The 288,358-nt window shown below is 38.0% G+C and overlaps 6 protein-coding genes across 13 annotated transcripts; 1 reads left to right on the forward strand and 5 right to left on the reverse strand.

Moving 5' to 3' along the window:
* Positions 1–39,035: 39,035 nt before the first annotated feature.
* Positions 39,036–86,667, reverse strand: RPAP2 (RNA polymerase II associated protein 2). Of its 3 annotated transcripts, XM_070939384.1 has the most exons (13): positions 86,589–86,667; positions 85,686–85,725; positions 84,129–84,243; positions 83,142–83,240; positions 81,215–81,280; positions 79,148–79,236; positions 75,106–75,141; positions 71,378–72,308; positions 70,563–70,657; positions 69,705–69,785; positions 63,843–63,911; positions 39,654–39,803; positions 39,036–39,189 (listed from the first exon to the last, which is right to left on the reverse strand). In XM_070939384.1, the coding sequence occupies exons 1-12, from the start codon at positions 86,638–86,640 to the stop codon at positions 39,665–39,667; spliced, it is 1,812 nt and encodes a 603-aa protein (XP_070795485.1). In that variant the 5' UTR covers positions 86,641–86,667; the 3' UTR covers positions 39,036–39,189; positions 39,654–39,664. The 3 variants fall into 3 exon arrangements, with proteins under 3 accessions (XP_070795485.1, XP_070795486.1, XP_070795487.1); XM_070939385.1 differs by lacking the exon at positions 75,106–75,141; XM_070939386.1 differs by lacking the exons at positions 39,036–39,189; positions 39,654–39,803 and adding an exon at positions 61,688–61,826.
* A 44-nt stretch (positions 86,668–86,711) lies between these two features.
* GLMN (glomulin, FKBP associated protein) lies at positions 86,712–123,489 on the forward strand. Of its 3 annotated transcripts, none has more exons than XM_070939388.1 (19): positions 86,712–86,784; positions 92,937–92,994; positions 93,409–93,534; positions 96,253–96,372; positions 97,307–97,415; positions 98,590–98,836; positions 99,725–99,827; positions 102,829–103,019; positions 106,534–106,587; positions 107,837–107,867; positions 108,806–108,895; positions 109,775–109,816; positions 109,907–109,980; positions 110,220–110,304; positions 113,179–113,288; positions 115,255–115,318; positions 121,829–121,952; positions 122,352–122,437; positions 122,548–123,489. In XM_070939388.1, the coding sequence occupies exons 2-19, from the start codon at positions 92,959–92,961 to the stop codon at positions 122,635–122,637; spliced, it is 1,782 nt and encodes a 593-aa protein (XP_070795489.1). In that variant the 5' UTR covers positions 86,712–86,784; positions 92,937–92,958; the 3' UTR covers positions 122,638–123,489. The 3 variants fall into 3 exon arrangements, with proteins under 3 accessions (XP_070795489.1, XP_070795490.1, XP_070795488.1); XM_070939389.1 differs by having other exon boundaries at positions 122,355–122,437; XM_070939387.1 differs by having other exon boundaries at positions 86,730–86,840; positions 96,232–96,372.
* Positions 123,490–123,834: 345 nt separating this feature from the next.
* Positions 123,835–132,022, reverse strand: CUNH1orf146 (chromosome unknown C1orf146 homolog). Its single transcript, XM_070939390.1, has 5 exons — positions 131,954–132,022; positions 130,329–130,422; positions 128,308–128,476; positions 124,928–125,006; positions 123,835–123,948 (listed from the first exon to the last, which is right to left on the reverse strand). The coding sequence occupies exons 1-5, from the start codon at positions 132,020–132,022 to the stop codon at positions 123,835–123,837; spliced, it is 525 nt and encodes a 174-aa protein (XP_070795491.1).
* Positions 132,023–139,692: 7,670 nt separating this feature from the next.
* BTBD8 (BTB domain containing 8) lies at positions 139,693–184,432 on the reverse strand. The gene is made up of 18 exons (XM_070939391.1): positions 184,181–184,432; positions 180,895–181,092; positions 176,514–176,800; positions 172,204–172,306; positions 164,389–164,478; positions 161,861–161,941; positions 159,260–159,356; positions 158,091–158,179; positions 157,771–157,873; positions 155,595–155,777; positions 154,312–154,449; positions 151,602–151,731; positions 148,490–148,551; positions 146,672–147,299; positions 145,993–146,083; positions 145,468–145,604; positions 142,043–144,346; positions 139,693–140,665 (listed from the first exon to the last, which is right to left on the reverse strand). Exons 1-18 carry the CDS (start codon positions 184,324–184,326, stop codon positions 140,196–140,198), a joined length of 5,337 nt encoding a protein of 1,778 aa, XP_070795492.1. The 5' UTR covers positions 184,327–184,432; the 3' UTR covers positions 139,693–140,195.
* Positions 184,433–185,966: 1,534 nt separating this feature from the next.
* On the reverse strand, positions 185,967–211,114 carry EPHX4 (epoxide hydrolase 4). 4 transcript variants are annotated; one of them, XM_070939397.1, is made up of 8 exons: positions 208,420–208,480; positions 207,563–207,697; positions 201,399–201,484; positions 196,121–196,278; positions 192,176–192,304; positions 190,334–190,437; positions 188,395–188,543; positions 185,967–186,860 (listed from the first exon to the last, which is right to left on the reverse strand). In XM_070939397.1, the coding sequence occupies exons 2-8, from the start codon at positions 207,569–207,571 to the stop codon at positions 186,629–186,631; spliced, it is 867 nt and encodes a 288-aa protein (XP_070795498.1). In that variant the 5' UTR covers positions 207,572–207,697; positions 208,420–208,480; the 3' UTR covers positions 185,967–186,628. The 4 variants fall into 4 exon arrangements, with proteins under 4 accessions (XP_070795498.1, XP_070795496.1, XP_070795495.1 ...); XM_070939395.1 differs by lacking the exons at positions 207,563–207,697; positions 208,420–208,480 and adding an exon at positions 210,627–211,114; XM_070939394.1 differs by lacking the exons at positions 207,563–207,697; positions 208,420–208,480 and adding an exon at positions 210,092–210,718.
* Positions 211,115–220,078: 8,964 nt separating this feature from the next.
* Positions 220,079–257,586, reverse strand: BRDT (bromodomain testis associated). Its single transcript, XM_070939398.1, has 20 exons — positions 257,556–257,586; positions 256,391–256,644; positions 246,021–246,158; positions 245,064–245,193; positions 243,418–243,575; positions 241,111–241,467; positions 239,335–239,463; positions 238,679–238,867; positions 233,428–233,594; positions 233,052–233,347; positions 232,840–232,938; positions 231,630–231,785; positions 228,640–228,701; positions 228,283–228,466; positions 227,448–227,557; positions 226,675–226,822; positions 225,167–225,306; positions 222,320–222,525; positions 220,709–220,871; positions 220,079–220,147 (listed from the first exon to the last, which is right to left on the reverse strand). The coding sequence occupies exons 1-20, from the start codon at positions 257,584–257,586 to the stop codon at positions 220,079–220,081; spliced, it is 3,186 nt and encodes a 1,061-aa protein (XP_070795499.1).
* Positions 257,587–288,358: the final 30,772 nt, after the last annotated feature.

Below are 288,358 nucleotides of genomic sequence, written 5' to 3' on the forward strand. Positions count from 1 at the left end.
TTTCCAATTTTATTCTAACCATTTCTTACAACGTAACAGTTTAGTGGCAAATCTCAGCTCTTTATTTTGATGGCAAATGAGACTGCTCCAAAGATGCAGGGAGGACCCCTGTCCCTTTCAGATTGGCATCCATGACTATAGAAATTATGGGACCAGTGGGCTGCTGAAACAAATAGAAGATAGCAATAGCACTTAGACTTATATAGCGCTTCACAGTGCTTTATAGTCCTTTCTAAGCAGTTTACAGTACATTGCCCCCAACAACATTTTACCAACCTTACCAACCAAGGATGAAAGACTGAGTCAACCTTAATCCAGTGAGAATTGAACTGCTGGCAGTTGGCAGAATTAGTGGTTCTAAGTGCAATACTGCGTTCTAACCACTGCACCATCACGGTTCCAAAATAGTTTGGAACTTTCCTCTTGGGTTATGTTAGGGTTTTGCAACACTGTGCCCTAGATTGCTGCTATCTCTCCTCCCTGACTGCACCAGTATTGTTTAAGCTTTGAAGTTCAATGAACATTAAATCACATGGATGAAAATTTATTTTTAAAAACAAAACGAAATGAGAATGCTGAAATCATACAAGATGTCTTGTGAAAAATCTAAAATCTCTTGCAAGATCTCACAGAGATTACCAAAATCTTATAAGATTTGGGCATGGATGGAATGCTGTATTTTTCCCACAAAATATATAATGCTGTCCAGGGAATGGGGAAAAACTTCTGACCCCTATTTTATGCCAGTTTTTATTAAAGAATGGGTAAAAGAGGTCTGTCCTTATTTTGCTCAATATTGTGAAGAGGCAATTTCAATTTCCTTTTTTTTTTTTTTTTTTTGCTGCAGACAAGATAACTGGGGAATCAGAGAGTTAAATTAGAATTCTTTCAAGGTATCAATATGGTGACTTTCCACTTTTACATATTGTAAAAACATTATAAATGCCATAAGCTTGTAATGATCTCTTTTGAAAGAAATATTTATGAGTGACATTTGTAAATTTCTGACTGTTCATAGAATTGGCTTGTTCTAGTGTATCCTGCAATGCTATTATAATATTGTTGATTTATTCTGGAAAGCTTGAACAGAGGTAGAGGAAATGGTTTCATTTTAAGAATTTGTGGAATTTTAATTTAATTTTAATTTTAAATGAATGTTCTAAAGCAGGGGTGTTCAATTGTGGTAACTTTGAGACTTGTGGACTCCAACTCCCAGAATTTCCCACTCAGCCATTGCTGGCTGGGGAATTTCTGAGCGTTGAAGTCCACAAGTCTTAAAAGTTGCCAAGCTTGGATAGCCCTGTTCTAAAGCAATGCTCTCTGTTTGGATTGGGTGTTTTATTGTCAAAATTAGTTCCTCGCCTCATGAGTTGAACATAAGCAATAGTTAAGCAAAATAAACAAATCCACCCAGCACTCTATTTCTCAAATCACTCTTCTAGTGAATGTTTGAGAGACGTACCACGCGACACATCTGGTACAAGCCAAACATTTTCAGTCAGTTGGATTGACAAGTTAATATTTGTCCATGAAATTATGGAGAGGCTTTATGAAGTACTCAAGCTAGTGGGAAAGAACCTCCATCAGCTGGCTGGCAGCTTTCAATCAAAGTTAGATCTGAGCCCAGGTGCCTGAACAATAAATATAATCTTGGACTTCCGGGCCAACGTTTGGCTCCTTGAATACTTAAAGCTCACTTAAAGCTTCCTGTCTCATTTTCTTTGAACTTTGTCCTTCTTCCTGAACTTACTTTACCACCTGTTCCATTCAATAATCTGTTCTGCACTAGGGACAATCTCTGGCTCAGTTGTTCTGAAGCTGCTGTTTTGAGCTAGAATTGATGAATGAATTAATGCATTTGCTGCATGGATGAAGCAATATTTATGGATATGAGCATAAAAGCAAAATATAAAATCACTATCATCTCTTCTCTCTCTCTCTCTCTCTCTCTCTCAAATCTTCTATCTGCCATCTCTCTCTCATTTTCTGTCTGTCTGTCTGTCTGTCTGTCTGTATCTATCTATCTATCTATCTATCTATCTATCTATCTATCTATCTATCATCTATCTATTTATCTTTCCATCCATCCATCCATCTATCCATCCATCTATCCATCTATTCATCCATCCACCCATCCTCTATTATCTATCTATCTACCAGTATTTATCTGTCTGTCTGTCCGTCCATCCATCCATCCGTCCGTCCGTCCGTCCGTCTAATCTATCTACCCATTCACCTATCTGCATAACTACTTCATGGTGCTGGATTAGCAACTATTTGCATGTTCCAGAAACTCTCCTCAGCATAGCCTTACTCTGGGAGATTATGTATAGCTCCTGATTTATCAGCTACTCATATACTGACTATCAGCTACTCTTTAGATGATAGCTGAATCCATCTCAGCTATTAAATAAATCATCTTTCCATACCAGTAGAAGAGCAGACAAACAGGCAAGGTTTTGGGTTGCTTTAAATCTGAACTTGACTTGGTAAAAATAAAAGGCAAGATGGCTGGTTGGCTGCACAATAGAAGCTGCATTTCTTTTCACCTGCATGCTTTGCTTGTTAAAAGGAGTGATGCTTCAATTGCAATATTATGCCTGCCATTTTGGCTTTTTTGATTCCCCCCCAAGCTCCCACATTTCTCCTCAATTGAATTTAGTTAGATTTATCACTATGGACAAAACCACTTTGCAAATCCAGTATAAATTAACATTTAATTTCTTTTAGTATTCAGCCTCCACAAATCTTGACTGGCAAGGAAAAAGGTCTCTATTTTAGGAGCTTGTCCTTCTGGGAATTTTTTATGTCATTTCCAGGTATCTCATGCCTTCCAAGGAAGGAAATGCTATACTTCACAGGGATGGGTGAATGCTATTGATGTTGTTTTCTTTCATAGGTGGTGTATAAGTCAATTAATGTTGTAAATCAAAATTAGTAAATTTGTTGTATAACCAGTAAGTAATCTGTAACAGGTTTTTTCCAGAGCACAGCCTTTCATTGAGGCTAAACTGGCTCCCTATTGGTCTCCGGACACAATTCAAGGTGTTGGTTATTACCTTTAAAGCCCTACATGGCTCAGGGCCAGGTTATCTTCGAGACTGCCTTCTACCGCATAGCTCCCAGCAACCGGTAAGATCCCACAGAGTTGGTCTCCTCCGGGTCCCATCAGCTAAACAATGTCGGTTGGTGGGCCTGCGGGGGAGGGCCTTCTCTGTGGCTGCCCCAGCTCTCTGGAATCAATTACCTCCTGAGGTTCGGACCGCCCCCACCCTATTGGCCTTCTGGAAAGCAGTGAAGACCTGGCTTTTCTGGCAGGCCTGGGGCTGTTGATCTCGCTACGGCAATCTTGCGAGACCCAGCCATGAAATGGAGTGTATGGGTTTTTAATGTTTTCTTTTAAAAAATTTTTACAGGATATTGTTTGCATTGTTTTTTGCTGTAAGCTGCCCAGAGTCCCTAGGGAGTTGGGCGGCATAGAAATGCAACTAATACAAAAGACAAGCAATAATGTATGTAGATGTATATATGTATATAATTGCACCAATGAACCGAAAATGTACCGATTGTATCACTATATGTTATAATAAAATCAAATTTAAAAAAAAGAAAAGAAATGCAACTAATAAATAAATAAATAAAATCCATCAATTTTATTACAGATTGTACCTGTTGAACAAGCTCTTTCTCTGTTAATCATAGCAGCTGCATCACAATCTTAAAAGGTACAAAAATCTGAAGGAAGCCCAGCAAAATGTTAACAATACTACCTCCCGGGCTTTTGGATCAACTTTTGATTCTTGGCAACTCCTAATCCCTGTAGTTTTTTTGGCAAGAAAGTGGTTGGTCATTGCTTGCTTCCTAGGGCTAAGGGAGAATAACTGGCCCAAAGTCACCCCACTGGCACTGTGCACTGTGCGCCAATGGCAGGATTCATGGTCTCCTGATTTCTCGCCTGATGCTTTGACCACTACACCAAACTGGCTCTCTCCAATAAGTACTTGGTATTAATTGTACAAATATGAACTCTTGCTATAGTACCTTCTAGATTCATGCCATTAAAATAGTTTTCTACATTCCAGGAAGGCTTCATGAGCTTCAGCTATTCTAACACAAGATTTTTAGACTGGGCGAACCCTTTGTTCCTTGAGATAAGGAGTGTTTGTGAACCTTCCATGCCATTAAACTTGCGGTATGTCCAATGCTCCTATCAGCAGCTTCCCATATGGCCAGGGATGGTATTCACTTACTTTCGCTACCAGATCGCAAATGTGAGCATGCGTGCATTCTATGCATGCGCAGGACCTTCCGCGCATGTGCAGAACATCAAAAACAGGACGTGATGACGTCCGGGTGAGTGGGCGGAGCCTCCTGCCGCCGCCACTACAGGTTTGCCTGAACCGGATACAACCGGCTGAATACCATCACTGCATATGGCCAAAAGGGAGCACCAGACTGAAGAACTTGGTTTTGATTAGGACAGTTTTGATGAAGTCAACTCCAACACAAGCTCCTCAGAGCAGCAGATATTTATCCCGTTAAATCTTCCTAGACTAATATTTCATTTATTTCTATGTCTTCATGTTAATCTTAACTTCTGATGTGTATACAGCCAACTCTTAGCAATTTCCTTGGCAATGTATTCAATGGCTTCCCAATGCCTTCTTAAGTGAAGGGACTGGGACAAAGTTGGCTTGGACGCTTCCATGCTTAAGGGAGGAATCGAACTTGGATTTCCTTACTCCAAGTCCAGCATATTAATCATTACACCAAGCTTACTCTCTGATCAGTGAACACTGACACTTCAAATAGAAGTGCATTGTATACAACCTTTTCATACTGCAAAAACAAATGATTTTATTGTGTAACTGTTTTATTTTTAAATTGCATATTCCTTTGGGCAGAAATGGGGTTTATTTGTCTTAGTAAAACAAGATACTGGATCCTCTCTGCACTATTTTGAAAAAGAAGAGAAAGTGCTATCCCTAATTCTAATTGTGCTTCCTATGTACCTTTTTATATAAATTCTTTTCAGAATATAACATTGTTGAATAAATTTTAATATAAATATTGATGTAGATTAATGAGTAAATATTAATATTAAAGCATATGTTTAAAATGAATTAATATTAATGTAAATTAACAAATATTAACAATGAAATATATGCTTAAATTAACAAATATATTCTTAATATTAATACATATACATAAACAAAGAAATATTAATGTTAAAGTACCATATACTATCCTAAAGTGCTGGATTACAACTCCTTATCAGCTCTAATCAGCACACCCAGTATAGGGGTTCTGTCAGGTATGCGGTTGGAGAAAGCAGCTCTTTTGTAACACCAATATTTGCACACTCTTAACCTGAAAGAAAGCTGTGTTTTGCCCACTGCAAGGCAGGTTGATTGCTACATTCTCTTTGAGTAAAAAACCACTTCAACTGGTTTATCAGTAACGGACAATCTTGTCAGTCGTTTCTCCTTCCCAGTTTTTGTGCCATTCTGTTGCTTTTGATTTTCTCGTTTTCCTTGCAGATAAGAGTGAATCCAACTGTAAAACATGACGCAGAAGATCGTGGTAAAGCAAGGATTTACACTGGCTTATTAGTTGGACTGTTTTGAATTTTTTATCCCCCCCCCTCCGTGCTTCTAAAGGCAGCATGCCTTTAAAGACCAATTAATCTTCAGCAGATGTATGCTGGAATATAACAGGTTTTTTTTTATATGTGCTCAACCCCACAATCCAACTGGGCTTCCTTAATATCAGTGGGAATAAAGTTGGTTAAATCCCTGCTTTTTGATCTGTTGAGATGCATTAATAGCTCCCTTGGAAGGCAGTCTTTCTAATGAGATTCCGAATAGAATAGAATAGAATAGAATAGAATAGAATAGAATAGAATAGAATAGAATAGAATAGAATAGAATAGAATAGAATAGAATAGAATAGAATAGAATAGAATTTTTTATTGGCCAAGTGTGATTGGACACACAAGGAATTTGTCTTGGTGCACATGCTCTCAGTGTACATAAAAGAAAAGATACGTTCATCAAGAATCATAAGGTACAACACAATGATAGTCATAGGGTACAAATAAGCAATCAGGAAACAATCAATATCAATATAAATCGTAAGGATACAAGCAACAAAGTTACAGTCATGCAGTCATAAGTGGAAGGAGATGGGTGATGGAACCATGAGAAGATTAATAGTAGTGCATGAGATTTCAACCTTGTTTCTTGCTTTCCCTTTTTTTGTAAGGGAACAGCGTTCCATGCCAAATAAAACTATATGATAAAAATAGTCTAGCAAAGATTTAGTTTTTCAACAAGGCAACACCTCTTGATCTTTTATTTATTTATTACATTTTTATGTTGCCCATTTCCCCTGCAAGGTGACTTGGTGGCCTACAGTAAATATTGTTTGAACCATTTGAGTCAACATTGCTGAAACAAGCAGTCTGTTGAAAAAAATGACATAGAGAAACTCGTCATTTTCATAGTCAACTCAAAATTTCAGGTAGCATAGAACCATTCTGAACCTTCTCCCTCAAAATAGCAACAGTGCATGGGGTAACACCTATGTTATTAAGATAGGCTGGAAAAGAATTGGAACTTTTCTTCTCTAATTCTGACTCCACTGTGACACAAAGACTGCTCCAGCTAGTTCCTCCTTTTAAGGCAGTATCAGCCCTTTAATAATAAGCAGGAATTATGAGTCTTTCTGTGATGAGGCATAATCAGCCACCACGGTCTACCGTTTCATGTTCTGCCTTATTTCGATTTGTTTCTATGCTCAGTGAAAGATTTGTATGATAATGTCAACCAATTGTTAGAAGAATCACTTAACTCCCCCTCCCATCCTTACAAATGCTAATTTGGTTTATTCATATGCCAGGCCCTTCAGTCACATGCACACTTAAATTGAAAGATCACCCTGAGGAGAAATACATGAAATATTATCTTCTTTACCACACAGGAATTAGGGATGATCCCTTCTGAGTGTCTTGCCCCAGCCACATTCCTGCTGTTTGACCAATCACATTTTATCTGACTGTTCCCTTGGTTGAGTCTCCGCTCATCTCCCAAGGTCAATCTCATATACCATTCCATGCAAGTATTGGGCTGGCAATCTTGAACACTTTGAGTTTGATTCATAGAGATAATGCAGGCATTTCATTCCAACATAAGGTGAACTTTCACAAGATGTAGCTCCTGTCAACAATGCATTCTCTAAACAATTTCAAATATACCATAGAAATGTTGAATCTGATTTTTTAAAAATTTCTAAATAGATGGTGGAAATGATCTGTTTTAAACCTGAGTGCTGCTGTGAGTGAATGTATATTAAGCTGTGGAGCAGAACAATGTTCTGGCTCTATTTGGCAGTTTCCAGGATCTATATACTGTATGTTTATTTCAAAATATCCTGTTTTTTTGCACAAGAATGGCCTTGGATGCTGATAATTTGGAATCATAAAGTTAAAAATGGGTGGGCTGCACTGAATCAGTGACATCCTTATAGGCCCTCCCAATGCTATAATACGCTTCTTCTTCTTTTTTTTAATCATCTGATCCTCTTTTCTCTATGTGTTCTTTGTACTTGGAATATTCCATCCACATGCTAGTTATGACATATCTAAATATAGCCAAAGTATTCAGTCAAAGAAGTTGTATGGTGTCGTTTACATCTTTTTAAATTAAAAGCCCCCACCTCCCCCCCTTTTTTTTTTGCTTTCTTCATACATGTGGCGTGTGGTATTCTTCCATGGAAAGATTCCTAGCAGTTTGATGAGCCAAGTGCCAGTTGCTGCTGTAACTCTTCTGAAATCAGAAATGTTGCACCATCGATGAATATGGCCCAATGTTTTCCTCTTGTGAGTGGAAGTTCTTAACTTCCCCTGAAATATGTGCTTTTGGAATTTAAAAAAAGCAGATATTGTGATCACCTAGCACCACTACTGTGATAACCCAACTAAGATGATTAAAGCAACTGAGATGATTAAAGTCCTGGAGACTAAAACGTATGAAGAATGGTTGTGGGATTTGGGCTTGGCTAATCTAGAGAAAAGAAGGACTGGGGAGGTGGGGACATCATAGCAGTATTCCAGTATTTGAAAGGTTGCCACAAATAAGAGAGGGTCAACTTATCTTTTTAAAGTACCAGAGGGCAGGACAAGAAACAATGGATAGAAACTAATCAAGGAGAGAAGTAACCTGGAATTAAGGAGAAACTTACAGCGAGGACAATTAACCAGTGGAACACAGAGGTGGGTTTCAGCAGGTTCTGACCAGTTCTGGCGAACCGGTAGAAGAAATTTTGAGTAGTTTGGAGAACTGGTAAATACCAACTCTGACTGGCCCCGCCCCCATCTATTCTCTGCCTCCTGAGTCCCAGCTGATCGGGAGGAAATGGGGATTTTGCAGTAACCTTCCCCTGGAGTGGGGAGAGAATAGAGATTTTACAGTACCCTTCCCCTGCCACGCCCACCAAGCCATGCCATGCCATGCCACGCCACCAAGCCACACCCACAGAACCGGAAGTAAAAAAAATTGAAACCCACCACTGGTGGAACAGCTTGCCTCCAGAAATCCTGGGCATTCCATCACTGGATGTTTTTAAGAAGAGTCTAGGCAGCCACTTATCTGAAATAGTATATGTTCTCCTGCTTGAGCAGAGGGTTGGACTAGAAGACCTCCAACGTCCCTCCCAGCTCTATTCTGAATATTTCAGTTCCCTAATAGCAGCATTCTTGATTGCTAATCTTTTAGGACAGCGACTGATAACACTGGGTCTTTCCAATGTTCCCGGACTCAAATTCCTGGCTTTCATGTCCATTGATCGCATGGCTGGAGTTTCCATGAATTGTAATTTAGTAATATGTGAAGTATACAGATTCCCCATCTCCATTTTATTTTAGGGATTCTTAGCTATGGATTGTCTTAGGGTCACTTATTGGATTAAAGACATTATCCCAAATGAAGTTGATAGAATGCCTGGAATAGTCAATGGATGAACCCGGAAGCCAGGGCTGCAACATATCAGTGATTCTAAAAGCTAAGGAGAGTTGGACCAGCTGGGGGCTTGACTGAGTGATTGCTAGGAAATCCAAGAGTGGATGGAATCCTAGGAGAAAGTAACAGCAAACTATGGTCATTTTGGCCAAGAAAACACTGTGGTATTGATACATCCCTAGCAGTTGGACTTAACTCAAAAGAGTCTACTTTTGGAGCAACACCTAGCTTTTCAAATTGGTAGAAGGACCTTTTGAGGTTGGCAGCAGTGGTGGGTTGCCCCGGTTCGCACCGGTTCTATAGAACCGGTAGTAAAACTGGTGGGAGGCTCCGCCCACCGACCCTGACATCATTAGAATGCTCCTGCACATGTGCAGAAGCTTTTGCGTGCATGGCCCCATTGCGAACCAGTAGTAAAGGTAAGTAGAACCCACCCCAGTTGGCAGGTGTGGCAATGATCTAAAAACTGGGTTTATATTCTTGTTCACAGAAGCAAGCTTTAATAAGGGTACTGGGCCTTGAGCTTTGTGATAGATGATGCCCACTGAAGGGGAGCTAGAATGAAGGGCTACAGTGAAGTGGACATTTCACTGGGAAGGAGGGAACACATTCCAGAAAGGGGTAGGAAGATAAGAGGCAGCCTAGTCCATAAATGGATAGGTGACAGAAGAAGAGAATAAGGATAAAGACTTCATAGAATCCCCCAGGGTATATCCATTAGGCTGAGAGTAGTAAGGGTTTAATCTGACAAGATTCTGTCTGTGATGTCTAAGTAAATAAAGAACTCAATTCTGGATGAATTGTTCTATGTCACTCTCAGGCTTAGCCCGACAAGCTTACTTTTATCCTTCTGCCATTAGTTGCTCTATTGATTTAATTTTATATCCTCCTTAGTAATTCTCCAATAATTCCTAGTGGGGTTGGTCTTTGGTTGTTGTTTCCCTTCTATAAAATGTTTCTTGTGCTGAGATCCATAGCACAAGCTTGGGTTTATATTTATTCCATATTCTTATCATGGCACATGTGATAAAGAGGTTTTTAATATCTACATTAACTTTAACTTTATCATACCATAAATATCCATGCCAGCCAAACCTCAGATTGTGCTCTTCTAACTCTAAGAATCTTTTCTTTCTCAGCAACCTCATTCTTTCATCCAAATACAAGAGCAAGCGGCCAATACAATTTCAAATCTGGTAAAGCCAGTCTTTCTCTTTACTTTGCCTCTCGTAAAACTTTGTATTTAATATGTGATTTTTTTTTTCTCATGCCATACAAAATTAGATATATCTTTTTAGCATTGATTGATTGGTACATTGGTTGTCAAAGCAAGTCTTGTCTGAAACAAACAAACAGTCTAGGCAAAAGTTTCATTTTTATCACAGGAATTCTACCCAACAGTGACAATTTTAATTTTAACCCAGAGTAAGCCAGCCTGTTAAAAGGAATACTTTTGGTTTCAAAGAAGTATTTTGTGGACAGTCTTTGCTTAGGAATCATCAGGTTAATTTACTAAGAAATGAAAACTACGAAAAAGATGCTGCTGTCCATGTGTTCATTTTCCCATCCTTGCCTGCTGTAGGAGCTGGTAGAGAGGCTTCATCGTCACTGGTTAGCCACTCAAGTTTTAAACCAGAAGCTATTTAGTAGATGAACTCTGTAGCAATTGGACCTGTGGTTTCTAGTTCCTAGTAGCAGACATCCTTAGCATGCAGAAGATCAGTCCGGTTCTTTGTGACAGGGCTGGGAAAAACTCTGATTGAAGTTATGGAGAATGCTGTAAATCAAGGACTGAGTCACACATTGTATTAAGTAATGATTTAGGCCCAGCATGATGTTTGAAGGGAGCTGTAGTTTGTAAGTCATGGTGTAAGACTCCTTGTTTAGTAAACCAAGACCTAGTACAATTATGATTGTGTAGACATTTCTGAATGAGATGACCCAATTGTGTAATTTGACATTGGGCAGCTTCTGGGGTTTAAAAAAGATCAACAGAGCATTTGATTTGCAAAGAGAAAATCTCATATTTATTTTCTTCTCCTGGAAAATGTCTTGTCTTGTCTTTTCTTGTCCCATCACATAAGTCAAATCCTGTCTTATTAGAACCAGGCTTGTTGATTTAGACAAGGGCAGTGAAAGGGTGGAAATGGCTCTCCAACATGAGGATCTACTGAGCAGGATCATGGTATCAAAAATAATGTTTCAAGAACAGCTAGCTTCAGCATCCTTACAGATAGTCTAAATGAATCTTCCTTCTCAGGATTCTCAGCTGGATTCCCAGAAGATGTGACATGTTTTATGCAAAATGTGAAATGGTGGACGGATGGTCGGACAGATTGATGGATGGACTGATGGATGGAAAGGTACTTGGACAGACTAATGGCAAGACATACAGATGGGCGGATGAATAGACCAACAGACAGATGGCCAAATGGATGGACAGACAGACAAATGATGAATAGACAAACTGATGGATGGACAGATGAATCAATAGACAGAAGGACAGACAAAGGGACCGACCAACAGGCAAATGGACAGATGGATACGCAGACGAATGGATGGACATCCAGATGAAAGAATGGTCAGACAGATGATGGACGGAGAGATAATAGTAATGGCAGGAATACAATAGATGTTTCCATAGTTTGCTGTAAAATTCTCATAAGAAGAGCTACTTTAGTAGCCCTTTCAAAGACAGTATACCTCACTCCCTTATATAGCATTTCAAAAACTTTTAACTATGAACATCACACATAGTTTTTGCAATCTTCTGAGCTTTACAGTATATTACATCTTGATTGTAATGTCAAGTCATGTTTAATCTAGTGTTAAAGTTAGAAATGAGGAGCCTCTGAGTTCTAGTCCTGCGTTAGCCTTGTAAGCCAGCTGAGTGATTTTGGGCTAGTCAATCTCTCTCAGCTCACAGGGTTTTTGTTCTGGGGAAAATAGGAAGAGGAAGATGTGTTGGATATCTTCGTTGCCTTGAATTATTATTAAAAAAACAAAAAACAAAGATGACATATAAATAAATAAAATAAAAATATGGTCTGCCTTCAGCTGTGTTACCTACAGACAGCGTGTTTTCTGGAATAAAATTGAAGGCACTTCACATTGACATTTGAAAGATACTAATATTTCTTCATCAGCTTCCTGAATATTATGCAAGTATCCTCTTTAACTGAAAAATATCTCATTTATTGCCTCCTGATGTCCTGCTTTCTCCTCTGCTCAATCAACCAACCACACTTAAGGATGGAAACATGCTTCTTAAGAGACCCCGGGGATGACTCTGAGTTCTGCTGGGCCTCTCAGTTCAGGGCTGAAATGGTGCCATTTGCCACATGAGGTGGAACAAACTATGTGGCCCCCTTCCCATTTCTCTTTACACAAGCCAACTGGAGTTGTGGGAGTTGACAACTTATTGCAGTGGCAATAAAATAGCATCTACCACTGGATCCAATGGCAGAAGACAAGCCACAAGATGCACACAGACCCATTTTCCAACATGTGATGTCAAGTTCATTGCCTGCTTTCTGAAGCCCCTGCCTCGTTTTTGCTACCACAGAGGAACAGCATTAGAAAATCCCCAAAGACTCTTAAAACATAAAGAGAATCCTGTTAGGTTAGGCCCCAGATGTAATTTGTCCACTACTGTGTTTCTATCCTCTGGCCAGGCAGAGGCCCTTGAGAAGATGACAAGTAAAATATAAGGACAAAAGCCCCATTTGGCTGTTACTACTCAGCACGTGGTATCCAGAAACAATCGGGGAACGATAGTAAGTACTGAGGGAAAATGAATGTGAATGTGAGAGAAATTAACTTGGAACTGAGTCTCTATGTTCTGTCAGGCATGAAATGATAAAAAGATTGAAATGTGACTTCATTGTACAGGTAGTCCTCGACTTACAACAGTTCGTTTAGTGACCGTTCAAAGTTACAATGGCACTGAAAAAAGTGACTTATGGCCGTTTTTCACTTTTACAACCGTTAGAGCATCACCATGGTCATGTGATCAAAATTAAAATGCTTGGTAATTGATTTATATTTATGATGGTTGCAATGTCCTGGGGTTATGAGATCACCATTTGCGATCTTCTCACAAGCAAAGTCAATGGGGAAGCCAGATTCACTTAACAACTGTGTTACTAATTTAACAATTACAATGATTCACTTAACAACCGTGGCAAGAAAGGTCGTAAAATGGGGGGCAAAACTCACTTAACATTGTCTTGCTTAGCAACAGAAGTTTGGGGCTCAATTGTGGTCGTATATTGACTACCGGTACAGAGCACCGATTGTCCTGTTGTGCAACCAACATGCTCTCATATGCAATATAGTAATCACTAGATCACTCAAACAACTGCAGGTCTCCCAGCTGTTAATTATCTTAAAACATTTCTGTTTACGGGCATCCCTGCAAGAAAGTTTAGTTAATTCTCCTGCAAATTCCTTCTCACTCAATACAATGTGAATGCAATTCCCTGCACCTTTATTTCTGGTATCAATCAATCAATATAAATCAATCAATCTCCTCATAACAACAGTCTCGTGAGGTGAATTGGCTGAGAGAGAAAGTAGCCAACCAAAAATTGTTCCAAAGTAGTATGCTCCCTAACAGAAATCCTGTATCTCCCCCTCTGCTATTTGCACGCTGAACTTAATGAATACACGTGGGAAATCAATAATAATTAATACCACTGCTTTGAACGAAAACATTTGGAGCCAGACAAACATTTCAAAAACCAGAATGTACTTTGGATTCATCTTCTCTGCAGGACTGATTCTGGTCTGGGCTCTATAAAAAGCTGTGCAAATAGCTGCATTTCCTGTGGCTGTGCCCCTTCTGGGGCACCTCCTTGCTTCCAATTTTGCTGCAAAAATAGTGTTGAACAGTGAACTCCAACACCTCTTCTCTTCACCTTTGTCCCATGATCATTGTGGTCACTCTTTCAATAAAAAAACAAGCACGTGAAAAAAAAATATTCACATATTTCAGAGGGTTTCTAGCTGAAGATTTCTAAAGGTATTCAGGTATTCTCAGGATGGGTTTCACTGAAGGATCAAAATATATTAATCTTTTCAAGGATTTTTGAATCAAGACAGATAGAGATAAATAGGGATAGATAGATAGAGATGATAGATAGATAGATAGATAGATAGATAGATAGATAGATAGATAGATAGAGATAGACAGAGATAATAGAGATTAGATAGATAGATGATAGATAGATAAATAGATGATATAGTTGATAGATAGATAGATAGATAGATAGATAGATAGATAGATAGATAGTGTTGAGTCTTCTGCCTAACTAGCGTTTTGAATGTTGATTGGAGCAGCTGCTAGCAACAAAAGTAGCGGGAGCCACCAGATTGGCTACACAATCTGACAGCTTGCTACACAATCTGACAGCTTGCTATATAAGCCTCGGCCTGAGGAGAATTGTTGAGTTCGTTGTGCTGTTATGGTTATCAGTTCTTGTTAATACTCTCGTTACCTTAATAAACAACTGTTATTGGACGCCCGCCTCAGTGTGCTTAATCTGAATACACAACAACTGGCGACGAGGATGGGATGTGTGTGTGAGGTGGCCCATTCAGCACTCATTTTGTAACGAGACGAAGTAATCGGAACCTGAGAAGAAGAGCGTCCACGGAGCCATTCTGTGAGTACAATGGCTTTCGCGCTTCCACAATTCACACAATTTGAACCAGCCTCTGAGACCTGGGACGAATACGTGGAGCGGTCTGAGTGCTTCCTCCAGGCTAATGACCTGGCAGATTTATCGAGCACTCGGAAGAGAGGCTATTTCCTGAGCTCGTGTGGCCGGGAAATTTTTGTAACCACCAGAGCCTTGGCCGCACCACAACCCGTTTTCTCAGTTCCGTGGGAGACCCTGATGGCCAAGTTAAAGAACCACTACTCCCCTACGCCCTCCAAAATCACCTGGCGCCATGCCTTCCACCAGCGATCTCAAAGGGCCGGTGAGTCTGTGAACGAATATATGGCCTCATTGCGAACGGCTGCCCTTCACTGTGAATTTCGAGAGCTGGATGAAATGCTTTTAGACCAGCTGGTGTGTGGCGTTAGGGATCTCAAACTTCAACGGCGTTTGTTAGCCCGTTCGGATTTGACACTTCCAATTGCCCTCGATGAGGCCCGGGCTGCCGAAATGTCTGCTCGCTCCTCAGCGGAGATACAGCGAGCGCAGCCTTCGGGGGTTTCCCCACCTGCAAACCCCCATTCAGTATACCATGAGGATTCTGATGAGGAAGAAACCGAGTTAGTGGAAGGAGAAGTGAGTCGCCTCAAGACAGCGCGGAAAACCAAGGATTTCACCCCTTCTAAACCACCCCAGGGCAACTGTTTGGGCTGTGGCAGTCAGCATCGGCGCGCAGAATGCAGGTTCAAGACAGCAGTCTGCCGGCGCTGTGGCAAGCGGGGTCATTTGTCCAGAGTCTGCCGAGCCGCCTTCCCTAGTCCAGATGATTCGGAGGAGCCCACCCCTAAACAGCGGAGGACGAAGCGTGCTGTCCATCGGGAGAATGCTGTTCAGCCATTCCCAGATACCGAGGTTGACGCTATGGGTGTGAGTCAAGCGTCCGCACCGCGATCTGAATCCAAGATTCACATCGATGTTCTTCTGGAATATGCACCCTGCCGGATGGAGGTGGACACAGGCTCTTCCCGGTCGCTGATCGCGTGGTCCACCCTCAAGAAGCTGGTCCCGACTTTCGCAAAACGACGACTTCGACCGTGCCAAGTCAAACTTAAAGACTACCAGGGTCGGGCCATTCCCACCCTGGGCAGTGGCTCTTTTTCTGTTGTTTATGGTTCCTTTGCAGGTCATCTTACGCTGATCGTCATCCGGGACAGTCTTCGCACATTGCTGGGCCTTGACTGGTTCGCTGCACTTCAATTGGGGGTGTCTGGCATCCATTCTATCGGGGTGGATGTCTCCGCTGAGCTGACCCGAGAGTTTGCTGAGGTGTTTAATGGCCAATTGGGTAAATACACAGGGGTGCCAATCTCATTCTCACTCGACCCTCAGGTGGCCCCGATCCGGCTTAAGCCTCGTAGACTGCCTCTCGCACTGAGAGCCCGGGTAGATCTAGAGCTGGATAAATTAATTGCACAAGGGAGTCTACAGCCTGTGGAGTATTCCAAATGGGAGACACCCATAGTCATTCCCCTAAAGCCAGACGGATCCATTAGGATCTGTGCCGATTATAAGGCGACCCTAAAAAGGGCCCTCCAGGCTAATCATTACCCCGTCCCTTTGCTGCACTCATTGGGTCAGGGTAAAGTCTTCGCGAAGCTGGACCTGGCTCAAGTCTATCAGCAGCTTCCCGTCAATGAGGACACAGCCCTGGCCCAGACAATAGTTACACATCGTGGGGCATTCAAATGTACACGCCTCCAATTCGGGGTCTGCGTGGCCCCGGGAATTTTTCAAAGCCTCATGGAGTGCTTGCTCCATGGGTTGCAGGGGGTGGTCCCTTACTTTGACGACGTCCTGATCGCGGCTGCGGATCAGGCAGACCTCGTCGTCAAACTAAGAGCTGTACTATCCCATTTTAAGGAGGCAGGGCTGAAACTTAAAGCAGAAAAATGTCACATGGGAGTGTCCCAGGTAGAATTTCTAGGCTTCCTTATCGATGCGGCCGGTATCCGGCCAGCGCCTTCCAAGGTTGAAGCAATTAAGAATGCCCCTACACCAACCTCTAGGGCTGAATTGCAAGCTTTCCTGGGGCTCCTCAATTTTTATGCAGTCTTCTTGCCTCATACGGCCTCCTTGGCAGAGCCCCTGCATAGACTCCTTGATAAGAAAACACCATGGGTCTGGTCAAAGGAGGCGGCTGCCTCCTTTCAGGCGGTTAAGGACGTGCTCACTTCTGATGCCGTCCTTGTTCAATATGATGTTTCCCTGCCTGTCTCCTTAACCTGTGACGCTTCCCCCTATGGGGTGGGGGTGGTCTTGAGTCATCTACTACCAAATGGGGCTGAAGCCCCAATTGCTTATTACTCCCACACGCTCTCTGCAGCGGAAAGAAATTATAGTCAAATTGATAGGGAGGCCCTGGCAGCGGTGGCGGGAATCAAAAGATTCCACGATTATTTATACGCTTGCTCTTTCTCCCTAGTGACCGACCACAAGCCTTTATTGGGTTTGTTGGCTGCTGACCGCCAAACACCGATGGTGTTGTCCCCGTGCATGTCGCGGTGGTTAGAATTTTTGGCTGTTTATTCATACCAGTTGCAGTACAAGCCAGGGAAGGCCATTGGGCACGCGGACGCCCTCAGCCACTGTCCCCTCCCCTTACCGGTCCGGGATCCAGCTCCCATGGGGTCTGTCCTTTTAATCAGCGAATTTCCTGGCCTGGTGACAGCTAGCGAGGTGCGGACACATTCTGCGTCCGATCCGGTACTGTCTCAGGTTCTGGACTGGGTCCGGCGGGGCTGGCCGGAGGGCCACCCAGGGACTGAATTCTTGCCCTTCTTCCACAGGCAACACGAGCTATCTGTGCAAGCAGGTTGCCTCCTTTGGGGCCACAGAGTGGTAATTCCCACCATTCTGCACAAGAGCATTCTGTCCTGCCTTCATGATGCCCATCCCGGGTTGCTGAAGATGAAAACTTTGGGCAGGGGTTACGTCTGGTGGCCTGGGCTCAATAAAGATATTGAGACCTGGGTTGCTAGGTGTTCCACATGCCAACAGTCTAGGTCAGCCCCACCCGCCGCCCCAGTGCAAGAGTGGGATTCGCCCAAGGCCGCTTGGGCGAGGTTACATCTTGATCTAGCTGGCCCCTTCCTGGGCCGTTCCTTCCTTATTGTAGTAGATGCATACTCTAAGTGGGTGGAGCTGTCCCTCATGTCTGTTACCACTACTGATGCTGTTACGAGAGTTTTGGAAGGGTTGTTCGCGACCCATGGCCTTCCGGACACCATTGTCACTGACAATGGCCCTCAGTTTACATCTGCCCCCTTTCAGTTGTTTCTGGCCAGACTGGGCATTCGTCACGCCCGTACTGCCCCATCCCATCCGGCCGCGAATGGTTTGGCAGAGAGGGCCGTGCAGTCAGCGAAGGAAGCCTTATACTGCTTAAGGGGGTCCGATTGGCACCATAGGGTCTTTCAATACCTCCTGGCGCAACACTCTACCCCTACTCCTACGTCTAGGCTCAGCCCTGCCGAACTATTTGATGGGCCAGCGGCTCCGAATCACTTTGGACCGCCTTCACCCCAATTATGCTCAGTCGGGATGGTCTAACGTACAGTTGCCCGCTAGGTCATTTGCTGTTGGGGACCTGGTCTATGCGTTCAATGTTAACCAGGGGGAAAGGTGGATTCCTGGCAGGATTATACAATTAACAGGCCCCTACTCTTATAGGGTTCAGCTCACTGATGGGAGAGTGTGGAGGCGCCACATTAACCAATTAAGGTGACATGCTGCTGATGCAAACGACCCCCGGTTGGCCCCTGAGGCACCACCTTGTCCCTCTGTTACTGTGCAAGGGTTGCAACCAATGCTTCCAGGGCCCGACTGCCAAGACCGTGCCGAGCCGCTTGCTGCCTTACCACCGACACCCGGCGGGGTTGATGATCCGGATCTTCCACCACCTGTCAGTTTGCAGCCTCCGCTGGTCCCAGCATCTGACGTGGCAGACACACCTCCATCTAATCCGGTCCTTCGCCGCTCGGGGCGGAGCCGACGCCGGCCAGCGTACTTGGCTGATTATGCATGCACGGTCCGGGTGGGAAGGGGTGTTGAGTCTTCTGCCTAACTAGCGTTTTGAATGTTGATTGGAGCAGCCGCTAGCAACAAAAGTAGCGGGAGCCACCAGCTGTCAGATTGGCTACACAATCTGACAGCTTGCTATATAAGCCTCGGCCTGAGGAGAATTGTTGAGTTCGTTGTGCTGTTATGGTTATCAGTTCTTGTTAATACTCTCGTTACTTTAATAAATAACTGTTATTGGGCGCCTGCCTCAGTGTGCTTAATCTGAATACACAACAGATAGATAGATAGATAGATAGATAGATAGATAGATAGATAGATAGATAGATAGATAGAGATAATAGATAGATAGAGATAGATAGATAGAGATAATAGAGATTAGATTAGATAGATAGATGATAGATAGATAAATAGATAATGATAGATAGATGATAGATAGATAGATGATAGATAGATAAATAGATAATGATAGATAGATGATAGATAGATAGATAGATAGATAGATGATAGATAAATAGATAATGATAGATAGATGATAGATAGATAGATAGATAGATGATAGATAGATAGATAGATAGATAGATAGATAGATAGATAGATAGATATGGTAGTTGGTAGATAGATAGAGATAGATGATATAGATAAATAGATTAGATAGATGAATGGACTATAGATAGAAAGAAGGAAGGAAAGAAAGAAAGTAAAAAAGAAAAGAAAGAGAAAGAGAAGGAAACCAAGAAGGACAGATCATCAATAACCTGAAATGAAGGCATAGATTGTCCCATGAAGCATTTGCTGATGTTATGCTGATGTTTCTGAAATCACATTTGCTGCTTAGAAATGTAATTTTTCATTCAGGGAGTCATCATCTTTGGCAATCAGGATCTACTGAAAGTCGCAGTTTCCAACTGGAATATCATGTAATCCACAGAGGACTCATATCACACGTGTATGGGGCTTGCACTTTATCCTGGAAGGCTAGCCTTGAACCCTATATCAAACGGTGTGCTAAATTCTTCTGAGAAAAGTCTGAACAAACAAATAAACAGGAGATTTTTGAGCTAAAGGGTTAAAGGAGCCAGAGAAAAATACCAATAATCAGCAAATTTTGATAAACGTGGGCTCGGAAAGGACTATGATGTCAAATGTGTCATATAATTTTGCTAATTTTGCTATGTTTTGATTTGAGTTTTTTGCAAAGTGAAATAGGTAGAGAAAATGCAGCCTCTCTTTCTTCCAGGAGCCAAAAGGTCTGTTGCAGGAAGAAGCTATTCACCTTGTGGAATTAGCATCAGATCACTGTTCCATTAAAAAAAAAAAAAACTTTATTCATAAGAGACACAGATAGAATGAAAGGCCAGCTTAGTCTTGTTTAGGGCAGTTTTTCTCAACCTTAGGGACTCTCAATAAATCCGAATACAAATTCAGTTAGTAGGTTTTCTCAAAACTCTCTGGAGATGCCAGGGCTGAACAAAAAGTGTTCCATATGTGAAGTTTGTAGTCTTCTGGTGAACTATAGTGCTGACTTGTCCAAAGCCTAAACTGATTTGGATTAACTTTTGGACAGACTGTGTGCCTTTCCTTATGCCCACCTTGCATGGCAAATACTGCATTGTTTTCTTCTGTGCTTAAGTTTTCGCTATCATACAACCCCATTTTGCTTTGAGATTGTGTTTTGTTGGGGGTTTTTTTTGCTCAAGAGGATGTATTTGTGGTTATAAAGAGAGAGAGAGAGAGCGAGAGAGAGAGAAAGAGAACTATGCTTAGAACCTTCATTGGTGAACTGTATAAAATCAAGGTTGAATAAACTTTTAAAAAGAAGTAAAACGGGAAATGTGGTAAATTTGATTTATTTCCACCTTCGTTCTGTATATGTTGTACTTTGCTTATTTGATGCTTAAAGGTTTGTTGAACAAAAAAACTTTGTTTGATCATCTGAGAATCTCTACCATGGCATATTTGCGGCTTTCATATTTTGCTCTTCTGCACCTGGTAGATTAAGATTAAGCCTGAACTGTAGAGGAATTTCATGGAGGTGTGGTGTTATCATAGAAACTGAATGCAACAATCAGCCCAATATTAAAGAGTTTACTCAGCATTCTAATGGTATTGAAATTTGGTTATAGCTGATGCCACTTTTTTGAACCTTGGTATGTGATTTTCCTGGAACAATTCCTGTTCAGCAGCCACTCTCTATTCAGTGCAAAATCATTTTTCAGCCAATCTCACATCTCTTCCTATTTTTCCCTTTAGATTTTTAGGCCTTCTTGTTTTTGTCTATTTCTGCTCTGTCAGCTCAACTCCTCATATTTTCCTGCCTCAGACTCACACCTTGTAATTAAGTCTTTTTTGTTGGCAGCTTCCTAGATTGATTGTAACTTTTTTCTAAGCTAACCCCGCTTAATGCTTCTCTTATGGTATTGTCTCCTCTCGATAACCTCTTCCAAACTTTCTTATACAGGTAGTCCTTGTTTAGCGACTGTCTTGTCTAATGACATTTGCAGTTACAACAATATGACAAAGTCGCTATGCGGCCAACGTTTGCATTTATGAACTTTGCAGGTTTCTAAAGCAAAGGAAAGCTGACATAAGATTGTAAGCACAGTTGTGGTCTCACTGAGTGTCCGCTTTGTTAATGACTGAGGTGCCGGTCCCAATTCTGGTTGCCAAGTGAGGACTATCGTTATGTTCTTGAAGAATATGATTTGCTACAAGCTTGGCCCAGTGCTTTTCACTGCCCGAAGAGCAGGAAACACTTTTCATGCAGACACAAGCTGATTTAGCAGCTACCTCTTATTTAACACTGGCAAAGAGATACCACATTAGATGGGAACTGACTAAACTAGCACATCTAGTGCACAACTCTGTCTCCCACACTCCCACACCTCTGTCTACCACACCACAGTTACACCTAATATTTGGCAATTAAGACCAGCGGTGGGTTGTTCCCGGTTCTCTCCAGTTCTTGAGAACTGGTAGTAAAAGTGGTGGGAGGCTCCGCCCACCTGCCCTGGTGTCATATTTTGCGATCTGCGCATGCACAGAAGCGCATGCTCCCCATTGCGAACCAGTAGTAAAGGTAAGTAGAACCCACCCCGATTAAGACCCATCTTTTACTCTGCCCAGTGGTAATGCTGGACCAGCTGAATAATCTACTCTGCAGTGCTGAATTAATATTGTAACTTAATTGGTGATCATATCTTGAAGCATACAAACCAATTGTGGATAATACAATGTCCAACCAGAGATGCAAATGTTCAGTTTTATTTATAATCTGGTCCTGAAAGACTAGGAACCATTGCTTGATTTCTAACCTGAAAGAGAAAAACACCTTAATTGTGAAAGCGGGGCTAAATAGCCATTTGGAGCCAGTGGGCATCTTTGGAGTTTGGAGCAGTGGTGAAATTCAGCCAGTTCTATCCAGCTTGGGTGAATCAGTAGCCCTGGCGTCGAGAGGCTCTGCCCACCCACCTGGATGTCATCACGTCCCGTTTTTGACCCTGTGCGCACGCTCACATTTGCGAACCGGTAGTGAAGGTAAGTGGATTTCACCTCTGGTTTGGAGGGTCACAAAATGGCTGCCATGGTGGATTTGTTTTGTTCCAAATGGCTTGGCCAGCCTCAAAAGGTCCATTTAGCAAAGGGAAAACAGAGTAAGGTTGTTCTATGTCTCTGTTTTTCCAGGCATGCTTGATCTTCTCAGCTTATTAGGACTTGGCGACTCATCTTAAAGTTTCTTCTTAGCTGGGAACTGAGTGAGTGACTTTAGACCAAACACTATCTTTCAGTGAATCTACCTCACAGGATTGTTGTAGGGGAAAATTTGGAGGAGCTGCCCAAAGAAAGATGGGGCTAAATAAATAAGCAAACTTTTCAAAATTCCCATGTCTTAAAAACACACTTGAAAAACCAAGGAGAACCTTAAAATATAAATATGTACATTCCAAGAGTGCAAGCATTAAATAAGAAATGGCTTTTACCAATTCTCAATAAGTGCTTCTATTGGGTATGTTAATACTGGTCAAATAAGTACATTTTTGCTGCTCTAGTTATTGCAGGTAGTTTTTGTTTAGTGACTACAATTGGAACCAGCAACTTGGTTGTCAAGCGAAGTTGTCATTATATGAAACATTGCAATTTTGCAATCTTGACTTCAACTTTATTTTGCTTTACAGATCTTTGAAGGTTGTAAAGGTGAAGATCGGTCGTAATGTTATTTTTTCATCACTGGTATAACTACAAATGGTTGCTAAATGAGGCAGTTGCTAAACAAGAATTACCTATAATTTTAATGTTTTAAAAGGATTGTACACCACACTGAGAAGCTGCTGGCATGAATCCGGTAGGAGTGGCATGGCTTGGTGGGCATGGCTTGGTGGGCATGGCAGGGGAAGGATACTGTAAAATCTCCATTCCCACCCCACTCCAGGGGAAGGTTACTGCAAAATCCCCATTTCCTCTCGATCCGCTGGGACTTGGGAGGCAGAGAATAGAAGGGGGCGGGGCCAGTCAGAGGTGATATTTACCGGTTCTCCAAACTACTCAAAATCTCCACTACTGGTTCTCCGGAACTGGTCAGAACCTGCTGAAACCCACCTCTGATTGTGAAGCTCATAAATGGTATTTTTGCATAGGAAGGAAATACTCTACAACAGTGGTCCCCAACCTTTTTATCGCCGCGGACCAATCAGCCTTTGATAATTTTACCGTGGCCCGCCCAGGAGCTTTTGCGCACGGCCCAGGAGCCTTTGCGCTGCAGCGTTCATGTCCCCCGGCCGCTGCGCGGCCCGGTGCCAGGTACTCCACGGCCCGGCACCGGTCCACGGACCGGGGGTTGGGGACCACTGCTCTACAAAATATTGTAGTTCCATGTTATTTATTTACATATTAAAAAAATTTAAGTGCCTAATAGCTGAAGCCCTTTGGGTGGTTTACAATAAAAACTACAATTCAAGGAAAAACATATATAAAAAGTCAAGTAAAATACAAAATGAAAGCACCGTTCAAAGTCAGCAGCAAAGCAGCCATTCAAAATCGAAAACAACACTAATCAAAATGCAATTAAAAGCCAATGAAAAAAAATTAGCAGATAACTGGCATATCACCTCTGCCTAGCTTGTATTTCTCTTCCTTTGGTTTATTTATTTATTCATCCTTTCCTTTATTTATTTATTTTTCTGTGACCGTAGGCAAGGTTTATTGGCCCAAAGCGTTCATAGGAAATCCTGCTCAGTGGCAAATCTTGATTAGGAAGCTGTTATCATTTTCTTTGCATGATGGGTGAACTCTCAGCAGGCTCAGCATCTGCTTGTTATTAAAAAAAAAAAAGCAGCTTTTGATGAGTCAGAGCAAAACAGGAGCAGCCAGTTCCTTGGGTCCTGCTGATAACGGAGACCAATAAATGCTTTATCATTCTATCTACTGATATAAAGAGTCCTATGCCACCTTAAGGCCAACAGATTCATTCTGGCCTAAGCTTTCATAAACTAGACCTCAATTTGTTGTATACGCAGACTTGTATTTTAGTTCCCTCTCTCTCTGACACAGTGAAACACACACACACACATCAGTGGTGGGTTTCAAAATGTTTTATTAGTGGTTCTGTGGGCGGGGTTTGGTGGGCGTGGCAGGGGAAGGATACTGCAAAATCTCCATTCCCTCCCCACTCCAGGGGAAGGTTACTGCAAAATCCCCATTTCCTCCCGATCAGCTGGGACTCGGGAGGCAGAGAATAGATGGGGAAGGGGCCAGTCAGAATTTTTACTACCGGTTCTCCGAACTACACAAAATTTCCGCTACCGGTTCTCCAGAACTGGTCAGAACCTGCTGAAATCCACCTCTCTCTCTCTCTCTCTCTCACACACACACACACACACATGGTAAACTAAGAGTGGGCATTCTATAACTGGCCAGAGGCTATGTTCTACCTTGCTGGGGATGGAGGGTGAAGGCAACATCAATTTTTCATATCATTTCCTGTTATTTGTCCCCCCCTCCCCCACTCCAAGCTGACTGATTTGGGATAATATTAGAATTTGGGGGCATTTTTTGACTACTTTATAGTTAGGGTGGGATTTGAGGCCTCAAAAACTGTAGGGTCCTTGGTGCTGTCTGGACTTGATGGTTTTTATATAAACATTTCATTACCCAAATTAGGTAACATCATCAGTGCCAGTAAGGAGTGGGGCTTGCTCTCAATTTATATTCTAGTGGCTTGTCCTATCAAGCTCAGAGAGTACCAAAGACCCCCCATTTTAATCCTGAGCTACAAATATTCTCCTTTATCAGTCCTAGAAAGTGTGTTTAAAGGCCATTGGTGTTTGCCTGTCTTTGACTGTAAATGGCGGGGGAAGGGCAGGATGTAACATGTTCAAGTAGTGACAATTTTAATACGCAATATAATGTTTTAGTGGCTTGATGGGAGGGTTCATTTGCAGAAGCAGATCAGATTTAACAAAAAACTAAAATCACCAGAGGGGAAAGGCAAAAATAACTGTAACTTGGTGTATATATATTAATATCAAGGTAGTGAATTTGGGGGCAGCTGTCAGAAATGGCCGCCATTCTGAAAGCAAGTATTTTAACTGCTGCCCACCATCCTCTCTAACCCTACAGAATATCCTCTGACGTGCCTGGTTATTTTTGCTCTCTTTGCTAGACAATTGGGCACATTTCCAAACAATGCAGTGGTCAGTAGCCAATCTCTGTTTGGAATGTTAAGATGCTATCAAATCAAGTCTACAAGGGGCCAAGAGCAGTAATGGGTTTCAATTTTGGCTGCTACTGGTTTGCTCATGGGTGCAGACGTCTCTGCATGCGCAGAGACGTCCAAGTGGGTGGGCAGAGCCTCCCGCCGCCGCCACTACTGGTAGCAACCCACCACTGACCCAGAGGCAGTCTTGAGAATAAAGGTGATATGCTTGTTCTGTAACAAGCCAGCTTCTTGTCAGTTTATTTTAACCAGTTGTGGCCCATATTCATTCAAAGGAGAGTTTCTGTTCTTTTCATTTTAGTACAAGGCAACACAGATCTGTGCCCATGTACTGTGGGTTTAAAGCAGGGGTGAAATCTACTTATCTTCCCTACTGGTTCGGAAGTGCATGCGCCGCGTTAAAACCAGGAAGTAACAACGACCGGGCAGGTGGGCAGAGCCTCGCGCTGCCATCGCTACCGGTTCTCCGAACCACCCGCCGCCATCGTTACCGACTCGGCTGAACCAGTCCAAACCGCTAGCATTTCACCCCTGGTTTAAAGCCTTGTAGGATCCATCCCAACAGGGTGTTCTCTTTACAAACTGATATGTGTTGTTCCAGTAAGGCTTGTGAATGAATACATGGGTGGCTTCCCTCATCGACAGCTGCTGATTACATTTTGGGAAGAGCTACAAAGCGAGCTTTTCCATCCAGCACAAATGTATTGCCACACGTATCAATACTTTTTCCACCTTCTTTTTCCAGACTTGATAATGTGCAGTCCTTGGTGCTGAGCTTGGTTGTTTTCTTGCTAGCACTGGTAATGTTCTCTACTTTGGGTAAGGAAACGTCTGCAAGCAAACAACCAAGTTCAGAGTGTCTATGGAGTTTCTCAGTCATCCAGGTCATGATTGTCCCAAAGGTGCTTTTTTCAAGAGGCAACTGGACTTCCTTTGTTTTTACTGGAAGTCTTTTTGCTTCTCATCCAAGAAGCTTCTTAAATTCTATCTTCAGTTCTGAAGAAGCTTCTTGGATGAGAAGTGAAAGGTCTTCAAGGAAAAACAAAGAAAGTCCAGTTGCCTCTTGAAAAAAGCACCTTTGGGACAACCAAGCTCAGAGAGCATCAAGGCCCCACAATTTAACTCTGAGCTACAAATATTCTCTTCTACCGAGACTTGGTAATATTTATGGCTTCATACCCAAACGCCACTCATTTTTTAGGGAGCATAATTGACCATAAATATTGCCAATGCACCTTTCTTTCAGACATGAATGTCACTGTGTTATGTGTTTGTCAGCCGAGCGTCCATTCTGAGTGTTACGATAGCCTGCCAGAGAACTTTATCATGTACCTATAGCAACAGAGATAAGACTAGTCTTGTGAAACATTGAGCTACTGCGCATGTCTATATTCTTTTTTTTCTAACATCCTGATTTATACCTTTTTTGTTCGTCTGTGTGATAAGCTGCCGGTAAAGATGTAGTTAGCTAGTTTTTCTATTTTTATAATAAAATCCTTATTAGAATATATATATTTCAGTTTTTCTTTCTTTAAAGTATACAGCATGGAAAACAAGATCCATCCATCTCTAATTAAGTGCAATTACCCCAGGGGGAAAACAAGGCTGATTTACGCTGCGACAGTGAAACTAAACTCAATAGTGTCTTTCCTCGCACCAGTTAAAAATGAAAACTGGACATTTGCAACTTGTGGAAGTTTGGGCTCTTACAGGAGTGAAAATTGCACCATGTCTGAACATCCAGAAAGCTGCTGATCTGATTCAACTCCCATCGTTGTGTCTCATTCATGGCTTGCAATCCTCCAAATGATTTGTGCGATTTCAAAATTCCTAAATGTTATGACAATATCCTCGGTAGTTGAATATAATCTGATTGCATTAAAGTTGCAATCCTATCTGTTATTCCCAAGAACCATTTTTCCCCCTAACAGGGCTTCTTCTGAGAAAACATGCTGTATTCTCACTAGAGGAGAATATTTGTAGCTCGGGATTGAAATGACTGGTTCCTTGGTACTCTCTGAGCGTGGTTGCTTTCTTGACAGAAAAGAGACAATCAACAAGCCAAAAAGTGGGGAAAAGACCAAAACACCTCCTTAACAGTAGTAACACAGAGATGAGCAGAGATTAACATCAAGATTAACATTAGACTAACAATCAAGAAGCAAACAATATTCCAATTAAGGAACTACCAAACTAACAGCAGCCTAACCATAAGAGCATTCCCACCAATGCTGACAGAGCAAGACCCTACTCTACAAAATGACACCACATCCCTCTAGCAAATGACACCACATCCCTCTAGCAACCCTAATTTGGGTAATGGAATATCTGCAATAAAACAACGAAGCTCAGAGAGCACCAAGAATCCCTCATGCCGTATTATAAACGCCACCTCCAGAAAGAATACTTTTTACTCTTACACATTTTATTTACTTTTTTTTGTGTGTCAAATACCAAGGCTGCTGTAGACCGTAGGCTGAAGTATGGTTTGTTATTTTGTGTCTTGGTACATTATGTGATTTCAGGTACCATGTTGTGGTTAACTTATGATTCACTGTGCTGCATGATCCAAGCAGCCGCATTAACACTATAAAATATATGTGTAAGTAATTCGTGACTTAGTACTAACATAGCCATGTAGGCATTTGTAAAATTCCTCTATTTTGTTGGTGCAGCAAGCAATACTTTTTTGGGGGGTTAATTTTACAGATCTCTCCCAAGTTTTAATTCCTGCACTTTGTAATTTTATAATAATAATTTTATTTTCCTTTATTTCATTCTATCAATATGATTTTTTAAATTTTTACTTCTATTTTTTTGGGTGATTTATGTTATTAATTTTATACTGGTCTATGACCAAATTAAATTATTTATTTTATAACTATTGTCTATTGCTCCAACAAAATATTTTCCATTATTTTAATTAATACGGTGTATGAAAATGAAAGTTTCCAATTCACTTCCGTTGTAATTCAGACAAAGCGGCGATGTAATTTTAAAAATAAATTTAATTAAGGGGCATTAAGACTTCATCAATACAGACTTGCTACAAAATGTAACTCTGACCTTTGCAAATCAGATAAGATAAGATCCATTTGAAGCTGGAATTAGCCAACAAAGTATGTCTAGACAATGCAGATAAAATGGCATTGTGTAACAGTTGGGTTCCCCAAAATTGGATGCAAATTGCACCACATATAGACAAAAGGTCCGTAAATTTTCCATCTGGGCAATATTGGCAAATGTTTGGTGGCCTTGTATTGGATAATGTAGAAACTTTCTTTTCAATGGTTGTAAACCATCCTATTTTAAATCTCTTTATTACATCCACAAGGAGCTCACCCTGAAGAAGCCAGGTTGGTGAAAAGAGAGTAGATCACCAAAAGAGAAAAGGAACATTCAGTTGCGTGGGAAGGAAACAAAACGTCTGTATGTGAAGGAGAATTATAGAGGAAGAAGTTGCGGTAGATAAAAAAAAGAATAATCCACAGAAAATGTGACTGGATGGTGTAAAGCAAAGAGCTTTACATGAAGGACTCTGCTGGGAATGGTGAATGCAGTCACACATACCTGTCTAGCATGCAAAAATCCCAACTTCGAGCCTTGACAGTTTGAAAATAACTTAAAGGATGCAGAAGCTGTTACTTTCTGGCTCAACAGACAATAGTCAAGGATGATGGGACTTGTAGCTAGTATAATTAGTTGGGAAAAACTCAAGTTTGTTCAATCTCTGAGTTAATGGATTTCAGACGGTAGGCTGGGAAAACTACCAACCTGCACTGATAGAAGTATAAAATATTTGGCCTATTATGAAAATCCACTTTGAAAAAAAAAATGAGTTGTACTTCTTGTTTCTCTCCAGAAGATGTGAGAGGGCTAAAGATACTTTAGTTTGCATCCTAGAAGCAATTAAATAAAAGTCCATAAATAACATGAAAAATTAAAGATCCAGCAGGAAATTGAACAATATCTCAATGCAATAATGGTTTAGCCCCCAAAACAAGTATGTATAGTCCTCAGGCTGTTTGATTAGATTTAGAAAAACTAAGTGGATGACACTGAGTCAGTCATTATCTGACAGAATTTTGTGAAGATATCTGTAGGATTACTAGGTGAATAGGAAATACTACTACAGTCATGTCAGGAGCGATGAAGCACTTCCAAGTTAAAAGGATTGAACGGTGACATCACTATTGCCTGGGGGACGCCCTGTTGGGGGTTCCTTTAACATCCTCATTAAGTTGTCCACCAAAGTGGTACCCATAGGAAATGATGTCAAAAACTCCCACCCTGGCCATTACTGTTTATTTATGCTTTCAACATTTTTTATACCATAGATCAACAAACCATAGAGTTGAAAGTGGTTGTTTAGGCTACTGATTTCAACCACCACTGGCAAACAAATTAAAACATTTCAGATTGCTTACATCTCAGATGAACACAACCAACTAGAGCTGTGATGGTGAACCTATGGCACACGTGCCAAAGGTGGCACGCAGAGTCCTCTATGTGGGCACACACGCCGACACCAGTTGTTCTTCTGGTTTCTGGAGCACTGGAAAACGGCCTAAAAATGGCCAAAAGCCAAGCTGTTTTTCAGGCCATTTCCAGGCCTTTTTTGGGTCATTTTCTGGGCCATTTTCCAGGCCATTTTCCTGGCCGTTTTTGGTCTGAGAAACAGCCAAAGAACAGGCATGCCCGCGCTGGCCAGCTGGTCTTTGGGTTTCCGGTCTCCGGCACATGCATATGCACGCACGTTCCAGTTTGGGCACTCGGTGCTGAAAAGATTTGCCATCACTGAACTAGAGGGAGCCCATAAATTCTGAATAATGAGTTCCATTGTCTTAGAAGTTTTTTTTTTTTTAACATACAGGTAGTCCTTGAGTTATGACTGTCATGGAGCCTTCTCATCACGGTTGTAACTTTTGATAGTTGTAAATTGGGTAACCCATGTGACCAATCTGATTTTGCAACCTTTTCTGCAGTGGTCATTAGGTGAACACTGAAGTCCTTAAGGGAACCCATGGTTCATCATGGACTACTTTTGCCAATATTCAGAAGGAAATGCTGGTTTGAGGCAAAACCTTTATAAAATGTGGTCACATGACCGCAGGATGCTGTACATGACCATAAATGCAGCCCAGCTACTAAGTGCCCACAGTGTGATCACGTGACAACAGGGGCAACCATCTTTGAAATTCTGAATTATGCCATAAAATCTGTGTCATAAGTACCACCAGGAAGGTTTATTGTAACTTAAAACTATTGCTGTCCAGCCAGTTATAAATCAAGGAATACTTGTATTGTATAGATAGCATCTGCTATTAGTAACCTGAATCCTTGCTTCCTGAACTCTAGAAAGAAGACTAACTCCACATGATAGCATTTCAAGTATTTGATGATAACACTCTCTTCCCAATCTCTCCTCCCGTTTGTAGGAATTAGTTTTTAGTCTTCTGATCATAATTACTGCTCATCCCCAAATTTATTCATTTCTCTGAACTTTTCTTAAGAATGGCCCCTAGAACTGAACATAACATTTAAGGGTGGAGTCCGATGTATATAAAATAAAGTGAAAATCTTAATCCCATAATTAGAAACTTTACCTCTCTTGATAAAACCCAACTTTTCCTTTTTCAGTGACATCTCTCTGCAGATTTACATTCAGTTTACAATCTGATACAATTCCAAGATCTATCCCATGGGTTCTGATACCATCACCCATTCTACACCTATTCACCAATTATAATAATTTTTGTGATTACATAAAAATTATAATATTTGAGTTAGCTTTTCTCATCCATTTATTTTGAACATAACTAAAGAACTCTTCAGGATTTTTTTTTAAAAAAAAACATTCTAAGGTTTATCTAATGTTTCACGGAAACCTTGGCTTATTTTTACGAAATAGAACAAAAGAAGAGCAACTTTTTTACTAAATAATCTCTACATTTGTTTATTTTACCATCTAGCCTTCTTTGTCTTTCTATCCTGAATCGTTACCATCCATACCTGTGAGCAAGACTACATAATTCAGAGCTTCAAAGATGTCATTTCAATTGACATAAAATATTGAAAACACACAAACCGCATGTATTAGCAAGTCTTAGGTTTCTGCACTGAGCAGATGGTATGTAAGACAGACTCAGACCGTCTATAAAATTCTTTTATTTCCCTGTTCCTTTACCACCTGACGGCTTATTCTTTTCTGACTTCACTGATTAGATCTGAAGTTAGATATTGGAAATCACATGCTATATTTTTTTCTCCACGTAATGTTTCCAATCTGGACGTCAACTAGATAGCAGTAAAAGAAAATTCAAGTGCAAGGCTGGGGTTATGAGGTACATTGGCAAAAATTGGAGTAGCAAGGTATGATGGATTCAAAGACCACCTTGGTTTGAGACTCTATTACTAGTTTAAATAACCTTGCTACCATCATTCCTTGAATAAATCAAGTTAAAAAGAAATACACACAGTACAATGAAATAAAATGTAAAAGGCAAGTGTTTGCATATAATACCATGAAAGACATCAGAAGAACCACCAGCTAGATAAAATTGACTATAGGGTCTACTTTAGGTCAGACAGCAGGCAAGAGCTGGTGTGAGTTGGTTTTCATAGTTGCAAAAGAAGGATGTAGACAAATCTGAGAAAATTCAAAGAGGAAGAAACACCGCCATAGTTGCTGGTTTGGAGATAGGGTTGAAATAAGATGACCTTTGTCATCAGACCTCTAGATGGGAGACAACTAGCAGCCAACTCATGTGAAAGAAACAAAGGGAAGGAAATGGAGGAACAAAGATCTCAAATGAAAAGTCCACCAAATGAGGGTGAAGAAACTACTCAATGTAACCTCTAGAAAACAAGTGCATTTCACTCTTAGTTTTTCTCAAGGAGATGGTTTGTCATAGTAGACAGGTGAAACTTCCTGTTTTTTTGGCAAGACATGACCATATGGATCACCTTTTCTCATTACGTCTAACCACTATTGATCTCTTTGAAATTGTCAACTTTTGCTTCTAGTGCTTGCTCTTTTTCCCCCCAGATATTAAGAAGAGACTGATAACATTATAGGCACGAATAAGAAGGTGAGCAAGAATTGAGCTCCCTGCCTGTTTGCTCCTTAGGTGATGGCACCAAAGAGTGAGTAAGTGGAAAGTAGCAGCTTCTGTCTTGCCTTTTTATCAATCCTGTTCTCCAACTCCAGGCTGGAGAATAAGCCAGGTGATCCAAATTTAATAGTAATGGTTAGCAGTAAGAGTACAGACAGAATTTCTGAATGGGCCACTGCTAGAATATGGACTCCTCAGTAGTTATCCAATTATGCCAAGTGTAATCATGAGGTCTATAGACAATATTTCCTGAAAGCCAGTTTTCTATGAGCAGTTTTCTCATGATTTGATCCAAGCTCAGAAGGAACAGCATAGCGTAATTTTAGAGGAAAATAAGGCAAAAAAGATAATAGTCGTTAAAAATATCTCTAAGATGCAAGAAATGCTATTATCTTCTCAGAATGGATTTAAAAATCTGAATATCAGGCATACCAATCTATTTGACAAATCTATTGATTTAATCTATTTGATTTATAATACGTCTATGCCACCTTTCCTCTAAGAACTTCAGGAAGTCTTTACAGAGAAAATAAGTTTATAGCGTTTCTATGTTATATTTGATTTGGCTTAGGTATACTTAAATGAGAGTGTATACATATGAAGTACTAATTTAGGAATGGACCAGATTATATTTTAAAACTTTGATTCATTCATGCTTTATACTTTTACTAGAAATCTAAACAGACTACCATACTTTTATTTGGGAGTACACAAGTAAGTACTAAGATGTTTAAACTTTTTTTCCTATTTTTTACTGATTTAAAACCGAGCTATATTTTTAAAAAGATGATATATATACTTGGACAGATAATTACTGAGGTGATACACTTAATTCTTAATTAAGATCTTTAATTTCACCTTTTTCTAGTTCTTCCATGCTATTTGGAACAAATGCATGAAATATTAAACATGACTGATCAGGACTATGTATTTTTTTGTAGAGATAAGGAGTTTTCATATTTCAGAGTGATCACAAATTACTGAAGACAGGGAACATTTGTGTATTAGAAAATTCCCTTTTCTATAAAATTATTATAAGTATAAGAGCCCTATCTTCTTTTATATTTGGGCACCATTCTTCAGTGGGACAGTAAATGTTTGTGTACAGTTTCTTTTGCCCATGTAAATCAAGTATTTTTATTCAACAAAATAAGCCAGCATATGTTACTGAAATATGCATTTGCAGATCCTCATTTTAAAGTAATGGTTTAAACACACGATCATACATTTTGGGGAATGTTGATTGCCTAAATCCAACTTCAGATAAATCCAAAGAGATCATTGAATTATGTTACTAGTACACTGTAACTGTTTAGGTTCCAATCTAAATCAGTCAATTGTTTAGTATCCGTGCTCTACCCCCCCTCTATCTCATCTGAAGGTGAGAACAGATACATACAAGAAATTCAAGTACATGAGACCCATTCAAAGTAGACCATAGAAGCATAAGGTTGTTGTAGAAATTAACTGCAGAAAAAGCAACACAAAACACATGCTTTCTCAAACTGCTTCTCAAAACAAAAAGTGTTTTCCCGGATGAAGTGATGGAAATGGAAAAGTATCCGAAGATGTGAGAAGAGTACCAAGTTGGGACTGGCCCAAACTCATCAGAAGTTAGAAAAATGATGGGAATATAGTTGTCAGAATCATCACGTAATACACATTCTTTCTGTGGCAAGTGTCCTATCTTAATCCTTCCGCAATTTAGAAAGTGAACAATAAAATGTCGTAAATCTGCTGGATTTGCTTCTATATGTGTGGTGTCTCTAGATAAATAGGAGCAAGTAGCAGAGGTCTATAACTCTTTCTGTTACAACTACTTTATGGTATCCGTGACTATAAAGAGATGCAGCAAAACCTCCAAGGCAGTAGTCATATAAGGGGAGAATAAAGGCCAACTGCATGTAGAGCAGTGATGATAATGTGAATATTACCCACATATTATTGACTTCAAGACATTGGAATATCTATTCATAGGGAGACTATATCATATTTTTCCAGGAGCCCTTCTTAAACTGATTTTTGAGTATAGAAAAAGGAACATGGTTTGCAAAAGTGGACGTTGAATTGATGAACTCCTGACTTGCGGTAGATACCTTTCTTTCAAAATTACTTTGTCATTCAACAAGGCTTTATACAAAACGAAACAGCTCCCAACCCACATCCTATGCCTGCATTCAACTTACTTTGATGCTTAAAAAGGTACTGTAGAAGGTGTGTGGTTTTTTTTTTTTTTTTTTTTTTAAAGCAATCACCTCTATCTGCTATTTCTGGCATGGCCAGGGACTTTTACAGATCTTAGCATATACAATTTTTTTTTTTAAATCAGATTTGCAGCATTGAAGACAACTGTTTTAGTTTTCCTTAAATTAATTTTAAGGAAAGCTTAGGTTGCTTTGGTTTTGAAATAAATTTTCCAGTCTATGGTTCAAATAATAGTTCTCATTTCAGAACTGAGGTTGAAAATACATAGGCAAAATGCGTTTTCTTTATCATGCTTGTTTGAAGGCTGCAAACTTGAAAGAAAGCTTTTGTTTTGTTTGCTGTAAGCCTTTCTCAGCTATAAAAAAGGGCAATATTAACTTATGCACATAATAACAATATAGGAAAAATCCCAAAGCCAGCACTTCATGGAGCTACTAAACTATAAAAATTTGCAAGTACATACAAAAACCATTGATCAGTTACTAGAAGGAAAAATGTTATAAACGCCTCCCAAATTTAAGAATCTTTCACATTCCAATGGAAAAATATCCCTAGTATTTCTGTTGAATTCAGTGTGATTTAATTATATAATAGAACTTTCACAAACTTGTTGAGATTTGTAAAAGTGGTGGCAGGATGCATCCAGATTATACTCAATGGTTACAATGAGTCACAAAGATTAATCATGATCTGTATCTACTAAAAACAACACAGTGGAACATTTAGTTCAGTCTGACTGATTATTTAGAAATTTCACTGGTTTCAACCTTCCTGCTCTCTTGTAAGCATGGAATCTTTTACCATAAACCAGCTAAACTGAGTGGTTGAGTTGTCATATATTTATAAAAAGAACTGGCTCCTAAAGGTGATGATTAATGTCTACACAACAACTTAATTCAAGTGTTCATATGATCTCTTTAAAAAGGTAATAAATTGATGTAAGTAATGCAAAAGCTGTATAACTGACTTCTAGTGGGTTTTGCTTACATTGATTGTCATACGAGGAGAATAAATTGGACTTAGAAATAATTATATTAACTATATTATTTAATTTAGGAAAAATCCCTACAGAAACCATGGAACATGATAAACTTTCTGTTTCTGCAACCAAGACAGAAAGAGAAACTTCATGGCCATCTAAAAATACATTGTGGGGCATTTTTATTTATTTTATTGTCCACCTCACATATGTGACTGGGTGGCTTAATAATAACCACCACCTCTGCCGGAATCATAAAGCAATCATTAACACAACCAGAAGATGGGCTGTACCACATACTCAGGGCCTCAGGCTTGGGCAGAAGTTTTCAAAGCCATGGGAAGGACCAGTAGAGTCAAGGCCAATCTGACCTCTGAAGGGATGTTGAAGAAAGTGGACACCATGGCAGAAAAACCACTCCTTCTTAGCCCACCTGCTGACAGTCTTTAGCCAATGGGACCTGGAACATACCTCTCCCATATAGTGACCATACATCCTTTAGTACAAAGACCAGTCCTTTATTTCAGAAAGCTGTCCTTTAGATTTATTTTTCAAAAACTCGTATTTGTCCTTAATTTGGCCAAACAATCAAGGAGTAATGCTCTTGTGAAGGGTTTGGAAGATGACTTACCTTGAATTAGACATGGAACAAACTGGTAGCCAATGGTAGCAGTTTGTGGAGCAATGATGTCATACCCGAACATCTATTTTAGCATTACTTTAGCTGGAAAGTTCTAAATTGCCCACCCATGCTTTCAATGAGATATATTTTTTTTATATTGCCCCATATGGTAATCTTTTATCTAGTCACCTAACCATACTGTTTTGGAGCCAATCAGGAGCCCTGATGATACAGTGGTTAAGTGCAGAATTGCAGGCAAACTCTGCCCACAGTCAGGAATTTGATCCAGACAGGGCTCAAGGTTGACTCAGTCTTCCATCCTTCTGAGGACCCAGATTGTTGGTAAAATGAGGACCCAGATTGTTGAGAGCACTGTGCAAACACTGCTTCTACTTTGTAAACTGGACAGAGTGCGGTAAAGCACTATGTGGTAGTATATAAGCCTAAATGCTGTTGATATTGCTAATCATACAACAGCAGCAAAGTATAAGGCAATACATAGATAATTTTATGCTATTAATAACTGACTTTATTGTGTATAGTCCATTTTCTGCCTTTACCGAGTAAGAATAAATGGAGCGCTGAAAAAACAAACACCTCTCTCTCTCTCTCTCTCACACACACACACACACACACACACACACACACACACACACACACTCTTTCTGTAGGAGCTAGAAAGGATCAAGTTAATCTTCCCATGATAAACAAGGGGAAAGGGTGGGGATGAAAATGTGTTGTCACAGTGAAATTTGTGAATCTAGCTCTTTAAACATAAGCAATCCACATTTTGTAAAAGTTCAAATGTTAAACACTAAAGTGTAAGCCTAAAATAAACCTGTAAAAAAATCATGCTGCTAAACTAACAGGAAACGTAACGAAGTAAACCTGTGAAAATCAAGAGTTCGGAGTTGACAAAACCACCTTATTTTGCACCTTAATGGATCTTAACCACTATACTCAAGCTGTCGCCCTCAGTAAATTCCATCCTTTTTATGTGGCTTAATTTCTGAATAGGAAGATTATCCAGAATAAAAATGCCAGACTCAGAAGTCCTGCAATGCAGATTGGAGAAGCTCACTTGGCATCTGTAGAAGGATTGACATGGTGGATTCGTTGTGAAACCTAAACCATCATGCAGCTGATCGAAGTGCAAATATTCTGAATCAAATCACACATGATTTCGGAAAGCAAGATAAGAATCAGCTGTTGGGAAACTTGTCAAGCCTTTCAGAAATGGCAAACATGCTCAGGAAACAAGACCTACATGAATTTCTGGAAAGATCTTGATTGCTAGTAAAGAATGGTAACAAAATCTTCAAATAATTTTCTACTCTACATATACTTAATATAGTTAAGCGCTATATTCTCCGTTAACTATTTTCTGCCTCTTCTGTGTTCCTGTGATCTGTTAGATATTCATAATATTATTCATAATAAATTTGAATATATCCATATTATTCATAATAAAACTCCAAAGTAAGTGTTGACTGAACATGAGGAGAAACCTCTACATAAAACAAATTCTTTAAAAATGGAAATATCTTGGAAACCTGAACCTTTTTTTTTTGCTGGAAACATTTGAGCAGGGTTTGTACATTCAATTGCATACTGTGTTACAGGAAGTCCTTCACTTATGACCGATTGCTTTGTGATTGTTCAAAGTTATGAGGGATCCCGCCCCAAAAGCTACTTACGCCCTGGTTTTGAAGTTCTGACATTGTTCCCCATCATGTGACCACATTTTGGATGCTTGGCAACTGGTCCACATTTACGACTATTTGCAGTGCTCCGGGATCATGTGACCACAATTTACAAGAATTTTGCTAGAAACTGGAGTTTACTTCTGGTTCTGGCAAAAAAGTGGCCCACAGCAAACAATATGTTTGCTTAACAACTATGGCATTTGCTTAATAATTACTGCATTCATTTACAACCTCTGCATTTGCATAATAACTGCCGCCCAAAAAGGTTGTAAAATTAGGTCCAGTCATGCCGCGACCTGCTTTACGATTGTCCCAATTTACAATCGGAATTGCGGGGTCCAATTACAGTTGTAACTCAAGGATTACCTGTATACTGGAGCGCATGACTTCCAAAGCCTTTTCTAGCTTTATGATTGATATGTGAAAGATAAACCTGGAATGAACTGTGCACTAGTCCTGAATATGAAAATAATGAAATCTTAAAACCAAGGAAGATAAATTCATGGGGTGACAAAGCAGAAACATCTGGATACAGGCCCTTAAAGTAGACCCACTAAGCTTTGGAAGGGTGGAGATTCTTCAGAACCTGAAGGACCAAGTCACTCTTTCCTGTAAACAAAGAGCTCCTCAACTTCTCAATATGTTAGCTGAGAATAATTTGAGACTAGTTTTATTATTTTGCAAGTGATTGAAATTATGTCTTTTTATTAAGAAAACTGAAAAGGCATTCAAATTCCAACACATCTCATTTTTGAGGACTCAAAGAACTAACATAAATAAAAATGTGCTTCCCATCACATGATACAGTATTTTCTTGAAAAATTAAATTCTTTGACATTCTGTTGGTGCAGCAATAAAATAGCATAGATGTTCTTCAACTTCAAAAAGAAGTTTAATCTAATGTTGTAAAATTAAATTTATAAAAATAAAACAAGCAGCCACATAATAAAAGTTTATTGGGTTTTTTTAAAAAAAAGTTGGTATTTTTAAAATACTAAAATACAAAAAAAATTTCTAGTTGTTTGATAAATCCAGTTGTGGAACATTAATTCAATCTCTGGTCAAGAGAGAAATGAAGGATGATCTTCTTATTCTGTAAGTAAAAAAATGAACATAAAAAGTATAAGCAGTATCATAATAAAACATTTATTAAACATCAAATAAGCAATTTCAAAAGCTTATCCATAAAAACACAAAAATAACACTGATTGAAAATATACATATAAAATAAAGAATATAAAGTCTCAGGGATTCCACCCCCCCCAAATCACTACTGCAACACAAACATGAAAGAGGTGACTAGAATTTCTCAAAATAGCATCATTTTAACCAATCTCTCATGCTTTTTCTATCATTAATGTTAAAATACAGAACCAAGAATAGTTCTTGGTTCTGTATCATCAGTGTTAATAGTTGGGTGCAACCATTAATTACCATATGATAAATTGGAAACTATGGTTAGTGTTAATAATAGTCCTTATTTAGGCTGTTTGCTAGGGGATCTTATATGAAGCAAAGTAAGAAGAGAAACACCAGAGAGAGAGAAAAATTACTGACCAGCGAGGGTGTCAACCACTTTTAAATATTTTTGTTAGACTTTCCAGATCTTCGGTTGTGATACATAATTCTTCAAGCAACGTAGCAAGGAACTGTGTATATCCTTTATTTTGCTGACAATGTGCAAAAGCAGGAATATTTTCTGACAAGCTAAAAGGCAAAAATTGAGTGCTTTCAGAAAGATATAATCTTACCATGTCAAATAGGTAAATATAAATGTCAAATACAAATCAAGAAGTAATCACATCAATCACATTGATAATTAGTCACTTATGGAAACATCTTCCTAATGTTTTTTTTAAGTCCCCAAACAATTAGTAACAAATTAAAAACAAAAATAAGACATAGTAGCAAATTTCTACTATGTTTTCCAATAGTAATTAAATAGGCCTGCTTTAGGAACAAAGCCAACGGGGTGACCTTGAGCCAGTCACTTTCTCTCTGCCCTAGGAAAGAGGCAATGGCAAACTACTTCTCAAATCCTTGCCAAGAAAGCTGCAGGAGCTTGTCCAGACAGTCTCTGGGATACGATTAAATGGAAGAAAAATAAATAAATGGATAGAACAAGTCTCTAAATTGAGCCCTCTCCCCCCACCAAATCTTATATGAGATTGTGTATCTATTTCAGAGGATTTCCAATATCTCTCACTCACAAAGGTATAATTACACTCATACATTTTAAAGGTGCAGCATTCAATTCCTTCTACCTCCTCCACAATGTTCACAAAGAGCAAAATTATTGCTTGCAGTTTTCAAAACTGCTTCCAGTCAAGTTGGACTGATCCAGAGGGATCAATTATATCAATAATTATCATGTTGAATTGTAGCCAATTCCTATTCTCACTCCTAAATAACTTCTTGGATTGTAGTGTAAAGCATATAAGCAGCAATTTACATTATACATCCCCATCCTATAAATCTTTGACAACTTACTCTTTTTTGGTGTGTATGGGTGGGGGTTGAGTCAGTGTTGATTCCTGAAAACTGCCTGGATAAGACTGTGCTGTTTTCTCAGCAAGTTTTTTTCACAAGTGTCTAGCCATTTGCCTTCATCCTGGGATTAAAAGGAGTGACTGGTTCAAGGTCGCCATACTGGCTTTGTGCCTGAGGCAGGACTAGAACTCAGTCTACCAGTTTTTAGCCTGGTGCCATCACCATCTGCACCAAATTTGGTTCCTCTGTTCTGAACAAAAACTATGATAAAAGCAGCTTCTGTTTTTTTTTTTCACTCAACAGAACAAGCTTTTCTGATCAATCACTTAAGCTTTCAGAACAAGATAAGTGAAAGTCATTTTTCTTCCAAGAGTGATTATTCAATTAAATTTCTCTACTGATAAAAGTAATGCTGCCCAATACCTGTCTGATTGCCTGCATTTTATACATTAGGCATTTGAGACACATGAAACATGAATACACTGGTACAGAAAAGCACCTTGCTGTGATGGCGAACCCATGGCAGGCGTGCCAGAGGTGGCATGCAGTGCCCTCTCTGTGGGCATGTGGACCTTCGTTCCAGTTCAGCTGTGCCACGCATCCGCGTGCGCCTCCCACCAGCCAGCTGATCTTTGGGTCTCTGCTGTGCGTGCGTGGGGGTGGGGTGCATGCGGCTGGGCAACGCGTGCATGCATGGGGGGGTGGGGCACATGTGGGGGGATGCACGTGCATGCGCAGGGGTGGGGCACATGCGGGGGGCATATGCACATGCACAGGGGGTGGAGTGCATGTGCGGGGCCGCGCACGCATTGCATTTTGGGGGATCAAGTGTGTGCACGTGCATTTGTGTGCGCTTTGGGCACTCGGTCCGGAAAAGGTTAGTCATCACTGGCACCTTGTGTCTGATTCTGGATGATTCAGTGACACCCAACTCTGAGCAGCCAGGAATCTAGCCAATATTTACAATATGGCTCTGCAGAGAAAGATCACTACTTTCCCTAGTACTAATGGCAATGAGAAGCCAGTATTTTGCAGAGCGGTCACTGGAAGGAAGATCCCCGTGGTTTCCCTGCTCCTCCCAAAAACCCTTTCAAGATCATTGGCTGCCTGCAACAGGGAACGAGCACCCTACAAGTCCAGCTCTGGTTGTGTAGGGAGTAATTATTGCTAGGTTTCTCCCCCCCCCCCCGATGTTTTCTCCATGATTTTCTACAGAGCAGAGGTATGCTTATGTATGCATGTCAAAAAGAAAGGAAGAAGTGGGCATAATTACACCTACATATCGGAATCTTCTAGATTTCAGAGTCAAAACTACATGAACCAAAAAAAACCCCAGAAGATATGAAGCAGGGTAATTTCGTTATGAGTGAAAAGTACAGCATAATCTCGACATACAGAAATTAAAGGTGTAACCTGGAATCTATTTTACACTGAAGGACAAAGAGTTCACATTCCTTTTTTATATCTAGCCTGCTAATCTCAGTTCTCTGTCTGTACCCATTAGGTCTATAAAATAAAGATTTCTGATTTTTGAACTTGCTTCTTCTGTGTCACGGATTTCTACAAAAGGCTTGGACTCCTCGCCACAGAAGCTTTTCCAATGATTATTTAATTTAGCTTTACCCACTGCCATGGGGCACATAAAATATGAATATAACTCTCGGAAGCTGCAGGTCAATGGGAGCAAGCAAGTAATCAGAGCAATGCGTTTGCTGAGCTTCCATTACTTGAAGCAATCAGTAAGTGAATTTAAAAATAAATAAATAAAGCAGGCAGCACGTGAGGGCTCTGAACTTGTGGTAGTGAGACAGACACCGGCAAATAACAAGATCTGCAAATCTAGATATCATTTGCTCATCCAGGATGTAGTTCTATAAACCTAGGGACAAACATGTCTAGGCTGATTATTTTAAGGAAATCACCTTTTTCTTCCATTAATAGCACACTACTTAGTGAAAGGCTTTTCCAAAGCTGCCTCACAGTTCAATAATAATTGGTGTAGACACTTAGCTCCTTGGCTAATGGGGTCTGTTGTTCCTGAGAAAGTACATCTCCCTATAAGTATTTCACAGGTGTCCATACAGTGGTGTCCATTGACTTACAATCGTTCATTTAATGACCATTCGAAGTTACAATGGCACTGAAAAAAGCAACTTATGACAGTTTTTCATGACAGTTTTTCACTGCAGCATCCCAGTGGATGCTTGGCAACTGGCATGTATTTATGACAGTTGCACTGTCTCCAGAGTTATGTGATTGCATTTGGTGACCTTCTGACAAGTAAACTCAACGGGGAAGCCAGATTCACTGTGTTACTAATTTAACAAGTGCAGTGGTTCACCTAACAACTGTGTCAGAAAGGGTTGTAAAATGGGGGGAAAAATCACTTAATAACCGTCTTGCTTAGCAATAGAAATTTCAGGCTCAACTGTGGTCGTAAGTTGAGGACTACCTGTATTAAGCTTTGCAGCTGCAGAATTCCATCATATTAGCCAACCTGGATAAGAAATAATCTACACTACTACAATAATAGCAATAGCACTTAGACTTATATACTCCTTCACAGTGCTTTACAGCCTTCTCTAAGTGGTTTACAGAGTCAGCATATTGCCCCTAACAATCTGGGCCCTCATTTTACCGACCTTGGAAGGATGGAAGGCTGAGTCAACCTTGAGCCGGCAGTCAGCAGAAGTAGCCTGCAGTACTGCATTCTAACCACTGCGCCACCAGCAGAACTATGAAGGCCACTAGCCAGTTAAGGAGGAAAATGAAACAAGCTCACATTCTGACATGATTGGTGCAAGCTGGCTACCTTTGATTAATACACAGTGCCATTCGTCTCATTTAGGGTTGCTCTGGAATTTAGAATTTAAAAACAAAGGGTCGGGGAAGACTAGGTCAGATGGACAAAAACCAATCATATTATAATTGTCCTCACGATCATGTGATCAAAAGTTGGATGTTTGGCAACTGATGTGTATTTATAATGGATGCAGTGTCCTGGGGTCATGTGATCACCATTTGCAACCTTTCGGGGGGGGGAGCAAAGTCAATGAGGAAAGCTGGATTTGCTTAACGACCGGGGAAACAAAGATCATAAAATCAGGTACAACTTTTAATGACTGCTTCATTTAGCAACAGAAGATGTGTTCCCAATTATGTAATAAGTCAAAGACTACCTTCTTCTTCCTACTATTATTCCCATGCTATGGCAAGGTCCACTTAAATCAACGACTACCTATCATACAATAATTAAGGTTACTCAGTTCTCATTTCCCCCTCCAGTATTCAGTCACAGAAGAATGCTGGGAATATTCTGGTACATTTTCAATTCACAGGAAGTTATATAAGTAGGTACCTCAAAACAGTACTATATCTCAGATCTTTTGTAACATATAGTTCAGCTGTACATAGTCAATCCAGAAACATGAAGATTGAAAATGTGTCAGCCAGCATGGGCATCATAATTCAATCAGTATGTTGTGACCTTTAGTTTATTTACAAGTAGCAAGATAATTTTTTTTCCAAATGTATCTGAAAGTAATCTGCCTTTACCGGCAAATGACATTCCAAGTTTGCATTACAGTCCAGTACATCAACATATATTGTTTCAGTATGGTTTTACTCTCTACATCTGATATAAACAATGTTAATTTCATTTTTCAACCTACTGCCCTCCAGGGTGGATAAAAATCAATGATTTTTTTAAAAATATCAAAAAATTAAAAATTTTTTTATTTATATTGGATTTTTTTAAATAAAATGCTTTTTGAGGAAAATATATTACCATCCAAAGGTTATTCCATCATGAAATAAAGATGAGTTTTTTAATTATGTAGAATAAGGCTGTATATGTTTAATTTTTTTGGTAAATAAATTCCATTAATCCATTCACAATGTCATGCTCTTCCAGAGGTTTTTGTAAGATTATTGGGCAGTTTCTCTGCCTACAAGATATTATCACAGATGCTTGGTTTACTTTTGCAGTTCTCAAAACTGAATTTGACTCAGCAGAGATCACATGCCTCTTCTTCACAGCAAAAATGTTATAAACATGAACAGAGTTGAGAAAAAGACCTTAATCCTATTGTTCTACAAACCTATGAATACAGAATCAACCCCTTCAGTGCTAAGTTTCAAGAAGTTCAGTGAATAGAATGGAAACAATATTTTTCTGATTGTTTGGAGTGGAATAGATCTGCACAAGAAGAAAGTGAAACTAAGTGTGAGGAGGAAGGGGCAAGCAGACAAGCAGTACAAAATGAAAGTGAAACTTTCTGAGCACAATACTGCACAGCCATAGACAGACAAGTCTTTGGATCTTTTTGTGTGTATGACCTGAGGTTTATCACATTCTTTCCTTGGAGGAAAAAAACCTATAATGGCAGCAGGCCGTAAAAGAGACCCAGTTTGGCAATATTTTAATGAAGTTCCTTTACCTATCGGTAAGGCAGGCATGCGTGCAAACTGCAAACATTGCAACAAAGAAATGCAAGGCCTGGTGGCCCGAATGAGGCAACATCATGAGAATTGCTGTGATGAAGATGACCAAAGAAACACATTTGAACAGACAGGATCTTCAGGTTGGTAAACATTTTTATTGAATCATATTTCTAAAGACTGCCTTGAACTGTCATGTTTGAGCAAAATTATATTTCTTATTATTACTGCATGTTACTGTCATTTGGTACAGTTATGAAGAAAAGCAAATATTCCTTTTGGGGCAGTGCTGTGTACAATAAGCAGAAATTGTATAAACAATAAAATAACAGCATTGACTTTTTTGTTTAGGGGAATTCATGGATTCTGGAAACTATCCATTTTCAAGATCACCATCCTCCTGTTCTACAGTTTCAGAGTTATCCATCCAGGATAGTGCTTCATTAGCATCATCATCATCAGACACCCACAGCCACATATCACTATCACCTAAAAGAAAGAAAAAACCCTTCCCTCCTGGAACCACCATAGATAAGTTTGTGATAAAAACTAGCGGATTAGAAAAAGAGTTAATTGATGAAAAAATTGCCCCGTTTGTTTATGCAACGAACTCTTCTTTCCGTCTGACTGAGAACCCACATTTCATTAATATGGTTCAGTCACTGAGACCAGGATACAGTCCACCCAGCAGAGCAGATGTTGCAGGGAAACTGCTGGATAAAGTGTATGACAGAGAAATGGAGCAATGTGCAACAGCTCTGGAGGGTAGAATTGTTAACCTAAGTATTGATGGGTGGAGTAATGTCCACAATGATCCTATTGTATGTGCTTGTATAACAACAGAAGAAGGGAAAGTCTTCCTTGCACAAACAATTGATATATCAGGAAATGCACACACAGTAGACTACTTACAAGAAGTGGCAGTAAAAGCTATAACAACATGTGAACAAAAATTCAAATGTGTAGTACGCAGTTTGGTCACAGACAATGCTGCAAATGTATCCAAGATGAGAAGAAATTTAGAAGAGCAGGAAGGGAATACAAAGCTAATAACATATGGTGGCAGTGCTCATTTGCTGCACCTCTTAGCCAAAGACTTAAGTGTTCCAGAAATAAAGACTAATGTTGTTGAAATTGCTAAATACTTCCGTAACAATCATTTTGCTGCAGCAGCTCTGAAAAGGATGGGTGGAACCAAGTTAACGCTCCCACAAGATGTTAGATGGAACTCTGTGGTGGACTGTTTTGAGTAGTATATCAAGAACTGGCCTATTCTGATGACAGTTTGTGAAGAAAATCGAGATAAAATAGATGGCACTGTCACGGCCAAAATCCTCAACATTGGGCTTAAGAGAAATGTTGAACATATGCTGAGCATCCTGAAACCCATCTCTGAAGCTTTAAACAAAATACAGAAAAATAGCTGTTTTATTGCTGATGCTGTTGAAATTTGGAAGGAACTGAGTGAACATTTAAAAACAGAACTACACATGGACAGAATTAAATTACAAGCATTAAAAAACGAATGGGACAAGTACTGTCTCCAGCTCATTTTTTGGCAAATATTATCAATATCAGGGTCAAAACTTAAGTGCTGAGGAAGAGGAGTTAGCTATGACATGGGTATCCAGCAATCATCCATCTGTAATGCCAACTATAATAAACTTCAAAGCTAAGGGGAAACCATTCAAGAAATATATGTTTGCTGAAGATATTTTAAAGAAAGTCACACCAGTGAACTGGTGGAAGTCACTTAAGCACTTGGATTTAGAGACTGTTCAAGTAATGATTTCACTTTTAACAGCAGTAGCTTCTTCTGCAGGCGTTGAAAGAATATTCTCTTCCTTTGGACTCATTCATTCTAAATTGAGAAATTGTTTGGGACCCGATAAAGCAGGAAAGCTTGTTTTTCTTTTCCAGATTATGAACAAAAAAGAAGATGAAGATGACGAGTGAGCTACAGAGGACAGTATTTAAGTTTTTCATGTTTAGGCTGGGCTGACAGTCTAGGTTTCTTAAAATATATATATTTTGTTTAGCCAAATTAGTTAACAAACATGGATGTTTGTTTAAGCAAATAACATATGCTGTAATGTTATTGTTTCAGTTGAATAAATCTATTTAAATTGTTATTATTAAGGTAATGATTATTTTTCTCCTTCCTAAGTACAACAGAAAAGTTGTCCTAATATGAATGATTAACCTATTAAACTGGGGATAAAAAAACTAATATGAAAAGTTGTTATTCTAAAAATCTTCATCTATTTGCATATTAAAGTTATACCAGCAAGAATTAGTCTTTATGTAGAAAACTATGATTTAAATCAAGCCTTACTGACTAGTGATTTAAATCGTGATTTAAATCGTGATTTAAATCAGTTTGATTTAAATCAAATCCACCCTGCTGCCCTCTGATACAGAATGCATAATCGTCCAGTCAATATAGCCTTGTCTGGGCTAACTGGGTATTCTGGGAAATCAAACATATTTGGATAGCATGAGCCTGAGGAGTTGCTTTATATCTTTATATCTTTCCATGCACCAGCCAGATGGAAAATAGGCCATCACAAAATCGAAAATAGTTAAAGTCCCAAAAGTTTGTCAGAATGTTATATTGCAATCAAGCTGTCTACTTCACATATGTTACACAAGAAAAGGCCGAGTAAAAATTCATGTAATACAAGCAATAACAATGAGCTATTATTCAATAAGCCATTAAATGCCATCTGCTTTATATGAAAGATATTTAGAATCCCTCTTCCTCTCTTCTCTACCAAAATGAAGAAAATGGGAAATGAAAAATGGTTAATACATTTGTTTCTTTATAAGCAACAGAAAAAACTGATAAAAGCCACAATAATACCATGTTTCCCCAAAAATAAGACCGGGTCTTATATTAATTTTTGTTCCAAAAGACACATTAGGGGTCATTTTCTGGTCAGGTCTTATTTTGGGGGAAATACGGTAGTAAATGCACCCATCTGGCTGACAATCTTAACTGGGGCTTATTTTGGGGGTAGGGCTTATATTACAGCATCTTGAAAAATCATGCTAGGACTTATTTTCCGGTTGGGTCTTATTTTTGAGGAAACAGGGTATGCAATCAAATATTCTAGCATTAGAATATTTGAATTGTTCCTCTAAGAAAATAAAACCAGAAAGCCATTCTCCACAACTGAGGTTTTCATTGGGCTAGATAGAACTTGAGTGGCAGTAGCTATAAGGAAGAGCTTATGATCCTTGGAATGGCTGGTGAGAGAATAGTTAGGTTATATTTTCAAACAGTAGCATGCTATCTATTTCCAAAAGTTTACCTTCACACTTACAATGAATCATGGAAGAGTTAATTAGATTTACATCACTTTGAATCCTGGCCTTTTGTTCCAGCAGTTTATGTATTTGTATCCTGGCTTTATTATTTTCATATATAAGGCAGCAAATATATCCCAAAACCCTTCCTTCTCCTATTTTCTCCACAACAATCCTGTACAGTAAATTGGGCAGTGTGTGTGTAACCGGCCTGAAGTCACCCAGCTAGCTTTCATGGCTAATAAGGTGGGACTGAACTCACACTTTCCTGCTTTCTAGCCAGGTGCCTTAACCACTACACCAAACTGGTTCTCTGTTTCTGTATGATGGGGCTATGGCTTCTAAGGAAAGAAGTATTTTCTTCTTGTGTATTTAAACTTTAAAGTCCTATTTGCCCACTGAGGGCAATTAATCCACAGTGGTAAATGGACTAAGAGAAAGAGAGATTAAATAGTTGGTAGGAGAGGTTAAAGAATTACTGCAATCTAATTAGTCTGATGAGAATTATAATCATACATAAGAGAACACAAAAATATATATTTAGGCTGATTACTGGTTTGAAATATGTGACTAGAAATTCCAAGCTATTGAAAAATGAATAATAACCATCTAGGGCACTTTCTTCTTGAGTATGATCAATAGTGAACAGTAGTATTCTGGCTTTGTGTGTCTTAAAAATAATACCGTGTTTCCCTGAAACGAAGACATGTCCGGATAATAAGCCCAATTGGGCTTTCGAGTGCATACGCTAAAATAAGCCCCTCCCGAAAATAAGCCCCCCCAAAATACTTAGACTCATGCGCAGGGGGGGAAAGGGAGAGGGAACATCAGAGCTGCTGCCTCCCGAGATCAGCAGGCCAGATTTGGTGAGCCTACGCACTGCTGCCACTCGGGAGAAGAGAGAGAGAAGGCGCTGCAAGAGAGCCCATTTCTCATGTTCTTCTGCTCCCAGACGGCGGCAGTGCATTCAGCTCCCCGAATCTGGCTTGTCAATCTTGGCCAGCGAGGGGGAGTGGCAGGTGGGGAGGGGTGGGGTGGCGGAGAAGCAAGAATTCTGCCGCTTGGCCAAACCCCAGATCTCCTGTTTGCCCTGCAGGATCTTCAAGAGGAAGGCGATCAAGCAAGTCCGTGGCTTTTGCAATCCAAGCCAGTGCTTCTTTTCCTGCTCTCCTTTCCTCCCCCCCGAGTGGTGTGTAACTTGGATTCTCTCTTTTAAACTCTTCCCGGCTGTCCTTTTGTTCTCCGCTTCAGCTCCAGGAGCTGCAACCCACCCCTATCCCACCCCCTGGGGTGGGGGGCTCGGGAGAACTTCGGCAAGGCTGGCTGGGCGACCCTCAGGGTGGAGACCATGATGGTGAACCTATTGCACGTGTGCCAGAGGTGGCTGGCAGTGCCCTCTCTGTGGGCATGTGAGCCATCGCCCCACTTCAGCTTTGCCGCACATGCAGCATGCCTCCCGCCAGCCAGCTGGTCTTTGGGTCTCTGCCGCACATGCGTGGGGGCGGGGCAGGGGGGGTTCATGCGTGCATTGCATTTTGGGGATTTGGGCGCACATGCAAGCATTTACGCGTGCATACGTGTGCTTTGGACACTCGATCCGGAAAAGGTTAGCCATCACTGACTTAGAAGGAGTGGGCTGGGCAGCACAAGCAAATGATAGCTAATAATTTAAAAGCCAGCCATCAACACACCCCAATCAACATCTAAAAAACCACTTATATCAGACACTACAAATACCACATACAGAACAGCACACACTCTGCTAGAGAGAAGTTTCCTGAAGATGGGCTCCAGCATGAGTCTGAAAGCTCAGTAGGCAAAACCTCTGGTCCCAGTGACCACTCCAGATTGGATCCTGTTAATCAAATGTATTTTTTTTTAAAATTTGATTTATATGCCGCCCTTCTCCGGAGACTCAGGGCGGCTTACAATGTGTTGAGTAATAAGTAATTGCAATAAGCAATGCGTTAAGTATTCAAAAACCTGCTCTCTTTTATTATCTAGCCACCACTATTTCAACATTTTAAAATGGTTCATGAGCGTCTGAAATTTCTCAAGCTTAATATCAGTGGTGAAATGTAAAATTTGTTACTACCGGTTCTGTGGGTGTGGCTTGGTGGTGGGGGTAATATGACTGAGTGGGCTTGGCCAACTTTTTTGTTTTTTATTTTTAAAACCATTTTTTCTACAACCTCTTCAGCTGAAGAGGTTGTAAAAAAATGCTTTTAAAGCCTCTGACGATCCCAGCTGACTTGCCTGATTGGCAGAGGCTTTTTTTCCTTTTAAAAACATTTTTTCTATAACCTCTTTGGTCGAGGTTAAAAGCCTCTGATGATCCCAGCTGAGCCACGCAATCATCAGAGGCTTTTTTTTTTTTACTTTTAAAAGCATTTTTTTCCGCCAAAGAGGTTGTATAAAAAATGCTTTTAAAAATTAAAAAAAAGCCTCTGATGATCGCGCGCATATTCAGCCATTATAAGATACTAGTTCGGAGGGAAAGAGCAAAAACAAAACCAGGCAGATGGAAGAATGAGGAATTTTGGAAGAGGGAAGGACTTTGTGGGACTTCTTTCAAGAGAAGTACTTGCAGGACTGCAACTCTAGTCCTACAGCGCAAGACTTATAAACATAAAACATGACCTTCAGAGAAAGTAAGCCTAAGCAGTTAATGAGATACTTATGTGGAAAATGTTTTTCTCAGCTTTGGCATTTTTAGTGCATATCCAAAAAATTCTGGTCAATTTTTCATGCATAAACAAACAAAACAATTTACACACAGCATCTTTGTTTGTTGTCTAGGCATTTTAATAAATCATTGCCATAACATAATAATTGAGCAATATAATGGGGAAGATTTTAAGGCTTGTTTATTTAAAATGCACATTTCCCTCCAAAATCAGATACTGTGCATTTGTTAGAAGCATCCCAAGAGGTTGAGTGAAACATAAACCCCAAATGATCCATCATGCCTCGGCTTAATCATGCTAAAAGGTTGTAATGAAAAAGATCCTCTGCCTTGTTTAATGTTTTAGAGTTGTTTTTTCCACACTACTACTCAGCCAAATCTGAAAGAGACACATACATCATGGCTTTAACCACCCTAAAAAATGTTAATTTATATTGTGAAAAGATAAAGAACACAACTCTCAAAAGTTATGTTCCACTAAAATCAGCGAGATTCACTCTGAAATAAAAAGTATGGCAATTTGAAAAATTCAAACGGTTCAACGTCTTTTGTTTTTAGTTAAGAACAGCTTTCTGCTTTTTCATTTAGGCGAAAAAGATGACTTATGCCTAAAACTCTAAATGTGTCAAACAACATAGTATTGAGTAAAACTACACAGGATTCCATTCAGAAAGGAAAGAAAGATTTATAGCATTATATTTTTATGTACTTACTGGGTAGCTCTGTACCAACAGACTGGTATCCTACCGTTTCGACTTCCTTCTATACTAATATTACAAAAAAAGTAAAGGGCTCATGAATCCTCATTAAAGAAATGAAGTTTGAGCATCATAAGAAACCTGGTAGGAAAATCTGCCTGATAAATATCTCAGAGATGGTGGCTGATTTTAACATTTTACAGTAAATTTATGAATATCTCAATGCCGATTTCCTTTGCCTTTCTGGAAATGTAAGTGTGGAAGCATAAAAAGAGTTCTGCCTTCATTTGTACTGGAAACAATACAAAAATAGCTACAGATAAACACATACACATAGGGTCATGTTTGAAATAACATTATTTCAGGTCCCTATGAAAAACTAAATGTAGTTTATTTCTCTGAATCATTTTCTTATGCATTTGACTGGGAAAAAAATGCAAGGCATTCAAAAAGAATTATTGTTTTTTTTTAAAAAGGCAATTGTTCTACAGCAATGAGTCCAACTCTATAAAAACACGTTTTCTGATTAGTGACTATAATTCTGCCATTTGTACATTTTTGTAGTTATGAGTTAGCTTTAAAAGACTTCCCACTTTGACTTGTGTCTAAGTTTGAAATAAAAGCTTGACAAAACATTCTGACAAAAATCTCGTTAAAAGCAAAAAAGAGTTGCCTCTAGAGAAGATTTTCCATTAGAACACATTAATATTTGATGGATGGTCTTGAATTGGAAGCATCTAAATTACAACATGATGCATGTTTTAAAGACAAACTTGGAACTAGATTGTAGTGCAATTTAATCAACCCCATTTTATCTGAACAAAGGTAATTAAACTTCTTGAAAAACATTTACCTTAAATATTTTGCTTGCCTAGCACCAAGAAAACAAAAGGGAAACACGTGAGGTTTACTTATATCCCCCCCCCATTTAGATTTTTATCAACTAGGAATATTTGCTGCTGAATTATAAAAAGAGGTAGGCCTACGTTTAGAATTTCATAACACCCGATGTACTAATAGATATTGAATTTCCTTAAAAAGCAAATTCCATTTTACTAATTTTAAATTTCTTTTATCTTAAAAGAAAAAAAAAGCAGTGGAATCTGTGTTTATTTAGATTTTAAATTTATTCTTAAACACTAATGCATGAATATGGTCTGTCCTGAACTGACATAGTGTGTCTTTTAATCCTACGATTGAAATAAAAGCTACAGTTGATATTGTTTTTGTCCAGTTAAATCAATGAAGAAGATGAAGAGGATGAGGAAAAGGAAGAGCAGATTTCAGGCTAAGGGTTTAAATTCTACCACTCTTTGAATCTGCCAGAAGTGAAGTTGGTTACTTGATCTGATTGCTCCCACTGCTGGCAGCATCACCAGATGCAGCCGAGCTCAAAATCCATTGAATCACACAAGTGTCAGTTATTTTCAGAACATTCTGCAAAGATTAGTTTGTAACACACGCCCAGCTCACAGCAGAAAAGAATAAATGAATTTTAAAAGATCTATTTGGTCTCTAAGCTCCAAATCAAAGCATTCATATGATCCGAAAGGACAAAGTCTTTAAACTTCACTCTTTATATAAGGCTTTGCAAATAGGCTGTTGCAAACATTAATTGCTAAGTAGGAAGGGGAAGGAAACGACTAAACCGTATCTTCTATATTTGAAATTAACAGACAATCTTCCACAAGCCTGCAGCATCTAATATTTTTTTCTAGCCAAAAGTCACTCAAAACAAAATCCAGAAAATAGGTTTTATGATTTTCAGTTTTAAAATTAGAAGCAACTTGTATTACTTTGAGGCATTAAAAAAACAACAATCTCTTTTAAAAAAAAAAAAACACCCAAGGAAAATTCTGACCTGATATCTTCAATTACTTAGATTGTTTGTAATTCTCAGAGACTGGAAAAAAAGTTTACAAACATGGTATTTATTCATAGAAAACTTGCCCATCCTTGATTGTGTCCTAAAGCCTGTATTTGAATCTTTACGTCACAACCTCAAAGAAGAATGATAAAAATTAACATTTAATCAGGCATATGATTGGAGGGAGCTAAAACATGGTGTTTTTTTCATGGTCAGTCATTTACAACTGTTTATGACTCATTGGACAACAATTTGCCAGGGTTATCTGGCAGCAGGTACTTTTTTGACTATTTGTAAATTCATGCTCTTGAGCTGAGAGTTGGACCAGAAGGCCTCCGAGGTCCCTTCCACCTGTTATTCTGTAGATCAGTGATAGCATCTTACTATCTTGTCTTCTGCCTGTCTCTTTTTTTCTATTGCTTTCCATTGTTCCAAATATCAGGACATTACCCCTGCATCCTGGATCCAACTTTTAACTTCATTAGTAACACCTTCTGTGGGCGGCATTGGCTTTATTTATGGCACTGAATGGTTTTCTCTTTTCTATCCATAGGACTCTCAACAATCTTCTCCAGGACTACAGTTTATTATTTTTTTAGCTTTTCTGATGCTCCAGATTCCCAAATTACAACTGGGTAGACCATATCCTTGACAATACTGTTTTATTTTTGTTTGGCAGTTTACATTTCAATATGTTATTTATTTTTATTATATTTAGAAATTGTCCATCTCCCTCACAGATGTTTGATATTTTCTTTCTCCCAAGAAACATAGATCTATTTATTTCATGATTACAGCCTTCTTCCTTTGGTGTTTTAAACTCAGGAGGATAGAGTTTGTTAATATTTCCAGTATTCATTCATTTATTTGTATTGGCTCACAATTTACATTTTCCTTAAAGAAGCTGCACCAAAGAAGTTTCTGCACTCATTTTTCCTCTTCAACAACTGGTTATCCTCACTCTTCCTCATTTATAGCCACCAAAAGGCAATCATCAGCAATATTTCCTGTTTTTGAACTAGTATCTTGCTGTCTATTCCATTCTAATTGCTGCTTCCTGATCAATATATAAAATCTGCAATATGCAGATGAGGTGGTCTGTATACCCATTTTTAAGAGGTGTTCACAACTTGTAATCTATGCAGTCAAAAGCTTTAGTATTCTCAATAGAGTAAAAAGTAAATGTACTTTAGAACTCTCTTATCTTTTCAACTATCCACTGATGTTAATGGGATCATTAACATCATTAATGCGCTCCCACAGAGAGGGCCTCCTCAGGGTGCCATCAGCCAAACAATGTAGGCTGGTGGCCCCCAGGGGGAGGGCCTTCTCTGTGGGGGCTCCCACTCTCTGGAATCAGTTGCCCCCGGAGATAAGAAGAATCCAGGACCTCAATGCCTTCTGTCGTTCCCTGAAAACCTATCTTTTTCAGCAAGCCGGGTTGGCTTAAGAAGAAATTTTTAAAATTTTTAAATTCTTTTAATTAGTCTGTGATTCTTAACTTTCGGGCCAAAATTTATATATATTTTAAATGTTTTAATATTTGTATTCTATGTTTTTTATCTTGGCTGTACACCGCCCTGAGTCCTCAGGGAGAAGGGCGGTATATAAATTGGAAATTAAATTAAATTAAATTAAATCACAGGAAATCAGCTTATCTCTCTGATAGTTCTCCTTCCATGTGTTGCTGAAATCTGGATTGTAGAATGTTGAGCTGATTAGCATGTAAGATCAGTGTAAATCAGTTCAGCAGTTGCCTTTTTTGGATACTCAATAGATCTCAAATAGATCTCAACATTCATCCTGACATTTCTGCTCTGACTCATCAAATTTGCCTTCGGTCATGATTCTGACGTTCCATTATCAAATGGTACTATACATCTTTGCAACATTATTTTGCCTTTGGCTGCATCAGCAATTGGACATCCAATTGGACTCTAATACAGCCACATCATAAAATCAGTGTCACTCATATTTGTGCTTTGCTTTTTCCCAGTAGTTCTTTAGATACCTTCTGACCCAATGGGTTTATCTTTCAGTACAATTTAAGATTATTGGGGTTGCAAACATCCATTTGCGTTTCTTAGCAAGTTGGGAGGCCTTTATATACCTTTCATTCTATAATGTTTATGGCTTGAAGTGTTTTCCACATTTGAGGATGGAGCATTACTTTCACCCATTTGTGTAGAAGGCAGCAGTTCTATGATCATAATCTCTTACGACTGAATTACTACAACATACTATGTTTGAAAAACGTAATTCACACCTTTGAGAATATTTTGAAAAGCATTTTCAAGCATGTAAAAATGCACTACTACTGATTTCTTTAATACATATAAATTATATACAGAGGACTAAATTCAAGGGCAACATCTTTTGATCAGAATATATATGAAATAAATAACTATTCTAACTCAGCTTTCTAAAAATACAATCTTAGCCAATTCAGAATTTTAATCACAACATTTTTGAAGGACACAAAGTTAAGTAAAAGATATTCTACCAAGTTTTACCAGCTCCTAATCCATGCCCAGTCCTACTTTGAAGTCATGATTGCAATCTTTTAAACTCTTAATAAACTGGGTTAGGAAACTTAAAAACAGTGTCTAGAGCTATACTATCAGGAGTGTATAGTCTTTCTAAGGCTCTGTCCTTTGCCCCACTACAAAGCCCCTAAATTTAAAACAGCATATAACATACACAGTACTGTCTTCTATATGGTTGACAGCAGTGGTGGGTTGCCCTAGTTTGCACCAGTTCTATAGAACCAGTAGTGAAACCGGCGGGAGGCTCCGCCCACCAACCCCGACGTCATCAAAATGCTTCTGCACATGCCCCGTTGCGAACTGGTAGTAAAGGTAGGTAAAACCCACTCCTGGTTGACAAGGACAAGCAAGGCAGTCTTGCATGATTAATTTTCAGTATATTTTAGTTACCATATTTTTGAATATTGCATCTAATTCTTCGGTTTTTGTGACATACTCAGAGTGCATATGTTAACTGAAGTAAATTTAGTAATAAAAACACTATGAATTCAGTGGGACAGAATGACAATAGCAGCTGAAAGAATGCTAGATAAATAAATCATTTTGACTTTATGAATTTGCTCACCTGTACCTCCATTACTATGGAAACTATGACCATAACATTGTTCATAGCTCAGTTTACAATTATCTAAAGCAATAATCAGATATTCATTTCCAGACACTAATAAACAAATCCAACACCTACAAAGCAGCTGAATAAAGAGCTGATATTGGAGAAATCGAACCAAAATCCAAAAATAACTAAAAAAACATGTATCCTTTAAAATGAGGCCCAAAGAGCATTCAATATCACAAACCACAATATATATTTGATTTACTTAAAAATTACTGTTAGATCTTAGGCTTAAAAATATCATTTTATTTTAGTAACATAGAAAATTCAATTCCACTGAATTTTATTATCACTGGATAAAAGAACAATTTTTACTGAATTATTGCTCAATACTTTGTGGATGCTTTTCTATATTGATGAGCATCCCAAGTTACAAAACTATTTGTTTCAATATTTATAAGATTCTCCTGGAAGAATGAAAGTCCAGAGTGGAACTACACTGTAGTTTCAGAAAGTGCTCTTAGATAACAAAGCCTTGAAACCATAAAAGAAATATATATTAATGAAGGAGAATATATATTACTATTGTTTAGGCTTTTATTTAAGCACTTATGGCTGCAATGTTTTGTTTGGTTTCCCACAGCATTTCCATCACCATCTACATGGTACTTTTCTGAATCCCAGTTTTACTGCTGTTTAATTGGAAGATCTTCTACATTCAGGGGAGTATCTCTAGAACATGTACTTAAGATTACATCTTTAAATTATTGAATTTTCGCTCATAAAAAACGCAACTCACTAGTTTTTAATACAATCCAAAACAAAACATTATAGGTTAGATCCATACTTAAGTCATACTTAGAATAAACCCAGAGAAATCAAAAGCCTTAAGTTAGTCATAACAAAAGTGCTCCATTATTAGAACTAGTCTCATCTAAATATATGTAAATCTGAACCTAACCTATAACATTTTGTTTGTTTTAAATAAGTGAGTTGTATTTGGCAAAGGTATAAAGCCCTATTCCCACTTATACTTCTTGTGGTACAAGCAGGCCCTGGCATTACTGATTTTCTTCTTTGGTCTAACAGCAGGTAATATCTTTGGGAAGAAGGATTAAGAAACACAGCCCATGGTGGGGTTTTTTGGGCAGCATTTGCTAAAGCTTTGGCACGAATATACTCTTGCTCAAACCAGATTTTGGGGAATTTAGCATGGGCTCTTTGCACTAGCTCAGAAGTAGAACTTATGGACTCCCACACTGATTTAATAAGATCATGGACATATAAAAAATTATCTATGTTGTCCTATGTTGGTTCAATCATAGTCTTCAGTTGGATGAATTTATAATTCGGCATATACATGTTCTAACCTCTATGATATACAGTCAAGCCAGAAAGTGACCTCTAGATTCCAAGAGCTGAACTGTTTAAGAACAATTTTAATGGCTAACTGTGCTAATCCTCCTCTCCCTATATTAGTAATTTTTGTTTTGGAGTACATCAGCCAAATAACTGGGTATTGGCTGAATATATGTATGGGCACAGAAATCAGTGGTCAGCACTTTATTGTCAGTATCCATCCTGACACTGAAGTCTCCTGCTAAAATCATCTCTGAATTTGGGAACTGTCAGCTCTAGAAGCCAGTCTTCAAGAGAGTCCTAAATTCTGATATGTAAGACAAACCAGCAGGAAAATATGTGTTAGTAGTAGATTTAACACTGTATTTTAAAATTCAATAGCCAATGTGAATGTATCAAGGAAAACGGGGGCAACACAGTTACACAAAGTTTGGAAGAAATAAATATTATAATACCTCCATAAGGGCAACCATGCTTCAGATTAGATATCACTGTCAAAGAGTCAGTGCAGTTATTTAATTTTATGGGATTGAGTCCCCATGTTCCCTGGAGAAAAAAAGCAAAATCTTTTGCTCTAACCCAGGAGTCCCCATACCCCGGGCCATGGCCCACTACCGGGCCATGGCCTAATTCAAATAGGGCCTCTTTGTTCTGACCTAGGCTCCCTTAAAAAGCAGAAAGCAGAAATTGGTCCCGGCAAAACCTCTTTTATTTACACAACTGAATTCCTTTCATTCACAGTCAGCAAGGTTTGTCCAAAAAGTTTTTGAAAGGAATATTTATCAACACACCTTATCTCGCTTGGCAAGCTGCCATGTAACTTGTTTCCAAATGCAGAGTAAGGCAAAACTTGGCACAGAGTCACGAACAGAACTTTCTACTCTTGTGTTGTGGCCCCGCCCTCCGAGCCTATCTCATCGGAGGAAGAAGACTCCGAACATGAAGGAGTCGGCCAGGCCTCCCTCTCCAGGCCCCTCCCCTCTGGCACTGCCTCAAGTGCCGGCCGAGGAAGAGGAGATTAGCCAGGAGCCAGGTGTCTCCGATGAGAGCGAGGGAGGTGATCTGTCGTTCCTGGATCCACGCCAACGAAGGCGTGATAAACGGTTTCCGCAGTTAAGGAGGCGTGCCAGGGATTATAACTGAGTCACTGGACCACACCCCAGAGACTATATAAGAGAGTGTGGTGGCCATTTAAGACTCTGTGACGGACAAAAACTAACTCTGGCTAGTCACTTGAACAACGCTTAAAGCTGCCGAAAGGTTTCTTGTTTGGAACTGGACTATTTATAAAACGTGTGTATTTCTGTTTATCTGGTGAAGGGATATTCCGTTTATTGAAGTAAAAGCACTTGGCAGTCGGTGCTCGTATTGCTGCCAAGTTTCTGATAACAACCTGTGTGCGTGCCAAGTGCTTTCTTAACCCTCGGCTGGCTGTGTTTGTGTGTGTGTGGAGACGGGGACAGAACATCTTGAAACTTCTGAACAAACGAACAAATTGTTTCCTGCAAAAGCCTCCTCCCCGTTCGCTTCTCTTTTGTTTGCTATGGAAGGGGCCAATCATCTCCAAGGTGTGGCTTTACTCCCAAGTTGACCCTGCTTTCTGAGTTGTTCTTGTCTTCTGACAGCTCTGCGCTTGTGCACACTGGGAACAGGCTTCAGCTGTTCCTCTGCCTCGCTGCTATCTATCTCCCTCTCTGCCTCCGACGCAGAGCCCTCGTCTGAGCTTTCCCCAGCCCCCAGGACTGGCCCATGTTCCTCCCCAACCTCCTCACTGTCTGACTCTGCTGCCAGCTCTGCTGGCTGCCGGTGGGTCACAACACTCATGAGTGTGTGTGCACGAAACTCCACTCGCACGAGCAGCAGGAAAGCGCACACGCACGAAGCTCCACTCGTGCAAGCGATGAGCCCTTGTGCTCCCGTGCAAAGCTCCACTCACATGAGTGGAGGGGGCTTGAGTGGAGGGCACTTGTTCTTGCACGCAAAGCTCCACTCATGTCAGTGTAAGTGTTCCATTCGCACGAGTGGAGGGCACGTATGCATGCCACTCGCATCAATGGAACTGTGTGCATGCATGCGCCTGCCACTCATCCCCCCCAAACCCTACGACAGGCCCAGCCGCCAAGGCACAAAGGTTGGGGATCACTGCTCTAAACAAAATCTGGCTGTTGGTAAGTTACACATTCACAAAGTTCTAATTTTTCAATGAGCCTGAAAAGGTAGCCCCACTGAACTGTAAGTTTTTTGTAATCTTTGTAATCTTCAGGATCAAGAAGGGCTTCTTATAAAGCTTTCAACAGGTTTACTAGAGCCTTTTTCATTCCAGGAACCAAAGCTGCTCTTTATGGCTCACTATTACATATAAAGAGCTATGCAAATTTTCCTGTATCTGTTGCTACGCCTGCAAAACAAACCTCTAGAGTCTATCCGTGTGCAACGCATCTTCCTAAAGTGCATGTCTTACTATGGTTTTTCTGCAGTGATCATGGGCATTTTGAGTTTAACTACCAAAGCCCAGTGCTTTACTGTACTACTCCCAGAACATTTAAAAAGTCACTAAAGCTTTTAAGGGGGAAGGGGGAGGAATCTATGCAAGTGCTTTGTTAGATGAAGCTGACCACACTTCATTGGAACCAGCCAGATCAGATAAATAAAATGAAACAGACATTTCTGGAGCTATCTTGAAAGCTTTCCATTAGACTGTGCCAGGGGTATTCGCTAGCAGTAGCCAAGTGCCCAGGTTGGTGTAAGCAACCCTTTGTCAATTCTAGTATGTGTTTCCAAAGACTGTACTTTATTTGTATGTATTGAGCAATGTTCATTTGGTACTGGGCAAAGGTCTTTGGGGAATAACTCACATTTGCCTCAATCATTCTGTGAATACGATACAAACACGTTAACAGTATGATAGAACACTGGAAGAACATTCTAAAATGAAGAAAGTGGGTAATTTTCAGCAAATAAATTGTTGGAATCAGTTTAGCTGTCTTCAAGAGACCTTGGTGCTCTCTGAGCTTGGTTGTTATCTTGCAGACATTCCATTACCCAAACAAGGTAACGTCATTATTACAAACAAGAAGTAAACAATACCCAAATCAAGGAACTGCCAAGCAAGCTAACAGTAACCAGCCCAACCAAAGAACCTCAAAGACCACTCCCACTGACAGGGCAAGCTGTTCTGTCCCCCTTCCCCACACAGGCAAACACACAACTAGGCACGCCTGCCAAGATTTTATTAAGCAATCAGACTAGAAACCCTTGCAGATAAGAGTTTTGGCAGTAAACTGCGAAATGCCTGCCAAATCAGTTTTCACTCACAGTAAGCAAAAGAGAGTTTATCCTCAGTCCAGTTCAGTAGCAAAAAGTAATCTATGAAGCAAGAGTTAGCCAAGGTCCAATCCAAATATGCACAAGCCAGATTTCAGGTAACGCGATGTGACTCTCAGGTTTTTAACTTTGACCGTCACAAAGCCTGAAGAGCAATCACACCCACTTTTATTCCTTGTGGGGTGTGGCTCAGTGACTCAGCTCAATCTCTGGCCCTTCCATGCCTCTTTTGTTGCTGCGCACGCTTCTCCCTCCAACGCTGCCTGGGATCAAGCCAGGATTCATCATCCTCGCTCCCTATCTGTTGTTGTTCCGATATGCTTTCCTCCTGGCATATCCCAGGCTCTTCCTCTTGGCCTTCGGATGGAACCTGAGGCATTGCCAGAGAGGAGGGTCCTGGAGAGCATTCTTGTTAGCTGTGAATGGCTAGTTAGTGGCTCAAGGATATTTACATTATTCTATAAGAAACATATACAATCTTGTTGAGGATTACGCTGAAAGTACTTTAGAACTGATACCAGAGAAATGAAGAGAAATTTTATCCATACAATAAAAAAATACCCAACACAATATGAGCCAACTAACTCCATACGTAGTCCTCAACTTCACTAGGTCACTCTAGACCAAATATTGTTTCTTATTCTATTTATTATACTTCGCAAATTTGAATTGGAGATAAAAATAGGTTAATTTCCATGTACTCCATCCTTTAACACTCTTAAGACTACAGATACAAATATATTTCCTAGTTGAAGTTTACCATACTGTACTGCTTATTTAGCATTGTTGCATTTGCAACAGAGAAAGCTGCAGCAAGACAATACTGCCTTTAGTTCATTAATCTGTCCTTAGGAAGTGTAGTCCTTTAAAGCATTTACAATTCATCACCAAGACATACATATTTGTGAAGAAATCCAACACTCTTTTATTAACCGAAGATGTACTTGAAAAATTCATAGGATCTGTTTCGCACATTAGAAACTCAATCAGAAAAGTGTACAGAAAAAGAGACAAAAGATTTGTTCTTACAGCTGATAAAAAATTTATATCAAGGCATTCAAGTAAAGTTATTTTCTGTGTTCTGATTTAATGAATCATTTGAGCAATATCTAGCTAGTGCGACACTGATGTAAGGCTCATTGAAGCCTGCTCTAATGCCTACTAGTATTGCCTTTCCTGGGATAAAAAAGGCAGAAAAATGTGTCAGACTAAAACAAGATCAAAGTAAGTGCAGTTCTAGGGATGCCAGGAGTTTGATTTGCTACATTTCTTGATATATGAATGGCTGGCCCACTATTCTATAGATTTCACTGGTTCATGCCAATTCTTAAAGGTGAAAAATCAATATTACAGCAATAAGGAGTTTCTAAAATAATTCTTTGGCTATCTTGTAATTAGAACTGACAACCAGACAATGATTACTTGATGTTTTCTATCCTATAAAAATCTAACAATAATTCCTAATTGGAAAAAAGTAATGAATTCTAAGATTTTACTAAATGCTTTTTGATTCTCAGAAACCTCCCCCCCTCCCCCAATGTTATAGGGATGCAATCTGTAAAAAGGAAGTAGAATGCTTTTGTTATTGTGTAGTTCTAGGCAGGCAAAAATACAACTGCTATGTAAATTTCCTCTAATTCTGCTATTAGAGCAGAATGGCTCTGCTAGATCAATGGTCTCCAATCCCCGGTCTGTAGACCGGCACCAGTCCGCAGCATGCCAGAAACCGGGCCGCACAAACAAGCAAAGCCCCATCTGAAGAATGCAGGAAGCACGCGAAACCATGCCCCCTCCAGTCCACGGAAAAACCTCTCTCCACGGAACCAGTCCCTGGTGCTCAAAAGGTTGGGGGCCACTGTGCTAGAGCACTATGTGTGGTTGTTTTGTGTGGGGACAGGAGGTGTCAAAATAGGCAAGGAGGCACGTCTAGCAGTGTAATCAATACCAGTGTATGATGTCAATCTGCATCCAAAGGATCAGGGCTGGGGTTGCACAACCACAACCACCATTTTGCCTGTTCTGACTCCCCTGCAGACACTACAGCCAATTGGCTTCAATCCGATTTTGTTTTCAACTGATTAGTTCTAATTTTGCAATCACGTGTAAGCAGTAAGTTGCAAGGTATTGTGATATATATTTGAAGATGACAATAGACAGTACAGACTTGTTTGGAGCTTTAGTTCTGGGGGCCTAGGGTCAAGTTAATGCCCATAGTAAGTTACTGTGCTTTTCTTCAGGTGTCAGGTTTCCTAGGAAAGTTGGTATATTCCAAATACTAATCATCATCCTTTGTTTTACACATTAATTATATATAGGTTTGTCATTTCTTCAATTCTGACACACTCCCAACATATTTTTTTTCAACTGCCATCAAAAGAAAACCAACATTAGGTAAATTAAGAATGTGCTAATTCATATAAGAGAAAGAATAAGGTAGGGTCACTGCATTTCAAGGAATCCAATTGAATACTTACATAGACATCAGCACAATGGTAATTAAGGTCCATACTGGAGCTTTGTGAATTATATTTGTATTTGTCAACCTGGAGGGGAAAAGTCAACATTAGCAATTCTTGCATTTCTGAAATTGTTAGAACAGAATGGCTCAATAGCTATCAAATAGTAAAACCTGGAATGCAACAATAAAAAGCACATCTCTTTATGTCTCTTTATGTTTATATCATGATGTATTGATGTATACCAAGTTACTTTAAACAGCATTATAGGCAGGATCAAACTAATTTAAGTTGCTATAGATCATAAATAGAATTCCACTCCCCATATCAGAAGAAATCTCAAAGGCAAATGTCCCCTTTCTACAGTGTTCCATTTCCTTCTTTACTTGTATTTATTCATTTAGTATGCTTACTGAGTACATTTGTCTTCCTTCAAAGCAAAGGCAGTTACATGTTGCTTCCTTGTCCACTCTCTCCCGATCAAAACATTCTTTATTTTAAGATCAGTTAGCCTGAGACAGTGAATGAGCCCATGTCTGATCAACAAATTATATGGCTCAATAGGATTTGATTCTGTCTTTCCACATGCATGCTCAGACAACTGAGGAACAGTTGGTGCTGAACATCACAAATCACCGGGTGTATTTCTATTTGGGATCAAAAGTTTGTAGAAGTCTTAATAGTCTGAATGAACCAACGAAGAACGAACATAGAAGCAGCATAAAAGTATCCATGCTGTTCAGGACCTATAGTTCAGGAATACCTAGAAGACTACAGATTCCCCATCCTTACTTTGAAGAATAACAAAGTAAAAAATCCTTCAGAATTTGGGCTAAATTAAGTATGTAACTGGAAGACTTTTGCCTTATTGGTGCACTCAGACCATATGCGATTAGAAGCAAATAAGGTAGACAGTGACAAAAGAAATAATTTCAAAACACATTATGTCTTGTTAGCAATACTAGTTATTTATGAAAATGAGCATGCATTGGTAATCTAGTCATTATTTTGAGTGATGTAATATTGTAAATTCAAAGATTAACTTATAGTAAAGAGCTTTTTCGTTAAAAAAAGTTCTAATAGGGTTTAAACACCAAATAATAGGTATACATGAATAACCTGGAACAGCAATAGCAATAGCACTTAGATTTATATACCGCTTCGCAGCACTTTACAGCCCTCTTTAAGCGGTTTACAGAGTCAGCATATTGCCCCCAACAATCTGGGTTCTCATTTTACCGATCTCGGAAGGATGGAAGGCTGAGTCAACCTTGAGCATGGTGAGAATCGAACTGCCAAATTGCAGTCAGCCAACAATCAGCAGAAGTAGCCTGCAGTACTGCATTCTAACCAATGCACCACCATGGCTCTTTGCATACCACGAAATGCATATAATATAGGATAAACTGGAAACAGTTTAATCCCTAGAAGTGTATTCAATACCGAATTTCCATGTATAGTATCTGTGATGGGTGACTTTCACATTTTCTAAAGAGAATCATACAGCTTCAGAATTCTTGTGATTTCTTACTCAGACAAGTTTTTTGTTGAAAGGGAGATCGAGTCATGGTGGCTCACAAGAAATTCAATGCCCTAAATTAATATTTTGTATATAGCATTAATATAGCTAGATTATTTACCCAATATACTTTGTCTAGGTGTGACTTAGCACAATAGGATACCTTTTCTGTGTCTTTTAGGGCATTCAGTTAAGTTGATTTTTAAAAAGCAGCATAGCACAGGACATGAACTTAGCCCTAGCTTTTTAAGGGCTGTACTAATGGATCCTACTGACACTTATAGCTGTAACAGCAACCTCAAATGCCATCCTACTTTTACCAGTTTGCAAACATAATAAAATCAGTAGGAATGCAATCAATAATAACCTTCTGCTAATTGATATCATCCTGACATTACAATTGAGATTTAATCCCCACATTTCCCATCCCCACAGCTCCTCTGGGCAGTAGGGAATCCTTAGTTAGAACATTCTTGCTCTTCTATACCTTAAGTGATGAAATCAACTATTCTATCTGCAGTTTGAGGAAGTAACTGGCCCTGGACTAAAGAGGATTTGCATGAATCTTTAAAAGAGATAAAGAGCACTACTCTATATGCAGCTTACATAGTTGGCACTTGCTAAGCGGCTCTATTGAGTTTGTGAGTTACAGACGGAAACAAAGGATGAAGGTCTAGATTAAACACTGATGACAGGAGTAAACACTTAAGACAAGATGCCTGACAGAATCATCCTGACAAGCAATTCATATGTAACTTTCCAGTTAAGCTGCCCTGATGAGATGCAATGGAAGAGACAGGCCTCAAATCACTGGGGAGAACTCTGTCAGACAGAAGAGAGGAAAGCACCTTTGTTTCAATGCCCTACAAGGGAGCCATTACTGATCATGGATCAAGAAGGAATCATTGTTGTGTTCCAACTCCAAGCAGCGGTTGCTTGTGTCAATTAACTCTTATTAAATGTCAGTATTGATTGGCAAGGTCTCAACACTAGTTGTTGCCATCAATATGGTACTTATAGCAGAGGAAGCCCAGAGACATCCATAATGTGCTCAGTGGAACTGAATGCAGAAGCAGATAGTGAGCTAAGCTATCACTAGGCTGGAGAAGCAGTTAGGACTCCCTGATCAAAAGCTTTTTGGCTACCATTTCTGTCCCGGGTGAAGTTTGCCCAGTCATCCTACAAAAGCCCTGATTACCTGAAACAAGTAATCCACAAGCATGAAACCTTAGATCAGTGATGGCTAACCTTTTCCGGACCGAGTGCCCAAAGCGCGGGTGCCCAAATCCCCAAAATGCAATGCATGCGCACCCCCGTGCATGTGTCCTGCTCCCCATGCACATGTGCGCCCCCACATGTGCCCCGCCCCCATACAGACACACATGCCCCCCCCATATGCCCAACCTCCCTGCGCATGCATGTGTACCCCCCCCGCATGCGCACATGTGTGGCAGAGACTCGAAGACCAGCTGGCTGGCGGGAGGCGTGCACACATGTGTGGGGGAGCAGAACTGGGCGACGGCTTGGGTGCCCACAGAGAGGGCACTGCGTGCCACCTCTGGGACAGGTGTCATAGGTTTGCCATCATGGCCTTAGATAATCAGCAAAAGAGAGAGGGCAATCACCTTGAAAAATAAGGTGTGTTGAAGCTGAGATTTCGGAAGAGAAAAAGAATTGGTCAGGAGTACATGCTATGCAGAACGGGTTCATTACAGTACTCCCATGTCTTATTTACAGATAATGCTCTTTTAGAACAAGTCCACAATACAGGTAGCCTTTGACTTACAACAGTTCATTTAGTGACGGTTCGAAGTTATGACAACACTGAAAAAAGTGACTTAAGACCATTTTTCACACTTGTGACCGCTGAAGCATCTCCATGGTCATGTGTTTTACATTCAGATGCTTGACAACTGGCTCATATTTATGACGGTTGCATTGTCCCGGCATCACGTGATCCTCTTTTGTGACCTTCTGACAAGCAAAGTCAACATGGAAACCAGATTCACTTAACAATTGTGTTACTAATTTAACAACTGCAGTGATTCGCTTAACAAACGGGGCAAGAAAAGTCATAAAATGGGGACCTAGGAAAAGGTACCCCATCTCAACATATTTATTTTTATACTTAAAGATGTGTGTGCATACAAAGTTTATGTGCAACAGAAACCAAGAGCTTTACTCTTGCTACACTTTGTTCCTTTTGCATTGTTCATGTATGGTCTAAAAAGTGAACCACTCCCATAACTGTCTTCCCCCCCATCCCTATCAGGTCTTCAGAAAGGAAGAGTGGGATCCTTCCAGAGACAAACACATCTGGGGCTACCTGGCTTTCGTTGCTAAGCAGTGCCTACTGGCTCTTCCTTCCTGTTATTAACACAGGAGCTTCAAAGAGTTGCAGCAGTTGCAACAGCCCTGATGCCAATAACATAGCAGCAGCATTATCTAAAGCAACCTGTCCGTATTGATGCCTTAGAGATAACCGTACTCTTATCAATCAGAAGCCAAACTGTCACCAGCTGTGCAGGCTGGAAATAATGGAAGTTGTAGGCTAAGATTACAGACGGAAGAATGTTAATCTACAATTGAAGGACCGTACTTTTTCATCATTCCTTCAGGCTTCATAAAACTACATTGTCTTTCAAAGAATCTTATTATGCATTTCGTTTTTTTGCCAGCACTCTGTGGTCTGTCATCATGGAGAAAAGCAGAATATTTTTTCTTTAAACAAAGCTTTGTTCAAATCTGAAAAGGGAGAAGATCTGGACCACTTCCCCCAGCAAAATGTTCTGTAGCTGTGTTGAATTACAGAACTACCCTTAGAATTCACACTCAATCTGTTCAATCTGTTGGGAATTCTGGGAACTGTAATCTAATACATTTGAAGGATGTCAAGGAGGCCACATTGGAAAAGGCACGAATGAGCATACAAACACGCCCTTTCCCAAGGCAGATGTGCTAATTCAATCAATTAGGCAGTCAACAAATAAAAGAAATATGTTAATAAAGGTTTAAATATTGACAGTTCTGTCTCAGTAAATACATAACGTCAATCCATGATTTACTGCAGCAAAGCAATCGTCCCACTTTCCAATTAAAATTTCATGCAAATTAAATCTTTAACCAGAAAAACATAGTTTGATCCCAAAAGGCTTCCCTTCCAATAGCATTTATAAGTATTTAAATGCATTTAAATAGCAACAACCAAAATCACATTTGCCTACTTCTGTATTCAGCCTGGATTTCAATGTTGTCTTTTCCCCCCCTTCCACATCATTTTCCCAACAAAACACTCTAGACAACCCTGGAGATTATTTGACATCTTGGTTTGTGTAACAAAAGCATACAGGCACTGAGGGACTTGGCTAAAGAACTATAACTATCCTATAATGTCTCCAGAGAACTCTTTAGTGTGCTTTCCAGCAGTAGTCACTGAACGAAATGGTGCAGATCAGAAGATGAAATTTTGTGCTCCTTTAAAAGCTGATGGAGCTGAAAATTGCTGCTGCTGAGCTTACCACAGTCTTTTTTTAAAAACACTTTATGTTTTAAAGCTGAAATGCCTCCCCCCCTCCAATTCTAGCCTCTCCATTCCTCCATGTATTCCTTCAGAAATGACCATGTGTTTCATGCCATACAATAGGACTTTACTTGAATTTCATCCGAAAAGTTTTCCAGGTCTAATTCTTTTTAATTTTACTTTCCTGTTCGATAGACAGGATAGTTTAATTTTCCCCCCCTGTTTCTTTAGCAAATGGTTTTGAATTTAATCACTTCATAAAGACTAACATGCTAGTCTTTCCCAGAGGAGGCAGGAGAAAAGTACTGTAGCAGGCAAGCAGGTCACTAGTGAAAGAAGAAATGAACAATCTTAACAACTACAGGACAAAAAAACCAAAAAACAGAACTGTTAGTCCTCTATCACCTACTTCCAAGTTAACATGACCCAACCCTAATAGTCTTTTCTTAAAGAGAGGCAATTCTAAACCTTGTTCGCACTTTCTCCAGCTCTGTTATATTCTGTGGAGCCCAGAACTATCAAGTAAATATTTTAAAATATAGAATGAAAATTCTCAAGATACTAAACTTTGCTTTGTAAAGCCAGAATCTGTACTGCACATCACTAACAAACACAAGAGTTTAAGTTTTCCATATACTAGATAAAAAGTTTAGTAATATTATGTTTAATTTCAAGCTATGCTGCCTAAGAAAATTGGTCAGACAACGTGGTCTATTATTTGAATTGTAGGATTCTAATTCTTCAGCCAAATTCTCATAGGACATCACTCTTTAGCAAGCATCAATCTGTCATTGCTTAATAAGTTACACCTTGAGATACTTTTATATTATTTTATATTTACCTAAATGTCCTTACAAGATTTCTCAGTTCACTATAAACATCACCAAAAGGAATCCTAAGAGGGCCCAAAACAGCAGGCAAACTGAAACACAGAGGGAGAGAGAAAAACAAGGCAAACTTGGTTAAGTATTAGAATATGCCCTTCACTTATAATTCCAAATGAAAAGTTTCATTTATAGGTCATTAATTATATTTCCTTTACACTTCACCGGATGTCAGTTAAAGCTTAACATTTTGTCATCTCCCAAACTATCACAAAGACATTAATGCATTTGATTAATGTTATAAGGGATTATTTTGCTGAACAAAGAACAATTTTATCTTGCACATGCCTAAAATTCCACATTTGTTTTCTTTTGTGAGTATCCAGAAGAAATGTATGGAATATAAAATAAACATGGAATAAATCAGGATTTTGAATTCAACTACAACAAAGCAAAACAATCCAGGATTCAAATCTAATCTGCAGAAGCTAGCAGCTTGATTAGCAAAACATCAACATACGTTCATGGTTGCAAATGGTGTTAACAAGGATTTATTAAACAAACCATGATAGTGGATTTCAATTTTGGTTGCTACCGGTTCGCTTGCGGGCAGGCGCGTGCTCAAGCGCGTGATGCTTCTGCGCATGTGCAGAGACCTCCGGTCAGGTGAGCAGAGCCTCCCGCCACTGCTACCGTTTTGCCCGATCCTGGGCAAACCGGTAGCAACCCACCACTGATTTACAATTGTTAAAAATGTTTTTAAGACATTACAATTAATGGCTCTGAAGCATAGTATCCCTTCCAAGATAACTGTTTCTGTATATTTAGTTTTTTGAATGTATATATATCAACAGCTGATGCAAAAAGATGCTTACGCTTTTTGCAGCTTTTCAAGCACAATCCGTGTCCGTATCTGCTGCTGAGCTTTAGAATCTACAAGTGGCAAAATGGGAGCCCACTGTTCATTGTCCTAGATAATGTAAAAACGGCACAAATATGATACAGAGAATATAACATTGAAAAGGCTATAACAAATAGGTTAAAATGGTATCTATGGTGGCAAAATGTAGTAAGACTGTCTTTGATAAATTATAAACCAAAGGGAATATAGAAGACACTGAATAATTGTGAGGTAAAATAATTTATTTGAACAATGGCAAACAAAAAAGCTTTTATATGGGATCCTTCAAGAATTCATGAACTTGCTGCTATTCTTGGAAAAATAAAAATAAAAGAAAAAGAAAAGCCAGTTAAAGTGTTTGCCTAGAAACCAGGAGACTGAGAGTTCTAGTCCTGCCTTAGACATAAAAGCCGGCTGGGTAACTTTGGGGCAGTCATTTTTTCTTAGCCCAACCCACCTCATAGGGTTCTTATTGTGGTGAAAATAAGAAAAGGATGGAGTATTAGGTACCTTCTTCATTTCTTTTATAAATACCTTGAGTTATTTATAAAAATACTAAAGAAGGGATAAAAAAATCTTTAAAAAATCTGCATCACCACCTCAAACTCAATCTGAGCAGCATACAATCAGTAAACCAACCCCCACCCCTCAAAATACAATTGAAAACAACAGCAGGCAACCAGAACCAAGATTCATATTGTATTCCTCCAGGGAGGAACTCCATTCAGCTTGGCCCCAACACCTGAAGGTTGACATTATAACCACTTCCTTTATTTTCAGGATACTTACTTGAGACTTCCCATTCTGCTGTTCCCTTTCTGATTGCATTGCCAAATCGTCCTCTTTGATGACAGTGAACTTTCCTTTGTAAAATTCGCTCACCTTTAACTCCAACTGTATTGTCTCTTTTTTTAAATTTTCAAAGCTCGGTAAAGGTTTAGCAGCTGTCCTAGAGTCCTGGAAAGGCAAAGACTGATCTAGGCTGTTTAAAGTGTGTTTTTGGGATACGCCTTCACTGCTACTAGCATTTTCCAAATCATCTTCATCAAGCTCTTCCTTCTCAGAGTCATTTGGCTGGGTGTGCTGCAGTAGATGACTGGAGGTGCTGCAAGACCCATGGAGGAGTTTTAGTGTCTCTTCACTTCTCCACTCAGTAAATGTCTGCCAGAGGCTCTCTAACAAACTATCTTTGGCCGTAAGGGAGTCTGCTGGACTTCTGACAGACAGTTTTGATTTAGCAAGTAACCTTTTAAATTGGTCTGCCCCTTTTTGGCTCACTCCCAGAAACACTACTTGGGAACAGCTAGAGTTATTTCCAAGATTTTCAGAGACCTGCACATTTTCAAGGACATTCTGAGAATGGCAAGGTTTCCCCCCCTGAATGTTACCAGGAAAACCATCCTCTTCTTGTAGAACATCTGATGTGCCTTTGTTTAGTTGGGCTGAAGTCTCATCAAGCGTATCCTCTGAGGTGAAGAGCTTAGGTTCAACTCTCTTGGTAGGGCTTTTTTTAAGGATGCTCTTGAGGGGCTTCCCGGCCAATTTCTCTGTATTTGAAAGATTCTCTTGTAGAACGGAAGAAACAAACTCCTGCTCAGCATCACTGTTGCTTTCACTGCCTGAGTCAGAGTCATGATGGATTTCTGCAGGAGTAGGATTTTCAATGTCTAAGGCTTTAATTCTTTCGCTGACTAATTTTATTTCCTTCCCAGAGTAGCCACTGTCAATACAAATAAAAATGACAATAAGAAACGCACAGACAGTAATACATAAAATGTCTGTTTTAAAAAGCATGTTCCTTGACTGAACGCCACTAGTAAATCGCGCACCAGATGAAGACCTACTTTCTTCTGTCCAAAGAAGCGGGAAGTACATATGGAAGTTAGATACGCCATCATCCGACCTGCCCTTCCTTGGGTTTCCTGTCATAATTATAATCTACAGCCCTATGTTTAGGATGGCTAAAGGAGAGGAAGCAAAAACCATGTTGTAGAACAGATTACAATGAAGAGCAAGAAGGAAAAGAAGGAGCAAATTTGGACTTGGTGATAGATCTTTTCTCGTTAATGTAGCAATTGTTGTTTTTTTAAAATCTGCCATTTAGCCAGTTTACACAAACTCTCTCTCCTTCCAACTGTGATGTTAGATAGTTAAAGTTGATGTTGGCTTTAAGTAATTTGGTTATTTTAATTTAAAATAATTGTAAGACTGGGACTGTAAAATTAAAGAGGTTTTTTTTTTTAAATTTAATATCTTTATTTTTCCTAACAAAAATCTTTAATCTTACAAATTGAAAAAAAATTAAAAATACTAACTAAAGATACAAACTACAAAAGAAAAAAAAAAGGCATTTTCTTACTATTGCAATAAGAAAAACATCACCAATCTGGTTCTGTCCCTTCATTTCAAAGAGTAATTTTCTTTTCTTTTCCTTTCATTCCATGCACATTGCCTTTATTTTATTTTCCTTTTGTAAGTATACCTTATATCTATATTATAGATATTATATAGACACTTCCTGGGAGATGCTTAAATAAATAATTTGGCCTCATACACATTAATGAGCCAGCATTGATAAAAACTTGTAGATAAAAATCTACTTTAGAGATGTAAATATTAAAAATTTATTAAATAAAATAGGTTTGTGAGGGAAGGAGTACTGCCAAATTGCTGAGTATAATAGGATGTCTGGAAATTAAATTGAGTAAATTTAATTTTTAAACTCTGCACACCTTTATAAAAATTTATTTAATGGTCTTTATGTGAAATGCCTTAGGTGGAAAGATTATTGCAAAATAAGTTTGGTTTAGGGCTTTCTTTCAACCACTCTTGAGAAAAAGGAAAAACGATTACAAAAACTTTTAAATTCAAACTGCCTCCAGCTGAAATGCTCAGTTTTGAGTTCAGATTCCTTTTTTTTTAGACTTACTACCAGTGTTTCAATGCTATTCTGGCTTTGAAATCTAGCTGTTTCAAGCAGGAGCTGTCAACATAGAGTTAAAATGCTATCAGTAAACTTTGTATAACTTGATTTGATATAAAATCAGGCTTTTTTAGGATCAAATATATATTGAACATAAAGCATTTTGCACAGGAATACAAAGGAGCTCTTTTATGATTTCGAAATCACATATTCACAGCACCCAAGACTCAACTAATCAATCCTCCAGAACTTATATTTAAGCACGAGACCACACAAGCCTTTATTAGGGGAAGCAACATTGAAGAATAATTACCAATTATGGTTAAAAATGCTTTGCTGTTTGGAGAATAACAACAACAACAACAACAACACAACAACAACAACAGCAGCAGCAACATTCTATCTCTGGGTCACTAGAATTTTATAACTGAAAATATCTAAAAACCTAAAGAATTTATCCCTATGGCATAGGCTGTCAGTTGTCTCTATCTAATTTGCCACTTCTGAGAATAAATCATTCTACATAGTATCTGAATGAGTCAATTCAGCCCCACAGAGAAATTCAATGGAACTACCCATGTTCACATTTTTAAAAAAAACTGTCTAAATCACTCATTCTCCAGTCTTTGGACAGAATATTAAGTACAAAATGGACTGTCTATGGAGATTCTCAGTCAACCAGGTCATAGTTGTCCCAAAGGTGCTTTTTCAATAGGCAACTGGACTTTCTGGTTTTTTCTTTGAAGACATCTCACTTCTTATCCAAGAAGCTTCTTTAGCTCTGACTAGATGGTGGGGAATGGAAGGGTTTATGCTCCTTGCAGATAGCTGGTCATTTGCATTCTTTGAGAGAGTCATCAAGGCCATATAAAGAGAAAGGTTATTTACATAGCATCAAACAAATGGCAAAGAAGGTGCCAGTTACCCTTTCTTTTTTTGCTTTGAAAACCATGATTTTAGTACACTGGTTTTAATCCCACTTTACAGATTTAGCAGCCCTATTATTTAATCAAAAAGCACATCAAAAAGCCATACCACAGATTTCCCACCTCCATATTGCAACGCTAGAACAGTATGTACTATGAATTGGCTTTGTATTTTAAATGCAGACGAGAAAGACTTCTAGCAAACACAGCCATGCTATTAAAACACACAGATTGCAGATACAGCCAAAGCTTGCTCAAAAAAAAAAAAAAAAAAAAAACCCACCCAAAAAACACAGCACCAAATGGACCTATTTATTTAATGGATTATCTAAAGATGTAAACAAGCTTTCAGCACATATAATTGGCCCCATTTCTTTTGCAAAGAAAGCCATAGACAAAACCTGCTGCAGTGGACTCAAGAGCAAACACTGTACTTGTGTCATGTTTCAACAGGTTCAATTACACCACTAGGGCCAGCTGAAAATCATACAGATCAAACAGGCTTTTCAGACTGGAAGAAAAATACCCAACTAATCAAGGCAAGCAGCAGGGCTTTGTGGGGATGAGAATAATGGTGGCTATTTGACAGAGAAGCAGAGAGTAGGAAATCAGAGACTTCATTCAACCGTACTGCAGCTCTGAAAATGAAATTAAGATTTCTACCCTACCTTGACTCTTTCTTTAGCAGCTCAATAGTTGGTGGCCTTGAAAGAAAGACAGAAAAATATATATTCTGTGACAATTCTGATTGTGATAATTAACGAACTCATCTAAATTTTGCATAGGTTTGGTTCTGCAACAAGCTAATAAACAATATTAATCAACTGTATTTTTAATTCATGGATCAGTTGTTTGAATATTGTCTAATAGGTTTTGAAATCATTTTTAAGATTGAAACAGTATTAAACATTTACCTGATGTAATGAACCTGAAAATGTGGGGAACTGATAATTAACATTCAGATTAATAAAATGACACAATTGTAAATGCAATCTAATACATATTTATACAGCAGTAAAGTTGTTTAATAATTAAGAGGCTCATTCCCTAGTATGCATGCTTAGGATTGTAGCCTGAATTTTAGGCTTAGAAACAGTTATCTGGAAACTACTAATACTTTTAATGTTCCAAACTTATTTGTACCTTCTCACATCTCTTATCTGTTGTCTGTCCCAGCCATCTGTTCACTAAAGCTGACTCTCTGAATCCAGATCATAAAAGACTTGGAAGGAGCCATCCTTTAGCTCAACACAAAAATCCCATTAAGCTGTCTCCAACAGATTGCTATCTAGGCTTCCCATGATCAGAACCAATTACAGGTCCATCATCTCTTTGGATTATTTTATTTATTTCATCAAATTTACAAAGCTGTCCCAGCCAATCAACTTTGGATACTTACAATAAAATTAATGAACGAAATGGCACAAACCAATAAAGCTATAAAAGCCAAAAATGGGTTAAAGCCTGACAGGAAAACCACTGGAAAAAACATATGGGGAAAGAGAAGACCTGGGGAAAGAGCCAGATCTTCAAAGTTCAATAAAAGGATACAGGATGAAGGACAATATGAACCTCTGAGGAGATGCCATTCCAGAAGGCAGGCACCATGACAGAGAAGGCATGCTACCTGAGATCCATTAGCTGACACTACAGGTAGTCCTCACTTTACAACTGCTCTGTATAACAACCATTAAAATAATGATGGCCCTGATAATGTAACCTCATGACCAATCCTCAAACTTTTGCCTGTTACAGTGTTTTTGCTGTCAGGTGATTAAAATGTGGACATGTACGATTGTCACCGTATCCTACAGGTATATGACCACCATTTGCAAGCTGGCTTTCCAGAAGCAAGTCAATGGAAAATCTGGAATGAAATTGAAATTTGCAGTCATATATTCTCAATCAACAACGCTTAGCAGTGGAGTTGCTGGTCCCAATTGTGATCATACAGGTAGTCCTCGACTTATGACCACAATTGAGCCCAAAATTTCTGTTGCTAAGTGGGAAATTTGTTAAATGAGTTTTGCCCCATTTTACAATTTTTCTTGCCACGTTTCTTAAGAGAATCACAGCAGTTGTTAAATTAGCAACACCATTGTTAAGTGAATTTGGCTTTCCCATTGATTTTGCTTGCCGGAAGGTTGCAAAATGGGATCACATAACCCCAGAACATTGCAACGGTCATAAATATGAGCCAGTTGCCAAGCATTCTAATCTTGATCATGTGATCATAAGGATGCTGCAACATTCAAAGTGGGAAAAAAGATCATAAGTCATTTTGTTCAGTGCCGTTGTAACTTCAAATAGTCACTAAATGAACCATTGTAAGTCGGGGACTACCTGTATTTTAAAATTGGGATCTGCACCATGCCTACTCTGGGAAAAATGAACCATCAGGTAACTAGACTATATGCTGGTTATATGTCACAACCCGTGTTCTGAATTGTACTCAGAAACTTGGTAACCAATGCAACTTGTGCAATACAGTAGAGGAATCATAGGTTTACCAAGGCTTGAACATAAAGGCCCCCTACAGTTAGGTATCGCTTCCAAGTGATTTTCAAGGGAAGTCCCATGCACAGAGTGCTTTGCAATGTGAAGTGATTAAGACATGAATGACTATGAGAAGGGAATTCTGACAAGCAAGGATTAAATCAGCATATCAGGTTAATCTAGGCAAAGGCCTCTCTGGTTTAGATCTATTTTAACATTCTTCTATGTATGAAGGAGGGAAGTGAACCTTTTAAGAAATGAATAGCTTCTGAATACTATGATTATCTTGAAATATTTCTGGAACAGTCTAATTGAAATAGATTTTTCTCTACTTGGAACTTTAAATTTAAAAAAATTGATTGTTCCAACTGCATAGGTGTCTAGTAAAAAAATAATTATTTTTAATGTTATAATATAACATTAAACAGCAGTATATAAGTCTAAGTGCTATTGCTTATGGGCTATAAAGCACTTCTTGCCATCATAATATGTTATGCCATATACATTATAATTGCTGTTTTTGCTATAGAACGGATTTTGAGTTCTATTCATTAAATCTGTACGGCTCTATTTCTTGGTAACAGTTATTCCTTATGAGACATTGACACCCAGTGGATACTGAGTTAGTTGCATGTCATAATTTTTTAGCCTAGTCATAACCCTGTTCTTATATTTTTGGACAGTTTCCTTTGATGTCTTGTTACATTATCTTGTTTGCTATAAACTGCATCTATATGTGGGGCATTTAGTGCTACAGGCAAAAAAGCACACTATTCAGCTATATTATTTATCATTATATGAAAGGGAAAAAAAGAGGGACAGAAAACACAAAAAGATAATTCCTAATGGAACAAATATCTAGATCCCTACAACCCCTTTAAAATTATATGAATTATTATATGGAATAAATGCTGCATGTGGAAGCATTTTAAAGATGGCAGTCCTTGTTTGGTATCATCCCTAAAATTAGAACTCCAATAAGATTAGGTAAAATAATCCTGATTTTCAGGTGAAAAGGTCTTATCCAGACTTCAGATAAGGCATGGTTTCCAAATCAAGCAGGACAGTGCTAATTACCATTTCCCTGATCGCTGTTGATAACAAATAGTAAAACTATTTTACAGTTCTCTGCATCCTTGGAGAACGTTTCTCCCTTGCCTTTTTAATTATGATTAGACTGATTACTTAAAATGGGTCCTTCCCATCTGTACCTAACCACAGCACAAACATGCCCTGACAATATCATTTTTCTGCTTTGTCTTCATAGCATTGCCTTCATTTTGTCTTCAGTCCATGAATAAGAAATGCTTAAATGATCCTTAGATGTATGTACCAATGGTAAAGCAATAGTAATAGTAGTATTTTCCCCTATCCAGAACAAGCTGAAGATGTATACAATCTGTCACACTAGTACACCTTGGAGAGAAGCTAGTTAATGATCTAAAACAAAAGCAATCAATATAGGATGTGGATTGACAAACCATTAAACAACAGTCTGTTTAACTATAGTCAGGAGATGACTTTATTCAGCTTTGGTGGGTATGCCAGTTACAACCCTAACCAGTCCATGATGCTTTGGAAACTGTACTTCATACTCTGAGCATTGCTCAGTTCAAGTTTCAGGTCTGGGAAAGTAATGGGTGGGTTCATGTATCATGTTCCTTAGTAAGTCACAACAGTCTGAATTCACACACTATGCTAAATGAAATCAAATTATGGCTTAAAGTGAGATAAATCTATGTTAGGAAGCCTGTAAGATTTCTATCAATCAGACTAGTACTAGATTCTAGTGAAATCCATAACCTAATAGTCTGATTTGTCATAAAGCAAATTTAGGGGACTTTTTTATATTAAGTCTCATTTAATATGGATTTATATGGATCTCTTATTTAAACATAAACTTACTGGCTATCAATAGGACAAGTTTTGATTAAATAATATGGATTATATTCTTTGACAAATAAAAACTGTTTTTTCTTATGTTTCTGTTTTTCTTCTATTAACATCCATCAACATCTGTTTTCCCCCCATTAACAACAATCCAGGGCATCAAATTTTATGACAGACAATCCCTAACATTAAAAAGCAGCAGTTGGCCTGGTGGGAAAAAAAATCTAAAATACATATTGGTCAGATAAGACAATCTTTACAAATAGTGCATGATCTTTTGAATTTCTAAGAAATCAGAGGAAGAAATATGAGTGATCTAAGTACCTTTCTTCTTCTCGAAGCCACACTGGAGTTTTGGATATTTGGCCCTCGAAATATTTTGATGCTTTGTAACAAAAATTGCTGCAAAAACACTGCTCCCCATAGAAAGAATAAGAATAAACAGTCATTTCTTTCATATAACAAAATAGAGATGGTGCAAAGTTAAATTGAAAGGTGGATACAAAGACTGAATACACACATTTTTGGAGACAGAGGTATTTTCCCAAGTGCAGTTTGAACTGGGATGATCAATACCCAATAAAGATAGAGAATGTATGGGAAAATGAGCCTTGGTGGCACAGCAGACTAAAGTGCTGTTAAGTAACACCAGCTGTCTGCAATTACTGCAAGTTCAAATCTCACCAGGCTCAAGGTTGACTCAGCCTTCCATCCTTTCGAGGTAGGTAAAAAGAGGACCCGGTTTGTGGAGGCAATAAACTGACTGTATAAAAAAGAACACCACTTAGGGTGGGGCTGAAAGCCCTACTAAGCAGGTATATACAAAAGTATGAAGGCTATTGCTTAATGCATTGTAAGCCGCCCTGAGTCTCCGGAGAAGGGCGGCATATAAATCGAACCAATAAATAAATAAATAAATAAATAAAAATAATTTTCCTGAAACTTCTAAGAGTTGCAGCCTACAACTTGTGTATATTGAGTTCTCAGACATCTTAACTTAGCACCTCTTTAGTCTTTGCTCATTTTTTCTCCATCAGTTCTACAACAGCAAGAAGGCGGAAGTCAACATATTACAGTATATCATTTTTTGTCCTTTATTTGTTTTCTCTCTTTAGTGTCTGGTATGCTTTTCTAGGAGTAGCTGATGTTACCAAGCATTCCAAATACCAAAGTACCAGCTACTTTTTATTCAGTGTGCAGGCCAAAAGGCAAATTGTGAATAATATTGAGTTACTTATCGGTAATTAAAGTCTGCAACTATAGTTTGCTCTTGGCTGATTCACTGCAACATTGGTCTGCTGTTCAAACCAGTGGACAGTTTATTCTCTGTTCCTGGACAGAGGATAGCTGGCAGTTGCTGCAAAATGAGGTGTTTTTTTTTTTTTTTGCAGCAGTACCAAGTGTGATTTTACACACTGCACAAGAGGTGAACTGGGGAGACAAGTGATTTATATTCTCCTACCGTGAACCTAGTGAATCCAACCCCAATCGGGTTATTGCACTCTTCTTGATATTCAAAAACAGAACTTCTTGGCCAAGAGAAAGACTAACAATGGTAATGGCTATTTATCATGTCATTTGGGAAACAGTCAGTGGTTAAGTGTTCAGTCTAAGGTGAACCATATGAGGACATCAACCTTGTTAGTTGGCACTTGTACATCTAGATTTCAAATGTGAGGACTAAATATCGGCTTACATGGAAATGTGCATTCCCTGATGCTGAGAACTAACCTATGCTAGTGGGTTAAATTTAATTTAAGTTAATTATAGTTTAAGTTAAGAGACAAAGAGGCTGCTCACCACTCCTTACTTGAAATCTACCAGCCTAATAGGGCTACTCTTAAAAGAGAAAGCAGGCAATCCACTCTTTCTGCATTTCTTCAATAACAGCTGATATTAGAAGAGCAGTAAAGCAACATAATGAAGGGAAATTATTTTCTGATCTGGGTTCCTCCTGTCAAGTCACATTTATTTGCTATATTCCCGAACACTGTACAGATTTAGCCTTAGTGGGTGTACATTATAGTTTATGGTTCCGTTTTTGTGTCTAATCCCAGCCAATAAACCATCACTGAGCAAACTATGACCTGGTGCAATATACAAATTCAGCCAATATTTATTTGCTGAAGTTAAACATTGTCTGATGGAATTAGGTGAAATAGTTTTGAATAACCTGGGAATGAAAAGAACATCCAACCACATTGGTAGTGAAATGTAGAAAAGAAAATCCAACTACAATGGTAGACAAATTGACTGGAAAAACAGTAAGTGAAAATCAGGAGAAAACAAGCTTCCTGGAGTTCATGGACATAGCCAACATTTCTTTCCAAGCTCTTTCTTGTGGAACAATAAATGAAACACAATTAACTTTAGGAATGGTTTTAAACTTACCTTTCTTTCGGTAATGTCATACACTTTGTTTGTTTTTGTGGAAATTTTATACTTTTGTTTTGGCACCTTAAAAGTAAGAAATGCGAAGAAGTTAGTTGATTAATTTAGCTCATTAATTTAGCTAGTTCAGCATTCTTCTCTTTCAAGTAATATATTTATCACAGTTTAAAAAACCACCATGCTACCTCATTCAATTATTTATATTAACTTTAGGCACTTTCTTCCTCACTTATCTTTTTTTCTTTATGGTACTGTACGTTCCTGCTGCCTATATCAGACTGACTGTATCGTTATCTGTATCTAACTTTTTACTATGCATGTGAAGCATATTATGAGATAAATGTTTATAGAGATTCTCAGTCATCCAGGTCATGGTTGTCCCAAAGGTGCTTTTTCAGGTGGCAACTGGACTTTCTTGTTTTTTCTTTGAAGATGTTTCACTTCTCATCCAAGAAGCTTCTTCAGCTCTGACTGGATGGTGGGGAATGGAAGGATTCATATTCCTTGCAGACAGCTGGTCATTTGAATCCTTCTATTCCCCACCATCCAGTTAGAGCTGAAGAAGCTTCTTGGATGAGAAGTGAAGCGTCTTCAAAGAAAAAACAAGAATGTCCAGTTGCCTCCTAAAAAAGCACCTTTGGGACATACGAGCTACTAAATCAATGCCAAGCATCTCAAAATGAATCAGTAGGAAGACAGCATCCTTCAGGAATAATATTACTAATGTGTTGCATGAAACATTTTCCTCTGTCCAAGAGATTCTTTCATTTATTAAACAGGAGTAAGATTTTCTAAAGTGCACCTTGTAAAGAGATTGACTCAAAATAGATTACAGGGGATAAAGGAAACTTCTGAAGCTGCTGCTGCTCTTTTTGTCCTTTTTTGGCATGGATTTAATGAGGGTCAGAAAAGTTTGCTTTCCTTTCAGTTAACAATGATCTAGTATAAAATCTAAACCCTGGGGCATTCTGTTGTTGCTGAAATAAAGTGCCATAATAACCACAGCTGCTGAGAGTTGTACTTCATTGGTTTCCCATCTCTGAACTGCAATTGTTCTTAACCCCGATTCTGTAAAATAAGCTAGCTTCATAAATGACTAAAGTTTGTTTATTGTGCTAATCGAAAAGGAAAAACAGGAATAACGAGTAGGTGTTATTAACAAATTGAAAACTTTAAAAATGGCAAAAAATATGTCTCTTGTTGAATTTAAATTATGTGCAACATGGAGCTGTAATTCCATTGGTAGGACCCCCAGATCCAATTCCAGGTATATCTACTTAGGACTGGAAAAGTTTCTTCCTGAAATCCTGGAAACTTGCTGCTAAAACAATGTAGACACTGTTGGTCTAGATCAGAGATGTCAAACTCCCGGCCCCATGGGCCGGATGCGTCATGCACTGTCAACGCCCACACCCGGTTTAGCAAAGGGGAAAAAAGTCCCGACATGTCATGTGATGCTGCCGTGACAACGTGAGTTTGACACCCCTGGATTAGATGGTGCAATGATCTAACTTCATCACTGGATTCATACAACCTAATAAGCTGTAATGTGGTTTTGCTATTTAAACCACAGCATGACATGTAAATCCAACCAACCAGAGATTATGTAACAATCCCAATTAAAATCATAACACAATGCCTGAACCCTTGTGGATTCTACAAAATGACTGTTGTGCATTATATGCATTTGAATAACATTAAACCATTTGGAGCCAAAGCTTCTGAGCCCTTCTTTCTTCCAGTCAATTTAACTTAATTGAACTTGGGGCAATCCTAATCTCCACATAGAGAAAAGTGTGAGAGAGTGAATTTAAATTGATCTCATTTAACCAAAATAAGCAAAAGGCTAATGTGAGACAATTCCCTGGAAGCAATACATCCTGAATGAAAAATGGCAAGAGAACACACCCCGCGCATAAACTCTTACATTCTGTAGCTTGTTTTGACAGAGAGGGTAGCCACATAGCTTGATGATAAATCGTTCTTCCACCACATCCAGATAGTGAGAAGGTGTTATAAGCCTCCCCTGAAATGACGAAACCAAGAAGATTCTGTTATAATTATTTTCATCTGGTAATAAACGCAAAGTTTTAGAATTTAGAACACTCTAAAAACCGTGGGGATATTTAATATAGCACCATGTTTCTAATCTGTTCAATAGCCAAAATTCAGTTGGCAAACCCCCAAAATTTCAGTCTTACTTTTAAAAAAAAACCGAATACAAATTTAAATTAAGGCATTAAGTCTCCCACAGAGAAAAGATCCTGCCCAAATTCTCTCACATGGAAACAGAGAGAGGAATTTCCCCTCTTGCTTTCTCCAATGACATTTTTATATTTCCTTCTGTAACTTTCAGATGTAGAAAAAGTTTTCTAAAAACACAAGACTTGTTCACAAAAAAGTCACGTGGAATGGCATATGGTCTCATCCATTTTGTTTTACCAGCATGTAGGACCTTGGGGCTTGTTTAACCAACTACTGGTAAAAATCTTGCCTTAGCGAACATGGTCACTATAGAACACTTTATAGCATTATCATTTAGACTTATATAATGCTTTACAGCACTCTCTGAATGGTTTACAAATATCAGTATATTGCTCCCAACAATCTGGATCCTCATTTTACTGACTTTAGAAGGATAGAAGGCTGAATCAACCTTGAGCCAATCAGGATTGAACTCAGGGTTGTGGGCAGAGTTAGCCTACTGTGCTACCACAGGTCCTTTATCAACTCCACACGATAAGCATATTGTAATATGACTAAAAGTGAACCCAGAAAGTTGCTAACATCATCACATTCAAGTATTTAATATTTAAATCAGCATTTTCCTGGTTTGGAATTTAGGGAGTTGCAGTCCTAATACACTTGGGAACACCAAAAATGTAAAGAAAAGTAAGTTTAGGAAAGAACATACACAATCCACAAATAATTCTTCGGTAATGTCATCTTCCAACAGGTGTTCAACAACTTGCAATGCTTTCCGCTCACACTCAATTTTTTTCCTAATAGCAGCTTCAAGTGCTGCTTTCCTAGAAATGAATAAGGATTTAACAATGTAGTGTATATAATATTTTGACAACTCATATCAATTTGCTTAAAAACTTTTGTTTATTTAAATAATGTATTTCATTGGAATGTTATATTCATTACATAAAACCATCCTTCTGTTAGGTTTATTCTGAAACTTGGTTTGAGTTTTCTGTCATGCTTTTGAAAAATGGCTAGCAGCTGAACACAAAAGAGCCTGCCAGTTAGAATATATTTAATCTCCATAAAACCTATTCACAAAGATCATAACAGGATTCAACAATCTTCCTTGTAATAAGCAAACTGGTTAAATAAATGTAAACGGTAATCCTATAATCACAAACTTTAGAGCAAGTCTCCCACAGAATTTACAAGGAGCTGTCTTTGAATAAATAAGTCCCCAAAGACTCACAAATGTATTTGTGTCCTCTGGTAATAAAGCATTCTCTATAAAGTCCTTATCTAATATATAGATAATGCTCAAGTTACAATTGTAATGGAACCTGCCCATTATTGTACAAAAATTTGGTCACGTAACCGACTCACTTTAACCTTTTTTGCGTGGTTGTTAAGTAAATGCAGTGGTTGTAAATTTGAATGCTGCAGTCATTAAGTGATGTATGGTTTACATGGTTGTTCACGAATCCATTATTCACAATGGAGCAATTTTGCTAAAAACCATTAAGATTTTAGCAAAATCGTAGTAAATCACGGGCATGTGACCAGAGGGCACTACAAATTGCTGTGATACTATGCACCTGAAATGTGGTCGTGTGACCGTGGAAGGGGATGATCAGAATTTCAGATCCAGGTCACAAATCCTCTTTTTCAGGTAGGTTGTAAGTTTGAATGGTCTCTAAGTAACTGGTTGTAAGCTGAGGACTACAGTACTATAAGCATCATGAGCAATAGGAATAGTTAAGACAAGTAAATCTTGTTATCATGCTTGGAGTTATGATACTTCATATATTATCTCTACAATACTATGATGTAGGTCAAAGTGATAAGAGGCAATCTGCAGTCCCTAGATTCTAACTGCAGAAAATTGAATTTTCTTACACTTTTAAGATTGGAAACAACTCAAAACGGAAGTGTTGAACTTTTGTTATATAACACACAACCCATTCAAAACTCAAATTAAAAACCTGCCTTGTTCACAAATGCATGTGGCCCTCAGATATAAAAGGTTGCTCACTACGATATTCAAGATGAAAGTATCCAGGTTCAATTCCTCAACCAACTAGGGGACTCTGAATCACAGAATCACAGCTCTTTGAATCCCAAGCATCTTCTCTACTCCAACTCCAAATGACAACTTTAGGATCCACAAATATCTCTAGGCTCTTTTATATGGCTGTTGGAAGGATAACATGAAAGGAGATCCCTGGAACTCTTTTAGACTCTTGGGACATATCTATAGGCAAATAATATTTAGAAACGATACCTTTCAGCAGCATCTTCATTTTTTAAAGGTGGTTTGTTTCCTATTATAAAGAACAACAAGAAATTTAAGAATAAATCGCAGAAGCCAGGAGATGTTGAGTTCTAATCCCACTTTTGGTATAAAAAAAATGGCTGGGTGACTGCGGGTCTGTCAGTGTCTCTCAGCCCAGTCCACCTCACAGGGTTGTTGTTCTAGGACAGGGGTAGGGAATTATGGACCCTTCTATGACTTGTGGACTCCAAGTCCCAGAAGTCCACAAGTCATAAAAGAGGCCAGTTTCCCACCTCTGTTCTAGGGAAAGTAAGGAAGCAGGAGTATTAGGTATGCTTGCTGTCTCCGACTCTAAATGAGATCCTGCTATTAAAATGTACACCTAATATATAATAAAGCATAATATAATAAGTGTAAGCAGTGGTGGGATTCAGCCAGTTCGCACCACTTTGGGAGAACCGGTTGTTAACTTTCTGAGCAGTTTGGCAAACTGGTTGTTGGAAGAAATCATTAGGGCAGAGAACCGGTTGTTAAATTACTTGAATCCCACCACTGAGTGTAAGTGTAATAATGAAATACATTTGGGAAGCTTGAGGTTATATTAATATTAGAACAAGCCGACCAACCAAAGGCATCTTTTTCCGGCCATTGCCCTGGGAGTATTATCTGAATGTTGTGACGGTAAGATTTCCTGGAAGTTTATTCCCCATATTATAGACCTACACTCCATACCGCCTCTTTCTCTCATCTTCCCTCTCCCTTGCCATTCCAATCCCTTGCCCACCCCTCCAGAGCTGCGGAATGGTTTGACCGTCCCGTGATTGATTCGAAGGAAGTAGGAAGGAATAGCCCATGTAACGGGGAACGGGGGGGGGAGAGTAGTGGGTTGCTGTTTTTTAAATGAAAACAAACCTAAGCGTCTGCGCCCGTTCGAGGCACTTCGCGGCGCTCCTTCCGCCATCATCCGGAGCCTTTTCCGGCGTTGACCTCTCACCCCCCACGGCGGGAGGAGCTTGGAGGAGGCGGGGCTTGAAAGGAGGCGGGGCGGTAGGAAATGCTCCTGGGGAAGCTGCAGCGGCTCGGGCTGAGCGTGTGACTGCGGAGGCAGGTAGGCAGGCGGAGGCGGCGGCGCAAGAGGTTCCCTCTTTCCTCGCACCCCAAACGGTAGGGAGGAGAAAGCGTGCTATGGGGTTGGATGGGGTGTCAGCTAAATTATTCTCGGGTTTAAGAGGCAGGGATGGAGGGAGACGGAAAATAGCTTACTCCCCGTCGATTTCCACCCTGCTTATGCCAAGTAAAGGGCGCTGCACGGTATCCCCCCTCCTAAACAAACTTGCATGGTGGATATGGGGTGGTATTTATAATAGACGCTGGATGGTCAATCTGGCTCCCGTCGGTAACTGTGTGACTGCACTGAGTCTTAATAAGAAATTAAAAGGGAAGTCTTTACTTTCCCACCCATTACTTAAAAGGCGAGTGCAACTCATCACATTTGTGGAAATGAGGTTTTCAGAATGGGGGGGGGGGGCTGGGGCTGTCTGTCTATGGAGATTCTCAGTCATCGAAGTTATGGTTGACCCAAAGGTGCTTTTTCAAGAGGCAACTGGACTTTTGGGTTTTTTTCTTTGAAGACTTTGAAACGTCTTCCAAGAAAAACCAAAAAGTCCAGTTGCCTCTTGAAAAAGCACCTGTGGGACAGAGGGGGAACTGCCTTACTTACTTAAGGTTTATTAACTGCTTTCTTTCTTCCTTCCCTAAACATTCTGGTTATTCACCAATTTCATTCTTCATAGTGTTGCTTTTAAAAACTGCTGAGAAGGCCAGTTTGCAGGTAGGACAATTTTCATCAAGGTGTGTGTGTACCGCTGTGGAATTACAGTGGGAATCCTTGAATTATGCTGGCGTTTGCCTCAACCGGTGAATGGTTTTGTCCTGATTTGTCTATGTGTGCATTGATTATGTTTAAGTTTAAGTTTAATGCGATTTATATGCCGCCCTATCTCCAATGGATTCAGGGCGGCTCACAACAATAAAATGCACAACTGCACATCAAAACAATATGAAATTAAAAGTCCAAATTAAAACAGTTTAAAATCAATTTAAAACTATTAAGAACCCCCCCCCCATCAGTCCACACTATGAAACAACCAGGTCTTCAAATCACGGTGGAAGAAGCAAAGGTCAAGAGCCATCCGGAGCTCCAAAGGAAGTTGGTTCCAAAGGGTGGGTGCATCCACAGAGAAAGCTCTCCCCCTGGGAGTCGCCAGCCGACATTGTCTGCCCGACGGCACCCTGAGGAGGCCCTGTCTGTGGGAACGCACCGGGTGATTGGAGATTGTTGCTGGCTGCAGGGGGTCCGACAAGTATCCCCGGGCCTAGGCCATGAAAGGCTTTATAGGTGATAACCAGCACAATGAACCTCACCCGAAGGGCAACCAGTAGCCAATGCAAGTCGTGCAGGAGGGGTGTAACATGGGACTGTCGGGACACTCCCATCACAACCCGCGCGGCCGCATTCTGCACCAGTTGAAGCCTTTGAGTGGTTTTCAAGGTCAGCCCTAGGTAGAGAGCGTTGCAGTAGTAATTGGTTTTCTCACGTAGTTTTGCTTTGCAGAATTATTGGATAGCCGATGAATTTAAATAATTATAATAAATACGGTAATCCCTTTCAGTGTTTTACCAACCAGCAGAAAAAACCTCCACTAGTCATAGACTTGCAGCAAAGTTTGGATCTGTCCAGTCTTCTCTAAGCTTGTTCATCTGCTCCTGCCCACATCCCATGTGGGCATTTTCCCTGTTTAAAAACACTGTGAAATAAGGGTGCATCTAGAAAGATGCCCAGGTCAAAATTGCCCCAATGAGGAGGAAATGAGGTTCTGCCAGGGTAATTTGGTCTTGTAGAAAAGGAGAACTAAAATTGATTAGCTTATGGACAGCCTTATTGTTATTCCCAGCTGGAGAGTAAGAGATTGAAATTGACAGATAAGATTAGTTCAACTTCCTTATTCTCCAAGTGCTGTACTAAGGAATATCTGGGCTGCTGCATTTTATGTTAAGATACATTTGAAAATATTTTAATGTAGAATAGTGAAAAGCTATCCTTTCCCCTAAATTAAATTATTAAATTTATATAGCTGTCCAACTCACCTAGGTGATTTCTATGTAAAGGCTTGGTCTCCCTCCATGCTGTTTGAAGTGTGGAGAAAAAATGGTGTCAAAAATAGTGCATATTCACACATTTGTGGTACAGTAATATAAATCAAGAGAATTTATTGAATGTTGTAAAGACTGGGAGAATATGGCTTTGATAGAGACTGGTTAGAGACCAGACTGGAAGAGTTATGTCTGCCTCTTCCAACACTGCCAAGCCAGCTCTTGTCATGTTTGAAATGGGCCAGCTGACTTTCCCTCTGGAAAAATGAATGATTTTACACACCTTGATGTTATTGTTAGATGATGCTGGACTAAAAAGTAGCATGCTAATTTTGTATTACTATTGCTACTAAAAAGCTATGGCCATGTCATTCATGGGCTAGGGATGGAACAGGGATAGTGTTGTGGAACCAAAAGGGAAAATTAGTACTACTACTAGTACTCAAGGTAAGATTGTGTTGTCTTAATGACAGATGGGAATAGGCCCAAGGAGTAGATTTCATCATAGTTGTAGCTGATATTCCCTTACTTAGCCTTCTTTGCCTCAGTAAGCTTCCATATCTTTAATTTTTGTATTGATGAGGTGAAAGAAAATTTTGGTTTTCGTTTTTTTTAAATAAATTGAAATTGTGTACATTTCTTTGGTAAAGGCATTGTGACTGTAATTGACTTAGTAGGCTTATATAAGGCTAGTAGCCACTGCTTGCTTGGAAGCCTATCCAGTTTAATTCAAAGGTTAAGGCTGGCCTACATTACTTTGCAAGTGTGAAAGAGGTTTCAGATTTCTAAGTGCTTTATCAGATGCTGAATCTTGGTTTCTGAAATGAGATAAGATTTCTTCTGTTATCTTTTCCTGCATATCCTCTGAAGGGTATGCAGTCTTTTGGGTTGTGACATTTGGAAACTTGAGAGGTGGGATGAGGACACTCACAATTCCCCCAATGTAAGTTTGCTTATCCACAAATGCCTCAGGGTGGGGGTGGGGGTGGGGGTGGGCATGGTCAACCATGGAACAAGTATTGTTTGGAAGGCAAGTTAGCTCCCTTGGATGCTTTGTAACATTGCAGTGCTCTTGCAAATAAACAAATTTGAGATGTTGGATATAAGATGGATAGCAAATTTTCTAAATAAATAAGATTTAAAAAATATCTTTTATAAATGAATAGGTTATGCTAGATTATTTTGGTTTGCAGCATGCACAGAGACTTGGTGGCACCAAGAGATGTGTCTGAGGACACACTGATTTCTCCAAGCACAATATTAACCACAGTTCAGTATTCCTTGCTTAACAATTAAAAGTATTAAAAAAAATTTACTATCGTTTATTTAGCAGCATCAGCTTGCTTGATATTAAAGTACAAGATAGTTTTTACATGAAAGGACATCAAAACTCAAAACTGAAACTCAAAAGTGGAAACAACATTAAGGGGAGGCAAATAGATGCAGAAATGAGTAGAAGGAATATATGATGGTGTGTTCTGCGCATGTTTAGAGTATTATAGAATGGCATTTGTGGCTTTACAAAAAATACAATTTTGATGAAATATTTTGCTCTGAGAATCATGAATACTTTTTCTTCAGATTATGATCCTGGGCATTTCCTTTTTAAAATGTTTTTTCCTATGTGAAAAGTCACTTGTACTTCTGAAGATTAGGATTGAGAAACATCTGAGATCAGTATATAATTATTTTTTCTTCCATTCAATTGTGTCCAATTCTTGAAGGCTGCCTGGACAAGTCCCTGCAGTTTTCTTGGCAGCATTTTTTGGGAGTGGTTTCCCATTGCTGCCTCTTTAGAAATGAGATAGAGTGGACCAAAGTCACCTGGGTGGCTTTGTGCCAAAGGCAGGACTAGAACTCAAATCTCCCAGTTTCTACTCTGATGCTTAGTGTAGCATATCCCTAATCTGGTTGCTCTCAAGTGTCCCATTTGTAACATTGGAATAAGATCTACGTGGGAAACCAGTCTGTTTTAGTATATACCAGTGATGGCTTAACTTTTACGTCACTGCGTGCCAGCCTGCATGCCGGAAATGGCACAGGGAACGATCCTGTGAGGAATGTGCGGTCCCGCTGGCCTTCGCGTGTGCAAGAGCGCCAATACCTGGAAGAGCGGCAGTCCATCGTGCATGTGCAAGCTGGCACCTGGACTTCCAGTGTCCAGTACGGACGCACGCCCGATGAAGAGCTGGCCATCGTGCATGCACGTGACATAAACCTGGAAGTTCGGGTGCCAGCCAGCACATGCACGACGGAATGTCGCTCTTCCGGGTTTCACCACTCCCACTCCCGCAACAACCAGCTGACCAGCATGCGTGTGTGCACAGGAACACAGAAGAGGAGCCAGCGAGGCCGTGCATTCCTCACAGGATGGTTTCGCGTGCCGCTTCGGGCACACGTTCCATAGGTTCGCCAACACTGGTATATACAATGGGGAACAGTATTGTTTTGTGTCAGGCTTCACACTAGGAAATCTCAACTCTGCAGATACTTTAATCTTATTTGGTAATTTGGCTTAATTTGGCAGAACTCTCTCCAAAATAACACAATGATTAGAATCTTTACTGAAAACAAAATGATTGGCCCTCAATCAGTGCAATGAAGTCAATGCAGTTATGTTATTATCTATGATGTAAAATTTAAACTTGAATGTTTTCCTTCCACCTGAATTAATAGATATTGGCTCATTCTCTCAATAGAATTGAGATACAGGTGAGCTATATTTTATGTAGTGTTTTTCATCTAAATATATTGGGCTAGCTATAACTAGGATGGGGCCCTATCTGAATCAAAACCAAGCTCCATGTTGTGAAGGGGTGGATGGATGACCATGCCATTCTCGGGCACTATTCCAAGATAATAACGATAACAATAACAATAATAATAACAACAATAATAATAATACTTTTATTTATATACTCCCCCCGAAGAACTTGGGGCGGTGTATAGCCAGGATTAAAAACATAAATATATAATATAATTAAAATTAATTAAAATCATTAAATAGTTTTGGCCAAACCCAATATTAAAACCCAATTTAAAATCATTCAGTTAGACAGCCCCGCCTGTCGGAACAGTAAGGTCTTGAGGGCACAGCGAAAGACCCGGAGGTCAGAGATGTTACGAATATAAATCACAACTTGCCTTAAAATACACAACCTTATTCTCCCACACTTATGAGTATGCACATTGGCTCTGGTTCTTGCTTGCACTGCTATTGGCAAGATCCAAGGGAATTGGATAGACGATCTATCATCTTTCACTCATATGTAGATCCTCATAGTAATGGAATGGGCTGGGAAAAGAATACTTAATTTGATTTAATTTTATGTACCTTTATTTTTATAAATAATTCAAGGTAGAGAACGTACCTAATACTCTTCCTTCCTCCCATTTTGCCCGCCACAATCCACCTGTGAGGTGGATTGGTCTGAGAATAACTAACCCAAAGTCACCCAGCTGCTTTCATCTTATGGGACTCTTAGTCCCATAGGTGATTTTTTCAAGAGGCAACTGGACTTTCTGGTTTTTCTTTGAAGACGTTTCACTTGTCATCCAAGAAGCTTCTTCAGCTCTGTTCCAGCTCAGCAGAAGTTTGCAAAAGATGATCCCATGATCCCGGGACACTACAACCATCATAAATACATGCCAGTTGCCAAGCAACCAAATATTGATCACGTGACCATGGGGATGTTGCATTGGTCATAAGTGTGAAAAATGGTCATAAGTCACTTTTTGCTGTTGTAACTTCAAATGGTCACTAAACGAATGGTTGGAAGTTTAGGGCTACTTGCATGGCTAGGATAGAGACCTAAATAATAACTGATGCTGGAAGCAAGGTATCAGCTGTAGGAACTAGTAAATTATTTAGTATCCTGAATGCTGTGAAAAGTTGTACAGTATCTGAAATCCTGAATATTGTTAAACATAGGCAGAATTAAGCTAAGTGGACCAGTATGCCAACTCTGCATAAAGCTATATCCTTTCTAACATCTTTCTTTCTCCTTGTTAGCTTTTTCATAATTTTCCTTAAGAAAATTCACAGCAACAGGAAGGGAAAGGGAAGGAAACTTGCACTTGTTCACGTCTATTTTTATTTCATGATAGGGTTCTTGAGAAGCAAGAAAAAATGGCAAAAGAACTTCAAGAAATAATACAAAGATGTGTAAGTACTTTATTGCTTGCCAGGTTACCAAGTTTGAAAATAATTGTTTTCATCTTTGAATATAATTAAATCTGATCTTCATTTTTTCAGTTTCTAATTTGGGGCTGCATTATCATTAAACTTGTACAAGGATGGAGATCCTGTGTCTAAATGATCTTGGATTAGACCCTGATATTTATTCATGCTGTTAATAATCTTTGGAGTGCAACTCATTGTGTAGTCTATACTGAATTTTTTTTTAATTTTGTATTACGGTAATAGTTTGAATACAATACTCTGTGTAATTGAAATTATTAAGAGGCTTACATGTTCTTATACATTCTTTAAAAATGTTTGCAATAGTACAATATCAATATCATATGTTTCTGAATACCTTTATATTGTGAATTATAATTAAAAGATATATTCTTTCAGCAATTTCTTGATGAAGAGAATTTTAAAGGGGAAGATTATAATCTTTTTCAAGTTGCTGGACAGAAATGTTTCGAGGAAGGGAATATAGCTGAAGTATTGGAAATAGTACAAAATGAAAAAAATGTGGTGAGTGAAAAATACATTTTGTTTTATGTCTGATTACAAACATGAAAAAATAGGAATTATGTATGGTCTTACTATAAAGCGGAGGCTAAACATCTTAGTATGTTATTTTAATTTGTTTATTCAATTTGGATGCTGCTCAACTCCAACCAAATCTGGTGGCTCACATCAATAAATAACAAAAACAGTGGGATGCCAAACATGAACTGAAGCAAGTACAAATATAACTAGAAAATAATCACAATATGGTAATACAACAACAAGCAAACATACAGGTAGTCCTCCACTTATGACTGTAATTGAGCCTGCAAGGTTGATTATACTTGTGATAGTCATAAAGCAAGTCACCAAGTGACTGCACTTGATTTTACAGCCTTTTTTTGTAGTGGCCATTAAGCTGGGCTGGCTTGAGTTAAATTTTAAATTGATTTTAAATTGGGTTGTTTTAATTTACAGCCAAAATATTTAATTATTTTAAACTGTTTTTTAAATTTTGTATGTTCTGTTTTTTACTTTGGCTGTTCACCGCCCTGAGTCCTATTTGGAGAAGGGCGGTATAGAAATGGAAACAATAATAATAATAATAAGCAAAACACTTTAAAGTGAATGCTATAGTCATCAAATGAACCATTGTTTGCTATGGGGTGTTATTTTGCCAGAAATCTGAAGTAAAGACATAAATCATGGTCATGTGATTTGGGACACTGCCAGCAGCTGTAAATGTGGGCCAGATGCTGAGCGCCCAAGAGGCAGTCACATGACCACAAAGAGGGATGTTGGTACTTCGAATCTGAGTTGTAGGACTCTTTTTCAGGGTAACTTCATATCCGTTGTAAGTCGAGGACTACCTGTAAAACATCATAAACAGGAACCACTCTACTCCAAGACCTGGATGAATAGCCAGTTCTTTGGGGTTTCTGGATTGCCATCGGGCATTTGATTCCCATTCAAAAGGACCAGTGAGAAAGGTTGATGAATGAGTTTGATAAATTTGTTTTTAAGCCAAGGTATATTATCTGTAAGGGGTGCTTGGTGCTCTCTGAACTTAGTTGTTTTCCTGCAGACGTTTTATTACCCAAGCTAGGTAACATCATCAGTTACTGATGATGTTACATACAGTAGTTTTCGGTAATGAAACCTCTGCAGGAAAGCAACCAAACTCAGAGAGCACCAAGGATCCCTCAGTTCAATCCTGAGCTATGAATATTTTCCTTTATATTGTCTTTGTTCCATATGTTTGATAGTAGCATGCATCCAGGATATGTAAGGATTCAGAGTTTTAATGGCATATGGCCATAGCTAACTAAATATCCATAACATGTTTCCTATCTTAGGTTGTTAGGAAAAATATGTCTTATCTTAGGAAAAGTATTTCCTAATATTTGTTAGGAAAAATATTTCATGTGAAAAGGGATAAATACATAATGAAGATTGGATTTGCATACTGTAGTAAGCCATGGTCAATTGAATAAATTGCAGTTGACTGGGTTTGTACGCTAAGCAATAAACCCTTTTTCTATGCAGCTCAGTGGTCAAGTTGACATAACAGGCTATGGCATAAAACAGATTGCAAATCGTAATGAGCTATATAAATTAAGTCTGTGTTTGAATTGATCACAGTACTGTTATGATCTGAACATTTGAACTAAACAGGAACATTCTGTGCTAATAAGTTTATCTATTTTAATTAGCCTTCTATAAAAGAATCCTGTTTGCACCTGGTGCTAAAATCTTAGCTTAATGCCATATGAGCAAATCTGGATTTGTGAAATTCTGCTGACCAACTATAAGTTTATTTGGGAAGGTGCTCTTTAACTGGATTAACATGAGCAGAATGGCAATGCAACAAAGATATTTATTGGCATGAATTGGAATTTGAGACCTTTGGGAAGTAGAAGATGATACACGGGTATTTCTTCAAATTCTTCTAAAATACTATATAAGGTAATGGTAAAGGTTCCCCTCACACATACATGCTAGTCGTTCCCGACTCTAGGGGGCGGTGCTCATTTCCGTTTCTAAGCTGAAGAGCCAGCGCTGTCTGAAGACGTCTCCGTGGTTATGTGGCCGGCATGACTAAACGCCAAAGGTGTACGGAATGCTGTTACCTTCCCAACAAAGGGGGTCCCTATTTTTCTACTTGCATTTTTTAGTGCTTTCGAACTGCTAGGCTGGCAGAAGCTGGGACAAGTAACAGGAGCTCACCCCGTTATGCGGCACTAGGGATTCCAACTGCTGAACTGCTGATCTTTCTATCAACAAGCTCAGTGTCTTAGCCACTGAGACACCGCATCCCTTAAATTACTATTAAAATACTATACTAATAGTATTAAAAATACTATACGTTTCCTTTTTTAGACTATTAAATGCCAAAATAACTGATTTTTTTTAAAAATGTGCATATTTGGGGGTGAGAAGTAGAACTTTTGATTTTAGCATATTCCTCCTAATTTACCACAGGCCTTGAGAACTTGGTGCTTATCGTCAGATATTCTGAACTATCACTTCCAAAATGTTGTTTTCTCAACCTCAGTAATTAGAGCTAATGAGCTCTGCAACATTTGGAGGGCATTAGATCATCTGTCCTTGTAATGGATTTTGGAGAAGCTTCCTGATCAATGATATGTGACGACATAGAACAGTTTGAATGTAGACCACTGTGTTTGCCTTTGATGTCTATTTTTAATTTTTTGTCTGCAGCTGAATTTTTTCACCCTACAGGTTATTATAAAAAATATGGGCTGGAATCTTATAGGACCTCTACTCAGATGTATGCTGAAACAAGGGCAAGATGATGTTGAGAGACAATATTGTATGAAAGTGCTAGACAAGTTGGTAGAAGTAAGTTACAACATTTGTGCTGTAAACTGTTTTGTAGTAGTGTTTTTAAAGATTGTCCTTTGGTTGTGTTTTTTCATGCTGATATAGACAATAGACATTCTCAGATTTGTAGGCAACTGATCAAGAAATGGGTACAGAACTGAAGAAACAGGAACATTTAATGTCCCCATTTCCATAAATATAGTGAAAAGTGTTTTGAGAATATGAATGAATGAAGTGATAGTCAAAAGAATAAGAGCATCGTTTAGGAGTGTCAACCACTTACGCTGCACAATCAGGATTTCTAATAGAATGTAATGTAAATTGGCCAGTCAAAACCTATCATTTGAATTGCTATTGATGCTATTTAAATAGCTAAATAGAATCAATTCTGTTTTCATAGAAGAGAAGTAGAACTGTTTCTGTTTCAGAAAACCTTTAAAGAGCCAGTTTGGTATAGTGGTTAAGGTTCTGGTCTACAGATCAGGAGTCTGTGAATTCTAGTCCACCTTAGGCATGAAAAACTGGGGACTTTGGACCAATAGGAAAAAGAGCATTATGCATGTTCACCATTTTGAGTTACTTAAAAAGTAATAAAAGAGGGATAAAAATCTAATAAATATAAAATGTAATTTCATTTTAATATTTAATTGCTTAGGTCAATAAATATCTTGATTAAAATGGTGACATATATTTTATTTCACCAATTAGTAAGTAAAAAAGTAACTTGTGTAACTATTTTAAATATCATGCAAAATATATCCATGTAAAATATCCTTAACATAGTAAAGATGACCATATGAGATAAAGATGAAAAATGAAGTTTCTTTCAAATCTGCTCGATTCCTAGTGGAATCATGACCAGGTAATTTTCTTGGCAGCAAAAGAAAAGTGGCTTCCCATTGCTTTCCTGCAATCTTAGAAGCTTAGTTCTAGCTTTTCTTCTTTCTTGTAGTTATGCAGTGCAAAAGAGCTTATATTGGGCTTCCTGGAACAGATTGAACAAGCTTCTATGGAACAGACATCCTCAGTTATTTTACTTCTGCTTAAACCTTTGCAAGAAGGTAATAAGTGTCTTACTTTTCAAACTTTGAAATGATAACAGATGGACTGCCAAGTTATTTGCAGCAGAAATACTTGGCAACACGTCCCCTGATAGCTTATCTAGTTGCAGTTAAGTGGTATCACACAAGGTTCTCAAAAGTCTTCCAAGACTGTTGGAAAATACTTAAAGCATCCTTTGTAAGTAACAGGTATTAGATTTTAGTTTCTTAGAATCTGTTCAAGTCCACTTATAGCCGTGATGGTGAACCTATGGCACACATGCCACAGATAGCACACAGAGCCCTCTCTGCGGGCACGCAAGCAGTCGCCCTCGCATGCGCACATGCCTCCCACTGGCCAGCTGATTTTCGGGTCTCTCCCACGCATGTGCGGGGGTGGGGCGCATGCGGGAGACGCATGTGTATGCGTGGGAGGCTGGGGGGTTGCGCACACTTGGGCGGAGGGGTGCATGCGGGGGGGGACGCGGGTGTGTGTGGACCGTTTTGGGCCTACCAGGCCTCCCTGCAGCCCACAAAATGGGGCAGTGGGGTCACATAAGCGCATGCGTGGGGCAGCGGTGGGGTCACACGCACATTGCATTATGGGTGCAGGCATGCAATGACAAAAAGGTTAGCCATCACTGACTTATAGGCAGAAGAAGCAATTGAATCCCACTTAGTCAATTAATCTTTTGAGATGGGTGGAAGGAGAAAGTCCTAGGATGCTGAAAATCTGCCCTTGTACAATATAAGTGAAAATCCTGAAGTGTTTTTTAGAAAATAGTCTAAAATCACTTCTAAATCTCTCCCAATATCCAAGAAGTGATGAACTGTGAGGATGGCAATATATTTAATACTTGCTAAATCATAATCTGATTAATATGAAGCCATGAATTTTCTAAAAATATGGCTAAATATTGGCTGGCCTAATATCTCCTATTTCACGACTTGCTTTAATTACAGTTTGTTGAACAAGACAAACATGGTTTATGTAAAATGAAGCAGAAAACATAGTTCACAGTGTTCAGATGTCACAACAAACTAAACCAAGCAAATCACATTATGACTTGATACCTTTGAAGCTAGCTAATGGTTGTTCTTTTCTTAGATCTGTATGCCAAAAATATCTTGATGTCTAGTACTCAGATAATAAACTTGAATGTTCTCTAACAAGTATTTTGCTTTTTTTTTTTAGCGCTTCTTAAACTTGATACTAAGAAAGCCTATTCAGTGGGGTTGTCACTGTCTACCATTTTGAGCCAACTTTCCCTTCTGCCCATTCCTTACACAAAACAGCAACTGCAAGAAGACCAGCACGGGCTTTGCCAGTGCCTCAATGCTCTAGCACAGTTTGTCAGACCATTAGTCCATGAAATTGTTCACCACATGGAGATCATATCAGGTGGCAATTGCAACGATCTAAAGGAGGAACTACTAGGATTGTAAGTAAGCCACTTTCTTTTGCAGGGGCTATGTAGAGAATCCAGCACCATAGGTTTTACAGCTACTTGTAAAGAAACTGATCTGCAGCAGAAAATGTAGGGTAAAAGCGTTTTGGCTTCTCTTCCACCTTTTTTTTCCTACAATAAATGCTATTCTATTGTAAAAGTGCACAGTCGTCTCAACGACGGACAAGAAATAGTTCTAGAGGACAGGATCATGTTGATCATAGAGTGTGGACATTAAAAAACAGGCCACGTTGCAATCATATCATCATGGCCACAGTCTTAACTTTTTCTACTATACTGTGTAGAAATGCCAGAGGCTGCCTCTTATCCACTACTTTTTTAGCTGGTAAAGAAATCAGTGTAAAACCTAATGTTTGAGTTCATACTTGTACTAAACACAATGCATACTGTTTCACTAATACGTTGCATGAAATTGTTTTGTAAATCATGATTCGTAGTTTAGCACAGGTAAATCAAGGCAATAGGGCATATTAAGCAAAACATCCATTCTTGTCTATTCGTGAACTTGATTTTTGTTACTTTTTTTCTTTTTATTAAAGCTCTTATTACTTTAGTTCTATTGTGAAGTTACAAGCTTCATTTTCATTATAGCTAAAATATACCAGCTATGTCTGAACTTATATTTTGGTAGGAGAGAGGGATTGAGATACTGGTCCACAATGTTTCAACTAGTTTCATATTGATTCTGGGTAATACTAGTAGATTCTGTAAAGAAAAGTTTGAGATTCCGTAACACTTTCATTTTTGCCCATTCCGCTGGTTCTTAGTTCTAAAATACCTCAAATAACAAAGGCCTGTGCTGGCGCTCTTATTATTTAGTGTCTTGACTGATTCTGTGATGTGCTCTATTTTTGTTTTCAGTTGCCTGAAAAGTTTAAAATATCCATTGCTAATGGCAGAGCTTGATCCATTGCCTGAAGAGATGGCAGAGAATCCCCTAAGGCAGTTTGCAGCTGAGATAGTTGTAAGTCCACCTTGGGTGTGTCCTCTTTTTCTGCCCCAGTTGTAAGTGGAGTTAACAGTTATGTGTTAAATGATTTGCAAACTTTGGCTTCCTATCTGTATTTATCAAGATTCATGAACTGTATTCCTGAAAGCAGGGTGATTCAGATAAGGGAACTACAAACAGCCCCTTGAAGTGAAGAAATGTGAAGATAGTACAGATGAATTTCACTTTACCATGTCAAAAGAAGTTCTGATGAGAGTTTGTTCTATGCAGCTTCATTAGTAGTATCCGCTGGAGGGGAATTACAAGCGGTGGGGAATCACAAACACATGGTTATGTCATCTCAAAGATACGAGAGCTCTTGTGTCGTGTATAAATGGCATTATTACATAAGCATGCCATTTGTGCAACGCTAACATTTTTTGCATCCTTGCTTGCTTATACCGCGTATCCTGCTGATCTGATTATGTACTACAGTATAAATTTATCTATGTGCTTTTCATATCAACATGAGCTTATGTGTACAATTGACTTACTGGTACTGCAGCCTATCTGACTCTCTCTCTGTGTTTATGCGCACACACATACACACATATTTACTTCAGCTTAGCTGAATCTGTTCTGAGTAAGCTTTTTAGAATTTCACTAAAAATTCTTCAAATGAAACATTTGCATACACTCAGTGTGTTTAGGGGAGGTAGACATTAAACTCTTCAGTTTGGTTTGAATTCATTCTAAATTTCCTTTCTAAGCCCAGATTTAGCAGGAAATGATGCTTGGATTCATCTCACAACTTACATGTATTTTGCAGATCAGAGACTAAACCAGAATAAAAGATAATTATAATAGGGGGCGCATTGGTTCAGTGGTTTAAAGACACTGAGCTTGTCAGCTGGATAGCTGACAATCTAGTTCAAGACCCGAGCTCCATGCAATAGGATGAACCTTTGTTACTTGCCTCAGCTCCTATATACCTAGCCATTCGAAAGCATGCAAATACAAGTAGATTAATAGATACCACTTTGGCGAGAAGGTAACAGTGTTCTCTGCACCTTTGGTTTATATGGTGGCCATATGACCACAGAAATTGTCTTTGGACAACACTAGCTCCCTTGGCCAAGAAACAGAAATTAGCAACGCACCTTACAGTCAGACACAACTGACAGGGAAACTTTTACCTTTAAAACAAACCATTTATGTTTTAGTATGTTGTATGACCAGTCAAACTATTAAGATAAAATGTGCTGTTGGGTTTTGGTTATTAACCAAACCATTGTGATTTGTTAATAATAATTAACCAATGTTTTTTTAGATAATGTCATAGCCCAGGCAGATTTCTCACTATAAATTCATGAAAATGATGATGATGGAATAAGTAGAACTATGGAGCACAATCTCTTTGTTCTAATAGCTTTGAGGAATGTAACTGAGAACAACAATGTTATCTCCTTTTCAAGAGCTGGTATAGAAGTCTTATGATTTAAATATTAAAATTATTAAAATTAGGGAAGTAAAAAATTAAAGTTCATTTTGTCTTTTTGTAATCAAATGGCCTAAATAAACTTCGCATAGATAAAGACATTTAGCACTGATCTAATCACAAAGAACATCTCCAACATCAGTCTCCTCTAGAACAGTATAGAGAGGGCAGAGATCCAGTGAAGGTTTAAATATCTTTAAATGGGACAAAATGTATATAAATGGAATTTGCACAAAGGCAAAAACTTCTCTTTTAAAATCGGAGGCAATTTTTGGAAACTGATAGACTAATAACACCAGAAAACAAAATACTATAAACACAAATCCAGGTCTAAAATGTTTGTTAGAGATAGTCCTTCCTTAACTTTCTTTTCTTGGCTAATTTTATTTATTAAATTTGTTTGCCACCATCTCTCCACAAGGTGACTCCATAGACTACATCCTTGCAATTCCTGTCTCCATAGATTGCATCCTTCAGCTGAAGTTTCAGAAACAAATTGCTTAAGGTTTTGATGATTCCTGAGAGACATTTAGGTCATATTTCAGTGCTTCCCTCACCTCTTATCCCAGGGAATTTTAATTTTAATAGTAGAGAAAAATAGCTCAGGGATAGACTCTGGATTTCTTGGTGCTGTCTTGAGCTTGGTTGTTTTCTTGCAGACCTTTCATTACCCAACTAGGTAACATCAGTGTGAGTGTGGAATTTGCTGCCTGTTTTGCTCTTGCCACAGTTACAGGCACCCTGTTAGCCTAGAGCCTTCCACTTAAGCAATTACTTTTCTCTGCTTCTCAACTTAGAAAAACCAGCTCATCTTTTTCCTGTCTGCATTATGCATATAGCTTTTCCTCCCCTCCTTTTTCTCCCAGGCATTCTTCTTAAATATTCTCCAAATATTCAGCCCAAAGTTTTTATCCAGAAACGCAGAGTAAAGGATGTTGGGCATGCTCCAGGTTACCTATTTTGGTTTTTTTAAAAAAATGATTGAGAATCTCTCTCACTTCTTTCTCTTTGCTTGCCCTTCTGCAGACATGTACAGTATGAGTTATCACCATAAGAGGGGGATGTTCCTTCACCTCTCTTACTCGGTGAGACTAGATTCCAGTTGAGTGGATTTTGGATCTAGGTAGCTAAAAAAGGGAAGACCATAGATCTATTTCCCTTGTGTCTGTGATTGTATTTGAAGTCGTCATGAACTTCTTGCTCTGGCATCTGAGCTATGGTGTTTGAAGCCTGAGGCTTTTGATTTTCATGCGGCACAAGGTTCCGTGAATGAGAACTTGCACATTTCTACAGTATTATATGCAGTAAAAACTATAAACGTCCTTGAAATATTATATAAAGAGATGAGATATTAAACTAAGGAAGGCACATATATTTTTCTTCTTTATATAGTTTTAGGAGAAGTGAAATTCATGCTTAGACATTATGTCTGGGTGCATTTCAATATGTTTCAGTATTAAGATACTTAGTCATAAAAAGCAGTACTGCATGCTAGTATCTCTTTAATTGCAGCAGGAGATACTCTGTTTCTTTTAACAGAGAATTTTAGCGGATATTAGAGAATTATTTCCACAAGTGCGTTTTCAGCCAATATGTAAACGTGAAAACTGGGATGATGAAGACATATTGGAAATGAACAAGGAACAATCTTCAGATGCTTTAGCATGTCTATCTTACATAGTATTTGTTCAGGACTGCTTCGGTGTTGACTGCCTCCCAATAGTTTTCAAGTAAGTACAACATTGTTCTTATTTTTGTAGGCTTGGAAATTACTATTTGGCTAAATGGTTGAGGCATAGAAGACTCTGTGTTCCAGACTAGCTCAGCAGGGATGCTTGGCAAAAGATCATTCTCATTTGGGGGGGGGGGGGACACACGAAATTAAGGATCAGGTGATGGACGGGCAGACAAGACCTATTTAAGGGAATAACATTTACACCAGGCCCCATAGGCAATTTAGTATATACTTTATTTTAAATATTCAGATTGGTTACCATATTCTTTTCAATAGGGCCTTACTTGTTTGACGCATGATCTTTGAACATTCTTAAGTGCAGTTATATTTTCTCTGAAAAAAACATTAATAAAATGTAGTGGTTGGCATAGAGGTATAACTTTGGTACACCCTGCATATAGTTTTTGAAAGATATTAATTTTAGTAGATTTTTTTAAACTATCCCTCCCTTCCATAAGAGCATAAAGACCTGCATCTGTCAGTTGGCTTGGGGCTCCAATGGAGGGGTATCATATTGATGGATAGTTTAACAATGGATCCCACCCTCCCTTCTCATCATACTCCCACTCTTATCTTTTTACTAGGTTGATTTTTTTATAGTATTGCATACATATGTACGTACATACACACACACACACACACACATATGTATACATAATATAAATGCACAATATACTCATGCATATATAAATATAATATATTTATATTATTAGATAGCAACTTTATATAGTATCTTTTAATATTGTAGCTGGTCAGAGTTATTGTGCAGTAAGGTGGGTGGTTAAATGAATTTTACAAATAAATCCATAACCAATCACACAAATAGTATAAAAATGGTATAATTAGTATTAGTTAAGAAAAAAGGTCATATCTTTAATTTTATTTAAGCTACTGCTAAAGTAGAAGTAATATCCAATCTGAAATATTCAATTCTAGTGAACAAGATATGTCCCTAATGAATCGCCAGATATTAAAATACGACAACACAAAGTACAAATCCTAAATTTTTATCTACTTCTTTAGGAAGTTGTTATCAATTGGCATGGTATTAGACTTATTGTAAAAGTATTCTAATCCGAAAATATTTTCCATACAGTTTTAAATAAAAATAATTATAACTACTGGAAATATAATCAATGTATAGCACTGATTTACATTCAAAATCTGGTCTGCACAATCCTTGAATGTGACAAGATTGTTTTATTAAGTGTCTGAAAGATTACTATATTAAAATTAGCAAAAAGTGGGGGCATTCTTGGCATGTGTCCTGTCTCATTTTTATTATCCCTTTAGGATTATCTCCTCCATAGTAAAAATGGGACAAAGTTGCTTCTTTTTATCCAGAAATAAATTCTAAAGAAAATCCTTTTTCTTTATCACTTGTACCAGAAACTTGAATTACATATTTTCAAAACCTTTTTCTGCATCTAATGATGTCACTACTGCTTCATTTTCTTTCATTGTAGAATTATAATAAATCTACTAGTAGTCTGATATGCCCTTTCATAAAGCCAGATTGTGCAGGATGAATTAATGAAAGTAATGCTTTCGTTAAGCTTGCCAAAGTAGCTATTTCTGGAAGATTAGTTCTATTTAAAAAGGCTTCCCTCTGGGACTTATAATATTTCCAGAATATACATTCTTATAAAATTCCAGAAATGACAATTAGTTTCTGCTTGATCACTATGAATTATCCCCATGTATCTCTTATTGTTGTTGTCTTATTTTGTTCCAATTGTTTTAAATGAGAAGTTAACAGTGTAGCAAATTTCTCCCATCACAATGAAACTGCTTAGTATGCTCTAATAACTATTCAATTTTTAAAGTATATAATTTATCAAATGCCAATTAAGTTGATGTAAAAGCATGATCTGCTTCCAGAATGTGAATCTTAACATACATGGTTTAAATTGTTATGTAGAAATCCTTTAAAGGCTCTGTATATTTGAAAAAAAAAAATCAATTTCTTAGATTATTGTTGATCCTAGGTTTGTCTATTACTTCCATTAGTTGAATTTTTTTCTCATGAACAGCAATATTACTTGCTCGTAATAAGAAATTATAATTGTAATTTTCACTAATTGAGCATCCATCAAGGTCCTAAGAAATAATGCTGTCTTGAACAAGCAACATGTGTCACAGACAAAAAAGTATAGCCTTGCTTGTTTAAATATAATTGCTATTACCGGTATATATCAGATAGATTACACTTTTGGATGTAAATTTGAAAGTTATTCTAGCTCTAAAGACTTTTTCCCCCTCCTAGAAGTCTTGTCTCACTTTGCTAACAGAACCAAATTTATGTAAATTAAATTCCCCAGGAATGATAATCTGCCCTACTTAATAATTCAAATAAATTTGCAAACAGTTATGTTAAATAACAGATTTCTTGTAGAGTCAGTGACTGAAGCAACCTATTTGCTTAAACAAATAGATATTTTGTTGGCTGCAAGAATTTATCCAAGAAATTTGGCAGTTGAAAATGGAGATTATATAGTGATTTTCAGACCCAACATTTCTTAATTAAATTAAAACCAGGATTCCACTAGCAGATGAAGAATTTCCACTCATATTAAACTGATTGATCTATTGTGTGAGAAAAGATGTGTCTCATAAAGGACAGCATGAGTTTCTTCCAATAAAACCAAAGCAACTTAAAACTATATCATCTTCTTCAGACTTAGTTATGCCTCTGATTTAACCAAAGAAAAATAAACATTGACAATATTTATTGTGAGGAATGATGATTAAACTAACTTTTGGTTAAATACAAATATTCTAGCAATTGAGACTTCATCATTGTCAACAAATATAATGCAAATGTCATATAATACAAACCCCAATTAGCATTTCTATTTATCAGCATGTTTATGAATAGTTATGTATTATGGTAGGAACCATAGTCATAACTGAAGAACATAATTGTTCTTATATGAATAAACAGAAGAAAGAAGAAAGGAGTATTTTTCCCAGTTTCTAAGGTTTTCCAGTATTCTAAGCCTCCTGTCCCACCCTCTCAAGGTTTGAATGTTAAAAAAAAGAGAAATAAATGGAGGGGGGACTAACTTCCTCCCCAGCATGGAAAATATGTGCATAAATTATATCACCTCTTTCAAATGTATTATTTCTCTATAGGTTGTACTATTATAGTATATTGAAATGGACTCTTCTGAATAGCCATCTTGTATTTATTAAAGGCCCTTTTAGGTTCACAGATTATTTTTTACTCCAGTTAATATAGTTAATATTTTTTCTTACTAAATATTTACTAACAACACACAAAGTTGCCTTCAAGGGAGAGAGAAAGAGAGAGAGGAGGGAGAGAGGGAGGAAAAGGGGAACTGTTCAGTAATTCACCATCTTACCAGGAGTACATCTACCATTTTTTTTAGTCTGGTTTGCTGAATTTTCCAGCTTGTTATGCTCATTATTTAGATACTGAAAGTGACTGCCTTTATCTGATAAATTATTCTTACATGTATATATGTATATATCACTCTCTTTTGTAGCCCATCATATATTTTGCAGTGCAATATGGTACATATTAGAGCTCTGTTGAAAAGGTAAGTATGCACTGTGTTTCCAAAGATTTAAAATACAGTGTTGGGGAAAAAATAGAGCAATTAATAGTAATTTGTTTGGAAATAAGGAAAGTGTATGTATCAGGTTCCGGTACACCCATGAGGAAATTACAAAAGAACACAGTTCTGGTTTGTAAAATTTCTTTATCTCCCTCATGATACTCCTGGCACTAACTGACATTCATTAAAATGAAGTACATAGTCAGGACTAACCGTCTAGTTCCCTCCCCACCATTTAAATTTTCCTTAGCCCCGCCCAGTCACGCATGCACGTGTTCTACCCCTCTCTCTTCCACCAGCTGGTTCATTTGACAGCAAGCCGGGAAGCCAGCAGAGTCTAAATGTCATTCACACCCAGTGTACATGCACAAATGCGTTTGTCCGCTTCTCCTCTGTGTGGCCGCCTCACAGCTGTTCAACTAGCTGGGCTGGCTTGAGTTAAATTTTAAATTGATTTTAAATTGGGTTGTTTTAATTTACGGCCAAAATATTTAATTATTTTAAACTGCTTTTAAATTTTGTATGTATTGTTTTTTACTTTGGCTGTTCACCGCCCTGAGTCCTATTTGGAGAAGGGCGGTATAGAAATAAGAACAAATAAATAAATAAATAAAGCAGCCATGTAATTAGCGGCAACAGTTCTGCTGGGTTTTTCTTGTTCTTCCTCCTCCCATGGTCCGGCTCCAATGGTCCACTGGGTGTATTGCGTGGTGGGCATGTCTTTCTTGGGTCCCTGTTGGAAAGGCAGTCCCGGCTTCTCCATTCCCGTTGGAATGGCAGCCCTGGCACACCAAGGCTGCCAGTATACTTCAGTCTTATTCGGCTAAATTTTGTTTTAGTTCATATATTTAAGGAACTTGGTATGAAGGCTTGATTTTTACAGAGTTGGCATTAGTTTTAATATTTAAAGTTGAGTTTGCACTGAGCTATAAAAGCTCTCTCCTTAACACTTGGATTTGAGAACATGTGCATAGTATTCCATTTCAATAGTCATGAGAGGACTTGACAAAACATGCTGTTATGTGGATAGCTAGCCTTGGAAAAATATGTTACAATAATCCTGTCCTTACCTCTATACTTAGAATAGGTTTAGTTTGAAGGTCTGTGCTGGGTCTTGGTATAGAACAGACCATGTATCTTGAAAATATTACATTGGTGACAAGAATCTGACATTGTTTCTAAAAAAGACAACAAAATAGAAACTTTAACAAACGAGTTATTTATTTTGCAGGACAGAAGAACCTGTTTTATCAAAAGGACTTGTAAGTATATAATATGCATAAATTATTTTTCCTTCTGTTCTTAGAAAACATAAATTCATTCCAACTTTCTTTAAAATTGAACACGCTTTATAAGCAAGCTTGAATTCATGTCAGCTTGCTTAAAAATGAGTCAGATTGAATTCTTAGGTTCAGTTACGCTGAATTACTCTAATCTGACATCTAATTTAATGGGTGGTTAATAAAGGTTCCTCAACCCAAGCTTGGCTTCTAGTGCCTATGTAGTTTTTGTAGCAACAGCATGAAAGTGATTTACCACTGCCATTGCTTTCATTTAGTATGCAATTTCCAATTTAACTTGGGATTTTTTTAAGGCATCTAGTCCAAATATTCATTACATTCAATCTCACCTAACTTTTTTTTAAAAAATAGCCCAAGTTAAACCATATGCTTAGATATATACTACAGGGATTTTATTTACTGTTACAGTATAACATAAAATTATTCCTGGAAATATAAGTTATTGTTAATAGACGCAGTTGTGTAAAGTGTCATATGCCATATCTAACAAAGAAATTGCCATAGTCAAAGCAGACTCTTTAGCTGGGTTTGCACACAGCCTGAAGTTATATTGTAGTTTGAATTTAAGATTTTGAATGAGTTGAGTTATTGTGACTTATAAAACAGATCAAGATTGGAACAATCTATTTACCTGATATAAAACTAAGCTATAAAGCATGGTTTACAAATGGTTGGATTTACACTATGAATTAAATTCATATAAATTGCTGACCTTGCTTGATTGCAGCAGTTTAAAAATTGGATAATGTGAACAAGGAGAAGAATTGATTATTCTCCATAAGGAGTCTGAATACATTTAAAAATAATATACTTCCAGTGTTCTGTTCTATATTTGGGGATTAATATACTGGGAGCAGTGCCCATAGTTCTTAAAAATAATATTTCAACTTAACTTACAGGCTCTTTTGGAGAACTGTCTCCTGAGATTGGAAAATAGTAGCCTTTTCCTTCAGTATTTGGAATTTGAAGGCTGTATTACAACACCTCAGGTAATGTGGGAAAACCATAAACTTTTAATTACACGAATGCATTGTGTTGATATTTCTCAAGCGCCTTAAGATTGTCAATAGTATTTATTTAGGGCTGTAATGGGATTAATTAAACAGACTGATACAAAGAGAGTCAAACCTCCTATTTTGTTAAAGAATTTAGTACGTATTTAATCTTGTGTTGTTTCTGTCATTTTAATGGAAAAATCATCTTTACATCCCAAAATTTATATGGAGCAAAAATAGAGCTCTGTCTCCAGACACTGATACTGTACCACACTTATATGCTTTCTACTTAGATACAATTAACTAACTCTGCTTCTCCTAAAAGAGAGGTGAAAGTGGTCAAATATTGTAAGTAGGCACCAATTTTTATTTCAATATCATACAGAGAACATAAAGAATTGAATAAAATATTTTGTATCCACTTTTGGAACATCAGTCCACATTTCTAAGTAAGAATACCAGCTGGCATCTACAGTATATTGGATGTTAAAAAATGGAAGCGGCGTGAAAGGCCAAATTGATAGTGTTGTGATATCAGAAGCAAGATTTTTTGCACACTCTGCATTACTGGTTTCTGCTTTCTTCTAAACATCTGCTATAATTTTCTGGCTGACTATGGTATACAATGCTGGGCTTGCTATTTCTAGCACTTATTCCATAATCCACTTCTTTCTGCCTTTGTTGTAAATCATTTTCCGCCTTTCCTTCTCCAATATATTTAGTGTGGCTTAAGAAAGAAGTCTTTTGTTTTTGTGAGTTAAAGATGGTTCCCATTGTATATAATAATTAAATTCCACAATTAGTTTATAGGTAAAGTCTAACATATAATATATTGCTGGAATAAATTTTATTTTGTATTGTTTTTAATGGCAGGATTTGGTCAAGATTATGACTCAATGCCCTTTTGAAACTCTGGTATGTATTAAAGTTTTCTATGATTTTTAAAATTGTTGGGTTTAAAATGCATATAAAACTCACATGTTCCATATTTGTGTTTCTACCTAGAGAAAGAAGAGCTTGAAGATCTTGCAGCTGTATTTAGATAAATTTGATGAAGAGGGAAAATACATATTATTTAGGTATGTCTCATATCAATAAGTATTTTAACCGAACATTTAGTTAATGTGATTGTAGTACTAGTTTTTTATACATTCAAAATATAATCTTTAAGAAAAATTAGATTTCTCACAATTTTAGTCTGCAAATTCCATCACTCTCAGTTGGCGTGCCAATTGTTAGAAATAATGAGACCACAAGGATGGAGAAAAATGAGTTGGAACATAATTTTTCTTTTCTTTTTTGCGTCTTCTGGTTACAGATGTATATTGAAGACGAGCAACCATTCCGGCGTGGAAGGACACATTATTCAGAATATTAAAAATCAAATTGATTTGTCCTTAAAGGTGAAGAAAACTAATGAAGGCAATATAAGTGAAGGAGATAACTCCTGTAGATTTAAATCAAGTTTGGAATGTGAGAAGTACAATGATGTAGATGCAGACCGAGGGAGAACAAATCAATTTTCATTAGAAGTGCAAATGACCAGGGTCCAATTATCATACTTTATGATACATTGTATCATAATGGATTGATTTGTTCTATGATATATTTGTTTTCTTATTATTTAACATTTTCAGTATACTAGTGATGGAATGCAATAGGCTGGATTCCCAGGAGGGAGGGGGTACATTCGAGAGGAATAAGAGGCAGCTTAGTTCAGATATTTTGTGTCAGAGAAAGAGAGTGAAGACATCTCCTTCCTAATAGTACTCAGAGTATTTGGTAGATGCAGATACTAGAGAGCTCAGTCTGGCAAAATTCTGTATGTGAGTGTAGAAAAAATAAATGAGTTTGAAAGAATTATCACATCATTCTTGGGGCTTGGGCTTGACAATAGTTCAGTCAACTAATTATTACTGATAATGAATAATGCTACAAAAGCTAAGAGCAAAATACCTATTTCTTCTAGGCCAGGGTTGTCAAACTCCCGGCCTGTGGGCCGAATGCGTCAAGTGCTGGCCACGCCCATGCTTGGTTTAGCAAAGGGAAAAGTCCCGATACGTCACGTGACGACGTGAGTTTGACACCCCTGTTCTAGGCTGTCTGCTAAAATGCATATATTTTCAGTGAGTCCAAGTAAATAAGGATGGAAGAGCAGAATAAAGAAATGTTTACAAGTAAACATTTGCAAAAGGAACTACAATTTATTATCCTGGTTAATGAAGGTTAACAATGCAGAACAAATTAATGTTTAATTAAAAGCTGATGATAAACAGCTTAACAAGCCCACAGTGATACTAGGTGCTGTAGCAAAATAAAAAGTTTAATTCTCAACCGAGATTTCAGCAGGGACTTTAGGTGGTAAAAGAATTTTCAGCTTTTGCAGAATTGTGAAAAGATCTTTGGGCTTCATTCAAAGATTTGAGAACAAAAATAGCTGGATACCTCATATTTAAAAAAATTCTCTGAAAAGTATGATGTATCCTTATAACAAATGTGTTTCTATGTTAGTGAATTTCCTTAACATAATCTGGGCAGAGCATAATACCAATTTATTCTGTCCTCATTCAAGTAAATGTCTGAGGCTTATCAATTGAACAAAAAAAGGAAAAGCTGGAATGCAATAGCAGATAATATTCTGCCGATAATTATCTAGCAGATAATATTCTGGCAGAGTTAATACTTCCATGTATTAATGCTTCTATAAAAAGCACTAAAAGATTTTTTCCTCTCTTGCTCAGAAATTCCTATCATGCTTAAATTAAACTCATTGATATTGTAATATTACATTAGTTGTAGAATTAGCTGTGAAACTTCCCTGCAGTCAAGATAACCCTGTTGGGTTCTTTAATTTTGTAGTTAGAGAGTGAACATTAGTTTTGATATATCTCCCCCTTCCAGCCCCCATTTTATATAAGGTCAGGCATCATGTCTCTGCAGCTATCTTTATTAGTAGTAGTAGTAGTAGTAAATAGTACCATTGAAGCTATGAACATATGTGAAAGCAGAATAAAAATAATTATTTGTTTCCGGTTTAGTGATTATTATTAAAACTGCATGGCATGTCAGAATACGCCAGTGCCCCTCTGACTATCTGTCTTGGTTGACACTCCTTTTTCTTTTCAATACTTTTCATGACCGCATTTAAAAGCGTGATTTTTGAATAAATAGTTTTTACAAATCTTGAAAAATGTGGGTTGCTCCAGTGGTGAAATCTAAAATTTGTTACTACTGGTTCTGTGGGCGTGGTTTAGTGGGGGGGGGGTAATGTGACTGGGTGGGCATGGCCAATTTTTTTTTAGTTTTAAAACCATTTTTTACATGTAAAACCATGTAAAAAAATGCTTTCAAAAGGCTCTGACGATCCCAGCTGAGTTGCCTGATCATCAGACGGTTTTTAAAAAAACCCTGGGATCATCAGAGCTTGGATCGTCAGAGGCATGTAAAAGAAAAAAAGCCTCTGATGATCGCCTGGCTCATCTGAGCATGGGTGGCGGGGGCAGGGATTTTTGCTACCGGTTCTCCGAACTGCCCGCCACCATCGCTACCTACTTGCCCGAGCCAGTCCAAACCGGGAGCATTTCACCCCTGGGTTGCTCCATATAGATTAAAATACATTTAGGATATTTTATGCAATGAATTCCAAATATGACTTTTGGGTTTTACTGTTATGAACCTAAATGAAGATAAGGCCTGTTTAATTATATTTATCTATATACTACTAAAACTCTCCTGTCTGTCTGCCTGTAACATTCAGTTACCCGAAATGGTGCATCATAGGGCAACAGTTTTTGAACTATAGTATCTCAAAAGAATGTGCACAGAATCTGGGACCCATTACCCCTGTGGTATTGAAATTTCAAAGATCTTCAGACCAGTTGATTTGAAAATTTGTGGTGACTGCAATAATGCCGTAGTCAGCTGATCAACCAGTGTCACATGTTTGTGATTTCTGACATTCCCTTCCAGCTTCTCATGACAATGCTTCAAAAAATGCTTCCCCCGCTCCTGATCATTCTGTTTCTCTGTTTAGATAAGGAAATATCTCTGGAAGGATGACCCAATAGGTCATCAAGTTTAGGCTATACACAGTGCTTTTGGAATTCAATTGAAATTAAGAGAAAGAAGCAATTAAGGAAAGAGATTAATCAGAATTATAGATAGTTGGAATAAAAAGTGAATGTGTTTTTTTGAAACCTTTTAGCTATAATAGTAATGCAGACAGTATATGAAGCACTTACTACTGTTTCCTGTGTTACTTTTTCCACACCCACCAGAGGGAAGAAGGCAGCAAGTTTTTTACTGGACTCCAGCTGGTCTCTTTGTTGGATATGGTGCTCTCACTTCCTGAAGGTGCTGAAACTGATCTTCTCCAGCACTCAGATAGGTGAGATGTGACAAAGGTCACATAAAAGTATCTCTCTGTAGAGGTAGTCCTTGATTTACGTCCATAATTGAACTTGGAATTATAGTTGTAAATCAGTGTGATTGTTAACCGGGTCACCATGTAACCACAACCAATTTTATGATTTTTTTGTTTTGTTTTTGTGGCGATCATTAAGTAAATACCATGTTTATTAAGCCAATCCATTTTATCCACTGGGCATTTTTTTGCTAGAAACCAGAAATAAAGGCCAGAAACTGATAAAAACATAGAAAATCATGGTCACGTGATCCTGGGACTCTGCAAATGACCATGAAGGTGAATTGGTTCAAAAATCAAATTAAATCAAAATGCCCAAAATGTGATCATGTGACTGCAAGGGAATGTGTGGCTCTATTGGAAATCGGGCTATAAGTACCTTTTGTGGGGGAGGTCACTCTTAACTTTGAACGGTTGCTAAGCAATTGGCCATTAAGAAAGGGCTACTTGTAATGGTCTGTGAAAATAAACTTGAAGAACAGGACTAAGAACCGCAGGAAAAGTAACTGTCAGATTTTTAAAAAGAGAGTGCAAAGCAAGAGTGGAATTTGAGAAAAGGCCTCCGACTTGATTCTCCATAGTTCTCTCTAAGATAAAGACAGGCAGTGGGAGGCACATTCAGACTTGCAGAGTTCTGTTATTTCAACCAGGGGTGAAATGTAAAATTTGTTACTACCGGTTCTGTGGGCGTGGCTTGATGGTGGGGAGTAATGTGTGGGTGGGCATGGCCAACTTTTTTTTTTTTAACTTTTCAAAGCATTTTTTCTAATGCTTTGAAAAGCCTCTGCTGATCAGGCAACTCAGCTGGGATCGTCAGAGAGGCTTTTTAAAAAATGCCTCTCTGCCGATCAGGCAACTCAGCTTGGATCGTCAAAGACTTTTCAAAGCATTTTTTTTACCACCTCTTCGGCCAAGAGCTTGCAGAAAAAAATGCTTTGAAAAGCCTCTGACGATCCCAGCTGAGCCGCGTGATCATCAGAGGCTTTTTTTTTTACTTTTAAAAGCATTTTTTCATCGGAAGAGGTTGTAGAAAAAATGCTTTTAAAAGTTAAAAAAAAAAGGCCTCTGATGATCGTGCGGCTCAGCTGGGCATGGTGTGTGGGGGGGGGGCAAAGATTTTTGCTACCGGTTCTCCGAACCACCCGCCACCATCGCTACCAGATCGGGCGATCCGGTCCGAACCGGGAGCATTTCACCCCTGACTTCAACCCTATAATGAAAATTAGTTTTAGTATTCATAACTTCAGTGTTTAAACCTGGTCTATCTCGAAGGGCTGACATTCTCTGAGGTATTTCATTATAGTTCTTATAATTTGTTAACAAAATAACTTTCTAAGAGTTCTTTTTCTTACTTGAGGTTTCACTGGAGTTTATAAACAAATTATGAATTAAATCAAAAAGATAATCTGTTAAAAATTTGTGGAATAATCTATTCACTAATCCAAATATGTCATTTTGCTTTTGCCATTCACTTAATCTGAACATTTATTGAGATGCTAACTATGAAGCCATTCAAATGTGTTGCAGATGTAATGCTGCACATTATAGATATAAGTTTGACAACAAGTGCGAAGCATATGTTATTTGTAGGAACTCAACATATGCTCAGCATTTGCCAGTACTCTTATTAAGGGTGAAAAATTGAGGCAGGGTACAAGGCTGCTAGATAAGCTGAAAAAAAAATTCCCAGTAGAGTAGTAAAGATCAAAATGTTGTTACTGTTACTGGTCAGTAGTAATAAATAAAATATCTGGAGGAATACACATTGCCATTCATGCAATGGAAATATTAAGAATCCTTTGTAATACAGTAATTTTTCTGTATCTGATGAAAAATTTATGGAATTGAGAATAGTTGTCACAAATGAATATATCAGTGCTTGATGAATAACATTTTATGTAGCTGATTATTTGACATTTCTGATTTTCAGGATAATGGCCTCACTGAATTTGCTGAGATATTTACTTATTAAGGATAATGAAGATGTCAATAAGGTATTTTTTAAGAAAAAAATTATTCTGTAATGATTGTATGGAAAAAGGTTACATGACAAAGATAGATTGTGTCATTGTAGACCTTTAAAAGTGGTACAGCTGAAATATATTGAAATATTGGATTATTCTTGAATATATTAATCAACTTTTAAAACTGCTCCTTTCTCTCACAGCAGGTCTCTGGGTGATGTACAAGTAAAATATAAAAGCATAAAAACTGTATATAAAATTATATTAAAAGGCAAAAATAGTTAATATTCAGAATTAAAATATCAGGGGAAGTGTGTTCAGGGCACTTACTTGCTCCATGGTTCTGTGCTTCTATGGGAGCCCCAAGCAAGGAGGCAGAAATTATTCCTTTGATTTGCATGTTTTAGAAATTCAGATTGCAATTTTATTTGTGTTTTTTGAATAGCCACATATAACAATTCCTTTGAGTGATCCAAGAAACATCTTAAAATCTTTCTGCACCTTGTATCTCATGTAATGATTTCTGCATGTTTCTGCATTATTATTATTATTTTAAAAAAGATATTTCACTATACAGTTAGAAGCAGTGGTGAAATCTAAAATTTGTTACTACGGGTTCTGTGGGCGTGGCTTGGTGGTGGGGGTAATGTGACTGGGTTGGCGTGGCCAATTTTTTTTTTTTTACTTTTAAAACCATTTTTTCTGTAACCTCTTCGGCGAAGAGGTTGTAAAAAAATGCTTTCAAAAGGCTCTGATGATCCCAGCTGAGTTGCCTGATCGGCAGAGGCTTTTTTAAAAAGCCTCTGCCGATCAGGCAACTCAGCTGGGATCATCAGAGGCATTTAAAAGAAAAAAAGGGTTTTTTTCTTTTAAAAGCCTTTGACGATCACAGCTGAGCTTGCGCGATCATCAGAGGCTTTTTTTTTTCTTTTAAAAGCATTTTTTGGCCGAAGAGGTTGTAGAAAAAATGCTTTTAAAAGTAAAAAAAAAAGCCTCTGATGATTCTGCGGCTCAGTTGGGCATGGGGGGGGTGGCAGGGATTTTTGCTACCGGTTCTCCGAACCACCTGCTTCAATCGCTACCGGATCGGGTGATCCGGTCCGAACCAGGAGCATTTCACCCCTGGTTAGAAGGGAATGCTATATATCAGTGATGGTTAACCTTTTCCGGACTGAGTGCCCAAAGGATGCACGTGCAAATGCAACATGGGTGCCCCCGAAACCCAAAATGCAATGCATGCGTGGCCCCGTGCATGTGCCCTGCCCCTGTGCGTGTGCATGTGCCCCACACATGCTCCCTGCCCCCATGTATGTGCATGCAGCCTCCGCACGTGACCCACCACCGTGCATGCACAGCAGAGACCTGAAGACCAGCTGGCCGGTGGGAGGCGCATGCACATGTGCAGTGGAGCTGAACTGGGGTGACGGCTCACGTGCCATCAGAGAGGGCGCTGCGTGCCACCTCTGGCATGTGTGCCACAGGTTTGCCATCACGGCTGTATATTTTTTCTGTCTGTGTATGGAGAAAAACAGCATTGGGAGCAGTTTATTCATGCAAACTTTGTTTCAATTCAATAATTTTTAGTCTTGTGGAAAATGATGAAGAACTTTGCTTTTCAAACTCCTGTTGCAACTTCATTCTCTAAACAAGTTCAGTTTGAACTGAATTCTCATAGTATAATTTGCTAAAGAGACCCTATCTGGTGCGGTGATTAAGACACCAGGCTAGAATGTGCGAGACTGTGAGTTCTAGTCCCTACTTGGGCACAAAGCCAGCTAAGTAACTTTGGACCAGTCACCCATTCTCAGCTCTAGAAATCTTCAGCTTCCAAAATCTTTCCAAGAAAACTGCAGGGACTTATCCAAGCATTTGCCCGGAGTCAACATTGTCTCAATGGCACATGCAGAGAGATTTGCTAAAAGGAATAGCATGATGGGTCTTTTTGGTCTGCATATATAAAATATCCATATTTAATCAGTCTATGGTGAATAATTCCTGATACAGAAATTGAAATGCCATCACTGCAGGAGTTTCTTTTTTCTCTCCTACCCATTCACTCTAATCCTCCAGTTTAAGCCTGTTTGAGAATCTGCCCTGCTTTCTTCTGAAAATCTTTATAGGAGTTTATTAACATACCTTCTCTTAGGTAAGATGTAGAATCGAGGATGCCTCAAGACAATAAGAAGGGTAAATTTAGCATTTCAAGCAAATCTTTTGAAATCACCCAAGGGAAAGAAGAAAGAGGGGAGCAAAGAGCCAGGACACAGCAATATAATTGCTGCTGGTAAATTGTGCTTTACCAAACAGTCCTCCAGAGCTAAATCTGTTCTGCTGGAGGGTTGATAGCTGTCAGGAGCCTTTTTCAGAGTTCAAGTCTGCTCCAGCAGATATTTTATGCCTTTCAAGCAGCAAGGAGGATATTGCCTCCATTTCTGAATTATTTGCTGCTCTTCTGTACATTGCCCCCCCTTCTCTCTCTCTTTTTTTTTTTGCAAGCTTTTCTCCCTGACCTGATTTTCAAATGTGCTTCTTTCTGTAACTAGTCAGTCAACATAAACCAATCATGCAAGCTATCTGACATCCCTATTCTATTAAAAACAAATTACTGTAATTGCCCTAAAGTAATGTTGATTACTGAAGTGTACAACCTTGCATTCTGATTCTAGCTATATGTACGAAGAAATAAACGCTGGTTTTAACTGGATGTTTTCAAGTTTACTTCATCGGTTAGGCATGGTTCAGATTCACTTGGAAACTCTGGGATTCTAATACAAGATTGTACGTTTAATGTTTCATTTCAGTAGCACATGCTGGATAGCGTGTGTCTACTAGGAAGTTAAGCTCATTAACTTCATTTGGAAAACTGGAGGGGGTATCAGGCCTCATCTCCATCCCAATGGGACTGGGACTGGGCAGGTTTGCCGGCTCCAGCTGTCTATCCAGCCTGTGTTTAGCAACAATATTTCCCTCTAGCTGTCATAATTTTAGCCTTGACACAAGGTCTTACACATTGCTGCACCTAAGAAGCCTCCATTAATCTTCTGTGCTGTCCTCAGACAGAATACATCAAAGATAAGGAGCTGCTTCTCTACCTATAGCCAAAGATAAATATAAGGCCCCTATGGGAGCCATGCTGGGCCCATAAACAGTGAGAAACAGTCACTACCCACAAAAATGCCAGTGGGAGGCAGTGTTGGTCCCCTCTGATATACATCCCCTAAAATAGATGTAGGGCTTGCTTAGTAGTAGTTTTACCACTATTTTACTCTAGGAATAAAAGGATTTTCCATAGTAAGAGTGTCTGGATATTCCTAAATCCTCGGAGCAAAGTAATCCAGAAGGAAAAGGGTGACAGGGAAATTTAAAAATAAATATTCAAAATGTTTCTTCTTAGTCTTATAATTCAAGGAGAATAATTAAAAATAAGATTTCACTTCTGATTAGTTTTCACATATTTACAAATAAAGCATAGGTAAATGGCTTTTTTGGAAGTGGGGGTTGTATTTCTACAGAAGTTACTTCAGTATTTTTATATGACACGATAAGTTTTTCGATGGCTTAACAGACGCAGCTGCTTTAGCAAGCCCATCTTGCATTAGTTTTTTATCCAGCTTAATATTCAGTGGTGGTAGCAACTTTTCATAATGATTGATATGGGTCTTTTTTTTTTTTTTTTTGCAAAGTTCTGTCCTGATGCAGCTGGTATATTATGATGGGCAAATGGTTTGTGATAATCAAGGAAACAATTTATATTAAAATTTTGAAACCAACTTTGATCAGATGTTTCCTCCTAATGTACTCTGAGTTCATGTTGTTTATCTATTATTCATTAATCATGGGGAAAAAATTGCAAATTTAGTTCTTTGTCAGGTTCAATCTGAAGAAAGGGAGTTATTCCAAAACCACCAATGAGTTCTATATCAACCTGAGGTTGAACATCTAATTTATTAGAAAATGGCAGGTTAATACTGCACAAAACAAAGGAGAACTTGTCAATAAAGTAATATGCATTCTGTTGCACTTTGCATTTTTCCTCTTAATGCTGCAAATAGAACATGTTAAAACATGCTTGGAGTTTGTTTTGAAATATAACATTTATAAAATTTCTTCTTTAAGCTTAACTTGATTTCAAGAATGGAAAATTGCAATTGATGTGATTTTAGGAAGCAGCTGTACTTTATTTATACCACAAAACTTCCTAAATTACAAGATTTCAGGATTTTATGGGTGGTTTTATGCACTCAGATATGGTTTAATGACATTCAGACCATTTTCTAAATTGGGGATCAATCATCTACAGCCCTAAAGCAGAATTTTCAGTTGAGTTATTTGTCACTAAGGCATCAATAAAGTAATAATCCAATACAGTAAATTAAATGTAAATCCTGTTTATTCTACTTGGCCTCAAAGAAAGCTGGCTCAAATGCTTGGGGCAACTGCCATTACAGGCTGCATATTCTGTTCTGTTAAATAAATAACTTTATTGTAATGGTACGTGTATACACAGTATACCCATACAACAAAATTCACTTAACACACAAAGACCAGGTCCAACACACATAATAATCCCCAAACACATTCCCACCCTCCACAGTTCCCCACCCCTAAACCACCCAAGCATCCACACAACAGACAAAGTAATACTGTCCAACAGCTCACTGATGATGGCCCTTTAGTTCATTGTTGAGTGCAATTATAGCTCTGGGATAAAAACTATTCAGAAAACGTGTGGTCTGAGTTTTAATTGTTCTGTATCTTCTGCCAGAAGGCAACAGTCCTTACAAAAAGATTGTAAGCAGGATGGGAAGAGTCTTTGAGAATGTTATGCAACTTTCTCAAACAGCAAGATTCAAAGATGTCGTCCAGGGCTGGTAGCTGATATTCTGGGCAGTTTAATGATTCTCTGTAGAGCTTTTTTGTCTGCTATAGAGCTGCTCCCATACCATGCAAGAATGCCGTATGTCAGGACACTCTCAATGGTGTTGCGATAGTAGGACAGAAGTAGATGCTGATATAGATTTATCATGTAGGTCAGTTATCTGACGAGCTCAATATATATCCTGTTCTAATAAGGGTTATCAGAAATAACAAAATAAGAATTATAAATTTTATCTATTACACCCAGTTGGAATCCTTCCTTTTATATTTATATTTCCATTTCTATTTAAGGAGATTCCCCGTTTCCTCTCTTCAGATTATCAAAGTCCAGCCCCAATCAGAAAATCCATTAAACATAATCAGAAATAGCAACTCATTATTTTAACCTTGATCAACTAGATCAGTTTTGCAATCTTTCTTTCTCTCAACAGTTTTTAAATTCCTTATAGAAAGTTCTAACATCTGTTTCCACCTACTCTCTTCATCTCTTCTCATCTTTGTCAGGTCCCTTTTGTAATGCCAGTGGGGCAACTGCAGCAAATCTCTATTGTAAATGAAATAAAACAAAATAATCCCATTGCTGTTCTAATTTATTCTTTGTATAACTTTTAAATGTTTAAATTTTTATCCAATTTCATTTGTAAATCCATTATTTCCTTCTCTTTCTTGTAGCTACAATTTTTAAGCCCATTTGTAAGTCAATTTCAGTTTTATTCAGTGGAGTTTGTTCCTTTTCAAGAGCATCTTCTGATTCCATTATAGAGTTAAATAACTCAAAGACCTACTGTACCCATTCAGTAAACATTTCTTTTAAGGTAGCCATCTGTTGCCCTCTCGTATCCAACTTTCAAGACATCATATCAGCTTTCCAAGAAAAACAAGGAAATTTCCCCAGGAGAAAGGATCCTTTCAATTAACTTCAGAGTCTTAAATCAAGTCCATCTGAGCCCTTAATCTGTTTACAACTTTCAAAGGCCAACAGTTATCTTTTGTAATCTCCCTTTTGCTATATATTTGGAAAAGACTTTTGCTGATTTATATGAAAAGATAAGGTTTTAGAGATGAGTTTATAGCGAATGGGATGAGGTATGTAATAAAGAGACGTTTGGTTGTATTTTAAGAGATAGTGATAAGTTGTTAATGTTGATTGTACTCTCTGGGAATTAAGGAGGAGGCTTTTGCTTTTCTTTTTGTTCTTTTTCTGAACTTTGTAATTTTTAAATTTTTAATATTTCTGTATTATGTACTTAAATCTGTAGTTAATATAATCTTTAGTAAAATAATATTATTGGGAAAAAATCCTGTTCGTGCTACCTGACATTGTATATCAGTTTTATTACATTAATCTAGTAATGGATATAGTGCATTCTATGATTAGGGGAGCTACACTCAGCTTAATGAATCACAATTTTCCAGGTCTGATGTGGAAGACATGTCAAAAACTGAAAAGTTAATCTGAAGTTCAGTTATGAATAAAAATAAATGTTATATTATGACACTGGATTAACTGATTAAAATGCAGCTTAGCAATGCAGGTTACGTCTTAAATCTTTTTTTAAAAAAAACCCAGCAAATCATGTCATTGAAGAAAATGTTTATTAAGACTTATACTGTAAATTATAGTGCCATTAATCTTATTTAATATTTCCTTTTTTCCCTGAGACTTGTGTATGGACAGAACTTTACAAGATAGAGATAAATTTCTTGAAGCCTTTACACACTGGACTTAATATGTCAAGAGCACACTATGAAGCAGAAATAAAAAGGAAGAAAGAAAATAAAAAAGGTTAGCTAACTTCATTATTTTATGCAAGTCTTAGTTTTCACAGGCACAAAGGAATACTCTAATTTGGACTGTGTGAAATTTAAGTAACAAATGGAGTAATAGATCTATTTAAGGAGGGTATATGAAACTTCTCCTTACCATATTTCCATATGTAAATAGAGATGGCCAAAACCTCAAAAGGATCTTGTCCTAATAATGGATTTTAGGTTTCAACCAGAGACCTTTGGACTTTAAACAAAAGTACTGATATGCTATTAAATGTGAATGCTCTATGTTAAGAGTTGTCCTCTAAGATATGCCAGGTAAAATTGACTGCAGGGATACCTAAATATAGTGAGTTTCAAGCCAAAGTGAAGTTACAGGGAATTATATATTAATAGCCTTTATTCTTTTCCATAGCAGAGCCTCGCAGTTCTAAAAGGGCCTGTTTTCAATTGATAGCTAAAGCAAAGATGTCAGGAATTACAAAGGACATGGAGCTTCAAGTGAGTAATTTGGTTTTAGGTAAACTATTAAAATGTGTGTTTCCTTTTACTTAAGAAAAAGTAAAGCATTCCCAAGATACTTCTAAATTTATAATGTCAATCTGTTTCAGGCTCTTCACTCTGCACTTTTCACGTTTGATTTAATGGAGAGTGTTCTGGCAAGGGTAGAAGAACTCATTGAAAACAAAGGCTGCAACTGAAGAAACCACTGGAGTCAAATAAAATCTTTATTTCAGTATTCAACTTATCAAGTTGGACTGACCGAAATATAACATGCCATTTTTTTTAAAAAAAAGCAAAATAATAATTATCTAGATAATTTTTAGAATATATATATTTCCCCTACACCTTCAGAGGTTAGTCCCAGGATTACATTGAACCCTTGCTATATTTTGAATGACAGAACCAAGGTTTCTTCACCATGTATTTTCACGCTAACATGTTATGCAACACTACCTATTTATAAAGGTATACTATGAAATAAAGTAGCAATATAAAAGCAAGAACTACAAAAGATATTACATGGTACAATACATTTTATTCACAAGATTTATGATTAGATGGATTAATAAAAATTGAGGAAAACTATTGTTCTGCTTGAATCTTATGAAAATCAGATGCATGGAATTAGTGACATTCTCAAGGGCAGTTTGAGAAACACAATGGAAGTAGTAGAAAATAATTGGCAAAAGTTGTTTGCTTTTTCTCGACCTTTCCCCTTCCAGACGCAAGTTTCAGTTGGATTGTATTTTGTTCTATGAATAGTAGGGCTTCTTTCATTAACAGAATCCAGCTAGTTCTGGATTTAATCCCATAGAATTAAGTCTCATACTAGTGAATCGATTGACAAAAGCTGCTTATAATTTAATTCCTATCTTTGTCACAGGCTTATATACAGATGTGTTGGTAAAATGATTCCTATTACTTAAATTTCAATCTGTGTGATACAAGTTCCCATGGTACAGTAATACAAAAGGAAGAAAAATAACATTGCTAAAATACAGAATAAGAATTATCAAAAGGCAAAAAATAGAAGTGAGTAAACAACTATAGTGATGTAAAACTGTAAAGTTAAAATCATGTCTATTAGCTGCTCTTCTGTACTTTTGAATAATGACCATTCTCTCCTGAAATTAATTCGAAAGTATTGAGATCCTTATATATAGGCTGTGGTTTATATCTGTCCTTCTTTTGACTATTGAAAGGAAAATGTATAAGGATAATATTTCTTTCTTTATATTGGAGATTAAACATCTAAGTACAGAGAGCTTTTTATTTTGAACATATCTATTAAAGTGTATTTTCAGATAGGTGTTCATTTTTTTTGTGCATATGTTTTTTTTAAAGCACAAAATAAACATGGTCAAATTTTTGAATAATTTGGATGGTGTTTAACTTCAGTGTAATTGACTGTGATGAAGCATTTTCCAAACAGGACTTTGTTCTATAATCTGTGTCTTTGCCATTAGCATTCTGTCGTGAATGTTGTCCAGATAGGGTTTTGAAGAAGTCTTCCAATAAGAGAAATATAATAGGTTATAGTTGTCATTTATGTATTATGTCATCAACAGTTGAGAAAGATTTGAAGATTTTACCATCCAATATCCAAGCAAAAGTTCTACAAATGACATTTTTCAAGTGGTTGAAATCTTGGCCTTAATTCTGATTTTATATTGATATGATCTAAACAAAAACAAGACCCTATTATTCCAGCAAGCCGGTCTGATGGGATAAAGGATTTTAATTGGGTTTTGATAGGGGTTTTAAATAACGATTTTAGCTGGGTGTTTTAAATTTGGCCAGTGATTGAATTATTTTAATAAGTTTTTAAATTTTTGTCTTGTATACTGTTTTTACCATGGCTGTTCACTGCCCTGAGTCCTTCGGGAGAAGGGCGGTATATAAATATAATAAAAAGTAAACTAAAGTAAAGTAAATACTGGTAATTCAATACTATCTGCTCTTAAAAGCATATATTAAAATATCCTTGTAACACAATGTTTATAAGCATATTGAGAAGTAAGGTCTGTTAAAGTAATTTGGGGCTTGCTCTCAAAATGGATTTTGAATTGAGCTGCTGGATTGTAATCCAAAATGACCAGGTGGCATTCTGGGAGGGAGGGGGGAATGGCAGACTGAACTGAAAATGTCTTTGAAAAAGCAGTCGACAATTGCAGTATAGAACACAAAAAGCAATGAGATTTTGTGTATGCTCAGCCCAACCATATAATTGGGTAAAGACCTAGTATTATTTGTCTTTCTTCATTTTTATGAAATTTTGGATTGGATGCATTTATAATTAATATTATAAGAAAAAGCTGTCTTGAAATTGAAAATCTCTACTGTGGCAGCAACCATGCTGTTATGTTCAAAGTACTGCACAACAAATGAATCTATTTGAGTGCAAATATTTATCTATTTGAGTGCAAGTATTTATATTTATATATTACTATAGACATAGAATTTTTAAAATACAAATTCTGCACTTACCTTTGCTATGGTCAACATTAATTTAACAGCTTCAGCAGAATTATGGACTGGAATTATCCGTAAATTACTGCCTAAAAACCTTAAGCAGAGATTTTTAAAATAAATATCCATTTGTACGTTAAATTTTTTAGTACAGATAATATTTATATTGTTGGATTCTATGCTTCTGGCAATGTTGAATGTTAGTCTATGCTCTAGCTCAGTGGAATCAAATTCACGGCGTCATCACATGACGTATCAGGACTTTTTCCCCCTTTGCTAAACTGGGCATGGGCGTGGCCAGTGCGTGACTCATCTGGCCCATGGGCCAGTAGTTTGACAGCCCTGCTGGAGCCCCATCAGTGTCAGATGATGAGTTAGAACTCATAGTTTAATATCTTCCTGGACCAGTGCACCACAGAAGACATAGTCTTGTATTTTTTCAGGATAAATGTTATTTGGACATTATTATTTTCCCTGAATATGTACCACTCCTTTTGCCATTATTGGCCTTGCACTTGCTGTTAGTAACAAATATGGATACCAATCTTTCACAATTATTTATGAGTTTACCCTGTAAAGCCATATTCTCTAACCTTGGCAACTTTAAGACTTGTGGACTTCAATTCACAGAATTTCCTAGCCAGCCATACTGGCTGTGGAATTCTGGCTATTGAAGTCCACAAGTCTTAAAAGTTGCCAAGGTTGGAGATCCTTCCTGTATAGCATAGTTACCCACTCTCTTCCCTCCTAAAGCAAATGGAGGATAAACATACCTAGCTGCATGTTCACCTATTAGTTGTAGTCTCCTTTGCTGTTTCATTTTCTATTGAAACAATGTTAAAGCTTCTTAAATCTAGCAAACTATTTATATTATTCTGTAACAAGCCATGTACTTCGATGATATTATAGAATTACATTTTGTTTCTTCAGATAACAATACATTCTATAAGAGGAACCATAATTAAGAACCAAGTGCAAGGATGTCATGGTTTTACAATGGTTTAAGTTCCAACATTTCTAAAGGGATCAGGAAATTGAAGTAAAATGGAATTTTAAGTAGACTGTCCCTTAACTTCTGCCAATCACGATATTAGTGAGATAACAAAATGAAAGTTACACCTAATGTGATAAAATAAAAAGGCCCAGTTGACAAGTATACAAAAATAAATTTCTTATATATATTTGTATTATCTTCGCTAGGGCCAGTCTTCTACACACTAGTATTTATTCAAGGATATACATCCTACTTTTCATCCACTATAATATCAGGCTAGTTAGTCTGATTTGATGTAGATCAATTTAAATATTTCCGTGTTGCTTTTCAGCTGTGAAACTCGCATCTGTTTTATAACAGCAGATTAAGCCCTGGAAAACCTTGTGTATCTGAACTGTTTTATGAACTACATTTGCATGTCTAATTGCTTCCGTTCCAACAAAAATACAGAAGCGCCAGCTGCTGCAATGAAAATGGTGATTGGGGATTGTACTCTTGCTAGCATAGAACCATGATTGGAGGTTGAAATAAGGGGAAGATTGGTCTGGTCCTGCTGGCTATGTACATATATCTTTCTTATCCTTTTCTCTGACTTTCCATATTGTAAACTAGAACTAAATAACTAAGTTATATATTTTCCCTTTTGGAAGGAACTGCATGCCTTATTTTCACATATGTCTCTATATTAGTATTCCTGAATTCCTTAAGAAATATAGCTGTTGCTGTAATACAATTTGCTAGCTGCTGACTTAATTTTAAAAACTTCTACTGAAAAATAATCTTGAATTTCTTTGTGCTCTTCAACCCACAAATTTAAACACAAATATGCAACATCATCAGGATATCTTCAGCTCCTGTTATGTCCATAGCATGTTCCTCTTCTCATCTGGGATTTTATACTATGCATTTTGATTGTTTCTTAATTGGAAGTAAGACTTTCCATTGTCAAACATAGGAAAATGTACGCTAAAAGTTTTGTAAATATTTACTTGGTAGCATATCTCACTGAAACCAGACTTCTGCATTACATGAATGTATATTTGGGAACTGTTAATTTGTTACATTTTCTGTGCAGGTCTTCACAATTTCCAGAAAGCTCAAGAGGGACAAAAAGTGATGGCAGGTCTTACTTATTTGTCTATTTTATTACCCCTACCTGAATGCTCTAGGCAACTATGTCAACTCTTAAAATAATGACACCCCAAATACATATACAAAAATGAAGAAAGATAAAAAAATAGAAAATATAAATGCCCTATACCCACCTTTAATTACAACACACCATCCCAGTGCAAGATGGAATGGATATTTGCAGTCTTCACAGCTTTGTTAAAGCATAAAAGATACAAAAGATGCCTAAATCTGGGAGGGAGTTCCAAAGAAGCAGAGCAACTACTGAAAACATCTGCTTTGGACACTCTTGTCAAGTTCTGAACCTGGAGGGAATTAACCCCATTTGATCTGGTTTGACAGGCAGATGCATATAGAAGAAAGCAGACCTTCAGACAAAAAGCACATGGGGCTTTAAAAGTGCAAGTGGCACCTCAAGTCACATCTAGAAGCCACTGGAAATACGTAGCATTCAAGGCAGGAATAGCCTACACACACACGCGCACACACACACATACACACACACACAATTCTAAATATTTTTGAAGGGCAGGTCAATGCAGAATGTGCTACAGTAGTCCAAATAAGCTTTAGGGCATGAGTGATTGTGAACAGGACTTTCTGATCCATAAATGGCCACAATTTAGATAGAACAGTGCAAAAGCTTCCATGCCACGGCTGTCACTTGCTCTTCAAGTAGGAACTATGTGCCTATAGGAACTTGATTATGGGCTATCCCTGAGCAACCTGCTCAGAATCAAAGATGGAATTTCCCTGAAATAATTAGGTCACAGATCCAAATTCATCTTGAAGGCATTTAACGGTTTCAGGCACTGGGCCAGCCCTTTCATGGCAATGCTTTGACCTGAGGATTAAGCTGATCTCTCCCATCATCACCAACTGGCAACACAATTTTAGAAAGGAGAGAAATCATTGCAGAACAGTGCTGCTCCCACCCAAATCCTTAGGGACCATCCAGAAGGTTACAATGGTCAATGGTATCAAAAATTGCTGGGAGACCAAGGAGGACCAGAAAATTTGCATTCCCTCAATTGTGGTTTTTCTATGTGGTAACCAAATCTCAACTCTGACTGTAAAGGGTCCAAATGATTGAGACTACATTATTATATTGCAAATAATAATATATATAAAGTGCTTTTATTATTTGGCTTGCTTTCACTGAATGAACAGAAATAAATTATCTTAAATAGTATGAGTCAGCAAATGCTATAGATATATCCATTTTCCATTAGTAATAGAGAAAATTTCAAATTATGACTTAATTATTTCATACCTCTGCTGAATTCTGAACATCACTTCCCATTCTTTTGGTCCATGAAGGGCAGCTGATAAAAGTAAAAATCCATTTCTGTGAATGGTCATGAACTTTTTTATTCTTTCAAAAATGACTTTGCTGTTTGTCAATAGCAAATCTTGAGTGTCAGCAAGCAAAAATGCAACACCTAAGCGAGAAGAACTTTTTATTAAACTATGTTGATTTGAAAGATTACATACAGTATATGATTTGTATCTGGTTTGGTATATACAGCCATTGAAACTGAAAAATCTATATAAAACTGCATCCTAAATCCACAATACTGAAGATTAATGGAAAGTCCAAGAAAATAGATCTAGAACAAAGATGAAAAAATGGCAGTGGGCATTTTGGATAATATTTGTTCAATGTTATTTTATCTTGCAAGTTTTGTGCAGCAGTACTAATACTATTAAAATATAAGAGAATTGGCAAGGCCCAAAGACCCAGAACCCTTAATCATCCTTGTATTATTCACTAATTATTCCATTTTATTTCTTTCACCATAATCAAATCATTTATACTTTTCAAAACATTCTCTCTTCCCACGTATGCATTAATATATTTATATATACATCACATATTCAAAATAACATCCTCTAACCAGAAATTCTTACTCATTCTAGTCTCTCTAAATGTCCATATCACATTGTCTGTGAACGGAACTCATTCCCATTCATGGTGCCCTACAGAGTAGTCTTTTTCCACTGGATCATATTCATTCACAATGTTTTGTAATTTTTTTTCAAAATTCATGTCTAGTCTATTTTCATCATTCCTTGGAGCATAGCATGTTGGTCCATGAATCTATGAACTGATATTTTCATATGCATCCACAATAATTTATATGAGAACAACTACTTTCTGACATACTATATTTTACCCCCTTCACTCATATGCGTAGTTCTCATTTAACAATGCCAATTGGGACTGGAATTTCTGCCGCTAAGCAATACGATTGTAAAGTGTGAGGTCACATGACTGACTCACTTAGGGATGTAATCCCAGCAGTCCCTGTTGCTGTCACAAGTGATGATCGCAGATGGTTAAGTAAGGAGCCACTTAGGACTTCCTGTCAGCTTCCAACAAGCATAGTGAATGGGGAAGCTGGCAAGAAGTTACAAATCCTGGGCAGCTTGCAAGCAAGCTGATGGGTGGCTAAGTAGCTGCTGTGGCATGATGCAAGCCTGGCTGAGGGTGGTGGCAGTTGTGATGGTGTTGACAGGTAGGAGGATATGCAGATGGCTGCCATGGTGCTGCATCAGCATGGCTAAGTTGGCACATGTTATGGAGTGTGGGTGAGTGCGGTGCTGCAAGTGGATGCATGCTATGGAGTATGACATCCCTGGATCTTATACTCCGTAGCTAGGTTCCTCAGGAGTGGCTGAAAAGTGAGAGACTTATAGGAGTGACTTGCAGCCTTCCCTGTGAGCTTCCCCACCATCTTTGCTTACGGATAGCTAGCAGGAAAGGTTGCAAAGGGCAATTACATGACTGTGGAATGCTGCAAACATTGTGCTATCTACTTTCCGAGCACTCAAATTGCAATCACATGATCACAGGTGTGCTGGAACTTTGAGGATGGATTATAAGTATCACTTGCTCAGCGCCAAAGTATCTCTGAATAGTCACTAACCAAAGACTACCTGCAATTAAACCTACACTTTCACGTAATGTATGTATTAATCAATTTCACTCTTGTGAGATCAGTTTGCTTTCATTTTGATCTATTATATCCTTTCCATTACATGGAGAGTAGTTTCAAAATGCATAAAGTACCCATTTTCTTTCTCCAATTAGGTTTATGTTTGTTAACCATTTATCCCATTTAAAGTAAACTATTTTGGTGTAGTGATTAAGATGCTGGCTTAGAAATCAGGGAACCATGAGTTCTAGGTCTCCCTTAGGCATGAAAGCTAGCTGTTGACTTTGGGCCAGTTACTCTTTCTCAACCCATAGGGTTGCTGTTGTGGGGAAAATGAAAAACTATAGCAATATACCAGAAAGTGAGAAAATAATAGATCCATCTTCCACTGAATCTGAATAACGAACCCGGTGTTGCTGATTTTGTAAGGTTGTTGAAATTTCATGACCCTAAATAAGTAACAAAATGATATATTGAAATATATTCTGTCTCTTAAGTAGAATGGTCATTATTCACAATAGTTTGAATATACATAAATGCTAATTTTAAAAACCCTGCAATCTTTGTTATGCCGGATCAATCCAAGGCCCATCTAGCCAAGTCCTCTCTTTGCAAAAGCTGATAAAAAATGCTTATGGATGTTCCAATCATGGAATAAAACTAATTATATTGTCTTTTCTTGTAAGGAGACAATATGCTCCCCTTGCATATTAAAGTATAATTTGGATTTGTTAGCTGATTGTTATCAGATCTATCTGGTATTTTTTCTAACTTTAAAAACTAAACAAAATTACTGTCTAAAATCCCAGACTGTGGAAATAAAATGTATAATTGAATAATATGCCTCATATAGTACTTCAATTACTTGGTTTATGCGAAAATAATTTTTCTACACTTTTTAGTTTAAAAATATCTTTTCACCTTCAGCCCACTAAAATAAAATGCTGTGAGCTTGTAGTGTTCTATTTAAAAAGTTGGACCATCATTTTTTCAAGAACACAATTTCATTCTGAGCTGTTTTGAGCTTGCTGAAGAATTCAGTATTATTAAAAACATGCAAGCAAACATAGTTAGATGTGTAATTATTCCCAGTTACATAAGCATTATCATCCTAAAATAGGCTAATTAAATTTTCTCATTTTTTCTACTCATCTATTCAGAAATGCTATTTTTTTAAAAAAGCATTAGGTATGTTTGCCATCTTGAGTTATTTATAAAAATAACTGTGGGATGCAAAGTAAATAAATAAATGGAGTAATAATAGAGATAAACTTTATAGATGTATCAAAATCTCCTTGAAAGCAAAGAGAATCTAGATAAAATTTTCTATGCAATTTTCTCCATTGCATCTTTCTCATTAGACTATTCAATGTCCAGTCTAATTGCTATTAGCTAACTAAAGAAAGAGTCTATAAGAGAAAAGAAGAGAAAGACAACACATAGGTGAGCATCATCCTTATTCACAATTAATAAAAACAAATTATAAACTTTGTCAGGTAGCAAGAATAGTCAAGTGTGCCGTGGAAACATATCCTACTATTTTAAAATATTAAATAGTTGTGGCTGCTTCCCTTCTCTCCAAATAGAAGCAATGATGTGATTCTTCAATAGTTATTTGTTCGTTCCAGTAACATAATTGCATCTAACATTGGGAAAGGCAATCTGATAATAGTTGGGTTGGAGATTCCATATAGGCTTAGAAGTATTCCAGCTGAAACAAGGATGAGTGTCTGCAGCCCATGGCTTAGCTTAGACATAAACCACCTCCCCAGAGATAAACAAAGAAAAATAAATTATACTGATGAGTATATGTGAAAGCCAGAGGAGGATAAGGAGAAGTAACATCACCAACATGACTTCTTATAAATTAGTGTTTGGTGCCTGGCCTTGCTGTTTTTATGTAACAAGCTTATGAATAAGCAACCCTTCCAATTGTCAGCCTTTTGGTGAGAGCATTTAGGCTTTTAGGGCATACGTTACCTGGAAAGATGAACTCAGAATGATTGTAGTACTCCATCGTATTTTTTCTTGACCACAATTTGCAGACATTTTGGCAATCACTAATACTTCTGGAATGCAATCCCACTTAAAGTTACCTACTGTTGGACAAAATAGTAAAAATATTATTTATATGGTGTAAGGAGAACTTGCATATGTTGTGATCCTTATTTTTACTTGCCAAAATAATTAGAAGCTGAGCAAAATAAACAAGAAAATCCTTGCCGCCACAATTTTAAATGTGTTTAGGAGCAAGTTCCTTTGGATTTTGACAAACATGGTGATGTTATTTAAAGAGAGAAATGCAATGCCTCTTGGTTAAGTGAGGAACATCTGCATATCCAGAATTAAAGTAACTTCTTGTGGGTTAACTAATAATATCTCATGACTATGTTGCTCTTGCAATTAGGATGTTACGGGATGCAGTAAAAGAATGGGATTATACAATAGTATAATTTAGTCCCTAAAGGTCACTGAATGATGTGGGAATAATTAGTGGACCAGAGGAATACTGTCAATATAATTTACTTGGACTTCAGTAAGGCATTTAATAAAGTAGACCATAATCTACTACTAGATAAAGTAGAAAAATGTGGGTTAGACAGCATCACCACCAGATGGATTCATAACTTGCTGACCAACCACATTCAACGTGTAGTCCTCAATGGAACTGCATCTACATGGAGGGAAGCAAGCAGTGGAGTACCCCAAGGCTCTGTTTTAGGCCCAGTACTCTTCAACATCTTTATCAATAACTTGGACGAGGGGATAGATGAGGAACAAATTTGCAGATAACACCAAACTGGCAGGAATAGCCAACACTCCAGAAGATAGGCTCAAGATACAAAAGGATCTTGACAGACTTGAACATTGGGCGCTATCTAACAAAATGAAATTCAATGGAGAAAAAAGTAAGGTTCTACATTTAGGCAAGAAAAACAAAATGCACAGGTACAATATATGTGGTACCTTGCTCAACAGTAGTAACTGTGAGAGGGATCTTGGAGTCTAGTGGACAACCATTTAAATATGAGCCAGCAGTGTGCAGCAGCTGCCAAAAAAGCCAACACAGTTCTAGGCTGCATAAACAGAGGGATAGAATCAAGATCATGTGAAGTGTTAATACCACTTTATAATGCCTTGGTAAGGCCACACTTGGAATACTGCATTCAGTTTTGGTCGCCACGATGTAAAAAAGATGTTGAGATTCTGGAAAGAGTGCAGAGAAGAGCAACAAGGATGATTAGGGGACTGGAGGCTAAAACATATGAAGAACAATTGCAGGAAATGGGTATGTCTAGTTTGATGAAAAGAAGGACTAGGGGAGACATGATAGCAGCGTTCCAATATCTGAGGGGCTTCCACAAAGAAGAGGGAGTCAAGTTATTCTCCAAAACACCTGAGGGCAAGACAAGAAGCAATGGGTGGAAAGTAATCAAGGAAAGAAGCAACTTAGAACTAAGGAGAAATTTCCTGCAGAACAATTAATCAGGAGAACAACTTGCCTCCAGAAGTTGTGAATGCTCCAACACTAGAAGTTTTTAAGAGGATGTTGGATAACCATTTGTCTGAAGTGGTGTAGGGTTTCCTGCCTAGGCAGGGGGTTGGACTAGAAGACCTCCAAGGTCCCTTCCAACTCTGTTATTTTATTCTATTCTATCACTATTTCTGAGCCTGGTTAAATGAATTCATACATAGAAGCTTAATGAGAAAAGACCCTCCTCTTACTATCAGCAGCAGTAATGACAGGCAGAAATTCACCAGGTTCATTCTGTCTGGCATGCAGCAAAGAAAGTGCCACCGAGTGGAGAAATAAAAAGCATGCACCGTCCATTCCCATTTCAATTCAGTTCAATTTACTTACAAAAATAGGACTGTTAGGCAGCATTAGTTAACATGAATTAAAAGTGAGGTAGGGTTTACATTGAAAATGGATGAAAACAGAATCCAAGGATGATGCAGTGTAAGCTCAGTTTTGTCTTCCATACGGGCACTGGCTTAAATCTTTCTAATCCATTAGTCCCTATTTCCGCTTGAGGCAGCAGTTCATTTTTAAAAATGGAGGCTAGGCCATGATTGGGATCCCTCTCATTCGGCTAAGAAGGGGCTGGAAATTGGATTGTTTCAGGGTCCCCTATTTACTTACAGTCTGCCTTTATTATTTTTCAAAATAATGCAAGGCAGTAAACATATCCAACGCACTTTCCTCCTCCTCATTTCCCCCACAACATCCACCCTCTGAGGTGAGTTGGGCTGAGAGAGAGTGATCGACCCAAGGTCACCCAGCTGGATTTTATGGTGAAGAAACCCAGCATGGCTGCCTATGCCGTGGGCCGAGTTTTCCACACGGCTGTTTTTGAACTCAATCAAACATAAACATCTGGATGGATTTCATCTAATATGATATTGCCAGTGAAATGAGACAAATAACAGGTAAATAGACCATGTAGAATAATGTTTCAGTAGAATTTGCAACCTGCTGACTAAGCCTGGTGTAGTAGTAGTAGAGGTAGTAGTAGTAGTAGTAGTAGTAGTAGTTGTTGTTATTATTATTATTATTATTATTATTATTATTATTACAGTATACACAGCAAACGAGATGACCATGCTGGATTTCGTATCCCAAATCACTAGTCGAACACTTCCCAAGCGTTGTTGTTATTGTTATTATTATTGTTATTATTATTAATTATTTTAATGGTTTGCTAGTGGAAGAAAATTGGATCACTGAAGATACTAAGTTTGGGTTTTTCACAATGCGGTCTGCATGAAATTTTGATAGGGTTTTATTGCAAACTAAGTCCCTTCCTTCATAATAACAATTATGATCTAAACAAACTGAAATTAAGCCAACTATGCCTTTGTTAATTGTATGAATCAAGCTAGTCAGCAATTCTATCTATGGCTCCCACAGAGGTACACATTGTGAATCTACCAGAGACAGCGAAAAAGCACAAAACTCTCGTTTTTAGACACAGCAAAAGGGGGAGATTATTAATAATGGCTGGAGAATAGTGGTGTTAGTGATGGTTAATTACGACAAAATATAATTAAGTCAAAAAAAATTGTCCTAGGCTAAATCATTTGTTTTTGAAATGGGGCTCCCAGCATGCCTCTCGGTGACGAAGCGCAACCTTAAGTTTGGAAACAGTTTTACCGACAGAAAGCACTACCATTTGTGCAAAATTTGGCACAACAATAAAGAGAACACTGTTGGAATTTTCTAGGAGCAAGGAAAGTATCAAAGGTTAAATACAGGTTAGCATAAATCACTGGGTGCCCCCATGAGAAATTTTGGAAATCTGCCCAGAGACAGAGAAAGTTAAGGTGTGAGGTAAATGTATTCAATCAATCAGAACTGATGATGTAATCTGATGAGATCTGTTAAATTTCTAAACCTGCCGTGCAGGGCACACATGCTGGGTGGCTCTAATCCCAAACATTAGTTCTTGACTTCTGTACAGAAATAAAGTTCTCAGTATGTTCCCACTCACCTCTGTGTTATTATTGGCTAACTAACTCATACCAGGTGAAACGAGCCACCCAGTTTTAGGTTGGGCCAACCCAAGGGCAATAATGATGATCCCTCAGAAAAAAATAGAGGATTGGAGATGTTTGCAATATTTTAACAAAGAATGCTGAATGCAACCTGTGTAATGGAAGTAATGGCTTTGGGTGCAAAGAAGTACTGTATTTTTTGGAGTATAAGACATACTCCCCCTCACCAAAGAGGGCGGAAATGTTGGTGCATCTTAAACACCTAATACAGCCATTTTTGGCCTCCCGAAGCCCCGCCCTGTTCATCCATTTTTTGTGAAAAATGGGCCCATTTTTCACAAAAACAGGGTGCGCAGAGGGTTTGGGAGGCCTGCAGTGGTCCTGGTGGCTGGGGAGGGCAAAAATGCAGTTTTTGTGAAAAACTGCATTTTTGACACATTTTTTGCAAAAACGGGGGCGTTTTTGCCCTCCCCCAGCCCCCAGTAGCAGTCTGCAGGCCTCCCAAACCTTCTGCACACCTGATTTTTCATAAAAATGGGCAAAAAATGGGCGTTTTTGTGAAAAACGGGGTGTGCAGAGGGTTTGGGAGGCCTGCAGAGTGCTTCTGGGGGTCGGGGAGGGCAAAAACCTTTTTTTTCTTACTTACCTCTTCAAAATCTTGGTGCGTCTTACACACCGGTGCATCTTATAGTCCAAAAAATATGGTACTTTCTGATAGCATTAAAATACTGTTGTACAGGTATGAAAATTTAGCTACAAAATTCTGAATCATCAGTAGGCAGAATTGAAAAGATAAAGAAAACTCTGCCTTTTTCTAGACATGATACAAGAAGTTCTCATTTTACGACCACAATTCAGCCCAAAATTTATGTTGCTAAGTGATAAATTTGTTAATAGTTTTGCTCCATTTTACCACTTTTCTTGTCACATTTGTTAAGTGAATCACTGCAGTTCTTAAATTAGTAACACGGTTGTTAAGTGAATCTGGTTTTTCCATTGACTTTGCTTGCCAGAAGGTTGCAAAACATGACCCCGGGACACTGCAACCATCATAAATGTGAGTCACTTGTCAGTTATCCGAATGTGAATCATGTGACAATGGGAATGCTGCAACGGCCATAAGTATGAAAAATGGTCATGCCATTTTTTTCAGTGCCGTTCTAACTTTGAACGGTCACTAAATGAACTGTTGTAAATTGAGGACTATCTGCATTGGAAACTGGAGGCAAGCTATATTAATTTTCACCTACAAATACAGTATCTATCTACTGTGTGAAGTAAATTTGGTAGTAGTTTTGCATTTAAGAAGTGATCAAGTAGTCACACTTGTACCATATTATCTTTCTTCATTTGTGAGTTGTAGGGACTTTTTTGAAATATTTTTATTTTTTAGAAAAAGTAAAAATTCTATATGGTTTAAAAAAAACACCCCTACCCAATTTTGTCATTTAGGTGATCCACATTTGATAGTTCTGTATACAGCTTTGCTCCCCTGATTTTTATTTCAAAAATGAAAGAGTTACTAAATGGTTGCCATTTTGTGACATCTTTAGACCTGTATCAAATATGTAGAAACTGGAATAATAGGGCTCAGGTTTAGGAATATTTTCTTCTCTAATCTCAAAGAGATTAGCTTGACTCTTCCATTCCTTTTCTATTTTTTTGTAATCAATAAATGTTATTTTTAAAAAATTAAACTTAGAACTAATTGTAATACAAATGTTATGTGTTGCTACTTGCTACAATGTTTAACTGTATTATACAACTACTAATTATACAGTAGTTGTGAAAAAAAATAAAAATATTACATTATACAATATGAATGATCCTCATTCAAAACAGGAAAGCAAGCTCTGTAATGAGCAAGCTGCAATTCTTTTGGAAATAAAGATAAACTCTTCCATGGCATAGAAATTATATATATTTTTTATTGATTGTAAATTAATGCTGTAATTTTAAACAATATTTATTCAACTGGCAAGTCTGACACATTTAAGTTTCTAAATCTTTTTCCCCTGGGTGTTGATATCTGTATCAATAAGCAAGTATTATTGCTTGCTTATTAATACTGGCTTAGCATATTTTACATCTCCTGCAATAATTTCAGAGCAGACTTTTCAAATAACAATACTCAATGTTTATAAAGTACTGTGTATTGGAAATGCTTCACACATTTTATCTCTTATCAATATAAGATTATAGGTATGCTGTAATATTTTATCTTTAATTAGTTTCCACTACATGCAAGGAGCTTTTTTGGATTTAGTATAACCGTAACAGTTGTGTAAAAATGTTGAATTGTCCAGAACACCTAAATCAGATTTCTCCGACATGAAGTTTGTGGAAATCTAGTCCAAGCTATCTAGATAGCACCAGATTGGGGAAAGCAAAACTGAAGGGTTTAGAAAAATAACCTTGTTTTTAATAACCTAGCGCTCAAGGCATTAATCCCTGTGCTACAATTATTTGTACCGGTTGAAAATGTGACATATTCAATCATCTCAGCCTCCATTACAATTTGAAATGGGAATAGTCAAGATTTAGTTTTGGGAATTCAGTGAGTTAGATGAGGCTATATGAATTGCCAGCCAGCTTTTATAGCTCAGTGGTAGTAGAATTCTCATATCTAGGTGGAATTCTCTAAGTGGAAATGAGTGGAGTGTTGACTTACAGAATTTAATTATGTACCTTGCTGTACAGTACATGGAGACCAATGGGATATTTATGGGTTTATATTATGTCACAAGCATAATCTATTAGTTATAAAGCATTATCATCTGAGCTCACTTCAAAAACTTGCTTCAATATAATTGAACAAGCAGCAGATAGAGAAACATTGCTTTGTTTCCTTCAGTATAAATCTATGATCCATCCTCTAAGAATAGCAGTATTAATGTGGCATAGTATATCATACCAATTTGTGAACAATGCAACCTCACACCTACACAATTCCACTTCTGATCACAGAAACCAGTGATAATAGAATTTTCATCTCTAAAGGCTCAAGATATTAGCTGACAAAAAAAAAAAACAATCTACCAAATTCAAACTATGCTAATCTATAGAATGAAGGAATAAAACAATGCCTCTAAAGAAGCTGACAATCAGGGACAAGGGTTCTAATGGATTACATGGTTCTGTAGGAACAAGTTAACAATACTTCAAAAGAATGGACCAAACCCGTAAATTATCCTAATCCTAAAAAACAGTATCGAAAACCTGTAAGATTATTTCATTATCTGTCTAGTTCTTATTTACTCCTGTAATAACATTCTATTAGTCTGTAGTGTTCCAAATGTAGCTCCTGTGTTTTTTAAAGTTCAGTTGAACTTAAAAATGTATGCATCCAAGATATGAAAAGGATGGTTGTTTATAAATATCATTTTGAGCATTAATATTCACTTGTGATGCAACTACTATGTCAAATACCACAATGAAGATCACCAACAGATCTCTCTACAATTTCCTTCAAAAATACAGTCGGGATACTGAAGTTTACAATTCCTTCATTTATAGCAACATAGGGAAGCCTAGAAGTTCCATAGGAAGGGAGGAAACCGGTGGACCCATGGAGCATTCAACATATTGTAAAAGAAATAAACAATTTTCCACACTAAGGGGAGAATACATCTAATTCCAAGCTATGCGGCACCAAGCATACATCTTGCCACAGTGATATTCCAAAAGAAGTCCCTACATAGTTTTTTCCCTGCTTTTTCTTGCAATAAAATTGAATTCAACTCTTGGGCTCAAATGATTTTAGTTTAAGTAAAATGTTTCCCTCAGTCAAGAATTAACATACATACTGAAGGCAAAGTAACATAAAACCATCTTACAAATAAACTATAAAAGAAATCGAGTTTCAAATAAAAGAAAATTTTGTCACAGAGGTTTAATGAATTTTTAAAATAGAAATGTAGTCATGTTGCTTTGTTCCTGCGCTTGCTCAGATCAATCTCCTGTAACAAAGTTATCAATTCTAGTCCAAGAGAGCCGTACATGCATCTTGTTTGAAAATTGCTAGACACCTTCATCCTCTCCAAAAAGTGGAATTGTTACTTACTATATGCTCTTTTAACAACACATTTTTTTCTATAAAAATAAATATCATACATTCCAATAATAGTTATGTGTAGCCTTATTTTTAAGCAATTTAAAAATTTATTGAAAGTTTTCAGAACAAAAAAGATACAAAAACAAGTCAGAGAAAACAAATCTACATGCTATTATTTATAAAGAAATTCATAAACAGTTGCATCAAAACTTTCCTGCAAATTCAAACATAAATACATGTCTAGGATTTAAAATACTGTTGGCACACATCTTGACATAATCACTGTGAATTTCTTATTTGAAGCTACTAAATGCAGAATGATACAAGAAAAAATTGGTAGCACAACTTTTTTTTGCATTCCTATTTTAATTCATTGAACATCCAGGAAGGTATGACTAAGTGATAAGTAAGAATACACTAAGCCAAAGGTTTTTTCCAGACAGAATTCTTCCTAAGAAGTCAAGAAAAAGAAACCAAAAAAGAAACCATTGGCTGCAAATGCTTTTTAGAAACATCCACTTAAATGATTTTACCTGCAAATAAATTTTACTTAGAATTGGATTGTTCATGCTTGACCAATATAATAGTTATCATATGGAAATATTGCAAAATATTTACTTGCAGAGGGAGGGAGAGAAAAAGAGAGAAGGAGTCCTGTATCAAACAGATACCTTAATGATGGGTTTCCAGTTCAAGAATTGTCCACTCCCCATGTGGGGAAGAACAATCTTCTGAAGAAAAACTTGCCACTGTGATACTTGCTGAAGAATCATCCAGTGGAGATATTAATTCAGTCCACTTACTGAAAGTGTCAAACTGTGCTTTACCCTGAGGTTGTGAAGTGTCTCGCGCCAGAAATAGTGTTTGGTTGATGAGATACTGTGCTAAGTTAAGGTCTTCGGGAACAGAATTTTTGATGTCCAAGTTTGATTCCTGGTCAGATAGCAATTGCCTGAGAAGAGTCCAGTCCTGTTCGGCAAACTGTTGGTCTTCAAAATCCATATCTAGAAAATTCACTTCAGACTCCATGCTCTGCTCAAAAGCTTCTCCAACATCCATCTCGTATATTGGAGAAAGGGTTTTTGGAAGCCGATGCTCATACATGCAGGTTTGTGTCAATCTGTCACAATCATCTATGTCTCCTGAAATAATTCATAATACTACACATTGTAAAAATTGTACAAGTTTTGACTTTCTTTGTAGTGTTTCTGTACAGATTACTTAATTCAGTGCAGGAGGACAATTACAATCAAATAAGAAGTAAGAAGAAAATGTAACTGCATACAAAGTTCACAAAAGATTGTAGCTTTTAAGTTATGTATTTTTAAAAAAGTTAATGAAACAAAATATGGCTTATACATAAAGTTACCATTGGCAATTAACAATATACTGTACCTTCAGAATTAGAAAAAATTCTAATACAGAAAGAGGTAAGTCGTGTAAACCAACATTTAATGCACATGGATTTCTAAACCACTAAAGCTGCAACTTAAAATAGGAAGAAATAGAGTATAAAGAGGAAAGTGGAACAAAAGAAAAGAAGAAAGGAAAGAGAAGGAAGACATGTTCACTGAGAACAATGACTTCAGCCAAGTCATCTTCAAAGGTGACAAAAACAAATATTTCCCCTGCTCCCATAAGCTTATACTTAAAGTAGTATACTGTACATGCAAAGGATAGCTGCAAGCAAGAACAAGCAAGCAAACAAAAAGAAGAGTTACAACTTGATCAATTATATCATTCAGAACACAAATTGTTTTAAATGTTTTGATACACGGAAATTTAAAAAAAAAACATTCAGGTGCACTTTGTGTATTGGAATATTGAGCTGAATTCTTGTTTTAAGAAACATAAAACTAGACAAGAAGTTACCTAACTATATGAAGCAAGCATAGTACATTTAGATATATTTGTTGGTTTCTAAAGCATAATCTTTCTCTTTCTTAAAAAATGTTCTCCTAGCTAGCATAATTTAAGAATATCCTGAAAGTATTTCAGGTTGCAGACTAGCTTCCTCTGAAGTCAATGTTAAAGCCCCACTGATTACAACAGTACAAGACTAATCCCCAACTTTGTGCAAAACAGAAACTGTAGTAATCAATATATCTATTCAGCTTAACAATGCGGAACACTTTAGTTTAACAAATTTATTGCACATCCCACTTTAATAGATTATATATATATATATATATATGTATGTATGTATATTTATGAATCATATAGTTTTTCAAACAAATGGATATATGAGCTGCTAATGTCCTTCTGAAAAAAAAATAGGCTCAAGAATAGAACCGCAGCCTGCTCTTTATTTTATCCAAGATTACATTATCAACTACCCACAGGAACTGCAAGCTACAACATATTCTTGACTATTCAGAATATGAATGGTATAGGAGTCTGCATAAAATTCCCAAGGGATTTACTAGAATTGAAACTCAGTCCCAGCATAAACTCTAATATTCCATTAATACTTAATATTTCAACGAATTTAACAATTTTTTTTTATTTCTGTACATTACCTGCAAGTAAAGCAGTGTCAGTGTATTCAGGGGATGCTGACTCTTTCATGTTACCTTCTTGAGTCAGGAAGTGAATCTTATAAGGATCAACAGGTTTTGTAGAGCTGTTCTTCTGTAAGTCAGTATTATCATGTTGATGAAGATCCAAGTGACAAGGTCTTCCTTGAGTTTTTGTGTCATTGTCTGAAAGTTTATTGCACTGAAAGCCATTATTTCCTTCACACTTGACTTCTGCGGAAAGTTGGCTGTCCCCTATTTTCTCAGCTCTCTCCATGCATGTTTGCTCTGTAACTGAAGTAGCTAGAGTATCTTTTATGGTTTGATCACTGTCGTGAGGATCTATAGAGGGCTTTTCATTTTTGGGCAACTTTTCTTTGTCATCTCCCTTACAATCCAGGAACCCATCCTCAATCTCCAGTGAGTATCTTGAATAAAACGTTTTGCTGTGATGCTCATGGGAAACACTATCAAACACATCAGAAGGTGTTGCAGCATCCAGAGTACATTGCAGAGGAGTATGAATCTCTACACCATCATCAGATCCCAGTTCTTCACATTCATCCACCGACAGTAATACGGAGCGCTTAAAATTTTTAGTGGCAGAGAATTCTTGACTTTCAATATCATTTTCTGTTGCATCATCAAATGCTAGATTCACTATCCCATGGAACTGCTGAATAGGAACTTCTGGTGGAGGCATTTTGTCTACAGCGTTTTCATTTTCAGACTTTTCCTCCTCTGTCTCATCCGCCGAAGAAGAGACCTGATCAGCTTCTTGAGGAAATTGAGTGGTGGCAAAATTAGTATTACCACCACTGGATCCACTTTGTCTTTCTCCACCGTGACGTAACCATGTTGTTTCAGGCTTTTTTCTAGGAAGTTCCTCATCACTTGTTGATATTACCCGAAAGAGTTCAGAGTTTTCTTTTTTCATTTTTACTTCTATTCTTAGACTTGTATCATAGATTTTTAGTTCTTCAGGTGTACTTGTATCACTACTGCTTCTGCCAAGGAAATCATGGCATAGCATGGTGCTGCATTTTGAAATTCCCCTTTCATTTGATCCTTCATCATCCTGAGATCCCCCTGCATCATAATCTTCTGATCTTGGCTTTATATCATCTGATGATGTTGTTGCACTGCCAGTATCTGACTCAGGGCTTTCTTTTGGATCAAGTGCACTGGAACTTATATTCCATTGATCGGTAAATGGAGCTTCTGAATTTTCATGACTTTCTGGAGTTTCTGTAGTGTCAGTATCTTTAGACGAGCATTTTTCTGCCGCTTGCTCTATGTAAGATTTTGAAGCAGGCTCTGATTCCACTGTAGCCAACTGTGAGTCAGTCAAGGCAGACTTATCAGACAGTTCATCAGCACTTTCAGAAGCTATCACAAAGGTTTTAAAAGTAGAGGATTTTTTCTCTTCCTGTTCAGAGTTTGAACCATCAGATAGCCTGTGTGATAAGCCATTCAGCTGGCTAATATCCTTTTCGGCTTCCAAGGTATCAAAAGAGACAACTGATTTTTCTTGTACCAAATGGTTCTCATTTTTTCTTAAAGTTTCTAAGGAATTCTGGCAAGCAACAGACTCCGGAAGTGTTTTGGATTTTTCCATTTCATTTAAAGTCAAATGTGTAGCATTTTGGTTAATGTTTCCACATGCAATACTCTCATGACATTGAATAGGATGCAATTCAAGGGTACATTGCTCCATCTTTTTATTTATGGGACATTTAGCATCCTCATTTTTATGAATTTGTTTGGCTGCCTCGTCGTGCTTCATTGACATGTTCTGCTCTGACATGCAAGAAGGTCCTAAATCTCTCTTGCAAGCCATTTCTTCAAGAGGAATATTTTTTTCCAAAATAGGTATATTCTGCCTTTGTAATTCAGGTAAAGATGTTCCACTATCATTTTTGTCCTCTGGATTGAATTTGTGATTAACACATGGTTGATCTTCCAAAGTAGGGTGTTCAAGTTTAAGATTTGAATTTTTTTGCTCTTCCCCATGTACATTCTTTGGAAGTGATGATTCGCTTCTGGGAGGCTTCTGGCCTGATGGAAGTCTTAGAACACTAACTGTTTTCTGTTTTTGTTCCTTATTGTTTGTCATTTCAGTCTTCTTTGAATGAGTTTGGGTTTTGGGTGTTACTGTTTTTGCAGTAGCTTTAACTGAGGTTGCTTGTGAAGATTTAGCTTTTTTCTTCATTGAAGTTAGTGTCATATCTTGTGTCATACCATTCTCTTCATTCTGTTTTGGAGAAAGAGCAGCCTTAAGTGGATTTGACAAATCTCCCTGTAGACCTAAAAGGCAACATATTAGACTTATGTTACATTCCATTCAGCAAAGTTTATTATTAAGACAACCCATATATCAAAAGAACCAATAAATTATCAGTGGGATAAAACAGTAATATTTTATATTCCCCCTCCCAAAAGGGGGAAAAGAGACAAAGACCAGAAAAAAAAGGATATTCAAACAGACAAAGCAAATCAACATTTCATATTCAAAAGAATTAGCAGGCACTGGACCAAAGTATAGGCATGATTAATAATTATCTTGTTTGAACAATATACACTTTACTTTATGAATCCTAATATAAAGATTCCAGTTGAAAAGCCACCAGGGCTAAAAGCTATTGTTTCAATAGTTTCCTTTTATCAATGAGTTTGTAAGAATAGAAAACATACAGAGGGGATGAATATGAGAAGGTAAAGTATGCCAGATGCCAGATGATGTCTGTAGCAATGGGAAACCCTGGGCTAAATCATCTTGCACCACGAGATAACCAGCAATGGCATTTTAGGGACAAAGGAGAGTAGAATGCATTTAAGGCAGCAGGATATTGGGAGCAAGAGAGAATAAATGGAATTTGCTTCGGCTCAGCATTTTTGATTTGATTCCCAAATAATCTTTCAAGAAGCCGAACCACTGAACAGATGTTTGAAATTAAATTAGTAATTCAAGTAGTACAGTTGTCACATTAAAATACATTTTTTAAAAAAATATGTAAAAATACATAATTATTTTTACATGAATAGGTTTTATGTTAAACTTTTCTCTTATTTATTGGTTGGGCACTTAACCTCCTCTGTGATGAAATATACATTCTTACAGACTTGAGAAAATACTACTATGACTGTATCCATAATTATTATGCTTTGCTGCACAGAATGCAGTTGTCATGGAATCACACTGCTATTTTTTAAATAATATCCATTGTGTCACACAGTCACAATCTCCTCAACTTTTAAATAGGTTCCAATACAATGACCTGCTACCTTGGAATGGATCCCCTTAGTTCTTAACTAAGAACTTCATGCATACAAAATATACATAACATTGTCCATTCAGTTGTTAGACCACTGTGAACAAAATTTCCAAAATAGAAAACACAGTCAAATCATAGTCAACTTAAATTTACCTTGATTTTTTGTAGCATTAGCTATATTCTTTGTCTTCTGCTGAGGTACAGAATTGCCAGCTTCATTCGCCCTTTTCTTCACAACTGCTTGTGGTATGTGTTCATTGTTGCCTTTCCCAGTACATTTCTTTGTAACACTGAAATTATCAGACACTTTGTTTTATTTGCAAGTTTAAAACTTGAATAAAGCTGGGAAATTGTGGCCCTCCAATTATTGTCAAACTGTAGTCCCTAACCAAATGGCTAACTAAATTTTGAGAGAGCTCAGCAGCCTTTATATTTTTAAATGATAAATAAGAAAAGAGTTCATAAATCTGCATTTAAAGAGAGGATCCATAAAGCCATTGATTTTGTGCTCTGGCTATATATAAAGAGTGTTATCATTTTTTTTAGTTTAAACATGACTGAAACATAAAATTCGGAATCAAACACATGTTTCTACTAGGTAAACTTGATGAAATTTATTTTCAGTAGGGATTTAAAATCCTACCACATGAAAAACAAATAATGTCCTTTTTAACGTACCTGTTCGTAGGACTATTAGCCTCAAGTTCATTAACATGTTTTTTGGAAAGGGCTCCATTAGTCATCTTCGTACCAGATTTTGTTTTCAAAGCTGTATAATAAATAATAAAAAACAGAATTCAGAAAGCAATGAGCATTTGCTAAAAGTGTATGTATTTTAGCGTATGTGTATGTGTGTGTGTGCATAAAAGAGTTTGCATGTGTACACTCTTATTTATTTAATAAAATGCTATCCATGTCACGATATGGGACTCTGGAGGACCATATACAGCTTGTATAAACGTGTACGAACAAGTTTTAACCCTTTTCCTATTCATGTTATAAACACTGATTATCCAAAAATCCTTCAAGCATTGAAGTTATTCCTATTTAATAATATCTAATGCTTAATATTTTTTTAAAAAAATCCTCATATTATTCATTTGATAGATATACCAAGAAAAAAAGAAAAAAATATTTTAACATATTTAAAAGTATGTTCATGCAGCTTCCAATATGTCTGAAAGATATTTCCTAAGAGCCCATCTATATTTACCATTGCCATTTTTATTTTATACTTGTGAATTAAACATAAAAAACAATCACAATAATTAAAACCTCTTCATAGAGTAATAATAAAAAAAAAGATTTCAGGGTATGAACTCTGCAGCAAATTAAAAAGGGACTCTCTGATTATTACCTGACTGCTTTTTGCTCTCATCTTCTTTTTCCTCTTTGAGGTCATCTTTTTCAATGGACATCCGCAGATCTGGACTTGAATTGGTTGATTTGCTTAGAGTATCTGTGCTCACGAGAGAAGGAGATTCCTTTCCAACTGCCTTCTTCACAGGTTTTGCTTTAACTTGTACATTTGAGATTCCTGCAAATACTTTGGGGCGGGCACCTGTCATTTTACCTTCTTGGTTTTTTGACATTTTGCTGCTTCCTGCATTTTTGTGACCGCTAGACAGTAATGGCCGGTCAGAATCTTGTTTGGCCAACAGTGTTTCATTTTTAGCATTTCCATTATTTTCAGCTTTGGGCTTTATAACAGCTCTAGCCTTCGGTGAAGGCATTTTCTCTCCTATTTTGGATTCCTTCATCAGCTTACAAACTGCTTTTTTGCTGTCTTTCCCCTTTAAATCATCATGCTTCAAAGCTTTATTATTGCTATTCCGATTGGTAGCTGAGGTGTGTCCAGATGCTCCTAATGCATCAGATTTCATTTTATCCTGATTAGCAGAGGGATCACCGCAAGAGTTTTCCTTTTTACTTCCTTCCCGAGCAGTCTGTTTTAGAGTACAAGTACCACCAAAGCATCGGTTTAACTGAAGGAGAAGGGAGGAGAAAAATATAATAAATGATCAAAAGTCTGGGAGGATCACTGTTACTTGCCATAAAAAAAAATAATTTATATATTTCAGTGTGAATTGTAATCACAGTATATTCTTATTTTTTTGAAAAATTCTGTATTGCTTTAATATGCAATATTTTTTTTGCAAAAATTTACAATATATAATACTATATATTATAACATATAAAAATTCATTCAGCCCAATTTTAAAATAAACTTTGACTACAAAAACACAACTAATCAATCTTTCCATTAGAGTTCTCAGTAGAGAACTGGTTCATAAACGGAAAGTAAATAGATATCAAGAATTCTGTATTTAAATCTGGGGTCTGTTTTCAATGTTGAAATGTATTTTTCTTCTTCTGTCTCCTAGGTTCAAAGGGAAGAACATGAAGTCCTCTGGATGCTGTTGAATTACAGATTCCAGCTCTTCCAGTTAGCCTGGCTAATGATGAACGATTATGCGGGACTCTGTTCAATCACATTTGGAAGACACAAATTCACCATTCCTGCTAGAAGAAACTATACAATAATTCCATGTCTAAAATGCAAAAGACCACTGAAGGGATACTAGTGCACTATCAACATGAATGTTTTTGAAAGGAACAGTAGAATCCCCTGACCTCAAAATAAAGCACCAGCTTCAGGTCACCCTCATTTACCAAATATTATTGTTCTAAGTTAAAATATTAACAAATGTAATCAAATACATAGCTGAGTATATTTTCCCCTGTTTCCTTATGCATATATTGAGTTAGATTCCCTTGCAAGAATATCTCTCAAAAGATGGATGACATCACAGGTAAGTAATGCCATGAATGAAGGGAATAAGCTCTATTTGCTAGCTAGCATACCATTTGCTCTGCAACTGAGAAAGTAGGTTTTTACTCAGCAGTAGCCTGGAGATGCAGGAAAAGAGATGCTATAAATTACTGCTGTCTGATATATTGTGAGCTTGCATCTCAACATTTTTCAAAGAAACATCTCTCTGCGTAGGGAAGTCAATAGATGGATATTTGCTTGTTAAAGTTACACAATAATTATGTGCGCCTCAAAGCCATGCTCAACTCCCCTAATAATCACATATCATGTTTGAAAAACATATACAAATGCTTATGTATAGAAATGTGAATATCTTGTAAAATGTGAGGGTTTTTTTTTTACCTGAGAACTACTGAAAATGGGCTTTTTGGTAGGTCTTCTGTCATCTCCTTTGTCAACAGCAGCTGTATAAGAAAAGGACATCTTTTTTTAGGATATATTTAGAGAAAAGTGATGAAATGAAAACAAAGCTTTAAGAATATTATTCTTCAGCAGAAGAAGGGCACATACACTTTTTAAAGTGCAAATTAATAAGAAACAAATCATTCCAAATCTGGAGATTACAACAATAAGAATAATAAACACAGTGGTGCTCCTGGTCTGATCCCGTTCTATAGAACTGGTAGTAAAACCGACTGAAGGCTCTGCCCACCCGCCACGACGTCATCATGAGTGATATGCGCATGTGTAGAAGCACGCACGCAAGCACAAAGCAAGCGCATGCACATGGTCCCACTGCGAACCGGTAGTAAAGATAAGTAGAACCACCCCTGAATAAACACCACTAAATAATGATATCTGCCTATGCTAGGTTATTGGGAAGGACTTAATGGATGGATAAAAATGCCAAATCCATATGTATAATTATATTATTTTATAATCATTTCGAAATAGTTTATAAGAAAGAAAAAATCCTAGTTAGTGGATATCGAAGTACCTGGAAACAGCAGAATATAAGAGAAAGAACTGGAGAAAATCACAAAATAGAAAAATAATTACAAAATAGAAGTCGAATGACTAGCAAACTGAAACAAAGAGAAGAGTATCAATAGTAATAGATGCCTTGGGTGCAATTCCAAAACATCTGGAACACCACTTGAACACCATCAACATTGACAAAATCATCATCAGTCAATTGCAAAAGGCAGCTTTACTTGGAACAACTTATATCCTGCAAACAATATCTCTTAAACCATCAAATAAATTCTGCCTATCCCAAGGTTTGGGACTGATTGAACAGGTGGATAAAAATGCCAGTCTAAACATTTGGCTTACTGTGCAACCAACCATAATAATAATTGTTTTGATTTGTACATCTTTAAATAATGTAGATCCCTGCTCTTTCCAGATATAAACTTTATTGCATATTGCCAACTTATCTCATGTTATTAATTTAAAACAGAAAGCTTTCCTCTTATATTGATACAGTAATATGCAATAAAATTACCTATGCTTTTAAGCATAACTGAAAATGAAATACTGTTGGTTAGCAAAGACCAGTCTTCAGTCAGTCAGTATAATATATGAAATTTTCAAAGGGAAATTGATTGAAACTGAGAAGGCACCCAAAATCAGAACTGATCAGAACGGATGAAGCTTCTTGGATGAGAAGAAGAAGTCCAGTTGCCTTTTCAACAAAAAAAGCACCTTTAAGACAATCATGACCTGGATGACTGAGAATCTTCACAGATATTACACAAATTAAATTTCTGCAATGCTACAGTTTACATAACCTATACTAGAAAAATGCAGATTGAGAAATATACTGTATATATAACATCCTTTGCCAAAATCTAATTTTATCTATCTCAAAGAATTCTACAAAGCATACAGTTCTACCAACCTATTTATCATTGCCTGCAACTATTACTTATATATTTTATGAATATAAAACCTGTAAGAGTCAGCTGCATTCCCACCCTGCAGTGAACCTCTGGTTTCCTAAGAGAAGGCATGAGGCTGAAAATGGCACCTGGGTGGCTTTTTTATTTTCTTAAGGGAATAAGAGTGTATGTTGCATATGCTGCATAAAATATAAATTAAAAATCATGTCCTATTGGGAACCAATACCATGCACCAAGTAGTGTTGGAGGCAGCATTTAAGCTTCCTAGTCTAATCTTTTTTAATATATGGGCACTGAAAAGGAATCCGAAGTAATCCCTAAATGGTATATTTTTAAATTACATGCTTCTTTAAAAGTTTATGAACCCATTCCAATAGCTCACATAGAAAAATAGCTCTGATAGTACAAAACAGGCATGCAATTACACAAAACGGAATTTTTAAAAATCTCTCTGGATATTGTAATCAACCTGCAGTAATTAATGCTATAGACCTTTTAAAGCAACAAATCAATTGGATAGTTATCACAGCTGCAGTTTGGGTTTCCCAAATTTATCACAGTATACTTTAATTATTCATATCAGGGGAAGATAGGAATTCTAGTCAAAATTTATGCATGGGTTTATATGTATATATTAGCATTATTTAGAATGACATCATCTAACAACCCAATAAAATTGCATTTTTGGACATGACTGATCTGATTTCGATTTCCAGGGGAAAAAAAGCTTAAAACACAAAGCTCGTAAATAACACTTTACATTTACACTTTACAATGCTGGATATTGTGATAAGAATCACAAGAAAATGATTCATTTATACTACATTGCCATTTTATGTTTCGCTACAGAAATTCTTTACAGTAAGCTATAATCCTGAGCATGTATCTACTTCACCATACTAAAGAAATTACGTGACAACAACAAACATATTCAGGGATGCCCTGAAGCCATTTTCAATTATTTCATCTGCAAGATTTTATTCTATACATTTGAAAACAAAGGACGGGAGGGGGAGGAGTGAGGGGGTTAGAAGAGAGAAGGGGGAGGAGAGCAGAGCAAGACTTCTTTTGTTTAGCTTCAAATTGTGCTGCTTAAATGTTTAAAGGCCACTCTGCAGCTTCTTTGATGAATCTTCTGCAGCAGTCAGACAGAATCATAGCATCATATCAATCACAAATTCAATGGACCCTTCATTTTAGATACAAATGAGATCAGCTGCTAAGCAAGGCATAGAACACACATTAACCACCACCCCAACTACTTCAATCATGAAATAAACATATAAAATTCTATAATTCCTATGTGCTTAACCATCCTAATGAATTACTTTTAATCATTCTAAACGCAAAGAAAAAGACAGCCTACCTATTTATAAGGCTTCCATATAGCTGCATAATAATGTTCGTTCACAATAGGGAGGTGCAATCAGCTTGGCTTCCATACTTGAAGCGGTCTGTTTATTTTTCACAATCCTTACATAATAATCGGGAAGCAGAAGGCTCATCAACATGTCTTTCCAGTTAACATTAATTACCAGCTCCCATGACTTCTCTATAATAAAGGCTCAGCTGTCATGCAAAGCGCTCAGCTCCAGCTATAGCTTGCCTACCTGCTTGTATTCGCTCCTGATCAGCTGCCTTAAGCAGTTTCCAGCCCTCTGTATGTCGAACGGCAAAAAATGACTGGAGCAGAAAGATCCACAGTTTATCACGCAGAGCCTGGATCCTGCACAGAAACCCCTATGAAAAAAAAAATCAGCAGCTGGGAAAAAACCTTGTTGTCATAGCAACCAGTCATTACTCCCTATAGAAGGTACTTGCTCCTTCAACTGGCTTAGATATTAATCGCTTAGCAATCACTTAGATATTACGATTGCTGAACAGATGTCGAGCTTTGCAGAAGCCAATTGTCCTGCATCATAATTTTGCTCTGCTTGAAACCAAGCCACTCCCACAGATGCTGAAGCTCAAAAAATATCAAACCTACCTACTTCTCTCTCCCCACTCTTCCAATTTTACACACAAATCTCTTTATAGCTTTGTACCCTTGGCTTTGTCACTACAAGGTCAAATCCTCTACGGCCCCATAAAGCATCTGGTTAAATTTTCACTCCTGCTAAATTAGTCAACAACAGAAGAAATCTGCAACAGTATGGAGCAATACTATATATGTATATATATAATAATAAAATTATTATAATTATTTTAAAATATGCCACCTGTCCAGTGGGTCCCTATTGATAGAAAAAGCCTCAAACTGCAAAAATACGGTAATTTCATAAAGGCAATAAAGTTTTGTAAATATATACTTTTCAGTACAAAGCCCCTAAAAATCTTTGTTTCCACTGCTGAAAAATAATTATCACAAATATTCAGTTTCCAGAATATGAAACCAAGAGAACGAGCAATTCGCTGAATAATAATTCCTTATTTTTTATATTGCTGATTGCTCTTCGGAGATAAAAGCAGTGCCATCACTAGAATATAATTTAATAGAAAGAAAGGCTCCCACTGGCCTGATCAATGTCCTATTTAATCTCCTACTATCTATCGACTGTGATTCTCAACTCTAATTTTATAGCATATCCATTGAGTTATTGATAGCTCACATCTTTCACCTCCCACATTTTGAAGCTGCACTTCTATAGCATAAAGCCTTTTGTACACATACATTTAAAAAGATTACAGCAAAAGGGGGAGACAGGATGAAAACATCAATTCCTCTGATTTAGAGCGAATTAATCCCATTTTATTTTTTTAAAAAAGCACATGAAGACAGATGTATAAGCAAGCTTGCTTAAATCCAAATGCAAGCGCTAATGATATCAGCTATCTTCAGGACTATATTTAGGATGATGAGTTTAAGCAACAAAAGGAGGTCTCCTATTTTACAAATTCCAATTGTTAGGGGCAGCCAGATGATTTTTCATTGTACTTTGGTAATTAAAATAGGGCTCGGAAGCACATCAGTATTAGTTTTAACTTTTAATGCTTCTAAGAGTTTGAGCTCCTCAGTTTCCTTTTAAGGATCCCACCCTTATTTTTTTTCAATGTACAGCTCTTCCAGAAGGGTCAGGCTAAAGTGAAATCATAGTGTTGTGAAGACGAAGCATGGAGGAACAAAGAGTGAAGAAGGAGAATTAAGGAAAGAGCAATGAATGAGGAGAACTGAAGGACTACAGAGAAGAATGGGTGGACAGCACAATCTGAAATGTAAACCTCCTTAGACCAAGCCACAGCCCAGGCTCTGGTAAAGCTGAAGCAGCACAAACATTGGCCCCTTAATGAGTTCTTCACAGTGGCAAGTCCTGAACAGATTTACTGTTGGTAATTGGATGTGGCCCAGGAATGGCAGCTATATGTGGCCCAGGCACAGGCACTTGAGCCCCTCAGCCCTGATAAGCACTCATCATGGAAGTGTTTTTCCCTCAGGCACAAGAGTGAAGCAAAGCTTTGACAAGGGATCACCATCCATATCACTAAAAAATATGCTGTAGCAAGGATGTGGCAATGATGCCAGCTCCCATCACCAAGTAACACACCAAATTTCAGTCCAAAGGAAGAGTAGTGAAGTAACCCTCTGTGTCAGACCAGAAGATCAGTTAGAGAAAGCAGCTGGAAAAGGATTGTTACATGGGAAGTGTGAACAAGAAAATGCCTATATCTTGCTAGAGGCTTTGGTGAGGACCATCTAGGATAGAACTTGAAACATTACATACAAGGGCATAAAATATGGAACAATAAGAGAAACAAATCTCAAGTAAAGAGTGTAGGATTAAAATAGTTATATCTAAAATATAAGCAACATAAGTCATATCAGGTAGATTATAAAATGATATAGGAAGATAGTCTTAGGAAAAGTTATAGTATTATTAGGAAAAAAATAAGGCAAATACATAAAATTGTGAGGGAAATGGGTGGTTTAGAAATGTGAAGGATAAAACAAACAAACAAAATATTATTATATAACTTCAATTTTGGATTCAAATCTTTATTTTGTAGAGTTTTCTAATAAAGCCTTTCAACTTAAAGAATTGTTTTGCCTCCTGACTGGTTCTGTCACCATCTCCCAAAATGGAGGTATAAGAAACCATTTCCATTTCCACTTTATGATCTATGCTGATCTTCTGAAATGCCTTACTTTAAAGACAGCTATTGTGACTAGGCAGAGAGAGGGAGGGAGAGAGAGAGAGATTATTTTATATCACCTATTTATGCTGTAGATCACCTTGGTGCAACTTCTGCCCTTAAACTTTGACTTGAATGGTTCTAATAAAAACAACAACTGAAATCATGTTTCTGTTAATTTTTAAAACCTACCATCTCATTCACATTTGAAGAACTTAGCAAAGCGTCCACTGCTATAAGAAGGCAACAGCTATTTTCAATAGTAACATCTTTTTTGACTGCTTCAAGCACTTGATCAAGAAGATCAGGTTTGCTGGTCATGGCCTGAGCCTGGAAGATATGATCAGAAAAACCAGATCAGCTGAAACCAAAACCGAACAATGCACTTTGGTGGTGAATCTAAAAAGAGGACACATGTGGGATATGTGCTTGTCTTTATGTTCATGGATCCTTTGTATGCTTGTTCTTCACACAAATACTAATATGCTAGAGTACATGGGCCAAGCTTAATCTATATACTTGTATCTTACTTTGGCAAACTCTCCTTGATTATTTTCATTTTCTTTTTATTGATTGATTTATTATGTTTATTTGCCACCCATCTCACCGTAAGATGTCTCTGGGAGGCTTACATCATTAAAATGAAACCATAAATATATGAATAAATATATAAAATCACATTAAAATTACAGTAGGATACAAGTTCTTATTTCATTGTTGTGTTAATCCGATGATGAATGACTAATAAAACATTCTTAGGAGCATGTATTCAGAATTAATTACACCAAACTGAAAAGGAGTTATTCTCAGATAAGTGAATACAGAATTGCAGCCTAAACATTGTATCCCCTGGTTAGTCTAGCAGAAATAATACAGACTTTTTGCTTTCTTCCTATCTATTGCCACTTAAAAAATAAGTAGAATCTCATATTGAAAAAAAATCAAACGACTGTTCTACTTAACATGATATTGTTTACTGCAACTGCTAATACTGTAAGTCTTGAAGCTGCCTTCCCCAATGATGCCCTTATGGCCATTATGGGAATTACTGTTCCACAGTTCTGGAAGGCATCAGATTAGGGAAGATTTCTCTGGAGAGTAATTGCTATGTTTTAAGCTAGCAGGCTTCCCGGGGCAACTTGTTGGCAATAAGCAATGGGAAAGTTGGATTGTCTCATGGTATGTGGTATATGAAAGTTAGAAAAACCTGGAAAAGTACAATTTTCACCAACATACTTATATCAGTACAATGTGTTCAAATTTCTTTTTAGGGCATCGTGACGTGGAATATTTGCTCTAATTTGGAAAGTGTACCTGTCAAACATGAACAAGCAAGATAAAACCTATCATGTGGTCTAGGGCAACCTTTTTCAAACTTTGCTACTTTAAGATGTCTGGTCTTCAACTCCCAGAATTCCCCAGTCAGCCCACTAGTCTTTGTAATGCTACTACTGTATAAATTAGGTGTATTTTACCTGTAAGAGAGCTAAAAAGCTTTCACTCTGTATTATTTCTGGAAAATTGGTCACCATAAATGCCATACACTTTTCCTGCAGTCTAAATGCCAACGTTCGAGCTGTTTCAGTCCATTTCACTTGGGGAAGACTATTAAGTAGCCTGTTGGTTTCCATCAAAAGACGGGCTGCATTCTGTGGGCTCTTATAAGAAAAAAAAAATACACATATTCTGAGCAAAAATTAAATACAATTCTACATGTACACATTACACCATAGCATTAGCAAATTAATTCTTCTCACATTAATTATAGGTAAATGTAATTCACACATTCCAATAGGAAGGAAAGTATTTGTGAGAATAAATGGAAAGCTTAGAAAATGATTTGACAATCAGCAAGAAGTCACAGATATGCAACAAACATTAGATTGTATAGTATAATGAGGTTTATGACTCTGAAAATTAGTGTATCAAATCCAGGATAATTCTGTTTGACAGGGGAAAACAGTCTGTACAATTGAAAAAAATTAAGACAAGATAGTGGGTACTGTGTGGATTTTTCTAAGGGATGTTTATCCAAAGAAGTGAAAAATGCAGTATGCAAGAATGTATTTCTGTTCATTTTGATTTTACAGAGGTGGAAAATATCTTTATGAATGAGACTGCTATACTAAAGAAGGGTGCCTGCTAAAACAAGGAAGGAAGGAAAAAGAGAGAGAAAGATAGAAAGTGTAAAAATGAATGAGTATGGAATGAATGTAGACCGAATGGAAGAATGAGTGGTCAGTAGAAAAATGTGGGTTGGGATGCTTTGATTATCTACTTTAGACAAAATGAATTAGGATAAATTGGAAACAAATAACGGAAAGAAGAATAGACAAGTTGAGAAGAAAGAAAAGACTAAAATAAAAATAAAAAATGGATAGAAGGGTTGAGAGAGAGGTGGGAAAGAACAAAATTTTATTTTGTTAAAGAACAAAATAAAATATAAATTGGTGTACAGACTTTTGGAAACAAGGATGATCTGGAAAGGAAGGAAGAAGTATACTGGATTGTATTAGTGTAGGGCAGATTTTTATTTATTTATTTTATTTATATCCCACTTTTATTGTTTTAACAAGTAACTCCAGGCGGCAAACATATCCAAGACCTTCCTCCTCCTATTTTCCCACAACAACAATCCTGTGAGTTGAGTTGGGCTGAAAAAGATGGATCAGCTCAAAGTCACCCAGATGGCTTTCATGGTTAAGGTGGGACTAGAACTCACAGTCTCCAGCTTTCTAGCCTGGTGCCTTAACCACTATACCAAACTGAATCTAATTAGACTTTCTTTCCTTTTCTAGAATCAATTGCATTATTTCTTCATTCATTGGCAGCCTCTTTGACATATTGCATCATAGTACATTAGGATGTAGAAATAACCAAAATATTTTCAGTCGTTGCACTGTAGTCCTCAACTTCCAACCATTTGTTTAGTGATTGTTCAAAATTAGAAACAGCACTGAAAAAAATGACCGATGACCATTTTTCAGACTTACAACTGTTGCAGCATCCCCATGGTCCCATGATCAAAATTTGGGATGCTTGGCTACTGCCCATTATTTATGACGGTTATTTATGACAGGGTCATGTGATTGCCTTTTGCAAGCCTCTGACAAGCAATGTCAATGTGGAAGCCAGAGTTACTTAGAAACCATGTTACTAACTTAACAACTGCAGTGATTCACTTACCAACAACTGTGGTAAGAAAGGTTGTAAAATGGGGCAAAACTGTCTTGCTTAGCAACATAAATTCTGGGCTCAAACTGTAATTGTATATTAAGCAACACTTGTATAAAAAGCAATGGATGGAGGGATTAAGATAAATTTCATTTACAGATATGGACCACTCTAAATTCAATTGGAGTTTATTGTGAAACTTGGAAGGTTCAAGAATCAAGTGTGCCCATTGGAGGGAAAAACTTGTTTCTACAATGCCTTTCAGCAGATGCAACAGAACTGTAAAATTTGAAATAGTAAGCGATACTGATTTACTCACTAGATTTCAGTTTTGAGATAACAGCCAATTATCTCAGTTTGAAGTAGAAAGGAAATGTATATAATCAAAATAAATTAAATTACTCCACAAATTCAGTTCAGTTTCCCAAGAAACAAAATAATAATGTCAATTAATAAGAATAACTGACACAAACTTACCAAAGAATCAATCAATGTAGTAAGGCAATTATTTTGAAGCTCAGAAGATAAATTAGCAAAGTTCTTTTCTGACCAACTCCTTGCAAAATTTTGTATCAGCCACCTGTTAAAGGAAATGTCTTATTTAAATAAACCCATCAAACAGATTTAATAAGAAATGAATCTCTGTTAGCATAAGCAACCAATAGCTTATGGTTGCTTATAGGTGTGTTTACATATTGCATCAAATATATATAGCTTTCAAAAATTGTAACCTATCCTGTTGAGTTTAAGATTAAGCTGTGAAAATGGAAATCTGTCAAATATTTTATCTCACTTACTTCATGCATGAATCATAAAGGTGCTCTGCTCTTGTTGAATGGGCTATAGCCAGGCACTCTAAAACAGGTTGATGCTTCCCGGGCACAGGCTATAATTGTTAGAATATAAGAGAAAGTATTATCATTTAATTTTTGCAATAATTCACAAACATTGTTTGCATTGTTGCTGAAAGTATTCATTTGTTAGATTTTTATCCCACCTTTATTACTTTAATGATAACTCAAGGCGGTGAAGATGCCCAATACTTCTGCCTCCCCACAACAACAACTCTGTGAGGTGGGCTGGGCTGAGAGATAGTGTAATTGGCCCAAAGTCACCCACCCAACTCTCATGCCTAAAGTGGGACTAGAACCCACAGACTCCTGGTTTCTAGGTCATCACCTTAACCACTACACCAAACTGACTCTCATGTATCGTTCATATCTAGATTCCAATGGAGTCAACATTATGCAATTCTTTCTGCAGCTTCATCTAAAGCAATTATTATCACATTTTCCGCTTCTAGGGAATCCTTTCCACATAAATTTATTTAACTATTCATTGCAAGGTATCTCTCACAAAACCTCTGTATATTGTAGAGGATTCTAATGCAGTACAGATAGTCCTGGTTTCACAACCACTAGTTTGAAGTTGGACAAATAACACTGACGACTGTTCCTTAAAATCCTAGCTGTCCTAGCAGACCTGTGGCTATATGATTGCAACCTGACTGTTTGGCACTCAGCTTGTACTTATGATGGCTGTAGCATCCTAAACTCACTTGCGACTCACAAGCAAAATCAATGGGGAAGCTAGCTGGAAGGATCGCAAGTTGCTCCAGTTAAGTCACTTCCTAACTCCCTCACACAGCGGCAGCCACCCCCCATGCTCCAACCATGCTCGCACTGTACCAACCACCAATGCACCATCCCACTTGGCAGCTGCCCCTAACTCTTCTTCACACCACATTCTCAAAATGTTACACACTGTAATGTAACTTAACATTTGGATGAAAAATTCCTTGCAACGATCATTTGTTTAAAACAGTTCATCTCCTTATTCAATATTGCTTAAGGCAATTCTAATTCAAATAATGAAATGTTTCTGTTTTATTCCCAACGAGTAAACTTGTAATATTTGATTTACTTCTTATCAACGCAGTATCAAGATAAACAGATAAATTAAATACCTTTTGAAAGAAGTTGCAGTAATCTCTTTTCAGAATGTATATAGCTATTTCTCTTAAACCATCTAATCCATACATATCTGCAATGCTTAGTATACATCTAAAGTAAAAGCAATAATGAAAATTAACCATAAAATCATCATAACACAGTCACTGGAAGCCCATAATGGAATTGTTCCATAATAGTTTACATCTAGGCAAAGATAATATGGTAATGCTTCTAGGCAAGCATAATTCATTCTAATTTTTGAAAGCCTGGTGAAGTAATATTTTTAAGGGAAGTTCAATTCCAACAATAGCAATTAATAATTCAAATTAATAATTCATGTTGCAAACATGAGGTGACAAGTCTTGATACCTTAAAAGCAACTGTGCTGGGGTATGTATGAAAATGTAACTAAAAATTCAAACCATATTTATTCCTCTATAGTTATGTATTTTAAAAAGTAATACATTTTAAAAACTAATCCATAGTGCTTCTTTTTTTTTTAATTTCACACTGATTGCCATTCTGTATAAGCCAGTTTGAATTCCTTGAAAAAGGTTGCTAATGTAACTTGCTTTTGAAAATAAAATAAAAACAATTTTAAGAAGTTAAAAATCCTTGCTATATTGGTAAAGATTGTAAAGATTATAAACTATTAAATCATATTGTCTTTAATAAACCATATAAAAAAGAAAGCCAGAATTCAGAAGAATGTTATTGATTCACAGGAGATGAAAACAATTCAGTTCAGCATCCTATTTCTCAGTCACATAGCATTTGGCTAAGGAATGTCTACAAGCAGAACATGATGGCAATAACTGCCCTCCCCCCAGCAACTAGTATTTAAAAGTGCAGTAAAATTAGGCATATTTTACTGCTTTCAAGTTGAACCTTATTTTTCATATTTATTAAAGTATTATGTTCTAGTTTGCTGAAGACTGGGCAAGGCTTGACTAGTTTATCCCTAACATACAGGTAGTCCTTGACTTATACCAGTTTGCTTAGTGACAGTTCAAAGTTACAACGGCATTGAAAAAAGTGAGTTATGATCAGTGATGGGTTGCTACAGGTTCTCCCCGGTTCGGGTGATCCGGTAGAGGCGATGGTGAGGTGAGAGCGAACCGGTTTGTCCCAACTGTCCGCTGGGCCCTCCTGCCCACCCCTGCGCTACACCTACCTATATTTGCTCATTTTTAGCCCAGCTGATAGGCGTGCCAGAGCGGATTGCTGTGCCTCAGCTGTTCTGAAATGAAATGTGCTTGCGTGGAGCGCAAGTTTGGCGTGCGTGCAAGCAAAGCAAGCACTCACACGCAAATCATGCGCAAATCGCATGCGCGAAGCAAACCGGTGGTAACACCGGTTGAAACCCACCACTGGTTATGACCATTCTTCACACTTATGACCTTTGCAGCATCCCCATCGTCACATGGTTTACATTTGGATGCTTGACAACTGACTCACATTTATGACAGCTGCAGTATCCTGCAGTCATGTGATCTCCTTTTGCATCCTTCTGACAAGCAACGTCAATGGGGAAACTAGATTCACTTAACAATCGTGTTACTAATTTAAGAACTGCAGTAATTCACTTAACAAATGTGGCAAGAAAAGTCATAAAATGGGGCAAAATTCACTCAACAAATTTCTCATTTATCAACATAAATTTTGGGCTCAATTGTGGTCATAAGTAGAGGACTACCTGTATTTAGTTTATCTTCTCATAGGTCTAGTTAAAATCTAGTTAAAATCCTCTCTGGCCTGGTGTAGTCCTCATCTTTCTTCTATTTAATCTGTTGGGCTGGAATAACACAAAATAATCACCTTCTTTTTTATTGAAACATTCACCTTATCCCAGAATAGAAAACTTAATGCTTCCAAATGATCAGAGTATACTTCCTGCAATTGTTTGCCACGGACTAAACTGGCTGGTGCTGATAGGATTTGAAATATAAAATCTTTGAAGAGTACCAGGTTGCTTAGCCTACTCAGTCCTTCCTATTACCAAAGCAAGACTTCAATATCTCAAAGTAAGGTTAAGCACTGGGACTTATTCTTAGATATAGTTCCTTAATTAGATTGAAGCTGGTTACAACAAAGTCTGGTTAAGAGAGACAAGAGTGATCTTAATTATTTAATTGTAGTTTATCATTAGATTTCACACAGATTGGAATTAGGGAAAATTCACCCTCGAGATGATATATCAAATCATACAATAATATATTCTGCTTAAAGTCCCTTAACTAGTAGCTAGGATCTGGAAGTAAGGATGTTTGCATGCCTGCTTAATTAAACCATAAACCAAACAAACCACAATATAGCTTACTGCACTATGTGAACCCATTCAGCAAATTGCTGCAATAAATTGAAACATTCCAGCAAGCATTTTCTATCTGTGTCATACCTACTTAGCATATGAATACTAAGAATAATTATCTCAAAAACACAAATACTATTATTCTTGTGCTAAAATACATATTACATTGCAAGGTTAATCATTTCTGGCACTATTATAACTTCATTTCTGGTTCTTAAGATGCTACTTCTATTTAAGTACAGTTTGTTAAGAGTTAGGAAATAGGCATGGAATATTATTAAAAACAACAGGACTTGACACATACCCAGCATTTACATTTTTAGGGAACTCCAGAACTGCTCCGTAGATAAAATGCAGAATGACAGTCATTTCTGAATGACTTATGCTACAAAACCAGAAGAAAAATTAGTTACACGAAAGAGAATCTGAAGACTATAATAGAGTCTTCACATTTTGTACATCCCATTTAACGCATCAAAAACTAGCAACCTAATCATATTATGCAAGAACCAACATGATGCTTAAGATTAAAGGGCTAGGGGAGATCAGGTTCTTGTCTAACTTTAGCCACTGAGTGATCTTGACCCATTCTTCCTCAGCCTTCTTCACTGGGTTATTGTTGGTTGAGGAATGATAAGCAGAAAACAAATGTACTAAAATAATTTTTATGATGCAAATCTACTTCAGGATAGAACCCCATCACTAAAATTTTATGTAAGGTTATCTCTCAAACTGCCAAAAGATCTCTGTTTTGAAAAACTTAACACTAGAACTCTGATATCTTCTGAATGGGGTAGATGGCCTTCAAAAGAGTCAAGGAAGTGCTATCAGAATTTTTATGCTCATGAGGTTCAGCTGTTCAGCTCTTGAACATAAAAGATTTGTACTCCTGAAGTATTTGGAACAAAATTTTCTACAAGGTTTTCTGTTTCCTACATGTGTAAAATGTTTTGTGAAGATTTCTCCAGAAGCTCATGGGCAGAGAGAAACACAATCAGCTGAAACAGGTGGATGATAGCATACCATGTTTTGGTCTATGAAAAACCTTCAATGACTCCCCCTACTGTAGTATGTACATTGTTTGTGTAGTATAAAACCAGTTGATTATGGCTCATTCAGCAAAGCAGATTATATTACAGCACATTATAACATGAGATCTGAACCAGATATTAATTCATGGCTCTTGTTTAAATGACTGCAAAATTACTCCATTTTGATCTTCCCTCCTTCCATCTCTTTATGATGCCTTTCAGGAAAACTTTGTGGGCAACATACTTCTGCCATCGCTATTCACAAATTGTCCTGTATCCTTTTAGAAGAACCTCTTCTAGATTCTCCTTGTTCCCTTCTGTTCAAGATTCAGTTGTGATTCTGCAAATTACTCTTGCTTTTTAAAGGTACACTTCCATAATAATAAAAACTATGATACCTGTAACACATGGCCATTTCAAACACTAAGTCTGAGCTTCCAGAAAAAGGGGGGAAATCTTTATTTTTACTTAAATAGCAAAATCAACACAGTTGTCTGACTGTATATGGAAACAGAAGATAGCAATAAAAACAGCCAAAAGAAGCAGCACGGCTGCCTTGACAGCTGGTCTCTTAAATATCATTTTCATTATTTTGGGATGAGCCATATGTACTCTGCTCTCAAGTGTTTATCAAAATTACACAAAAATTTGCAATGAGCAGGATGACATGAAACCAGCCATTTCTACTGTAGCAGCAGTGCAGGCAAACTTTTGATATCCTCAGTGTTACATCCAATAAATCCCTCACACCAGTGGCCAACCTTTGTGACACCAAGGACCAGTTTCGTGGAAGATATTTTTCCACAGACTTGGGGGGGAGGAGCCTGCAACTTTGATTCCTCGCATGTGCAGTTTAGAGAAGGGTTCGTGCTTTTATAAGAAACTAATGCCTGATGATCTGAGGTAAAGTTGAGGCGGTGATTCTAGCACTGAGGAATGGCTGCAAATATAGATAAAGCTTTGCTCGCTCACTCGCTGCTCACCTCCAGCTGTGCGCCTGGTTCCTAACAGGCCACAGATCGGTACTGGTCCATGGCTTGGACATTGGGGACCCTGCCATGCACACTTTAAACTCCACTTACTCAAATGAAATTTCTTGGATTAAAAACATACATAGGATGGCAACTTTACATAGGCATAAAATTCTAAAAGCAACTCTGATTTCCCATTCCTAATCCATCACCTAACCATTCTTCACACGACCCCATATAGTTCTGCAAAACTTGCTATGCTCATTGTTCTAAACCAGGGGTGTCAAACTGGCGGCCTGTGGGCCAGATGCATCACATGCAGGCCACACCCACCCCGGCTCCGCAAAGGCAAAAAACATCACGATACCTCACGTGACGCAATCGGGTTTGACACCCGTGCTCTAAGCTGTCACACAGTATGATTCAGTCTGTGAATCTAGTCAGCTATGGTTTATTCAACCATGATGGTTAAGCAAACCACCAAAATTGAAACCAGAGAAGCCTTTATACTCGTTAATAGACAAATATTGCTGCATCTGCCACTGGAACAAAGAACAATGAAAACAAAGATGCAATCGCAATTAAATGCCAAGCAGACTGCAATCTAGCACAGCATGCTATTTTTACTTTTTTAGTCACGAGTTCTGCAAAACAGATGCTGACTGAATTCACAGATAATTCTTACTCAGAACTCGTGCTCAAATGTATTCATCAAATACTATATCAAGCAGACTTAATATGAATTCTTTTACAGGTAGCTTGACTTCTTAAAATTTGCAGTGATTTTAAATTGCCTTTTTCCCACATGATTTGTGAACAAGTCAGCTTACCCTTGAAGAGTGATATGCTCTTGAGAGCTTTCTGCCCAGCTCCCATTCAGCATAGCAGAAAAGTAACTGGATCTGGCACAAAGAATAGCCCTGTGAGAAAGAGAATGAAATACAAACTATGTTACTCAATAAAAATATTTATTTTAAAAGAATATCTACAGACTATTGAAATTCAATGTTCTTGACATGCCAATGTATATTTGTTCACTCTACAATTCTTTCTAATATCTCTGGCATTTAATCCAATTTGGTAAAGAAAAATTAGGAGAACTCTCTGAAATGCTTCCAGTTAAAAAAATTTATTACAGTGTACACCGCCCCCCCCCCCCCCGCCCCCGGGAAAGGAAATCTCAAGTTCCTTTGGGCACAGATTACTAATGCTTTCATGTTTTTGTCCAGAGAAGATATATTCTTTTGACAGTAGGTTTACAACAGGGGTGTCAAACTCGCGGTGTCACATTGTCGTCACGTGATGTATCGTGACTTTCCCTCCTTTGCTAAACTGGGGATGGGGGTGGCCAGCATGTGATGCATCTGGCCCGTGGGCTGCAAGTTTGACAGCCGTGGTTTACAATAATACTATTTCAAATATGAAGAGAGATTTTCCTATAGGTTCATATTACTAAAACAAGATTTTGGGAAGGGGTGTTGGTGGTGGAAGGATTTCTTGAAAAAGATATACAGCTCTGTTTTCATTGGCTGCAAACTTTCATCTGAGGAATTTTTAAAAATCCAAATGGATTGGATTCATGCATGCCAGCTCTTAATTTAATACTTAATTTGCTCTTTCACTCAAGAACCTCAACTATTCCACCATATTACTTCATTGCACAGCATCATATAATAAATTTTTAATTATTAGTTTTTTCATTCTGAGCAGCACTCCAAGTTCTTAAATATTCTGAGTCAGTGGTTCAACAGTAAAATCGTACTATATCTATCTGGTTTCTAAAGTCTTAGATGTTTTCAATTTCAGCTCAGAAAAACAACAACTCTGCTTTCATAAATAGTATTCGTCAATTATAATTGGAAGGGTTCATACATTATGATAAATCAAAATTTTCATAAACTCTAGCTTAATGTTGTTTGTATCTTATGATTAATTATTGTATGTATAACTTATGATCTATGGCCTATCACTTTGCTGTTGTGTGCATTGAGAGCTTATGCACCGGAGACAAATTCCTGGTGTGTCTAATGACATTTGGTGAATAAAGAATATTCTATTCTATTCTATTCTATTCTATTCTATTCTATTCTATTCTATTCTATTCTATTCTATTCTATTCTATTCTATTCTATCCCATCCCATCCCATCCCATCCCATCCCATCCCATCCCATCCCATCCCATCCCATCCCATCCCATCCCATCCCATCCCTATTCTATTGTAAGTTTACTGACAGGTTTGTATTACTTAATCCCTCCTCCTTTTCTTCCTGTCACTATGACTCAATAAACAGTTTTCTGGATTTATTCTTAGCAAGTAAAAAAATGGTGGTATTCAATTTTAGCTTGGCTATAGGATCAGTGCTGTGGAGTCGGAGTCGGAGTCGGAGTCGAGGAGTCGGAGTCGGAGGAAATTTTGGGTACCTGGAGTCGGAGTCGGAGTCGGCAAACAATGCACCGACTCCGACTCCTACTAAATTTAGATTGGAATTTTAAAAAAAGCAAGTTTAAATGTCCCAATTCACAAAAAGTTATAATTAATGACTTCTCTACTGTAAGAATAAAGACCAATGCATGCAGTGCCTCACGTAACCGCAAAATGAACACGTTAAGTGACCGTGAAGAAGCATGCTTTTCATGTGCTTCACTATAAGGCACGCAACGCACAATTAGGAGTGGCAATACTTATAATTTCCATAGTGTTGTGTTCTGCTGTTACAGGGAACGCAGCGCCCATGGGTAACCTAGCCTCTCACTGATAAGGGATTAAGTAAATATGTTTTTTGCAGGACTAGAGACACTTGCATAAGTGAAGGGAATGGAGGGTCAATAGTTCAAGACTGAAGCTGTAAACCATTGGAAAAACTGCTGTCATTCAGCTAAGGCTATAAAAACTTGTAAACTCTGATTGTTAGCTTAAACTTTAAACATGACTATGGGATTCTACTAGGGAAATCATGTTTTATAATAAATGCCCCTTCCTGGATCCTCCCACTGCCCTATCTTCAGCAGCAGATCAGCACACAAAAAGGAGAAGGCAGCAGCTTCTGCCCAACTACCTCTCTCTGCTAGAAGAGCTTAGAACAGCAGTTCTCAACCTGGGGGTCGCGACCCCTTTGGGGGTCGAACGGCCATTTCACAGGAGTCGCCAAAGCCCTCTCTGCCCCCCCCATGCCTTCACTCACCCTCACTCTCTGCTCTGTTGGATCGCTGGCCGTTCGTTTACCCCGCCCACTCCCAATCTATTGCTGCCTCCGATGGCTAGAGGAAAAAAAACTGTTTAAATTCTTGCCACGGGGCTTCAAAGGGCCGCCCTAGAGCCAGTGGTGCAGCCCAACCGTTTGTTAAATTGCTGGCTTGCCCCGCCCCTCCGCACCACTATTTATTGCCAATAAATAGTGGTGGGCGAGGGGCGGGCGACCCAGCAATTTAACAAATGGTTCGGTGGTTTTTTTGTAATTTTATTGGCCCACGGAGCTTCAGCATAGGCTAATTAGCCCTTGATTAGATTGGCTCCCGACCCCCAGCTGATTTGCTCTGAGCTGTTTTGCTCAGTGCTCTTTTGCTTGCTTGGAAAGACTGCAGATTTCCCCCCCCCTAGCTATACTGAAAAACGAAAGAGAAAGTAAAGCAGGCTGTTGGTTTTGCATGTTAGAAAATTAGGCAGGCAGATTTCTTTTCTTTTTCCTCACCAAAAAAGGTAGGTGCAAACAACGGGAAATTTAGGGAAAAAAGGAGATTTTAAAACACAAAAGAAAAAAAGCTCTATTTAACTAGGGAATTGTAATAATTGAGATACTATTAATTGTATATTGTGTTGAAAGCAGAAATGGTTAAGTTGTGGTTTGGAGGAATATATGGGGGAAATTATTTGGTTTATTATTATTGGTAAATATAATTAATTGATTTGTAAGAAATTGGATTGCATGGAAATAATTGGAATATTCATGTTCATATTGATTAATATACAAAAAAGGTAGTTATATAACTAATTGATTTATATTAAAATGTTGAATTCATATTAAACAACTGTAATATTACATAATTAACCAATGTGAGGATGGATATAAAAATAGATGACAATGGGAAGGGGTATAATATAGAATAGAAGGGAAAAATTGAATTTGATTAAGATTAGAGATGAGGATGAAGGGTAATATTGGTTTTTTACAAAAATAGATGAGGAATAAATATGGCAAAAAGGAAATATAGAAATTGTAAATTTAATTGAAATGACTAAACACTGTTTAAATTTATGAACCGGCCAAATACTCTGTTCAAAGAAAATACATTGTATGTTTGTATGTGTGTTTCTAATTATTGTTATTTATTCATATTTGTTCTCTTTTATTCTTTAAAGTTTAACAATTCATTCTTTATCTTAATATCTTTATATTTGTTTGGGGTTGGCTTTCTTCCCTTTCATCTTTTTTATTGTACAGCAATCTTTCTCCTCAAACCTACCACCTCTCTCTTTTCTTTCCTTCTTACTTTCTCTTCCTCACCCTCTTCTTCTCCTCCCTACTTCCTCTTCCTTTCTCCTTCTCCTCCTCTCTTCCTCCCTCTCTTACCCTCACTCCTACTCTAATTTCCCTTCCCTTCCTTCATCCCTCTCTATTGCTGTATCCTTTTATGTATATGGACTACTCAGAGGGCTGAAAAAGTTATTTCTGACTGGTCCTCTCCCTTTTGACCAGTCCTCGAACTTACGACTGTCCTCACATTTTACGTTTTTGCCCTATCTTGTCACCATGGTGAAGAGAAGCAGTTGTGAAATGAGTGACATGGTTGTTAAAAATGCTGCACGGGCATAAATGTGAGGATGGTCATAAGTGTGAGGACCAGTCAAAAGTGCGAGGACCTGTCAGAAATGACTTTTTTCAGCCCTCTATACACATAGCCATGGCCACCCGGTCACATGACCAGCTAGCCACACCCACCCAGTCACATAACCTCCAAGCCATGCCCACAAAATAAGCCACGCCCACAGAACCGGTAGTAAAAAAATTTAGAACCCACCCCTGGTTGGGGGTCACCACAACATGAGGAACTGTATTAAAGGGTCGCGGCATTAGGAAGGTTGAGAACCACTGGCTTAGAAGAACTTGGTGGAACAGCTTCTTGGATTCAACTGTAAGTGTTTATATTGTATAGGACAAATCATGTCTAGGTTTAGTGCTGGGATATATAGCTTATTTGTTTGTATAAAGCCATGTACGTACAACTTACAAGACTGTGTATGTTGATATTAAAAATCTAATTATATGCCAGTTAGTATAACATATTTTATATTTTAGGGAAAGAGGCATCCTAAACAATGGCAAAAAGACTGCTAACAACAAACACAACAAAGTCTACTGTTTATGAGCACTTTGCATTATCAAGTGATGGAAAACATTACGTGTGCCAATGTATTAGAAAAGATGATGATGGTGAAAAACAATGTGATGCAAAAATTAGCAGTTTCAGTGGGCCTGATAAAAATGCACCTACAAGAGCATCAAATTTGAAAAGACACTTACAGCGTTTTCATCCCAAAGTGTTAGAAGCCGTGAATGAGAAAGATAGCAATGAAAACATTGCATCTACTTCTGTGACAAAAAACGTTCAGAAATCTACTGGAGAACAATCACAAATAAGAAAATTCTTTATATCTGACAAAGTTACCATAAGGATGACACCAGAAAAATTCAAACACCACATTATTGAAATGGTAGTAAAGAATAGTGTACCACTATCCTTCTTTTCACAGACAGCCTTTTTAGGCCTAAATGGAGAAATGGCAAAAAAACTTGGTGTTTCTCTGGAAAGAGAAAGTATAAGGAAACTTATAATTGAGGAGGCCAAATGTAAAAAGGAAGAACTACAGAAAGTTATGAAAGGACGTTTTGTCTTCCTTAAAATGGATGCATGCACACGTCACAGAGTCAATTATTTCGCTATTAATGTTAGATTTGTGGATGAAAATAACAAAACAATAACACGGACCCTCGGAGTAAAGGACACTCAGGCACATCACACCAGTGATTACCTTCAGAAGTTAGTGGAGGGTGTTCTAGAAGATTTTGAAATTAAAAAGGAACAGATTTTATGTGTTGTGACAGATAACGCTTCTAACATGTTGAGCACAATTGAGAAGATGAAGGCAGATGAAGAAGGTATCAAACAGATATTAGACTTAGAGGAAGACAGCTCTGCAAGTATTAGAGAAAGTTTAGAAACTGAAGAGAATGCTGACATTTTTTTAGACAACTTTGTTGAAGAAGCATTGAAGCTTGCTACTATTCATCATATGCGATGTGCTGTTCATACACTGCAACTTGCCATAAGAGATGGATTAAAAGATCGCCATGCAGCTACATTAATTGGCAAATTACGGCAAGTAACTGTTGCAGCCAGGGCCCCAAAAACAGATGCAATTTTGAAAAGACGTGCAGGAAAAGGAGCCATTTTGGATCAAACAACTCGCTGGGGAAGCACTTATTTAATGGTGAAGCGTTTGCTTGAACTTAAAGACTTCATAGAAGAAATGGACAATGAAAATCTTGCATTAACTGCAAGCCAGTGGACACAAACAAAAGAGCTGGAGAACCTTCTTTCTCACCCCTTCACTGTCACCAAGAGGTTGCAATGTGATGATCTAACCCCGGGTAAATTCCTCTTGGAATGGAAGAGCCTGTTATATCGCCTGAACAAAAATGGAGGGTTAATAGCTGAGGGCATTGCATCTTCAATGATGAAAAGAGAGAGTCTTTTGCTGGAAAATGAAATCTTGTTAGCGGCTATTTATGTCGACCCAATGAGCCGACTTTTATTGAACAGTAAACAGATTGCTACTGGGAAAAAGGCCCTCTATGATGTAGCAGTTCGCATGAAGGGATTACGACCTGAAATACCTCCACAGGAGGATGGAGTTCTTTTAAGCAATAGTGGTAACTCAGAATCATCTTCTTCAAATGAAGAATTAGACTTTGATTCCTTCTTAGACAAAATGGAAGTTGCTAAAGGAAAGCGACGTCGCATAAGCGTTACAGAACCAGTAAATGTCCAAATAAAAAAATTCCAACAGGAGTTTTATAAAGCACTAAAAGAAGTTGAAAAGTATGATCGCTCATCAAAACTTACTGTTGAAGAAGCCATCCTTGTTTATCCAGAGATCGTTAGTGATGTGGCCAGAATAGTTACTGCAATGCCACCCACCCAAGTCAGTGTCGAAAGATTATTTTCAGCCCTAAAAATAATAAAGTCTGACTTAAGAGCCTCTATGAAAGAGGATCTGGCAGAGGCAATTCTCTTCCTTAGAACTCTACATTGAATTGATTTGCATTTGCTAAGCCTATAACTACATTTCAAGATTAATATAAACCATTTCTAGGTTTTACAGATTTTGTTTTTGGTTCATATAGATAAGCTTTGTTTTTGTTCTAAAACAACCAAATAATGTGGTTTGTATTTTTGAACTGGTAAAGTTCCTGTTCCTGATGTTTATGCCTGCTGCTACTATCCAGCAACTTGATTAATTAAATTAATAAAAAAAAATTAATAAAACTTTGTTGTTTTCATTGTGTTTGTCTTTTGCTTAAACTGTTCAATACAGTAGACTGTTGGCTTCCCAGCCAGTAGTCCTGTGGTAATGACATGTATGTTGCCTTTCTTTCCTTCAAGGAATGTATAAAATACATTCGCATATTAATACAGAGGAGTCGGAGTCGGGGAGTCGGAGTCGGAGTCGGAGTCGGAAGTACAAAAAACTGAGGAGTCGGAGTCAGAGTCGGAGTCGGAACATTTATCTCCCGACTCCACAGCTCTGTATAGGATGCTACTGAGTAAACAACATGCTAGCTTATTAACAGTAAGCCAAAGTTCTCCAAAAAATTCTAGGTTATTGGAATGGGCAAAAAAGGTGAATATTTCTCTGTAGTTTTAAACATGCAACATCTAGAACCCAACATTTTGATATATTATCTTTTCAACAACTTTGGCTTTCTTTCCTGTCTCTTATTTATGCCATGGGCTGCAATAGTTCCTTGATATATGAACAAAAAAATAATAATCCAGAAATAGGTGTTGGAGGTATCTGTGTAGTTTCTTATTTTTTCTTATGCATTAGCAATGATACATTCTACATTTTGTGTCTTGAAAGCTCTGAAGAGTTCCTGGCTCAAGCAACTGTACTTCAAAGCTGTTTTCCTCTTTAAGCAAGACATTTTAAATTGTTGATGGATCAATAACTGATTTTACTTTTTCAATCTTTATAAAGGCTGTACAAGCATCAAGGATAGATGCAGAAAGCATAACACTACCCGTAACCAGGGGTGGGTTCTACTTTCCTTTACTACCAGTTTGCAACAGGCTCACGCGCGTGCCTTCTGCACATGCGCAGATTGCTTCTGATGACATCAGGGTCAATGGGTGGAGCCTCCCGCCAGTTTTCCTACCGATTCTATTGAACCGGTCCGAACCAGAGGCAACCTTCCACTGCCCGTAACACTACCCATATCAGAACTAGAAGACATCACAATTTTTTCATCTTTACACAGATGCAGTAACTTTTAGTACACAGTCGTATAAAATGTCTCAGTGTCTAATCCATCCTTCTCCCTCCTGTACACATAAAAGTCACCACAAAGCCTTTAAAGACAGTTACCTGTGCACTTCAAAGGGTTTTCCATCAATCCAAATATTAATATCTGAAAACCAAGAATTCTGGTAGAGCATCAATAGGTCTTTTCCTAAGCCAGATGCAATTTCTGTTTTGGAATCAAACAGACAAAAAGGGAAAAAACTCTTCCTAAATATATTTTTACTTCAATATTTATATTGAAATTCAAAAATTAATAGGTGAAAACATTTTTAAAATATTCTACTGATGAAATATGTCTTACAAATGCTTAGGTTTTGTATATGAGGGAGCCATAACTTAGCAGTGTTCATGCTATACATAAAAGTATTACGAAATTCAAACTCGCCAAGAGTAATGATAAGATTCTGAGTCATGCAGTTCTGTATCTTATAACCAATATAAATAAATCCTTCATCTTTTAGTTTTGGTGGCAATCTTTATAAACATGGCACCCTTAAAATAGATTAAACTAAAGTTCTCATTATTACAAGTAAGTACGGAAAAAACATAACACAATCCTGGGATTCACAATACAAAACAATTGAGAGCCCCAATTTGGGTAAAGATTTACAATAGTGCTTTAAAATATTCTACTTAGCAATAATGGGAATTCCTATTCTTTCATTCTTTAGCAACAGTGAGTTTGCCCCATTTCTTGCCACATTTGTTCATGCTAATCTATGACACAAGGGATAAATAACTGCTTTATCTGTACTGCAAATTTTCTCTCTTTGGATAGAAGGAAGAAATTCTGACCCTGAAATTTCTAATTATTTAGAATTAAGGTCTAGAATCTAAATTGTAATTGGAGCAACATATTTTTAGTGTTTCTGTATATATTCAATTATTAAATATAGGAGGTTTTTGACTTTCAAATAAAATGGATTTTCAGATAGGATAGAGGAAGAATGGCTATATCTGATGTCTAGGCAGGTTTCCACTGGGAATGCCTTTAGAAGTAACTGTGTTATCATCTTCTAAATTTTTAATTACAAATTTTCCTTCTTCACTTTCACAGTGACCCTTTGTGGGTTATTTTATTTCCCAGAATTATATTAATATAGTTATGAGTTTTGTTTTATTTTTAACTTTATTATTACAAGTTTTGTATTTACATATAATCCTTTTCTTTCTCAAGCTGGTTACTTTGATAAATAAAAACTAGTTTCATTTTAAAAAATTACATAATCTTAGTTGATATATGAATCAACAAAATTAATATAAATAAGCACTTAAAAAAATATCCTCATGCCATATGTCCTAATTTATTTTAAATGTTAGTATTTTAATTTATAGTTAATTTGTTTGAGAATTACAATATCTAGTAAAAGCATTAGTCATATCTGGCAAAAAATATCGAAGTGGTGCCTAATGGTATTTTAATATACAGTATCATTACTAGATGATTTTAAATTCTGGACTACCAATATGAATTTTGATTATTTTTTTCATTAAATAAATGGAGAAGAAATATGAGGGTCATTTGAGGGTCATTTAAAGTTTTTATATAAGTTATGACTGTACTACCAGTATATATACTCTGAAAATAAAACTGAAAGGTTTATATCATAATAATTTAGAGAATAAAGTATGGAAACTTTGAATAAGGAATCATTTTTTTAGAGTTGTATAATGCTTTTAAATATGTTAAACTGTTGGCTACTTAACTGATAAGAATAATACATATGACTGTATTGAAATGTAACTTACTTTCCAATGTCTATACTTGTCATTACAGTATATATAGGCATAGCCCCTTTTATTGTATTTCACAGATATGGTGGGTTTTTTTACAAGACACTCCACCATGAAAAGATTATGATTCACCGAAGGCTTGGGTAATAAAGTATTTTAATGTATGCATGTATATTTTTAAGCATAATAAGCCACTTAATATAGCCACTTAATAAGACTATAATATTGTGTAAACGTAACTTTTATATGCACAGCAGATCAAAAAATTCACATGATTTGCTTCATCATGATATTTATTTTATTGCTGAAAGGGACCTGTAATATTTCCAAGATATGCTTGTAAATGTGGAGATACCACTCAAGCAGCTATTAATTTTGAAAATAAAATAGATCGTTGTAAGATTCTCATTTTCATTCAAAGTTTAGTCACCATTTCCAACATTGCAAGACATTGGTTTTATGAAATTTGGGAGGACCACTAAGGTAATTGGATTTTTGAAGAAAGGTACAAAAGTCATAGAGATCTTGGTTCCCATAATAAAAGTCTTTTGAAAAGCCTCCATGTATCATTTTATCAGACTTACATAACTGAATTTTAAAAGAGACTCTTCAGGTCATGAATATTGCAGAAGGTATGATTATCAATAATTAAACCTGCATAATTCATCTTTATGAAAGAATGCCAACCTTCTGGTAATGTTAGAATACTGGTAGATACTTTAACAATATATTCTGAGAGATTTAAAACAGCCTTAGACACAGAAAAAGCTTTTGATATAGTACAAAATAAATTTCAGAAAAAAATTATGAAGAAAAAAAAAATATACACAAAATTTTATTTCTTGGAAGCCAATCATTCTGCAAAAATGCACTACTAATGAACTCTCTTCCCATTTGTTGACTTTTGTATTCTATTGGAATGAAAATTATATTGATAATAAGCCATTATGGTTTGCATTAGGAAATTATTATTTGGCATCTTCAAATCTTGGCAAGACCTTGATTCTAAATACTAGGCGCTTAGTTCTATTACCAGCATTGAAGGTCATGTACCTGACCTTTGGCAATTAAATTATAATTTGATTCTTGCTGTTATGAAAAATTGACCTTTCAGACAAATCCTTATTTTAAAATCCTTCCCCAGTCCCACTGTGCTCATGTCATACCAGACACTCACATATCCCCATATACTATTCTATATCCTTTCTGACCTGTGCCACCCCTCTCACAGTCACCCTTCTTGAACATGCCTCATGCACTCCCTTGCATCCTTCTTGACATGTGCCATGTCTCTTCCACATCACCACACACTCTCATGCATACTTCCTGACCTGTACCTTTTGTGCATCCTCACACACTCTTCCCTGTAAATTTGATGGAAATGAAAACTTGTTTTTCAAAGTGCTAAACAATGTTCCTCCAGCAAGATAAATGGAAGTAAAAAAGTGATGAAATAGTTTGAGATCAAACTGAAATGAGGAAACACTGGGAGGAGTATTTTGAAGATTAGTATGCTAAAGAATATTTGAGGTGATGTTGGGATTATGTTGATTGGGGACATGAATATGTATGCCCTCGACTATGGACACAATGCCATATTGTTGGCTGAGAACCCAAATAATTTCCAATGAACGTTAGATCTGTGCAGGAATGTGGATCTGAAAATTATTGTACTCCTGTTGTGTTTAATAGGGAACATGCAGTTAATTATTATAAATTAGTAAACTAAATGGCAAAAAAACACTAGAGCAAATAGATGGATTTGGGTTCATTGGTAGAACATTTTCTAAAGAAAGGAAGATAGATGAAGAAATTTTAAGAAATGAAATTACTTGTAGAAAGGAATTCTGTATAGATAGTTACAACTGCCTACTTATAACCATTTGTTTAGTGACTGTTCAAAATTATAAGGGCATTGGAATAATGACTTATGACTATTTTTCACACTTATGACCGCTGCAACATCCCCATGGTTATGTGATCAAAATTTGGACACTTGGCAACTTGTGCATATTTATGGTGGTTGTAGTATTCCGGGGTCATGTGATCATCTTTTGTGATCTTCTGACAAGCAAAGTCAATGGGGAAGCCAGATTCATTTTACAACCGTATTACTGACTTAACTGCAGTGGTTCACTTAACAACTGTGGCAAGTAAGTTTGTCAAGTGGGGCAATACTCATTTAACAACTGTCTCATTTAGCAACAGAAATTTTAGGCTCAATTGTGGTTGTAAACCGAGGACTACTTATAACATGTAGTCTTCAGAAAGGTATGTTTGTTGAAGGAAGTGAAAATAGCTGTACATTGGAGGGTACTTTTGCCAACTTCGTTATTATGAGGATTCCTGCACTGAGTGGGAGGTTGAACTAGAAGATCTCCGAAGTCCTTTCCAACCCTATGATTTTGGAATTCGAAGTACATGTTGCAACTCTTCTCTTAGTTAATAGGCTGGTGTAAGGACTGTTGAACTGCCCATAGTTTAGTCTGACTAATGCAAGCCTCATTTACTCAGGAGTCAAGTTACAGTCGTTAATTATTCATCTTTTTTGTGGAATAACTGTAAATTTTGTCTGAGGCAGTGAACAAGCCCAAACTGATGTCTTAGATAACAATTCACACATTACATTTTAATCTCACCTGACACAGTTACCTCACCCTCAGCATCAATAGCGTCTGTCGGCATGTCACTAGTAGAGAAAGAGGACGCCGCACATTCTGTTTCTACAGCTGTCTTGCAGAATATCCAGTGATGGTCAGATGTCCTTTCATGGTTTCCCAGCCCCTGCTCTCTACATATTTGATCGTTGTGTAAACCACCAACTGTTAACTCTTCATTTTCTTTTGCTAATTCAGGCATTGAAACTTTTTTATTTAGAATCTCTTGTTCTTCCTCTGTAATGATTCTGTCCGATGAATATGCATCCCTAGGAACAGAACGTGTCAGGCTCCAATCCATTTGACAGTGTTTTGGCAATAACTTCCATTAATCTTAGTGGGATTTTGTTTCCTTTCCAATTACACCTACATAACATCATCTCACTGTACAACACAACATTGAACACTGCATAATTCAAACTGTTTGACATAAGAATTTTAAGATGGTTTCTTTTTTATGAATATGCCCTTCCACATTATTATTATATTGTTCTGTTTTTCAATATTATATAGAGCAACTGCCCTTTCGATGGGGCACAAGGTCAACCCAGACAAAATAAAAAAGATACATAAAATTAAATAACACATTGATTTTCCAAGAGGGTTTTCCCAAGGAAACTTGAATTAGTGCTATAATATTCTCTACCGTGCTTTAATGAGTAAATTCATCCCTTATTTCATCTGATAGTTCCACTCTGAACTGGTCAATTTTTCGCCCCATGTCCCGAGTTAAAAGCTGAAACTCAGCAGCATACTGAATGTTTACTCCGCCAGAAGTGATGAATATCATGGTAGACAGTTACTTGTTCAACTGGATCTTTGAATTAACTCTCAGGCCTGCTACAAAATTAACATCGTTGTCCAAATGCAGGCTGTTCTGAATCAGAAGGCAGATGTTGCCCATTTTACAGCTCTCTCTTGGTCACTGATGACATTTTAGGAAGAGAACCATGACAATATATGGCTATTAAAATTCAGAGCACTTTCTGATCGAAAAGGTTAGCACCTTTTGAGGCTAATAATTTTATTTGAAGCATAAGCATTTGTGGATGCATTTGATGAAATTAGGTTCACCCATGAATTTTCAATAAAATGGGCTAGTCTCAAGAGCTGCTACCAAACTCTTTTTGAATCTCAGCCATTGGGCTAATTTAAAATTCCAAGTTAGTTCTGCCTACGGGGATGCCATCCAATTTTAAGGATGTACAGTTCCATTAATTAAGCAAGGAAGGTAGTTCAGTTGCTTGATTTCTTCTCATATTTGTTAGGCAAGAGTGCTAGTGCTTCCTGATGGGACTGGAGTTACTCCAACAAGTACAGGATGCTGAAATTAGTCCACAGAACACCAGCGGTGGTAGATTTTGTCCCATATGTAGATTTTGTCCCAAGTGTCCCTAAACCATCAGTTAGTTTTTCATCTGAACTAATTGGTCCATCTGGTCACCACTTGGTTCTGAATCGAAAGCAAGACATTAGCAAACTTTATCAACAGTTAGCGGGCTCCCAGAAGCTGAATCACAGTTCTCTAGATGAAGGCTCACCTCCCATACTGATAGCAGTAATTATCACCAATCAAGCTGTCCAGATTCACATCTGAGCTCACTATTAAATCATGACTCTCCAAACCCCACATGCAGGATTGATTAGTCTGGGCAAAAGATTCTCAGACATGACTTGTCTAGCTTATAAAATGTATTGCTGACAAGAACGAAACTTCTAACCCAATTGATTGTTCAAACAGTGCAATGAAGTCAGAGCCTGTATATCTATAAAACTGTGCTTCACAATTTAAACTCTAAGTTTTTTCTCTTCTTTTTACAAATGTATTTGTAAAACTTTTTCAATTAAAAAAAAAATAGATACTTGGCCTGTCTCCTGCTAGCCTTGGAGATGACTGAGAAATGTGCATAATGGTTCTTTTTGGCTTTGGTTTCTATCTTACCAGTCTCTGCCTGGAATTGTATGTGGGAAAGACCTTGGAAGACAGACTTGCAAGATTCTTTTATAAAAAAGTAGAACTAATTCATCTGGGTGTGCTTCCTGTCTAGACTACCTCTCACAGTTGATATCAATCTTGCAAGTTTGAAAGTGTATTTTTCCTCCATTGCCTTTATATCCAAAGAACTATGAGACCCACTTCCGATAATTACCATGCTCACATTCCTTCTAAGGGTTAAGCTGCCCCTTATCCAATCAGTATCCTGGCTGTAGCTCTTTCCAAAGTCATCCCCAAATACCTTTATACCAGGGTGGATAAAAATCATTTTTTTAAAAAAAAAAATCAAAAACATTGGATTTTTTTAAAATTTAAATTGGATTTTTTTAATTTAAATTGGATTTTTTTTATTTTTATCCAATTTATTTTAGTAAAATGCTTTTGGAGTAAAAATCTATCTAAAGATAGTTTTCTATTTAAGATACATTAATAATTTAATTTATTCAGCATGAAATGGAGCTTAGTTATGTAGCATGAAGCTATATATTCTGCAATATGGGACTGTCAGTGAGTCAACAGCAGGTCAGAGGAGGAGCCACTGAGGGGCAGAGATGACAGTTGCTCTTTAAAAATTATGATTTAAAGCAAGTTGATTTAAATCAAGCCTTTTTACTAGTAATTTAAATCATGATTTAAATTGTGATTTTTGCTGGGTTCACCACTTGACAGATTTTGGTGAGAACCACAAATCTAAGTATGACAAGTTTAAGTAAAGGTTAACCTTTCAAATTTGCAGAAAGGTAACTAGTTGTGAACATCATTTCTGTACGGAGAAAAAGCCATTTATTTTCAAAAGTTGCAATACTGTACAACAATTTTTGTTATTTTTTAAAATAATTCTGAAAGTAGCAAGAAGCACTAAAAATGTCCCAAATAAACAATCTCTTTGAGAATATGTAGGTATCTTCATGAATGTTGTTTCAAAAGCATTTTGTGTCTACATTAATGATCATGTATATTTCGTCAATGCATTTGAACCTAATAAACATATAACAACAGACCTGAATATCTAAATAAACATATATATATAGATACTATACATTACCCCATCATGCTATTTCCTTTCACAATAAGCCAATATAAAATACAGTCAACGAGGAGATAGTGAGATGCAATTAAGCATACGAAATAAGAGGAAACATGGAAATATAAGCAAATCTAGTTTATACCATATCCTATAATTTATTTATTTTAAATTATTTATTTATTTAAATTTATTAGCTGGCCATTTTACCACAAGGTAAACTCTGGGCGTCTTATAATATTAATTTTTATATTGAATATTATGTTAATTTTATATTATTATATTGCAAACCATCAAGGTGCCAGTCATCACCTTTAAAGCTCTATATGGCACAGGGCCAGGATATCTGCAGGACTCTCTTTTCCTAAGGACATCTACCGCCACCAGATTAGATATAATGGATGTGCTTGCTTCCCCTAAATACTGCCATCTGGTGGAAATTAGGATGCATGCCTTTTCCGTGGCAGACCCTGCCCTGGGGAAGACTCTGCCCCTGAAGTTCGGTAGGCCTCTAACCCTCTTAGACTTCTGTTAAGCTTTGAAGAGGTTTGACTTGATGCCAGGTCTTTGTTGATTTGAACGATTTCATCTGTTTAATTTTATAGTTTTAATATAATTTCATTTGTTGTTTTTGATTAGGAGTTGCCCAGAATTGGCTGGAAGATGGGTGGATATATAAATGTTCTAACTAACTAACTAACTGACTGACTGACATTTACTTCATTTCTTAGTTGATGCTCTGCCATTTATTCTTCCTACATTTTAAATTATAATTTCTCCTGAGCCGTGTTTATAAACAGATGGGCCTATAAATATTAATCTCTATTGCTTGTCATGACTTCATCAATCATGGATTTTATGCAATATTTTTAGTAAGAGAAGAAAAAGTAGACCAGGTTAACAGTCTTAGTCATACCAGTGCTAAATGCAGAATTCTCTGCTAATGGTAAGAATAGTATTAGCTAATTTTGGCACGTTAAGGCTAGTATGACACAGGACATTTAGCTATGCTGAGAACAACAATCTAGACACCACTCTGTAGGACAACTTACTTTTATCCAAATTTTACCAATTATAAGATGCATTGGAATATGTGTAACAAGATATATTTTCAAATTTAAATGTTAATTTTTGGAAAATAGAGCTCCGGGAAACTGCAGGACAGGGAAAAACAAAAATATGTGTCTTAATATGCAACCTAAAGGTTAGTTCGATCTTTGCAGTAGAAAAAGAATTCTGAACAATATAACTGGGTGGCTGAATGGATTTCTTAACTCTCTATACAAAATCATAATTTCAGTTGAAATGCAATTTAAAATGTAAAATAATGAGAAGAAACTTACTGCAGGAAAGTTTTAAATTCAGAAGGTTCCAAATATTGCAGTTTTAAAGCTTCACAGTTGTTACAAGTATTTAAATGTTTTCCAACAACATGCAGAAAGAAATTTGGGACTCTTGCTAAAAGTACTGCCTTGTGAGCTTTGAAGAGTGTATTGCCAACATAGAAAGTGATGTCGGTTTGGATTTCTTCTTTAAGAAGTCTGCAATAGAATAGAAACAACTTCACATATAAGACAAAGGGGTGCTTGCAGATTGCAATACACTGCTGTATCTATCTTGCTTTAATTTATAAGGGCTTACAAATGATATAAAAGGAAAATAGAAAGAATAAAAAGAAACATAAAACTCAAGCCCAATAATAATAAATGTCCTACCTATTGACATACTGTGGAAAACAACAATATAGCAACAAAACAGCTGTAATCTACTCAGGAAAGGATCTTGCCCTACCATCATTCCCTAGTGCGAATGAACATCTTTGAAACATCTAGGTCTTGATGGGTTTCCTGGACGCCAACAGGATTTGGTGCAAATCTGACTTCTAGTGGAGCACTTGTACGAGAAAGAATGGCAGAATTTGGGGGCAGTGAAAGGAAGCGCAGCCTAAAATTCCTACATGGCCACGAGCAAATCCTCCTTGAGTGCTGTTGACCCTTATCTAATTCTAACCAGATAGTTGAGGAGATGTGCAAAGGCTTTTAGCAATAAATCAGCTTAACTGAGACCTCATGTCTTTCGCACCTAATAGCACAGGGGTGTCAAACTGCGATCTGGCCCGCGGGGTGCTTAGATCTGGCCCACGAGGCCAACCTGGAAACAGCAAGGGACCGACCTGTGGTACCTCTGCCAGTGAAAACGGAGCTCCTCTGCCCCCCCCGAGCTCTGTTTTTGCTGGCAGAGGGTTGCAGGAATCCGTTGCTGCCAAAAACAGAGCTTGGGAGCATGTTTTTGCTGGCAGAGCACTCGGGCCACTACAGGCACCTCTGACACGAGTGATGTTGAGCTGGCCACACTTACCTGGCCACCCCACTCCAGCCCCCCGAGGTCAAACACGACCCTGATGCGGCCCTCAATGAAATTTGAGTTTGACACCCCTATAATAGCACTATTCTCAAGGGGGATAGCTACAGAAAAAGCACATCCTCATGGATCCTGAAGACAGCAAGGATGAAATTCAAATGGTTCATTCTCAACTAGCTCTTATTAGACAAGGAAAAACTGCTAAAAGATGATCCCACAGATTGAATTGCATCCAGAAGCCAGTGGCAACTAGAGCATGATAGTGGCATTATCACTATGATAGTGGCATTACTCAAAGCAGAAAGCACTCTTTACTCAACATAATCTTCTAGGACAGCCCTGGTAGAATGAGTTAAGATCAACTGGTGGAAGAGGTGACCAAGGCATGAATAAATAAGGTCTTTTGATTTAGGAATGGTCATGGCTTAGATAAACCTTCATAGAAAGAAAAGCAAATTCTAGAGGATTTAGTTGACTGTACTTGAATGGTAAAGTGAAGGTCTAGAAGACAAAGGGGATTTCATATCTCTAGTAAAATAAGAGACAACTGGTTTGGGTCAGGAATTCTAATGTATATTTTCAAAAATTTTCTCTTTTCTAGTTCTACCACAAATAGATCATGTGAATATAGCTTCATCTTTATGTTGGACAAAATTTGCTCAAGCAGTGAAATTACTAACATTAGTAGCAACTTTATCTTCATTCTTATTGGGGCAGTAAAGAGCCTCAAATCAATCATATCTTCCTGTCCCTGAGCAAAATACCTCCATCTTGTTTACCTCTGCATCCCCTTTGGATATCCCCTTTTATATTTTCTGTCCTTTTGGGGCAATTTCTTTACTTGGTAAGGAAATATGATATTGGGCAGTCTTTCTTATCATATTGTATGCATTTGCATTTTTAAAGTAAACTAATATGCAAATTTGCCTTTTAAAAAGTAATGAAAAAAGCATAAAAGAGACACAAAAACAATTTCCCAATTTCTTAATTATTACATAGGCCTCTATAGGTGTCCCAAAACAGGGCCAACTCAAGCAAGTTTTCAGGAGGTGCTCAGTTCAGCCTAAGCCACTCTCACTTTCTTCGTGCCTTTCAAGTGAGTTATTTTAGATTCTTTATTTTAGATTCTTAAAAAGAAATGAAATTTCCAGATATGTTTCTGCCCATTCACATACATACCCAGAAGCATTCTGAAAAAGTGAAAATGATGGAGCAAAACACCAGAGTTAGGGTGAAGTGACAGAAAGGCTGGTGGGGAGATAATGCACCGGTTTGCTTATTGTGAAAGTAATATATTATGAACGGTCAGGTTCCTCCTGGTCATTATTCCAAAATTCCAAACATGTCATAAGTAAAAAAACAAAACTAAAAAAAAAACCCTTTGGATTTTGCCCTCAATATTCCGGAACTGTTAGAGAATACCAGCTTCTATGTGAACCAAGTTACGTGTTCTGATGACAATCCGAATGCCTTTTCGGATAGATTGATGAACCCAACTGTTTTTCTGTACTGATACTCATCTTATGCCAAATTTTATATAGAAAACTCTACTAGTCTTTTTCTCACCAGGCTTTAACGTGGTCAACATTCATCACATCCTACTGACCACTGTGTTTTACTGATGAGCTATTTTACTTCTGCTGCTGCAGGCTTCACTTCTTAAGGCTATAGGTATACTGCTCAGTGTATTTCCAAAGGTCAGTTGCTGGGAAACACACACAGGAAGGTACTATTGTCTTTTGTTTTGGGGGTTCCCCTGGGTGTCTTCTTGTTGTTTTCAGAGACAGAGTCTGCTGTGGAATTATCTCCCTTTTGACTAATGTGGCTCCTGATGCTTTAGCAACAGCTGGTTGCCAAGCAGAGGAAAACCTTTCCTTTTCTGTATGGTGACAGTAGATCCACCATAAACTGAGCAAATACTGTTTCAACCTGCATTCTTTTCCTCACTCAATCTTCAAAGCCACACATTTTCTTCCCCAAAAAGAGGCCCAGAGAAGAGAAAGTGGAGCTTCCACAACCAACCCTCCTGGTCACTGTGACTATAAAAATTCAAAGAAAACCGCGGGTAGATGTCGTGTTTACAGACTGCACGTGTGAATGCATTTGGACTCCCAGCAAATCCAGGTTTTTCCTTTCGACTCTGCTGCAGTGACACGCCCACGTGGGTTTCACGGACCTCCTTTTGTTGAAGGGGTAAATGTGTGCAAAACAGCTGGCGTCCCTGTGATATCCTGGCTTTTTTTATTATTATTATTATTTATTTTTTACCTTTCCATATCGCGTCTCAGTTGCTCCGCCACCAACTCTTTCAGCCTCCGCCTTTCCGCGGAACCCCTCTCGCCGCCTTTTCTTCCCGATTCTTCCCGGGGACCTCCGGAGCCCCTGGAGACCGAGTCCCCCCCACAACGCGCCATGGCATGAATTAAGAACCAGCCGGCGGTGGGGCGGCATAGGCTCTTTTGGCCTGGAGATACGATGTGTCACACCCGTGGCGGGGTTTTACTCATAAGCAGACGGCTCCAAAACGCCGGCCTTTGAAAGACGTCGGAAACCCCTTTTTGCGCTAAACTCTTCCCTTTGTTGCCCTCTCTTAACAACCGCAGCGCTTCGGGTTCGCGGCGATCCCGCTTTGCTCCGGCTAGGAGGAATAGCTTGGAACGGGCAGCAGTTTCATTAACGCCGGAAACATGTTCGATCCGAGTCCTGTCGAAGATCATCCCGCTTCTTCCTTCTCATTGGGCAAAGCGGAAAGCCGTAGACCAATCGCGGTGTGCCGTCCTCAAAAGGAATGGCTAAATCCCCGCCTCCCTGTTGTTTACTGTCCTGTGGAACACATGGAGGAGGGTGCTTCTTGTGTAGGTTGCTGGAGCAAGTGATCGGAGGCTCTGGGTAGTAGTTGAAATATATAGCTCTCTCTTTTTACAGCCCTCTCAAAGCGGTTTACAGAGTCAGCATATTGCCCCCAACAATCTGGGTCCCCATTTTACCCACCTCGGAAGGATGGAAGGCTGAGTCAACCTTGAGCCGGTGAGATTTGAACTGCCAAACTGCAGCTAGCCTGCAGTGCTGCATTCTTAATGCAGCAGTCCCATAATTCGTTTAAAAGGATTTTTGTCCGTTGTCTAGCTTGGAAGGCATTAAGGATCAACTGTTCACAGAAAAACCATGGCAAGGCTCATGAAAAGCAAACTACAGACACATAAGACACTAATTTGAATGCCTTTAATCCTGTATGTACAAGATTTGATGACTGAACTTGTCTCTCTTTCTATGATCTTGTTTCTAAAAGGTGGATTGAGAAAGGATGGGAAAAGCTTTCAGTTATTGTTAATTCAACTGTTAAGTTTCAAGTTGAGATGTTGCAACAACATCAAAGACATTCCAAAGCTGACTTTGTATAAAAAAGAACACCGCTTGGGGGGTCCGAAAGCCCTACTAAGCAGGTATATACAAAAGTATGAAGGCTATTGCTTAATGCATTGTAAGCCGCCCTGAGTCTTGGGAAAAGAGCGGCATATAAATCGAACAAATAAATAAATAATAAATAAATAAATAATAAATAAATAAATAAATAAATAAATAAATAAATAAATAAATAAATAAATAAATAAATAAATAAATAAATAAATTCCTGCTTCACTTTAGCTAAGAATTCTTGAACTTCCAATGTTAATGAATGTGTCCTCAGCTATCTTAAAACTGATCTATATGATTGCCTGGCTACTTTTTGCATTAGGTTCCAAATAGGCATGGCATTTTTTGAGAAAACAATACTTCAAAATTTGTTCTAGATATATACCATTAGAATTTAAATGTCTCTGACTCTTTCATTATGTACTAAGTTTGCAGACTGGTCATACCCATGTGTAGATGCAAGTAAAAGTCATCATGCTAAGTTATTTTCCAGGAAATCACATTTTGGATTTTTTAGTATTAACTGGTTACCTCAGGAAATTTTTATATATTAAACCTAGTAATTGTTTATGGATTGGTAATGTCCACCTCTTCTGTCATATATACAGAAATCTCACAATCAAAAGATACAGGGCACAATGCCAGTTGCGGTTTATTAGAACGAGAGTAGAATATACAAGTCATGATTGTGGTTCTTCATTTTCTATTTCAGTTTTTAAAATACTGTGTGCACACATCTTAATTTTTTTTAAAATTTATACCACTGCACAAGAAGCAATCAAGTTTTTAATGATTATATCTGATTGATTTCCGGTGTGCCCAAACATTTTTAGATTTCTAAAATTATATATACTGTAGATCAAAAGATCTATTAACATTTTTAATGATAAAAATATAGTTTAAAAAATTCCAACCAGTAGAATGAAAATTGATCAGTTTACCAATAATTGTTTCTTTTACAACTGGTACCCCTGCACTGAGATAATTATAAATTCATAAAAGGCACCACACATCTTAAAGCAAGTAAGTAACCAAAACTAAGCAACTTTCTATGAGTTCCTTACTGTACAAGCACAAACATTTTAAGGCAAGTGTTCCATGTGCAAAATACACAATACAGGTAAAACCAACATTAATGTTACATAGTCTTACACCACCCTGGTAAGAATATTGGCATCAATATATACAGTACATTGAAAATATTTTCTCTAGCATAGTTCAATCTAACATTTTGCCATTAATGTGACCCTGCTTACACTGAACTTTGATCTTTTAATATTTCAATTTGTGCTGTCAAAAGAGTTACTCTCTTTTTCTTGACTCTTCTTTTAGAAAAGTCCATATCAACTTGTTCACAATGTCAGGCTGATCTTCTTGGAGCCAATGGCTGGCTTCAGACAGAACAGTAAGTCGAAACTGATTTTTTACATAAATTCTTGTGATTTCTGCCATCTCAACTTCCATAAAAGGATCTTTTTCTCCCCATACCAGTAGAGTAGGCATGGTGACTTCATGATGCTGCAGCGGCAGACAACTTTAAAAAGAAAATATTTTTAAAAAATTATGAGAAAAATAGTTCAATTTTGTTATAAATCACAAATTTCCATTTGTAGCTAAAATGAATGCAGATGCACTTGCATTCTTATTGTACTGTAAATCAAACAAATCCCTCTCCAGGGACATTAATTAATGCACACAATAGATCTGGTTCAGACCTTTGCATTTTAGCATTAGTGACTGATCTGAAAATTTTATTTTTACTTTTGGCAGAAAGTATTTTACCCCTTAGCTGTATATGAAATCAGTAACATTAAGAAAATTCCATTAAGGTGTACGGAATTTACATATCAGAACACATGCACAACTAATGTTTAATGCCTTATACAAAAAATACAGCAGCTTTTAATATATAGGTAGTCCTCATTTAGGGCCTGCCTTGTACAGTGATTATCTGCAGTGACTTCAGTGGTGAGAAAGTAATTTTATGACCAATCCTTGTTTTTACGACCACTACAGATACGTAAAGGAAAGGAAAACGAAGTAAGATTATAAGCACAATCATGGTTTCACTTAGCAGCTGCTTTGCTTACTAACTGCCAGTCCCAATTGTGGTCACTAAACATGGACTACCTTCATTCAGGGGTATCAAACTCAATTTCATTGAGGGCCATATCAGGTTTGTATTTGACCTCTGGCGGGGGCAGGGGGGGCATGGCCAGGGTGTGTGTGGCCAGCTCAACGTCACTAATGTCAGGGGAGCCTGTGATGGCCCAAGCGCTCTGCCAGCAAAAACGGGCTCCCGAGCTCTGTTTTTGGCTGCCACGGCCTCCTACAACCCTCTGCCAGCGAAAACGGAGCTGACAATGGAAAGGACTATCTGTCTATGGAGATTCTCAGTCATCCAGGTCATGGTTGTCCCAAAGGTGTTTTTTCAAGAGGCAACTGGACTTTCTGGATTTTTTTTTTTTTTAAATTTGATTTATATGCCGCCCTTCTCCGGAGACTCAGGGTGGCTTACAATGCGTTAAGCAATAGCCTTCATACTTTTGTGTATTTATACAAAGTCAGCTTATTGCCCCCACAAACTGGGTCCTCATTTAACCTACCTTAGAAAGGATGGAAGGCTGAGTCAACCTTGAGCCTGGTAAGATTCGAACCTGCAGAAATTGCAGGCAGCTGTGTTAATAACAGGGTGCATTAAACCACTGTACTACCAAGGCTCTTTTTCTTTGAAGATGTTTCGCTTCTCATCCAAGAAGCTTCCAGAGCTAAAAAAGCTTCTTGGATGAGAAGTGAAACGTCCTCAAAGAAAAATCAGAAAGTCCAGTTGCCTCTTGAAAAAAGCATCTTTGGGGAAGGGACTATCGTACTTAGTTCAGACTTGTGAACCCACATGCATTGACTTGGCTGCTATAAGATGGCATGCTGTCTTTAAAGCCCATAAAACATGATTATGGCTCTTTCTTATATTATTCTGTATCATCAAAATCCAGAAAGTCTTGAAGGCAACAATGTACTGATGGAAAATAAGACAGAATTATTTGCTTGATGCAGGAAGAGGAACTGACCTGAAAAGATTTCGATAGTGATTAATTGGACCAGTTAGTGCTCCTGGTTGGGAAAATACATAAAGATAAGCTTCAATGTCTTCTGTTGTTAACCCACAGCTTTTCTTTCCAATTCTACTAGAATGGCTGGTAAAGATGTTTTTCAACACCTGTATCAATACATAAGCAAATAAATACAAAATGTTAAAAGCTGCTCCAAATGATTAAGGGTTGAGTGTAACACCTTAGCGCTTCAAGGTTTTGGTTACCACCTTTAGAGCGCTCCATGGCTTAGGACCTGGCTATTTACGGGACCGCCTACAACCACAAACAGCCTCCCACCGGCCGGTACGCTCTCACAGAGAGGCTCCTTCTGGTGCCGTCAGCCAAACAGTGTCGACTGGCGGCCCCCAGGGGGAGGGCCTTCTCTGTGGGGGCACCCACTATCTGGAACGAGCTCCCCCCAGAGATACGGAGGATCCCGGATCTGCGCACTTTCCGCCGTGCTCTTAAGACCCTCCTATTCCAGCAAGCTGGCCTGGCCTAATTTTCTCCCCTTTCTTTTTAATTTTTTAAACTGAAATTTTAATTTGTTTTAAATTATTGGGATTTTTAATTGTCTTGGGCTAAATTATTTAATTTGGTTTTAAATTGTTTCTAACTTTTGTATTTATGTATTTTATTCTGTGCCTGTTCACCGCCCTGAGTCCTTCGGGAGTAGGGCGGTATATAAATCTAAAAAAACTAAACTAAACTAAACTAAACAATCCAAGTGTAACCCCACAAGGGAAAGACATCAGCAGGTTCGACAGATTTTCAAAATTTGCAGAAATGTATTGACTTTGGAAAAAAAAAATAAGGACATTTCCACGCAGCAGCAGGTTTCAACCCAAACCCTCAAAATTGCACTTGTACTGCCCACAGGAATCTTGATTGCTGTGGAATCTATGGTAGTTCAGGAGCGCTCTCTGCAATTAGCCAAAGAGAGAACGTCAGTACTGTTTGTCCTCTTAACCCTAATCTCATTGCATTTGTTTTGTTGCAAAGAAAAAATGTGTGGAGAAAGGGAAAAATAATCTCTTAGATCCACCCGGAAGAATGGATAAGGAGGAACCAGCGCAAAGCACGAATCCATGCCAGTGGGAAACAACTTGCAGCTCCAGAGAAAATTGTCAGGATTTTCTTAATCAATACTACCGTGTTTCCCTGAAAATAAGACCCTGTCTTATATTTTTTTAAATCCTAAAATCAGTGCTTAGCCTTATTGTCATGCGCTCAAAAACCCAATTGGTCTTATTATCAGGGGATGTCTTATTTTGGGGGAAACAGGGTAGAATTGGAAGCTTCGCTGATACTCAAGTTTCACATTAAAACTGTTGTAAGTACAGATAGTCCTGGGGTCATGACCACCCATTCAGTGACTGTTCAAATTTACCATGGCACTGAACAAGAGGGATTTAACAATAGTCTTTGGAGTTCTGACTGTCACAACATCTCACAGTTATGTGTTCACAGTGAGCTGTGGTCACATAATCATGATTTCCGATGTTCCCTGCTAGCTTCCCACAACAATGTCAATGGGGAAACCAGCAAGAAGTCAGAAATTGTTGATTTTTTTGCCTGTCTGCATTCTGGCGCATCTACTTGCAGCACCTCTTTGCCCCTTCAAGCAAAGACTCATGTAGAACATGCTGTAGTAATCCAGAGGACAGACAGAGTATGGACTTCTGAATTACTTATTTAGTCAAACTTATTCCCAAATAAAAGAACAGCAAATTTGGCTTTGTGCATATGAAGTATTCCTATACCCACATCACAAAACAAATATTTAAGGTATGCATTTTAACTCCAATATTTTAAAGACTGTTAAATATTAAAAGCACACTTTTCATATCTGCCTACTTTTCCTTCAATAGTGCATGAGAACATGGAAAGTCACCCATTCTCTAAATATACTCACCTTAAAATCATTTATTGAAAATATAAGTTCTGGAAACCATGGCATTTGGAAGAAATAGTAGTTGGCCGATTTAATCATCTGTGATGGATGTTGCACAATGTATTCTTAAAAAGAAAACCATGAGTTAAAATGAGAAACTATGGTCTTTGAATTATGTTCCGTTATACTAATCTTTTGAAATAAGGTATTCTTAATGTGAGTAGCTCAATTTTGTACAAATTTACCAAGATACAAATCCAATTCTACTCAGTGCATATTATTATTACTATTATTATCCAATTCTTATGTCAAATATCTTTCTTCATAGAAAAGCAAAAAGAGCTAAAATGTGTGTGTTTTAATTTAACACACTGAGATCCTGCACTGGGCTTTTTTAAGGAACTGATAATGAAGATAAAGGTGATGAGGAAATAGGAAGAATCAAAATAGGGTTGAGGGAAAAATATAAATTCTTAATCTGGATAAATAATAGTTAAATAATCTTATTTAACTATTCTCAACTGCTGCTCAAATACCTCTTTCATAGGGAAACATTGGGATTTTTTTTTCTGGAATATTTTACCCTACATTTCTAAGTAGTATATGGACCATTTTTGCATTCAATGTTTCTTTTGCAGACTTTATGCATTATATAAAACTTGGTCCTGTTTTATTCAGTTTTCAAAGTTATACTGCTGATGGATAGATGGACAGAGTCCCAAGTGTCTTTCCATAATTTGTTTTCAATGTTATGCTGGAAGAAATAAGAGATTGCAATTACATTTAGAAAAATTTTGCTATTTGAGAGATAGGGAGAGGTGTGACATGCCACATCCCTCAGGAACTAAGTTCCATAGCCGTGTTCTATAGATGTTCCTATGAATTGAAAAAAAAATAGCTAATAGGTCCACAATTTAAACCAGATTTCTCTGGGAGACCCTTACAGATCCATGAGCTTCGATGCAAGAATTTTCCAGTCAGTGTCATCATTACTAAGAATTCTGGAGCTGAAGACTATTGACAGGCATCAAGGTTAGGAAACATAGATTATAACATCAAACTGATAGAAGAAGCAGAAAAAAGTCAAAACAACGGAGCCATGTAAATAGTTAGATTTAACCGTCTTGTCCATCTATGAATATTTTTATATTATACAAACTCCCACATTTACTTATTTTCAATATTACTGCTTCCTTTTTTCCCTAGAACAACTATGAGATCTGAGAGAACCCGAAGTTGGTACTACGATTCACAGGTCTTAAAACAATTTCTCTGATCTGATGCTTTCCAGATGTGTTTGGAGGACAGTTCCCCAAATTCCTCATCAGTATTCTGGGAAGTACAGTCTTGGCACATCTGGGGGAAAGACATCTTTCATACATTTATACCCACACATCCTCCCCACATATAGTCGAACATTTATACATACATACAAATACAGAATACACAGCTACTAATCAGGAAAAACATAACTTGGAGAAACCAAAGTACTCTACAGTTCTGTAATTTTTCCAGAAAAACAAGGTCTTTGTCAGTTTTTCAACACATTCAAGCAATTATGGGATAAAGCAATATGTATACGTCCTGTATATTTCATTTCTGTTTATTTTGCTTCAGTTTGCTAAACTAAACAATTTCCTATTTATGATTTTTATATTAGGGCCAGGCCGATGCAACTTCAAATTACCACATAACTTTGCATTAGTGATTTTGGCCTAATAATTCTCTCAGCTCTCCAATTTAAGCTACTTGAAGTAAATGTAGGACATATATAAATGATGATGATGGCCAAATACAAGCTACTATTTGTTAGAAATATTTGCACAGCATTTCTTAATGCTGCAGCTTTTCTTTTAAACTCACCTGTAAAAACGGAGGGATGCGGAAAATTCACAACAATAAGCTTTGTCACCATTTCTGGATAACAAATAGCAACTAGCCAAGCAATCATTCCACCCCAGTCGTGACCAATCAGCACACACTTGCTGTATCCTGTTGTTTAAAAATAGATTTTTGACAGATGTTTATCAACAGTTCCACGCAAATAAATTATCACATCAAAGGAAATGACAGTAGATTTTGCAGTGTACTTGCAAATAATATCCCACATTTTCCCCCTTTGGCAAATGATTTACACCACCAGACGTAGGTGATCTATTAATAAACTTTTCAAGAATCATAGCTAACAACCTAGCAAGAACAAGGTGGGAAATTTCAGTGTGTTTTCTAATGTGCCTGAAATTTCTACTTTCATCCTTTGTAACCTGAGAATATTTGTAATTCTACTTTACCAGCTGGTTTTAAAAATGGTTTGCAAAAAATTAAGTAGAAAAGAATGAATTAATTCTAATTAGTATTTACTCATCACACAGTTTGATCCTGTGGCTCCCGAGGACATGGACAGGATTCTGGGTAGGATTAGTGCTGCCACATGTTTATTGGATCCGTGTACCTCCTGGTTGGTACTGGCCTCCCGGGAGGTTACACGAGGCTGGCTCCAGGCGATTATAAATGCTTCTTTGAGTGAGGGTATCTTTCCCGCCGCCTTGAAAGAGGTGTGATGAAGCCCCTCCTCAAGAAGCCATCCCTGGACCCGGTTATATTAGCTAACTACCATCCGGTCTCCAACCTTCGCTTTGTGGCGAAGGTTGTTGAGAGTGTGGCAGCACGACAACTTCCCCGATACCTGGATGAAACTATCTATCTGGACCTGTACCAGTCGGGCTTCAGGCAGGGGTACAGCATGGAAACAGCATTGGTCGCATTGGTGGATGATCTCTGGAGGGCTCGGGACAGGGGTTGCTCCTCTGTCCTGGTCCTATTAGATCTCTCAGCAGCTTTTGATACCATCAACCATGGTATCATGCTGCAGCGGTTAAGGGGGTTAGGAATAGGAGGCACCGTGCTACAGTGGTTCTCCTCCTTCCTCTCCGACCATTCGCAGCTTGTGTTGGCAGGGGGGCAGAGGTTGACCTCGAGGCGCCTTGCGTGGGGGGTGCCGCACAGGTCAGTCCTCTTGCCCCTTCTGTTCAACATTTATGTGAAGCCGCTGGGTAACATTATCCATGGTTTTGGGGTGAGAGTCCATCAGTACGCTGATGACACTCAGTTGTACATCTCCACCCCAGACCACCCCAATGATGCCCTTGATGTCATGTCCCGCTGCCTGGAGGCCGTGCGGGTCTGGATGGGGAGAAATAGGCTCAGACTCAACCCTTCCAAGACCAAGTGGCTGTGGCTTCCAGCGTCTTGATATAGTCAGCTGGTGCCATCGCTGACTATTGGGAGTGAATTTTTACCCCCCCCCGAGAGGGCTCACAATCTGGGTGTCCTCCTGAATGCACGTCTGTCTTTAGAAGAACATATGATGGCCGTGGCCAGGGGGGCTTTCTATCAGGTTCACCTGATCCGCCAGTTGCGGCCCTTTTTGGACCGGGACGCCTTACGCACGGTCACTCATGCCCTTGTCACCTCCCGGCTGGACTACTGTAATGCTCTCTACATGGGGCTCCCCTTAAAGAGCACTCGGAAGCTCCAACTGGTCCAGAATGCAGCCGCGTGGGTGGTTATGGGCGTGACTCGTTGCACCCATGTGACACCTCTCCTGCGCAAGCTGCACTGGCTCCCAGTGGTCTTCTGGGTGCGATTCAAGGTGTTGGTTACCACCTTTAAAGCGCTCCATGGCTTAGGACCTGGATACCTTTGAGACCGACTTCTGCCACCAGTAGCCTCCCACCGGCCAATTCGCTCCCACAGAGAGGGACTCCTCAGGGTGCCATCGGCCAAGTTATGTCAGATGGCGACACCCAGGGGAAGGGCCTTCTCTGTGGGAGCTCCTGCCCTGTGGAACAAACTGCCCCCAGAAATACGCAAGATCTCTGACCTCCATGTGTTTCGCTGTGCCCTTAAGACCCTGCTGTTCCGCCAGGCAGGGCTATCTATGTAAATGATTTTAAATTGGGTGTCTTAAATTTTGGTTTTAAATTCGGGCTGAAATTGTTTAATACTTTTAACTATTTTAAAACTGTTGTTTGTATCTTGTGTTTTTAATTGGCTGTACACCGCCCCGAGTCCTTCGGGAGAAGGGCGGTATATAAATTAAATTATAAATAAATTATAAATATAATATCAGGTATAACCCACTGATTTATGATGATCTAATTCAGTAATGATCATAATTAGATGATTTAGTCAAAAAGTGTTTGAGAAGATCCTTTGAATATTGCTTAAACAATACAAATCCAATGACAATTTGGAGCATGTTATATTGTTTGGACAATTATATTTTGTCTAAATGTATAGGCTCATGAGTGATATTAATTGAAGAAATAATACATGGTAACTCTTTCAGGCTGCAGTAGTAGAACATTAAGAGTGTACTGTATATGCCATCATTCATTTCTTGTTTGCCTCTATCTCTCTTGCATTATATTGTTTCAGTCTTCCATGTGATTAAAAAAAGAAAAAAAATACCCTTCTTTGATTAAATCTAAGTTTTCCAAAGCCATTTATTTTATGGGACTGCTTACTGTCTTACTAAAATATATTATGTGGAAATTTCAAATGACCAAAGTAGCAGCAAAAGTCTCTAAGTCTCAGATGATCAATAGAACCTGGGCAAATCCTATCAGCAACATCATAAATGAAGCACTGTAGATATGCATATGGCAAAATATATAGCAGCAGAAGAATGAAAAACACTACTTTACATCCAGGACAGCTATGTATCAATTTAAGTTGGTAGGCAAGGAATAAACCATGCAAATGTGACTTTTAAAAAGAGTGGGCCATCTTCTTGCCATGGTTAATAGTACATGAGGATAAACCTTTAATTTTATCCTTTGTTGGTTTCCTTATGTTTTCTATTATCTCCTGCCCTCCTAACATCAACTTCTCACTCTTTTTATTTTTTCTAATATGGTTTATCGTCAAAGAAAATAACATGGTGGATATGCATTTGTACACTGACTGAACATTTAATTATAGAGCTTGGAGAAATGCTCCAGTTTACATTGTTTCTGTGTGAAAGGAACAGTTGTCGGTCGTTTGATAGCTGTGTACCTAGTATACAAAAACAATTATATCACACTGAATGTTTACTAAATCTATGAATGTGCTCAATGAGAATATTATCCTAAAGGTTTGAGGTTTCATTAAATGAGATTCTGACCATAAATAAATATAATTACTGTGTTATAGGTATTTTCCCTAATTTGCATTCCAATTAGCAAAAGCATTCAGAACCTTTTTGTTTTGTTTTTAGCTAACAAGAGATTAATTTGCTTTCAAATCTAACCTTTTACGGGGGGAAAAAAAGCTTCATCCTTTGGGGAGAAAACCAGAATCCAGCAGAACTTCCCTATGGTGGGAAGAGGTAATGAGGTGATATTTGGTTTTTCCCTTCAGCCCAAAATGCTAGAGCTTATTTTCAAGAAGATAGCAAATTGCAGGGAAAATAAAATTGTCTATCCCTTCAGTCTACATCACGATTATCCAATTCACAGTGTGACTGATTTAAGCTCTGGAGCTTCATTATCTGGAAAGACCATTCTGCACCCATTTAAGCACTGGTATCTCAGCTCTAGATATACAAAATCAATTAAATAGCTAAAAATCCCCAAGATTTTTTTTAAAAAGAAACAATAAATCATAGGAACTAAATTTACAGCAAGAAAAAAATATATGCTATATACATACACATCAACAATCACCTCAAAAAAGACTTTGTTAAAGGAAATATATTATCATCTAGCTAGTCCCTTTTCCAGGGTTATTATAAATTGGGCAGCAGGGCTGCTATTCACACACCAAGACACTCCAAGATATCCTTTATATCTGTAATCAGACAATCCAGCTTGTAATTCTCTCGGTGGGCGGGAGCATCTGTTTCTCCATAACCTCTCAAATCCAAGGCCACAACTCGATATTCACTCTTAAATTCACGCATTTGATGTCGCCAAGAGTACCTAGTAAAGAAGAAGAAGGTTTTGCTTCATAAACTGTTCTGACTACCTTTGCAAAAGTAATTCAATTAGGAAGCACAAAATGAAACCATAAAACTGAAGACAATAAGAACATTTGCACTTGTTAATAAAATTGAAAAGATATAAAACCAGGGGTGAAATCCAGCAGGTTCTGACAGGTTCTGGAGAACGGGTAGCGGAAATTTTGAGTAGTTCAGAGAACCGGCAAATGCCACCTCTGGCTGGCCCCAGAGGGGGTGGGAATGAAGATTTTGCAGTATCCTTCCCCTGCCACGCCCACCAAGCCACACCATGCCCACAAAGCCACACCCTGCCCACCAAGCCACGCCCACAGAACCAGTAGTAAAAAAAAGATGGATTTCATCACTGTATAAAACCTTTGTAAAATCGGAACAGAATCAAACTGTAAAGACCTGAATTACTTGATGCTTTCTTGTAATAAATGTCACGATCAAAGTTTAGCTGAATGTGATGAAATCATGGTTCATTTCATACATAAACTAAACCAAAGTTTTAAAAATTATGTCTTGTTGAATAAATCACCATGACCTGATTATACACAGCATGACTCTATTAAACTAATACCTACACATCTCTTTCTAGTTTTTAATGCATACATATTACTAATTGGAACACCAGAGAGAAGCCAGCTGAAACCAATTTGGCAACCAAAAAAAGAGAACTTTTAAGTTGATCAAAGCAGCTTTCACAGGGCTTGGTTATTTTAGAAAGGTTGGTTGATTTAGCACTAGCTGCAGATGTGCTTCTAATATATTCCCTGGATAGAAAATAAATATTGCAATGATACATTATTTTATCATCCAACGAACATTATTTCATTTGTGCAGTTTCAATACTGCCATTGAAGACTCAGGTATGATAGTTCATTTTCCAATTCCAGAACAGAATAGAATACAGGTAGTCCTTGATTTACAACAGTTTGTTTAGTGACCATTCAAAGTTACAACAGCACTGAAAAAAGTGACATATGACCATTTTTTGCACCTATGACCATTGCAGCATCCCCGTGGTCACGTAATTTACACTCAGATGCTTGAAAATTGGTTCATATTTATGATGGTTGCAGTGTCCCAGGATCATGGCATCACCTTTTGTGACCTTCTGACGAGCAAAGTCAATGGGAAAGCCAGATTCACTTTACAACAGTGTTACTAATTTAACAACTGCAGCGATTCACCTAACAAATGTGGCAAATTGTAAAATGGAGCAAAACTCACTTAACAAATTTCTCACTTAGCAACATAAATTTTGTTAGCACATAACAATTTTAAGTCGTGGACTACTTGTAACAGAGTTGAAAGGGACCTTGGAAGTCTACTAATCCAATCCCCTGTTTAGGCAGAAACCCTACACCACTTCAGACAAATGGTTGTCCAATTTCTTCTTAAAAACTTCCAGTGTTGGAGCATTCACAACTTTTGAAGGCAAATTGTTCCACTGATTAATTGTTCTAACTGTCAGGAAATTTCTCTTTAATTCTAGGTTACTTTCACTTTCATTGAACCCTATCTAATTAGATTTAATTAAGGGAGATCTATTCATCTAGGACTGTAATTCCTTTTGAAGGAGATTCTTTCTGGACTAATAGTTCCCTGTCCCCAAACTACTCTCATGAACTCTCTGAAAATAAATATAGCCATAAAGATGGCTAAGTGCTGAGGTATTAATGGCTTTCAGTAGCCCTGGGGATCTTGAAACGGACAGTAGTAAGATGCAAAGACAGCTGTTTTCTTTATCTTTCTTCCTTTAAAAAAACCAACAACAACAATGCACAAAAAGCAAATATCTAGGCCAGAAATATTAGGTCTCAAGCATTTTGTTGGGAAGAAAATTATTTTTTTTCAGAAGGAAAACAAAAGAGTAACATGTTCACATACTGCAATTAATGGAAATATCAAATGTGAAATGAATTAACTTCAGTGCACACTTTCTAAGATTATAATAATAATTATTTAACGTTATTCAGTCGATTTCAGCCGTCCTTTTTCCAATGAAAGAAATTTCTGATTGAATGTTATGGGAAAATATCCTAGCGGTCAAAGTGAAATCAATCACCCGGAAAAGGACTTTTTACTGTGTGGGTTCAGTTGGGAGACTGATTTGATTGCTGGACTGAATCTAAATGCCACAGTGTAGTGTGCCCTTCTGATTCTATGAAGATCAAAACTGTTGGAGCGTTTTTACCACTTGTATACTCAGGAAAAACTGTATTACAAAATAGGAAATCTACCGAGAAATGAACTGCATAAACAAAAGGTAGATGTATTGCTTAATTATTTATTTGCAATATTTATTTAACTGGTAATGAAATAGTTATGCTGTCCACGTTTAGCAGTATAATCACAATTGAACAAGGCTATAGGAATAGCACAAATAAAAAAGGTTGGACTTTATATATCAAGGATATAAGAAATACGGATATAAGAAATACGGGACCGCCTGCTACCACCAATAGCCTCCCACCGGCCAGTACGCTCCCATAGAGAGGGGCTCCTCCGGGTGCCGTCGGCCAAACAATGTCGGCTGTCGGCCCCTAGGGGGAGAGCCTTCTCTGTGGGGGCACCTACGATTTGGAACGAGCTCCCCCCGGAGATACGTAGGATCCCGGATCTGCGCACCTTCCGCCGCGCGCTTAAGACTTTTCTATTTTATCAAGCTGGCCTGGCCTAAATCTTCCCCCTTTTTAAATGTGGAAATTTTAAATTTTTAAATTTTAAATTCGTCTTTTTATAGGGGTATGGGTAAGGCATTTTAAATTGGGGAGCCATTTTAGATTTAATTCTGTTTTAAACGTATTTTAATAGTTTATATTGTATGTTTTTAACTTTGGCACCGCCCCGAGTCCTTCGGGAGAGGGGGCGGTATAAAAATCTAATAAATAAATAAATAAATAAATAAATAAATAAATAAATAAATAAATAAATAAATAAATAAATAAATACATACTTGGGTATCTCTCACAACCTGTTCACTTTTATATATATAATATTGTAACCTAGAGATAGTACTGAGTAGTATGTGTTTCTCTGTAGATATTTAATATATGTAATATTTTGTGCGAATCTCTTTGTAACAAGATAAATATTTCTTATCTATCCCATTGATAAATTCAGGATCTCCTATCACAATCTCTTAACTGGGCAAGGTGTGGGGTGTGAGGCCATCAGACATTTTTTATACTCCATCATGCAACAGCTGAAGAAATTCCAAGCCCACAAGTGGAAAATGTGACTAGATTGCTGAATTTGGAGATTTCTGGAACGTTCCCAGCAACAGTAGATCCTCTCTGAAGACGTGACTGGAATCTGATACTGTTCTTTGTGTGATAAGCTCATATTCTAGCAAATGTTGGAGACTTGAGGGAACACAGATAATATACAGTGTGTGTCCAAAGTGTTGTTTTCTTGGTTACCATGGTGAATAGAACAATATTCTAGAAGTATCTTTTAGAAATGCTTTTGCTTTCTCAAGGAGAAATTGTTTCATGAATACCCAAGGGTGCTATTTCTGGAAATCAACTCTTGATCAATATTGGCATCTTCTACATCAGCATATTATTATCATCAATATAGTTTTAATGCAGAATCTTGATATACAGGATACACATTTATACTGAAGTCATATGTTTTCCCAGTGACATGACCACTGCTGGGAATACAAATGCCATATAGTAAGCTACTTAAGTCTCAGCCTGGATGAAATATGAACAGCACCAGAAAATGAGGTTTTCTCCTACAGGCACAGTCATGAGGTCTGAGTAACACTCTTTACAGCAAGATACAGAGAAACTGAGCCAAGAGCTTTCTCTCAGCCTGCCTTTATTCTTTGATTTGTTTATGTATCTAAAATAGTCCCATGCTGGCTTTCCTCTCATCAAAAATTCATATCCTAATGCAAATATAAGTATAAAGCAGTAAAGCAATATTGGAATATAGGTGCCAAGAGAATTTCTTCAGGAAGAATATTCCATAATGAAGGCATCCTAGTGGAATTCCCCTCCCCCCCACCCTTGCTTCCTTGGAACTGAATAACACACTTCTAACTCAGGGCCCTGCTAGATGATCCTAATGCAAGAACTCCATTAGTACTGCTCTAATAATTTTTTTTCCTATGAGAACTGCGCATGTTCTCCAAAAGGGGTTTCAGAACACACAGGAACAACTTTTTACAGTTTTGTGGAGCTGCCTTGGAAATTGCTTTTGAGTTTTCCTGCGGTAGCTGCAGATTTTTTTCACAGTGAAGTCAAGTGGCTGAGAATACACACGTCTAGAGACAGTAAGAAGCACCGTTCAAAGGAGCACGTCAGCTTGGAAAAAGACACTACGGCTTTAAAGATTCAGAGTGAGTTGCTTCATGCAGGCTCCCACATATTCTGAAGCACCCGCTTTTGAAGGATTTTCACAACCCTACAACCCCTACGTATTATGTATGAACTGAGCACAGGATTAAGTCTATTGCTCTTGTTATGTACATTATAGGATAGTTATAAGCAATAGTAAACAGTTAATTTTTTTATCCTCACATCTTCTGCACATTTACTGGTTATTTAGTTTGCCCTAAATTTAGCCTTGGAACATTAGCTTTTAAATCCTGTTACATACGCAGGTTGCTGTTGGAAAACTAATTTAATTTTAGATTACTTCATCTAAAAATGAAGAATTTCTTCCAGGGTTATGTCCTCTTAAAAGGTAATTATTTCATCTTGTAATTTCAGTAATGGGAACGTCTAAACAAAATCTAATAACTACACAAATACCGTATTTTCAGCAGGAGCATTTTATGCTGCGATTTCCCTATAATTATTGTACGTCCTCCTTAACTTTCTAAATTATTTTAATATTGTCGGCACAAAGGTGTGCTGAAGCAACATAACAGTTCTATTTATATGAATGGTGTGACTAAAAGCATTCCATGCCATTAAATTGGTTAGATAAACAGCAGTCAGGTGGATTGGTGGTGTTTTCCAGTCACTCAATGGAGCAGGATCCTCAGTTGAAAACACGATTATTGATCCAGTACACAAAAGTAGAAACACAAGTCATATCAATTAGAATAAGAAAGCAAGCAAACAGGGAATTTACCAGAATTCTGGAAAGCCATGAAGAAGCAGCATAAGAGGTTTACCCCTCTCTCCAGCAGCTACATAGTGGAATCTCAGCCCAGAATCCTGAAAAGGGGAGACAGATTGCATTTTTACATTTATATATAATACTTAGGAGTTGCAAAGTCTCAGCGATTAAAGACGCTGAGCTTGTCAGCTGGAAAACTGACAGTCCAGGTTTGAGACCTGAGTGCTGCGCAATGGGGTGAGCTCCCATTCCTGTCTCAGCTCCTGCCCACCTAGCAGTTTGAAAGCATACAAATGTGAGTAGATAAATAAGTATCACTTCAGTGGGAAGGGAAAAGCATTCCATGACCCTTTAGCATATAGTCATGCTGGCCACATGATCATGGAAAATGTCTTCGGACAACACTGGCTCCCTTGATTAAGAAAAGGAGATGAGCACAATGCCCTAGATTCGGACATGACTGGACAGGGATACCTTTACCTTTTATATAATATTTATATATTTATATTCATGGAGAAAAACAATAACAAAAACTACATTGGCAGCATTAGTAATCAAGTAGCATGCAAACGGATCAAGCATTTCCTGTATCATTAAGACCAGGACTGTTAAACTGGTGGCCCATGGGCTGGATGCATCAAGCGACTGGCCACGTCCACACCCGGTTTAGGAAGAGAGAAAAAGTTGCAATATGTCACATGATGCTGCTGTGATGACGTGAGTTTGACACCCCTGATTAAGACTTTAAAAGTATTTTGTTCTCAGTCTGTGTCTGTATGTATGCAATTTGAGCTGCAGTATCTGGTATTGGTTTATTGTTACTCTAAGCAGTCACCTTCTTAAATGATGTCCCTAGTCTCCCCTTTCATCTAAATTATAGCTCATACAGATCTAAATACATATAGATATTTATAATACAAAGGACATTGGAGTGACATAACAGATTTACTATACTTTTGAGAATATTTGTCCCTACTGCATCTAAAGGAGATACTTCACAGTTACTAGTTTAATGAGCACAAGTGCTGTTCCCACAAATAAGTTCTTGTAGAAATTTATCAAAGTACTTCCAGAGAGTAAACGAGCAGAATAGCAGAAGCCCATTTCAGGGTTGACTGCTATATTGTGACTTTGCACCAATGAAATAACCAGATTAGAGGAACTGGTTTAAATAGAAATGGCAGATTGTGAAAGCGCTGTGTGAAAAAGAGAGCTAATGGGTACCAGTGACAATATTTTGCAAACAGTGCCCTCTAGCATTCTGTAACGAGGTCTCTGCAAAATTAAACGCATCTGTGATTAAGTATTCAGTAGGATGCTGCAACAGCAACAGTATTTGCTTCCCACAAAGCCAATAAGAAGATCTGTGGCATGAAAAAGACCAACACATTTTCTATAGAATCAGCTTTTGTGAGCTGTCACTTATTTCACAAAACATATACTTATTCTGATTTATATACCCCATCGACACATCCTCAAATCTGGACTCTTTATTTATTTTACAGCATTTACCAACTGCCTCAATCTGAATGATGCTCAGCAGCACACAAGAGCAAATAAATACTCAGAAGACCCCAAAAGTTTAAATAATACTATAGTGAATGCCAACACATAATTGCACAGGGGGAGAGAAAATAGAAATTAAGGGGAAGAAAATAACGTTCCATCACTGAAATTCAGCAGTAAAATGGCCACATTTCAGCAGCTCAATTTTGGGCTGTTTTTGAAGGTTTACACAGGATTTTAAGGACAGAAATAGTGGTACTTTGTCTCATAAGAGTGTCCTTGCTCCTCTTTGTACCCTTATTTTAGAGGAGTGGGGGAACCTGCAAAAATCAGTTTTTTTGTGGTCAAATATAACCTTAGGGTGCCAGGAGATTGCAAATGATGAGGTGTTTTGTAAACAGCTGTGGGCTTAGATGGGGTAATCCTAGTGTCAGGGTTCCCACCGATGCCCTCATTAAATCATGAAGCTCGAGCCAAGCTTCAAAAGAAATCAAGTTATTTATTAGGAGCTTCATGTCAGCATGATCCAAGTAAAGCCAACTCTGACCCCATGTAATTTACAGCCCAGTTCTGACCCTATTTCCCCCTCCCCCCAAGGTGTGTCATCAGTCACATTCTCCAACGAAGCAATTTTGTGGGTTGTAGAGATCACTCCCCTTCGGCCACTGTGGGTAACCCTGGGAGACGGCCTTGACAAGAGATATGGCTGGAATGTGCTTTTGTTTTTGACTGACGTGCTGCCTCGCAAGTTCGCTTTCCCATCCCCCTTGCCTATGGCAACTGGAGAACAGGCCAGGGATGCTTTGCGAGTTAACACCTAGTTTTAAGTTTCTGATCAGCCTTAGTGGGTTTACTGTGGCCCAGTTACTTTCCTAAATCCATCCATCGCACAGGGTTGTTGACGGGAAAAGAATGGGGGAGGTCCTCATATAAGTTGCATTGAGCTTTCACAGAAAAGATAGGATCTATATACTATGCCTACATAAATAAAATCTTAGGGAAAAAACTATAATTAAAATTATATAAATTAATAAATTAATTTAAAAAATCTTAGTAACATAAACCACAGCTTAACATGAGACCAGAATACATTCAACATGTATTTGTTACCTCATAAACACAAAGTTTCTTGTATTCTATCTGGTACCCAGAACCAATAGGTGAGGAGGATGAAAAAATGGAGACAATGCAATTCCCTAAATCCAACTGATTTACACGTCTCAGGAAACCTCCAAATACTAATCTATTTTCTTCAAATACTTTGTAAGCCAACTTCCCTTCTGAATTATTGCACTGTGAAAGCCTTGTAAAAATGTGAAATGTTTGCAGAAAATCTGTTTGATCCTTTGGTAGTGACTCCTTAAAGAATCTGTCAGCAAGGCAAATACAGTGAATCTGGGTTACCTCTATTCCAGGAAATCCATAAGGTTGTCGGGGTTATTACCTCAAATTTGTTTTGTGAATAGCTACAGTTCATAAGAGATTCAATTGCCTCTATTTACTGAAATTAATTTATCCCAATGCCACTGTAACATTCCAGGTACTGAATAAAGTTAGCTGTGGGCCATGCACACTTGTGCCATAATAAACATGTAGTGAATCTGGATGGAAAACATCACTTGATGGGAGAGGAGATGCCCATTTCTTCTGCATGACCATTAAATCACAAACTGCACAATTTGTAGCAACGTATGTCCTTTGCATAATGACATCATGATGGGAGTTACCTAATTACACTGTATCGACCTGAAGGATGTAATTTGTAGCATTTGTCCAATAGTGCCATTATGCAAGGGATAATAACAGCTATGAATGATGAGACCTTAATGTAAAATTAATGTAGATTGCTCTACCTCATCTGGACTTCTTCAAATGCATCTGTCCATTATTTGGGGGCGGATGTCTGGACAGAAACATCAAAAATCCCGTGAAATCAAAGGGTTACTGTAATAGTTTTTAGACTATCAAAATCTGCTGCTGTGGATAAACATGGCTCCTTCTCTGGATGCTTTTTATGGACCATAGGGCTGCTCAAAAAGCTGCTGCCTCACTCAGCTTGCATGGTTATTTTTCATACTCTTTCAGTTCAAACAAACAAGTTCTCTGCTGAGGCTGCTGATAAGGACACCAACCGGGCACTGTGAATTCTTGTCTGTTAACAATTATCTTAAGAGCTTCTATTCATTGCATGCTGACATCAGACAGCTGTGAGAGACTACCACCCAGATGCAATGCAAAAATGTGTCCTAGGTTTTTGCTCTGGATAATTGCAAGATATCTAGGCAGCTGACTTCTGCTTCCTTCGTATGGCAAACTGAAGTTTGGGGTACAATTACAGTATAGAACTGTAATTATCACACCGAATCATTAGAAAGCTAAGACTAAGACTAACACATCTTTTCAACAGATTTTAAACAAGCTATCCTTATCCTGGCTGTTTCCCATTGCTGGTATATGAAGGGGATGACATTTTGTTAAGCATCCATAGAGGTTCTTCACAAAACTATTTCCTGTAAGTCTTTTTACTACATATACAAATATTTACATATATAATATAGTATTTACATATTCAAGTGCATACAATAGTCCTATTTTTGCTCAGTGCATTAACATACAGTTTTGGTTTATTGCATTGTATGAACTCAGCCAAATATGTTTTGGAAAAACAAACACAGTTTAATGTATATACAAACTCAGTCAGACATGACATAAAATATAGCGTATTCTGGCAAAATGTGTTGTGTGAATTCAGCTGTAGTTTATTACATAAACCATGGTTAAATCATGGCTTTGCAAGTTATTAGAACAAAGCAGTGTTAAAATTCATTTTATATCAAGGTAAAATTCAGTTTTGGATATTTTTAAAACTACAAAATGCATTCATAGTATGAAAATATATACAGAATTTACTTTACAGTGCTCCTCCAAAAAAGTATTCGAAATCAGTATTTGTAGTACAGTACACCATTTTGAGAAAAATATCTATTCAGCGCATTCATTTAAATGAAATCATTTTTCTCCATTCGGCCTTGTACTCAGTTTTGGGCGTATATGTTTAGGAAGGGCATTTGCAAATAGGAATGTGTACAACCAAGGAGAACACTAGCATTGATGATGTTACTTTGTTTGAGTAATGAAACGTCTGCAAGAAAAAAAGCAAACTCAGAGAGCCCCAAGGACCATTTTAAGACAATAAGCACCTGGAAGGAAAATGCTATAAGGAGCAATTGGAAGCCTAGGATACATTTAACTTGGAAAAGGAAAAAAAACCTGCAAGGGTTTTGATAACTTTCTTCAAATATTTGAAGATCACGAAGAACATTGAACAAAAAAAGTTTAACAAATAACAAGTTGATTTTGATTGGATATCAGAAACTATTCCTAATAGTAAGAGCTGATCAGCAATGGAACAAATTACCTTGAAAGTGCTAAACATTCCTGTGCTAAAGGCATTTAAAGAGAGGCTGGAGAGCTATCTATCAGAGATGCTATAATAATATTATAGTAGTACATTATTGCACTGACCAAGTAATGGACTAGATAATTTCCAATGTCCCTTACCTTCTACCAGTATGACTGTAATAGTTTATGAGAAAAGCCTTGAAAGATGGATAAAGAATTGCTGCCTAGAGGACAGTCAAACAACAGAAGGGACAGCCCACAGCTGCATAATGGGTGGAGAAAGAGGCTCAGAATGGATCCTTTCTCAGGCTGTAAAGAAGATACTGGAGATTTGTACTTTCAGACTTGATTCTATTAATGTAGCCTTACAATAAAGTAGAATGAGCTCATCTGATCATGTTTCTTATCTGGTCTATCGGGGAAGGCTCAGAGTGGCTCTATGAAATTCCTCTCAACAGTTAAGCATAAGGAGACTATTTCGGCCAACTGACCATACCATGTGATGGTAGATGTAGTTTTAGTGGTTAGCTTCTATTGGCTCACATCTACTGTATTCTCTGTCCTGTCCACATATGGTTTTGCATATTTTTGAAAAGAATTTACCTTGTATTAAAAAAATAAACCTAAGTAAAGAGATAAATATTTTAAAATATATTGAACAACCATATTTCGTTTAATCTGAGTTTTTCTAACGGCAAGGGCTACACTAAAAGAAACAGATCGCCATACAAGTTGGTTTGTATAGGATTCTGGATTGGAATAACTGCTGTTGCATTTAGAATAAATGATATGAGCCACTTATTATAAAACTAATATTGCAATAAATCATTTTACAGAAAGTTTTCAGAAGTTAAGAAGTTCGGAACTTCTGACCAGTCTTCTGTGGTTTTACAAACCTCATATAAATCCTTTCCATTATAGAAATTTTCTCCTTAGTGACTATGTGACTTGATATTTATTTTTATTAAGGGCTGTTACATTGAATTCACTAAGAGGTTGATTGTCTGATGCAATTAGATATGTTTGCAATGCTTTATTTTTTTTTTTGAATCATACTGTTTTATTATATATTGCTGATTTATTTGCTCAGAAGAAATATTTAACAACACTAGAGACATACTGGTAGTTAAGCACATTGATACAGCACTCGCTTTTGGTGCAATGCTTTAGCTTAAATAGTTTTCAAGGTATTTAAGAGGAAGATATTGCTGCTGCAATTAATCTCTTAGTGAAAAGGCTACACACGCAGCTATCCATGCAACATTTACCAGACACATGTGATGGGAAACCGTTCAGATCTGCTTGGCGACTTTTCCTTGGCATCTATTGATCACTGCAGGGTATCTAGACTAATCCAATAAAAGTTCTTAAAATGGCCTATTGTTTCAGCCACTTCTTTAGTCCTAAGATGCCAAGGAAAGTATCACAAAAGATAGTGTAAGATAAACTTTTCTAGAAGTGGTAGAAAAAGCAAGGGATGGGAGAAGTGACAAATAGTCCTCAAATAAAACCTAATGTGGCCAACTGTCCTCAGGGATACTATTTTGATTCACTCTGAATTTGGAGATGTTTTATTGAATTGGTTACTGGTAGCCAAGTAATCACAGAAAGCAGGTTATACCTTTTAATACAGGAGAAAGGAAACCTGATTGCCCCATTTCCGAAGATTGCGACTCTGATATGTTTCTTGCCCTGAGGCAGTCACATATATAATTTTTTAAAAACGATTGAAAGGGAACCTTAGAAACACTCAGCTTGAAAAAGCCACACTTTATGTAACTCAATCCATTCAAAAGCTGTAAAAGCATGCAATATACATCATTGATTAACTCAATTTGCTGGGTTTAAGTGACACCCAGAAACATCAAATAAGTATACAACTGGAACACACCAAACTAAGGTGTAGTTGGCCAGTTTGTGTTGTGCTGACTCAGCCATATAAGTTTTGTAGCATGAAAGATAGAATCCTATTTTTGGAACCAGATTATCTTTGTCAGCCAACTACTATTGTTAATCTCTTACAATTAATGTTTGTAATGATTGCATATGAACAATAGAGCCAGTTTGGTGTAACAGTAAAGGCATCTTGTTAGAAAGTAGGAGAACACAAAGCCAGCGCACTGACCTGGGAAAAGAGGCAATGGCAAACCATTTCCGAAAACCTTGTCAAGAAAACTGCAAGGCCTTTTCCAGGCAATCTCCGAGAATCAGATGCAATTTATCCTATCATGTCTATTTTCTTCTGCAGCTCCTAGTAAAAAACTATTGTGACTAGACATTTTTTAAACATGAAATGATGATGTTGCTAAGTCTTTAGGATAACAGCAGTGGTTAATGATTAACGACAGAGTGAATGGGAAGTGATCATCATCGAAGTCCACCAATATCTGAGCTAATGTTGGGTAGTTTTAATGTGTTTAGAAGATATGAAGTTGCTGGGGACCACAAAACAAGACAAAGTAAAGGTGACCTTGGAGCCAAGCTTTGCAAGGGGCTCCCTCAAATTTAGCCAGAGATTAGATGACATCACCTCGTGTATCGTGCTGGGAAAATGTCAGTAATGGCAAGGCAGAAGAATTTACCCACACTAGTGAGCTGTTTGGTCTCGTGGTTAAGGCAACAGGCTAGAAAGCAGGAGACCATGAGCTCAAATTCCACTTTAGCCACTAGAGTCAGCAGGGTGACCTTGGACCAGTCACACTAAGCCCAACTTACCTCACAGGGTGGTTGTTGTGGAGAAAATAGGAGGAAGAAAATATGTTGGGCATGTTTGCTGTCTTGAGTTAGTTGAGTTAGTTGAGTTAGTTATAAAGGTGGGATATAAATAAATGAATATTTTAAAAACCCATCTTTCTTGCATGTTATAATTGGAATCAATATTGTATTACAATGTGGTCCATTTAGCGAGAGGCAGATTCTGCATTAATTCTTGATTAAAGCCCTAAGACTAGTTACAAAGCACATCTGGAAAAGCTGTATAAATATATTTGCAGCTCCTCTCAACTTCCTGGAATACCTTGTTTAGGTCCACCGGTAAGCTCAATTCCCATTTTTTTTAAAAAAAGAGAAGATATATTTTAACCCATTGAAAAACATCTATGGAGATTCTCAGTCATCCGGGTCACGGCTGCCTCCAAGGTGCCTTTTCAAAAGGCAACTAGACTTTGTTTTTCCTTGACGATGTTTGGTTTCTTATCCAAGAAGCTTCTTCAATTCAATTCTGAAGAAGCTTCTTGGATGAGAAGTGAAAAAATGAAGTCGGTTGCTGTTTGAAAAAGCACCTTTGAGACATTGAAAAACACTATCCCAGCCAGACTACGTACTTCTCTACAAATGCTGAAGGGGTCATTCTGGAGAGATGTGGCCAGTTTCTGGTTACAGCTCATCAAAACCAAACACAGATGAAGACAGTAATCCTCCAGTTCACAAGACCAGATACCCCAACACATAGTTGCCTTCCCACCGCTGAATTCCTACTCAGATTGCTGCCTGCACCCCCATGGCCCAACCTTCCCCTCTCTTCCAGGATTTTCGCCTTGCGTGGCATGCAATGGGAGAGATTCTTAACACGCACTTAGCACACCATCAGTCCATGACAAAGCGAACTGGACTCTCCTCCATTCAGTCTGCAGCCTACCTTCCCCGTTGTTGTTTTTTTTTTTTCAAGCAGCGCAGCAGCGTCCAGGAACCCACCGACTAACTATAAGTGGCGGTCGAGCCAACTGGCCCATTTGCCTCCAGAAGCAAAAGTCGGGTAACCCTCCAGAAAGCCAAGGATCGTTTTTGCTCCGATTTACCTTGATCCGGACATAGCAGTGAGTGCCCAAGGAAGGGTCACTGAGGCATCCCGGCGGGTTCTCTCGGATCAGCCACTGGAAGGTCTTGCCTGGCCTGGTGCCCAGGCTCCACAAAAGTTTCAGCAGCTCAATGCAGGCGCAGAGACCACAGTAGCTGTGCACCAGAGCCCAGAAGAGCACCGCCTTGATCCTCACCATGAGCCTGGCGAAGGTGCACAGCCAGGGGAGAAGCCGGGGCGCGCTAGATCCTTCGTTCTCGTCCTCTTCTACCACCAGCAGCAGCAGCAAAGGCGGCGGCGATGGGGGCGATGCGCCTTCACTCCCCCTCCCGTGAACTCAAGATGGGCTCCGCCAGCGAGAGGACAGCGCGGAGGAAGCCGAAATCAACAGCAGCATCGCGACGGAGGCGCGCAGCAGATCATGCAAACCGGCAGGAAAAGGGGGCCCGGGGAAAAGACACCGGAGGAACACACGGCAGCCGCATTTAACGAGCAAGCCTCCGGGGGAAACGCTCGGGTCGCGCCGCCGTGGTCACCTTGATCGATGGGGAGTGAAGCGAGCACCCGATCCCCAGAAACGCGAAACTCTTCGGACGCGCCGATCCCCTCTCCGCTCTCATTCCACGGTGCGCCCACAGAAAGCGCCAACCTGCGTTCTTACGTTACAATTCGGGAATGCCATCAAGAATAGGCAAGAGCCCACTCCGGAGGGCATTAAAAACAAACAAACAAACCAGAGTTAGAGCGAGACTCCCCGTCAGACGAGGCGTATCGCAGTAATTGGTTGGTTACGGTGCAAAGTCAATAAGTTTTGGCGTCGGGTGTCACGGCCGCGCTCTGCGAAGGAAGAGCGCAAATTCGTCGCTTTACGCGTAATTCTGGGTCGGCCCTCCGTGCGCCTGCGTCACTAGACGAGATTCAGGTCTGGTTCGGGCGGGGTGGTGGTGGTAGGGCGCGCGTTTTGCATATTAAAATTGCGGACGTGAGCGCGTTCGAGGAAGCGGGTGTTTCGGTTCATCTTTCCGCGGACGGAACGACCTGCCCGCCCTACCGAGTGTTAAACCAGAGCCGTTATAATGAGAAGCGGCGAATAAAACTTTTCATTCGGTTGAAGTGGAAGCTTAACGATAGGCTGGACAGACCTGGAGGAACTTTATTTGAAGTTCACGTTGCATTACGCGACACCTTTGGGAACTGCGGTTAAGGCATCTGGCTGGAAACCGGGTGAGAGTGAGTTCTAATCCCGCCTTGGGTTCAAAAGGAGCTGACTGACTGTGGGCCACTTTCTCTCAGCCCTAGGAAGCAGACAAGGGCAAACCGCTTCTGAAACTCCTTGCCAAGAAAATGTCAGGAACTAGTCCAGGCAGCTTTTTTTTTTTTTTTAATCTGATTTATATGCCGCCCTTCTCCGGAGACTCAGGGCGGCTTACAATGTGCTAAGCAATAGCCTTCATCCTTTTGTATATTTATACAAAGTCAGCTTATTGCCCCCACAACTGGGTCCTCAATTTACCTACCTTAGAAAGGATGGAAGGCTGAGTCAACCTTGAGCCTGGAGAGATTCGAACCTGCAGTAATTGCAGGCAGCTGGTCTTAATAACAGGGTGCTTTAGACCACTGTACTACCAAAGCTTTTGAGAATCCAACAGGATTGAAGGAAAGCTGTTTGTTTGTTTGCTTGTTTGTCCATGTAAAATTTAATGGATGTCACATGGCAACTCTAGGTGGCTTAAAGTCATAAAAGATAAATATATGTATACTAAAAACATAAGTTAATACAAGCCAAATGTTAACTGAACCAACTCCCTGTGTTCAAACAGTAGGATGCTCCAAATCAGAGTCTGGTGACTCTCCTGCTTGGTCGGGGGATAGATTACAACAGAGGTGGGTTTCAGCAGGTTCTGATCAGTTCTGGAGAACCGGAAGCGGAAATTTTGAGTAGTTCGGAGAACCGGTAAATACCACCTCTGACTGGCCCGGCCCCATCTATTCTCTGCTTCCGAGTCCCAGCTGATCGGGAGGGAATGGGGATTTTGCAGTAACCTACCCCTGGAGTGGGGAGAGAATGGAGATTTTATAGTATCTTTCCCCTGGAGTGGGGTGGGAATGGAGATTTTACAGTATCCTTCCCCTGCCTTGCCTACCAAGCCATGCCCAAGCCATGCCACGCCCACTAAGCCACACCCACAGAACCAGTAGTAAAAAATTTTAAAACCCACCACTGGACTACAAGACCTTCAAGGTCCCTTCAAATTCTGTTATTCTGTTCTGTTGAAGTCTGAAGACCAGGGGAATAAAGTGGGGCAAAGCTGCAGCTCTAAATTCTGTAGCTTGGAAGGAAGTATAGATGAGTTGGATGATTTTTTTTAAAGTGTCACTATAGTAGTGTTGGAAAGCAGGACAGGGACCCTGTGACCACTTGATACTGGTGTTTCAATTAAAAAAAATCAATTAAGAAATTGAAAGAGTTCAATTAAAAGAGCAGCCTTCCAACCTCCAGATGTGCCAAGGAATCACTGCAGCCACAATAATTATTCTTCCATTTTAATTTAGGGGGACCAGATTGAAAATACTGGTTTAGGTTGGTAGTTCCTGTTTCCAGAGGTGAAAAGCAGTGGCAGGGCGATTCGTGTGTATGCTACCTGATGCTCCAATATACTGGATATATTGATCAACTAGAGGTAGAAATCAACCCCTTTATGAAAAATATAGGTAATTCTCACTTATCAAAGGTAATTGGCACTGGGAATTCCATCACTAAGGGATGTGGTGGTAAGGCATAATATCATGTGACTGTTCTGGCAGTTCTGGCCATTCATGTTGCCATTGTTAAGCGATTCCTGTGCAGTCCCAGTGCTCCTGGTCACACAATTGCTCTTTGCAACCTATTGCTGGCTTCACCATTCACTGGTGGTCGGAAGCCAGCAGTGAAGGTTGCAAATTGTGATCATGTCAGAATGGTGCAACATCATAGTTATGACCCAATTGCCAAATGGCCACATTGCAATTACATGACTCTGGGAATGCTGGGATGGCCACAACTACAAGGACCTGTGATCAAGTACCCTTTGTTCAGTGCCGTCATAACTTTGAACTGTTGCTGAATGGACATTAAACAAGGGCTACATATAACATACGTGTTTCCTCACACTCTGATATATTCAGGCAATCTAGTCATATATTACAAAATTGATTGGCAATATACTTATCTAAAATGTAAGTGGCCTCTATGTAGTCTAGATTTTGCCTTTAAGGATAGACTGGTTACTTTGATTTTCATAATCATCAAGAAAGAAAATATTGCAATCTTCTTTTTCCTTACTACCTCTTTTACTGCTTTCGGTGTCGTAATATCATGTCTTGGAGATAAGGTGGGATTAAAGCAAGTTTTCCCCCAATATTAACTTTGAATCCTTTTTTTTACAAAAATGCTATATGAGTTGAACTAGCTGAATTTTATCTGTGCAGAATTTTAACGTGATATATTTCTTTCTTGGAAAGTAGGAGAGATGCTAAATAAGTAATAAGTGAGTAAATAAGCAACAGATTATGGGATGAGGGGATAGGAGCAGGTTTACCAGATCTGGGTTGCAAAAATCCAGACCACCACTAGATGGGACGAGATTCCTCTATGGGTGTCTGAATTGTGCAATCTGAATCTGATACCGGTAGTTGTAAAGACAAGTGCCTTTTAATTATTGTTGGCATTCCCTGCCTCTAGCTTTGGTGGTAGTAGAGGAATGGCAGTTGTTGCCTAGCAACCACTATACTTATTCCTTCCTTCTTCCAGACAGGACAACTATTAAAAAGGAAGAGAGTGCGAGAAAGATGATGTTCCTGCATGGAGCCATGTCATTTTCTTCTCCTCTAGATTGTAAGATTCAGCTGAAAGAAATTATTGAACAATAACAATTTTGTTTTTAAGTGGGAGTGATCTTGCAGGAGACAGCATGTTTTCCGCTTCAGATACCAAAAATGAGTCAGGCTGGGAGAAAAACAGCTTGGAGTAGCAGAGCACAGTGAGATAATGGTGAATGCTGTTTCATCACTCTCCTTAGTGATGTATTTTTAGTCCAGGATTGAAGGACCTGTAACTCTCCAGATACTGAATTGCTGCTCCTAGCAGACTCAGCCAGCATAACTCAAAATGAAAAGTCCTGGACACCATCATTCAGTAATATACAGAAAGCTGTGATTCTCTACCCTGATCGAGCATAATTGTCTGCCCATTCACCCCCATTGCATAGTTCTTTAACCTGACCAGCACATGCACTCATGTGGTTGGCTCTAAGTTAGAGAGACTTCCTAGTTTTTACAGCAACCAAAGTTGCCATAAAAATGAACAAGTTTGTTCACCAATAGTCTTTTCCATCTCTATTGCTGATCACTCATTCTCAGCTGCATCCCTGAGCTGAGTATGTTGCAAGCTTCCAAAATCTCTTAATTCCTCATCAGTCTCTAGCTTCAAAGATGGATAAAACGTGCTTCCCAAGATAACCAGTATTTCAGAGCATTTGTTTTCTTATGGCAGAAAGTTGTTTATTTTTTAATTTATTTAAAACATTTATGCAGCCAAGCAACTGCGCGGCTCCCAATCAAAAATTAAAAGACATATAAAATCATTTTAAAACTATGAAACTCAACCAATTAAAACGTTAAAAAAAATCTGGGACCAATCGATTTCTACTGTGTGATTATCTAATCTTGCAACCTTTGATTAGAAAAGTCAGGTCTTCAAAGCCTCAGGGAAGATCTGGACTCCGACTGGGTAGATCCAGTGGGGGTGACGGAGGCAGGTCCTGAGAATGTTATCTGGGATGAGTTTGACTCTGTGACCCCTGAGGACGTGGACAGGATTCTGGGTAGACTGAATGCGACCACATGTTTGTTGGACCCGTGCCCCTCCTGGTTAGTGCTGGCTTCCCGGGAGGTGACGCGAGGCTGGCTCCAGGGGATTATAAATGCTTCATTGAGTGAGGGTGTCTTTCCCGCCGCCTTGAAAGAGGCGGTGGTGAGACCTCTCCTCAAGAAGCCTTCCCTGGATCCGGCAATATTGGCTAATTATCGTCCAGTCTCCAACCTTCGCTTTGTTGCGAAGGTTGTCGAGAGTGTGGTGGCACGACAGTTTCCCCGGTACCTGGATGAAACGACGTATCTAGATCCGTTCCAGTCGGGCTTCAGGCCTGGGTACAGCACGGAAACGGCATTGGTCGCGTTGGTGGATGATCTCTGGAGGGCTCGGGACAGAGGTTGTTCCTCTGTCCTGGTCCTATTAGATCTCTCAGCGGCTTTTGATACCATCGACCATGGTATCATGCTGCACCGGTTGGAAGGGTTGGGGGTGGGAGGCACCGTACTGCGGTGGTTCTCCTCCTTTCTCTCTGACCGGTCGCAGTCTGTGTTGACAGGGGGGCAGAGGTCGACCCCGAGGCCCCTTATATGTGGGGTGCCACAAGGATCGGTCCTCTCGCCCCTTTTGTTCAACATTTATGTGAAGCCGCTGGGCGAGATCATCCGTGGTTTCGGGGTGGAGTACCATCAGTACGCTGACGACACCCAGCTGTACATCTCCACCCCAGACCACCCCAACGATGCCCTTGAAGTAATGTCCCGGTGCCTGGAGGCCGTACGGATCTGGATGGGGAGAAACAGGCTCAGACTCAACCCATCCAAGACCGAGTGGCTGTGGTTTCCGACGTCCCGATATAGTCAGCTGGTGCCATCGCTGACTATTGGGGGCGAAGCATTGGCCCCCACGGAGAGGGCTCGCAACTTGGGTGTCCTCCTGGATTCACGGCTGTCTTTAGAAGAGCATTTGACGGCCGTGACCGGGAGGATTTTTCATCAGGTTCGCCTGATCCGCCAGTTGCGTCCCTTTCTGGATCGGGACTCGTTACGCACGGTCACTCATGCCCTCGTCACCTCCCGTCTGGACTACTGTAACGCTCTCTACATGGGGCTCCCCTTGAGGAGCACTCGGAGGCTCCAACTGGCGCAGAGTGCAGCTGCGCGGGTGGTGATGGGAGCGACGTGGCGCTCCCATGTAACGCCCCTCCTGCGCGAGCTGCACTGGCTCCCGGTGGTCTTCCGAGTGCGCTTCAAGGTTTTGGTTATCACCTTTAGAGCGCTCCATGGCTTAGGACCTGGTTATCTACGGGACCGCCTGCTACCACCAATAGCCTCCCACCGACCAGTACGCTCCCATAGAGAGGGGCTCCTCCGGGTGCCGTCAGCCAAACAATGTCGACTGGCGGCCCCCAGGGGGAGAGCCTTCTCTGTGGGGGCACCTACTATCTGGAACGAGCTCCCCCCCGAGATACGGAGGATTCCGGATCTGCGTACCTTCCGTCGCACGCTTAAGACGTTCCTATTCCAGCAAGCCGGCCTGACCTAAACTTCTCCGCTTTTAAATGGGAATTTTAAATTTGGTTTTAAATTATTGGGGTTTTAAATATGGTTCAGCCAAATTTATTTAATTTGTTTTATCTCTATTTTAAATTTTGTATTTCCATGTTTTATTTTTATGGCTGTTCACCGCCCTGAGTCCTTCGGGAGTAGGGCGGTATATAAATTTAATAAACAAACAAACAAACAAACAAAGAGGGGTGGAGGCCTGCTGAACTTCAGGCGGGCAGAGTGTTCCATAGGTGAAGGACTGCCATGGAAAATGACATTTCTTAGTTTCCATCAGATGGCAGTATTTAGGGAAAGGAACTAAAAGAAGGCCTACCCTAACTGATCTGTGGGACAGGTAGATGTCCTTATGGAAAGGTGGTCCTGCAGACAGCCTGGCCCTGTGCTATGTAGGGCTTTAGAGGTGATAACCAGCACCTTGAATTGCACCCGGAAGGAAACTGGAAGGAAGTGCAGCTCACACAACAGAGGTGTACACATGGGCAAATCCAGGGGTGAAATCCAGCAGGTTTTGACAGGTTCTGGAGAACTGGTAGCGGAAATTTTGAGCAGTTCGGAGAACCGGCAAATACCACCTCTGGCTGGCGCCAGAGGGGGGTGGGATGGGAATGGAGATTTTGCAATATCCTTTCCCCAGGAGTGGGGAGGGATGGGGATTTTGTACTATCCTTCCCCTGCCCATTAAGCCACACCCACAGAACCGGTAGTAAAAAAAATTGGATTTCATGACTGGGCAAATCTATCCCTCCTCCTCCCATTACTGTACGTGCTGCTATATTCTGGACCAGTTGAAGGTCTATCAGCTTTAAAATTGTGTGTCTCCCTCATCAGTCCAAGCCTGGGGAAAAAATGCTATCAAATGCAATTTTGCTTGCATGCTAGTTTATAGCCATGCAACAATTCTCTCCTTTTGCTGGGAGAAGGACACAGGTAAAGAGTGTTTCTCCCAGCAAAAGGGGGGAGTTGTTGCATGGCTATAAACTGTAAAGGTAAAGCAGGGTTGATCTGATATCATGGTGAGAAGAAGACATTGCAGGCTCTTAAGTGTTTTTGTTAATATTTTCAAAAATCAATTTTTCCTTGCAGTCCGAAGTAGTAGTTTGCAAACCAATAGATGAACACATGAATTATGTGCATAAGGAGGGAGGGAGGAACTTACATGCTTATCTTTTTATAAAGGAAGGAGAAAGGCTGTTAATTAACCCATAGAGTATAGAAAACTCCAGGGGCTGCACATTCATCAGTTGGAAAATTTGAAGTAGAGAATTGTTCTGGCATTTTCTGTGTTTGGCTATTTACCAGCTTTGATACCAAATCTGCAAACAAACCTTATAACACACTGCAAGCATTTAAAATATGTGTTTGATGAAGACTAAGTAGAGGATTGTTAGGATATTGAATTTAGAAGCTGGAACAGTAAAAGTGGACAATAGGCCAGAACATATAGTTGTAGTTGATTAGTTAAGAGAGTGCTGGCTCATGCATGAGGCAATCTATGCTATGATTGGTTGCTGTAAGTATAAAGGGGGAATTTCTCCTTTTTCCCCTCCTTTTTTTCTTGTGTGTGTTCTGTATACTGTTTAATTTGAGATTGAATTTGGGTCAGTCACCGGGACCAGAGATTTACCCTTCTGAGCTTTCAGGCTCATGCTGGAACCCAACTTTAGGGAACTTCTCTGTGAGGGGGAAGGAACCCCTAAACTGGTGCTGGGTGGTGGGAGCAGCTGTTGCCCAGGAGCAACATGCCTATGCTCTGGTGTTGGGAATTAAGGTGCTGGCCTAAACACCAGGAGATGGTGTCCAGCCTTAGGCATGAAAGCCGGATCGGTGACTTGGGCCAGACTCTCTTTCTCTCTCAACCTAATCCACTTTACAGGATTGTTGTGGAGAAAATAGGAAGAGTAAGGAGGGAAGGAAGAAAAGTATGTTCATTGCCCTGAGTTACTTATAAAATAATAAAGTCAGGATAAAAATCTAATAAATAAAAATATATATTTCCATGCCTATTATTGCAGGATTACTAATAAAATTATTCATCATATCAGAGATTCATATAGTACATTGGCTCATTTTTTAAAGATGCCATTGTTTGCCAACAGTGTCCCATAACAGGTTACCTCAGACAGTTTCTACAGAAGAATAAAATATGATCCCAGATTCTAAGATGAGAAATGGAGTATCAGTTCCCAAGAGGCCCAAACCTAGTTTGCATAACTTGCTAAGCAAATTAGACTCATTTACAGAAATGTCCGCCCTGTCCATATTAACACCCTCATTTCTGTATCTCTATGACTTTTCTGTGACTTAATATGAATTTACTCAGGCCAGTGGCTAGTGGTCATTCTTGAGCAAAATAATTACAAAGATTTCAACTGCCTGTTTCCTGTGGATTAAACAGAAACTAAGTTCTTCCAACCCTATGCTCACCAATAGCAAGAATGCTATTTCATGAATACCAATGATCAATTACCAGTATGTAATTATAACTCTTATTTCCTGTATTTTATTTTATACTGACTTTTTTGTTCTACTCAGAAAGCTCTCGGAAATTAACGTTCCACATATTTCACTTCAATAAATATTTATGCTATAATGAGTATGTGCTAAATTTTTTAATTGCCAGAATACTCTGTTTTTATTAATTATTGTTATGATTAACCAATCTATTTGGAGTGGAGGTTCTGAATAAAAAGGCCAAACTGTGAGCTAAGCGTTTCAGAAACTTTCTGGCACAGAATACTAATTTAGGTATCTGCAAGGTTCAAAATTAATAACTTAACTCCAGTATGAAAACTTATTTTATTGTCATATGAAAACTGTAAATATAAATGCTCTTTGTTATCAAATAAAGCAAGATGGTATTCAAGACAAAAATAAAAATGCAAACCACAGAGAACATAAAATCACAATTCATTTCCAGATTTTAATAAGAAAGAAAAAAGGATTTATCTTTTCAAGTCAGATAGATTTGAGTTCTAAATGAGCTAAAAATAATGTTAAACTGCCACTAAAAAAAATTAACAACCACATTAACTAAAAATCAAAGCCAGACAAAAATTAACCTGCAGGTATCCTTATTAAAACATTAAGCATAACAAAAATGCATTTATATGTACAGTATATAAGGGAGATGCTAAACATCAGTTAACTTTCCAGTTTAAGTATTTTCTCCCAAAATTATATTTGCCTTCATATCTGTTCTAATGTATTTAAACAACAGTTTTGAGCCCTCACATCAATACTTTTCCTTAAATTCTTCACTTCCCAAAATAAAGATTGGGGCTGATTGTAATGTTGTTGTCAAAACACTTTTTAAAATGTTTAGTTTTTCTATGACAATACTCAGAGTACTTCCTCAGAAGGGCTGACCAATTATGCCATGGAAGTTTGCATGGGCTTTTTTGATTTTAATAAGCAAATGTAATTTTATAAAACTGAAATTATATTTATATATTAGCTCTTCAAAAAAAAAATTAGTGGTACTCCAATATCAGGGATCAATTCTTCAGAATAGTTTCTGCAATCTATAACCAGTTTTGAAGAACTGCAAGTAATGCAATCATCTATTTCCATTTCACTGCAGAGTTTCTTCAAACGTTGCCATAACATCACTCTGAAAATTCATGTCAATGGTGCTTTTCAACTATTAAAAACAATAAGGAATTAAAGGGGAAAAGACACTTAGATTGAAATAAATGTTGCTGGATTCAGTAGAATTAGTTTCTGAGCAATAATGCAATTAACTTTTCAACAGTAAAAAGCAAATGTGGGAAAATGACAATAAATTTGTGGGTGCACAACGATTTTAGGATTGAGAGCTATGTTTGGTTTTCAGTGGCCTGTTGCAAGCTGCATTCTTACAAGTAATTGAGGGCAAAGGAAAAGAAACAGTTAAGGTCAGGCAAAAAAATTGATCCCTCAACTTTCTTCAGCCTCAATTTCTAAGTCAGTTCTTCTGACAATTTAAATCAATAAAATTCTGTTGACTTCATTCCAAATAAATGAAGCTGCTCTTTAACTCTTTCATTGTATTAGGGGACCTGCATTCTTTAAGCCGGCATTTTTCAACCTTTGCAGTGGAATATGTGTGGACTTCAACTCCCAAACTTCCCCAACCAGCATGCTTGGTTGGGGAATTCTGGGAGTTGGAGTCTACACATCTTCAAGCTGCCAAGATCAAGAGACCCTGCTATTGGTGGCTTACCGCTTCTCTTCGTCTACGCTCTTGCTCCAGTTTTCTTGCCAAATTACGATCTATGACAAGATTTGGTGCTGAGTGTGATTGTTCTCTTCCAGATCCTGTTATATTTGGAATCGGACAGCCTTCTTTTACTGCTGTGGATTTCAAATCCTTTTCTCTACTGTTTCTAAAGAAAAATAATCAACAACTTTTGTACAGGAAGTCAGATATGCAAGCTTTACATTTGAGCGAACAAACACACACAAGGTATTCATTGCTTACAATCAGCAGTGATTTAGTACAGTGATTTGCACATTGTCCCTACAGTGGATGATGGGATGCCTTAAAAATCAGCATCCATCACTATATGCCAACTGGATAGCAATAGCGATAGCACTTAAACTTATATACCACTTTATAGTGCTTTACAGCCCTCTCTAAATGGTTTTATACTGTCAGCATATTGTCCCCAACAATCTGGGTCCTCATGAAAGCATAACATTAATGGCAAGCTCCCTCACCCTCCCAAAATATCCTGGAAATGGAAATAAAGATGTACTAAAATTTCCTGAATTGCTGAAGTGACAGTTGACAAATAGAGATGCATTGCTATTACCCTTGCAGAGAAAAATATTGTTTGGTATTAGAGTTGTGACTACCTGGGCAGAGCAGGCCCTGGGGAGATGCTACCTAGCACCTTTTCCTCAGGAAGGAAACAGGATTACCATTAATAATAATAAACATAACAAATGCATAATGAATTGATTGTGGGGAGAATTCCTGTTCGTTGTTTCAGGAAGCTAAAACAAAATTAAATATTGTTAAAGCACTTCATCATTCATCAAATGGTAAGTAATCCAAGAATAAAACTTGGAGAGCAAGGGGAGAACCCCCTAGAGGACAGTCTGGCTCAGCAGCATAATTCAAGAGTACCGTTGCTTGTTCCCAATTAAAAGTGACAATGTTAAATATGCATTATTAATGAGTAGTTTGCTTCTTTTGAGTCTCACACAATTGCTTGTGTCAGTGTCACGTTACCTCAGTTGGAGAACAATTCTATGCTAGTAAGGATGATAAGAGTTAATTCTCCCGAAGCCCATTACATTTCTGAGTGAAAAATCATAGGATAGGCAATTTATTCTAGTCAAGAAAACTCAAGAGGATGAGTTTAAAAAAAAAAAGAATTGGGGAGAGCAAGTCAAGTGCATGGTGACATCAACTCACCAATTCAATGCATGCTTAAATTTAAAAGTTTTGGAAAGACATTTTGTTTTGTCAATCTTGATTCCACAGATGATTCCAGAGTGAAAACCTGGTTGGTGTTTTTATATTTATTATCAGTGAAGCTGCCCACATTTTCACCATCTTAAGTGATTGTTTCCACAACCATCATTCTGCTCTGCTCTGTATAAACTCTGTATTCATATTTAGAAATGGAGGCTAATTCTGAAAAGGATATTCAACATTTGCTGTTTTACCAGCATATCCACTTGCTGTTAACTTCAAATATTTTTCTTACATAAGCCTCAGTTTCACAGATCTACAAAACAAGGCAGCTGGCAACTACTTGCTGCAAAGTCAGTTAACAGACATGTGAAATAGAGCCTTTCAGTTTAATTCTATGGAATTACCAACCTCTCTTTTTCCTGAGGATGTTTTTTCAACTTCCTCTCCGCTTGTTCCAATCGTTTTTTTCGTTCCTTGGCCCACTCATTCTCTCCTTTTTCCAGTGCAGCTTTTTGAAACTGTCTGAAGCTTTCATTGGAGGATTTGACCGAGACTGGAACACTCACCATCTTACCTAAACTTGTCCAAGAATCTGCATGTTTGACTTTTATATCCTGCAATTATAACCAGCAACGTAGTTCTAAACACAAGCAGATAACTGTCTTCCACATCTGACAGGACTCCCCAAAGATAAAGAGCAGGTAGTTTTTTTTAAAAAAATGTAATTATTGTATCCTGATAAATTCAGAGCATTTCTACATCACCAATCATATTCCTTCACCAATTTCTCAAGCAGCTGACGCTAACCTGTAATTGTGTTTCTTATAGCTGAACTTGAAAGGCCAAGATCTGCATGAATAGATCAATTTTTTTCTTACTGGCTATTCAATAAGAAAGCTCATAGATCAGCGTTCAATGCCCCATCCCCTGACATCCACATTATTAGTTCACATTGTATGCATTTCCTTAGTAAATCCCTATCACGATCAAGTTGTAAGACAAAACCACCAAGGCATGGTTGTTCCATTGAAATTGAGATCCTATGGGAGCAGATGGATGAGATTGTTCTCCAGCCATCAGGTGGAAGGAAATTGAAACAACTTACAGCTCATGGGAAACTGACTTATCCAGAGGCTCTGCAAAGCTTTAGGGACTCAGATTAAAAGATGGCCTTTCTGACATTCTATATATGCTTTATGTGAACCAGAAATACATCAGCTCTGCTGCACAATAGAGATAATGGTATAAGATCACCCATAACCAAAGAATCCACATTGAAATGCCCTCACTTGACTCTATTTAAAATTGACAACATTGTTCGTAAATATATGTAACAAATCTCCTAGGTGCAGCTTCTTTGGGAAAGGCACTAATTTAGTTCCTAAAAACAAACAGACAAGAGAAGATAACGAGGGACAGAAATAGCCTGCAAGGCTGCACATACATCCCAATGAAGTATTTGCAACTCCTAGTCATCATGGACCAGTTTTAGCAAGAAATAAGATTTTTTCCCCTCTTACAGATGTTTTTCAAACTAAGTATACTGTTAGTGGGAGGCCTTACAGGAAAAATAAAGATTTGACTACTGTGAGGAGCATTTCCAAGCCACTAATTTACATCTCTTTTGTGTATGTATGTGTGCTGATGTTATAATGTGACAGTGTTTTCCTGCTTGAAATAGAGGCTGACACGAGCTCCAAAATACAGAGAATGAATGAGGCGGCCATTGGATGGTTCACATCTCTCTCTGTTAAGACTGTATTTATTTGTAGACAGAGTGTCCTGCAAATTCTATCATTCTAAACGACTATGTGAAATTCTGAAGTCTGTTAGAATGATTATCAAATATTTCTGCTGTATTTATTTATTTTATATCTTGCCTTTATTATTTTTATAAACAGCTCAAGATGGCAAAAATGTCTAATACTTCTTCCTTCTCCTATTTTCCTCACAACATCCACAGCCCTGTGAGGTGAGTTGGGCTAAGAGAGTGTGACTGGCCCAAAGTCAACCAGCTGATTTTCATGCCTGAGATACAATAGGATTAGAAGTCAGTGTGTCCTGATTTCTAGTCTGGTGCTTTAACCACTAGACCAAACTGACTCAATGTATATACCGTATATCAATATTTATCTATAGATATAGTAATATATATTACTATGTATCATTGATATATTGATCCATATCATTACACTTACTGATATATATGAGTGTAAATCAGAGCAAAGAGCTTTGGTTTACCATCATCTGATTTTTCAGACTTCAACTCAAACATGCAATTGCTTTCAGGTTTATTACGGTACTTCTATCTTTAGCACTTTACCCTAGTCACTGTTACTAGTAATAAAACAATTGCAGAAAGTTCTGCATAGATGTACTTCAGCAGAGTCAAAGAAAGTTCTGCATAGATGTACTTCGGGATATAAAAATACATATACATCCTACCATTCCTCTTTGGGATAAGTAAAAAGAAATGAAAGTCAGAAAATAAGAGAAAATAAATTCTAACTAGATGAAACAACAACTGATACATAATGAGGTTGCCAGTATGACGTTTTTTGTTGGCTACAAAATATAATTTGTGGAGAGCCATTGTGCATCGGTCCAAACCAGCTTGATGGAGGTAATTGCTCGTGGCTGAGAACAGCTTTCTCCATCAAGTTATAAAGCATTCCCAAGATCATGCTAATCAGCTCTTAGAATACTGTCTGCACCTGTGTGGTATGTTATGAGCATTGTTAAACATGCCTTCAGATCAGCTGAAGAAGTAAACTGAGATTGTACATCCTCCAGATCTCTCAGCAGCATTGCTGAATTATGTCCATCATTTGTTCCTGCTGCAGTGATGAAGGGGGGGTTTAGAACTGCAAGAGGACTGGGCTTAGGGTGAAGGAAAGTGCTTGGTGACAATGTCAACTGACTAGAATTCTATTTGTTGTTTATGTGGAACTGAAGCCACATCTGGTAATATGAATAATGCAGTAATGAGAGCTAGTTTGGTCTCATGGTGAGGATACCCGGCTAGAACCAGGTGACGGTGAGTTCTAGTCCTGTCTGCCTTCGGCATGAAAGCCTGCTGGGTGATTTTGAGCCAGTCACTCTCTCTCAGCCCAACTCACCTCACAGGGTGGTTATTGTAGGGAAAACAGAAGAAGGAACTCAGCACCTTGAGTTATGTGTAAAAATAACAAAGGCAGAAAATAAAATAAAATAAAATAAAATGTCCAAAGATATTTCAGAAAGTAGCACGTTTACCTTTATTAGAGGCATCTGAGGCTTAACTTCTCTTTTTTTTTTATCTTCACGGTTATCAGAACAGTTTTCTGTAATAGTCCCCTGTGCAGATTCTGTCATCCGTGGTCGCCAATGGCTATCTGAGAAACTAGCTTTCAGTTCTGGAATGCAAGCCAGAGCAGAGACAGAGTAGTGAGTTTACAAAAGGGCGAAGATGTACTCCATTAGTTTTTGTTATTAGATACAGCCCTTCATTCGTATATTTCCATTTGACAGACTTTGGAGGCTTTGTTTATCCCTTGTTTACTTGGCATAGTTTCCAAGTAAGCTGAAGAATAGGAATGCCCCATGTGACTACAGCTTTCTATTTTCAGATGCCTGCTTGAGTGTAGAAGGTGCACATTCCCACCCCCTCCCTTAACATGGACCATTTAGCTTCTTGTAATGGTCTTTCCTGGCTCCCCAAGGAAGGAAAAGCCTGGAACTTTATATTTAATGTAAAGCTCTCCGTGACAATTGCTACCAGTTTTTCCCCTAAGAATAAGTCACCCCCTACATCTAGTGATGCTATAAATTTTTAATTTTTTTTTGCTTTCCTTGGTTAAAGGAACAAACAGCAATGTGTGAAGTGATAAGCTCTTGAAAAGTATTGTTACACTGCAAAACAATGGTGTTATTTTAAATCAAGTTGCACTGATATGCATATAAATCCTACATAATCAATAGAAAATTCTAAAAATAGAATTAGTAGCAGCTCTATGCTCCGTAACCATTCCAATTATATTTCATTCTAGGTAGGCACATTTTGAAGGCGATGGTGGGATTCAGTAACTAAGAGTGGTTAACAAACAATGCAGAGTTGCTGCTTCGTAGCTTTAATGCCCAATGCTCTTACATTCTTCTTCTTAAATCAACTCACTGGTATATCCCTGAGGCTATGGAATATATATCTGGATATTTCCACACAGCACTGAATACAACTCCTATTCATTTTTGTTCATAATTGTTGTAGATTATCAATTTTAGGTAACAATTGGGGGATAAACCAGCAAAAACCAAGTTTCTTGGATCCCACGATGAGACACAAATATTTGGGGTACTTCCATAGGGGCTTGAACACTCAGCCCAGACCTGTTCATTCTCACCCCATCAGCCAAGTGCAAAAGCTGAACCAATGGCAGACTACATTAAGCCACAGCACCCCTATTTTTTTTTCTTTCCAAATTCAGCAGCTCTGTAGAACTCTACATATGCAGAAACTGATCTCCGGCCCGGCCCCTTTTCTCTCCCCCAATAGTGGGGATACTTGACTCCACCCCCACCTGCATGTCCTTTATCTGCCTGTAAAATCATTCTCTACATTTTGAATTGGGCAGGTGTGATGTAGTCATGGTTGAGCTTCCTATTGTTTTGGGAGAATGGTAATGGTGACATGAAAGCAACTTAATATGTCTGGTCTTTGACTGTAATAAACACTGATTTGGCTTGACACTTAATATGTGATGTTAATATTGGTAGCTGATACATACTTTGCTCCTGGTCAGTTGGTGTTACTTTGGCAACTCCGATAGAGGATTTAGCTTGGAGAGCAGATGGAAGCCGCTGGTGCAATAGTGATGGTTTCCGAATCTCTTTCCTGTTGTCCGAAGGTTTATTTGAAGAGGAAGAACAAGGTACCTATAGGAAAGTTGTAAAGTCTTAAAGGGACTGTATTACAATTGTAGAGGTCACCCATCCTATAATAGTTTCACCTTCAGATGGAGAGACTGACCTGCCTTTTTGTATTCCCCCTGGCCATCCCTACCCATTTACGTGGGGTAAGCTTCATTCATGGATGAAACAAATAGAAACTTAAGACTGAAACGCTCAGAGATGGTCTAATGCTACTTATTCTCATGACTTCTGGAAACCAAGTTTTTGAAAGATAAAGTGATTTCTAGCTCTGTCTCTAACCTTCCCATTCCAAAAACCCCTGTGTTGGGTCAGGACACTTCTTTCTAATGCAGAAGAAAACAAACTAATAAAATTTCTTTCTAATCAAGTAACTTTTAGTAAATTCATCATAATTAATTGGGTTAAGGGAAATTCTGGCTCCAACCTGGTATTAACCCGTAGGTGAAAATACAGCAACTCTGCCCACCAAAACTATCCTTCTTTAAAAGTCTTCTATAAATGCTAATCACTGAAAATATCAAGACACTGAAAAGTTGTTTTATGTATATGTATAATTATATGTATATGTATATAAAGTATATAATATACTTTAAATAAAGAACCACTTTCATTTCCCAAAGTTATCCACCTCTGAAAGCTTGTAAGAAGGGTTGTGAGAAGCCTGGATTGCTAATGTGTCACTCTGAGTTGTCTCTTGAACCGGCTTGCAGTGCAGGGGTGACACAACGGCTACTATACCTGCAAGAAGGAAGGAAAACACATAGAAAAACGCCTGTGCCATGTTGCGTCTCTTCACCCTGACAGCTTCAATCACAATGTGGCAAACTCATAACTCTGCATTGCTCCAAGTCAATTAGTGCTTTTGCATTTGATGAGCCCTTGTGCAGGACCTCTTTTAACTGCCTCATCTCAACCCCAGAGGTTTCATTTGAGAAGGAGAGGACAGAGCTATATGAAACATGTCTTCAAGAAGGGAGGCACATAAGAATCCACACAAAGTACCCAATCTGCTGATACATAAAGTAGCTGTGCACATCTAAGGGCTTCAGGAAGAAACTGAGAAGTGTGGGGCAGGGAGGCGAAATCCATCCAAATATTTTCCAAAATAACAGTGGATTTAGGATGGCAGGCCTGCAAAGAGCTGTGCTTTTCCCTTAATTTAAAAGGCACTTTATAACATTTATTTTACAGCACATGCTTCTGTTTTGCTGTTTTGCCATGTTGTTGATTCTGGCAAATGTTGCAGAGATGCTTGTAAGCTCTCAATCTGCTCCAGTGTGCTCTCAATAAAAATAAAAAAAACAGCAGATTCATTGCGATAACCACCCTTCTCAAAGAAGCAGGAGCAGCATTTGATATCACTTCTTCACTCTCTCAGTGAACAAAATATGTATTTTGAGCAGCTCTGAAAAACCAGTTGATGCATTCTACTGGTGCATGAGAATTCTTGGAAAATGTTTTACCTGAAGGAGAAATAATGCTTTGTTCTCGTAGTTTAAGAGGACTGAGCTGCAAGGGTCGAGAGCAAGAAAGTAACTGGTGAGAGGCCCTGGCTTTGGTTGCTCTTTGGGGCAGCTTGCTAAGAGGTGAAGGGGTCCACATTTGAGGAACAACATTGCAGGACATCTCTGGATGATGCAGTGGGATCTGATGTGGAAGAAATTAAAATCATTATACATGTTTTGTATTTGGTGAATCTTTTATGCCAAGGTTTCTACGTAAAAAGAGTTCTTTAAGTGAGAGTGAAATCTGAAGGAGCAGGAACAGCGGAGAAGCCCAAAACTGAAGAATTTAGGGCTCGAAAGTTGAGAAAAGTTTACCTTAAGCTGTTCTCTGCAAAACAAATCCTTTTTCCCATTTCCATTATCTTTTATGTATGCTTCTGTAAAAAGATGGCAAAAGCCAGTTTATAGCATGCATATATTTTGCTATCAGACATTGCATTCGTTGTAAAGCCTTATTATTCCATAATTCTATCATTTGTAGCATTTCCAACAAGCTTTTTCTATAGGGCACTTCTCACAATTCCATCAATTTATTTCACACATTTTGCACATCTCCAAGTTCTATGTTGGAGTGAAGAAACTATGTAGGGATACTTGATACCTCTAACATCAATGGAAGAGAGTATTTGTAGCTGAGGATTGAACTGTGGGCTCTCTGAGCTTGGTGATTGATATTACCTTGTTGAGTAATGAAACAACTGCAATGAAACAACCATGCTTAGATACCACCAAGAACTCTACCCCCAATGTCTCCACAAATTGTATTATAAATCCGGTTTGTTTCTTTTACAACAGCACAACTATAGGTCAAGTATTGTGGACTTCTTCCTAGAGAAATTGAAGCAGCAGTTAGACTAAAGTTGTCATTAATACCAAATAAGCCCACAACGATCCATTGATGGATTGGAAAATTCACAAGAAGGAAATTTGTCCAAGATTTGCCTCACAAATCTATTATCAAGATTTAATACACACGGGCCTGTAGGAGGAGAATTAAATTAATTCATTTAAATATGAATCAACAGTGTGCTGCAACCACCAAAAAAGCTAACACAGTCAGGGTGCAGTAACAGAGGGATAGAATCAAGATCATATTAAATCTTAGCACCACTTTATAATGCCTTAGACCACACTTGGAATATTGTATCCATTTTTGGTCATCACCATATAAAAAAGATGTTGAGATTCTAGAAAGAGTGCAGAAAAGAGCAACAAAGATGATTAGGGGACTGGAGACTAAAACAGGAAAATGGTTGCAGGAATTGGGTATATCTAGTCTAATGAAAAGAAGGACTAGACTATTAAAATTAGAAGGCCACAATTTGTTAAAGGGGTGGCACGCCTTCTTGTGGAACGCCGGGAACAAAACCTATAAACATTTTAAAAATCACATAATAAGAAATTCACTGATTGGCATCTGGTTCGAAATTAAAAACAAACATTATATGAAGGTTCCCGGCTAGATATCTGCATTAGAGGCGGCAATGCACCCCAACACACTAGAACCCCATGAATTAATAAGTTACAAAGAATTATTGGACCCCCAAGGAAGATTAAAAACACAGCAGGAACTCAGGGAACAAGGCATAGAAATAGATTGGTGGCCCAACCTACAAATACAAACTAGATACAATAAAGACAATGAGGAAATAGGAATCGACATAAATCCCAACCGACTAGACAAATTATTAGGAACTAAGGATGGATTCCAACTTTGTTATCTGTTATATCTTACTCTACAATAAGTGCATTTGGCAAATTTAAGAAACTCCATGCCTATAAATGTTGCCATTCATACCAACGAGTACCAATAATGGAGAATATTTGTAACTCGGGGTTAAATGAGTCCTTGGTACTCTCTGAGCTCAGAGAGCACCAAGGATCCCTCATACCAATGAGTCAAATGTGTTTATTTTATTTATTATAAATGTTCTTATCCTGGTTATTCCTGGTTATTCTACTTTGAAGCACACCGAAACTCTATTTTTAACCAAGTGTCAAACAGTAGGTGGTCAGACTGATCAGTTTCATACAAATACTAGATCACTCCCCCACCCCCCAATCTCTAACTTTACAGGAAATCACACTGGATATAATATATTTTGATCCATGTGAATTGCTTTAGTTTGCATCAAAGTAAATAGATATTTCTCTGACTATCTTAACAGTGAAGGCTTATGCAACCATAGCCACAAACAATTTAAACCAGGTGTCACATTATAATTATTGGATCTGTATATTCAAATTATGAATGTACCATTGAGCTATAAACTTTGCATTTTTTTTTATGTCTTCTGCTTTTAAATTTATACTGCAGGTAAGTTGTAACATGCAAATTGTACATTGTAAGTTATTAACAACACGCAAAAGAAATTTGGTATTGTAATTCTGGAATAGTGTTTTTCAAACTCAGCAGAGTTGAAGTCAAACATCTTAAAGTTACTAAGGTTGAGAAACACTGTTCTAGAATGTATTTACCAGGAAGTAAATTCTATAGAAATGCCTTTTCAGTAATCATGCTTAGAATCAGCAGCATACAGTGTATACTGTGTTCCAGCAAACACCCCAAAATGGCTGTTGGCAGAATAAAATAATGATTGGGAACATGAATACTTTTTCTCAAGACTATTTAACCAGGAGTTAAACTAAAAAAAAGAAAAAAAATGAGCTTGTGGTTTACGGTTTTGATGCTTAGACAGAATAGATTATATAAAGAAGAGAGTCATGATGTAACTTTAGAGAGGGAGATTAAAATATAATTGTACTTATCACTGCTATGAAAATCAGATACCAATTCTTTATGTGTCTTTTGATGTCTTCCTGTTTTCTACATTTTCTTTTTGCACTTTTAGCTTGTTCTTTTCTTTTCCCCTTTTCCTTATTCTTTGTTCTATTTTACTTTGTATTAGGTCTTACTGTTGATAGTTAAAACTTTCAATTAAAATTATATATAAACAAACTTATACATATGACAAATACACAGACACACTAATTTTTTCACCCCTTTCTCACCCCTGTAGAGGTGGTCTCGCTATTCCTCAATCTCAGATCCTCTACCAGAGGCCTGGGAGTTTGAGGGTTCTGCTCAGAATCTCAGCTGATCCTAGCACTTCACTGTTTTGGACAGAGAGCTTTGATGTTGTTCCTTAGATTATATGTACTATTATATATTATAATCTTATATATTTGTGAACATACGTGTGTGTGTGTGAAGTAAATCAGGACTTTAGCTTTCTAGATCAAAGCTAATATATTTTACAGGAAGTCTGCCAGAGGCATTCTTTCTGAAAAATCTTAATAAAAACCTGATTCAGAATTGCTGCTGTCGGATGAACTGGAATCATTGCTGGTGCTTTCAGACGCAGAGGAGGCATTGCTGTTGCTGCTGCTGCTGCTGCTGCTGCTGCTTTCACTTAGTCGACTAGGCCTTCCGTAGATTTTTGATTCAGCATTTTTTCCAGCTGTAAGACACAGAGAACTTAAACTTAAAGGAGAACTTTGGGGGACAAAAAGTACAGAGATGATTAAAGGCCTGGAGACTAAAACATATGAAGAATGGTTGCAGGAATTGGGTATGGCTAGTCAAGAGAAAAGAAGGAGTAGGAGTGACATGATAGCAGTATTCCAGTATTTGAGGGGCTGCCACAAAGAAGAGGGGGTCAATTTATTTTCCAAAGTACAAGAGGGCAGGAGAAGGAACAATGGATGGAAACTGATCAAGGAGAGAAGCAACCAGGAATTAAGGAGAAACCTCCTAACTGAGACCGATTAACCAGTGGAATGACCTGTCTTCAGAAGTTGTGGGTGCTTCATCGCTGGAGGCTTTTAAGAAAAGACTGGACAGCTACTTGTCTGAAATGATATAGGGCCATGATGGCGAACCTATGGCAAGCACGCAGAGCCCTCTCTATTGGCACGTGCACCATCACCCCAGCTCCAAATTATTTCTTTTGTGAGCTTCTGTTTCCCTGCAAATGCCGAAACAGAAGCTCACGAAAGAAAAAGATTTTACCTCTTGCCATGCTGCCGGTGTTGGGATGCCCCGCCTCCCGCCAGCCAGCTGGTCTTCGGGTCTCTGCTGCACATGTGCACATATCTGTGCATGCACATGTTTGTTCATGTCTGTGCATGCACACGCATGTGCGCACACCCCCTTCAGCTTGGGCATGCTCATGCGCAGTTTGGGCACTCAGTGTCTAAAAGGTTCACCATCACTGGTATAGGGTCTCCTCCTTGAGCAGGGAGTTGGATTAGAAGACCTCCAAGGTCCCGTTGGAGATCTCAGTTAGCTCTATTCCGATTTATTAATAAAGTCACTGTGTTGGGAATCAGGGAGCAACATTTAAGCAAAAGTAATTGATATGGAGTTAACTGGCATTATTAAGCTAATAATGTTTGCCATAGGACAGAACACCAATTCATATGGCACATTCCAGAAAAGTATATTCCTGGATAAAGTGCACAGAGATTATCAAGATCCCCACACCATTCTTTCATTAGGGAGGGCTCACTTACATTTTGCATTTTGCTTGACTGAGCAGAGCAGGCCGCTGACATTCAGCAACCTCTGAGCTTGTGGCTTCTCTAACGTAAATTGGTCTTTGGGGTTTTTTGCTAGATACAAAAGGAAGAGGAAGGAAATCAGGAACAACATCCAAGCAATTATCTAGGGGAAAAAAAAATCACACAATTTCCCCCTCCCTTTTTAGGCATGTTGTATAACGCACCATAATTTTTCTTGGGTCTTTTTCTCAAGCAAGTCATGACATATTTCTCCAGTGCCCGTAAAGTTGATGCTTGGAGAGCTTCAAAATCAATTTCAATTTCTTCAAGATTTGAATGTCTCAGTGATGGCTCCCTTGACTGAATAATATAGACCACTCTGCCAAGTTTCTCCCCTGGGAGTTTATTTATGTCTAGGCTTAATTGCCTCTTTTCATCATAAGTCATTGGCTTGGCAGTATCCTCGTCCTCACTCTTGAGTCCTGCAAGTTCTTCTTGCTGCTGGCTTTTCTTGGAATGACTGCAAGAGAGAGAATAAACAATCATTAACTCTGGGACCAGCAGCTTTCAGTACAAATTCATGCCAATAAGCAGCCTTACAGGTTCAAAGACATTTTTTTCTTCAGCGGCTTCATTTTTCTGCTTTTCTGAATCGCGGGCTTCATTTTTGCTTTGCTTTTGCTTTTTTCCTTAGATTTTCCTTTCTTCTTCAATCTGGGCATGGTTGTTTTAGCCAAAGCTTGCAATTGCTGATGAACAGCTTTAAGCTAGAGAGAGGAACAGAGAGAAGAATATGAATAAAAACCTGATTTGTTCAAAGTTGTAGTGTTCTGTGAATGTTCTTGAGAGTGCTCTAATCTGAGCAATTGGTGAAATAGCTTATACTGTACCAAAGATGTTTTTTCAAAAGGCAACTGGACTTTGTTTTCCTTGAAAATGTTTTGCTTCTCATCCAATTAATTTCTTCATGAACTGAAGAAGTTTCTTGGATGAGAAGCGGAACGTCTTCAAGATAAACGAAGTTTAGTTGCCTTTTGAAAAAGCATCTTTAGGACAACCATGACCTGGATGACTGAAAATCTTCATAGAAACTTATACTGTACTATATAAACTATAAGGGGAACAGAGGTGTATTTAGAATTTGCACTACAAGTGATTACATTGCAGGTAATCTTAATTTCAGGTCTACCCATTCAGTGATGAATCAACGTTCTGACAGAGCTGAATAAGGGATACTTGGGACCAATCCTAGTAGTTACAGTGTCTCCATTGTCATGCATTCGCAATTTGGGCACTTGGCAACTGGCTTGCAATTATATTATAGTGTCCCACAGTCATGGGATTGCCATTTATGACTTTTTTTATACTCCTTCCTCTTCTGCTTTCTAGCCTGGTATGTTAGCCACAGACCAAATTGTTCCACTTAGGAAGGTGAGAGAATGACTACTTGTGAGTAAAAGGCAAAGAGAGGGCACATAAGGCTTCCTTTTTTACTATGTTCCTTGTTGTTATGGCTGCCTGCAACTTAGGTTCAAGTGAAGTTGGCAGAGAGCTGCCAAGAGCTTTCCAAGGAACTGGTTGGTTTTAGATAGCAACAAGACTCAAAAATTGTAGTTGTCAGTAAGTAAGTAAGTAAGTAAGTAAGTAAGTAAGTAAGTAAGTAAGTAAAGTAAGTAAGTAAGTAAGTAAAGTAAGTAAGTAAAGTAAGTAAGTAAAGCAAGTAAAGTAAGTAAGTAAGTAAGTAAAGTAAGTAAGTAAAGTAAGTAAGTAAGTAACTAAGTAAAGTAAGTAAGTAACTAAGTAAAGTAAGTAAGTAAGTAAGTAAAGTAAGTAAGTAAAGTAAGTAAGTAAGTAAGTAAGTAAGTAAAGTAAGTAAGTAAAGTAAGTAAGTAAGTAAGTAAGTAAAGTAAGTAAGTAACTAAGTAAAGTAAGTAAGTAAGTAAGTAACTAAGTAAAGTAAGTAAGTAAAGTAAGTAGTAAGTAAGTAAGTAAAGTAAGTAAGTAAGTAAGTAGGTAAAGTAAGTAAGTAAGTAAAGTAAGTAAGTAAAGTAAGTAAGTAAGTAAAGTAAGTAAGTAAGTAAAGTAAGTAAGTAAGTAAGTAAGTAAGTTTTTCAACTGAGCTTGAACACTATTGCCAAAGGAAGCGTTGAACGGTATTGCCTTTTAAAAGGTTGGCTTGGATAAGGAAAAGACTGAGTAAGCCTTCAGAGATCAAGGTTCCAGCCTTTTGAGTTCACTAGTTATGTCAGGCAATTCATGTACCTGAAGAAAGCTGTGTATCTGTGTGGTTGATCTTTTAAGGAAGCAGTAAAGCTGTTCTCAGCCTTTGCTTCTGAATGCAGGAATGCAAATCTGTGTTGCATTCCTCATATCTCAATAAGACCCAAGACTCAAAGTGACTTGGGTGTTATTGGTTCTAAAGTAGTAAGAGGAATTGCTGGTGGAGCATTGATAGTAAACCTGGTTAAAAGCAGGGGTGAAATGCTCCCTGTTCGGACCGGCTCGGGTGAGTAGGTAGCAATGGCGGCGGGCAGTTTGGAGAACCGGTAGCAAAAATTCCTGCCTCCGCCCCCCATGCCCAACTGAGCCGTGCGATCATCAGAGCCTTTTTTTCTTTTAAATGGCTCTGATGAGCCAAGCTCTGACGAGCCAAGCTTTGACGATCCCAGCTGAGTTGCCTGATGATCAGGCATTTTGAAAGCATTTTTTACATGGTTTTACATGGTTTTACATGTAAAAAATGGTTTTAAAAGTAAAAAAAAAAAATGGCCACGCCCACCCAGTCACATTACACCACCACCACCAAGCCACGCCCACAGCACCAGTAGTAACAAATTTTAGATTTCACCCCTGGTTAAAAGGGTTTCAATAGGAAGTAGATAAAAAAAACTATGGATGAGAATTTTTTCTCCCCTTTGGGTAAAATTTCTTAAATTTAGGACTAGACATTGTGGGATGGAAAAAACAAGGATTATTCAAACAAGCCACAAATTTAAAATGGAATGCTAGCAGGGAAGCTTAAAAAGAATCAGGAGGGCTAGTGGGTATTTTCTTCAAATTATTCCTCTTATTTGCTTCTCCAGCCTGCAGTCCAAGAATACTGAGATCCCCTATAGCAATGATGGCTAACCTTTTTGCTGTTGCGTGCCAAAAGCGGGGGGAGCGGGGGGGGGGTTGCACGTGTGCGTGCCCACACCCACAATTTAATGCGCCCCATCCCCTGTGCATGTGTGCACGACCCCCCCATGCTTTCCCTGCTTTTGGCACGCGATGGTACGATGGGCCAGATAGGCCCGTTTTTCACCCTCCCCAGGCTCCAGAGGCTTTCTTGGAGCCTGGGGAGGGTGAAAATGGCCTTCCACACCATGCCCCAGAGACCCTCCAGAGGCTGGAAACAGCCCATTTCCTGACTTCCGGTGGGACTGGAAGCCTGAAAATCAGCTGGCTAGTGTGCGCATGCGCACTGGAGCTGAGCTAGGGCATCACTTGTGTGCCCACAGATATGGCTCTGCGTGCTACCTGTGGCACGCGTGCCATAGGTTCGCCATCACAGCCCTATAGTATGATCTAAACCTTTCATCCCTTCACTTCCCCATCCTAGTTTTTCCCTTACACGGGAATGATCAGTAGTAGTATTTAGGAACTAACACAGTTTCTATGAACAAACAGATGGTGTGGGGGGAAAATATGGCTCTTGTTTAGCTGGAGAGGAACTATTATGAAACATGTATAGGCTTTTTTTAAAAGGGAAAAATATAACATCTTGCTCAAGAAAAATACCCAAAGTGCTATTTGCTGCCAAAGAGAAGAGCAGGTTTCAAAGCAGGCAGAGGTTTGTTCCAGCATTTTCTATCTTAGCACCTTCCTCCTAATTATGTCTCCTTGCCAGCATGAAAGGTTAGCCCAGAACATAATTGTTTGCCAATAAATATTTCAGCTGGAATGAGCCCAAGTAAATCATTTTTAAAAAACACCTGAATACTCCTTTTGTCTTCCTTCGGTGTGATGGTGTACAAGGTAAGGTTCTGAAAATAGCAAAGAAAATGACCTTGATGGAGATATGAAAGATGCTACCAAAGCAGTGAGGTGTGAAACAAACCTTAACTCCACAATGATCACCTCTCTAATTCGCAGGAATATAAGAAGGGATTTCCAACTCACTATAAAGGTAAAGGTTCCCCTCGCACATACATGCTACTTGTTCCCGACTCTAGGGGGCGGTGCTCATCTCCGTTTCTAAGCCAAAGAGCCAGTGCTGTCTGATGACAATTTTGTCGTCATGTGGCTGGCATGACTAAACACAGAAGGCGCACGCAACGCTGTTACCTTCCCACCAAGTTTTTCCCTATTTTTCTACTTGCATTTTTACATGCTTTCGAACTGATAGGTTGGCAGAAGCTGGGGCAAGTAACGGGAGCTTACCCCGTTATGTGGCTTTAGGGATTTGAACTGCCGGACTGCTGACCTTTCTGATTGACAAGCTCAGTATCTTAACCACTGAGCCACGACGTCCCCATCCAACTTACTATATCCACTCTCAATAAAAGTAGATTTCAGCCTTCCTATAGGCTGAAATGATTTTCTGCTCTTATATACCTTGTTAGGCTGACAGATAGTTATAATTCATGAGGATTAAGTAAGCAAAGCTGTAGTATAATGAATCAAGCAGTACTAGTTATATCTTGTTGACTTTTTTTTAAAAAAAACTCATGCTATACATGATTGTGCAATACACTAGTGATTTCATTGTGTTGTGAAATTACATAAGAAATGCACAAGTTTTTTTTCACACAGTGGGAATGCAAATATAGAAATGCCTTGTTTTCTATAATTAGACAATGTTAGTGTAACCAAAAATCTGTTAATTTCTTATTTTCTATTAGCTGTGTTCGATAAGGAAGTGATTTCAACACAGTTCTTTCTCCCTTCTTAGACATTTTCTCTCCTCTTATACCACAAATGATCCCATCCTTTTTACTAACCACCAATGGGAGCAAAATATAGCCATGTGGAACTGCGGGAAGAATTTATGAATGTATATAATTGTGTTAGAAATATTGGATAGGGAATCATATGTTAATTAAGCCAGGTCTCCATTAAACACTTATTTACTTGGTCTGTTGTATGGATGTTTGGGTGGTTTGGGGATGGGGAATTGTGGTGGATGGGAGTGTGTTTGGGGATTGTTATGTGTGTTGGACCTGGTCTTTGGGTGTTAAGTGAATTTCGTTGTATGGGTGTACTGTGTATACACGTACAATGACAATAAAGTTATTATTGTTATTATTATTATTTCAAACTGTAAACACACACAAGCAAACACACAAAACTAAATTAACACAATATAAACTTAATTATAATGATCACAGTTCAAACAAAAAGACTCAGTCCACATCACTTGATTTAATCAACCTCTTCTCCAGGGTCAACACATACACACACCCACACCAGAGGTGTAATCCACTTATCTTCACTACCGGTTCGCAAATGTGAGTGTGCGTGCCTCTTCCACACATGCGCAGAGGGTCAAAAACGAACATGATGATGTCTGGGTGGGTGGGCGGAACCTCCCACTGCCGGCGCTACCGGTTCGCCCGAGCCGGTTAGAACCAGCTGCGTTTCACCACTGACCCACACCCCTCAAATATCACACACTAGAACCAGCATGCCCATCAAGCCCACACCTATAAAACAATCTCCCTGTGCTCCATTTTCTCTTTAGGCAAATTTCTTTGCTTTTGGGAATAAATAATCCTTTTTTCACAACTGTCTGGATCTCATTTTTGTGTAATCTTGCGCAACCCCGGCTCGAGCTGGAATCCCAAATTTTTCTTCTGACGGAACTACGTACACAGTCACTTACTTGATCTTGGAGTTCTTCAAGGCGTTTCGCTTGTTCTTTTTCAGAGCTTTCATCAGATGAGATGTTAGAGCTGCTATCACTAGATACAGGAGTGGGGCTCCTTGTGGTAGTATGCAGCAGAGGTTTACCAGTAAGTGGTTCATCTGGAATTCTGGCAAACATCATCTCAAAGACATCCTTCACAGAAGAAAGGTAGCTAGATTTAAAAACCTTCTCCATGACTAAGGGTTTCTGCAGTCTAGGACTTTTAACCCAATGTTGCACTAGCAACAAAAAATAAGCAAAATTCAGAGACAGCCTCTGACATACAATAAGGAATGGAGGACATACAGATGTGGTTTAAGTAGCTAGAGAGGAGACATGTATGTTTACTAAGTAACTTGCCCTTCATCCACAAGCCACATTGCAGCTACTCTTGGCTGCAATGGAGGACATTGTATCATAACTAGTATAGAAGTTCAATTTAATTGCCAGTTGGGCAGGTTCATATACAGTAAATGGAATTCAGAGGATAATAACTTATTCTTTATTTCAGGCAGGAACACTTCTCCAGCTATGTACTATGTTGCACAACAGCACTTACTGTAATTTCACTGGGATCCTCCAATGAAATGTATTATTTTTTCCCCTTGTTAATAACTCACCTGCAGTTTTCTTGCCATTGACACTATTTCATGATCTGGAGAATGGTATCTATAGTAATTCATAAACATTAGCCTAATATCAGCAGCAAATTCTTGTGTGTCTTTATATTCACAATTATCCAGTTTGTTCTGTAAAAAATAGAAGAATTCTTTCAGCCAGGTATCTTATAGCAATATCTGTGCTCTGAATGGGAACGTTGAGTAAGCAAAATCACACAAAGTGTCAAGTTTTATGGTCACCAGTGTTAACATATACAATTCTGTAGCCTCACATTTACAACATATCTTATGTTCCCAAACATGGAATAATATATTTAATTTTACTTTCCAAGAGACAGTATTTCTCAATATGCTTCCCAATTTGATATCCACACCACTATTGCAGCAACAGCTGGAAACACCTTTGGATTACCTATTCCATATCATCTTATATCTTGCTTTTCTACTATTTTTTAAAAAAATTCTTCTTTGATCAGGCCTTCACTATCATAGGATCCGTACCAAACCTTTGGTTTCTGCGCCAGTACTGTTCTACCATGTTTTAGTTTATACAAAGACAATGCAATGAATAACTACAATGGCATCATCTCTTACATGACAATATTTTGATTCAAACCAGGTTGAGACATTCTTTCAGTCTCACAAATTTTATTGGATGCCAGATACTACAGAAAATGACAGATTGGCGCTAATGCAGAAAAGTGATGGCTATCCGACTATTTTTTTTTAAAAAAAATTTGATTTATATGCCGCCCTTTTCCGGAGACTCAGGGCGGCTTACAATGCGTTAAGCAATAGCCTTCATACTTTTGTATATTTTATACAAAGTCAGCTTATTGCCCCCACAAACTGGGTCCTCATTTTACCTACCTTAGAAAGGATGGAAGGCTGAGTCAACCTTGAGCCTGGTGAGATTTGAACCTGCAGTAATTGCAGGCAGCTGTGTTAACAACAGGGTGGTTTAGACCACTGTACTACCAAGGCTCTTATATTACCTATTACCTATGACTATTACCTGACACACTGGTTTTAAAATGACATAAGATATAGGTGGTCCTTTACTTATGACAGTATTGGAATCCAGAATTATAGTCGTAAGTTGTGCTGTTTGTGGTTATACCCAAGTTTATGAGTGGTGATTTTTTTGCAGTGGTGGTTAAATGAATGCTGAAGTCAAAGTGAATGTGTGGTTGTTAAGCATGCTGGTTTTTGGCAACAAATGTAATCATAGTAATTTGACCAAAGGATACTGCAGACCGCTGTAAGAGCCTTGGTGGCGCAGCAGACTAAAGTGCTGTTAATTAGCACCAGCTGCCTGCAATTACTGCAAGTTCGAATCTCACCAGGCTCAAGGTTGACTCAGCCTTCCATCCTTTCGAGGTAGGTAAAATGAGGACCCAGATTGTGGGGGCAATAAGCTGACTTTGTATAAAAAAGAACATCGCTTAGAGGGGGTTGAAAGCGCTACTAAGCAGGTATATACAAAAGTATGAAGGCTATTGCTTAACGCATTGTAAGCCGCCCTGAATCTCCGGAGAAGGGTGGCATATAAATTGAACTAATAAATAAATAATAAATAAATAAATACAGGCTGGCTTCCAAGCAACCAAAATGCGATCACATGACTGCCGCCGGGGTGTGTGTGTTGCCACTGGAACTTCGAATCTTGATTGTAAATACCTTTTTTGGTTTGACCGGTCTCTAAGCAACTGGTTGTAAGTTGAGGACCACCCGTATAGAGCAATCAATTCCATTTATGATGCCAAACCTACTTACTTTAATAGTTCCAAGATCCATAGGACATTTAATAATATTGAGATATTCTTCAGGATCCAAGGCAGCGGTCTCTATTGGCTTGTAAAATGGCCAAGCATAGGCGGCATGCCGGTTTGACATCAATTCTATAAGAATTTCATTACAGTATTCCAGTGGTTCTATTAGCTCTATATTTTCTGTGGGTTCAGTTGGCTGCCACGAATCTGATAAGGCTTCTTGGGACAGGAATTCTTCTCTAGTGGAGATCTTGGTTATTTTGGGCTCAAGGAGCACTGGAGAAGATTCGGTGCTTGCGGTGATGGTCGCTGTAGTGGTATCAGCTTTCCTTTTTACACCCTTTTCATTACAGGAACATGGCTTATTAAAGAGAGAATTGTACATTTAAAATCTGGTTTACGATCCTTGGAATAAGACAGTCAAAACTTAATTATAATACTCAGGTAGCTTTTTTTAAATCCTCCTCTTCCCCCAGATGCTATAAGAAACTTACTAATATTTTAGTTGAAGCCATTCATTATTTTTTATCAAAATAAAATAAAAAAAATATATTTTTTCAAATATTTTTATTTATTTATTTATTTATTTAATTTGTATACTGCCCTTCTCCAACAGGACTCAGGGTGGTGGACAGCCACGGTAAAACACAACATATAAAATTTAAAAGCAGTTTAAAAGACATTAAATAATTTTGGCCATCAATTTAAAACAACCCAGTTAAAACCAATTACAAATATGTTAGAAAAATTTTAAAAAACACACTTTTTCAAAATGTTCAGATTTATAAACTACTCTTTGGCCTAAACACTCTACTGTACCATCGTTTCAGAGAGTAAGAGAGTAAGGAGAAAGAGACAAAATGAGTAAATGAATGGATATAACATTTCCACATTGTATATTATTTTAATATTTACATTTTTACAGTCTGATCCTACTAGACATGTATTTCTTTTACCTCTAAAAGACCTGCTACTTTGAGTACTGAGTTCTTACCTAAAACAGTCTTCCTCAAAGTGATGCCCTCTAGATCAGGCATGTCCAACCCAGTGGTGGGTTCCACTTACCGTATTTTTTGGAGTATAAGACGCACCTTTTTCCCCCTTAAAAGGGGGTGAAAATTTAGGTGCATTTTATACACGGAATGTAGCCCCGCCTACCCTCTGGCCCCCACCCCTTGGCCTGTGCCTCACAGCAGTTACCTCCTTGCAGCAAACAGCAAGAAAAAAACAGCTCTTTCAGTTTCAGCGCAGCCTAATTAGCACAAGTTGATTGGATCGGTCTCCCGACTCTCCGCTGATTTGCTCTCCGCTGTTTTGCGCAGGGCTCTGCTGCTTGCTGCAAAGAGGTAATTTGCTGGAGCAGATTTTTTTTTTCTTTGTGCTAATCAAGCTATGCTGAAAACAAAAATGAAAGTAAAGCAGGCTGTTTGCTTTGCTGCAAAATTGCTCAGAGGCAGAGGCAGAGGCAGAGGCAGAGGCAGAGGGAGATTTCTTTTTCTTCTTTTCCTCACCGAAAAAGGTAGGTGCGTTTTATACTCCGGTGCGTCTTATACTCCGAAAAATACGGTACCTTCACTACCGGTTCACAACTGTGACCATGCGCACGCAGCACATGCACAGTCCGTCCATGATGACATCCAGGCAGGTGAGCGGAGCCTCCCGCTGCTACCGGTTTGCAGGAACCAGGGCGAACCGGTAGAAACCCACCACTGGTCCAACCCACAGCCTGCAGGCTATATGCAACCCTGGACAGCTAGTAATGTGGCCCCAGAAGATAATAAAATATAAAAAATAAAATAAAAGCTTTTTATTTATATACATTAACTATATTATATATTTTATACACAGGCTAAAATAATTTTTCTTTCCTTAATTTTTCGTCGGGCCGTGAAAACACATCTATTTCATCTAGCCAGGCTGGCTTGACCCCATCCTTGCGGTTTTAAATTTATAATTGGTTTTAACTGGGTTATTTTAAATTGATGGCCAAAATTATTTAATGTTTTTTAAATTGCTTTTAAATTTTATATGTTGTGTTTTTACCGTGGCTGTTCACCGCCCTGAGTCCTGTTGGAGAAGGGCGGTATACAAATTAAATAAATAAAATAATGATAATAATGAGGCCCAAGCAAGCCAAAGGTTGGGATAACCGTGCTCTAAATCAACTTGAGACCAGTTCTTATCAGGCAATTCCATACTGTGTCCATTTCTACTCTCCATTTCCTAAACAAGAGGTTGAAGTCAACATGCAATCAACCTCACAGCTTCTAACTGCTGAAATATAAAGAACTATATATCTTTTTCGTCTTACTTTGATAACCGCTTCAGATGTTGGTGTGACACTCAAAGAAGGAGAAGGCTCTGCGGTGTGCAGTTGTAGGGTTGCTATTTTCATTTGGAACTGCTTGATTTTTCTGGATTTTTTGGTCTGCTGAATTATTGATTTTTTTGCATCAGATTGCTCAGCAGCTAAGAAAACAAAGTGATAGTGTATTAGTGATGGGCTCCAGGTAGCATTCCCACATAAAGAAGCTAGACTCTTCATTGTGATTCTTTCCCCACTTTCATAGCACACAAGACTACACCATCTTATACAATTACTAAGATTTAAACTATAGTATTCAGATATAACCACGGCAATCTGCCTTACTTCAGCATAAAGCAAGAAAATACCCGAGTGCTATAGACTCCAATAGGTATATAACTGTGGGTATTTAATATTTATATGACCAAAACAAGAAACACCATTTGGGTTGTTGGTTCCTTAATGATGATGCTTCTACCAACAGTATATTACCGTAGTATTTAAAGAATGGCACATTAATAGAAGATAACTATCATGGCTAATTTGAATGCAGATGATTATCTAATAAGTACCAAAGATGTAAGCTATATGTTACAAAATATTAGCAACTAGGACATGATGTACAGCTTTACTATGCATGATGTAAGGAAATGGAAGAAACCCATGAGAAAGAATTACTGGAATGAACTAGCAATTGAGGCTCTAATTCCAAAAAACCTTTGGAACAATAAATAAGTCAGACTTTGGATAAAAATCTGGTCTCCCTTTAAGAGCTTAGTGTGTAACGAAGAAGAGAGAAAGAAAATTCAGTTTGACAGAAAGAGAAGAAGAAAGTACTGGTAGTAACCATAGAGTATGTGAAAAGTATAGTGTGTTCGATTATTACTGTACAGAATTATGCTCAAGAGATGGAACCAATCCACTCTTTTATCTTAATCCTGTTTAATAACAAAATAATTTAGAGACATTCTTATGAACCACACCATTGTATTTTCAGCAGTAAATATACAGGGCAGTGGTGGAATTCAATTTTTTTTACTACCAGTTCTGTGGGCATGGCTTGGTGGGTGTGGCGTGGCTTGGTGGGTGTGGCTTGGTGGGCATGGCAGGGGAAGGATACTGCAAAATCTCCATTCCCATCCCACTCCAGAAGAAGGATACTGCAAAATCCCCATTTCCTCCCCACTCCTGGGGGAAGGATATTGCAAAATCTCCATTCCCACCCCACTCTGGAGCCAGCCAGAGGTGGTATTTGCCGGTTCTCCAAACTACTCAAAATTTCTGCTACCGGTTCGTCAGAACCTGCTGAATTTCAGCCCAATACAGGGTCAATGTTTAATTTTTATTTATAATCAGGTGGCTTAAAAGTATGATACATTTCGCTGCCCTTCCCTCCATAGGTGTATAGTTACCAACCTCATTTTCCTGGGCTTTTCTAAAGTTTCAACTTAAAAAGTGCAGTATTCTTTATCCTTCAATAATTCAGCAAAAATTACTAAGACCAAATACCAAACTGTCTACAGTCACCATATACTCCCCCCTCCCCCAGCAACTGCATTTATAGAGGCTTCTGCCCAGCTATTAAGATTTTAGAAAAACGCTTTAGCAAGCAATATAATCTGTTTAGAAATATCAAGTCAAGCATTTCTTACCGTCTGTGTTTCCTTCCCCTTTTTTCCCTTTATTGGTCACCACTATTTTCTCATCTGGGGGCATCTGGGCAATCTTCTGCAGAAATACTTTTTCGAGTTCTTGGGCCATGAAAACAATGTCATCACCAGGCTGCAAGATAAATGTTGGAGCCTATTACTGTCCAAGGTAAAATTGCTCATAAAGCTGCTAGATCTCACCACTATACTACTCAGGGTATAGAAACCCTCAATTCTCTGAATGTGTAAGAAAATATTCTTTATACTAAAATTTTTTAGAAGTCACTCGGGACTATAGGTTTTTTTTTAGATGGAGATTTTATTTACACATTTGAAGTTAAGAATCTTTGACACCAGTCTAACTTTGCATTGGAACAGTAAAATCATCCCCATCTATATGCCAATATAGAAATTGATGGACAGAAGTAAAAGAGACAGTTTGAGACAAATCATTAGGCAACCTCATGTAGCTTCTGCAAATGTTTTCTTGGTGAACGGGTATGATTAAACAGACTGCTAGAAAAATAAAACAAGAAATAAAGAATAAATAAAAGAAATAAAATAGTTAATAGTCAAGTGGAAAACTAACTAGGAAAAAGAAAAGGGCCTCTTTATAGCTTCTATTTTCACCAATTCATTATGGAACAAGTGGTGTTGAAGAAGCCCAAATGCAGGTAGTCCTCATTTAGCAACTGCAATTGGGATTGGCAGTTCATTTGTTAAATGAAGCAGTCACTAAGTGAAACTGGGACTGTGCTTATAATCTTACTTCAGCTTTCCTTTGCTTTACAGACGTACAAAGGCTGTAAATATGAGGATTGGTCGCAAAGTTACTTTTTCATCATCATCGTAACGGAGAACAGTTAACAAAGCAGTCACTAAATAAGGACTAACTGTAGCCCAACCAAACGTTTGTCTCAAATATTTATATTTATAGATCCGGTCATCCATTATAGATACCTTATTATATAAATAGCAGTTTGCAAACATTGTCTTGAAGTTTTCAATACATTCTGCAGCACATGTGTAGTATTGATGTTCCAGACGTTTCTGAATTGTGGTCAAGTCCATGGGCTCCTTTACAATATTATAATAATCCTGTATGTTTTAAAAATAAATAAGAGGCAGAGGAAAAACAACAACATATGAGGATTGTAGATTTAAAGAGCATAGTTTGTAACTCCAAAACATACATACGCGACATGAATATGGGGAGATTGAGAAGGATTTCTCATGTGAACAATGTCATTGCCTACAATAATATCTTTAACATAAAACAATAAATCAGCCAAGGTCCTACTGAAACCTAAATCATTAGTAAATACATGGAATAAGAAACATTACATTTATAAAAGGAAAATTCAAGTAACCGCCCTCTAAACAAGCTAATGGCAAACAGTCATATAGGGGCTAAGAGAACAGCAATTTACCAATATCCGGTAAGATAAAAGTAATATTTGAACCAGAGAATTTCACTTGTCTCTTTTCCCATTTTTAATTTTTTTTTAGATTTTTAAAGTCCTTTTTACATTTCAAATAGTTGTTACATGGTCAGTCATAAGTCGAAGATTATCTGTACTTGAATTCCATCAAAGAGTAATTTCACAATAAGCAGCACTGTGTGCACAAAAGATTCTCAAACTGTAATCATGGCCTGCTCATACGTCATTTGTGATCAAACAGCAAAGGAGCAGTGTCATTATGTTTCTGTGGCCTTCAGGAGTCTCATTTTAATGATGTTTAAGTGTATCCTGAATTTTGGGAAATTATAGATTTCTAGGGATTATTAGGGTAGAACAGGGTGTCAAACTCAATTTCATTGAAGGCCGCATCAGGGATGTGTTTGACCTCGGAGAGCTGGGGTGGTGGTGGCCAGAGTTGGGCATGGTCATGGTGGGCATTTGACACAGGCTCAAGATGCCCCCTTTCCCCTTTCTTTCCACAGTTCTTTACTATAACCATTTTCCTATCACTTCTACCAGATATGACTGGCAAACATTTATTACTTATTCTTCATATTCCACTAAACTTTTTATTTCTAAATTTATACTCCATTGTTTAATAGTAAATTGCTTATCCAGGCAGAAAAGCTATTTATACTACTGTATTTTTATTATTCAACTAATAATAAAAATACAATAGCATAAATAACAATGATAATACAAGATCTAACAGCAGAGGTAAATTTCCAGGATAATAAATAGAAATGGCTGTCAATTATAGATACAGAATAGAATACAGAATATAGAATACAGAATAGATTGTTGATTGTAGATTAAATGGACCTACAGTATGTAAAATCTGCATTAAACTGTAGTATTAACATAGGGATGTTGCTTGTTTTCTATCCAGATCAGACGCTTACTTGAGGCTACATAATTGTAAGCCAGTTTAAGCCGGTCCTCCTGCAGCACTCTGCTGACCGAAAATGAGCTGTGCGGAGGCCCCGGGCGGTCTGTTTTCGGCCTCCGTGGCCTCCTGCAGCACTCTGCTGACCGAAAATGAGCTGTGCGGAGGCCCCGGGCGGTCTGTTTTCGGCCTCCGTGGCCTCCTGCAGCACTCTGCCAGCTGAAAACAGGCCGATCCTTTGATATTTCCAGACCGGCCCCACAGGCCAGATCTAAGCATCCTGGGAGCTGGATGCGGCCCACGGGCCTTGATTTGACACCCCTGCTGTAGAAGGTAGACAGCAGGTAGAAAAGTAGTTTTAAAAAAACCCATTTCCTCTTGTTCTTTTAAGTCTTCTTAAAGGGCCATAGACAAAAGTCTGCCATAGTGGATAAGTCAAGGTTGATGGTGTAATAGTTTTACATCCAGAAAAAAAAAAAAAACATTTTAAGTGTCTGTCTGAGAAATGCAAACAGGCAGAACAGGCCCAGTGGTAACTTCCAACCCTAACTTGTTATATTAAGCTCAAATGACAGTTTCTCTAGAGGTCCAACACCAGATATGCAAGTCACTTTGAAAGCACTTTTTGGATAAACTGACAAGTTGAGTTTGTCAAATCAAAAATGGACATGTGTCTGAGGGATTTAGCCTTTACTGGGAAAATCCCCCAAAAGCCCTAGAAAGATTTGTAAAGGCCCAATGGTCCAGATGTATTATGGCACAACTAAGAAGAGATAAGAGATGAAGGCCTGAATATAGATGAACTTCAGAACCAGCCAGTGGTGAGATTCAAGTAATTTAACAACTGGTGCCCTCATGATTTCTTCCAACAACCAGTTTGCCAAACTGCTCAGAAAGTTAACCACCAGTTCTCCTGAAGTGGTGCGAACTGGCTGAATCCCACCACTGGAACCAGTTATTAGTAGCAGGGGTGACCTATCTGTATAGATGAACCAAGGGGCTGCCACATTATATAGGGCAACACATTTTAAGAAAAAAAAAATTAAAAATTACATGTATGGACTGAGGAGTACTAATTACATGACTCGCCTAGGGTGCTGATTTATGGTAACTGGTCTAAGCCATTGCTAATTGCCATGCAGCATAATGCCCGTAAAGAAGAATGAGAAGCTTTATCTGATGATTGGAAGGAACATTTTATTAAGAGGTCTTTCTTCAGATCATTTTTGGATCCACCTGTGATTGCTAGGCATACATATCCTATTTGGATGGCCCTATTGTTAGCCGCCAACAGCCTATTTGAATGACCCACCACAAGAGCCTAATGGATCTCACTGCTTTCAAAAAGCGCTTAGAGAAATCACCAGCTCTCTTGGCAGAAAACTATTCAGAGCTTGATGAACCAGCAACAGGAGTTGAACCAAGTACTGAACATTGTTGCCCTGAGGGGCAGGGGTGAAATCTAAAATTTGTTACTACCGGTTCTATGGGCGTGGCTTGGTGGTGGTGGGGGTAATGTGACTGGGTGGGCGTGGCCAACTTTTTCTTTCTTTTTTTTTTTTTTTTTTACTTTTAAAAGCATTTTTTCTACCACCTCTTCGGCCGAAGAGGTGGCAGAAAAAAATGCTTTTAAAAGCCTCTGACGATCCCAGCTGAGCCATGCGATCATCAGAGGCTTTTTTTTTTTTACTTTTAAAAGCATTTTTTCGGCCGAAGAGGTTGTAGAAAAAATGCTTTTAAAAGTTTAAAAAACAGCCTCTGATGATCGCACGGCTCAGCTGGGCATGGGGGATGGGCGCAGGGATTTTTGCTACCAGTTCTCTTAACCACCCGCCGCCATCGCTACCGGATTGGGTGATCCGGTCTGAACTGGGAGCATTTCACCCCTGCCGAGAGGCCTCTTTCTAGTGAAAGATCCCAAATTTTGCCTCAGTTTACTGAAGCCTTCCAGGAAATAAAACACCAAAAATGACGCCCAAAGCACTGGTGGAGAAAGACAAGGAACCAATTTTAGTGAGCATGGTAGGTATCCCAGTTTGGAATTATGGTGTGGCAATAAGGAGGCAAACTGTGTCTACCTCTCCTCTATTGTGTTGGAGAGCTGTCTTCCAATAGCATTGTTTAGCATTAGCAAGTCATTATTGGGAAGGAGAAAGATTTGAGATCTCTTACCCAACCCCTGTGATGATAGCAAAAGCAAATAAACTAAACTAAACTACAATGAAACCTATGTTGCTTGGCTCTCAGTGACCAATTTGCACAGCATTTTGCTGACAAAATTACTCAGATTCATGATAGCCCCCTTAATCTCAGCACATAGACAGGCTCAACCATAGTTTCTTTTTTTTTTATTGAAAAAGTTTTTCAAATACAATTTTTTCCCCCTTTTCTTCCCCCCCTCCTCCCTAACCCCCCCTCCCCCTCCCCTCCCCCTGTGGCTTCTCCAAAATAAAACCCAAATTAATAACAGATTATATAATACTTTACCATCCTTTTACTCCACCCCCCATATACTGACCCTTTCTTTCTAACAATATTATTATATCCCCCCTATACTATACATTTCAGAACGACATTCAGCTGTAAAATTATATAATAAATCCTAATTTGGCAATTTCAACTCATAATCTACCCATTTCCTCCTCCCCCAAACATATATCTCTTAATTCAAGTCTTTTACGTATATTAATATAACATAACATCCCTTTTCCTAAACTAAGCAATCAGTAAACTAACCCAGCTCCACCCGTTTTCCTACAGGTCTACCATACATAATATTTTTAATATTTTTGTTCTTCTACCCACACCACTAAAAAAATATTTCCATATGTAAATAAAATCCTCAAATGACTTTAAGCTTGTATTCCATATGATATTTTCTATAATGTCTTTCAACTGGATTGTTAATTCTATCACCCATGTTAGGGTAACATCACATTCTAGTTCCAACAGTATGTTCAGTATCTTCAATTACCATCTGCCCCCATCAATAATAAATATTTTCGTATATAAAAAACCACCCGAGTGACTTTATATTTATATTCCATATAGTGTCTTCTGTAATATCTTTCATCTAGATAATTAATTCCAACCACCGTGTTAGGGTAACCTCCAGATCTTCTGCATGCCCCAATCCCATAGTTCTCTTGCCTTGTAGCTCAGCATAAACGTAATCCATTTGTCAAAAAGTCCAAAATAGAAAGTTCCAATCCACTCAATTAAAGGCCATCTTCCACATCCCAAAAGCACAGCACTGCAGAGATCTGTCACTCTCCTCAAAATAGTATCAACCAATACTTTGCCTCAACTATATTTTCATGTATTTAATTGTCTCTTAAGTAACTGGCATTAGACGGTTGTTTAGTCTAAATTTTTTTAGTTTTGTAGAACCTGCTTCTTCTTTTCTTAACTTTTTGTGGCTTGGATCTCCATCCTGGTTGCCTTTCTAGGACTTGTATATCAGCTGATTGATTTCCATGCTGGTCTGTAACTTGATAAATCATCACATTAGAATCCAAAGCTGCCTCTCTTGTATTTATAGGTAATCCAACTATAACCTCTGAAGGAGAATCCAAAAGCGGCTCGTCCAAAATGGCCTCTGTAACTTGTTTTTCCATTACCTCCACCTCCATCTGCTTAGCCTGAATTTCAATCTCTTGTTGATTTTGCTTTTCTTTATTCCCCTCGTGTATTATACATGGAGATGTTGAATCCATTTTAAGAACCTTGTAGTAAAATTCTTCCGCTTTTTCAACAGTATTTAGTTGATATCTTTCTCCTTGATATCTCAATATTATACCAACTGGGGCATCCCACCTAAATGGAATGTTTTGTTTCTTTAGCTCAGTCACCAAAAATCCAAAATCCTTTCTATCTTTTAACATCTTGGGCGGCAGCTCTTTAAATATCCAAATCTTCCTTCCATGCATTTCAAGAGTGGAGTTAAAAGACTTTTGCACAATATCATTTCTTATTTCTTTATCAGTAAAGTAGATCACCACAACTCTAGGCAGCTGCCTTTGCTTTGCCACCCAAGAATTAACTCTGTAGGCCTTATCAATCTTGCAGGATACCTCTTCAGGACTAACCTTTAAAATCCCAGCCAGAACTTGAGCAGACATCTTTCTCAAATTATCTCTATTATTTTCTTGTAGTCCCCTTATTCTGACCGCAAATTCCATGGACCTGTATTGCATCATTGTAACTTCTTTTTCAATTCTTTGTTTTATATTATCTGCATTATAGGTCCTGTAATCAGCTTCCTTTATTTTGGATTTTACTTCTGAGCTATTATCTTGAATATTTTTCAAATCATTTTCAATTCTTTGTATTTTATTATCCAGATTATCAATCTTATCATCAACTTCCTTCATTTTAGACTCTATTTCTAGATTAATCTCTTTATCCATCCTTATAATTGCATCTATAAAACTTTTCAAATGTTGCTTCAGGATATCATACTTTTGTTGAACCAACTCTTTAATTTCCTGTCTAAAATTTTCAAGGTTCTGATTCACAATCTTATCATGTCTTGCCATCTCCTCCAATACAAATTCCTTTAGGTCTGTAAAGCCATTCTTCTGCATCTGCAAGCTCACAACTTGTTCATGTGGTTTATAAATGGGGAGCCCCCCCTCACAGCTTGGTTGTCTGGCTTTGTCAGTTTTAACACCATCCTGCCCCACAAACAGATTTTTTTTTCTCCCCTTTATGGAGAAAGACTTCTCTCCAAACAATATTAATATCAAGTCTCTAAGAAGAAAAAGGAATGAAATAAGAATTTTTCTCTTCACTTCTAGCCAGCGCTGTTGTTTCAGTTACTTTGTAACCTATTAAACTATTCAAACGGAAGGACTTTCACTTTCGGCTTTCTTCTCAAGCCTCAGCCAGTCGCCATTTTAAACTTTCTTTTTTCTCCCTTTCACTCTTCTTTACTTTTAAAATCAGTCTTAGGGTTGTTAGAAATACTTGCAATTTAAGATCCCAGATCCGGATTTCATCCTACTTGTTCAGATGATCTGTTAGTTTCGTTAATTGGTCTGGTCCCATCACCTGGCTCTGCAGAACGCAGAGTTCTCCCGAAGCCCGGAGCAGCGGTGAGCGAAAATAGGGAGCCTCAAGCTGCTTCCTCCCCAGAGGTAAAAAAGAACTCTGGGGACTTCGCAGAGGGCTCTACCTGCCCTCGCCGGCTCTGTCTCACATTTCCTTAAGGAAATGGAGTTTTTCGAGCCGCCTTTCAGCTGTAAAGGCAGCTCTTTAGGGCGACGGGGCTGGCGGTCTCAAAGGACCGTCTGGTGGCGACGGAAGCCAAACCGGAAGCTGCTCAACCATAGTTTCAACTCGGAAACTGGGAATCCTAGACCAAGCTAAATCCAAAAAACAAGACAAAAAACTCAAACCCCAAGAAATTCCGGGAAGTTTGACACTCAGATATGCCAGCCACATAGGGATAAACCACATTTACACGGTATTCAAAAGAGACAATTAAAAAAGCTAAGGAGAAAACAAAAAAAAATCAGGACATCCCATCCAGCAGCCTACAACCAGTTGAACAGGGATTAATATCAGACTAACAACCAAGCAGAAAACAATGTCCTAATCAAGAAACTACCAAGGAGACAAACAGTCAAACAGATAATCAAACAGAAAACAATATTATAATCCAACGGTCACCAACTGGTGGTCCGTGGACCACTGGTGGTCCGCAAGAAAATTTTGGTGGTCCACAGAAAAATTATTTGCATTTTTTTATATTGCACTAAATCAGGGGTCTTCAAACTACAGCCCCTGGGCCGGATACATGCAATGAATGTTTGTGTTGCTGCAGAGAGTTTCCCACTTCGGGGTCTTTTTGTGTGGGGCAGAGGAGGGCAGAAATTCCAACTTGGGGTCTGCTTCAGCCTCCTAGTGCGGGGCTTTGGGCGAAGGCTGGAGGGAAGCACCACTGGTTGCGAAGAGCCAGAGGACCTTGTTCTGACTGACCATCTCAGCTCACTGAGCCTCCAGGCACCAGTACCTGGCTTTGCACTCCTGCAGGTCTTCCCTCTGCTTGAAAAGCCTATGATCATAGTCATCAGTGAGGTGCTTCTGCTGACCCTCCTTCCCGGTCAGATCCAATTTGAACTGAGCTGTTTTGCCAACTGTTTCTCGTGGTAGCTGCTTAGCTCCAACAACTGCTTCCTGTTGAGGCCCTAAGGAGCCTGGGCAGGCAGGCGAGGAGTGGCTGGGAGAGGAGTAGTAAGTAGAGGCCGGTAAGGCACACCTCGACATGAGTGACATCGAGTTGGCCATGCCCACCCAGACACATGACCACCTAGCCACGTCCACCCAGCCGGTCATTAGGCAGATCATATTAGTGGTCCGTGGGATTTAAAATTATGAATTTAGTGGTCCCTGAGGTCCAAAAGGTTGGTGACCCCTGCTCTAATCAAAAGACTACCAAGGAGAAAACCATACCCCCACCAATATTGCAGGGCAAACTATAAACAGAGAGCAAATCCCACACCCACTAGCACTGGTATTACCTAATTGACTATACCTGCAAGCAAACAACCAAGGTCAGAGAGTACCAAGGACTCCACAGTTCAATGCTGAGCTACAGATATTGTCTTCTATTTGTACTGAAGGGACATAGTAATAGGAACATAGTAATAAGAATTAGTCTAACCTTTGCTATTTTGCTTCTGTAAAGGATTGTTTGTTATATTGCTTCAGTTCATGTTTTATAGGTGGCATTTAACATCGGCGAAATTGGCTAAAATGTACGCAAATATGAAACCGGACTGCTGGAAGTGTAAATATAAGGACGGAACATTTTATAACATATGGTGGCAATGCCCCAAAGCAAAGAAATATTGGGAACAGATAAGGAGATGGCTACAGGAGATAACAGGAGAACAAATTGAATTTAAACCTGAATTACTTTTATTAGGAATAATTAATCAAAAGATAAAGAAGCAACTCCAACATATCATTTTACATATAGTAACAGCAGCATGAATTGTTTATGCCCAATATTGGAAACTTGAAAATATACCAGGGAATGAGAGGATTATTCATAAAATATTAGAATGTGTCGAGATGTATAAGCTCACATTAGAAATAAAAGGCAAGGAAGAAACAGAATTTTACGAGGTTTGGGATAAGTGGTATAAGTGGTTAGAACAGAGAAACAAAAATGTACAGAAATAAATGTAGATAACTGTAAGAGACGCATGACACAGTACTGTTAAAAAATGCTTATTGTTATGTAAATTGGAAAAATGGAAAATATTTTTTTTTAAAAAAAGAATTAGTCTAAGTCCTGCTATCTCACTTCTGTTCCTTGCTTCAGCGCTGACGCTAAGCACATCCTTGGAGAATAGATAAGAAGGACAGAACAAAGAGCTACTCAGGAACATCCTGCTCGATAAATAACAAGGGCAGAAGAAGGAGCTGCCCAGGGTTGAGTCCAAATAGATAAAGAGAGCATGAATATACAAGGCTACAAGGGATGCTCTATAGATAAGAAAGGCATGGACAGGGCATAGATAAAGAATGCTGTATAGGTAAGAAGGGCATGAGCAAGGCATTGCCCAGGGTTGGATAACTAACTTTTGTCTCTGATTGGCTATATGAATGTATAAGATGTTCACCACACTCTTCCCAGGTGTGGCCTTTCCTTGCATGCTTGCTGCTTGTATGCTGTGGAACTGTTCACCCAGCTATTTTCTTTGGCCAAAATAAAAGCTGTTACTTTTTCCAAGCCTCTGCTTAAATCTCTTTTTGGCACTTGATGACTTGAGTACATTACCTTTGTATACATTCCTACCTTTTCATACAAAATGGATGAACTTTTTAAAAGGAGATTTAGGTCATATACAATAGACTTAAATTTGATTGGATTGAAGATAGTCAAAGAATAAAAAAAATGACCCCTGGTTGAAGGCCACATACTTGTAGTGGGGTTTTGTTTGTGCTTCTCATATCCACGATAATTTTATATTAGAATTCTGTTAGTAACAAGTTTTAAAAGTGGTACTGTTTTATGACACATTGTAAAATTATATTAGAAATAGGTCTAAGTTTTTTATACTTGAAAGAGGGACCTGTAGCTCTGCAGATGATGCTGAATTATAATTCCCAGCATCCTTCACTATTGGCTATACTCTACTGCTGAGTGCCATAGTTCAGAAATATCTGGAAAAAGACAGATTTCCATCTCTGTCTTATGTAATTGTATAGCAATTATTTCAATATGACACCCATGCTTCAATATTCAGTAGAGTTAAATGCTGTAGTACTAAGCAGGTTATGTCTTGAGATAGAATGTGGTATCTACCTCAACCATTACAATGTTGGGGGAAAAGCTGCTAAGGATATAAGATAACACATGGCCTGTTCTGCATTTCATCTCTTTAGCAAATGATTGCCCTTGACCGGTAAGGAAATCTTTGTCATTCAGATTTGAGTAAAGTAAACTTTCTGTTTGATGAAGTCCTATACTGGAAGATGGTGGAAGATTCTATTCAGATTGGCTTGGCCATGTGCAGAATATACAGCAATATATACTGCTCAAAAAAATAAAGGGAACACAAGCAGAAGACATCCGAGATCTGAACGAATGAAATAGCCTTATTAAATACTTTGTTCTTTAAAACTACTGTATGTAATGAACGAAGTATTTAATAAGGCTATTTCATTCATTCAGATCTCAGATGTCTTCTGCTTGTGTTCCCTTTATTTTTTTGAGCAGTGTATATTTACTAATTTATATAGTTATAACACTACTTCCTGCTGTTGCTACAAGTCTTAACCTTGTTTTTATCTGTCATTATTTTTAAAAGAAGCATTATATTAGCTTTCATTTTTGCTTGGAGTAAGATAATTTGCAATAGATAAGACCAGTGTGCTTATATTACCAACATTTTTTAACAATTAACTTTACATGAAACTACATTGTTTTTCTCTACACAGAGACACAAATTATTAGAAATTCTTACTGGAAGTTTTAGACCTTCAGCATCTACAGGTTGATGAAATGGCCAAGAAAAGTTGTGCCTCCACATCGCTTTCATGACCGCTCTCTGTAAATATTGAAGCTGATTGGTTAAGCAACCTGTTCCTTCAGTATTGATGTAATTTGGAGGAAGAGGATTGACAATTGTCACATGCTGAGGATTTAAAGCAGTCATCTTTATTCCTGATGACTTTCTGGTGTCAAATAGGTCTGCTTCCTCCATCTCCTTCAGACAATCTGTAAAGAAAAAGATTTTCAAAAGACCAGTTGATTCATTGTTCTCTATCTCACTGATTTATCAGTTAGGCCACATAACAAGGATATATATAACATTTATCTATGACCCATTGTTGTCTCTGTCAAACATATTGGTTCAGAGAACACAGTAAATCCTAATATGTTTCAATTTTTACCTAGTATATAGTGTGAATGTAATGGTAGTTTTAAATAAGAGCTTATAGTTCAGCATAATGTTTGTATGAAGCCATTTGGCTTATTCAACAGACAATAGGATTTAATGGGATACGCAGGTTTAGCCATTGATATTGAAATGCCACTAAAACCTTCTTACCAGACAGACTTAAACTGAAGCTATATTACTGAGGATGCAAATATTTTAGGAACTCTTCAATATCATTTTGAAAAAACTCTTTAGCCTTAAGGAAGCCAAAATAACAACAACACACTGACAGACCTCTGTATTATATCTTTGCATAAAACGTGCTTAGAATATTATTGTAGCAGATGACTAGATTGATCCTTAGGGAGGGGTCAAATGCATCATCAGTCATGAGTCCCGTCATGCCCACAAGACATCTAAGTCTCTTTGTATTCCACTTTGAATCCCTTCTACCCTTAACTACTGTCCATTTCCATTGACCATTAGTAGTTCAGATTCTTGTACAGAGTTTAAGCTTGCAATAAATCTTTATACTTATTTGAACTGCCTGAGTCTCCTGATTTCCCCAGGACTTGACATTTCTTAATGGATGAATAATCTCTTAAACAAAGAGCAAGCATCTTGCTGGATATGCAAGAACTCCAGCATATGAAGGCTTCTGAGCAGCTAAAGAAAAAATTACCTACTGGACAGGAAATAATTTGGATGGATCTAAATTACTTTTATTTTAATACTTCAGGGGTTATACCATGAGCTATTTTCCATGGTGTGGAATACATAGTTTATGTAGGCATCCTTGCTAATTTGAAATAGATTTGTCATTCTTCTGAGTCTCCCAACTGTCCTCTCAACTGCCATAGAATTTTCTATGCTAGGAAGACTGATCAAACTATGTATCTGCTCTACTGGAGAGAGCTCTCTGCCATCCAGCTAAAATTCATTATACCATCCGTATTGCAAAAGATATTCTTTATTACTTCCTGAGCTTTTGGTTAAGATTAAGTTGCAGATATTCCTCTAAAATTGTTTTGATATTCGGTTCTTTGTTTTAGAGAGTTCAAAAAAAATATCTTCACATTGGGGAAAATGGGCAATGAAGTGGCAGTTATAGTTTGATATAGACAAATATGTGATACACAGGTAGCAAAATAATTCAGAATTTCCACATACATATAAATAGGCACTGATCTTGCAGCAACTAATTAAGAAATGGTCCTTGGAGTTGTATGAAGTACAGCTCAGTAAAAATATCATTGAGATAGCAATGTATAAAAATGTAATCAATAATTTTTTTTTGCAAATTATATGGATAAGTTAGATGCTGTATTTGGGGAACTTTAAGAAAGCAATCAAAAGCACTATTACCAATATTATAATTGTCTTTATATAACTCTATGATTCAATTCTGGTCATATGTCATAAGAAGGGTATATTGGAAGAGATCCCAAATCTGGAAACGAAAATGTGTAGACCAGTGGTGGGTTTCTACCGGTTCGCCCTGGTTCGGGCAAACCGGTAGTGGCGGCAGCGGGAGGCTCTGCCCACCTGCCCAGACATCATCACAAACGCTCTGCGCATGTGCAGAAGGTTCTGCGCATGCACAAAAGCACCATGAGCACCTACTGGAAGTTCGGGAAGGCCGGTTTTCAGCCTCCAGAGGGCCTCTGGAGCCTGGGGAGGCCGGTTTCGCCCTCCCGGAGGCTCGAGGAAAGCCTCTGAAGCCCGGAGAGGGCAAAAACACACACACACACACCTGCCATGGTGCAGGAGGCCAACTAGGCCATGCCCACCATGGCCATGCCAACCCAGCAACCGGGCAGAGAATCCCTTGCTAACATTTTTGAAGCCCACCCAATTCCTCTGTATTAATGTAAGCCCAAAGTTTGTGGAGCAATAGAATTAAAAGCTACTTCAACTTTTCAACAAAATAGAAGTTTTGTCAGCTAATTAACACAATCAGCCATTCAGATATGGATTCAAAGCCTAACCTGAGCCCACATTCAGCAAGAACAAAGAAGAACCAAAGCACCAGGAGGAAAAAATTGAGCTCATAATTATGTGAGGATTAAAAGGTACTAAGAAACTTAATAGAATTAAATCAAAGCAACAGTTAATGAAGATACTAAAACACTAAGGGATGTAGGCTAAACTCAAGGAAATTCTTATTTATCGGACTTTGTGTAATAAAGTTAATAGCTGAGGCATGAATATTGCTTGCTTAAGGCATGGATATTTTATTGCTTAAAATAGGGGCCTGTCATTCAAATTAAAACTATAAATGCTAAATCAATAATCAAAATGATAGTAATCCTATCTTAAAATATCAGCTCCCCTCTCCTATTTAATACCATAATGTCCTCCACTTACAATTATTAGTGGAACATATTTAGTCAAATATAATTACCTTCTGGTTATTGGACTACAACTCCCATTAGTCCTAATCGGCTTGGCCAGAAGTAGTCCATCCAGAGGCTAAAAAGTCCCAACCCCATTGAACTTCTGAGTGCAAACAAGCTTGGTCAGGTGGTATCACTTCCTGAGACAACTGCCTAATATCACTAGCATAAACTTTTGAACAGTTGATTGTTCATTGGAAAACGTGATGACACTTACAGCCCATGAATGAAATTAAAACAAATTCAAGGAGTCTCAAGTTGGAAATTTGATGGAATGTTTAAAATGACAGAGTTTTTACATTATACTTAAGCAAAATATGGTTTGACTTTGGCCTAAGATATTGTAAATCACCCAGCCAATGGCTAAAACCTAGTTTATTATGTGTAAAAAAAATCAATATAAAAACGCTTTTGATTAGATCTAAGACTCAGCATCATTTGCCTACATGTTTACAATACACTAAACTATAAAGTAGCCATCCACATTTTAGAAGTGTATTGTATAAACCACCAAGGGGATTAGTTAATGTTTCTATTTATCATGCAACAGTCCCCCCCGCCTTAGTTTGAGTAAGCCATGGATGAGCTAACTATGGATAAGTAATTTATTATTTTATTGTTATCCCATCTTAATTATTTTGTATAAACAATTCAAGGCAGTAAACATATCTAATACTCTGTCCTTCCTCCTCCTATTTTCCCCACAACAACAATCCTTTGTTGTGTCATCCTTTGAGGTGAGTTGGACTGACAGAGAGAGAGAGAGAGGGAGAGGGAGAGGGAGAAGGAGAGACTGGCCCAAAGTCACTCAGATGACTTTCATGGCTAAAGCGGGACTAGAACTCACGGTCTCCATCTTTGTAGCCTGGTGCTTTAACCACTAGACCAAACTGGTCATGCCAAAAAAAAAAGCTAGAGTCATTCAGTAGCCAATTGACTATACCCCAAACCTCATGAGGATGACCTGACAGAAACAGAATTCTTCCCCTCTTATTTGCCATCATCTGCATTTATGATATGCTGTCTTTGATGAAGCAGCATTTAAAGACTCAAAATTGCTAATTATTAAATTCTATGAAAATCTATTCCCATTGGAAAACTACCCAAATTGTCAGCTATTGCCACACTTAATGATAGCAGATGCCATGGGATATATAAAAAAATACTTGAAGGAATCCTAAATCTTTTCACGTTTCTTTTTAATGAATGACCTTGAGTTCTAGTGCAGTGAAGAACATTTTCTCACTAATTCCATTTCCAATGGCACTTGTTATGTTACATATCTCTATTATGTTCTTTTCACTTTTTAAAATCGAAATGCTGCCTTTAATTTTCTGTATCTTCTCCAGCAATAGTAATACTTTTGAACTTAACAGAAATATACCCAGCTATGCATATGTTTCACCATATATGTTATTTTTGTGGTACCCTGTAATTTTGATAACTTCCCTTCCCTTTATTTTTACAATCAAAACCAAACTCGTTAAAAGGCCTTTTACCACAAAAATATGAGATCATTGCCAAGTCTTCATTTCCACCCCCACTCAGAGTCATGAATGTAGATTCTAAATAAGTATTACAAGCGGAGTAATTTGTTATCATAAGTTCTCTTTGCTTCTAAGTGGAAAAAACCTAATATGTCCATATGTATTTTATACTATCATAAATTCAACAAAATACAATGCTTTTACAAATATTAGTCCCTTCCTAAGCCAGAAATAAAAATAAATACAACTGAAAACATACTGCACAGCACATCAAAGTAATAAAACAAATCTGAACTTCATGCCTGGATTTTTTTGTATTATTTCAGTTTTTATAATGGAGTCATAATTTCACAGAGGTAACATTTGTGTAAAGTTACAGGCCCATTACCTTCAGTCCATAAAAGGCACATACACTGAAAATGTTTAATGGCTAAGATATATTTTTATTCTGGCTGTGTTCTTTCTTTTATCATGACTGAGTCAGAGGATGATGATGGCCAAGATAGACAGTGCTCCACCTTGAATAGGGTGTTTTCCATGATCATTTACTGATGTTGGTTTAATTGAGGCAAGTATTCATTCCCAAGTCTTTTATGGATGATTAACAATGTTTGTATTTTCAACTCCCGTATGGGGGCATACATTACCTCTAGAAGACTCTATTTAAGTCACAATATAATGAGGTTTAAATATTTATAGAAGACATGTCCTTGGTGAATTACCAAAGTTTGCTGAACTGGTGTTTATCTCTTTCCACTCACATTAAGTTAAATTTATATGTCAAAACCCTAATGCTGTTTATTTTCTTAGAAGTCCCATTCAGTTAAATGGCAGCTATTTACAAATAAGCATTTTAGGATTGCAACCCTGAAAATGTGAACACATGTGTTCTGTGTTATCATGAAGCTCATTTAAATGTAGTAATCTTGGTTTGCTAAACTATGATTAGGCCAATACACTACTTCTCTTCCATTCTCTTGGGAAGGTTCAAGGCAGGTTTTATTGTTGCTGCTAAATTCCTTTAATCTGGCTACATTCAGAATATCCAGAAACTTGGTACTGTAATTTCTGGGCTAATGGCTAAATATTGGAGACAGAGATATAGATGAAAATCTATATCTATTGAAAATCTAAAGGATTCTATTACCTAGTTCAATATAAAAGCCTGGCAGCACAAAACATGCCTCTTTGGCTGCAGAAACCAAATTATGCCCACCTTCTAATACCTTCCTTACAATGAGGAAGAGACCATTGATTAAAGAGTACTTGCTTGTGATCTTCTCTGAGCAAGAGATCATAAGACACAATTAGGACCATAGGAAATGGGTGGGGTTTTGGTATTCTTCCAAATGATGGCTTTTATTCTAGTTGGCTTGATCTTTTATCATTGATTTATACTTTGCCTTTTAGAATTAGAATTGGAATAACAGATTTGGAAGTGATCTTCGAGGTCTTCTAATCCAATCCCCTGCTCAGGCAGGAAACCTTATACCATTTCAGACAAATGGTTATCCAATCTCTTCTTAAAAACTTCCAGTGTTGGAGCATTCACAACTTCTGGGGGCAAGCTGTTCCAATGATTAATTGTTCCAACTATCAAGACATTTCTTCTTAGTTCTAGGTTGCTTCTCTCCTTGATTAGTTTCCACCCATTGCTTCTTGTCCTGCCCTCAGGTGCTTTGGAGAATAGCTCAACTCTCTCTTCTCTATGGCAACCCCTGAGATATTGGAACACTGCTATCGTGTTACCCCTAGTCCTTCTTTTCAATAAACTAGACATTTCCAATTCCAACAATTGTTCTTTGTATGTTTTAGTCTCCAGTCCCCTAACTACCTTTGTTGCTCTTCTCTGCACTCTTTCTAGAGTCTCAACATATTTTTTACATTGTGGCAACCATAGCTGGATGCAGTATTCCAAGTGTGGTTTTACCAAGTTATTGTAAAGTGGTATTAACACTTTATTCTTGTGTTCTTCATTCTATCCCTTTTCCCCAGGATACTGCTAAATCCAACAGTGAGATGATTGAGTAATGATAGTTGTGTGAATACAATTTATGGATGTCCTCCCCAACTTCTCTTCTGGCCATACCCATCCTACTGCTTAAACCCAGATTATAAACTGTTTTTTAAAGAAAAATTAGTTATCCACCTCTGCTTTATGTTCGTGGTAAATTAAAAAACTATTATGCCAAAAGATTATTTTTTGTGGATTTAAACCTTACGAAGTCTTTCCTAGATTACGTAATTTTACTGTTCTAACTTTACTGAAATAATGGTTGCTATAACAACATTTAAATTTACTACACTTATACATACCATCAAATGTTCAGGGACTTCAAGCAATTTGCAACAATCTCAAATAATTAACATGGGTAATAATGTATCAAGCTTAAAAAACAACATGCAAGAGTTACAGTGCTTACTTTTTTTGTTCTTCAATTGCAGTTTTTGGCATATCATGAAAACATGGCCACTACCTTAAAATACATGAGTACTCTGCAAACATTTATCTGACCACTTAGTTCACAGAACAGAAATTAAGGAAACATGTCAGGCTTAAGCATGCAGATAATTAAAAGGATTTATCCCCTTTATCTCTGGCAGGACTTCCATATTTCCAATGCTGTATGAAAATCCATTACAAAGTCAGCAAATGAAGATTTTTATAATAGCAATTGTGTTTGCAAGATATACTTAATTAGCAAATAACTAAGCATATTTTAATTAGTATTCTGGATGAATCTGACTCATGCAATTAATTTATGGTTCAGTATATTATAGTATGCAAAAGCAAAAAGATAGTGAATACTTATTTTTAACTCTGAATAAGCCAGTTCATGTGAATACAATCTTTTCTTCTGGGTTGGTGCACTCTCTTAAAAGTACACATTTCATGGAGCACTTAAAAATACAGGAATAGCACCATTAATAAAGTTGATTAAGTTTGTAAGGTATTGAACAGCAAATTCTCTAATCAGAGGAATAAATGCAGCTACTTGTATGTGAGTACATTATAGAATATTTAGTTTCCCCCCCCCCATTGTTCAAAACATACATAGGCTTAGTTCACACAGGGCACTAAGTCATGGTTTGTTTAATCCATGGTTGAATTCATACACAATATAGTTTAGTTAATGTGGTATAGCTATCCAATTGTGGATAGCTAATAGATATATAAAAAGCAAATGTAGGACATAGAAATTAAGACAAGTGATTAAAATAAACATGTGCATCTTACCTTATTTTTCTAAGACTTTCTATAAAAAATTCTTTTGAACTGTGAACCTAAATGATAAAGGAAGCTTAACTGAGCAGTAGTTTCTTTTTTGTTAACTTGCAAATCCAGGTGGCTCTAATAATTACTGAATTTACATCATGTGCTTGGAACATAAATTGTTTCAGCTGAGGATACTAATTGTGTAAGCTGCTATAATTGACACTAAATTCAGTAAGTTTTTTTTAAAAAAAAAATCTATTACTTCTCTCAAATATCTACTAAACAACAAAGGTGATCTGGTCTTATAGCTGACTTTATTAGGTTCTTTAGCCAGAGGCATTTCAAAATATACATTGCATTTGTATCGCTTCTTAGATTATTGGTAAAACTAAATCAGTTGGATGAGCTTATGCAGCATAGTTGGCTAAAGTGTGGTTAGCCAGTTATAGTCTATTTTAAATTTGAATTTATTTCAGGATTATACTTTGATGAGTATATATTAATGATGTTATGGGGTTGTTGTTGTTGTTTTTTTTTTGGAAAGAGCACAAAATGCTAAAAACTACCTACCAAACAAGACATGGGATATTCAGTTTAGTTTGCATGTCACACAGTTGCATTAGTAGTATCCCAGAGAAGGTGTGACTGTTGTGTGTAAGTGTGGATCAGCAAAACTACATACAGAACTACAAGGGGTAAAGCAAGATTGTTTTTTTAAGACAGTAGGTGGCGCCATAGGGAAGATTCCCTGTATTCGTGGCCAAAAGAAAGTCCTACCTCTTTTAAAAGGCTAAGAAAAAGGAAAGGAGGCTGCTCTAATTGCTCAAGTAAAGATTGTGGTTAACTGACCGTTGATACAGATCTTAGTGGATAGCGAATTGCCTGCCATAATTTTTTCTGATGATGGAATCTGAATTTGAGAATTATATTTTTCTCCAAATATTTGAGTTTATTCATTGATCTTGGAAGTCAAATGCAAAAAAGTTGTCTTGTTGCTCAGTTGTTTGGTTTATTGGCTTTAGCTGTGTGATTTCTTTGAAAGTAACAATAAATTCCTTTTAGGGATAAAAATAGTATGAAGGGGGTATTAATATCTTCAAGTGGTCCTTGAGTCTGTAAGTACTAGATGGGCCCTCATTAGGTCCTACAAAATAGTAACAAAACCTACATTTTATTCTGAGAGAGAGAGAGAAAAAAAATATTTTAAAATCTTGGTTCTCCCATCAAAGTGTTCCATGTAAAATATTTTTCCTTTTTTTATTAGTCTTTTTTAAACATTAGGGAAGATTACAAATTTAATAAATAATCAATCAAAACATCGGTTGATTCAAAGGCTGAGGTGGGTTTTTGTATGGCATGGCAATTTTAAAGTTGGAAGGAGCCAAGAGTCATTTTCAGGGTTGTCCCTTAATGCATTCCAAAATATGCCAAAAAGTGACAGGTTTTTCCCCCCCAACCTCCCCCCCCCCCAAAAACCGCACTGACTTGACTACAAATTTTTGCACCCTGCTCTAATAACTGAGCTCCAGGAGATGAAAGTTCCCTCAGGACTGGAGATGTCCTTATGAAGAAGTTCTCCTAAGTATCTTCCTGCTGTTATTTCTTTTTTAAAGAAATACAGTCCTATGAGAAGAAAAATGGCAGTAGAAGTGCCAGAGGCCTTGCAGAAAAGGATATTTTGTATGGTGAGGCAGGAGAAGCCTGATCCTAATGAAGATGGGGCTACTCCCTTTCTAATAGTTGAAATACTACTCAAGGTGCAAAAGTCTTGTAAAATATTTGACTAGGCATCCTTAGATTAGGGATGGGCAATTTGTAATATCTGTTGAACTCTTTAGGATGGGAGTTGGTGTTGAACAACATCTGAAGGCCACTGTTGTCCATCCCAGAACAGGGGTGGGTTCTAAATTTTTTTACTACTGGTTCTGTGAGCATGGCTTATTTTGTGGGTGTGGCTTGATGGTCATGTGACAATTATTTAGGATTTAGCACAGGTACTGGTCTACCAGGCTTTTAACTACTTGCAGAGCTGTACCGGTCTACTCATTTGTTTTTGGAGACACTGGTCTACCACCACACTGCCTTTTAACACTGATCAGCTGTAGGGCAGCCCTTTGAAGCCCCGCGGCAAGAGTTTAAACAGTTTTTTTCCTTCTAGCCGATCAGCTGGGACTCGGGAGGCAGCAATAGATTGGGGGTGGGGCCAAATAAAAGGTAAGAATAACACGGGGGGGGCGGGGGCACCAGCTCCTGAACAAAGAGAACCGGTTCAGTGACGTCATATCGTTACCGCTACTGGCTCGGCCAAACCGGGCCGAACCGGGAGGAACCCACTACTGTCCCAGAAGCTGAAGCATGGAGACTTAGGCAAACTTTAATAGTAGCTGTTTTCTTAATTTCCAAGTTCATCTTCTTTACCACTGAGACAAATTGTAGCAAATGTTTTATTTTCTTAGTATAGGTAGTCCTTGGTTGATAACCATTTGCTTAGTGACCATTCAAAGTTACAAAAGCACTGAAAAAAGTGACTAACTACTGTCTTTCACACTTAAGCAGCAACTTTGTGGTCAAAATTTGGATGCTTGGCAATTGGTTCATATTTATGACAGTGGCAGCATCCTGGGGTTATGTGATCATCTTTTGTGACCTTCTGACAAGCAAAGTCAATGGGGAAACCAGATTCACTTTACAACTGTAACTGTATTACAGGGGTGGGTTCTACTTACCTTTACTACCGGTTCGCAGCGGGGCCACCCACGCTCTTCTGCGCATGCACAGAAGTGTTTTGGTGACGTCGGGGTCGGTGGGTGGAGTCTTCCACTGGTTTTACTACCGGTTCTATAGAACCGGTGCGAACCGGGGGCAACCCACCACTACTGTACTAACTTAACAACTGCAGTGATTCACTTAATAACTGTGGCAAGAAAGGTCATAAAAGGGGGCAAAACTCACTTAACGACTGTCTCACTTAACAATAGAAATGTTGGGCTCAATTGTGGTCATACGTCAAGCACTACATCTACTGACTTTCCAGAATTCCTCAGACAAATTATTCTGTTTATATAATTTGTGTTGGAGATATTTTCTGATTATCTCATTTCAACAGAAGCCCCCTCCCCCTATTTATATCTAGATAATTAGTTGTAAACTGCCTTTCAATTTAGTCATTTTCTGCAGCAAGGCTGCCAAATTAAAACCCTTTCGTTGGTTCTTAGGAACACAATGCTGTGCTTTATCATGCTTCTGGAGAAAGCATTTCCTAATCCTAGATTAATAGAGATACTTTTTTTTTTGAAATTTTGTTGTTATAGTTGCATTGGTATCATATTCAGAAGGTCTTTCATTAGTGTGCTTTCACTATTGATGTATTTTTATAGTTGAAATAGTTTCACCTCTTAAAAGCCTGCCCAGTTCATTTTTAAAATATCAGATAACTATTCATCCCAAATTTTCCTTAGTCATTGTTTTCCTTCCTCCCACAAAATATTGCTCATGTTATGAGACTACTATATTTCTTAGTTGCCCTTTGAGATTTTAGTCTTTTCCCTTCTGTTCTTAATGTCTGGATTATTATTTGCTTTAAACATGCTATTTCCTGTTTAGACGTTTGGTGTCACTTATCCCCAGTTATATGAAATTTGCAAACATTTAATTCTAATTATGTCTGCAATGCTACTTCCAGCTTTCCACCAGTAGATGTCAGCTCATCACCGGATTTGATTTATTCTGAAGCTCATTGATATGAATGAATCAGTGGTGTTTGTACAGCTTCAAAATGATTTGGAAGAACCGGTTTGGAGCCCAACACTTCTTGATTGTCATTAATGTAGCTGAACATTTTTCCCCAGGTTCTGGAATTGCTGAAAAAATTGCCCCTGCTATAAAACAAATGCATTCTCTTAAAGTAGCAACAGTTTTTCTTTACATTCATTCAAAGGAAACCTGAATAAAGTTGAGTTACATTAGAAAACAGCAGAAATGTATTGAGCTAGTCCAAAGCATTTCTGAGTCATTTTCATAGCATACACAACCCTATGAGTCAGGTAGTTCACCATAAATAACAGAAATATCAAGGAAATAAGTAATAACTATTCTATAATTTTAAAACTATAGTTTACCATATAAACTACAATTCATAAATTGTATGAATTTTATTCGTAATTCAGAGCTGGTTTGGTGTAGTGAATAAGGCTTCAGTCTAGAAACTGGGAAATCATGAATTCTAGTCCTGCCTTAGGCATGAAGCCAGCTGGGTGACCTTGGGCTAGGGGTGGGCTGCTGGGGGTTTGAAGGGGTTCAAGGGAAACTCTAGCTAAGATTTTCTGCAGTTTGGAGAACCTCCAAATCCCACTCCTGGCTGGCCCCTCCCCCTCTCCCCCCCTCCCAGGAGTCGCCAGGCAGCCTGTTTTGGATGCAGGTAAGTGCAGGGCGTGTGCGGAGTCTCGAGAAGGCCGGAAGTTCGGGAAGGCCGGAAACAGGCCTGTTTCCAGTCTCCAGAGGGCCTCCAGAGCCTGGGGAAGCCGTTTTCGTCCTCCCGGAGGCTCGAAAAAAGCTCCTGGAGTCTGGGAAGGGCAAAAATACCCTCCCCCCCGCCAAGGTGCAGGAGGCCAACTAATCATGCCCATCATGGCCATGCCCACCCAGCAACTGGTCAGAGAACCCCTTGCTAAAATTTTTGAAGCCCACCCCTGCCTTGGGCCAGTTATTCTCTCTCAGCTGTAGGAAGGAAGCAATGTCAAACCACTTCTGAAAAACCTTTCAAGAAGACTGCAGGGACTTGTCCACGCGGCCTCTGAGAATGAAACATGATTGATTCAAAGAAAATTGGTAGTCCAAGTAAAAAACAACAACAGGAGCCATTTATAACATACAGTGTAAGGATTGTACCAACCATTATATAGGACAGACAGATAGAAGATTAGCAGATCACTTCCATCAACGCTAACAGCTCAGATGAAGAGGTGACTGTCACAGATCACAGCCTTTTTTTGTTTTTTTACACTTCATTAGATGTGTGAGACGTGCTCCTCTAAATTTGCTTTCCTTTCTATAGGCGGAGAGCCTTTCAAATCTAATATCGGTGGAATGTCATCATGAGGCTCTGAAACACTTTGGATATTATACAGGTAGTCCTCAATTTACGACCACAATTGAGTCCAAAATTTATGTTGTTAAGTGAGAAATTTAAGTGCGTTTTGTCCCATTTTACTAGTTCCCTTGCCAAAGTTGTTAAGAGGATCACTGCAGTTATTAAATTAGTGACAAGGTTGTTAAGTGAATCTGGTTTCCCCATTGACTTTCCTTGTCAGAAGGTCGCAAAGGGTGATTTGCGTCCTTCTGGGACGCACATGACTCTGGGACACTGCAGCCATCATAAATGTGAATCAATTATCAAGCATAGGAATGTAAATCATGTGACCATGGGGATGCTACAACGGTCATAAGTGTGAAAAATGGTCACAAGTCACTTTTTTCAGTGATGATGTAACTATGAATGGTCACTAAAATGAACTGTTGTAAGTCGAGGACTACCTGTACTAACATGGATACGACTAGCTTTTCTTTTCTTTTTAACTGGGACAACAGGCGATTCATTGATGTTGCAGTATTCCCACAAGCCAATATGTCTATAATCTTCATCTTTTTGCTCAAGGAAAACTTTTAGCACATTTTGTCAGCAGAGATCTCTGCTATTATACTTGCTCATCATTCCTTAAACTGAAGGAAATAATGTGGATGGCTGTAGAAAGTAAGAATGCTGCAAGCTTGCTGAATCTGATATGAAATTGGGGTGAGGACAGGATCTATATTTCTCTGCATGATCAAAATGGTAGACTGCTCAGAACTGTGTGCCCAAAGCAGTGGATATATGAAACTGATTACCATGAATAACAAATTCAGAAATTCTGGTTAATGAGAATGTAGGTAAATGAGGTGGGTATAGTATCAAAGTTAAAACCTCAAAAGCCTTGAGGTTTGCACAATGAATGAACTCAGTTTCAATACAGCTTTGATGTTCTAGATATCTAAAAGTTAAAAAAAAAATCCTACAAAATCTATGTTCTTGTCTTTAACGGAACACTAGCTTCTTAGATATGGTGTTTTAGTACAAATTTTCTACTGCATGAAGCTGATTATAACATTTATTTATATTTCATATTTCTAAACCGCCCATCTTCCTCAAAGAAGATTTTTACAACGCAAAACATTATACTGATTAAATAGAAATTTGATCGATAAGAGCAAATAATATATAAATAAATGTTGCGCAGAACAAAAGTTTGGTAGCCCGCAATCTGCATTACTTCAACGCAAAGTGGCGCTTGTTTGTTGTTTGTTTTTATATGTCTGCCCCTCTCACCATAGTGAACAAAAATTAAACAGAAACCGCAATATAAAACCTTAAAAAGCATACAATGCAATTCCCTCACAATGGGATTTTTCAAGAAAACTTGCAGTGATATAGAGAAGGTTCTACTTAAAGAGAAATAATATCCAGTTAGGAAGCAGCTAAGATAAAAAGAAAAGATCTATATTTGAGACCATAGCAAAAAATGAATAATAGTCTTACTTGCATAGTGGAAAAAAAAATACATTACATTCATACTATTACTTTTGATACTGCTAATCCTGGCAGGGTTGAATTCTTTTGCCCTGAATCATCTTTCACTTTGCTAAATATTGACTTACCCCTAAGAAGTAGTAGCAGTAATAGTAGTAGTAGCACCATGAGATGTTCAATGGTTGAAGAGATCTCAGAAAGAAAAGCCCACTGTGTAGGAGTTCTTGGATATCTAGTAAAATCCTTGATGGGATAATATTTTGCTTCAGAATAGTTGCATGGATGAACCTTCACCTTGATGTCCAGAGACTGTCTCCTTGTTGTGCTATTTTTTTTTTTTTTCGTTTCAGGGCCCCTTTTGAGCCAAAACAACCACTAAAAGGAGACATTGCTGGAGATAACAATTTTTTTTTTCACTCTGAGGAACAAAGTTGTATCATTCTTTTCACACTTCCCATATTTTTTCCTTGGTGGTTGCTTTTTGTTTGTCAGTACCTGGTGCCAGACACCCATTGCCAGAATATTCTAAATATAAATACCAAGAGATGAGATGAAGATTTGAATGAAAGTATTCCGTAGTTGTCTCCATGCTTAATACGTTTATCTTGTATCTTCAGAATGATTTGATTTGTTTAGGTGAGCCAGGTTTTTGGTGAGCCACAACACAGGTCTGGAATGGTGAGTTGCTAGAAGGTGGTATGGTTAACAAACCCTCTTTGCAGATTGTTTAGTGCCCAGAAGTGTTTGTTCATTGCCAAGCTGTCACACTCATTGACTTGGGTCACCGAATGTGCTAAGCTCAAATGGTGTTGGTTTCCTTTTGCTACAGGCTAGTGTGTGAACCCAGGCACTAGTATTGGCAAAATCTGCTTTATAGCTTAATAGGATGGGTGATCCCATCCTATTGTGATTTATTTAACAAACCATAATGAAGTAATATGTGTGAAGAGAGAACCAATGACTGGATTTACATAGTGCAGTGAAAATTGGGCTGATTATATCAAGGCAGGGCTGGGATTTTCCATTTGGAAAATTGTTCTTGTTCTTATTATTTTCTTCCACTACATGAAGCCTATTTTAAAGCATATGCAACATTTTTCATGTTTTGCTGTCTCTAGGGATGAAAAAGTACAATACCCCGTATTGTATATTTATGGATAATATTGCCATTTATGGACAGTGCAGTGAAGAGACTGAGTTAGCCCATGCAATTTATTTCCGTATTAGTGCTGACTTCAGTTGGGATGCTGGGCAAAGATAAAGAGGACTTCTGTTTAATGAAATACTTTTGGTGCTTTTTATCTACAGCACTGTTGTTTATTAGTCTTGTTTGCCTACATCGGATCAAGCTACAAGAGATTGAACAAATGCAGAGCGTAGTTTCCTGTTTATTAGGAAATTAAGTTAAGCAGGATTGGATTTACCATGGTTAATAGCTTGGATCGCTTACTTTACACTGGTCTTTTGAATGCCCAATTTTCACTTTTAATTAAAACAAATGAAAGCAGGCATCAGATTTGTCAAGTTTATTACTGAGATACCACATTAACAAACAGTTAGATTTTTAGATAATACAGCATTCCTTTTCCCCCCCCTGTGTCCGAGGAGTAGGGGAGACGATTGGTTTGTTTGCTTTTTCCTTAGAAAATCTTTTTGTCGTCTTCTTACAATTTCAGCTTTCAGAGAGTGCTGTTTTTCAATCGTTTATACAAATAGCAATTTTGTAGATAGGTGCTTAGGTTGCAAACTAAACACCCAGGCCACAGGTAGTCCTCAAATTAAAACCATTTGTTTAGAGACCATTTAAAGTTAAAATGGCACTGAAAAATTGACTTACAATCGATCCTCACACTTATGACCATCATAGTGTCCCCATGGTCAGGTGGTCAAAATTTGGGCACTGGGCAACCAGCATGTATTTATGATAATTGTACTATCTCAAGGTCATTTGATCTCTAATTGTGACCTTCCTAAGCTGTCTTGTCAAGCGAAGTGAATGAGAGAAAATTGATTTACTTGAAGACCATGTGTTTCATTTCAAAACCAGAGTGATTCACCTAACAACCATGGTAAAAAGGTCTTAAAATTGGGCATTACTCACTTAACTGCCTCACTTAGCAATGGAAGTCCTAATTGTGGTTGTAAGTTGAGGACTATCTATACTTTAGGTAGAATTGAACACCTAAGGCCATTTTTAGCTCAAGAACTGCAGCCACTGCCAGATGTTGGGGGAATACACCTCCTAGCAGCCAAAGGAATGATTTTTTAAAATACAGAGGCACATTTAACTCATTCAGAAAAATGTTGAGCCACATAGAGAAAAGAAGAAGGGGCTGTCCTCTACCAGTTTTAATCACACTGTGGGAACTTGGGGGAATAAGCCATATGCATGAGATCCCATTAGAAGTGGTCAGGGGTTAGCAAAACTATGAGCAATTGCTATCTCAAGGCCGCAAAGCAACTCTATGAGCTGATAGCAAAAGACTGAGCAATTGCTATCTCAAGGCCCAAAACAGCAGCATCATCAAAACAGCTTCTCTTGCCTTATGGAGTTGTTGGCTCAGTGCTCATTTTTCCGAGACCAAGAAGGCTGATAGTCAAACCAAATGGGAAGCACATTTGCTTCAGGACTGGGGAACTAGTTTCACTGACTGAAGTCAAGAGATAGGCCAAGTTTTCAGAAATGCTACTTTATGTTGCCTCCCATGGGAACTGGCACCCCTTTCCCAATTCAGAGAAAGCCCCTCAGTGAATGGTGGGAGAGGCTTGGAAGCCCACGCTTTATGGGCTAGATACAGGGGTGAAATGCTACTGGTTCGGGCCAGTTTGGCCAAATCGGTAGCGACGGCGGCGGGTGGTTCGGAGAACCGGTAGCGGCGGCAGCACGATGCTCCACCCACCCACCCGGTTGTCGTTACTTCCTGGTTAAAACCAGGAAGTAACTTGTTTTTTACCCTCTGCGCATGCACAGAAGGGTTTGAGCATACACAGAGGGTCCACGCACGGCACATGCACTTCCGAACCAGTAGGGAAGGTAAGTAGATTTCACCCCTGGCTAGATACCCCCCTCCATCTCTGCTGTGGCTAGTTGCCAAGATCCTTCCAGTGTGGTCTTACATCTTAGCCAGGTGACTAGTGTTATTTTTTAAAGCAGGAGAAGCACCTTGGGCAATAAACAGATTTTTCTCTTGTTGATGACATGCTGGTGTATGATTGAACTCTGCTCATTGGAGAATAAAAGAATAAGCCAAACCTTGGCATGCCTGATCCTGTAACATCTTCAGAACGGATATCTTTGGGGCAAGTGTTTTAGGTCAGCATGCCAAGAACAACTTGTGGCTCTTCAATAAGACAATAGTTACCATTGAAAACATATGCCAAGAATTTTCCCTCAGTCTAATTTTTTCTGACTTCACTTAAATACTTGAGTAAAAGGAACTGGAGGAGGCAAAAGTAAGATTGGAAGAAAGCAATTTCTGAATGACAGTTGTCAAGTTCAGTGTCAAGTTTAGGGCTAAAAAAGTATGAACTTAGTAATGTCTTTATATAAGATGGGTCAGTCAACATTTCTCTTCCCTCGCATTATGCATGCTGACTTTCCTGTGTAAGAAGCTGCCTTAATACAAATCAGGCTTTTAAATCCCTCTCTCATAACTATGACCAATGGATCATCTGCAGTTGTGTCTAATTTGTGTCCCCAGTATCCAAGATTACTGGTATGTCATAAAAATCATGGAAAAAAGGATATCAATAATTCCTTTTTATTTATTTATTTTTAACTTCCTCACAAGTATGGATTGAAATTGAAAAATTAAAAAGCCTCTAGAAGGAAAAATACAAGACTGAATTTTGGAGCAGAGGTGGTAGGATTGGAAAGCTTTTTAAGGATAAAATTGAGAATGATTTATCTTCCAGAGGTTTCCTGTTTCCATTCAGCTCTTAAAACTGCCCAATATTATTTCTGCCTCATTCTTTGATGTCACTCTCCATTTTTTAGTGATGACCCTTGGGCTTGTCATCTGGTTGAGAGAAAGTACAGTTGCCCAAGAGAAAATCTACACCAGGATTACATGTTCCATTTTAGGTGCAAGCCTTAGAGCCCTTTCTCAAATCGGTATCAGATCACACATTTAAAAATGTGACAGAATTGGGGAATTATTAAATACCTGGGGAGTTATTGTATGAACAGTATTTATTTCAGTGATATTTTCCTTGACAATATCTCATAGTATGTTTGTTGAAGATTTATTTCACTCAGCAGCAGTGGAAATATAGAAAAAGTAGTTTTCTTTGTTTCTGAGGCTGGAAAAATATGTCAGAAACCTTCCTGTGGTCAAATGTTTTTGTGATTTTTTTTTTGCTTGCTTCATACTTCTCTGCCCCTGATCTGTAGTTAATTTTATCTTCTGATGACTTGTGGTTGGAACGAATTAAAGAGTGTGGTAGACCTTCTTTCATCTTGACCATCACTTTGCAAATCTCTTTTATGGGAGACGTGGGCCTGAATTCCTTTTTCTGGTCAAGGCCAAATTACTCTCATTATATATTAATTGTGTGGTTTTCAAATGCATCGTTGGGTTTCTAAATTAAAGTCTTAAACAAGAAGGAGAAATTCTCACTGAAGCAAATTGGGGTCTAACTTAACCATCTTCTGTCAGAGTCCTGGTGAAGCAAAGAAAGTCCTATGTGCTGCAATTAATAGCAGACCATGAATTTTTAATGTTTACATCTAAAGTGTTTTGTCTGTGTTTGTTAAAGTTACAGCTGAGGAAAGAAGAGTCAAACTTCATTTCCTTATGCCACATGGTTCTAATGAAATCTGCCCCCCCCTTCATATACATACATTAAAATAAAAACTTAATTAGGCTGTTGACTATATTGCATCTGCAGAAAGCCATAATTTTCTCGGAACAAAATGTGTTGTGATGTCATAACACAAACTCTGCCCATTGTGTACTTGCATTCAGTGCTGTGATGCAGAAACAAACATAGAATTTGCATCACAACATTGCAACAAACATCTTGTCATTTTTCTTTGGCTCCTCCCTATGAATGCCAATGGACCTAATATGTTATACCCTAGTTATTATGTTAATATTGATTCTCTAAGGTCCTGATCTGGTTAGCTTCACTCTCCAAAACATACAATAACAACAAACCTTATTCAAGCCATTAAGTCTGGGTTTGCACATCACACTAAACTAGTTTCCTGAAGAAGACATAATGGCTGCATTTATACTATGCTGCACCATAAATCATGGTTTATGGTTATGATTAAACCCACAAAGATTTAAATACTTTAAGCTGCTCAGAGTTGTCTTGGAGAGAGAGATGGGCAATATATAAATGTAATAAATAAGCTAGGAGCAAACCAGTCATGGCTTAGCATCATCAATAAATACAGCTTAATAGTGTAAAGCTAGAAATTTCAGACCATTAAATTGTGTACAACTTCTCAAGCCTAATAGTTAGTACATCTTATTCTCAGTGCATATCTTTGTGAGAATCTATATCAGCTGCAGAGAAATGGTTAGAAATTGCACAGATATCTTTATATTAAGCAGCTAACATAGAACCTTAAACCTATGTTTGATCTAAGGATGCAGGACTCTGTTCTTACCTTTAGACCGCCTTAATTTTGAAGTGTGTATCTGTAGGACTTCTGTAGGAGATCACAGGGAGAAAATGCCCTGTTGTTATATTGAATTGTGATGTCACTAGTATTGGTGTTATGACCCAAATCAGAGATAGCTCCATAGATGACTGTTGTGATTATCATAATCACAGGTCTAAGTCATTTGTCTTGTGGTTCTGAATTTCCTAGGACAGCGTTTCTCAACCTTGGCAGCTTGAAGATATATGGACTTCAATTTCCAGAATTCCCCAGCCAGCTGGGAAATTCTGGCAGTTAAAAGTCCACACATCTTCAAATTGCCAAGGTTGAGAAACGCTGTCCTAGATTAAGAAAGGCTGCTGACTTTTCTCTGTGAGAAGTACAGAAATAACGAATAACCAGATTTTAAATTGGCATGTTTTCTGACAGCACAAGATGATTCTCTCTCTCTCTCTCTCAAGATCCTTGCTGAAAGCAATCCAAAAGAGTACAGTTACAAAATGACACATTTCTTTTTATATATAATTTATATCTCTATCTCTACCTATCTATTTTCAATGACAAAGAATCTCATTCAGGTCATGTGATGTGTAAATCTGGATAAATCCCTTCATTAGAATTAGAAGAGAACTTGTGATCCTTCATATATTGTTAGAGCAGCTCTCATCTTTTTAAAAAAAATCTTTTTCCATCTCCAGTTGACCATCCTCTAGTTTCACAGTTTCTTTGTCCTTGCAGTTGTATCTGCTATGTTAAGTCCATGACCTGCTTCTTCTTCCACAGCTTAAGAGCTTTGCTAAATCAGAATAAAAATATGTCCAGAGCGCTTTCCTTTTCCCAATTATCCAAATGCTGTATGATTATCTCCTGCTTAAACCTTGCCTGCAACCTTGCCATTTCTTAGTTGGCGCCGAATAAAGTATGTTATAATGTAAATAACTTGTGTATACAGAGAATGTCCTGATTATGCTAAGTCAAGGTTTGCTTAATCATAATTTTCTGGGTAATCATAATTGATTACCCATTCAACTCAACTAAACAAGCAAACTATGTTATAGCCTAAGGCAGTGTTTCTCAACCTTGGCAACTTTAAGAGATATGGACTCAGAATTTCCCAGTCAGCATGAGGTTCGCAGAATTACCCAGTATGCTGACTAGGGAATTCTGGGAGTCCACATATTTTAAGGTTGCTAAGGATGAGATTGTTGATTTATGTCTATAGGGCGTAGTTATGGAATATAAGCCCTATAAGCCTTCACTCACCCACCCACCCTTGATCTTTCCTTCATAAATAAGATGGCTTTAGTTGGCTTGAAACAAATCAGAAAATCTACTTGTTTCTGAAAATGGTTCTCATAGTTATAAAAGAAGTAGAGGCTGGCATAGCAGCATACGCCAGTTTGAAAAAAGTTCTAGTGAATGTTTTTCCCAAATTAGTTAATTTGAAATATACATTTGGATTGATTAATATTAATATACTAATTATAAAGCTGTTCCTATGCTCATTTGGATACAATTGATACAGCCGCCAACTCCACCCATATACTCAAATATTTACTGCCATCCAACCACATTTATGTTTCCTCTCTGTTGTTTTGGAATCCTGAAAAATGGAATTAATTAATAATCTGACTTATAAATAAATAATCTGACTTATCTGACTTAATAATCTGAGGTCCATGGACTTCTTGTCCTTCCATGTTTTGTCCTGAATTTCCTTCTGGTCTAGTCTGTTTCCTTCTTCCTTAGGACACTTATAAAGAATGAACTTTGCATTTTGGGTTCTATTCTCATTTTAAAATAAGTATCTCATGTTTAAGTACACAGGCAGCAAGTGATATTAAAGACTTGTTCCTAAGACCTCCAACAGCTGATACAGGACTGCTTTGTAGGACTGACTACAAATCATGTAATGTCTATGGCAACTTTTGATGTTCTTTTTGTGTCCTTCCTTAGTTTCCCTTCTTCCCTTATTGCAAAGCCTTTATTCAACCAGACTTCACATGCTGGAGTCCCAAAATGCTTTAGTATTTCTGCAAGTGTTTGTTTATTTATTTATTAAATGTATATAGTCACCCAAGACTTACAACATTTAAAAATGTTAAGTAAATCCATCATGTAATAAAATAATTAAAAAAAACCCACTACCCCACCTCCATGGCAGCAACAATACAATTAGATTAGCTCCTTGCTCAGCTCCATTTCCATTTGTGGTCCCCAGGCCACATTTTTAGGGCCTTTTGGCAAAGGAGCTGGGTGGGAACCAACCATACCTGGGCAGGAATGAAGTTTCATAAAGAAAGGGACACTACCAAGAAGGCGTTTTTGTGGTCCCACCAGATGATAATCCTTAATTGATGGGACCCATAACATGCTCTGCCTCCTTGCCCTGATGAGCCAGGTGGGGTAATAGAAGAGAGGCAATTCCAAGTATTGCTTTTGGATGCCAGAAGATACAACTCTGAAGACATCCAACCCAAGACACTCATCTTGATACCCAAACAAGCATATGAAAAAAAGTTGCTTCATGCCAGCCTTCCCTATCCTGTTACCCTCCAACATTTAGGACAATAGTTCCCAATTATCCTCAGCTTCCTAGGCCACTACCTAAAGAAGAAGGAAGACAACAGGTGAAGGATCTTAAGCTACTAAGTTTAATGTAACTTAGTGCAAGCAATTTTAGATATGCACCAAGCTGGATAATCTTTCCCTTGGGATGAAAAAGAATGAAGGGTATTGATTAGTTATTTCAGTCTCAGTAGAGGCTTCTTCAATCCACCTGCATCACTGTAAGTTAATACTACTGGAACAAATGCTGATCCTTATTTACAGATACTTCCCCCCCCTCCCCGGATAAATTGAATGCTGGCTAAGAGAACAAATCCTTTGTGAGAGGAAATCTGATATTTTTTCCAATCCATCAACTATGGATTAAATAAACGAGAACCACATATTAGTGTAACACAGCTATATTTCAGAAGAGGTAATGCTGAATTGTCCAAGATGTTATGGACTAAATAGATTCTTTGACTTTCATAGTCCTAAGATTTTACCCATTGCTTACATTTGATCTCAGGTATCAGCATTAGTAATAATAAAAGTACCTAATAGCGGGAGTTTGTGATTAATATAAGAATAATATCCTGCTACACAAAGATTTTCTCTTTGTAAAGCTGAGGAAATGGATTGTACCATATAAGAATGTTGGTTCCTACATTGCCAAGTATAATAACCAGTGCTCCAGGAATTCAAACCAAAATACCAACAATTGAATCAGGGGCCTAACCCTTCTCTCTGTTCTTTAAAGCAAGAAGACAAAAAGATCATGTGCTGCTTTTTTTTTTTTTATTCAAAGAAATGTTCAGCCAGATGAGAGGAACTGGATTAAGGTCACCAGTTGTATCCAAGGCTAAGGACAAAGTTGATAAATTTTGTGCCTCGACTTACAACTGGTCTTTGTTAGTCTTTCTATGGAAAATGTATCAGGAAGAAAACTGGTGTTTCTGAAATGTTTTTGCAATCTGTATTTCATTCCATGTGAGATATAAGTATTTTATTCCGGTGTTCCTCAATCTTGGCCACTTTAAGATGTGTGGACTTCACCAACATGCTGGCTGGAGAATTCTGAGAGTAGAAGTCTACACATCTTAAAGTTATCAAGGTTGAGAAATACTGTTTTACACCATTGGCAGCTTAGATGTAAAGGCTGACTTCATTACTAATGTTGTCTGACAACAGAGATAAATGGTGAGTTAACCCTAACACCACTGATGACCAGCTGGTCCATATTAATAGTGTTTTTGCTAAAAAGACAACTACAGGTAGTCCTCAACTTACAACAGTTCATTTAGTGAATGTTCAAAGCCTTGGTAGTACAGTGGTCTAAAGCACCCTGTTATTAAGAACAGCTGCCTGCAATTACTGCAGGTTCAAATCTCGCCAAGGCTCAAGGTTGACTCAGCCTTCCATCCTTTCTAAGGTAGGTAAATTGAGGACCCAGTTGTGGGGGCAATAAGCTGACTTTGTATAAATATACAAAAGTATGAAGGCTATTGCTTAGCGCATTCTAAGCTGCCCTGAGTCTCTGGAGAAGGGCGCCATATAAATCAAATTAAAAAAAAAAAAGTTACAACAGCATTTGAAAAAATGACTTATGACATTTTTCACACTTATGACCATTGCAGCATCCCCATGGTCACGTGATTTATATTCGGATGCTTGACAACTGACTCACATTTATGACAGTTGCAGTGATCCTCTTGTGACCTTTTGATGAGCAAAGTCAATGGGGAAACCGGATTCACCAAACAACCGTGTTACTAATTTAAGAACTGCAGTGATTTACTTAACAAATATGGGAAGGAAAGTTGCAAAATGGGGCAAAACTCACTTAACAAATTTCTCACTTAACATATATGTTGGGCTCAATTGTTGTCGTAGGTTGAGGATTATCTGTATACACCACCCAACTCAATAATCAAGTTATTCCTATTCTTTTAAATGGCATTTTGTTCATTGGCAGGTATATCTCTTTAATGAGGAAAATACCATTTACTTCTGCAAACCAAGCTGTTCTTAATAACATAAAAGCAATTCAGGCTATTTTTTTGAGGGGGGGGAATGGGACATTGGACAGCTTTAATGTGACCTTTTCTGAACAAGTTCTGCTAGAATGGAAATGCCTCAGATTCCAATCTAGTTGTTAGGTTAGAGCTTTCGCCAACAGGCATCATAAAAAGTAGTTTTGCAACATAAAGAAATAGAGTGCAGTTTTCTTTGCTGAAAGAACCCTCAGCCTTCCTACTATTCTTATTCTAATTTGAAACCTGAAGAAAGATTTGGTTCTGTAGTTGTAGAACTCATGGTAATTTACACTAGATACTGTACATATTCAGTACCCCATTACCCTCCAGCTTTTGAGCAATAACAATAGCAATGTGATTTCCACCATTAAAGAAGGGAGGGGGGAGGTCAACCTATTCTCCAAAGCACCTGAAGGCAGGACAAGAAGTAATGGATGGAAACCAATCAAGGACAGAACCAACCTAGAACTAAGGAGGGATTTCTTGACAGAACAATTAATCAGTGGAACAACTTGCCTCCAGAAGTTATAGGTGCTCCAACGCTGGAGGTTTTTAAGAAGCGATTGTCTGAAATGGTATAGGGTTTCCTGCTTGAGCAGAGAGTGAGACTAGAACATGAGTGTCAAACTCGCATCGTCACGGCATCGTCATGTGACGTAGGCCAGAGCATTACTCATCTGGCCTGTGGGCCGTGAGTTTGCCAGCCCTGGATTAGAAGATCTCCAAGGTCCCAATCAATTATGTTATTCTGTATTTCCTAAATTATACTGCTGAAACGAAGCACCCAGATTGGGATTTGCATATAGAAGTGACTGTGAACACCATTAAAGTCAGAGTCTATCTTAAATTTGCCATTAAAAGCTAGCCAATGGAAGGGGAGATGTTTGTGACTTCACTTCCTGCTGTGACTGCCTTGGATCATTATTGGTTCGAATAGTCTACTGATTATTTATCCAAGTAAATTCAGTGCAATGACTCCTGATAGCTTATTTTTGAAATGAAGACCCTGGTTTCCTAACATGATTGTTTATGCTCAGGATAGCTGTTTTTGCTGAGATTTGCAGAATTATTGCTCCCCAATAGGCAGGGCTAATAAGAAAGATGCTGAGTTGAAGTTTGTTAATATATCTGGGACCACAAGTTTTCCAACCCATCTGGAAATCTGGTTAATTTCCCTTTTGAATTTACTTGTCTACTCATGAGCTTCCCACTGTAGCTAGATTTTCTAAATTCAATGTGTGTTTCAGATTTTCTTCTACCAAAGGGTGTGTGTCAGTCTGGAAAGATGCCCCTTCCTGCTTTACTAGGACTACTAGATCTGGGCTGCAGAATGTCAGAGAAACTCCAGATATACCACAAAGATTTACAAAAACTCTCTTTGCTTTCATCTAGTAGTCATCAGGATTTTTTGCAGCCCTAAGCTCTGGTCTTCATTTTCAAAAATTGCCTGCAGCAACTTTTTTTTGAAAAGAAAGGATCATGGATGCCAGGTGCCAGGATACCCTGTTCACTCAGAATCTTTTATTAAGATATTAAGTGCTTAAAAGCATCCCACTTTTTCTTCAGACTTGGCTTCGTTTTTCTAGTGGAATCAGATTGGTTGATAAAGCCCAGTCAAAATTTATTTTTAACAACACATTTTATTTTCCACTGTTAGGATTAGTAATTTTACATTTCAGATCAAATGGAATAGGTTAAGTAACTTACTTCTTTATCTGTACTGTATTTCTGATTGACCAAAACTATGTCTTGTGGTTTTATTTACCAAATGTTAATATTTACTCTAACTCTCTTTCTCTGTGTCTAATATTTTCTTTTGCTTTAGATGTTATTTAATATACGGTTGTGAACCTGTATATCACAGTGCACATGCAGTATAGAAAGATCAGTTTATAGCTTATACAGATGTTCACCACATGCGTAACTTATATATGGAAAAAGAAGTATAAGTTAAATGATTCTGCCCCCATCTCCTTTCTGCTGCTTTAAGAAACTCACATGATTACAGATTAAAAATTATTTAAAAAAAACACCCAACATAGCAGCGCATATAACATAATACAAATGTTTGGAGCGTATGATTTTGGTTTGGACAGTAAAAGAAACTTGTGCTTCTAAAACTAGAAGTGGAACGTAGAAAAGTCTAATAAAAAGAGCTGAATATGTAGTTCTGGAAATGCCAAAGTTAAAACAAATAGACAAAAGCATATCTGGGTTTCAGTTATACTTTTATTTTCCCCCATAAAAAGGCTCTAGAGCTTTATCTGCATTCCAAGCAAAATCAGTATATCTGTTATTTCTATAAACATAGGTCTTTTTTTCTGCTACTCTTATCCCATATAAAAAGTGTGGCAGGGAGTCTGCCACCCTCTTTATATGGGATAAGAATCTAACCTTAAAGCAAAAGAAATGAAAAGAATGAAAAGAAAAATAATTTGCTGCTTAATTTTCTGTCACATTCATGCTTTTCACTCAGCTAGGCTTACTTTTTTTGTATTAAAGTCTATCTATAAAACAAAAAGGATAGTAGCAAGGAGCTGCTATGAAACGCGAGGAGAGATTTGCATTTTTGCATCTGCGGAGCACTTTTTGCTAAAATAATAATTTTCCTTAACTTTTGCACTTGCTTGGAGCTTCTTTCTTTCTTCTTTTTTTGAAAAATATTTTTTTATTTTTTTCCCAAACATAAACATAAAATATATTTTTTAAGAACGAAGTCTTGATCCGGTCATAGATAGGTACAGTCGCTTACATGCCCTTAACAAGCTCTATTCCCAATTTCCCCGTTACATCTTTTAAAATTAAACATCAAAACAAAAGTTTTTAACACGAATTCTAGCATCTTATTCTAAACCAGTCTATTGTATCACCAAAACCTTAATTTCCAAATAAACTCTACTCAATTTTTATATCTAATTATCAATCAAAATTCTATCTAGTTTAATTCCCTCCTTTACATCTTTTAACATAAAAATCAAAAACACAAATTTAAAAAAATATTCTAACATCTTGAGCTCTTAACATCTTAACATTTTATCACCACAAATCTTAGTTCCCAAATATGTACAAACTCTCTTTTTATTTCAACTTATAAATCACAATTTTATCTATATTCCTTAATCTCTAGACCCATTTCATCAAATCTTTAAGTCTTAAACATTTCAATTTATACAGATTCATCTCATACTCATTTCACTTCATTTTAGTTGTCTTCCAACATATTCTTTTTCACCCCATATTATTTTAGGTATTTTCCAACATATTCTCCTCTATATCTCCAACTATTTGTTTGGCTGACTTCCAGCACATTTTATTTTAGCTGATTTCCAGCATAATCTCCTCCTCCATAATCTCTCCACCTATTTTTGGGCTGATTTCCAGCATATTTTATTTTGGCTGATTTCCAGCATATTCTCCTCCATATCTCCAACTGTTGTTTGGCTGATTTCCAGCATATTTTGTTTTGGATAATTTCCAGCATATTCTCCTCCACCTCTACAACTCTTGTTTGGCTGTCCATATCTTATTTTAACTGTTTTCTTTTCAATATATTTGATCTGTTATTTAACTTTTCCCTAACATACTCTTCCAGGGTGACTCCCAACATATTTCTTAATATTAATCATTTCTATCATACATTAAGTTCAATCCCAATTGTATATCTTGTTTTATCACCCAATAATACATTAATCATTCAAATTTAATCATATTTACCATTCTCAGCTTTGTTTACAATTTAAAATTAAAACATATTATATCAGGCATATTCTCTTCTTATTCTCTCATATTCTAATAAGTTCTCTTAGGTTTATGTCATATTAGTATATACTCTTGTATTTTTATAAAGACCTAATTTTTGACCACCTTTACCTCAATTTTCTATTTTAATTACCTTCTTTTATTCTCCATCTTTATTATTCTATAAGCACCTCCTGTTTACATTTAAAAGTCATTTAAACATTTGAACATTTAAACATTACATTTTAATTTTATCTATTTTATTTCTTCATTTCCCTATCTGTCCATAAGCATTCCACTTCAAAATCCGTGTTTCCATGTTTGAAACTCTATAAGTCACTTTAATTCTTTTGTAACATCTGTTCCATATAAAATCCATCAGCTTCCCTTTTTTTGTTCCTGCACCACATCTTTTGTTCCTGCACCAGTTAGTTTCGATTTTAATAGTTCCATTATATTTCTTCTTTCTTTATCAAATCACCCGTAGACAGAATAGGAATCTCCAAAATCCAAAAGTCCATAATTATTTTCAAGGTAATCCAAACCAAGTAGCAAGTCAGAATATTTCTTTTTCAAGCAGAAGGCGAGTCTCTACAATCCACACTTTCGCTTAGTCACAGCAATCTCCATTTTGTATCCATTATGTAACCATCCGTTTGTCTCTCTTCTTTTAACTTTTAAAGGTGTTAAATCCATAGTTATAGCTTTTTTCTTTTTTCTTTTTCCAAGGATTAAATCAATTCCAATTTAAAGAAAAACCCAGTTTTCTAGTATATTAATAATCAATTCTAGCAAGTCAGCCTGTACCAAGGCAAATTTCTTAATGGGTCTTTGTCTCCTTTTATTACTTTGTCAGATCTTCATGCCCCATAAATCTACAGCCGCTATTTAAAGCTGGGGGTCTTATTGATAAAAATCCAGACTCAAGTGTTGCTTCCCACCAGGATTGGTGTCATTCATCCGGCTTCAAAGTACCTCATTCTTTCTTCTTTCCTCCTGCACAATTCTTTTCCCAGTTTGTCGCAGCTTCGTGGCAGCTGCCATGGTGCCGCCGCCCCTCCCCCCCGCTGCTGACTCAGAGGGTTCCCTCTGGTCTCTGAAGAACTTGTCTGTTCCTCTCGGCCGTCCGAGGCGCCCCTCTTCTTTCCCCCATCCTTGCAAGAGGGTTTCGGTCTGAAGACCCATCGGCGGCGGTTCATCAGTCGGGGTTTTCGCGGGGCTCATCAGAGCCCGCTATTTCCCTGACTGTTTCGCCGCGACGCCAAACTGGAAGCCTTGCTTGGAGCTTCTTAATCAGATGAGTCTGTCACTACCAGAGCTGCCAAAATATAGAGGTCTGAAACATTATATAATATTGCTATAATTGTGTGTGTATACATACAAAAGAAGAATAAATAGCTACAGTACAAAATCTTCCAAAAGGGTACATTTCTTAAAAATATAACCTTATATTTGATCTTAGAAGGTGGAAGAAAAATGGGAAGGGTTTCAAGGCAGGAAGAGGAAGAGAAGAAAGAGGAGGAGGAGGAGGAGGAAGCCAGTTGGCAAGGGTAACTATTCATAGTGGCCATGTGAATATCAACCTCACCATACACAATACAGAGCAGTGGGAGGTGGACAAATGTCCAAGATGATGCTTCTCCATTTTGACTATCTTATTTGAGTAGAAGAGAGTTTACTCAAAATGGACAAAGATCTGGTACCATTGGAACACCAAAAAAACAGGGTAGGGACAGACTATCAGAAAGAAAATCTATGTGTTCACTAAGAATTGACACTGATTTCCTGGCACATAATCAATCAATCATAAAAACTCACCTAAAAGTTCAATTTCAACAGAAAGCCAATCAAATTATGCACCCCAAAGATAACTGAGTCAGAAGTTTGCTCAGGTAATTAAGTACTTTAATTTTTTTCTGGCATTATTAAATTTTATTTAATCAAATAAATTAATTGCAATTCATCAATGCAAAGTGCACTGTCTTCCTTGAGGTCTATGATTAAATTTAACAGCAGAGTTAGCTCTGAGGAACATTTTTATTATTAGTGGCTGTCATATATTCATGATACAGTAGAGATTGCCTCAGTGGTGGGTTTCAAATTTTTTTACTACTGGTTCTGTGGGTGTGGCTTGGTGGGCGTGGCATGGCTTGGTGGGCATGGCAGGGGAAGGATACTGTAAAATCTCCATTCCCTCCAGGGGAAGGATACTGCAAAATCCCCATTTCCTCCCGATCAGCTGGGACATGGGAGGCAGAGAATAGATGGGGGCAGAGAACTACTGGTTCTCCGAACTACTCAAAATTTCCGCTACAGGTTCTCCAGAACTGGTTAGAACCTGCTGAAACCCACCTATGGATTGCCTGCTAGGCTATCTTTTGGATTAAAATATTTCTATTGGAATTAAGAGTATGAATTAGAGTTTCTTGTGGTCTAAGGCTGAATATAACAGTCAAGAATAATATAACAGTAGAGAAAGTTTGGGTGTGTTTGGGTGTATTAAGTCCATAGTATGGTAACATGGCTGAAGGGGTTACTTATAGTGAAAAACAAATCTGCGCATAAGAGTGAGTGTATAGTTGGAGCAAAGTTTCCTTGAGTCCTATAGCTTTCTTTTGAGACACTAATCCTTAGGTAAACCTCTAGTTCTGCTTAATGAAACTCTTGTGATGGGTAGAATTATGATGTGTACATCTTCCTTAGTTTTTTTCTGGATTAATGAGAACTGACCTGACACAACTATTATTTGATATGACTTATATCTGTAAATTAATAATATTCATTTTATATTTATATGGTGGAGAATATCTGTAATTCCATTCTTTTCTTCTTCCCATTTCCCTTTGAATGTTTAGTCATCTTGATTAATGAAGAATTCCCAGAAATTCTAGAAACATTCCACTATTTTTTAGGCTCTTATTCCATATGGCTATTTCTTCTTCTTGCTATTTTTCTGGTCCCTCCCCCCCCCCCGGATTTGGAATGTGTAGATGCTGATCATTCAATTGCTTATGTAAACATCCTCCTTGAAAAAGCAGATCCAATAATCCTTAGGCAAACCTAGTAATCTTCACATTTAATCCTTGCCAATGTAACCACTGGAATAAGAACTACTTTATGGAGCTTGCTCATCAGAGGGCTAGGCTCTCCTTTCTGAGTTTTTGTTGGTCTTTCCTACTTTCTCCTTTGATCTTTTTTTCTCCATTTTTTTGAAATCTCAGTATATTCAAGGCAATTAAGATGGCTAAAAATCCACTTTTGACTTTCAGTTTACTCTGGATAATCTAAGGCTGATCAAGTAAAAGTCTGTCACTTCAAGCAACCTTTATCCTAAATAACATCTTTGTTATATAGACTTAAACACGGCAACATTCTCGCTAATTCAGCCTTTCTATCTTTTTACTCTTTGTTTTCTATTATTACCCAATTTATGTGTCCTTTCCCTACATACACTTTTCTGGATCTCATTTTTCAACAGAATCAACGCTCCCAATATTTTTGCAACTCCTTTATACAATCTAGTTTGATGCAGTTCCAAAAAGAAGAAAAAAAAAAAGCGGGGGGAACACTAATTATTTGGACTAGGGATAGAAAACCTGTAGCCTTCCAGATGTTGCTGAATGGCTTCCAGCTTTGGACATGCGGTTGTATTTGCTGGATGATGTGACCCATCAGCTGTTCTGGAACTACAACTTCCCCTAGTGTCATTTAAGTTAATCAAAATAAGATGCGTCTAGTGGCCTGTATCTTTTTTGCTTTCATATTTATATTTGTTGATAAATAAAAATATGGACAAAAATTCTATCTTAATGAAAAAGAGCAACCCTTTTAATAGGACATTCCATAATAGGACAGATAAACAATTTTGGAAGAGAGGCTCCTGAATTAGTGCGAAGGGAGATAAGATCACAGACTGCTTCCTGCTCTAAATTATGTTTTCCATATTGATGTTCA

The sequence above is a fragment of the Pituophis catenifer genome, unplaced genomic scaffold (genome assembly GCF_029215685.1).
Source record: "Pituophis catenifer annectens isolate HBS135680 unplaced genomic scaffold, rPitCat1.0.hap2 SCAF_3, whole genome shotgun sequence".
Taxonomy (NCBI): domain Eukaryota; kingdom Metazoa; phylum Chordata; class Lepidosauria; order Squamata; family Colubridae; genus Pituophis; species Pituophis catenifer.

Bases quoted from the DNA above. Each gene is read 5' to 3' on its own strand.
- GLMN (XM_070939387.1), top strand. From the start codon at position 92,959: ATGGCAAAAGAACTTCAAGAAATAATACAAAGATGT. The intron at 106,588-107,836 runs GTAAGTATGCAC...TTTATTTTGCAG, and splicing joins ATTAGAGCTCTGTTGAAAAG to GACAGAAGAACCTGTTTTAT. The intron at 121,953-122,351 runs GTTAGCTAACTT...TCTTTTCCATAG, and splicing joins GAAGAAAGAAAATAAAAAAG to CAGAGCCTCGCAGTTCTAAA.
- EPHX4 (XM_070939394.1), bottom strand. From the start codon at position 210,289: ATGGTGAGGATCAAGGCGGTGCTCTTCTGGGCTCTGGTGCACAGCTAC. The intron at 196,279-201,398 runs GTAAATTCCCTG...CTTCTTTACTAG, and splicing joins CATGGCTTTCCAGAATTCTG to GTACTCTTGGCGACATCAAA. The intron at 192,305-196,120 runs GTGTGTGAATAG...TTTAAACAACAG, and splicing joins GGATATCTTGGAGTGTCTTG to GATACAGCAAGTGTGTGCTG.
- BTBD8 (XM_070939391.1), bottom strand. From the start codon at position 184,326: ATGGCGCGTTGTGGGGGGGACTCGGTCTCCAGGGGCTCCGGAGGTCCC. The intron at 164,479-172,203 runs GTAACTGTCTTT...TCTTTCTCACAG, and splicing joins AAACCCTTTGAAGTGCACAG to GGCTATTCTTTGTGCCAGAT. The intron at 147,300-148,489 runs GTAAAAAAAAAA...CTTCTCCTTCAG, and splicing joins CCATTTTCAGTAGTTCTCAG to TTAAACCGATGCTTTGGTGG.
- BRDT (XM_070939398.1), bottom strand. From the start codon at position 257,586: ATGTATTCCACACCATGGAAAATAGCTCATG. The intron at 233,595-238,678 runs GTACGTAGTTCC...TCCTCTCTCTAG, and splicing joins AAGATCAAGTAAGTGACTGT to CTTAAAGCTGTTCATCAGCA. The intron at 226,823-227,447 runs GTGGATAACTTT...ACTTTCCTATAG, and splicing joins CTTCTTACAAGCTTTCAGAG to GTACCTTGTTCTTCCTCTTC.
- CUNH1orf146 (XM_070939390.1), bottom strand. From the start codon at position 132,022: ATGTCTGCAAATTGTGGTCAAGAAAAAATACGATGGAGTACTACAATC. The intron at 130,423-131,953 runs GTAACGTATGCC...TTACTTATTTAG, and splicing joins TTCTGAGTTCATCTTTCCAG to GGTCATGAAATTTCAACAAC. The intron at 128,477-130,328 runs GTATATTGCTAT...CTTCTCGCTTAG, and splicing joins TATTATTTTCTCACTTTCTG to GTGTTGCATTTTTGCTTGCT.
- RPAP2 (XM_070939384.1), bottom strand. From the start codon at position 86,640: ATGATGGCGGAAGGAGCGCCGCGAAGTGCCTCGAACGGGCGCAGACGC. The intron at 85,726-86,588 runs GTTTGTTTTCAT...TCTTTATAATAG, and splicing joins GAACGGGCGCAGACGCTTAG to GAAACAAACCACCTTTAAAA. The intron at 69,786-70,562 runs GTAAGCATCTTT...TCTGTGTTTCAG, and splicing joins CTTGAAAAGCTGCAAAAAGC to TTTGCCTGCTGTTTTGGGCC.